The sequence below is a fragment of the Podarcis muralis genome, chromosome 10 (assembly GCF_964188315.1).
Source record: "Podarcis muralis chromosome 10, rPodMur119.hap1.1, whole genome shotgun sequence".
In the NCBI taxonomy this organism is placed as follows: domain Eukaryota; kingdom Metazoa; phylum Chordata; class Lepidosauria; order Squamata; family Lacertidae; genus Podarcis; species Podarcis muralis.
This window is the reverse complement of record NC_135664.1, coordinates 67,380,901-67,626,057: the sequence shown is the minus strand read 5'-3', so window position 1 is coordinate 67,626,057 and position 245,157 is coordinate 67,380,901. Positions and strand designations below refer to the sequence as shown.

At 44.9% G+C, this 245,157-nt stretch overlaps 4 protein-coding genes across 10 annotated transcripts; 3 read left to right on the top strand and 1 right to left on the bottom strand.

Moving 5' to 3' along the window:
* The first annotated feature begins 5,676 nt into the window (after positions 1-5,676).
* On the top strand, positions 5,677-48,865 carry ITIH2 (inter-alpha-trypsin inhibitor heavy chain 2). 2 transcript variants are annotated; one of them, XM_028747065.2, is made up of 23 exons: positions 5,677-5,894; positions 7,347-7,412; positions 10,162-10,197; positions 12,470-12,642; positions 14,063-14,167; positions 16,691-16,853; positions 17,578-17,685; positions 19,004-19,132; positions 19,680-19,796; positions 23,131-23,299; positions 26,029-26,154; positions 27,316-27,497; positions 29,415-29,600; positions 30,219-30,358; positions 31,489-31,661; positions 32,774-32,896; positions 39,119-39,241; positions 40,535-40,621; positions 44,526-44,639; positions 44,803-45,001; positions 46,397-46,569; positions 47,522-47,633; positions 48,311-48,865. In XM_028747065.2, the coding sequence occupies exons 1-23, from the start codon at positions 5,811-5,813 to the stop codon at positions 48,456-48,458; spliced, it is 3,036 nt and encodes a 1,011-aa protein (XP_028602898.2). In that variant the 5' UTR covers positions 5,677-5,810; the 3' UTR covers positions 48,459-48,865. The 2 variants fall into 2 exon arrangements, with proteins under 2 accessions (XP_028602898.2, XP_028602901.2); XM_028747068.2 differs by lacking the exons at positions 39,119-39,241; positions 40,535-40,621 and having other exon boundaries at positions 5,678-5,894.
* Positions 48,866-49,557: 692 nt separating this feature from the next.
* Positions 49,558-67,693, bottom strand: KIN (Kin17 DNA and RNA binding protein). Of its 3 annotated transcripts, XM_028746833.2 has the most exons (14): positions 67,511-67,688; positions 65,537-65,631; positions 64,876-64,919; positions 64,654-64,776; positions 63,002-63,183; positions 61,476-61,524; positions 61,287-61,344; positions 59,721-59,847; positions 57,932-57,982; positions 56,444-56,512; positions 54,072-54,171; positions 52,583-52,683; positions 51,238-51,329; positions 49,558-49,903 (listed from the first exon to the last, which is right to left on the bottom strand). In XM_028746833.2, exons 1-13 carry the CDS (start codon positions 67,622-67,624, stop codon positions 51,267-51,269), a joined length of 1,176 nt encoding a protein of 391 aa, XP_028602666.2. In that variant the 5' UTR covers positions 67,625-67,688; the 3' UTR covers positions 49,558-49,903; positions 51,238-51,266. The 3 variants fall into 3 exon arrangements, 2 of the variants coding, with proteins under 2 accessions (XP_028602666.2, XP_077791468.1); XM_077935342.1 differs by having other exon boundaries at positions 49,558-51,329; XR_013394450.1 differs by lacking the exons at positions 49,558-49,903; positions 51,238-51,329 and having other exon boundaries at positions 53,950-54,171; positions 67,511-67,693.
* A 1,108-nt stretch (positions 67,694-68,801) lies between these two features.
* ATP5F1C (ATP synthase F1 subunit gamma) lies at positions 68,802-79,315 on the top strand. Of its 3 annotated transcripts, XM_028746478.2 has the most exons (10): positions 68,802-69,054; positions 70,287-70,321; positions 70,641-70,772; positions 73,380-73,584; positions 74,681-74,824; positions 75,092-75,156; positions 75,663-75,818; positions 77,029-77,125; positions 77,976-78,020; positions 79,166-79,315. In XM_028746478.2, the coding sequence occupies exons 1-9, from the start codon at positions 68,999-69,001 to the stop codon at positions 77,980-77,982; spliced, it is 897 nt and encodes a 298-aa protein (XP_028602311.1). In that variant the 5' UTR covers positions 68,802-68,998; the 3' UTR covers positions 77,983-78,020; positions 79,166-79,315. The 3 variants fall into 3 exon arrangements, with proteins under 3 accessions (XP_028602311.1, XP_028602314.1, XP_028602313.1); XM_028746480.2 differs by lacking the exon at positions 77,976-78,020 and having other exon boundaries at positions 68,803-69,054; XM_028746481.2 differs by lacking the exons at positions 77,976-78,020; positions 79,166-79,315 and having other exon boundaries at positions 77,029-77,129.
* Positions 79,316-86,167: 6,852 nt separating this feature from the next.
* TAF3 (TATA-box binding protein associated factor 3) lies at positions 86,168-232,331 on the top strand. Of its 2 annotated transcripts, none has more exons than XM_028747537.2 (7): positions 86,168-86,501; positions 94,575-94,817; positions 189,102-190,900; positions 198,141-198,223; positions 223,424-223,679; positions 228,535-228,641; positions 229,984-232,331. In XM_028747537.2, exons 1-7 carry the CDS (start codon positions 86,336-86,338, stop codon positions 230,096-230,098), a joined length of 2,769 nt encoding a protein of 922 aa, XP_028603370.2. In that variant the 5' UTR covers positions 86,168-86,335; the 3' UTR covers positions 230,099-232,331. The 2 variants fall into 2 exon arrangements, with proteins under 2 accessions (XP_028603370.2, XP_028603369.2); XM_028747536.2 differs by having other exon boundaries at positions 86,169-86,501; positions 198,138-198,223.
* Positions 232,332-245,157: the final 12,826 nt, after the last annotated feature.

The following is a 245,157-nucleotide window of genomic DNA, read 5'->3' as shown; positions in this document are numbered from 1 at the left end:
CAGAGTGAGCTGCTTGTGCCATCACCTGCCTTTCCACATTAGTTGTCGGCAACTGGTCAGTCCTGGGCCAAGGCCAGCCCAAAAGAGGTTGCCAGCTCTCTCGGAGGTCAAATAAGAACACCCACACACACACTCTGTCCTGACTTGCCGGCTAATCATGCAACCAGCTGTTATTTCTGCCTCAAAGCCAGCTCCATACCAGCAGGGGAAACAACTGCAGGAAACCGAATCGGAATTCCTCTTGTGAATTTATTCCCAGGCTTGCACGAAGCTTGCTATCAGCACCATTGCCAACTGACCAGATAATCCCCAACCTGGAGTGTTCTTGTGTCCTTAACAGCGGTCAGAGGTATCAAAAAATCAGTATGAGGAGCATGAAATGCGATTGCTAATGATTTTGCAATTGGTGGCATGTTTTGCTGCTGAAGTTTCTTGCTCCTGTTTTTTTTTTGGGGGGGGGGGTCTGTTTGATTGTTTATTGTATAGCTTGTATTGTAGTGTAATTTCCTGTCATGGTCCAGTTCATGGGCGATTGAAGTCCCGGCTGGGGACGTCGGAACCGGGGCAAGATGGTGGGGTGGGAGCAGGAATGGGAGTCCAGAAGCCAGGAGTCAGAAAGCCGAGGGTCCGAGGGTCAGGAAGCAAGGAGGCACGAAGTCAGGGGTCCAAGGATCAAGAAGCAAGGAGTCAAGGGTCCGAGGATCAAGAAGAAGAAGAAGAGGAGTTTGGATTTGATATCCCGCTTTATCACTCCCTGAAGGAGTCTCAAAGCGGCTAACATTCTCCTTTCCCTTCCTCCCCCACAACAAACACTCTGTGAGGTGAGTGGGGCTGAGAGACTTCAGAGAAGTGTGACTGGCCCAAGGTCACCTAGCAGTTGCATGCGGAGGAGCGGGGAAGTGAACCCGATTCACCAGATTACAAGACTACCGCTCTTAACCACTACACCACACTGGCTCTCAAGAAGCAGGGAGTCAAGAAGCCGAGGTCCGAGGATCAGGAAGCAAGAAGCCAAATGCAGCAAGGCAGGAAGTGTGTTGCTGTGGCAAAGAGCCAAAGGGAAATGCTGACCTTATATCCCTTCCCGGCTCTTGCCACCAGGTGCAGTTAGTTACCAATCGGCCTCACCTGTGTGGCCACTCTTTGCCTCCTCAGAACAAACTTAGGAAGGCCCCAGTCCTGCAAAGTCCTATTGGTCACAGGGCCTGGCTCCTGCACGCACACCTGACATTTTCCCCCATAACTTAAAAAAAAAATGACTGCAGTATTCACCAATTCAAAATAAATTTCGGGCAGGAGACAAAACTGTTCTATGAGCTATGCTTGAAAGTACTCGCAACGTTTGCAACGGCACAGAGAGAGCAGACTAGCTGGAGGTCTCCTCGGGAGTAGGGAGGAATTTGATTCCGTTTGCATTCAAGGTGCACCTACCTAATTCACACTTTCTGACCACAGGAGGAATGTCCACTGGAAGAAACGCGGTATGCATCTGCAGCAGCACAGCTAGACACCTTCGTCTGCCCCAGCTGCAACAAAACATGTCTCTCCTGTATCGGTCTCTACAGCCACAGCAGGTGCTGCAACCTTCCAAAAGCTTGACAATGGCACACTCCTCCATTGTCTCCCGAGATAGGTAGATGCCAACAAGGAATGTAAATCAAAATTGAGCCATCCTTTGAATTCCACACATCTTCAAATTTTGCAATGCAGTTCTGCAGTCAAGTAATATGTAAAGAACAAAACAAAAAGTATATCCTTGGATGTGCATAAGTATGTATAAAAGGCATCTATTAGTGAACAGACCAGAAAGAATGAATTATATTAGGTGAAATCGCTTTGCAAAAATGTCAATGTAAGGCAAGATTGCATACACAAATGTATACAAAAGGAGAAAAATGTGTTTTTAGGACCCATCTTATTTTTATGGTTGTAAGTCACAAGTTGTTTTAAATGGTTTTTAATATGGTTTTTATTTAATGTGTGACCTGCCCTGGGAGCTTACAGGGAAGGACAGGTAATAATAATAATTTTTAAAAGTCAGTGCATTGCCATGAGGACATTTATTATTTAAAAAACTAAACAAACCCACAAACTGATATGGAAATGTGAAGAACCAGACTTGCGATCAGAAAAACGACAAATGCAGAAAAACTAAAACTGACAGATTTATTTATTTCTTACTCAGGAATGCCAAGATAATAGAGGGGAGGTTTCTGGGGTCACATGTGTGGGGGCTTCGAGAGTCGGGGTGTGTTGTTTGTTTATGCAAGTTCTGGGAATGCCGTATACTGGGATCAAAGCGAATAAAATTCGGAGCTGGATTGCTTTATTTGCAAATACAAGTACAAAAAAGCAGAGACATCACCTTGCCGACAAAGATCCGTATAGTTAAAGCTATGGTTTCCCCAGTAGTGATGTATGGAAGTGAGAGCTGGACTGATCTCCAAAGATTGCATGCTTTTGAATTGTGGTGCTGAAGGAGACTCTTGAGAGTCCCATGGACTGCAAGAAGATCAAACCTCTCCATTCTGAAGGAAATTAGCCCTGAGTGCTCACTGGAAGGGCAGGTCCTGAGGCTGAGGCTCCAATACTTTGGCCACCTCATGAGAAGAGAAGACTCCCTGGAAAAGACCCTGATGTTGGGAAAGATGGAGGGCGCAAGGAGAAGGGGATGACAGAGGATGAGATGGTTGGACAGTGTTCTTGAAGCAACCAGCATGAGTTTGACCAAGCTGCAGAAGGCAGTGGAAGACAGGAGTGCCTGGTGTGCTCTGGTCCATGGGGTCACGAAGAGTCGGACACAACTAAATGACTAAACAACAACAACACCACAAGTACAAAATGTGAAAGCCATAGCTAAATTGTTTTCCCTGCCTTTGAACTATAACTGAGCACATCCCGCCACCTAGTGGTGCCCTGGGTAAGTACCGCCATCACACGCAAATAAGTTGGCCTGGCAGTATTTGTTTGGCTAAGTTTCCCCTGGGACTTTTCTGCCCTGTAAGGCAGAGGATAGGGACCCTGTGGACAACTTCCATCATCCCTGGCTATTGTTGATGCTGGCAGCAGCTGATGGGAGTTAAGGTAAAGGTAAAGGTACCCCTGCCCATACGGGCCAGTCTTGACAGACTCTAGGGTTGTGCGCCCATCTCACTCTATAGGCCGGGGGCCAGCGCTGTCCGAAGACACTTCTGGGTCACGTGGCCAGCGTGACAAGCTGCATCTGGCGAACCAGCGCAGCACACGGAACGCCGTTTACCTTCCCGCCAGTAAGCGGTCCCTATTTATCTACTTGCACCCGGGGGTGCTTTCGAACTGCTAGGTTGGCAGGCGCTGGGATCGAGCAATGGGAGCGCACCCCGCCGTGGGGATTCGAACTGCTGACCTTTCGATCGGCAAGTCCTAGGTGCTGAGGCTTTAACCCACAGCGCCACCCGTGTCCCTTTGATGGGAGTTAGAGTCCACTAATATCTGGCGAAACACAGGATTCCGCCATCCCTGGTATATGGGCTCACCAGGATTTGCCTTTGATAATTCATTTTTCTTCCACATTTTAGGTGATTTTTAAAAAAAAGTTTACCATGATGGAAGTTCTGGAAACCAAGCCTTGTGAGGGAACAGTTGATGAAGTTGGGTATGTTTAGCCTGGAGAAGAGAAGACGAAGAGGTGATATGAATGCCATCATCAAATATTTGAAGGGCCTTCACATGGGAGATTATTGGGAGAAAAGCAATGACAAACCTAGACAGCATCTTAAAAAGCAGAGACATCACCTTGCCAACAAAGGTCCGTATAGTTAAAGCTATGGTTTTCCCAGTAGTGATGTATGGAAGTGTGAGTTGGACCATAAGGAAGGCTGATCGCCGAAGAATTGATGCTTTTGAATTATGGTGCTGGAGGAGACTCTTGAGAGTCCCATGGACTGTAAGAACATCAAATCTATCCATTCTGAAAGGAATCAGCCCTGAGTGCTCACTGGAAGGACAGATCCTGAAGCTGAGGCTCCAATACTTTGGCCACCTCATGAGACGAGAAGACTCCCTGGAAAAGACCTTGGTGTTGGGAAAGATTGAGGGCACAAGGAGAAGGGGATGGCAGAGGACGAGATGGTTGGACAGTGTTCTCGAAGCTACAAACATGAGTTTGATCAAATTGTGGGAGGCAGTGGAAGACAGGAGTGCCTGGCATGCTCTGGTCCATGGGTCGGACATGACTAAACAACAACAACATCAACACACATGGGAGATTGAGCAAGCTTGTTTTCTCCTACTCTAGACCAATGGCTTCAAGTTACAAGAAAGGAAGAAGAAGAGTTTGGATTTGCTATCCCGCTTTATCACTACCCGAAGGAGTCTCAAAGCGGCTAACATTCTCCTTTCCCTTCCTCCCCCACAACAAACACTCTGTGAGGTGAGTGGGGCTGAGAGACTTCAGAGAAGTGTGACTGGCCCAAGGTCACCCAGCAGCTGCATGTGGAGGAGCGGGGAAGCGAACCCGGTTCACCAGATTACGAGTCTACCGCTCTTAACCACTACACCACACATGAGATTCTGACCGAAGGAGATTCTGACCAAAGAACAGGAAGAATGTTCTGAGGGTAAGAGCTGTTTGAGAGTGGGATGGATTCTCTCAGGAGGTGAACTCTCCTTCCTTGGAGGTTTTTAAGCAGAGGTTGGGTGGCCACCTGTCCTGGATGCTTTAGCTGAGATTCCTGCATTGCAGGGGGTTGGACTAGATGACCGTCGGGGTCCCTTCCAACTCTACGATTCCCCGCCTTTGGCCTCACCAGCCCCCAGTGCACCTGCAATTTATGGTTCCTTCAAATAGCTGGAGGAAGAGGGCTTTTGACACTTAGGGGCTGTCTGAATTGGAATTCCCACTCCCCCACTGAGCATGCTCACTGGCCACTGAATGTTGACCATCTACTGCAGGGGAGGGAAAAAGAATGGCTTGGCCGGGTTCCTGCACAAGGCAGCACCCTGCGCTGCAACATTCTGTTGCAGGTCCAACTGATGTCTATTAAGTAGGTACAGGGGTCAGCAAACTTTTTCAGCAGGGGGCCGGTCCACTGTCCCTCAGACCTTGTGGGAGGCCGGACTATATTTGGGGGGGGGGGGAATGAATGAATACCTATGCCCCACAAACAACCCAGAGATGCATTTGAAATAAAAGCACACATTCTACTCCTGTAAAAACACCAGGCAGGCCCCACAAACAACCCAGAGATACATTTGAAATAAAAGAACACATTCTTCTCATGTGAAAACAAGCTGATTCCCGGACCGTTCGCTGGCCGGATTGAGAAGGCGACTGGGCCGTATTCGGTCCCCGGGGCTTAGTTTGCCTACCCATGGACTAGAAGATCCTTCCATGGATGTTACCAGCTAGGCCACCCCTGTTCTTTGGTGTTCTCCTTTGCAGCATATGCCCCCCCCCCCTTGTTCTCCCCTCTCCACCCCATCCTGGGCCATGGCCAGCCTGCTCTCCCATAATAGCACATGACTCAGTCCAGAGGCAGAGGGCAAAAGCTACAAAGAGAAGCGGAGCAGAGCCTATCCAAAGCAGAGCCATTATCAGAGGATGCCGGCATGGAGAAGCCACTATTTGCACAACCCCTAACCTGTGCCCCCACTTGCGTTAGCGGGCAAATATTTGCCCGAGTCCGACCAAAGTTAGCATTTCTAAAGAGCCTTCAAAATACTAGAGAGCCTTCAGCGGCTGTTTTTAACTCCTCCTTGAACTTGGTTTGGCAGAGCAGAGACACCCTCCACCCAGCCTTTATGCTTGCCGTTCTCAGGAAAGCGACAAAATGAAGCCTCTCGCTTATTTCTTCGTTTTGCTGTTTGCTTTGGAAATATGGGGCTTTGATTTAATCATCGAAGAAAACCCAGAGGTAAGCATCCATTTCCATCCTGGGCCGCAACATCCTAAATCTACGGAGGAAAACAAGGAACAGGTTGCCTTCATTTCTCCATCTGCTCTTTCTTTCTTACGAACTTTACGGCGCAAGCCTCTTACAGGTCTACGCAGAAGTAAGCCTTGTTGAGTTCATTGGGGCTCATTCCGCAGCTAATAGGAACAGGACCCTTCTGACTTAATCAGCACAGTTGCTTTAAGTAAGATGGAACCAACAGTGGCGTAGCGTGGGTTGTCAGCACCCGGGGCAAGGCAAGTAATTTGCGCCCCCTAACCCATGGATTTGCGCCCCCTAACCCGTGGATTTGCGCCCCCTAACCCTAACCCCCAGATGTTGCACCCGGTGCGGCCGGCCCCCCCCCTGCACCCTCCACGCTACACCACTGGGAACCAATTTAACCAGCTGGCAGTGTGATTCTATACATATACCTGAGTTTGCTTTTTACCACCTCCTCTCTCCTTCCCTTTTCCTCTTGTCTCTTTGGTCAAGTCTCTTAAATTATGAGCATGAGGGCAAGGATTGCCTTCTCTGTGATAAGTCATCCTGGGAGTCTCTTTTCCAGCAGAAGAGTGGGATGAAACAGGCTTCTGCTAGTAATATTAACACTGAGTGGGTTGTTATTATTTTCTGACCCATTCTCAAAGGACCTCAAAACGGAATACAGGGGATCTTCTTGCAGTCCATGGGACTCTCAAGAGTCTCCTCCAGCACCGGAATTCAGAAGCATCCATTCTTCGGCGACCAGCCTTCTTTATGGTCCAGCTCTCACTTCCATACATCACTACTGGGAAAACCAGAGCTTTAAATATACGGGCCTTTTTTGGCAAGGTGATGTCTCTGCATAGGAGTCTCCCATTAGTTCTCAGCACCCTGAATGAACTGCAACTCCCAGGATTCCTTGCAGGAACCCATGGCTGCTAAAGTGGTATAACAAGGCTTTAAATGGGGCCTCAGTCGGATGGGGATTTTTGCTTCTGCACCTGCATGTTCTTGGCGAGGGTATATTCTCTTGTTAGTAGCCGACTTGTAAAGTTTCAGCACCATTGCAAAATTCGGATATGTGCAAATTTCAGAGTTTTAGATGTGTTTCGGTTTGTGTATCATTTTGGAAAGCGCAGATTTGATAGATTTAAATGTGTGCCGAACCAAATGTCTCCTCCATCCCAAATCCCAGGACAACACACTGATTCTTGATAGTGCAGCTAGCCATAACGTTTTGCAGATCAGTACGCAATGGGAGTAACAAACACACATCAATTGTGCCTCCTGCACAAAGCGAATTGCTGTTGTCTAGTCATCTTGGGTTGCTTGCAGCCTCCGTTAGCTTGACCGTCTTCATTCGCTTTCGGGTGGTGAGTTCACCATTGGTGTGTCTTGAACTGAACACACACCTCGCTCCCCTGATCTTGGCATTGCTTTTTTCCCTAGGATCTGGTTGATGCGAAGATTGATGGGTTCTCTGCGAGATCCGCTCTGCACCATGGCAGATACCAGGTACAAGTTGCTCACTTATTTTACAAAGCACAGAAGGGAAAGAAGTGTAATGAGGAGGAAAAGAAAAACAGAATAGATTCCTTGCCAAGCAAAGAATTTATCTTAGAAGACATCTGAAGGCAGTTTAGGGAAGTTTTTAATGTTTGATATTTTATTGTGCTTTTAATTTTCTGTTGGGAGCCGATTCCCCAGAACAGCTGGGGAAACTCAGCCAGATGGGCGGGGTATAAATAATAAATTATTATAATATTATAATTACTTAAATCCTGTGTGGTGATCTGCTCTTGGAATGTTGCACTCCCTTCAGTGGTTTTTATTTTTACAAACATTTTTTTACTTGGTTTTTAAACAAATGCAAGAACCATTAAACACTTATCCAGCAGCACATCTAATGAAGTTTGTTTTATCCAATGTCTCTAGACATAAACTTACACATTCAGCATTCAAACATATTACTCAATGTAACCCCTCCACTGAGAACATTGAACGTTTTGGTATAAGAATATCTTGAGATTTTGGTCATTAACATAGTTAAAGAAAGGGATCCGTGTTTCTTGAAAGGTCTCTCTATTTATTATGCTCAGACATTGTTATATCCCAGATATTATTTTCCCATATATTCAGGGGTATTTCAGTCTGATTCTTCCGTTGCTGAGCTAATTGTGCTGCGGTCAGTTAAAGGTAATGGGACCCCTGACCATCAGGTCCAGTGCAGTTGTGGCCGACTCTGGAGTTGTGGCGCTCATCTCGCTTTATTGGCCGAGGGAGCCAGCGTACAGTTTCCGGGTCATGTGGCCAGCATGACTAAGCCGCTTCTGGCAAACCAGAGCAGTGCACGGAAACGCCATTTACCTTCCCGCTGGAGTGGTACCTATTTATCTACTTGCACTTTGATGTGCTTTCGAACTGCTAGGTTGGCAGGAGCAGGGACCGAGCAACGGGAGCTCACCCCGTCGCGGATATTTGAACCGCCGACCTTCTGATCGGCAAGTCCTAGGCTCTGTGGTTTAACCCACAGCGCCACCCGCGTCCCCTCTGCGGTCAGTTAGAAGCCGACTAGTTTGCTGTGGCGCAGGCTGGAGCCTAAGTCTATGTCCAAAGACAGTTGGGCTAAGGCAGGATTTGGAGAAATGGGTTGGCCTGTAATTGCAGTTATAATGGAGAATACTCTATTCCAAAAGTTTTCAATGTAAGGGTATTCCCACCAAACACGAAAAAATTGATCAAGCTTGCCACCTCCAGTGCTGCAGGTTATCTGTTTCTCAATGCCAGATGCAAGTTGGACGGGTATTATTATTATTATTATTATTTTATACCCCACCCATCTGGCTGGGCTTCCCCAGCCACTCTGGAGAATCAACTCCCAACAGAAAATTAAAAGCACAATAAAACGTTTTTCTGACCTACTTTTGGGGCTTCCTAGAGGCATCTAACTGGCTACTGTGAGAACAGGATGATGGACCTTGCGTGTCTTCTGAAGTTCTTTAGGTTCTTACATTCACACAAGCTTTGTGTGTTGGAGGGCTCTGAGTCAATTCCAGTTATAAAAAGGATCAGCTAGATGATAGACCTTCCTCTGCCTGAGACTCTGAACTTCTGCCGATCAGTGTAGACCAGTGTAAAGGTAAAGGTAAAGGTAAAGGGACCCCTGACCATTAGGTCCAGTCGTGGCTGACTTTGGGGTTGCGGCGCTCATCTCGCTTTATTGGCTGAGGGAGCCAGCGTACAGCTTCTGGGTCATGTGGCCAGCATGACTAAGCCGCTTCTGGCGAACCAGAGCAGCGCACGGAAACGCCGTTTACCTTCCCGCCAGAGCGGTACCTATTTATCTACTTGCACTTTGACGTGCTTTTGAGACAGTGTAAACCAGTGTATTACTGGTCTAGGTGGGCCCCTGGTATAAAGCAGCTGTGTATGTTACTATTCATTCAACCATTTTTAACCCAAGGTATTTATACAGGGCCGGATTTAGGTTTGATGTGGCCCTAAGCTGCTGAAGGTAATGGGGCTGTCATTGTCAACAACAAATTGTCACTGTTGTTTGTGTCGAATATATGCTATATGGTAATTTATGGGCGTAATAGGTATCTAAAGCCATTTGCACATAACAAAATATGTATTTTATCAAAGTAATTGTTGAACTGAAATACAATTAAGAAGAAGTATATTAATAGTGAAATACAATTAAGAAGAAGTACCGGTATATTAATAGTGAAATACAATTAAGAAGAAGTACCGGTATATTAATAGTGAAATAATTATTAAGCTCTATCTTAAAATGATTTTTTATCCATAACAAACTTAATAATGCAAACACATTGGCATTCGGCAATAACAAAAGTTCCTTTACAAACACAATTTACAAAGACTCATAACCTAGTCTCTAGAAACTTGCTATAACGTGAAATAATAATTGCAAACCAGTGATTTTTTTAGGGAGCAGGCTAGCAGGCGGGGCCCATTACTTCAGGCTTCCTCAACCTCGGCCCTCCAGATGTTTTGAGACTACAATTCCCATCATCCCTGACCACTGGTCCTGCTAGCTAGGGATCATGGGAGTTGTAGGCCAAAAACATCTGGAGGGCCATGGCTGAGGAAGCCTGACTTACATCGTAGGAGCCTACACAACACAAAACACGGTTGCTGTTAGGTAGGTTTTATTTTATTTGTTTTTTATCTTATATTTTGGAAATGTACATCCAGTTTTGGTTCTCATTTCATTCAACTCTCCCCCCCCCCCACTCCCCAGAGAAGCACATCCGGTGATGACGACTCAGGAGAATTGGTGAGCCTGCATATTGATTTTTCCTCTTTCTCTTCTATAATTTCCTGCCCCCCCACCCTCAACCCAGTTAACCATTAGCAGGAGATCAATCCCACTGTTTGTTCAGAGTCCCCCCCCCCCACCCAACCCCTTTGGAACAGTTTGGAAACAGTTGCACAATATTGTCCCAGGAGGCTGGAATGCAGATTGACAAAGCGCCTCGGGGGGAGCACGTCATAAGCCACTTGTATTTTTCTTTCCAAAACATAATTACAGGATTTTACAGTCTTTGTTATTAGCCTGCAATCAATATATTTCTATACGCCATTTTATTTTAATATGCAATCTGTTGTGTGATTTTATATTGTCACGTATGTTTATAAGACCACTGATTTTATTTATATCTTGCAAAACTGTAGGTTAACTTGTGGGTTGTTGTTTTTTACCATCTGATTTCACCCGTAATTGTAACGTACGTTCTATATATTATGTAAACAGCTTAGAGGTTTAGATGATTATGCCTGTTGAATAAATAGGCACCTGGGGTGGCAGTGGCTCGATTTGGCTCTCGGCGCCTTCTCATGTGGCCAGTCCTCATTTCGGGACCCCTCTGACGGCAGATCCATCTCTGCCTACTTTCAAAAACCTTCTCATGATCACTCATTGCTAGGGCTGGTGGCAGCTGAAGTCCGGCAACATGCCATGGGTTCCTTACCGCCTTCTCAAGATCCTCAGTGAATATAGGGGCACGGTCAGCTCAGTTGATGATCTCTAGGCTGGACTGATTCAGGAAAGGCTTCTCAAAACAAGTGCATCACTTGCCAAACCTTCTCCGAATCTCCCCACCCTAGAGATAATAAGCTGAGCTGACCATTCCCCAAGGCCGGATTTAGGTTTGATGAGACCCTAAGCTACTGAAGGTAATAGGGCCCTTGATATGTCCAGCTGTCCTTTGTCAAATTGTCGCTGATTTTTGTGTTGAAAATACTGTATTTTTCTATCTATAAGACGCACCAGACCATAAGACGCACCTAGTTTTTGGAGGAGGAAAACAAGAAAAAAAATATTCTGAATCTCAGAGGCCAGAACAGCAAGAGGGATCACTGCACAGTGATCCCTCTTACTGTTCTGGCTCCTGGGATAGCTGTGCAGCCTGCATTCGCTCCATAAGACGCACACACATTTCCCCTTACTTTTTAGGAGGGAAAAAGTGAGTCTTATAGAGCAAAAAATACAGTATGCTATATGGTCATTTGTGGACCTAAAAGGTAAAGGTAAAGGGACCCCTGACCATTAGGTCCAGTCGTGACCGACTCTGGGGTTGCGGCGCTCATCTCGCTTTATTGGCCAAGGGAGCCGGCGTACAGCTTCCGGGTCATGTGGCCAGCATGACTAAGCCGCTTCTGCTGAACCAGAAACGCCGTTTACCTTACCGCCGGAGCGGTACCTCCACTTGCACTTTGACGTGCTTTCGAATTGCTAGGTTGGCAGGAGCAGGGACTGAGCAATGGGAGCTCACCCCGTCTCGGGGATTCAAACTGCCGACATTCCAATTGGCAAGTCCAAGAGGCTCAGTGGTTTAAACCTATGGACCTAATAGGTTTCTAAAGCCATTTGCACATAACAAAATATGTATTTTATCAAAGTAATTTGTTTTTTATCTTGGAAATGTACATCCAGGGTTTTTCCCCTTTAACTTTTTTGGGGGACCCACAAGAGAGTGGGGCCCTAAGCTATAACTTGTTTAGCTTATACATAAATCAGGCACTGTCATTCCCCATAGCTTCCATTTGCCTTTTTTTCTATAATGCCTTTGCTTCTTGCTCACTTCTGTCTGGGTTGTCCAAGGTAGACCGAGAATCCTCTGACTAAGGGACCGTGCAGCATGTTTGCTCTGTACGCCACCAAGCACCCTGATGGATTTAAGCAAGGGATCCAGTTGCTCAACTATGAGAGAATCAAAGCATCCCTTGAGGAAAGTTCTAGGGATATGCATACAGTGGTACCTTGGTTGAAGAACAGTCCTGTTTACGAACTATTCGGTTTATGAACTCCGCAAAACTGGAAGTAGCGTTCTGATTTGCGAACTTTACCTCAGTCTAAGAACGGAATCCAAATGGTGAAAGGGCACCGGTGACAGGAGGCCTCATTAGGGAAAGCGCGCCTTGGTTTAAGAACAGTTTGAGTTTAAGAACAAATTTCCAGAACGGATTAAGTTCGTAAACCGAGGTACCACTGTATTTGGAGTTGCACCTGTCCTCTGACTCCTGTCCAAATATGTTGATTCCTTCAGGTGGCAGGCGATGACAACATAATCCTCCACAGCTACAAGGTCCAGTCCACCATCACATCTCGACTGGCCAACACGATGGTGCGGACCAAAGTGGAAAACCGAGCCAGGCACCCACAGAACCTGGTCTTCGATGTTCAGATCCCCAAAGGGGCTTTCATTCACAACTTTACCATGTAAGCAAGAGCTGGCCTGGTTCCACCAGTTGGTATAGGTGCAGGTGACTGTCTACAGCACGAGTGGGGAGACTTGAGGGTACAGTCGTACCTCGGAAGTCGAACAGAATCTGTTCCGGAAGTCTCTTTGACTCCTGAAACATTTGACTTCCAAAGCGTGGCTTCTGATTGGCTGCAGGAAGCTCCTGCAGCCAATTGGAAGCCCCATCAGACGTTTGGCTTCCAAAAGAATGTTCGAAAACCGGAACAATTACTTCTGGATTTTGATTGTTTGGGAGCCGAAATGTTTGACTCCCAAGGCGTTTGAGAGCTGAGGTATGACTTTATTACAGTGGTACCTCGCAAGACGAATGCCTCGCAAGACGGAAAACTCGCTAGACGAAAGGGTTTTTTGTTTTTTGAGCTGCTTTGCAAGACGATTTTCCCTATGGGCTTGCTTCGCAAGACAGAAACGTCTTGCAAGTTTGTTTCCTTTTTCTTAACACCGTTAATACAGTTGTGACTTGACTTCGAGGAGCAACTCATAGAACGCGGTGTGGTAGCCTTTTTTGAGGTTTTTAAAGCTTTTTGAGGTTTTTGAAGCTTTTCCAAAACTTTCCCGACACCATGCTTTGCAAGACGAAAAAAATCGCAAGGCGACAAAACTCGTGGAATGAATTAATTTTGTCTTGCGAGGCACCACTGTATTATTATTATTATTATTATTATTATTACCCCGTCACTCTGGGCAGCTTCCAGTGCCTATAAAAATAAAATTAAAAACTACTTTAAAAAATCTTGGACCAGGCATGAACTAGAGGTTCCTGCAGAAAAACAGATACCACTTTTTAATTTTATTAATTTATTTGTATACATACTGCCCTTCATCCAAATATCTCAGGATAAAAAATACAAAAAAACCACAACAAAATACATAATAAAAGCAAGAACAAAAAAAACCCCATACCCACCCCCCTCCCACAAGCACATTTATTTCAAAAAGAATTCCGATGGCACATTATTCCAATCCTGGGACCTGAGGGGACCATCACCATTCTCCTTTCAGACCACAACCATTCTTTAGAGGTATTTCTCGTGCTGCAGTGACAAAAGAATGCCCCTGCATTCCTCACACCTCCAGTACCATTCCCCATCAACCAACGAGAAAAGAAATCACCCTTGAGAACTGTCAAATTATTGTCAGAGAAATTTTCGTGGGATTTTTGTCATGCTTAGCTTATCATTCCAGGAGGCTGAGGGACGCATGGATGACATTTTGTGTGTGTGTGGTGATATCATTTTTGGCTATATATATGTATATATATATTCATATATATATATGAAAAAGTAGAAAAAACAAGAAAATTGCCCTCTCCTCCTTCCAAGTACTTTGCAGTTGTTGATAAGATTCCTTGTTTGTGACTGGCTTTCTGCCCCTCAGGAATGTCAACGGCATCACATTCACTAGTTCCGTGAAGGAGAAATCTGCAGCCAGAAGTCAATATGCCCAAGCGAGAGCAAAAGGCAAAGCTGCAGGAATATTGAGGTATGAACCTGACTTCATATCTATCTATCATCTATCTATCTATCTATCTATCTGTATCATCTATCTATCATCTATCTATCTATCTATCTATCATCATCTATCTATCTATATCTATCTATCATCTATCATCTATCATCTATCATCTATCATCTATCATCTATCATCTATCATCTATCACCTATCATCTATCTATCATCTATCTATCTATCATCTATCTATCTATCTATCTATCTATCTATCTATCTATCTATCATCTATCTATCTATCATCTATCTATCTATATCTATCTATCATCTATCATCTATCACCTATCATCTATCTATCATCTATCTATCTATCTATCATCTATCTATCTATCTATCATCTATCTATCTATCTATCATCTATCTATCTATTATCTATCTATATCTATCTATCATCTATCTGTCTATCATCTATCTATCTATCATCTATCTATTATCTATCTATATCTATCTCTATCTATATCTATCTATCATCTATCTATCTATCTATCTATCTATCTATCATCTATCTATCATCTATCTATCTTTCATCTCTCTATCTGTCATCTATCTTCTATCTATCATCTATCTATATCATCTATCTATCTATCTATCTATCTATCTATATCTATCATCTATCTATCTGTCATCTATCTATCTATCTATCTATCTATCTATCTATCTATCTATCATCTATCATCTATCTATCTACCTATCTACCTATCTATCTATCTAGCGTGATGGACTAGGAGCTGGGAGACCAGGTTTCAAATCACCGTTCTGCCATGAAGTTCACCTGGTGACCTTGGGCCAGTCAGTGTCTGTTGGCCAACCCTACCTCACAGGGTCATTGTTTTGAGGGTGAAATGGGGAGGAGGGACCTTGAGGTCCTTGGAAAAAAGGTGGGAATCAAATGAATAAAATTTAAAAGGATGAATTCTCTCCTTGAGGGCCTCAGTCTCCAAAACCCAAAGGCCCATTTTAAATGGATGGAGAGATTGGTAGAAAGGCTTAGCTCTTCCAGAAGTATTGGGAGAGCTCTGGGGGAGTGGGGAATCTGTTGCCGATCAATGCCTTATAGAACGTATTTCTGTGGAATGTCATAGAGAACCATCTGCAGAAATGGCTTTTGAATAAAAGGTGTTGGTCACATTAATGGGCAATAGGTGCCCCAGTGAACATTAGACGTGGCAAGCTGAGCCTGCAACAAATAACTACCGGTTTATCCTCACCTTCGAACAGGTGTGCAGACTGCCAGCCAGCCAGGCATTCCCTATTCCAGGATACTCCATTCCATGCCCCCTTTCCGTGGCTACAATGCTCAGTTTTGGGGGGGAGGGTGTTGCCCCTCAGGGCTTTTAAAAACATGTCTTGTGGTTCTGCAAACCTCCCGAGTTCACTGCCGGAGCGATATTTAGGTCTGTAGCCTTCTTGTTCAAAGAACTACCACTATTATGAACTATTTGAGAGATTTCTAGGGGCAACTGGGTGACAGAATTCTGGCCAATATTGGCCTGATCCACATAAGCGGTCCTTATATTTGAATGCCAGAGGGATGGCAGTCAACCAGCTCATTGATTCCCGGTTCACATAAGCTTATTTTTAATATGGCAGAAGCACAAGAGGTTGACCTGTCAGGGGACTGCCTCCAAAAGTCTCAGAGCAATCCTTGTGTCCTGGCTTTGCCCACCTTTTAACGATTTTCTGGCACGTGACGACTCATCATGTGGATCAGTGTTATCTTGAGTCCTCAGATGCTGTTGGACCACAACTTCCATCGCCCCCTTGATTGTTGGCGAAATCAGCTGGGGATGATGGGAGTTGTAGTCCACCCAATCAGCTGGGGATGATGGGAGCTGAAGTCCCCAAATCAGCTGGGAATTATGGGAGTTGTAGTCCACCCAATCAGCTGAGGGTGATGGGAGTTGTTGTCCCCAAATCAGCTGAGGGTGATGGGAGTTATAGTCCACCCAATCAGCTAGGGATGATGGGAGTTGTGGTCCACTCAATCAGCTGGGGATGATGGGAGTTGTAGTCCCCAAATCAGCTGAGGGTGATGGGAGTTGTAGTCTACCCAATCAGCTGGGGTGATGGGAGTTGTAATCCACCCAATCAGCTGAGGATGATGGGAGTTGTAGTCCACCCAATCAGCTGAGGGTGATGGGAGTTGTAGTCCACCCAAATCATCTGGGGATGATGGGAGTTGTAGTCCACTTCTGGGGAACTCCGACAACTAACACTTATCTAGATGATCTTGAGATGCCTAGAAGCTTTCCCAAGCCTGGTGCAACATACATGATTAGCAGAGAAGGTTAAATTGGTTATCAAATCAAATAAAACGGTTGTGTGAAAGATTTGTTTTCTGATGAACTGAATGGAAAATATTTTAAAGGGCAGAGATTTTTTTGAGATGTTTGGGGTCCTCTACCTGCCCCTGTCTCAATTTACTGCTGGCATTTCGGTGACGTGTTAAGGGCTAGGGAGTTTCTCCTCCCTTGTGTGTATTGATGACTGAATTCAGGAGCAACACGCTGGACATGGAGAACTTCAAAGCTGAACTCAACGTGCCAGGAGGAACCAAAGTCCAGTTTGAAATCCATTACCAAGAGCCAATTCGGAGGAAGCTATCGACGTACGAGCATGTTATCCCTCTTCAGCCAGGCAGGCTGGCCAAACACTTGGAGGTAAAGCAAAAAGACAGGGCTGGAATTGTGGGTTTGGAGCACCACTTTAAAGACTTACCGTATTTTTCGCTCTATAAGACGCACCAGACCACAAGACGCACCTAGATTTTGGAGGAGGAAAACAAGAAAAAAAATATTCTGAATCTCAGAAGCCAGAACAGCAAGAGGGATCGCTGCGCAGTGAAAGCAGTGATCCCTCTTCCTGTTCTGGCTTCTGTGATAGCTGCGCAGCCTGCATTCGCTCCATAAGATGCACACACATTTCCCCTTACTTTTTAGGAGGGAAAAAGTGAGTCTTATACAGCAAAAAATACAGTAGTTAATTTAATTTGCTATCATATTTCATCAGAAATCTCTCAACCAAAAGGAATCTGTGTAATACAACACGAATTCCGTGTTCAAACCAAAGGATCGCTTGTGCTGCTGCTACTACTAATTTTATGAAATAAAATTTTAAAAAAACTAATTGCAATTCCACATTTTAAGTGCCGCGAATAAGCATCTCTGAACAATGTACACAAAACAAAACACAAATAGAAATCATGCCCAATTATCAGAATATATTAAGATGCATCAAAACCCAACGTAATTTTGAAGCCATCCTAAATCGGAGATTCTTCCTGGAATGCTTTGGAAAGATGCACCACATTTTTCTAGAGATGTTCCTGTCATTTCACTGTTTCTATTTGTTGCTTCTAAACTCCTCTGCACTGTGTGACCACAGGTGGACGTTCGCATCATCGAGCCTCAGGGCCTTCACTTTGTCCACGTCCCCAGTTCACTTGGAGACCAGTTTGAAGGTATCCATACCATCTCCAAAGGAGAGAAAAAGGTAATGCGGACAGTCTCCCTGTGGGGAGAAATGGAGCTGCTGTTGGGGCAGGATTCTGGGGGCAGGAGCGCAGGGCCCCACACAACAGGAGAAGCAGGAGGGGCCCACAAACCCAAATGGGTGGCTTTCCACGTTTTGAAGGAAGTGCTGTCCCCATCTAAAGAGGAAGATCTCCATAAGACCACAAAGTCCAAACTGGTGAACCTCGGAAATGTTAGAAACCTGGAAGGTTCAGGGGCAGATGAAAGAAAGTACTTTTTCATGCAGTGCATAGTTAAACTATAGAACTCCCTCTCCATGAGGCAGTTTTGGATGGTTTTAAATGATGTTTAGGCACATTCATGGAGTTTAAGGCGACCAGTGGCTACTAGTCATGGTTACTAGTCATTAGGGATGCTGGTGGCACTATGGTCTAAACCACTGAGCCTCTTGGGCTTGCCGATCAGAAGGTCGGTGGTTCGAATCCCCGCAGTGAGGTGAGATCCTGTTGCTCTGTCCCAGCTCCTGCCAACCTAGCAGTTTGAAAGCACACCAGTGCAAGTAGATAAATAGGTACCACTGCAGCAGGAAAGTAAAGGGTGTTTCTGTGTGCTCTGGTTTCCATCACAGTATTCCATTGCGCCAGAAGCAGTTTAGTCCTGAGTTTGCCTATGCCTGTTCTGTATCCTCCACAGTTTTGCAGTGGAAGGAAAAATTGTTTTGATGTTAAAGGGCCAGACTGGAACTGCAATTGGAGGGGGAGGAATAAAGCCCCTGTAACTGAAATCCCAATCTGGATCATCCCACTTTATTTAAACCCATGTGTACATAAAATTACTCGTTTATGCGAACAGCACTTCATGAAACCATCCTGAGAATATAACCGAGGAGCACTGTAAAAACATTTAGGATAGACAGATAGTTTTTTTTTAAGTCTGTGTCATCTGCAAATGAAGGACTGAAAGGGGAAAGGAGAGCTTTTAAAAATGCCGCAGGTTTTGCATTCAAATTATAGCTGTGGTTTATGCAAATACCATTTGTTATGTACTGAAGTTCTCACCCTGGGCCAGCAGGGGGATACTGTAGATAGTTATGCAAATAAGGGATCGAAAGTGACATTCAGTGATTGGATAGTTTTAGAAAGTTGTTACAGTAACATACTGGAGCTCTATACTATATAAGCAAGCTGACTGAACCCTTCAGTTCAGTTCTGTCCTGGCCTGTGAATAAACAAGAGCTGTTTGAAGAATCGCTGTGTCGTCTGATATGTTCACCCACAACTTAACACCATTGGTTGCATGAAAATGCCTCACTTGTGCCATTGTGATCTTCCTTCAAGGCTCATGTGTCCTTCAAACCAACAGTGGCGCAGCAACGAAAGTGTCCCACCTGTTCTTCTACAGCAGTCGATGGCCATTTTGTGGTCACTTATGATGTCAACAGAGACAGCAAAGCTGGAGAACTGGAGGTACATTAGCTCTGCAGATGGGGAGCGCTTTAAGGAGCATGCTTAGAAATGTGGGCTAGATAGTCGTCTATCAATTGGACTCTCTGGCACCAAAGCAAACGGCTTGGGGAGACACAGGCTAAAATATTCCATAGGAATGAGCAAACCATAACTGCTTATTATTTCGGTTTCATGACCTGCAAGGGTTGCCAGAGGTTGTGCCCATTTCAGAACTTCCAGAAATAAAATACCTTCTATGTTCCTTTTCTCTCCTGCCAACCTAGCAGTTCGAAAGCACGTCAAAGTGCAAGTAGATAAATAGGTACCACTCCGGCGGGAAGGTAAACAGCGTTTCCATGCGCTGCTCTGGTTCGCCAGAAGTGGCTTAGTCATGCTGGCCACATGACCCAGAAGCTGTACGCCGGCTCCCTCGGCCAATAAAGCAAGATGAGCACCGCAACCCCAGAGTCGGTCACGACCAGACCTAATGGTCAGGGGTCCCTTTACCTTTACCTATGTTCCTTTTCTATGAAATGAAACAGCTGGGTTCCTTCTTTTTATTTTGCAGATCTTCAACGGGTATTTTATCCACTACTTTGCTCCTGAAAACCTGGATCCCCTGCCAAAAAACATCCTCTTTGTGATCGATGTCAGCGGTTCGATGTGGGGTTTGAAAATGAGGCAGGTAAGTGGTAGAAGCAGCAAGACGTCCATCGTGGGAAGGTGTCATCCTTTGGATAAGAGATGGTTTCATTGTTGTTGCTATTTTAAGAAATCAGAGGCAGGGGAACCTTTTCCCAGCCTGAGGGAGGCATTCGTTTCTGATATAGCCAGAGGCAAAATTTTGCAGAGCTTCATGAAAAAGACCAATGGAATCAGTTTGACCTGGTGAAAGATAACGTGTGTTTGGAGGGGAATAAAACACTGCATGTCCAGATTATTTAAAGAAATATTATTACAGTGGTACCTCGGGTTAAGAATTTACGGTAATTCGTTCTGGAGGTCCGTCCTTAACCTGAAACTGTTCTTAACCTGAGGTACCACTTTAGCTAATGGGGCCTCCCACTGCTGCCACGCCACCGCCATGCAATTTCTGTTCTCATCCTGAAGCAAAGTTCTTAACCCAAGGTACTATTTCTGGGTTAGCGGAGTCTGTAACCTGAAGCGTCTGTAACCTGAAGCGTCTGTAACCCGAGGTACCACTGTATATGATGAACACGCAAGCAGGATTTGAACTATGAACAACAGAAGGGATTGAAGATTCCAGGAGTTTTGTTAAGGTTTAAGAGATAGAAGACAGAGTACAGCAGAGGGAGAGGAACAGAAACACCTTGGAAAGGGGGGTTGGGAAGTCGGGGGGAGTTTTTTATTATTATGCATTGAAAAGTATGTGTGAAAATTGGGAAAACTTAATAAAAAACTTCGGGGGGGGGGTGTCTTTTGACAATGCAATAGCTTGATACAGGAGTTAAGAGAAGGAGCTGTTAACGGTTCAGGGTTGTTTATTTCTCATGCCTCTAAGAGGTTTTTAATGGAAAGGGAAAGTGCGCATCGGGGTTTATGAGATTCCATAGGAGTTAACACTGGGGGACCAGGTGCCATCTCTGCATACCTGTATCCCTGAAATATAAACAGATGCCAGAGGGTTTGCTGCATGTCAGGTGTCCGTGCATCAGCCAGGGTAGCCTCTGACCCATTAAAACTAAAATTTATCCCCTAATAATGAAAAATGTACCGTATTTTTCGCACGATTAGACGCACCGGACCATAGGACGCACCTAGTTTTTTTGGGGGGAAATAAAGGGGGGGGAAAGCAGGTCAGGGAAACCGAACCAGGTCGAGGAACAGCGGGATAGTGGCGCTGCGCCTCCCTGCTGTCCCCCGAGCTTGTGGGGCTGGCTGATGTCTGCCTGGCGCGCGGGGCGCTCTGCTTCAAGGCGCCCCACCCGCCAGGCAGCAGGCTGCCACCCGCAGCGTGGGGAGCCCTGCGGAGAACTCCTGCAAGCCTCCCCACGCTGCGGATGTGTTCCGGAAGCGCCAGGCGCTCTGCTTTCAGGGCGCCCGACACTCCGGGAAGCAGGCTGCTATCCACAGCGTGGGGAGCCCTGTGGGGAACTCCTGCAAGGCTCCCCACTCTGCGGATGTCTGCCTGGCGCGAGGGGCGCTCTGCTTCAGGGCGCCCCACCCGCCAGGCAGCAGGCTGCTATCCGCAGCGTGGGGAGCCCTGTGGGGAACTCCTGCAAGCCTCCCCACGCTGCGGATGTCTGCCTGGCGCGAGGGGCGCTCTGCTTCAGGGCGCCCCACCCGCCAGGCAGCAGGCTGCTATCCGCAGCGTGGGGAGCCCTGTGGGGAACTCCTGCAAGGCTCCCCACTCTGCGGATGTCTGCCTGGCGCGAGGGGCGCTCTGCTTCAGGGCGCCCCACCCACCAGGCAGCAGGCTGCTATCCGCAGCGTGGGGAGCCCTGTGGGGAACTCCTGCAAGCCTCCCCACTCTGCGGATGTGTTCCCGAAGCGCCTGGAGCTCTGCTTTCAGGGCGCCCGACGCTCCGGGAAGCAGGCTGCTATCTGCAGCCTAGACACGGCTAGCAGAGCGCTAATCCCGAAGCTTGGGGCGTGCGGAGCTCAGCGCGCCCCAAGCTTCTGGGCGCCGGCAAGGTCTCCGCTAGCCTAGCGGAGACCTTGCCGGCGCCCAGAAGCTTGGGGCGTGCTGAGCTCGTACGCCCCAAGCTTCGGGATTATCGCAGCGGTCCTCTAGCCGTGGGAGAGCTGTGCAACGTCACACGGCTCTCCCAGGACTAGCGGAGACCTTGCCGGCGCCCAGAAGCTTGGGGCGCGCTGAGCTCGCACGCCCCAAGCTTCGGGATTAGCGCAGCGGTCCGCTAGCCCTGGGAGAGCCGCGCGACGTCGCGGGGCTCTCCCAGGGCTAGCGGAGACCTTGCCGGCACCCAGAAGCTTGGGGTGTGCTGAGCTCCCCACGCCCCAAGCTTCGGGATTAGCGCAGCGCTTCGCTAGCCCTGGGAGAGCCGTGCAACGTCGCAGGGCTCTCCCAGGGCTAGCGGAGACCTTGCCGGCACCCAGAAGCTTGGGGCGCCCTGAGCTCCGCACGCCCCAAGCTTCGGGATTAGCGCAGTGCTTCGCTAGCCCTGGGAGAGCCGCGCGACGTCGCGGGGCTCTCCCAGGGCTAGCGGAGACCCTGCTTGCACCCAGAAGCTTGGGGCGCGCTGAGCTCCGCACGCCCCAAGCTTTGGGATTAATGCAGCGCTCCGCTAGCCGTGGGAGAGCTGGGTCTCCCACGGCTAGCGGATAGCTTCCTGAAGCCTGGAGAGCGAGAGGGGTCGGTGCGCACCGACCCCTCTCACTCTCCAGGCTTCAGCGAAAGCCTGCATTCACTCCATAGGACGCACACACATTTTCCCTTGCTTTTTAGGAGGGAAAAAGTGCGTCCTATGGTGCGAAAAATACGGTAGTCCATAATCTTAAACACCCTTACAAGGGAGAAATCTCCACTGAAGACAGTGGGTTTTGCATCTGAGAAAATATGCAAAGGATTGCATTTGAGGTCATCATCGCCACAATTGTTTATGGCCAGATAGCTCCCGAGATGAAGAAAATTGCACAATTCGCCAAGTTGCAAAATACAGTGGTACCTCGGGTTAAGTACTTAATTCGTTCCAGAGGTCCGTTCTTAACCTGAAACTGTTCTTAACCTGAAGCACCACTTTACCTAATGGGGCCTCCTGCTGCCGCCGTGCCGCCGGAGCACGATTTCTGTTCTCATCCTGAAGCAAAGTTCTTAACCTGAAGCAATATTTCTGGGTTAGCGGAGTCTGTAACCTGAAGCGTATGTAACCTGAAGCGTATGTAATCTGAGGTACCACTGTATAACAAAATTTAGTATCTGCCAGTCATTTTAGGCAATGCAGTGCTACAGTTGTGAAATGGATTAATGTCCTATGGTTTTACGTTATATGAATGGAGAGCGGCAACCATAGTTCTCACTGCAACGGTTCATTTTACAGACGGTTGAAGCCATGAGAACCATCCTAGGGGAACTCCGCTCCGCGGACCAGTTTTCAGTCGTTGACTTCAACCACAACGTCCGGTGCTGGAGAGACCAATTGGTGCAAGCCTCCAGATCGGAGACAGATGCCGCAAAGAAGTACATTGAGGGGATCCATCCCAATGGAGGTGAGCATGTTACCAAAGTAGGTTTATGGAATGCATCATAGAAGGAATGAGAGTCGGGGGGAATCTTGCAGATCATCGTGCACAAGCCCTTGCTCAGCACAGGAAGCTTCAAACTACAGCATTGCTGGTAGGGGGTCATCTATCGTCTGTTTAAATGCCTCTGGTGAAAAAACCCATCACCTCCCAAGGCAAGCTCTTGCTAATAATAATAATAATAATAATAATAATAATTTATTTGTACCCCGCCCATCTGGCTGGGCTTCCCCAGCCACTCTGGGCGGCTCCCAAAAAAAATATTAAAATACTGCAATATATCAATACATTGTCGTTCTCTTTGACATCTGGTGGGAGGGCATTCCACAGGGAGGGCGCCACTACCGAGAAGGCCCTCTGCCTGGTTCCCTGTAACTTGGCTTCTCACAGTGAGGGAACCGCCAGAAGGCCCTCAGCGCTGGACCTCAGCATCCAGGCAGAACTATGGGGGTGGAGACGCTCCTTCATGTTCAGCTGAAATCTGTTTCCATTAAATTTGCATTACTTAGATCCCTGGATCAACCGTGAACTAGTCCAATCCATCTTCTCCATGACATCCTTTTCCGTTTTTGAAGACATCTCCCTTTAATCTTATATTCCCAGACTAAACACGCCCCGCTCTCGAAATCTCCAGTGCCAGATGGAATAACAGCAAAATATTACAAAAAACTGAGTGAGCAGCGGGTGAACCCTTTGAAAGACACAATGTATGAGATTTTAAAAACAGGAGAAGTTCCGGAAACATGGAAAGAGGCCTATATAACTTTGATACCAAAGCAAGATTTGGATGTGACATTAGTAAATAATGATTATAAATTATTTGCATTTGTATTGGCAAATAGAATGATTTTTTTAAAAAAGAATTCATTCATCATGACCAGGCTGGATTCCTTCCAGGCAGACAAATTAAAGATAATATCAGAAATGTATTGAATATTATAGAGTACCTGGAAGTGAGAAATGAGAAAAAAGCAGCATTAATGTTCATAGATGTGGAAAAAGCATTTGATAATGTTTCTTGGAGCTTCATGAAGAGGGTGATGGAGGAGATGGGATTTGGAGTAAATTTTAGTAGGGGAATGCCCGCCATTTGTAGACGCCTCACCATCTTCGGTAACCCCCTTTTGCAGGACATGCTCTTGTTCAGCCTTCCCCAACCTGGTACCCCCCCCCAGCTGTTTTGGACTACAGTTCTCCTTATTCCTGACCATTGGCCATGCGTACTCGGGCTGGTGGGAGTTGGAGTCCAACCACACTGGGGAGGGGCATCATGTTGGGGAAGGCAGCCCTACTTCACCAATACATATGAGAGAAAAAGAAGCAACAGAGTCTCATGCATGCAGTTGGAGGCAGCAAGGCTTCTGAATACCAGTTGCTGGAAACCAGAGGATGAGGAGGGTGTTATTGTGCTTGAGTCCTGCTTGCAGGTTTCTCACAGTCATCTGGTCAGCCACTGTGAGAATGGGATTTTAGTTTCTGTTTGCCACTGTGTCACAGGACTCTGTTTACATTCCAGAGACCTTCTAGGCTGTTGGAAGTCTCACGGGAGACGGGAGACAGGATGTGACGTTAGTGGTTTCCTGTTCCTTTGTAGCCATAAATCTCATCACTTCCGCATGCTGCTGGAAACTCCGCTTAATGGGAATGTGCCTGAGGCCTCATCAAAGGCTCAGGTCGTTAATTATTCGTCGGAGGTGATTCCGAAGGCTTGGCCGGAGGAAAATGAGGCTTTATCAGCTTGGCAGAGTGGAGATGCCGACCTGGGATGCTAGACTTCATGGGTCTCTGGTCTAATCCAGCAGCCTCTTCTTGTGTTCTCATGTTCTTGGGGTCCACCTGCACTACAAGGAAGCTCTATAAGAGGCACCCCCCAACCTTCGGCCCTCCAGATGTTTTGGACTACAACTCCCATCATCCCTGACCACTGGTCCTGTTAGCTAGGGATCATGGGAGTTGTAGGCCAAAACATCTGGAGGGCCACAGGTTGGGGGATGCCTGCTCCATAATCATTTAAATACAAATTGAATTGTAATAGTTTCACCCAAAGAATCCTTGGATTTGTAGTTTGTTGAGAATGCTAAGCATTAGCTCTACTCTTGGGATGATTTGGGAGTGAGTGATCGTAGAATCATGGAATGGCAGGGTTGGGGGGGACCATGAGGGTCATCTAGTCCAACCTCCTGCAACGCAGGAATCTTTTGCCCACCGTGGGGCTCAAACCCACGACACTGAGATTAAGAGCCTCATGCTCTACCGACTGAGCTATCTGCAGTGATGATCTATTAAATCAGATTATGTACGCAGTATACTTGTAAAGCACATTTGAAGCGTGTTCCTCCCCCTGAAATAATTTTAGCTGCTGTAGTTCGTTAAGGGTCACTGGTAATTGTAACTCGAGGAGGAGTAAACTATTGTACTCAGAATTCAGTGCTCCAAAATTAAGGGTCCGAAAGCCCCACTGAATACTATGCCTGCAATACTACGCTCACTTACCTGGAAGTAAGCCCAATTGAACTCAACTCATTGAAGCCACATTGAACTTGGCTTTACTTTTGAGTAAACATCTATAGGACTGCTCTGTAACTCTCCCATTGATTGGGGGAAATAGGGATGTCCTTAAATTCAATAGGATTTAAATGCGCCTATTTCCCTCTGTATCTGTCTGCTTATTGCCTCTTTCTCACTTTTTGAAACAGGAACAAACATCAACGACGCCCTTCTCCGGGCCATCTTTATTTTAAATGAAGCTACAAGTCTAGGATTGTTGGATCCAAACTCTGTATCCATGATCGTGCTGGTGTCAGATGGAGATCCTACCGTTGGTAAGAATCCTGCAGCTACAATGTGGTCCTGTTGTTGTTGTTTAGTCGTTTACTCGTGTCCGACTCTTCGTGACCCCATGGACCAGAGCACGCCAGGCACTCCTGTCTTCCGCTGCTTCCTGCAGTTGGCCAAACTCATGCTGGTAGCTTCGAGAACACTGTCCAACCATCTCATCCTCTGTCGTCCCCGTCTCCTTGTGGTCCTAAACATGACTAACTAGCCTGTGGCACCACTGAGTTCACTTAAACCTGTTGTGTGCATGCATGCATGCGCACACACACAATATCCTTTCCATTGCCCATTCATGAATATTTGTTCTCATGATGCTATTGGGGCAGTCAAGCGTTTGGGGGCAGGGGGGAAATTGTCTCACTTTCATTGTGCTATATCTCCTCTGAAGAGAAATAATGTGGTAGCATTGGGGAGAGCATCACAGCACAAAGGGGTTTTTTGGGTTGGGTGGCCAATCCATCAGGGATTCTTTAGCTGTGATTGCAGGGGATTGGAATAGATCAGGGGTCGACAAGGTTTACCTCACCCGGGCCAGTTCACTCCAGCAGAGATCCCTCCGTGGGCCGGACTGTGAGCGCCCGCGATTTCCAGTGTCTGCATCTTCATCTGCGCAGACGCGATTTCCAGTGACTGTGTCTGCACAGATATGTTTAACGCAGCGCGCGGGAACTCACCGAGTGGGCGGCTCAGTTTGGGGGCAGCTCGTGGACCGGTTAAACAACCCGCCCATGGGCCTTAGGTTGCCTACCCCTGGAATAGATGATCAATCAACCAATCAGTAGCTGAACTGGGTTCCACACAGTCATAAAAATGAAACAAAAAAGAGCCACAAAAACGCAAAATAGCAAAAACAGACAGCGTAACACTCAAAACAGAAGGGTGGCACTCAAATCGGAAGCGTAACACTCAAAATGGAGCACATTCAGCTTCCAAAAAAAGTTCACGAACTGGAACACTTACTTCCAGGTTTGCAGTGTTCGGGTTCCAAGTTATTTGAGTACCAAGGCATTTTAGAACCAAGGTACCACTGTACCAAGAAATAGCATCTTGATTTATTATTTTCCTTCATTTTCGGACTCACATGCAACACTTTAATGGAACAGACCTGGATGAATGTGACCATTTCCATCCTTTCCATTCCCCATCAGGAGAACTTAAGCTGCCTACAATTCAGAAGAACGTGAAGAAGAACATTCGGGACGATATCTCTTTGTTCTGCCTTGGTATCGGATTCGACGTGGATTATGATTTTCTGAAAAGGCTGGCTCATGAAAACAATGGAGTTGCCCAGAGGGTTTTTGGGAACCAGGAGACCTCATCTCAAATGAAGGTGAATTTCCACCCTCTCTCCCCATTATACAAAATTTCATGGAACACAAAGGAGGGTGAGAATGAAAGGGAAACATGACACACCCATCCTCTTTACAAAAATCATCATCACCATCATCTTATCATCTGGTTATCTGTTAAATTATCTGGATTTAATAGAACCAAAGACTTGCAAGGGTCGTTGGAGGACATCTAAATGAGAGGCACAAATACGAGATGGGTGACACCTGGCTTGAAATGTGAAAAGGATCTAGGAGTCTTGGTTGACCACAAACTTGACATGAGCCAACAGTGTGACGCGGCAGCTAAAAAAGCCAATGCAATTCTGGGCTGCATCAATAGGAGTATAGCATCTAGATCAAGGGAAGTAATAGTGCCACTGTATTCTGCTCTGGTCAGACCTCACCTGGAGTACTGTGTCCAGTTCTGGGCACCACAGTTCAAGAAGGACACTGACAAACTGGAACGTGTCCAGAGGAGGGCAACCAAAATGGTCAAAGGCCTGGAAACGATGCCTTATGAGGAACGGCTAAGGGAGCTGGGCATGTTTAGCCTGGAGAAGAGGAGGTTAAGGGGTGATATGATAGCCATGTTCAAATATATAAAAGGATGTCATATAGAGGAGGGAGAAAGGTTGTTTTCTGCTGCTCCAGAGAAGCGGACACGGAGCAATGGATCCAAACTACAAGAAAGAAGATTCCACCTGACAGTACTTCCTGACAGTAAGAGCTGTTTGACAGTGGAATTTGCTGCCAAGGAGTGTGGTGGAGTCTCCTTCTTTGGAGGTCTTTAAGCAGAGGCTTGACAACCATATGTCAGGAGTGCTCTGATGGTGTTTCCTGCTTGGCAGGGGGTTGGACTCGATGGCCCTTGTGGTCTATTCCAACTCTATGATTCTATAATTCTATGATTAAACTAACTTCTTGCAGGTGCAAGAAGTTCAGGATCCCTGAATAGATGGCTATCCAGCCTCTGTTTAAAAATACATCCTGTGAAAGTGACCCCGTCAACTCCCAAGGCAATCTGTCCCACTGTTGAGCAGCTTATACAATTAGGACCTTTCTTCTAATAGAAGTGTTTTAGCTTAGGGGCCAGATAACTGTGACAGGTTGGTGAGGCAAACCCGCCTCTCCATCACATGACATTCAGGGGTCTCACGACTGGCAGGTGGGTTGTCCCATCTATCTGTTGAAATCCCTTGCCTCTGGTTTTCAAACACCCAGCAGCCAGCCAGTTGGCTATGAAAACACTTAGGAATCATGGCGCAAAGGACATTAGCAGCCCTAGGCTTATTGCTATGGGAAAGTGCTTCTTTCTCACGTTAGCTGAATAAGGGACAGGAGAGAGCAATAATAATAGTAATAATAATAATTTATTATTTATACCCCACCCATCTGGCTGAGTTTCCCCAGCCACTCTGGGCAGCTCCCAATCAAGTGTTAAAAACAGTACAGCATTAAATATTAAAAACTTCCCTGAACAGGGCTGCCTTCAGATCTCTTTTAAAGATAGGATAGCTGCTTATTTCCACAGGCTGGGCACCACTACCAAGAAGGCCCTCTGTCTGGTTCCCTGTAACCTCACTTCTCGCAATGAGGGAACTGCCAGAAGGCCCTCGGCGCTGGACCTCAGTGTCCGGGCAGAACGATGGGGGTGGAGACGCTCCTTCAGGTATACAGGACCGAGCAAGAAGCAAGCGGTTGCGCTTACCTGGTTTAGCTGGCCAGTCGAATGGTTGCACACTAAAAATAAAACACCTGGAGGAACCCCTACAAAAAATTGAAGTCACAGTTGTCCTTGTCTTGCAATCTGTAAGTCAATTTGGCCAGTTCTGCATAATTCCTCAATTTGGCTAGAGATGCAAGTTTCTCTTAAAAGCCAAGCTGTTCTCACTTCTTTTCCTCCTTGGATTTTGCAGAAATTCTACAACCAAGTCTCCACGCCACTTCTCAAAAAGCTGGAGTTCAACTACCCGCACGGAATGGTGTCCGATGTCACCCACAACACTTTCCAGAACTATTTTGGAGGCTCAGAGATTGTGGTCGCAGGAAAAGTAGACACTGAAAACGTGCAACACTTGCAGAGTATGATCACAGCCACTGCCGTGAGTACAGGGTTTGCCCATTTATCTCAATCCCCAGTGCCGATGTTTATGCCATTGTGGGGAGCTTTCTCAGTAGGGGTGGGGGTGAAATTTCAACCAGTTTTTTATTTACCGGGTGAACTCACCTAATTCACAGTTCCTGAAATGATACGCAATCCAAATTGCAGCCATCTTTCAAAATTCACATCTGTAATGCAGTTCTCCAGCTGCTGCAACATGTACAGAAATGCATAGACTAGGCAATACATATGCGAGATACGTATCCTAGCAAAAAATAACATGCAACAGATGCATTTTATTCGGGGGAGATTGCTTGCAAAATTAAGTAAATGAGCCAAAATTGCATATAAAAATGTGCATATATTAGGAGCAATTCTCCCTAAAATGCTGGTAGATTTTATTGAGGACTTTTAAAATCGGGAATTCCCAAACCAATGTGGAAATGTGAAAAACTGAACTTTTGGTTGGAAAATGGAGAAACTGGAAATGGACCGATTTTCCCGTTCCTGTTTTTGAAGGATGGGTAAGAAACACTTTAACTGCATCAACATAGCACCTGAGGGGAAGTTTCTCACAAAAGGTCTTTGTATCGCTCTTATTTCTCTTCCCCATTTTTAGTCCAATGCACAGCTGGTCTTGGAGACTCTGGCCGATGTTGAGGGACTGGATGAGTTCCTGAGCAAAGATAATCACGCAGACCCAAAATTCACTGAAAAGCTGTGGGCCTATATTACCATCAACCAACTGATGGCGGAGAGGTGAGAAGGAAAGCACTCAGTGGATTTCTTAGAGCCTCCCCGGAAGAGGAAGAATTTCTATAATTCTAGCTCTGAAATAATGCTAGCTGAGACCCAGTACTAGTGATTATGTGTACTGTACAGTTAATACGCATTCTGTGGAGTGGGATTGTGACTGGCTCAGTTTACACACAAACTTGCTTAAGTCACCCTTTAAGAAGCAACATGCAAACTGAAGGTTTGAGAAATTCTCCCCCCCCCCCCGAAAAAAAGTTCACAAATGGATATGGATATGAAAGGGAGAGAAACAAAATTTGACAGATTCAGACTTCGAGTCGAGGGTCATCTAGTCCAACTCCTGCAATGCAGGAATCTCTTTTATTTTATTTTAAATTCATTTTTATTAAATTTTCCACTTTAACAATCCAATCAAATCACATTAAATATTCCAAATTATACATATACACATCAAAGAATCCAAATATTCTGCCAAATTATAATTCTTTTAATAGGACTTCCCATGCTTCAAGTTCGGAGGGTTCTGATCATCTCATACTTCTACTGCTTTTCATAGTCACTTCTGATGGTTCCTCTAATTCTTCCTGTTGTTAACCTTCCTTCTTTCACAGCCTCTGAGTTGCTCCAACAAGCGAGTTGAAACAAGCAATGATGTGTTTCTGTGTGGATTTTATGTCTGTGATTCCCCTCTATAAGTTCGCAGCATCTCCCCACACACTGGTGTTTCTGCCGAATCAATCCAAAGGTCTTTTCGCTGCTGGCAGCCGCCATCTTCACTCAGTTCCGATGAAATCAAGTCTAAGCGTCTGCTCATTAATTTTCCCAGACCGGTTGCAGCAGATTCCGGGGTGGGGTGGGGGCAGAAATCTCTTTTAAAGCATCCATGACAAATAGCCATCCCACTTCTCCTTAAAAGCTTCCAAGTAGGAGAGTCTGCAAGCTTGTGAGGGAGACCGTTCCACAGTCAAGCAGCTCTAACTGTCGGAAAGTTCTTTATAATGTTGAATCGGAAATCTCCTTCCTTGCGACTTGAAGCCATTGGTTTGAGTCCTACCCTCCAGAGCAGGAGAAAAGAAGCTTGTTCTATCTTCCACAGGGCAGCCTTTAAGATAATTTGTTTTTCTACCACCTAGAAACCTGGTCACTACGGCTGCCCTGAAAAGGAACATCACAAAGAAGATCTTGCAGATGTCTTTGGACCATCACATTGTGACCCCATACACAGCGATGTTGATCGAGAGCCCAAACGGAGATGAGCTGATGTTGGCTGACTCGCCCCAAGACCGCAAAAGAGGGTGTTGCCCAGGTTGGTTCCACACTATTCCCAGTTGTCAGGGTACGATACGGCATTACATAGGTCTGTAGATAAAGGACGTGGGTAGCGCTGTGGTCTAAACCACTGAGCCTCTTGGGCTTGCTGATCGGAAGGTTGGCAGTTCGAATCTCCGCAGTGGGGTGAGCTCCCCTTACTCTGTCCCAGCTCCTGCCAACCTAGCAGTTCAAAAGCACGTCAGGTGCAAGTAGATAAATAGATGTGCTGGTCCTGTGGGTTACCCGAGAGGCGAGGTCCAACTCCGGTCCATGGTTGAAGGTGCAACGTGAAGGCAGTCCGTAGTAGCTGAAGCTGGGTGCAGGGCAGGGAGTCGGCTGAAGTCAGAAACAGGCATGCAAGCAGAGGGCCAGGGCTGGTCAGGAGCTCTGGCAGAAAAGCAGGACAGGATTCAGGCAGGAACTGGCAACCAACAATGTTGCTCCCACAACTTGGGACTGGGGCTGGCTGGCTTTTATCTGCCCCGATCCTCTGGTGACTCACCTCTCCTGGCCTGGAGGCGAGCACTCCTCCTGCAGGAACTTGGTACCCTCCGCCTCTCTGCCCTGAGCCTCTGCAGCTCAGGAGAGGCTGGAGGGTTACCCGACCCAGAGTCAACCTCAGCTTCCTCTGACGGGGCTGAGAGTGGAGCACCAGCAGGCAATGGGTCCTCCCTCACCTCAGGAGCCAGAGCAAACTCAGCTGGTGTCTGCACCTGAGGATCCAGCACAGGTGAGAACCCTTCAGGCTCAAGCCCCAGCCCCAGCTCAGCTGGTTCTGGAGGCAGGGAATCCTGTGCAGGCTGGGATCCCTCAGGTTCAGCATCCGAGTCCAAATCCCAGGCCATGATACTAGGTATCGCTGCGACGGGAAGGTAAACGGCATTTCCATGCGCTCTGGTTTCCATCACAGCATCCCATTGCACCAGAAGCAGTTTAGTAATGCTGGCAACATGACCTGGAAAGCTGTCTGTGGACAAACGCCGGCTCCCTCAGCCTGAAAGCGAGATGAGCGCCACACCCCATAGTCGCCTTTGACTGGACCTAACCATCCAGGGGTCCTTTACCTTTTCATAGGTCTGTTGTAATTTCATTCCCTTTTTCTTACAGGTGCTTTAGCTGTTGGCCACCCCAAGCCTGAGAATTCCATCCCAGCTTGGGCCAAGCCCACATCCGGGGCAAAAGATCCTTCATCTCTCCTCCTGGGCCCAACGGCATCAGCCATACATGCTGGTAAGAGAAAATGGGTCTCTGCATTGTGCTCACTCGCTCCCTCCCCCTCCCACGCAGTGACGATATGGGGGAGGAGAGTGCAAAACCTAAAGACAGGGGAAGCCACTGAAATTTATTAAGCCCGTTGTTATTTAGCCTGGAGAAGAGAAGGTCGAGAGGTGATCTGATAGCCATCTTAAAACATCTATAAGGCTGTCAAATGGAGAAAGCTTATTTTGCGCTGCTCCAAGGGGTAATATGTGAACCAATGGATTCGAATTGCAAGAAAGGAGATTCCAGCCAAACCTTAGAAAGGACTTTCTGATGGGAAGAGCTGTTCAACCACAGAACGGTCTCCCTCTGGATGTTATGGACCCTCCTTCCTTGGAGGTTTATAAGCAGAGGTTGGGTGGCCACCTGCCAGCGATGCTTGAGTTGAGGAGGGGGTTGGACTAGATCATGGGTAGGCAAACTTTTTCAGCAGGGGACCAGTCCACTGTCCCTCAGACCTTGTGGGGGGCCGGACTATATTTTTTTGGGGGGGGGAATGAACAAATTCCTATGCCCCACAAATAACTCAGAGATGCAATTTAAATAAAAAGGACACATTCCACTCATGTAAAAACACACTGATTCCAGGAATGTCCGCAGGCTGGATTTAGGAGGCAATTGGGCCAGATCTGGCCCCCGGAACATAGTTTGCCTACCGATGGACTAGATCATTATCAGTCCCATATGTCACACATTCCATGTCTAGTTCTGGGCCCCACAATTTAAGAAGGATGTCGACAAGCTGGAAGGTGTGCAGAGGGCGGGGGTAGGCAACCTAAGGCCCATGGGCCGGTTGCGGCCCAATCGCCTTCTCAATACAGCCCTTGGACGGTCCGGGAATCTGTGTGTTTTTACATGAGTAGAATGTGTGCTTTTATTTAAAATACATTTCATGGATTATTTGTGGGGCATAGGAATTCGTTCATTCCCCCCCCCCCCCCAATATATATATATATAGTCCGGCCCCCCACAAGGTCTGAGGGACAGTGGACCGGCCCCCTGCTGGAAAAGTTTGCTGACCCCTGGACTAGATGGTCCTTAGGGGTCCCTACGATTCTATGACTTTATTTGCTGCAGAGTTTCGTCTGTGGGTTAGTAGGGATGCAGGTGGCACTGTGGTCTAAACCAGTGTTCCCCAACCTTGGGCCTCCAGCTGTTTTTGGACTACAATTCCCATCATCCTTGACCACTGGTCTTGCTAGCGAGAGATGATGGGAGTTGTAGTCCAAAAACAGCTGGAGGCCCAAGGTTGGGGAACACTGGTCTAAACCACAGAGCCTAAGGCTTGCTGATCAGAAGGTTGGCAGTTCAAATCCCCGCGAGGGGGTGAGTTCCCATTGTTCGGTCCCTGCTCCTGCCAACCTAGCAGTTTGAAAGCATGCTAGTGCAAGTAGATAAATAGGTACCGCTCCGGCAGGAAGTTAAAAGGCGTTTCCGTGCGCTGCTCTGGTTCGCCAGAAGCGGCTTAGTTATGCTGGCCACATGACCCAGAAAAACTGTCTGCGGACAAACACCGGCTCCCTCGGCCTGTAAAGTGAGATGAGCGCTGCAACCCCAGAGTCGTCCGCAACTGGGCCCTAACGGTCAGGGGTACCTTTACCTTTTTCGTCTGTGGGTTAAGGGGAAGGGATCGCACTGCGACTCTGTGGCTGACCAAAGCACAGTTGAGGCACTGGATGGGCAAGGATGGTGAGCTGAGGAAGTCTTGCAGCAGATTAAAGGGCAGCATCCCTGAGAGGTTCTTGCTCAGTACCAGCCGGATGCAGCACAAAGAAAGGGACAGGAGTGAAAGTGGATGTAAAACGAGGAAGCTTGGAGAAAGCGAGAGTGAAGAAGGAGGCAGGAGGAGAGATGAAGGAGGAGGTGGAAGGGAACAGGACAGGCTGTGAAAGAAATTAGGCTGCCCCAAGGAGCCTACTGGAGGTCTGTGGTGGCAAGAAGACGTTATGTAAAGAGAAGTCAGAAACTGGCCAGGAAAGCTGAATGAAAACAAATGAACAGAGTGGTTCCAGAGTAACAAAACTCTTGAAATACGACCCACCACCACCACCTGCTGGTTCTCTGAAGGGGGAGAGACCACCTGTACTTCTGAGGGATCCAGGTAGCAGCTGACATGGGTCTTACATGCCTGGGTATTTTATTTTTATTTATTTAATGCATTTATGTCCCAGAGCTCCCTGGGAAGAAGGAGCGATTGTTAATCCACTCTGAGAACTGTAGCTCTATGAGGGAAAAGGGGGTCTCCTCACAAGTCTCCGCAAACCCTCAGCAAACTACAGTTCTCGGCCCTGCTCCTGCCAACCTAGCAGTTTGAAAGCATGTCAAAGTGCAAGTAGATAAATAGGTACCGCTCCGGTGGGAAGGTAAACGGCGTTTCCGTGCGCTGCTCTGGTTCGCCAGAAGCGGCTTAGTCATGCTGGCCACATGACGCGGAAGCTGTACGCCGGCTCCCTCGGCCAATAAAGCGAGTTGAGGGCCGCAACCCCAGAGTCGGTCACGACTGGACCTAATGGTCAGGGGTCCCCTTACCTTACCCTTACAATTTTAGCTAATGGGGCCTTGTGCTGCTGCTGCATGATTTCTGTTCTCATCCTGAAGCAAAGTTCTTAGCCTGAGGTAATATTTCTGGGTTAGCAGAGTCTGTAACCTGAAGTGTATGTAACCTGAGGTATCACTGTGTTGGAAAAAAAGAGGATTTGAGCAAGCATCATCTGCACTGCCCTCTGTTCAGGAATGAACCCAAACAATTAAAGCCCTGTGTTGCAAACAATATCAGTAATATTCAAGGCAACACGATGACTAAGTACAACAATGCAATGTCAATATAAACTCTTTATATAATCTATACAATAGATAATCATCAAGAGTGCATATTTTGTGACTTTCAGAGATTTATAAGATTTCTGTTTATTTGGTTTTGCAGAGAGTGCATATTTCATGTATTTCATACTGTTTCATGTTCTGTATAGATTATATAAAGAGTTTATATTGACACCGCATTGTTGTACTTGGTCATCGTGTTGCCTTGGATATTACGGGAATGAACCCAGGCGGAGTCTGGCATTCAGCGGCTGTTCTTCACCAGATATTCATTTCTTGTGGCAATCTGGTTTAAATCTTTGCTAGATCTTGGGGGGTTTTGCAGGGGAAATGAATGAAAGAAGCTAAACTGGTCTGGTCCCAGTGGCCCAGCTGGCTGAGCGTTGCAAGGTGTTGTCTCAGCAAGAAGGCAGGAGCCATCTGAGAAATGTAGGAGCCAAGGGAGCTGGCAAAAGAAGTCTGATCATTGGCCCATTTGGTTCGGTGTTGTCTACACTGACCGGCAGTAACTCTCTCCAGAGTTTCAGGCGGGGTTTAAAGGACCATCATTTGACTTCTGTTAAGGGTTTTGAACAGTGCAGAATCGGCACCATTACTGATGCCACAAAGGCATACATAAGAAATTGATTCTTTTAGTGTGCCCTTTGGAACTCCCTGACTATTGACACCTGGCAGGTGTGTTCACTGTACACTTTTTGGTGTATTTCTGTTTTAGACAAGCCTACCCAGGCATCTAGAATGCTGGTGTGTTCTTTAGTTTATTGCTGCTTTTCATTTTTTGAACGTTCTGTCTGTTTTCACTCATAATTTTATTGGTTTGTCCTTTTTGTAAACTGCTTTGAGGTTGTTGTTTGCAATCAAGCAGTGCATATATTTCATGAAATTAAAAATAAATAAACAATGGAACCCATTGAGCTTTGCCCACAATGGGGCACCCAGTTTTGTCCGAGTACTGCTGTTTAAAAACAAACAGGAAAAGCCTGACTAATTATATGCAAAATGGTACAGATGCAAAAGTATATTATACGTACGCAACATAATTTCACAAGTATTAACACATATGCGTTTTATATGTGTATATGCCTTGTTGTTATGCATCTTTCAAAGTGCTGGTTTCTTTCAGGATAACTGGAGTGTATAATATTATATGTATCATGCAATATGCCAGAATTGTTTTGTGTTTCTAGCAGAGGTGATTTAAGAAACACACGCATGAAAAACCTTGTTTCTCATCAGGCTCTTGGGTTGTGATTGGAATTAGGGGGCGGAATTGACAACTTAAGTACATTGCCCTATATTGTTTTAGAAGGACTTTATAATATGGCTTTATTTATCTTGCAAAATGTGTACATTCATGGGCGTAGCTGGGGGGCAGTTGCCCCCCTAAATCAAGTAAATACCGTATTTACTCGAATGTACTACACACCTTTTTTTTTTGCTAAAACATCGCAAAAATTAGCATGCACATTAGATTTGATGGTGCATTAAATTCGATTGCAAGCTTGAAAAACACCGCTGACATCGCAAATGCTTTCTGGGTTTCAAGGTTTTGAAAACTGAGGCGCGTGTTAGATTCGATGGCGCATTAGATTCATGTAAATACGGTAAATAAAAATACTTAAACTAACTGGCCAATCACTTGGCAGATAGCTGAGTTCTCCCCCCCCCCCAACATAAATTCTGGCTACGCCCATGTGTACACTGGTCAATTGCAAGAAAGAAAGAAAAAGAAAAGTTTATGAGGCACAACTTTTCCTCTTCTTGCTGTCATGACCAGGGCCATCTTTACCGGGGGTGAAAGGGGTGCGGGGCACCTGGGCGCCAAATTCTGGGGGCGCCAGGTGCCTGCCGCTGAATCCACCTAAGCTCTTAATTATCTCCCTCTGGGATGTCCAACCGGTCAACCGCGATTGCTGGGTCATTTCCGTTCTCTTTTGTGGAAGAGCTGCAGAATCAATGTATCTGGCGCCCCCCTCTTACACCAAAATTTGGGGGCACCGGGCGGATCTTTGCACCCCAGCAGTGCATATGCTAAAGACGGCCCTGGTCCGGACACAGCCTTATGGAGGAGAGAAGGAGTCTCTCGCCAGGTGTCTCTGTGGACGTGCATCAAGGCAGTGATGGCCGGTGCCCTTTCAGGCTAGTTGGGCAGAAGGCAGGGAGACCAACAGCAAGCGGAGCCAGAGGCACTGTCTTAAATCTAGTTTCCCCCCTCTTCTGCCCTGCTGAGTTCCACAGGAGCCACACTGAGACTAAAGGGGAGGAAGCTAATAATAATAATAATAATAATAATAATAATAATAATAATAATAACAATTATTATTATTTATATGCCGCCTTCCCCAGCCAAGACCGGGCTCAGGGCAGCTAACACGATCAAAAACAATTGATTAAAATACAACTTAAAAACAAGATTAAAATACATTAAAATGCAGCCTCATTTCAATAGAAATTCAAATCAAAAACTTTGGGGGGGGGGGATGAAAACGTCAAGTCTTCACCAAGGCCAACTATCCAGGCTGGTGCTACATGGGCCAGAAAAAAGCCAGGGAAGTCCTCAAATAGGAGTTCCCACACAGAAGGAGAAAGGAAAGAGGGAGAGGGGATCAAGTTGATTCCAAGCCAAAGGCCAGGCGGAACAACTCTGTCTTACAGGCCCTGCGGAAAGAAATTGGATCCTGCAGGGCCCTGGTCTCATGAGGCAGAGAGTTCCACCAGTGTTGAGAAGGCCCTGGCTCTGGTTGAAGCCAATCTAACTTCCTTAAGGACTGGGACCCTAAGCAGAACAAACCCTCCATAGTGGTTGTAAGTTAAGGAGGCAGAGCAGCAGGTGAACCAAGGGAGGGTTGGTGAAATATACTCAGAGTCGCAAAGTGATTTCATGCTCTTTATTCAGCTCATAGTGGTGAGGAGGAATGGATGAATGTCCCCTCAAAGTATCTGCTTTATATACATTATTTACACAATGGGCTGCACATGATTAGCTAATTCCGGAATTCTACTGTAAGCCAATCAGGTTGTGGATTCACTTCTATCTGGAGCATGATTGGGTAGTTCCTGCCAACCAATAATACTGCTGCATTCTGAATCCTACTGTTCTAGGACCAATCAGACTGCTGCAGTTTGGATCCTATTCAACTCAGTACATAACAGTTGGTGAAGCAGCGCCCCATTGGCCCAAATGCACCCACCTCTGCTGCTTCAAAGTTTGCACTGCTAACTCCTTTTTAAAAAAACAAAACAAAACGGCTGCATTGGGCACATTTGTGGTAACGATGCAAATGTTAGAATGAGAGCTGCACCATTAAAGCGAAACCCAAACGCTCTATGGACAATTGCACATGACAGTTATCTTCTGGTTTATCTGAACAGGATCCTTAGTTATTGGCCCAGCACCGACTGACAATTCCATCCCATCTTGGGCGAAACCTACGCTGAAACCTCAGGGTCCGTTAGCTGCTGTCATGGGTCCAACTATTTCTGCCATACATGCAGGTAATAGATGTTGGACTCTCTCCCTCCCCGCTTTTTTATCACCATCTGGGTTTCCTCACTTTAAGGTGGTCGTGTGTCCTCCTTTACGAAGGGCAGTCCTCTGTCTGAAGGGTTGTTGGCCCAAATCTGGATACAGAACCAGAGAGAGCATCAGGGGCATCAAAAGTTACTCCTCGACTGCAGTCTGAGCATGTGCTAATTTAGAAATAGTTACTGTGATTTAAGGGACGTGGGTGGCGCTGTGGGTTAAACCACAGAGCCTAGGACTTGCCGATCAGAAGGTCGGCGGTTCGAATCCCCACGACGGGGTGAGCTCCCATTGCTCGGTCCCAGCTCCTGCCAACCTAGCAGTTCAAAAGCACATCAAGTGCAAGTAGATAAATAGGTACCACTCTGGCAGGAAGGTAAACGGCGTTTCCATGCGCTGCTCTGGTTCACCAGAAGCGGCTTAGTCATGCTGGCCACATGACCCGGAAGCTGTACTCCGGCTCCCTCGGCCAATAAAGCGAGATGAGCGCCGCAACCCCAGAGTCGGTTACGACTGGACCTAATGGTCGGGGTCCCTTTACCTTTATCTTTACTGTTATTTAGATGCATCTTGTCATAATGGAGGAAACTGTGATGAGAGGCCTTGTCTAGTTGCTCAGACTCCAGCTACATCCGGGTTTCCCAATACATTTTGCTGCCCAATTCCCATGTGTCCAGGAAAACCCATTGATTGACCATTGACACTTAAAGTATTATGATGCATTCTGTTCCAGTGATATAAACATGGGCCATTTTTTAATGAGCATGGGGCCATTAAAAAAAAAAGACACTTCATTAATTAATTGCATTTGTTTGGGTGTTGTTGTTGTTGTTTTAAAAACAGCAGCAGCCATAACTAAGAAATATGCAAGAATTATGCCTACATTGACATAAGAACATCCTGGCATCATAAAACCAGGGTTTGTCGTTGTTGCATAGACCACTGATATCTTTGAGATAGGACGTTTCATTTTGCGTATTTCTTACCCTGATATATCCCCCATAAAGCATTAGCTTTTAGGATAAATAAAGACAACAATGCCCAGCCATGAATGAAGATGGCAATTAGTGTGTTACTAACGATGCGGTTGGTTCTAAGTCATCGTTCTATGGCCAACACCTCCAGTATTGCCAAGGACACCTTTGCTGCGATGAGTAACTGAAACGCAGCTGCGGTTTCCATTTTGACAATATTTCCTTCTTCCAAAAGGAGATTGCTGCTGATCAGAAGGATAATTATATTTCCCCGATCTTCTCCCACAACAGGACCTTTACTTTTAGGCCAGTCCAAGCCTGGTCATTCCAACACATCCTTGGGCACAAAGAACCTACCTCAAAGCGGGATACATGCAGGTAGAAGATACTGTGCTGGATTTCCATCTTACTGTCTCTGAACTCAGCTGGGAGAAGGGCAGGGGCAAAACTAGAAATAGTTGCCTCTCTGGCGCCACCTACTGTCAGTCTTCCTGCTTTCTGCCCTTGGCTCTGGCGCCACCTACTGTTGATCTTCCTGCATTCTGCCACCACTGTACGGGGGTGAATGTGAACATGGGAGCGATGGAGTTTTTAGGGGGATACATTTGAGTAGGGGAAAGAGTGTCCCTTGGTTTCAGCCTGGGGTGTACATGTTCGCTTTTTATTCCGTATCCCCAGTATGCGGATGATACCCAGCTCTACCTCTCTTTTAAATCAGAACCAGTGAAGGCAGTGAAGGTCCTGTGTGAGTGCCTGGAGGCGGTTGGAGGTTGGATGGCGGCTAACAGATTGAGGTTGAATCCTGACAAGACAGAAGTACTGTTTTTGGGGGACAGGACGCGGGCAGGTGTGGAGGATTCCCTGGTCCTGAATGGGGTAACTGTGCCCCTGAAGGACCAGGTGCGCAGCCTGGGAGTCATTCTGGACTCACAGCTGTCCATGGAGGCACAGGTCAAATCTGTGTCCAGGGCAGCTGTTTACCAGCTCCATCTGGTACGCAGGCTGAGACCCTATCTGCCTGCAGACTGTCTCACCAGAGTGGTACATGCTCTGGTTATCTCCCGCTTGGACTACTGCAATGCGCTCTATGTGGGGCTACCTTTGAAGGTGACTCGGAAACTACAACTAATCCAGGATGCGGCAGCTAGACTGGTGACTGGGGGCGGCCGCCGAGACCATATAACACCGGTCTTGAAGGACCTACATTGGCTCCCAGTACGTTTCCGAGCACAATTCAAAGTGTTGGTGCTGACCTTTAAAGCCCTAAACGGCCTCAGTCCAGTATACCTGAAGGAGCGTCTCCACCCCCATCATTCTGCCCGGATGCTGAGGTCCAGCGCCGAGGGCCTTCTGGCGGTTCCCTCATTGCGAGAAGCAAAGCTACAGGGAACCAGGCAGAGGGCCTTTTCGGTAGTGGCGCCCGCCCTGTGGAACGCCCTTCCAGCAGATGTCAAAGCGATAAACAACTACCTGACATTCAGAAGACATCTTAAGGCAGCCCTGTTCAGGGAAGTTTTTAACGTGTGATATTTTACTGTATTTGTGGTTTTTATGGAAGCCGCCCAGAGTGGCTGGGGAGGCCCAGCCAGATGGGCGGGGTATAAATAATAAATTATTATTATTATTATTATTATTATTATAAACCATGGGGCGTCCCACTGAAGTAAAATGATGCGAGGAAATCGGATCTTTCCATGTGTTACAATAATTCTGTGCTTTATTTAATAAATCTATGGGGGGAGAGTGTGGAGTAATAATAATAATAATAATTTTTTATTTATACCCCACCCTTCCTGGTTCAGAAAACCGGGCTCAGGGCGGCTAGCAACAAATTTAAAACACTTAATTGATGCAAGAAAAAACAGCATAAAATACAGTATAAAACGTGAAAAACAATAAATTGTTGTGGGGTTTAAGCTAGTCCAGCAAAGTTGGATGTGCTTTGTCTGCCCATTGTCTAATCCAGCGCTGATGGGTACACAGAGAGGAAATATTTAACCATCTTCTTTTGCCAATGAAGCTCTCCCCCACAGCTGCTACCCTCCGCAGGAAACTTCCGGGGGGAGGGTTCCAGAAGCATGGGAAGGGTTAACTCCTTGCATGCCACAATCCCAATTCTTTTTTGCACCTGTGGCTGCTATAGTTAAAGAACACCGGATACATTAAATGATTCCATGCAATTAACATCATGCGCTTTTCTGTTTGGTCCTAAAATCCAGAGAACAATTTAACGGATGCTCAGGCTGGGGTTTGTTGGTTGCACGTTGCAGAGGAGTCACATATTCTAGCAATTCGAAAGAAGGAAGTCCTTTGCCACTTCCAATAGTTTTGTTTTCGGAGGAACCACAGTGGTGCATAGACAAGTCAGTTGACTCAAAACTGGGTGTTATTTGTAAAGCGCTGGAGCGAAAAGCTCCAAGATCAAGCTGGTGGTATTGCAATGTTTGTTTTCTCTTTGGGGTGGGGGTAGGGGTTGTTTTCAATTAATGCAGTGTTTGGAAATAGCAAAAACCCATTTGAAGGTGCGATGTGTGTTGCACAGGGTCTGATTTAAGAGTGGCATTGTGGGGTGTAATTCACGATTGCTCTGTGTATTCTCGTTTGCAGTTCATTTTGAGATCAGCCTGTCTGATTCTCACTTATGTCTTTGCCCTTTTGCCATTGCTTTGGGCAGTGATTCCCAAACGGGGGGGGGGGGGTACTGCCTCCCGGGTCAACACAGTTACTGGGGTGGGGGTGGAGGTGCCAAGAGGCTAGAAGGGTGGCAGGGAGCGTTGCACATGACAAACAGACTTATGAAGGTGGCATCACTGAATCAAGTTCATCAGTTTCGTTGACTTAATTAAACTAAATAGCTTTAACTGGATTTTGAATGAATGGCCAATTGATTGTTACTGTTTTGGGCCTTGTTTGGATTTGATATCCCGTTTTATCACTTCCCAAAGGAGTCTCAAAGCAGCTAACGTTCTCCTTTCCCTTCCTCCCCCACAACAAACACTCTGTGAGGTGAGTGGGGCTGAGAGACTTCAGAGAAGTGTGACTAGCCCAAGGTCACCCAGCAGCTGCATGTGGAGGAGCGGGGAAGCGAACCCGGTTCACCAGATTACGAGTCCACCGCTCTTAACCACTACACCATACTGGCTCTCTTATTGTTGTCTTATTAGTGTGGTTTCTGCTATTCTAGATAAGGCTTTTTACAGGGTAGGGAGCGCTGCAGATGAGTTCATGGAACCAAGGTTTAGGTGGCCAAAAACAGGTTTGAGAACCATTGGATTAAGAACTTCTTTGCAGACGATTGACAGCTTTAGGAAGGACCTCAATGCAAATTTTGTGAGCTGCCCAGAGTGGCAGGGGTACAAATAATTTTTTTTATTTTTTTTATTTTTATTTTTATTATTATTATTATTATTACTGTCAGAACTGCCTCCAGGTCCCAGCTCACAGAGGACCAACGCTAGCCGGTAGTAATGTACAAAAGTCTTTACTGAAGTACAGTTTCCATTTTCAAGCCGCAGCGTGCAGCTCTACGTCTAGAAGCTAGACCGGCGAAGCTCCATCTGAGTCTCCGCCCCCTGTACACCAGTTTAAGACTCTAACCTTACTCCACCTCTTCCGTCTCTCCTTTCTCCTCTGGGTCCTTCTACCCCCCGGGGTCCCTTCCTTCCTGGACTCTTCTGACGCTGACCCCCCTGACTCTTCTCCCTCCTTTCGGCGGGCTTTAGGACTTGGCTCCCTATCCGGGCTGCCAACTGCGCCGCCCTCTTGTACATTTGAACTTGGCGCGCGCGCCCAGTCTCCGACCTTCCTTTTGACCGTTTCCTTGCTCTCCGATGGAGGCGTGGCCAATCCTGACTCATGTCCTCCCGCTGGCGGTGCGCCGCCTGATCCCGATACCTGGGACTCCTCCCCCCTACTGCGCTCTGGTGGAGAAGCTGGTCCTGACTTCCAACTGCTGCTCTCTGAGTCCCCTCTGCCCCCTTCTTCCTGGGGTGTCCCCCTAGGCAACCCCCTTGCTCTGACCATGGGAGCCCCTTTCTGTGAATCCTCCGATTCGCTGGAGAGACTCAGAGACCTCGGACCGCTGTCATCGCTAACATTTCCTTCGGATTCCTCCCCCTCGCTCTCTATTTCCTCCCTTTCCTGTGCCTCTGCTCCTGAACCCCTGACAATTATTATTATTAACAACATTTTATTGCATAAGCAATGGAAGATTTTTTTACTTAGCAAATGCTTTTGGTATTCACCCATGCATCGATCATACACCATTTGTTTCCTTCTGCAGTCGACAACGATCCGCACTTCATCATCAACCTGCCGAGGCAGCATAAGAACATCTGCTTCAATATAGATTCCGAACCCGGAGCGATCCTGAATTTAATTTCAGATGCCAAGTCCGGTAAGGGAGAAAAAGCGCCATTCTGCAGCTATTTTGCGCATTTGGAAACAGTCATAGAAACACGGGAGTTCAGGGGATTGAAATGGTAAGAGACCAAAAAAGGCCAGCCTGGATTGCAGTCCGCCTGCAGAAACGCCAACACTGCTTTCTTTCTCTTTTGTAGGGATTGCTGTCAATGGGCAGCTGGTTGGGGCCAAGAAGCCCTTGAACAACAAGCTGCACACCTACTTTGGCAAAATCGGGTTCAATTTCGAAAAGAAAGGCTTGAAAATTGAAGTCAGCATCGAGGGCATCAGCTTGAAGGATGGCTCCTCCACCACTTCCCTCTCCTGGTCCAATTTAGGAAGCCTCATTCGAAGGAGGTAATAGGAACATCGGATGAGCGTCAGGGCTTCCCTAGACTTGTTGATCTCCCTAGGTGGGGGAGAGTTATTTAGGTTGTGTGCCCCAACAGTGATCTGCAGGTTGCCTGTGTGTGTTCCTGAAATTTTACTGGAGTATTTGCATTCCAACCCACACCCACCCGCCCTACACCTGGTGGTGTCATAAACGGCCTCAGGTGTGGGGCAGGGAAAGAGACTTGCACGGCACTATGCGAGCCCCCCAAATCAGCAATGCCACAATACAGATCTGCATTGGCTCCTAGTACGTTTCTGAGCACAATTCAAAGTGTTGGTGCTATCCTTTAAAGCCCTAAACGGCCTCAGCCCTCTATACCTGAAGGAGCGTCTCCACCCCCATCATTCAGCCCAGACACTGAGATCTAGTGCTGAGGGCCTTCTGGTGGTTCCCTCATTGCGAGAAGTGAGGTTACAGGGAACCAGACAGAGGGCCTTCTCAGTAGTGTTGTCCACCCTGTGGAATGCCCTCCCTTCAAATGTGAAGGAAATAAACAGCTATCTTATCTTTAAAAGACATCTGAAGGCAGCCCTGTTTAGGGAAGTTTTTAATATTTAAGGTTGCGTTGTTTTTAACACTCGATTGGAAGCCGCCCAGAGTAGCTAGGGAAACTCAGCCAGATGGGTGGGGTATAAATAATAAATTATTATTATTATTATTATTATTATTATTATTATTATTATTAGGTGTGTGCTGGTTTGTAATCACACAGCTCAAAGATGGAGTTAACTCTTTATCAGCAAAGACACAGACTTGGTTGAGTGTCAGACCTAATGAGCAGAACACCTCATTCCTGGTGCTCGTATTGCATGAAAATCAGTTGCCAAGACTGAAAGTCCCATTCTCCTCATAGCTGTTTAAATTCACTACTCTAGCCACTACACCGAGGGTAGTCAACATGCAATCCTCCAGATGTTGTTGGACTACAATTCCCATCAGCCTCAGCCATCACAGCCAGGAATGATGGGAGTTGTAGTCCGTCAAAAGATATGGAGAGCACTGCATGGACTATCCCTGCTCTACACCAGGCGTCCCCAAACTTGGCCCTCCAGATGTTTTGGGACTACAATTCCCATCATCTCTGACTACTGGTCCTGTTAGCTAGGGATGATGGGAGTTGTAGTCACAAAACATCTGGAGGGCCGAGTTTGGGGGTGCCTGCTCTACACCATATGGGTGAGGCTGCTCTTTGGATGATGACACCATGTTGCAACCAAGACAGCATTTGACAGGTTTACGGGACACGACAGCTAGCTTCTGTTTGGTTCACAATGAGGCGGCCAAAGCCCAACCAACTGCATTTCTGAGTAAAGGACTCAGAACACCCTACTCATGCATCTACTTGCCGTTTCTCCTAGAGTGCTGGTCTCTGTGAAGAGCGACAACAAAGTCAATATCACGGTGGATGGGGACTTGTCCTTTGTGGTCGTGCTTCACCGTGTATGGAAGAAGCACCCAGTCAATGTTGACTTCCTGGGAATCTACATCCCTCCTGCAAGCAACTTCTCCTCCAGTGTGCACGGCCTGATTGGTAAAGTCTCCTTGGAGGCAGGGAGCGGGGTTCAGTGCTGCTTGTTGCTGTGTATACATGGGTCCTTGAGCTTTAGGCGAAAGAGGAAATGCTCAAAACCAGGGTGGGCGGAAGTTGAAGGTGGTGGTTCCCCTTTAGAAGAACAGAATTCTCACCTGAACCATTCTGAATGTTGTTACTGTGGTCACTGGCAGGACCAGATTTAGGTTTGATGAGGCCCTAAGCTACTGAAGGTAATGGGGCCCTTTATATGTCCAGCTGTCCTTTGTCAACAACAAATTGCCACTGGTTTTTTTCTGTTGAATATATGCTATCTGGTAATTTATGGACCTAATAGGTATCCAAAGCCATTTGCACATAACAGCCCATGCAAAATGTAGGCACCCTATATATAGAAATGAGCAAACCAGTGATATTTTAGGCAGCAGGCTAGCAGGCGGGGCCCATGACTTACGTCATAGGAGCCTACACAACACAAAACACTGTTGCTGTATGTAGGTTTTATTTTATTTGTTTTTTTATCTTATATTTTGGAAATGTACATCCAGGTGTTTTTTCTTTCTTTAATTTTTTTGGGGGCCCCAAGAGAGTGGGGCCCTAAGCTATAGCTTGTTTAGCTTACACGTAAATCCGGCACTGACTCAGCCACTGAGCCATGGCGCTTCCCACCTGTCATAAGTGTATATGGCACACGGGTTAAATTGGCAACATTTACAACATTTACAACAGGTCCCCGATCCCACAACATTTTCAACGTAAAGCGGATTGGGGAAACAATGGCTCTGCTAGATCTGCAACCATTCTGACTCCCGCCTCCAAATATTTGGGGATTTTAGTTGTGCAAGGGGTAATCCTCTTTAACGAGTGTTTCCACGTCTACAAATGCTCTTGTTGGGGGCTCACACAGGCCCCCAGGACCGCCTAATGACAAGTGATGATTCTCCTCCACCAGGGCAGTTCATGCTGGAGCCAGACGTGCACATCTATAATGAGCGGCCTGGACAAGATCCGGGGAAAGCTGATGCTACCATGGAAGTGAAAGGCCACAAACTCACTGTCACCAGGTAAACCACTTGAGTTAGCTGAAACCAAAGCCTCTCAACCTCTGAGATGCTCAGAATGGGATGTGAAGATGTAGTTTTGCTCACAGTGAATCTCTTTGTTCATGGTTTATTGTGGAACAGCATGGGGCAAAATTTCACACTGTAGTGAGGAGGAAAGCTGTGAGTTGTGTACAATATAAAATCCAACCACATGGCAGTTTTTTTTCAGGGTCCTCCCAAGCTTTGGGAAACATGTAATTTAAGAGTTCTTTTTTCAACTGAACTCCACATATTTTTATACGGAATCAAAAGTTCCGAATCCTGCAAGGTTTTCCATTTCGGGGAAATGGAAGTTCTGCCAGCCACCAGCACCCTTGTCAAGAGTTCATGAGAGCTGACACTTTTCAACTGATTGTCCCATAGATTTAGTAAACAAAGCTGCTATGAAGTTAGATTGGGACGTTTTGAGTATTTTGGTCATTCCTTGACAAACCAGCCTCCAGACTTGGGCAGCCCCACTACAGGTGAAGAAAGGTTCCTCTTTTTCGACACCCTAAAACGGTTCTGAAACCATTTCCGCCTAACAAACAGCATCCTGGCAACTGCAGATTAGGGAGGGCAATGAGAAGACTGTTCTTCCATTCAGCTTTGTTGCATACCACAGTGGTTTTATTTATTTGATTTTGCTTTTCCTGCAGAGGTGTGCAGAAAGACTACCGCCTGGACCGTGTCTTTGGGACTGCTGTCCGTTGCTGGTTCGTGCACAACAGTGGGAAGGGCTTCCTCGACGGTCACTACACAGATTACCTCGTCCCCACTTTATACAGCTATCCGAAGCATCCTTGAAAGGGTGGGCGGGGCTAAAGCAGAGGCAGGAGATGGCCAGCATCTGATTGGCCAAGGCTCTTCTCCACCCACCCTGCTGGTGATTTGCTTGTGAACCTGTCTTTCCAGGTGAAAAGCCCTTTTCCAAGAGAAAAGCCCTGGCAGGCTAGATGCAGCCTGCAGATCCCGCACTGCCCATCCCAGCACAATGAAACCTTCTCCCCAGTAAAGACAGCAAACATCTCTCTGCTCATATCTAGGGTCCTCCATAACCTTTCTGGGTGTCGTGGAAAAGCAGAAAAGCAACTGGCATACATTGTGGAGTTTGAAAATAAGGCCAAGTAAGATATGGCCATCATATACATCTGAAGATTAGTCGTCCTGGTAGGAAAAATATATTTTTCAAAGAGAATAAAAAGGCTTCCTTTTTGGAATGATGTCGTCTGTTTAGTTTCTTTGGCGAAGCCTCCAGGGCTTCCTCCACTGCAGCTGGGACAGAAGTCACACAGTATTAGCTACAAATCTAAACTAAAACATCCATTAAATCACTACAGGTATGTTTCCCTGCTGAGAGTACCACACAAATAGAAGAGTTTGGATTTGATATCCTGCCTTTCACTCCCTCAAAGTGGCTAACCTTCTCCTTTCCCTTCCTCCCCCACAACAAACACTCTGTGAGGTGAGTGGGGCTGAGAGACTTCAAAGAAGTGTGACTGGCCCAAGGTCACCCAGCAGCTGCATGTGGAGGAGTGGGGAATCAAACCCGGTTCCCCAGATTACGAGACTACCGATCTTAACCACTAACACCACACTGGGGACAGAGGTCCTCAGATGGATCTCCGAGCTGTGTCCCATTTCCCACACCTGACACATGTACACAAATAGCATCTCAGGGCAACATTTGCTCCAGGGGGGCTTATGGATGCTGAGCAGTTTGGGGACTGAATTAGTGGGGCGTAAACACAGGTCCTCTTTCTGAAATTAAATTTAGGCTTGCCCAGCTGCTTATTGGAAAGAAAACCTTCCAATTATTTCACACCGTCTGCTGAGGCGGAAAAATATATTCTTAACTCGAGGAGGTCCCATCGTTGTGAATGCGTTGAGGAAAAAGGACACACTGTCAAATTTTCTCCTTTATTTTTAAACAGCAATAAAAAAAGCCACTGTACAAGTCATTATACATTTTTTACAAAACTACAGGAGGTGACGGAAGAGCATTTTGAAGCGGGTGGAGGGCTAGATGCAGAAAACAGTGTGGAGATAGTCTGTCGTATTCCCTATTTCCCACAAATAAACGTCTGTGTTACACCACCCATTTCATCCAAGGATGGGGTTGGGGTTCAGACGAGAGGATCCAAATGGCTATGGGGTGCCCCTTTTGGGGGAGCTTTCGAGGATGTCTCCCAGCTACTCCTCAAGACCTCCAAACAGCTGACTGAGAGCCAATGTTGCAGCAGGAGGAGGGGCTGTAGAAAAGGAAATCAGGTAAAAGCTCATGAAATGGCGACAAGCATGGACCCCGTGTGTTTCACTACAGTGCTACCTCGGTTTACAAACAGCCCTTCACAAACTATTCAGTTTATGAACTCCACAAAACCGGAAGTACAGTCCTACCTCATGTTACGTCCGCTTCATGTTACGTTCTTTCAGGTTACGTCCCACGGCGACCCGGAAGTACCTGAAAGGGTTACTTCCGGGTTTCGCCACTCACGCAGACATGCAAAATGACATCATGCGCATGCGCAGAAGCAGCGAATTGCAAACCGTGCATGTGCAGACGCGCCGCTGCAGGTTGCACTCTTTTTATGTTGCGAACGGGCCTCCAGAACAGATCCCGTTCGCAACCAGAGGTACCACTGTAGCGTTCCGGTTTGTGAACTTTACCTCGGTCTACACACAGAAGCCGAACAGTGGAAGGGCACTGGTGGCAGGAGATCTCATTAGGGAAAGCGCGCCTCCGTTTAAGAATGGATTTGGTTTAAGAACGGACTTCAGGAACAGATTAAGTTTGTAAACTGAGGTACCACTGTCCTTGGATCCTAGGCAGACTCTCCCATGGGGTATTCTTTGCCATAACCTGACTAACACAGGGTTGCCTGGGAGCGGATTCCTCCAAGTGTACTTTCATTAATCACATTAGGGCGGTGATGCGGGAACATGACAAAAACTGAAGCGAGGACTGAGCCAGCACCGAAAATTGCCTCTTTCCTAGACCACCCTTAGCTGGGAGGATGAAATGGGGTTTGGGCTCAGCCACAAACTGAGCTGGCTGGCAGGGCAAGCAAAGAAGAGGAAGCAAACCATTGGAGAGCTTCTCCCTCTTCTAACTCAACTATTCATGGGTGACAGCTCGTGAACAGACGAGATGGGTCATCTACCTTGATATCATCTCGCACAAACGGCACATAAGCAAGTCCAGCCCTTCCCAGGCAAGCCAAAATCTGCACCCATAACCTTTAACCCTGTTTGGCAGATGAATCACTCCTTGTTGTTTGTTGACTTCCAACTTTCGCAAGGAATGTTAATTCTACAAGGCAACTGGAAGGCTGCAACTGTTTATAGCTGGCAGCAGATTATAGAGAGGGCTTAACGGAATGACTGCTTCCCACCAAATGCACTGGACAATTTGAAATTAAACATTACACTGTTGCAGAATTGTGATATGTAAGGGATTTTAGGCACAAAAAATTATTGGTTCATTACATAAAAATAAAATAAAATTCTGGTATTTTTTAAATCCAAGTTGTAAAACTCCGACACAGTGGAGTTGAGTGCATCAGGAAATCCTTAGGTAGGGTACCTCCCAGTCCGTCTGCTCTTCCAATCATCTCAGGCCAACTTGGAAATGTCTTCATAGGGAATGCCTTCAACTTTACGTCCTTTCAGAGGTCCCTGGGAAGGGAAGTCAGGCAAAAGGAAACCTTCAGTCAGGCAATTGCTAGAGGGACCTGCTTATGTGGAAATGTTAGGACATTTGGGGCTTCCTAATTTGAAGATAAGGGACGCGGGTGGCGCTGTGGGTTAAACCACAGAGCCTAGGACTAGCCGATCAAAAGGTCAGCGGTTCGAATCCCCGCAACGGGGTGAGCTCCCGTTGCTCAGTCCCTGCTCCTGCCAACCTAGCAGTTCAAAAGCACGTCAAAGTGCAAGTAGATAAATAGGTACCGCTCCGGCGGGAAGGTAAACGGCGTTTCCGTGCGCTGCTCTGGTTCGCCAGAAGCGGCTTAGTCATGCTGGCCACAGGACCCGGAAGCTGTACACCGGCTCCCTCGGCCAATAAAGCGAGATGAGCGCCGCAACCCCAGAGTCGGCCACGATTGGACCTAATGGTCAGGGGTCCCCTTTACCCCTTTACATAATTTGAAGATAAAAGGTGAGTAAGGGGGGGGGATGAGAGAAGGATATGAAATTCTGCATGGTATAGAGAAAGCGGAGGTGAATAGTGGGAGATTCAGGGCAAAGAAGAAAAAATACTTCTACATGCAGCAGATAGCTGAACTATGGAATTTTCTCCCACGAAATTTGGTGATGGTCACTGACCTGGGCGGCTTTAAAAGTGGATCAGAAAAAGCAATGCCGGATAAGACTATTAGTATACCACCCTTGCGATCAGTTGCTAATGGTCTGAGCCAGCAGAGCTCTTTTCATAGTCTCTCCCTCCCTGCCAAACTGCACTGTTTACTCAAGAGAAAAGCTCACGAAACTAAAGTGACCAGAAAAGGAAAAATTGGATAGAAAAACAGGCAAGGAGATTCTTTCATCCATTAGGCAAACAGTACTGATGACACAGAAATCTTAAAACGACATTAGCAGTAAATAGAAGCTGAAATGTTAGGAGTTTGCCAAGCTTTGGAAAAACGCACAGGTTAGGCTGGGACTTGGCAAAGCGTTATGCAGGATTAGTGAGAAGATTGATCAAGAGCTCTGTTCTAAGGGGAGGTGCATTTTGGGTTGGGGAATATTTTAATATTTCATTTATAGTGCCAAAATACCCAAAATGAGGCTTCGGCAGCAGTCCTGTGCAATATTTACCTGGGAGTAAGACCCTCTGGACACAGTGGGGCTTACTTCTGAGTAAGCACAGGACTGCCCTGTTAAAGTTCCAAACAGCACACCATGAGACAGAAGGGTGAAAAGATACTTACAGTTTCAATGAGTATCGTTGCCGAAAACTTTTTCTCATGGATGCTCTCTAAGGTAGCTTCATTTCCTCTATAGCCCCCGTTTAGAACCAGCACCTTTTTGCCTGAAACATGAACACGTGTGAATCTGCTTTAGATTGAGTGAAACCCTGGGTCAGCCTAACTTAATTCTGTCTTTTCTGAATGCACAGACACTGGTAGCTGTATTCTTCTGCATGCAAAACATTATTCTGTCGCCTGAGCTCACAGAGCTCTATCTCCCAATTTCATTGCTGCCTTCTGGCATTGGGGAGGTTGAGGAGGTGGGATTTGATCAGGAGTAAACATGGACAAATGGTACCAACTAGTATGGGAAACAGCCTTGTTAGAAAAACTAACAAATAAACTGAAACTGACAGGGGGACAAATGGAAGAAGACGCCTTCAGCCCGGTATGGCTCCCCTTTATCACATCCACAGCCCAACAAGACAACGACAAGAATCCACCAACAGCATACGAATGAATATGGCTAACCTGATTCAAAAACACCCACCCACCCCACTCACACATGAAAACAAAGTCCACCGCAGCCAACACCAGCTGGTGACATGGCTCCCCAAATCAACACAGACTGTGGAAACTTCACACTGGACTTCAAGCATCTGGCATTGTGTGCCTCCCCATTCTTCCTCCAGACTCTGGGTCCTTGGTTTCCAAATGAGATGTGAAAGCTGCTCTCATCAGAAAAGAGATTTGGAGAGCCATGTCATCAGCTGGTGTTGGTCCACTGTACTTCATTAAGTCCAGGGTCAACACAGCCGTCTACCAGGAGATTTTGGAGCACTTCATGCTTCCTTCTGCAGGCGAGCTTTATGGGGGTGCTGACTTCATTTTCCAGCAGGACTTTGGCACCTGCCCACACTGCCAAAAGTATCAAAACCTGGTTCAATGCCCATGGGATTACTGTGCTTGATTGGCCAGCAAACTCGCCTGACCTGAACCCCATAGAGAATCTATGGGGCATTGCCAAGAGACAGATGAGAGACATGAGACCGAGCAATGCAGAAGAGCTGAAGGCTGCTACTGAAGCATCATGGTCTTCCATAAAAACTCAGCAGTGCCACAGGCTGATAGCATCCATGCCATGCCGAATTGAGGCAGTAATTGATGCAAAAGGGGCCCAGACCAGGTACTGAGTACATATGCATGCTGCTACTTCTCAGAGGTCCAATATTGCTCTATATGCAATCCTTGTTTTGCTGATTTCATTTAATATTCTAATTTTCTGAGATGGTTAATTTGGGGTTTTCATCAGCTGTATGCCATGATCATCACAATTGTAACAAATAAAGGCTTGCATGTCATGAGTCTATCTCATATATTAGTTTCACCTTTTAAGTTGAATTACTGAAATAAATGAACTTTTCCACGATATTCTAATTTTCCGAGTTTCACCTGTAGATGGGCCTGATCCAACAAAGTCTTCTCTTATTGGCCTGGCAAGACGGCTTACCCGGTGCTGGGATCACCGTCTCCAGATGTGTTTGGTCAAGCTTCAGTTTATCTCCAGAGTCAATCACCTTGACAACTGCTGTGTATTTGTCAATTACTTCCTATAATATTAATGCATATTATTATTATTATTATTATTATTATTCAATTTATATACCATCCTTTATCCAAAGATCCCAGGGCAGTGTAGAACACTAAGAACATAATTTACATAGCATAATAGTAAAAGCATAATACACAGCATAAAAATAAAATAATCATAACAGTCCCCTCACACAAATATAATGGGCTATAGATTATTTAATGGCTAAAGGCCTGGGTAAAGAGGATTGTTTCCACCGGGCGCCTAAAGACATGTAGTGATGGCGCCAAGCGAGCCTCTCTGGGAAGAGTATTCCACAAATGGGGAGCCACTGCAGAAAAGGCCCATTCTCTAGAGCAGGGGTGTCCAAACGTTTTTCAAAGAGGGCCAGATTTGATGAAGTGAACGTGCGTGAGGGCTGACCATTTTGCCTGACGTTCTTTGAACCATTGAAATTAAATGCAAATTAAATGAAATGCAAATTAACTATTTCATGCAAAGTTAATTGCAAACTGCATTAATTTTCATTTCGTCAGATGGATGACAAACCTAAACAGGTGTTAAATCACTCTGCCTTTCATATCTGAAGGCCAGATGGGGAAAAATCCAGGAAACTGAAATATACGTCAGGAACATTGTAAAGTACATTACGTATCATTGGTAATAAAGGTTGTCTGTCAACATTTAAGTTCAAAAAATATGAACAGGAACGTAACACCAAGTTGGCACAAACCTCTTGGTGAGTTTTGACTAGCAAATAAATGTTAAAGGAAGTGTGTGTGTTTGTGTGTGTGTGTGTGTGTGTGTGTCCCTTTTTCTTCCCTCTCTCCTTAAAAGCACTCTCCTCTCCATTGCTGTAAATGGCCCCCGGGCCGGACTTTGGACATGCCTGCTCTAGAGGCAATGAAACACTTGCCAGGGTGAGGTGGGTGAATGGAACGGTGGATCTCCCATGTCAGATGGGAAACTTGGGACTGAGCAGTGCAACTTTCCCAAGGCTCTTGAATTTTCTATGGCACCTGGCTTTCCCAAAGGCACTGGATATGAACCCGGCCCTCGCAGGTCCCATGCCAGGTTTGACTGGGGCTCTCTGATTCATGAATGTGGAACCTGCAGGACACCCAGGGCTATTGGACTTCATCTCCCAGCCTGGCCAGGAATGATGCTAGAAAAATGCAACCTGTGCTGCTGATAAAGGTCATGGGACCCCTGACCATTAGGTCGAGTCGTGGCTGACTCTGGGGTTGCGGTGCTCATCTCACTTTATTAGCCGAGGGAGCCGGCATACAGCTTCCGGGTCATGTGGCCAGCATGACAAAGCTGCTTCTGGCGAACCAGAGCAGCGCACAGAAACGCCGTTTACCTTCCCGCTGGAGTGGTACCTATTTATATACTTGCACTTTGACGTGCTTTCGAACTGCTAGGTTGGCAGGAGCAGGGACCGAGCAACGGGAGCTCACCCCGTTGCAGGGATTCAAACTGCCGACCTTCTGATTGGCAAGTCCTAGGCTCTGTGGTTTAACCCACAGCGCCACCCGCATCCCTAATACTGCTGATAGAAGTAGTACAACTCATGCAACACGTCGGCGACTAATATACACACAACAATTACCAAAATGATTGTGCATTCTTTATCAATCTTCTGAGAAAAATACAAACACCTATGGAAAGCCACAGAGACTTGTGAACTACCCAACCTAAGATGAACTTATAATGTCTGATTTAAATGGATTTTTCAAGTGCTCAATTCAGTCTTTTGCTTTCTTTATCTTTTTAGGTAAGTTCATGAAGATACCAACAAAAGGTACCGTAAGTTTGATGTTGTTCACAATACTGAGAGATGCTAGTGAAGTTGTAGATGGATGTTAATGAAGTTGTAGACAGGGTGCCGGTGTTTTGCACCTGTTTCGCCCGGGCGGTCCAAGTAATCAAGAGGCCGCTGTTCACTCCCGATGGGACTCTTTCACTGGGGCTTGCAGGTAGCACACTCCCAAGGTAGTTTTCCGGGCTTCTTCAGTGCTCTAATCTCAAAGTCTTGATACGTATATTGATATTCAATACTTTTTCTTCGTTTAAGCTTAGGAGACTGGCCAGGAATGATGGCAGCAACATTTGTAGGGGGGCACAGGTTCCCCATCCCTGCCTAATGTCACAGCAGCCCAGTGGGGATGCAGAGCAGTGTCGGGGAAAACCCTGAGCCCCGCAGCACAGCTGCTTCAACCACGTCAAATACCTCCCCCCTCAACCATAACAAACTTGTTTGCTGACAGATAAAAGGCCGGCGGGCTCACCTTGACAACTGCCTTCTTTTTGTGGTATTTCTCGCCCAGTTTCTTCGTTATAATTTTGACCACAATTTCCTGGAGGAGAGAGAAGAAGGGGGGAGGCTATTTACGTATGCCACTACTGCGGCCCGTGTTTCGTTAGCCCCAAAATGGAAAACGAGTGAGGTCCCAACTAAGGAAGAATGGCAACTTAAACTGACGGAATATGCATAGCTTGCAGATTTAACATATAGGATAAGAGAACAAGAACAATGTATGTTTAAAGAAGATTGGAAAATGCTTAATGAATATATGGGTGAAAACTGTGTACATTTGAAAGCGTTGGCAGCATTAAGATAAATTCAACAGTGTAAATAAGTTTTGATGGATGTAAAAGTGGAATAAAGGTAAAGGGACCCCTGACCATTAGGTCCAGTCATGGCCGACACTGGGGTTGCAGTACTCATCTTGCTCTACAGGCCGAGGGAGCCGGCGTTTCCCTTCCCGCCAGAGTGGTGCCTATTTATCTACTTTTCGAACCTAGCAGTTTGAAAGCACTTTGAAAGCGAACTGCTAGGTTGACAGGAGCAGGGACTGAGCAACGGGAGCTCATCCCGTTTCAGGGATTCGAACCGCCGACCTTCTGATAGGCAAGTCTTAGGCTCTGTGGTTTAACCCACAGCGCCACCTGCGTCCCTAAAAGTGGAATACTGAATGGTTTAGTTTATGTAAAATATGCAGGGATCTACGGCATGCAAATTGAACCATGGAAGGAGTAGAAGGGAAGTCATTGGTATTTAAGGTTATTCAAATGAATATCCTAAAATGTAGAATAGAAAAACCTAATAAAAATTATACAAACAATAAATAAAAACAAAAGCATTCTTCAATCCCTTCATATTACCACCACATGCAATTTTTCCCATTTGTTCAATTCAAATTACAAATTAAAACAAATTCATCTGATTCATGGGGGGGGGGGGGGGGGAGAGATTAAAAAAGGACAAAATACATTCAGGTAGGTTGCTCTCCTTTCATTTCTCATGGATCTCAGCAGATGCTGCCTTTGAGGCACTGCAGAAGGACCTAGGCTGCAACCCTGAGGCCCTGTTTATTTGGTTAACCGTTGTGCCACAGACTGCGGTCACAACTGCTCTGGCCTTGTCCCATTGTCCACCCTTCCCTAATGCACTCCCAGCACCCTCAAAGAACTACACTTCCCAGCATTCTTTGAAGAAAGCTGTGACTCTTTAAACTGGCATCATACTACTTTAAATGCATCGTGCAGATGGGGCTTGAAAGTGGACTTTTAAAAAATTCATTCTGCAACCAGATTAAAAATAAAGTGCTACCCTTCCAATACTCCACATCATTTGGTCCAAACGCAAAACCGGCAAGCGGACAAATCAATCATCTATTCCATTTCGGAGTATCGTTTGGATGGAACCAGCCTGAAAGTGAAAATGCAGCTTGCACACTGAATGATAGGGTCCAGGTCCCCATTTGGATACTTACAGGCTGCAGCCAATGGTCTGTCCGGGAAGATTTCTTCTTCTCTTCCTCAAACTAAGAGAGGAAAGGACACACAACTGGTTCAAATTTAAGATCAAAGGAAGGATGATATTCCATCTTTATTACGGTCTTAGATCAGCATAAGAGGGGGTGTTTTGCAATAATTTAAAATCTGTAAAACGTTTTTAACAGGTAAAGGGACCCCTGGCCATTAGGTCCAGCCGTGGCCGACTCTGGGGTTGCGGCACTCATCTCCCTTTATTGGCCGAGGGAGCCGGCGTACAGCTTCCAGGTCATGTGGCCAGCATCACTAAGCCACTTCTGGCAAACCAGAGCAGTGCACGGAAACACTGTTTACCTTCCCGTCGGAGTGGTACCTATTTATCTACTTGCACTTTGATGTGCTTTCAAACTGCTAGGTTGGCAGGAGCAGGGACCGAGCAATGGGAGCTCACCCTGTCATGGGGATTCAAACCGCTGACCTTCTGATCGGCAAGTCCTAGGCTCTGTGGTTTTACCCACAGCACCACCTGCGTCCCTTACGTAAAACCTTTTGGAAAGCTAAAATTATTAAAACAGAAGGTATATATACAAAACCTGTAAGACTCTAAAAGCAGCTAAAAAAATCTATAAGAAGGGTTAAGAGATGTGGAATAGCATAAACGATTAGTATATAAAAGGCTACGGCTATCAATTTACAAAGCACTCTGATATGAGCATTCATTAAATCCAGTTTGTGGCACAGGTCATCATCCGACGAATTTTGAGCGCTACTATGCAGAACCTGGTAACGTTATATGTTGTAGCAGGGTTGGTATCTGAAAGCAGCAGGGGAATATAGAATTGTCCTATGAGCCCTGGGTACTTAAGGAGTAGTGGGGAGGTGAGGCTAATACAAATATCTCTATAATATAGGCACTGGTGAAGCACATGCTATAATAATAACAATTTATTATTTATACCCCGCCCATCGAGCTGGGCTTCCCCAGCCACTCTGGGCAGCTTCCAACAAAATATTAAAATACCGTAATACATCAAACATTAAAAGCTTCCCTAAACAGGGCTGTCTTCAGATGCTCTGTTGTTTCGATTTGTCCAGAATCACAGGGGCTTTACCCGTTCCCAAAGAATGAATTTTATGACTTCCAGAGAGGTAAGATTATCACGAACAACATGCGACCACACCCCACTTGACAGGGATATGCTTCCCCCAGCCCACCCCTCAACGTTTCCACCGTGAGAATCTGAACTTTAAAAAAAAAAACTATAGTCTGGAATATATTTTCATACTTTCCCAGACAGCAATGCCCCTGGTGGCTCTATCACATTTTACTCAAGGTGCAAAGAGAGATGTTGTTTTTGAGAAAGGGGGCTTCTTATTATAGTGAGAAGCGTGAATTAATGGGCTCAGGGAGGAGATAGGGAGTGCTTTGCTCCTCCTGGTTAGCTCTCTCCAGACCAACCATGGGCTGCCATCTAGGTCCTCCCTAACGTTTATGGGTTGTGGTTTGTCCAAGAGGGCGAAACCAGAAGCCCAAATTTGAACGATGCACCAAACCATGGCTTAGCAAAATGCAAAGCAGCTGTAATCTCCTTTCTAGAAACTCACAGGTTGGTGCGAAGCCATGACACGGGTTAGCATGAAGTGTAAACCTCTTACTTTTTCAAGCTATTCAGATTGAAATCTTAACCCCGCATGGCTGCTTTATGTTTCTTGCAGATCTCCATGCTTTGTTCCCTATTTTTCCCCCCACATTTGCAACTTAATCCTGCAAATTTCATCTCACTGCACCTCCATGATCTCGTCGAGGGCTGTTTTCTTCTTCTTCCTCTTCTCTTTCTCTGAATTCTGAGGCATTTCTTTCCGCTTCACTGTGGGTGCTGCTCCCGCCTCCTTCAGTGCACTGGATCCAAGCGCGCTGAAAAAAGAGAACACAGACAAACAATGCAAACCTAACCCCTGTCTACTCAGAAGCTAAGTCCTAGTGAATTCAACAGGGCTTACTCTCAGGTAATGGAGCTAGGCCTGCAGCCTTAGACTGCAAGCTTTCTCAGGAAACATAACACTTAACAAGGGCCCACCTGCAAGGGCCCACCCCCCTCTCCAAGAAGCAGCTTGATTGGCCCAGCAGAGTGCCAATCCCACTGCCACTGAGAAACTCAAGTCCTGTGCTGGGACATTAAATGCTGCTTTGTACCTCTGCCTATCGTGCTCAGTTTATTCCATTCCCAAGTGAATAAGGGTTGAATTCAATGGAATTCTACTCAGACCTACTGGTATCAATGAGCTGATGTTAGGGATTCCCCATTAATTTCCATTGGACTACCCTGAGTATGGCTAGCACTGGATACAATTCTATGGGCTGGATTCAACAGACGTAGCAATAGAAGGCAGTACAAGGGCTTATGCTGGCAAAACAGGGCTGAATGATCGCAAGAGCACGATGTTGAATTTCTCCCTGTACAGTGGTGCCTCGCAAGACGAAATTAATTCGTTCCGCAAGTTTTTTCTTCTTGCGAGTTTTTCGTCTTGCGAAGCACGGTTTCCCATAGGAATGCATTGAAAATCAATTAATGCGTTCCTATGGAAACCGCTTGCCAGGCTGGCGGTGCGGAGAAGGGCTTTTCTCCCCACCGCAAGCCTTCAGGACAGGTACGGGAACAGAGGGGAAGGCGCGCAGCGCTTCTCCTCTGTTCCCGGGCTTGCGGTGGGAGGAGGGTTTTTCCTCCCCACCGCCAATATTCAGAACAGCCTTCAGAAGCCTGGCGGCGGGGCGGAGAGACCTCCTCCCCGCCGCAGGCTTCGGAGCATCCATCCGAAGCCTGGTGGCGGGAGGAGGTCTCTCCGCCCCGCTGCCAGCCTTCGGAGGAGGTCCGAGGACAGTGGGGAAGACGCGCTGCGCTTCCCCGCTGTCCTGGATATTTCCCTATGGTCTTTCGTCTTGCGAAGGAAGCCCATAGGGAAATTCGTTTTGCGAAGAGCCTCCAAAACGGAAAACCCTTTCGTCTAGCGGGTTTTCCGTCTTGCGAGGCGTTCGTCTTGCGGGGCACCACTGTATTTTCAAACCACCCCTTCCATTTCTGGTCAAGGATCAGAAAACGAAGGTTGCTGATGGTGCAACTGGGTTTAGGTAGGAGAGTGTTAAGAGGGTGTTAAGTTTGCCATGCCAGGAAGCAACTCCCAGGCTTGGAGTACAATCCCAAAGGTTGTTCTCCTTTCTCTGAGGTGTGAAGGGAGAGGCAGAAAAGTCAGGATATGGGGGGCACCCCGTGGAACAAACTTGTCGACTGGCAAAATATTCACCGTCCGAATAAGGGCAGATGAGAAACAAAAGTTGCAGACTGGAAACACACTGACCTGGCTTTGGAATGAGACGCTGTTGAAGTGCTTGCTCCTTTGCACAAATTAAAGACCACTGAAATAAAGGAAAAAAGGATGTTCCCTCTTAGTTCATGCTCTCCAGACAATGAGTTCAATCTCAGGCTTGCCATTTGGTTCCCGCAAAAGCCTTGCCTGGGGAGATCACAGGGTTCCGTATCCATTTACCTTTCTCTTCCTCGTTTTCTCTGTTCAGTTCTGTGTAGACTGGTTCTCCCTGCGAGAGGAGAACAGAGCAACTTCAGGGCTTGAGGACACCACTGACGAATACAAGCCAGAGCAGTTCTGGGAGTTTAAACTTAACAGTGGGAAGGGAAGTTAAGCAAGACTCTACGGACCAAGTGAAGCCCTTTTAGAGAACAGGCGGCTTTGGGGCAGATGAAAGTGGCAAGATCTGCAGCAGGGAAGGTCACAGGTCGGGGACACATTGGGAATGAAGGAAAGGAAGACAGGGATGATGGTGGATGTTGCCACCAACCCAGGAACTACTTGCCAGTGGAGCAGAGCAACTATGCTAGCCTCCCAGCAGGTGGGGTCGCTGTTGTTCATTGGGAAGGAGAGCAGGGAGGCAGCGGGCTGGTCAGCAAGGTGCAAAGGCACCATCAGGAACACTAGATTGGCTCTATCAGTGTGTCTGCAGCTCACCGGCCTTGTGGCTGCCTTGCCCTCCCAGCAGCTGGGTCACTGTTGCTTACCAAGAGAGAGGGAGGCAAAGCAGCAGGCAAGTCAATGTGCTGCAAATGCACTGACAGGGCCAAGCTGGTGCCCCTGCTGAAATGTTTGCACCACGCCAACTCCTGCTGCTTACTGGTAAACAAGAAGACCCATCTATGCTAGGAAGCTAGCAAAATAGCTCCGCCCCTTCCGCACCAACCTCCTTGGGCATTCTAGTTACAGTGGTGCCTCGCAAGACGAAATTAATTCGTTCCACAAGTTTTTTCATCTTGCGAAGCACAGTTTCCCATAGGAATGCATTGAAAATCAATCAATGCGTTCCTATGGAAACCGACTTCAGACCAGGTCCGGGGACAGTCTGTCCCCCGACCTCTTCTGAAGGCTGGGGGGGGGGGGGACAAGGGCTTTTCTTCCCACCCCCAGCATTTTAAAAAACCCCAGGACAGCGGGGGACTTCTCCGCTGTCCAGGGCGATCTTAAAATGCTGGCAGGCGGCAGCAAAGCCTTCGCTGCCGCCCGCCAGCATTTTAAAATCGCCCCGGGACAGTGGAGGACTTCTCCGCTGTCCCGGGGCGATTTAAAAGCCCCCGGGAAGGCAGGCAGGGGGGAGCAAAGACTTTTGCCCCCCGCCGGCCTTCAGAAGAGGTCCTGGACCTCTTCTGAAGGCCGGCGGGGGGCGAAAGTCTTTGCTCCCCCCCCCGCCTGCCTTCAAAAGCCGTCCGGGATAGCAGAGTCTGGCGGCGGGAGGAGGTCTCTCCGCCCCGCCGCCAGCCTTCGGAGGAGGTCCGAGGACAGTGGGGAAGACGCGCTGCGCTTCCCCGCTGTCCCAGAGATTTCCCTATGGGCTTTCGTCTTGCGAAGGAAGCCCATAGGGAAATTCGTTTTGCGAAGCGCCTCCAAAACGGAAAACCCTTTCGTCTAGCGGGTTTTCCGTCTTGCGAGGCGTTCCTCTTGCGGGGCACCACTGTACACCCAATGACTTTTGCACTTCGAATCTGATGGGAAAGACCTTTGCGGACCTGCTCTTTCCCCTCCAAGCCTCTCCGGACTTGTTCTTCAATGAATCGGGCCGTTTTCTCTTCATCATCCAGGTCCTGTTTCTTTTTCTTCTCCTGCTCTTGCTGCCTACGGATCGTCTCGGGGTCCCGGTCGATATATTGAATGTACCAGCCTTTGGGAGTTTCGTCCACTTTGCAGAAGCCTTAAAAACACACAAAGCAAGAGAATGCTTATGGTCGTTCAGAAACAAGAAACAGGAATGTACGTCCAGGAATTGAGATTTGGGTGTCCTCCACGCTCTTTTTCAGTCAATACAATATTAGTCACAGGTTGATGCTGTGGCATGACAAGCTATCAGATCTCTGTTGCTGTATTAAAGAGAGCTGGGGTACTGTACTGGGGAATAAGGCAATGAGCCAAAAACCTCCAGTTCAAATCTCTTCTCAGTTACAAACCCAAGAGAGGGCCCATAACCCTTCTTTCAGCTGCAAATCAATTCCCTCTTCTCCCACACCTGGCCATCTGCACTGTAAGATGATTACAAGTGTATGCACCAGACTTCCCCAACATGGTACCCTCCAGGAGTTTTGGACTACAGTTCCCATCATCCCAAGCTAGCACTGCCCAACCTTCAAGGGTTATGAGTCCACCTATCTAGAGAGGGTCAAACCGTGTGAAGTCAAACCACTGTGTTAGCAGCACCGAAGTGACCTCCCCAGGGCACAAGCCTGGGCAGTGTGTCTGGAGGTCCTGAGCTGCCCAGACGACAAGACTTGCTGATGTAGTCCAAAGGAAAGCAGAGCAAGACATTTGGCACCAGCTTGGGTGCAGGAGTTGCCAGAAGGAGGCATTCAAGGTACCATCCAACTGTCTTAGGGACTCTGCTCCAGATTTGTGTAGGGTTATTTCTCTTAAATATATTTCACTAGGCAGTGCAGGTTTAGGATCAGAGCTTTCCTGCTCCTAATGGGCTACTTTCCCAGGTTGATGAGCCCCATCTGCCCCTCGCTTCCTTCTACAACGTGTGCAGAAACCACCTTCTTGACTGTTGGACCCACTTTTGGTCTCATATGCTCAATCCACCAGAGCCTCTGTACAGTGGTACCTCCGGTTGTGGACGGGATCCGTTCCGGAGCTCGGGTCAGATCCTGAGGTTTCCGTAACCAGGGGGACCGCTTCTGCACATGCGAGCGTGGTGACAGAGTGCTTCTGCTCATGCACGCGGCGCGGCAGAGCGCTTCTGCACATGCGGCAAAACCCGGAACAATACTTCCAGGTTTGCCGTGTACATATCCTGAAGGATACGTAACAGGAGGTGAACGTAAGTAACCACTGTATTTGTATGTGGGGGAAATCCCTAACACATTGAGGGCTTGAGACCCATCGTAATGGCTAGACCATTACTGGCACACTTTCAAACATACTGTCACAATCATTATGTACTAGTAACGTGTTGCTGCTTTTTTTAAAAAAGAAAGATTAAGGCTGTGCCCAACTATCCATTATACTACACTGTCCCTTTGGATTAGATGAATTTGGAACAACTGAATGAAAGACAGAGTAATTCGCAACAGCAAGATAATGCTCTCAGACATTTTCAACACCAGAATTCCTAGGTGTTTCTTGGTTTCCTTTTTGAAGCCATCCATTCACAAACAGAAGACAGAATTACCTTCTCTCCCTAGCCACTTGGTAAAATCCGTCAGAGTTTCCCACTGGGTAGCATTCATATGGATGTGTTCTCGGTGACTAATATATTCATTATATACTATATTATTGTGGACCCTCTTTGTTCCTAGAAGGGAAAAAAAGGCTCTTAATAACAAGTCTGAAGTTAGATAGAAAGAACTCTGAACTTTAAGAAATGTGATTCTGTTCCAACCAAGTGATTTACCAAATCTTCTTCTGAGAAGTTCTAAGAAATCATTCCGGAATTCCCTAGGGAAATATAAAAGGGACAATTGCAGCAAATGTATGTCTGACCAAAATCAGATATGAAGATAACTGCTTCCATTTGTGTGCAAGTATGCCAGCTTCTGAGTAACACAGAACTCTTCCTAGGTAAGAGCTGGATGTGACTTTGATCTCTTCATTATACTGAAACTCTGGCACATGAACAGGAAGATTACTTGGTCCCAATCACATAAGGGTAGATCAATTCCCCATGGGGGAAGCCTCCACTATGCTCCAGTTTCATTCAACAACCATCCACATATTGAAAGTTCTTTGTATGTGCAAATCACCACACTGAAAAGGTTGTGCTGCTTGCTTAATTGTTTTTAGTCCTGGTATCTAAGAGGTTTTTCTTTTTCTAGAAAGTGTTTTAAAAGATTATGGATACAGGTCAAATCTACAAAAAATTGCAGAACAGAACACCATGCAGGAAAAGTAAAGGTGGGAAATTATTCTGTGAGGCAAGCTGAAAAACATGCACTGACCAAATGATTTCCCTAGTATCGCACTGAATTCCGTGATATGCCTTTGTATGATTATAATATATAACAATAATTAACAAACAGCAGTAAAAACAGTGCCAATATATTGGCCAAACTCACTCTGAAAAATAATCCATGAATTGCTGAGGATCTTCAGATGCCAGCAGCAGCTGTCGCTGGTGAGATTCTGACATACAATGGCATTTAAAGCCATTCTAGGAGGGAAATGTAAAAAGACGGTTGTACTCAGAGATGACAAGCAACCTGCATTTAAAAAACCCCACAATAAAACTTTAGGTGGAAATGCAAAATGTGTGAAGCTTTTTCCTTGATCATTTTCTGAAAGGACGTTGCTTACGGCTTTCGTACCCAGACACAAATCTTTTATGTTACTACTACTACTACTACTACTACTACTACTACTACAGTAATTGCTTTTAAATACCACCCTATACTTGGGGGTCTCAGGGCAGTTCACAGGATATCATTATTACTGCATATTTATTAAAGGTCTATGCCGTCCTTCATCCATACATCACAGGGCAGTTTACAATGTAAAACACAAAAATACACACCATAGTAACAAAAACAATAATCCCCACCTTCACAGATACAGTTTAAAAGGTCGTAGATGATTTAATTAGCCAAAGGCCGTAATGTTGTAAGTTCCAAGGGTGTACGGTATCCTAAATTATCAGAGATATTTAACCTGAGCGGATTTCCAAAGCATATCTTACTCGAGAACAACTCCAGAAGATACACAAGAGTCCTTTCTTGCAAAGGTGATGAGCCATTAATGTCAAGCAGAGCCCCCATGTCCAGGGGCAACATACCTGCGAAGCTTCGTCTGTCAGTCAGATAGATTTTTAAATTCTGCAGCTTTTCAAATGTTTGTGGGTGGGTGGGTGGGGATATGAATGCTTCGTTTTCGTGTCTGCTTTTGTTATGTTTTTTGCGTTCTCGCTTTGTATTTTCTTTTTTTCTGTTGTGAACCGCCCTGGGATATTCGGGCAAAGGGTGGCAAATAAAATAATAATAATAACATCTTCAAAAGCAGAGACACCACCTTGCCAACAAAGGTCCGTATAGTTAAAGCTATGGTTTTCCCAGTAGTGATGTATGGAAGTGAGAGCTGAACCATAAAGAAGGCTGGTCGCCAAAGAATTTATACTTTTGAATTCTGGTGCTGGAGGAGACTCTTGAGAGTCCCATGGACTGCAAGAAGATCAAACCTATCAATTCTGAAGGAAATCAGCCCTGAGTGCTCACTGGAAGGACAGATCCTGAAGCTGAGGCTCCAATACTTTGGCCACCTCATGAGAAGAGAAGACTCCCTGGAAAAGACCCTGATGCTGGGAAAGATGGAGGGCACAAGGAGAAGGGGACGACAGAGGACGAGATGGTTGGACAGTGTTCTCAAAGCTACCAGCATGAGTTTGACCAAACTGTGGGAGGCAGTGGAAGACAGGAGTGCCTGGTGTGCTCTGGTCCATGGGGTCATAGAATCATAGAATCACAGAGTTGGAAGAGACCACAAGGGCCATCGAGTCCAACCCCCTGCCAAGCAGGAAACACCATCAGAGCACTCACGAAGAGTCAGACATGACTAAACAACAACAGGGATATTAATGCTTTGTTTTCGTTTCTGCTTTTGTTATGTACAGTGGTACCTCTGGCTACGTACTTAATTCGTTCCGGAGGTGCGTTCTTAACCTGAAACTGTTCTTAACCTGAAGCACCACTTTAGCTAATGGGGCCTCCTGATGCCGCTGCACAATTTCTGTTCTCATCCTGAAGCAAAGTTCTTAACCCGAGGTACTCTTTCTGGGTTAGCGGAGTCTGTAACCTGAAGCGTATGTAACCCGAGGTACCACTGTATTTTGCGTTCTCGCTTTGTATTTTCTTTTTTCTGTTGTGAACCGCCCTGGGGTATTTGGCAAAGGGTGGTAAATAAGATAAAATAATGATGATGATGATGATGGTGGTGGTGGTGGTGATAAAACACGAAACAGATATGCTGCGCCTGGCTCTGGAGGCTCTACTGGGCACCCTTCCACACAACACGCCCCCCCCCAAAAAACCTTCCTCTCTCACCTCATCCCGGCACTGCTTCTGGCACATCTGGCAGTACCAGCGCAGCTTCTGCAGCCCCTTGGACTTGATGCGGTTGGCGATGGCCTTGGGGCTCAGGAAGTCCGTCTTCCCCATGGCGGCGGCGGCGGCGGCGGAGCAACAGGGCAGCAAACGAACAACAAACCAGAGCCGCTTCCGGGTTCTCTCCCCCCCTCTTAGGAAGGGCCGGAAGCGGAAGTGACGAATATAACCAACCCTCATGTCCATAGAATGGGGGCGACGGAAATTATAGAGGAGTAGACAGACGCCGACTTCAGGTTCCAAATTCGGAAATAAGGGCGGCTGCAGCAAGAAAGACGCCAACACTTTCAGCAGTGGAAGCAGATGCGTTTTTTAAATATAATTTAATATTTAGTATTTTAAATGTAATTGTTATTGGGTGATGCACAGTCACACTCAGAGCCGACCCGTTGGAATAGAGGGTTTTCAATAGGGCCTGGCCTTGATACGGCTCAGTTGCACTGTTAAAGCAATTCTTATAATTATCCCTCTTTTTTTGCTAAAAGAAGTGGCAAACAGCTGATCTATATATCTATCAAATGTATTTAGTCTACATATCCTTCATATATACACACACACACATATATATATTATAGATTAGATATAGATGTGAAATATATTTTATATATTAAATATATTTCATTTTATATTAAATTTTATATTAAATACACTAGATCTATAGATGCGCAGTCTGGATGTCTATATAGATATATCTAACAAATGTTTTTAGTCTATGTGTATATATATATATATATATATATATATATATGTCTCATAGCTGTCAACGTTTCCCTTTTTTTAAGGGAAATTCCCTTATTCCGAATAGGATTCCTCGCAAGAAAAGGGAAAAGTTGACAGCTACGATATATATATAGACATACATATATATATTATATAGACTAAAAATATTTGATAGATATATCAAATGCCCATCTCTCTACCTATAGATCTAGTGTATTTAATCTATAATGTATTTATACACAAACACGTACCGTACGTACAATGTATTCAGATACTGAAATTTATTTATGGACCATCTCTATGGGATCACCTGGGAGGAAGGGCCGCTCTCGCCCCTCATCTCTATGGTCTACCCCGGCGCGGCATAAGAGGTTTAAACCGTAGAGTTCGGAAGAGGTAAAACCCGACCGGTTTGCCCTTGTGGCGGACCATAGAGACGAACGTAGAGCGAGGCTCCAAGTTCCGGCGCCCTTTTACCCGGAAGCTGTCCTTCCCCCTCGCCTGCCGTGGCCTTCTCCTCCTTACCATTCGCCCCGCGCCCGAGGTGGAGCTCTTGCGGCGCATGCGCGGTGGTGGCTCTCTGACCTTCAAGCCGCCGGGTCCGGGCGGGCAGCGCGCGAGGGAAGGAAGGGCCGCGTCTGGAAGAGAAGGAGAAGAAGGGAGGCCGCAGGCGGGGACGGAAGGAGACGAGGAAAGGCCGCTGCCGTCATGCTGTCCCGGGGAGCCGCCTTCGCCGCCGCCGCAGCCCTCTCGCAGCCGCAATGGTAGGTGAAGGCCCTTCTGCTCCGAGGGGGGTAATGAGAGAGGGCACTCTGCACATGCTCAGAGGTCCCACGAGCCACGATTGAAACCTGACCTGCTGCTGCTGCTGCTATTATTATTATTATTATTATTATTAGGCAGCAGATATGTCCCATTCAACCTCCAATATCTCCCCTCTCAAGGTTATAATTTTCTACATTTCAGGCTGCTAGTTGCATTTTCCCGTCAGAATGCAGAAAAAGAAAAAAGCAGCTGGTCTGTGAAGCTTAACCTGCATCCTCTTCTCTTCTTTTCTTTTCCTCTCCTCTCCACATCCTGGGAAGGGGCAGCGTTTTGAATTATCTTTCAATTGCTCCCCTCCCCCAGGCATTTTGCTGTTGCATTGCAATGCTTAACCTGCATTATTTCAGCCGCTTAACCTGCATTATTTCCACCTCCAGTCTAAGGAGTGTGTTGGGTTTTGCGGGGCAGGGGTGGTGCACCCGTAAATCTGCGCCAAATATCTCTTTTCCCTTTGCCCTCCTCCTGTCAAGGTTTCTGCCCAATCGTTTTGGCATGGGTTGTTCCCAGCTTGTTTTTCAGCCTCTTTGCTTTACTGTTTGTGGGTCTCCATAGTTTTCTACCTATAGCAAGTGGGCCCTGCAACAAAATGTTGCAGTGTGCAGTATTCCTAGTTCAGCGCTTCAGCTGTCCCACTCCCATAACAGCAAAGCACCAGTGCTTTGTGACTACTGAACATCAGGCTGCCTTTGGGGGATCCCCCCCCCCCATTTATATATTTTTGTACATCTGCCAACTTTGGGGCTCGCTCATGCCTGCTGGTATCTGCCTCTTATGCATAGATGAGGCTGTTTTGGTTGCAGAGAATGAATTCACTGTTGGCATATATATGAATATGATAAATATATACAGGCAACTCTCAGCTTACGCTGGGGTTAACATTCCAGGGATAGCAGCTAAAGCCAAAATCACGTATAGTCAAAAAACATTTGGTTCAGTGGCAGGTGGGATTGCCAAAGTCTTTCTCCCCAGATGCCTGCTGGCTTTATTATTATTATTATTATTATTGCCAAGTACCACCTGTGAATTTTTTTATTTATTTTTTTTGGGTACCTTCAGCAGTTCTTTAGGCCTTCGGATGTGCCTCTGAACCTAGAAAAACTGTGAATCACTGTTCTACCAGCGGGAAATAACATTTAAAAAAACGAAGTATCTGTTTTGTGTTTTTTTTCAGGGTCCAAGTCAGGAATATGGCAACTTTGAAAGACAGTAAGTATTCTGTTCTAAATGCATACCCTGAAATGTGAAAAACTACAGCAGAGAAGGTAAACCTGTGATCTTCTAGACCCTGTTCATCTCCTCCTCCTGTCAGCACAGACGATGGTCAGCGGTGATGAGAACTGTAGTCAAACATCTGGTTATTCATCCCTGCACTGGTAGATTTGGCTGCATAACACCAATGCTCTACAGATGGGTTGATTTTGACTTGTTACAGAGACCAGTGCTCAATTAGATCCTTTTTTAATGCTTCTTTTTCTCAGTGTCTCTTTGAAATCCTCCCTTTCTTCATTCACTCTCATCTGTGCAGTTACCCGGCGCTTAAAGTCCATCAAGAACATCCAGAAAATTACCAAGTCCATGAAGATGGTTGCCGCAGCAAAGTATTCCAGGGCAGAGAGAGAGTTAAAGCCTGCCAGAGTTTATGGAGTCGGGGCATTGGGTAAGCAAAGTTGCCTTTCTTGTGGCTGATCTTCAGGAATAGCCTTTAAATCATTGGGGGGGGGAGGCGGATTTGGGGGGTGGGAGGTGTGAGATTTTGATCAGCTCCTACCCATCTGGAGCTGATACAGGCTCGTCTTATCTTGAGCCCAAGCAGAGCGTAGTCACGCAATGAAAGGATAAGCAGTTAATGTGCTACATGATGAAGTTTATTTACAAGCTATGCTGAGAGCATACAGACATACATCTTGCCTCTGTGAGAGCAGAGAAGCAACTCCCTCTCTAACAAAGAAACAACAGGAAACTGAAAAACAGGAGACCAGTGTACGTCACATCCAGTCTCCCATTCCCGTGGGAACCCAACAGTAACTCTGACTGTGGAAGGTAAACATTGTCTTGTGACAAGCATTTGCCGCACAGTGAAGAAAGCAGAAACCAACAGGAGGGATAATTTTCTGACCTATAACTTTCTGATGAACTACTTCTAAGTAGACTTGCAAATCATCTTTAAAATTTGCATTAACTATGGACCATTGGAAACGATGATACGTTACGTTAGCTCAAAAGTTTGATGTTTCTCTAGATTTATAAAGCCCTGGTCCTTTAAAGCAGAGATAAAGAGCCTGTGGTCCTCCAGATGTTAAACTCCTTCCAGCCATAGCGAGCATGACCAGTGGGCAACATCTGGAGAGCCAAAGGTTCCCTACCTCCGTTCTTGTGTACTTTTATATACAGTCATACCTCGGGTTAAAGTAGCTTCGGGATGAATATTTTCAGGTTGCACTCTGTGGTAACCTGGAAGTAACGGAGCACGTTACTTCCAGGTTTCGCTGCTCACCCATGCGCAGACACTCAAAATGACGTCACACACTTGCGTGGAAGCGCCAAATCGCGACCCACGGATGCGGGTTGTGTTCACTTCTGGATGCGAACGGGGCTCCAGAACGAATCCCGTTCACATCCAGAGGTACCACTGTATTGCTTCACACATTCAGAGATGCCCTAAAGTGATTTACAATAATAAAATACAAAACTCATAAATAATTCAAGAAAATGATACAAATATAAAATACAGTATCAAGTTTTTTGTTTAAAAGAAAGTAATCTAAAGCAGCATTAAATACTTCTTGTTCTAAATAAATTCAATTGCCAAGCCAAATTCTACACCAAAAGAAACTGAATTCGGGAGCCTCTTTGCATATGTTGGATTGTTCCTAACAAAGCTGTTTGGGAACCCCCAGAACCGGGGAGTAGGGGATGACGTGGCAGGAGGGGAAATGAATTTGAAGTTATGTTGTGCAAGCGCCACCAAAGAATTTTGTTGGATACAAGCCATTGTAATTTTACATTGTTTAAAGTATTTCTGCTACAAGGGGGTTGATAAAAAACTATTCAAGATGTTGAACCACCTACCCCATCACTATTAGAAAAACCTCTGAGCCCCCTTTGGTTTTAAAGACTTTGCTAGGTATTGCTCACACACTCAAGGGCCTAAGAGAGCCAGTGTGGTGTAGTGGTTAAGAGCGGTAGTCTCATAATCTGGGGAACCGGGTTCGCGTCTCCGCTCCTCCACATGCAGCTGCTGGCTGACCTTGGGCCAGTCACACTTCTTTGAAGTCTCTCAGCCCCACTCACCTCACAGAGTGTTTGTTGTGGGGGAGGAAGGGAAAGGAGAATGTTAGCCACTTTTAGACTCCTTAAAGGGAGTGAAAGGCGGGATATCAAATCCAAACTCCTCTTCTTCTATCTAGATGGTCATGACTAGAAACTTGAGAGTGGCTTTTGTTGCTAAGATGAAAATTTCAGAACATTGTATTCTGTCATTGACATATTCTGTGCTTGTGCGGAAAATACCTTGCACTCTTTTTGTCCTTGATTGCCTATAGTGTCTCACTTGCTGTTACTAGGGGTGCAAAAGTCCTTTCATGCTGATGGAATAATAATAATAAAAATAATTTATTATTTATACCCCGCCCATCTGGCTGGGTTTTCCCAGCCACTCTGGGCAGCTTCCAACAAAAAATTAAAATACAATAGTCTATTAAACATTAAAAGCTTCCCTAAACAGGGCTGCCTTCAGGTGTCTTCTAAAAGTCTGGTAGTTGTTTTTCTCTTTGACGTCTGGTGGGAGGGCATTCCGCAGGGCGGGTGCCACTACCGAGAAGGCCCTCTGCCTGGTTCCCTGTCACAGCACGTAGGCTGTGACTTAATCGCAAATGGTGTGTGCTGCAGTTTTGCTAACTCAAACATTGGGTCGTCAACAAGCTTTCAAAATGCAGAAAAGTAAATCATGCTGAAGAAGCTCATAGTTTTTGTTGCTTGGTCTTGATCCGTCCTTTGGAATTGGATTAAGTAACAGAGGTGGTGGGGCAGTATTTCTTGTAGAAGTGGTTCTTATTGGAAGTACTGTAGTTCATAGAATCTTAGAGCTGGAAGGGACCCAAGGGTCATCTAGTCCAACCCCCCACTATGCAGGTACCTCAGCTAAAGCATCCATGACAGATGGCGGGAAGTAAGTAAGTTCTACCACGTATCATTTGATGCCGCTGTATTTCGATGGCTGCTAATGATGCCTGCTGTTGGCTGTGCCCCCTCTTCTCTTTACTAGCTCTTTATGAAAAAGCGGAAATCAAGGCCCCTGAGGACAAGAAGAAGTATCTTCTCATAGGGGTGTCTTCCGATCGTGGCCTCTGCGGTGCTATCCACACTTCTGTGGCTAAAAATATCAAGAGCCAAGTCACCGCCCTCACAGATGCGGGTAAAGAGGTCATGTTAGTCGGAATCGGTGACAAGCTGAGAGCCATACTTCAGAGGTAATGGGGAACAGCAGCCCTTTCCTTGAATTTGAACCTTTCTTTCCGCTGGTTAAAAGGTAAAGGGACCCCTGACCATTAGGTCCAGTCGTGACCGACTCTGGGGTTGTGGCGCTCATCTCACTTTAGTGGCCGAGGGAGCTGGCGTACAGCTTCCGGGTCATGTGGCCAGCATGACTAAGCTGCTTCTAGCGAACCAGAGCAGCGCACGGAAACACCATTTACCTTCCTGCCGGAGCGGTACCTATTTATCTACTTGCAGTGGTGTGCTTTCGAACTGCTAGGTTGGCAGGAGCTGGGACCGAGCAACAGGAGCTCACCCTATCGCAGGGATTCGAACCACCGACCTTCTGATCAGCTAGTCCTAGGCTCTGTGGTTTAACCCACAGCGCTACCCACATCCTTTTCCACTGGTAGTTTTGCATTAATCCCAAAGGCTGTAATGAGCTTCCTTCTGAGAAAGCTGTCTTAGGAGCAACTGAATCTGCTCAGAATTGTAATGTAAGGCAGTGATACTTACCCGAAGACTGCTGAGGGCGAGGTGATGTGTAGGATGCATTCGACAGGACCATAGGATCACTGCACCTACGCTTAAGGGCTAAGACTTAATTCCTCAGAAGCTGGATGGTTGAGGCAGGTTTAAGCCCCAGAATGTAGCGGATGGTGAAAAGGATGGAGGTGCTCAGTGGACTGGAATACAAAGAAAGAAGGGGAGGGGAGCTGGAGGAGGGAGACCTTGGTGGTGGTGCCAACACTGGGGGTTGCCCAGTCGGTGCCAACCTGTGACAGGACCTTTTCAGTGGTGAGTCCCCAGCTGCAGAATGCCGTCACTAGTGGGGAGCATCTATCTCCATCATCATCATTAACTTTCATTAGGTATTCGTAAACATTCCTGTCTATGCTGTCGTTTCAGTAAGGGAGAATCACACTAGCAATGGGTGCGGCCCTCATTAGCCGCTGCATTTATGGGCCAGGGGAAGTTTCTGGGCACTTCTCAAAACCAGCCCCGTGTAGAACACATAGCAGTTGGATAATAACTCAAGCATGTTTCACTGTGGCCAGGTCTACTTTACACGCGGGCTCGCTTTTGTTTTAGGACACACAGCAAGAACTTCTTGTTGAACTTCAAGGAAGTTGGGAGGAAGCCTCCCACCTTTGGAGATGCGTCAATCATTGCCTTGGAACTGCTGAATTCTGGATACGAATTTGATGAAGGGGCAGTCATCTATAATCGGTTCAGGTAAGAGAAAGCATAAATTCCATCATTTTCAAGGGGAATAAAAGAATTGGTTGGGGAGAGGTCAGTAGATTTGAATATAGTTTAGCGTTTTGATGTGGGTTTCTGCTTGGTGTCTGGAGGTTTCTGCTTGGTGGCTCCAAGTGCCACCAGGATAATAGAGGAAGTTCTGCATGCTGCTTAAGTGTGTCTGGATTTTAACATTTGGCAGGCAGGTCCTCTCAAGCCATGTCACTAAAACTGTTCAGCAGAGCTTTCTTTTTCTTTTAGGTCCGTCATCTCCTACAAGACAGATGAGAAACCCATCTATTCTCTTGAGACTGTTTCTGGTGCTGGTAAGTAGACTTTGGCTAGTTAGTGGAGTAAACAATTGAATTTTTAGGGGCATTTCCCCCTTGTGTGCTATTGCTTCTTATGCTGATTAAAGTTTGTGTTTCCATAAGTGCTTAACTGCAAAAGGCCAAACCATTGCCCTTATCTATCGCACTGTGGGTAGGAAGCAAAGAATTTTGGTCTAAAATTATCAATGCTGTATTTAGACACATTGTCATTACTACTACTACTATTATTACTATTGTATTCTTTGCCTCTTATTTTGCTTTTTAAAAGGCACAATTAGAGCTAACAGTGTGCAAGTGCCAGTTGAATTTTGTAAAATAGAAATTTCTTATAGCTGAAGAGCTAAGGAATTACTGTGTGTTTTTCTTTTTTTAAAAAAAAAAGCTGATTGCTAATCTACAGTGGTTTTGAAATTCCATCATATATGCGTTTGGCTTGCTATTGCTGTATCTGATAAATGTTAATTAATAAACCACCAATATTATTGTTCTTCATTTTTCAGAAAGCCTTAGTATCTATGATGATATTGATGCAGATGTCCTGCGAAACTATCAGGAATTTACACTGGCAAACATCATCTTCTACTCATTAAAGGAGTCTACTACTAGTGAGCAAAGTGCAAGGATGACTGCTATGGACAATGCCAGCAAGAATGCTTGTAAGGAACTCTCCATGCAGTTTACAGTGATAAGTTAGCAGCAAAAGCAGAAACTACCAAAATTTAGATAAGAGGCCCAGTGGAGAGCAGGCAAGATTCTGTTTTGTGGGGATGTTTAGGGAGGCAGGAGAGGATATATTATTTAATGATCTCCTTCCTAACTTGTGCTAGCAAGTTCCATATCCTTGCACAGTTCCAAACATCCCCCCTTTTAAATTACACAGCGGTTAGCTTGTTGCTGGCTCGTCTGAACCTCACTACTCAAGATTCCTGGTAAAATCCCTTCTAATCCCTCTTAAAAAGAATAGACATGAGAATCTGATTAAGTTTAATATAAAAGTAGTTTACTCACAGATTCATTCAGGTTCACAGATAGATCCCTGAAGGCAGACTTAGGTTACACAGGTATGTAACTATATAAACTGTCCCATATGGGAACTGGTTCCAAGTGACTGCGACTGAGCAGTCACTTCACCTAACATACAGAAACACAAAATGGAGGAGAAGAAGAAGAACAAAACAACATGGAGGAACGTCTGCTCTTCTGCCCAGAATAGGCTATACCCTCTTAAAGTCACATGCAGTGGAAGTCTGTCCCAGCTCAGGAGGAAACAGGAAGTTTTCTCCTGAGTGGTACAAAACATCCCCCAACATGTCCACTGTAAGAATGTTGTACTTGACTGCTATAAGTTTCACATCCCACATGTTTACATACCGGCTAGAATAGCTGCCTTTTAGTTAATTTGCTTTACAAAAGACCTTGGCTTTGTTAAGACAAGCCTACGGCTTCAGTCCTAGGCACACCTACTTGGGAGTAAGCGCCATTGAACTTAATAGGGCATGATTCTGAGCATTGTAGATAGGACTTCACTGCACTTGCCTGAGGACAGTGGCTAGAGTTCATTATAATTGAAAGCGATAACAGAAATTGTTATGGATAGAAAAGACAGTATACAAATTACCCTTGGCCCAGAAAGCAGCTGGTAGAATCCTTGATGCTGTACCCTTTCATATTCAGCGATTCGCAATATTTACAAAATTTCAAGTTTAAAGTAACTTAAGTCCTTGGTTCTGAGCAAGCAAGAAAGTAGATTATATAAAGTACTCAAAAGGCTCCCTTACTTAAAACCAGTGGGCAAAGTAAAATGGTTGAGTAGCTTAAGATTTATTGATACTTTTGTCATTGAACTTCTCCCGTCTCCCTTTCTAGCTGAGATGATTGACAAGCTGACTCTGACATTCAACCGCACCCGTCAAGCTGTCATCACCAAGGAGCTTATTGAGATCATCTCTGGCGCTGCTGCTCTGTAAGTATTGGCATACGAGTTTCCAACCATTGGGCCTTCTGTTCCGTGCGGTTGAATGGGGCAGCAAATTTTCCATTTGTGCTTTAAAAAAATCAGTGATCAGTGCATGGCACAGTTTGGCACCACCCCCTCCCCGTTAATTCCAAACATACAGCGGTGGTTGTTGGCTAATACGGGAGTTTTCTTGCAGGATATTGCTTTTCTCTGTGTCCTGCACCTGAGTTGATGCACATGTATTCTTTGGAAGGGTGCTTATTAAGGCTGCACACTTAACCACATTGCGTCCAAGTTCCCATTGTTAGGTCCAGGGTGGGGGAGGAAGAATGGAGAGGAACCCTGCTTGCCTTTGGCAAGACAACAAACAATAACAGAATGCAACAGCCTTCAGTGGTCTTTGCTCCCCAGCAACTTACATTCAGTGGTACGCCGCCTTTGAACACAGCGACTCCATGTAACCATTTATGGTTAATAATCATTAGTTTAGATGGCTGTCAGTGGCCGTCTCCATCTCTCATGGCAGTGAATTCCCTATGTCGGTTCTATGCTGACAAACTTTTCCCCCCTGAAAAGCTCAGTCTGCAGCTTTCCTTTGGATCAAGCCCTCTCCACAGAATGCAGAAGTGCATCCTCAGCATGCCTTGAAATCATGCAATTAAGCTGGAGAAAAATGGCATTTTGTATAATGGAAAGCAATTGTGACTTTAATCCATGTGTTAATCAGTATATCTCTTTAGTTGATCTGACTTCCAACAGTGTTTCTGCTATGCATTGCATGTTTTGCCTTAATTTACATTGCTAATTGCTTCACTGCATGTTTTTGTGTTGTTGTTTTTTACCATTCCACAACCAGGAAATAAGGGGTAATCAGAAAGTGAGGGTCGTCCAAAGTCAACAGGTAAAGTGGTGCTGCAAAATAGATGTTAAGGGTGGTGAAATAAAAAAAAAAATAGAATGTAGTTAAAGTACTTAGGATGTTTTTTCTAGAAGTGTTTGTTTATGAATGTCTGGTATTGCATGAATACTTGCATCCTGCAGAATTTTGCTTAAAATCAATCCACGCATTTGGCAGAAATGAAATCAAAGTGCAATGTTTTTCTAGACAACGCTAGAGAGATATGGTGGAAGGGTGTTCCTTGCTTGATACTATCTTTAACTGTGTAGCTTCAAATGTTCTGGAAATACTACACTGCAGTTGTACTTAAAATTCCACAGCAAGATGTTCAGTTGTCTCATCCTTGAGGTAGGATTATCAGTGGAGTTCAAAAAATCACCGGCTTGCAAATAATCGAAAGGCAGTTTCCTTCTTAAAGATAGTCTGGCCTCATCTCTCCCCAACTCATGAAGCCTGTGCTAAAGCGTCTGCAAAGTGGGAGTTTAGAAAATGCTTTGAGAAAACAAGCAGCAAAGTTTCTTGCGCTTAGGTCATGGCACTTAGGATGACCACGTTGCACAAAGGCAAAGGATTTCCTTCAGATCAGACTGGTCTTTGAAGTATAGGCATATCTGCTGGTATATTTCCACGGTTACTTTTTGTGGGTTACCTTTTGCAAAGGACTGTCACCCGATTCAAGAAACAGAAGTCAATTAAACACAAGCACTGATCTCTTAAATCTGTACACATTTTCATATGACAATAGCTTTGACGAAAACAACAACACATACTTTATGTCTCTTCTGAGATGATGCCTTACAAAAAAAATTTAGTTGCATAAACATTTCTATTAGCAATACCTTTATTGTACTGTACAATGCCTTATATACAGTTTAAAAGTTTCAATAGACAGAGATCAGTTTGATGTAAAGACTGCTTCTCTAGTTTAAATTACTTCTTAGGCCCATTGCATTCTATGGAATGTTTTACAGTGCTGTCGTGGTCTGTTTAGAATTTTAAAAATGAAACTTTTAAGAAAGAACTAACACAGCAAGGAGAAAATGAGTAACCGTTCAGGTTCTGCAGCAATTTAGCAATTAGCAAACAAAGCTGCCGATCCCGTCAGAGTGACATTCAAACTTCCCTTAATGCAATGTTTTTCTCTGTAGGTAAAGAAGAAAAGCTGTTCTGGCAAGCAGTTTATCCCGCTTCCTTTCTAGAGAGACGAAATTATTGGTCTGTCATTCTGTGAAGGATTTTCAGGCAAAGAATCCCAACTGTTTGTAAATCATATTATAATAAAGTCCTACATGAAAAGAGCTGGCATAGTTCTTTGGGTATGTGGAACTGGGGGTGGCTGGACTGCAATACAAGTAAACAACAGTGTCTTATGCTCTCAGCCAGCATGTCAATCTCATTAAAAACGTTCTTCAGACACCTTGAGAGAGAGAGAGAGAGACGGAGAGGGTGTGTGTGCAAAAGCCTCTTTGATGTAAATGAGAGCTATGCACAGTTATGGTAACATCCAAAATCTCCCCGTTGTAAGTTTGAAAAAAACTTAGTGAAATATTTTGGTGTTAAGGTATTACAGCTTCAGTCCTAAATTTGGTAACCTGAGTCTGCCCACCTGTCAGATCACCTGACGTCGCAATGAAGGTGGATGACCAAGCAACACTTTGCTTTTTTTGGTGAGGCTGGAGCATAAATCTTCTACAGATGAAGATTTTTGAAGCCGGCAATTCAGAGGAAGAATCGGGAAATCGATAAGCATGCTCTCAATCTGTTGCATAAAGAGGTTGGAGCTTTCGAACTCGGTGCTGCCTTCTGTTTGCATGCGGGGCTCTAGAGAAAACCGGCAGATTCTAAAAGTGTGGACTTCTTGATGCAAAGGAAGAATAGGGAGCATTTAAGCTTCAGATCAGGGATGCGGGTGGCGCTGTGGGTTAAACCTCAGCGCCTAGGACTTGCCGATCAGAAGCTTGGCGGTTTGAATCCCCGCCGTGGGGTGCGCTCCCGTCGTTCGGTCCCAGCGCCTGCCAACCTAGCAGTTCGAAAGCACCTCCAGGTGCAAGTAGATAAATAGGGACCGCTTACCAGCGGGAAGGTAAACGGCATTCCGTGTGCTGCACTGGCTCGCCAGATGCAGCTTGTCACGCTGGCCATGTGACCCAGAAGTGTCTGTGGACAACGCTGGCTCCCAGCCTATAGAGTGAGATGAGCGCACAACCCTAGAGTCTGGCAAGACTGGCCCGTACGGGCAGGGGTACCTTTACCTTTTAAGCTTCAGATCACATGATGGCAGGTGTGGGCAACGTGGCTGGTTTGCAGTCCAAGCCCTGAGACTTGCCGGGCTAAATTAGGGCTATGGGGGTAAAGGTTCTGCACTAGAACAGGAAGCGAAATCGTGTAACCTTCCAGATGTGGTTGGACTCCAACTCCCATCAGCCCCAGCCACCATGGCCAGTGATTGAGAATGATGGGAGTTATATTCATTCGACAATATCTGGAGGGCAACAGCTTCACCAGCCGTGCCCTAGGGTGAAGACAATGCAATAAGTAGGTTAGTTGTGCTCACACGCCTTCCTTATGTTCAATGTACACCTCAAACCACAGATTCTCACTGAATATTGGCATGGAAGCATGGGAACGACTATACGGATATAAAATTTGCAGCATGCTATGGTTTTAAGAGAAAATTATATGAAGATGTTATATAGATTGTATCTAACACCTAGTTGTTTAGTCGTGTCCGACTCTTCGTGACCCCATGGACCAGAGCACGCCAGGCACTCCTGTCTTCCACTGCCTCCCGCAGTTTGGTCAGGCTCATGTTGGTAGCTTCGAGAACACTGTCCAACCATCTCGTCCTCTGTCGCCCCCTTCTCCTTTCCCAACATCAGGGTCTTTTCCAGGGAGTCTTCTCTTCTCATGAAGTGGCCAAAGTATTGGAGCCTCAGCTTCACGATCTGTCCTTCCAGTGAGCACTCAGGGCTGATTTCCTTCAGAATGGATGCGTTTGATCTTGCAGTCCATGGGACTCTCAAGAGTCTCCCCCAGCGCCATAATTCAAAAGCATCATTTCTTTGGCGATCAGCCTTCTTTATGGTCCAGCTCTCACTTCCATACATCACTACTGGGAAAACCATAGCTAGCGGCATTTTATTCAAGCAGAAACCGGCTTCTGGTGCAAGTTGTCCCGGCTAGAGGTTGCTGCAAATGCATGCCCTGCAACATTTCTCGGATGAAAATGGGGACGTCAATAATAGTAATAATAATAATAATAGAAGAAGAAGAAAAGCCTAATAATAATAATAGAACAACAATTTTATTATTTACAGTGGTGCCTCGCAAGACGAAAAGAATCCGTTCCGCGATTCTCTTCGTCTAGCGTTTTTTTCGTCTTGCGAAGCAACCCTATTAGCAGCTAAGCGGATTAGCGCTATTAGCGGTTTAGCGGCTATTAAAGGCTTAGCGGCTTTGCTGCTAAAAGGCGCTTAGCGGCTTAGAAAAAGGGGGGGGGGGAGCAGGAAAAGACTTGCAAGACGTTTTCGTCTTGCGAAGCAAGCCCATAGGGAAAATCGTCTTGCGAAGCAACTCAAAAACAGAAAACCCTTTCGTCTAGCGGGTTTTCCGTCTTGCGAGGCATTCGTCTTGCGGGGCACCACTTTATACTCAACAACAATAATTTTATTATTTATACCCAACAACAATTTTATTATTTATACCCAATAAATATATATTATAAATATATAAATAGAAATATAATTCCTATATATGATAGGAATTTTGAGGTCTTAGATATATGGCAATGTTCATAAGCGTACCAACCAAGCACGTACATAGATCAGCACAGGAAGACCGACCTGGAACCATTTTGATTCCTAAACTGAGCAAATGTTTTCTCTGCAAGGTCAAAGTGGGAAACCTCCCATTGTCTCTTTCCTCACAAATCCTGTCACATTTAAGATATGAGTAGGGTGTGAGCCTGTGACCTGGCCCAGGGACTAAGTATTTATCACAACAAAAGACTGGCCAGGCTACCCAGGCAATCCAATCAAGTAACCTGCCAGACAGGAGATAAACAACAACAGGAGAAAAACATTCAAATTTCTGTTTTTAGACCTCCTTATCTGTTATGTATCTGAGGGGTGGGTCTTAGGTTACACCCCGTCTGTGATGTATGTATGATGTTTCTGGGGGTGGTCTTGATCTACAGAGTGGCAATTTCAAAAGTCTTTATAAGGCCTTGAGCGCCATTTTTCTGGGTTCCTCCTCTCGTGCAGGTGAGGGGAGCACCCTGTTTCTCAATATTCTCTGGTTGGCCTCTGTTATTCTCTCCTAACAATAGGGAACCTATGTAAGGACTATGTATGGGCTCTTGGATACCCCATAAGGCAAAAGGGCAATTTTTCTTTACAACACAACCAACAACAATTTTGTTATTTATACCCAACAAAAGCAACAATTTTATCATTCACATTTTATATTGTCTTTTATGCTCTTTTTTGTTGCATCAATTTTGTTGTTGTTTAGTCGTGTCCAACTCTTCATGACCCCATGGGCCAGAGTATGCCAGGCACTCCTGTCTTCGCTGCATCAATTAAGTGTTTTAAATTTGTTGTTAGCTGCCCTGAGCCTGGTTTTCTGAACTGGGAAGGGCGGGGTATAAATAAAAAATTATTATTTATTATTTATGTCCAGTAGCAACAACAATTTTATTATTTGTACCCTAGCCATCCACCTGGGCAGCTTCAAGCATATAGGAAATCATAACAAAACATTAAACATTAAAAACTTCCCAAAATGCTTTTATTTGGGGTTGCTGTCCCGTCTCTGCTGCGGATCAGTGGACTCCTTTGAATCTCATTGTGTCTTAAAAATGTAAAGGACCCCTGACAGTTAAGTCCAGTCGCGAACGACTCTGGGGTTGCGGCGCTCATCTTGCTTTACTGGCCGAGGGAGCCGACGTTTGTCCGCAGACAGTTTTTCCGGGTAATGTGGCCAGCAGGACTAAGTTGCTTCTGGCAAAACCAGAGCAGCGCACGGAAACGCCATTTACCTTCCCGCCGCAGTGGTACCTATTTATCTACTCGCACTGTGTGCTTTTGAACTGCTAGGTTGGCAGGAGCTGGGACTGAGCAACGGGAGCTCACTCCGTCGCGGAGATTCGAACCGCCAACCTTCCGATCGGCAAGCCCAAGAGGCTCAGTGGTTTAGACCACAGCGCCACCCGCATCCCCATTGTGCCTTAGGTCTATGTAAAGCACTACAAATTGTGACTCCTTAGACGCCTTTGACTGGACTTAACCATCCAGGGGTCTCTTTTTTTTAACCTTACGAATTGCAGGGGCTTGGGCTCGATGAACCTCAAGGTCCTTTCCAACTCTATGGATGCTGCTGTTGTCTGATCATAGCTAAGCTCTGGAACTCACTGACACAAGAGGCATTGATGGCCACCAATTTAGAATAATAGAATCACAGAATGGTAGGTCTTCCAGGACTCGCAGCCAAGATGGTCGTCAGGTATACCGATGACACCTTCTCACTTTAATATGGCTCAACCAGAGTACATTTATATACCAACTTTGGCTCCAAGAGCTCAAGGTGTTCTCCCCTCCTTGAGCTCCATGAAGCCTCCCAGCTTCATGGCAGGGTGGGGATTCGAACCCTGGTCTCCCAGGTCCTAGTCCAACACTCTAACCACTGCACCACATAGAACAATAGTACTGTACCTTTGCAGGTTACATAACATTCAGATGATATAAAACACGTCTTTGCAGCCCCAAAGCTAAAAGAAACAAAATGGCTTTTAATTACAAGAGCACAAGGAGAGTTTTAAAGGAGATTCTTCTCTTCCATATGCATGTGAGAGCAGCAAGCAGCAGCCACACTCACTGCTGGATAGTTTGGGCACTAAGAGGATCCAATTCCTTCTCTCTTGAAGAAGCAGCCTTAATTTTCCATGAAGGATTATATATATTTTTTCCTTTAATATTTAAAAAGGGGCAGAAGTTAGCCAAAACTCCCCCCTTCCTGCATTAGCTATCCATATCTGTCGGGAATTTGCTTTTTTACCATGCCAACTATAAAGCTGGGCATTTGTCCCATTTTAAAGCATGCTTGGACTGGAACAATTACCTTCTAGTCTGCATTACATTTTGAATCCAAGTTTAGGGCAAGCCTGGGAAAAATGTCATCTCTCACAATTGGGTTTTAATTGAGGACAGCAGCAGGCAAATTGATACTCTGAAGAGGCAATTAGTCCCATCTTGGCAACTCTCTTATAGCTGCCTCCGTAACAAATACCTAAGCTATCCATGGAGGTGATAAACCTGGGTTTAGGCCACTGGTTCCCACATGTTTGGGGGTACCACCCCCTTGGTTCCATAAACTCACCCCCAGTACACCCTACCCTATAAAAAACATCGTTGGCAAGTAGTTGGCAAGATCCACTTAGGAAGAGAACAATAAAATCCAAAACAGTAAAAACTAATTGCATATTTATTCAAAATCCAGTTAAAACTATTCAGGTTAATTAATTCAACAAAATTGATTAGTTTGATCCAGTGAAGCGAACTTTTTGAAGTCAAGATAGTCATTTACAACTCCAGTGCCCCTCTGCTTCTTACTCCTAGTTAATTCCACAGCACCCCACTAGTCTAGGTCATGGGTAGGCAAACTAAGGCCTGGGGGCCGGATCCGGCCCAATCGCCTTCTAAATCTGGCCTGCGGACGGTCCAGGAATCAGTGTGTTTTTACATGAGTAGAATGTGTCCTTTTATTTAAAATGCACCTCTGGGTTATTTGTGGGGCCTGCCTGGTGTTTTTACGCGAGTAGAATGTGTGCTTTTATTTAAAATGCATCTCTGGGTTATTTGTGGGGCATAGGAATTCATTCTCACCCCCCAAAAAAATATAGTCCTGCCCCCCACAAGGTCTGAGGGACAGTGGACCGGCCCCCTGTGGAAAAAGTTTGCTGACCCCTGGTAGGCTATACTACTTGGACCCTTGCATGGCTGAATACTCTTCCCTATAAAAGATACACTCCCTGCACATAGAAAATTAGCATATCAAGAAGGGTGCAAGCCTAGACTTAACTCCCGACATGCCATTTAAAAAAAAATGTAGAACGCCATTTTTAACGGGGGTAAGCATTCACTCCCAGCTGAAATGCTGCAGCCCAGACAGCAGTTTACAGAGCTCAGTGCTAAGGCCAGAAGGATAGACCAGCTTACCTGAGAGGTGAAAGGGAAACATTCTGATCCCAAACTGTTGTCATGGTCTGGCTAAATGCTGAGAAATGGTGGGAGGCACCAGCTGGCGAACCGCCAAGGGAAGAAGGTATGAAGAGGGAGGAGCAGAGACAGGTGTGTTGGCATAGTCTCAGATTACTTGGGAAGAACCCAGTGAAGATTTAGGCAGCTGTTGGAAGGCAGGGACCTTCAGCCTCTACATCTGCAAGTCCTACTGAGAAGAGTCGCCATGCTCCTTAGGCCTGGCACCCCTGGGCAGACCTCGTTTTAACTTCACTTACTCAGTGTGATTTCAAAAAAATTCCTTCCAGTAGCACCTTAAAGACCAACTAAGTTAGTTCTTGGTATGAGCTTTCGTGTGCATGCACACTTCTTCAGATACACTGCAATTTTTTTGTTTTGACTATGGCAGACCAACACGGCTACCTATCAGTGTGATTTATTACTGACACCTGTTATTCCCCCCCCATCCGTATAGTTAAAGCTATGGTTTTCCCAGTAGTGATGTATGGAAGTGAGAGCTGGACCACAAAGAAGGCTGATCGCGGAAGAATTGATTCTTTTGAATTATGGTGCTGGAGGAGACTCTTGAGAGTCCCATGGACTGCAAGAAGATCAAACCTCTCCATTCTGAAGGAAATCAGCCCTGAGTGCTCACTGGAAGGACAGATCCTGAAGCTGAGGCAGGACACGACTAAACGACTAAACAACAACAACAAGCCTTCGCCCGCCTCCTTCCCGCCGTCTTCCTCGAGTGAGGGAAGAAGAATAAGAAGAATAAGAGCCGCGGCGGCAGAAGAAGGAAAGCACATCTGCGTGTGACGTCACGCCTCCTCCTCCCTTCCGTCCTCCTGGATAGCCGAGGCCGGAGCGAATCGAGCGGCTCGCTCTCGCTGCTGGCTCTGGGCTCGGCCGGCGCGGTCTGCCCGGGCGACCCCAAGATGGCGGCGGCGTCTTCGTCGTCGCGGTGGGCGCTGGCGGCGGCGGCGTTAACGGCGGGACCCCGGGGGGCGTCGTCTGCTGCTGCTGCGGGGCTGTCGACGTCTCCGGCGTGAGGGAGAAGGCCATGGCTGCGGGGCCGTGAGGATGTGCGAGAGCTACTCGCGCTGGCTGCTGCGCGTGTCGACGGCGCAGGTGTGCCAGGCGCTGGGCTGGGACGCCGTGCAGCTCTCCGCCTGCGACCTCCTCACCGACGTCCTCCAGAGGTACCTGCACTCGCTGGGCCGAGGCTGCCGGCGCTACTGCGAGCTCTGTGAGTAACGGTCGCGGGGGGGGGGAGGGGCGCGAGGGGGTCGCCATGGCGACGGGACTGTCAAGGGGGAGGGAGGGAGGAAGGAATGGGGGCGCACGTGAGGTGATCCTAGGGGAGGGGGCCGTGGGGCTGCAGCGGATATGGGGGGACGTGGCTGTGGGGTTGGCGTGGAGGCGACGCGACGTGGAAATGGGGCTGGAGCGGATATGGGGTGGGGGGAGTGTGGGGGCAGAGGAGGGCCTTAGGGTTATCATAGTGGCACGGGGTAGCTGTGGGGCTGGAGTTAGGTAGGGGGAGCGTGGGGTTGGCATGACGTGGCTTTGGGACTGGAGCAAATATTTGGGGGACGTGGAGTTTGTGTGGGCATAGAGGTGTCAGGATGCAGCCATGGGGCTGGAGCGGATATGTGTGGGGCGTGGGGTAGTTGTAATGTGCTAGAATAGATGGGGGGAGCATGGGGTTGGCACACCATGGCTTTGGGGCTGGAGCGGATATTTGGGGGATGTGGCTGTGGGTTTGGCGTGGAGGTGTCATGACGTGGCAGTGGGGCTGAAGCGGATATGGGGTGTGTGGGGCTGTCGTAGTGTGAGGGGCAGAAGAGGGCCTTGGGGTTATCATAGTGGCACGGAGTAGCTGTGGGGCTGCAGTTAGGTAGGGGGAGCGTGGGGCTGACACGACATGGCTTTGGGACTCGAATGGATATGGGGTGGGCATAGAGGTGTCAGGAAATCGGCCATGGGGCTGGAGCGGATATGGGGTGTGTGGGGTTGTCATAGTGTGAGGGGCAGAGGAGGGCCTTGGGGTTATCATAGTGGCACGGTGTAGATGTGGGGCTGGAGTTAGGTAGGTGGAGCATGGGGCTGGCACAACGTGGCTTTGGGGCTGGAGCAGATATTTGGGGGACGTGGAGATGGGGTGGGCATAGAGGTGTCAGGATGCAGCCATGGGACTGGAGGGCACTTCTTTTAAATTGCTTTTAATTTGTTTGTTTTTTTTAGTTTTTTAACTGTTTTCAGTTATGTCCTTTTAAAATGTGTTGGGGGGTTATTGGGTTGTTGTTGTTTTGGTTATGTATTTTGTGGTTTTTTATACTGATTTTATTCTGTAAACTGCCCTGAAACCTGCAGGTATAGGGTGGAATATAAATTCAATAATAATAATAAATATGGGGGGGCAGGGAGGGGGGTTGTTGCATTATGGGAGGCAGAGGAGGGCTGTGGGGTTTGCTGTTCATTTATTTACTTACTGAATTTCTACACCGCCCTTCATCCGAGAATCACAGGGCCGTCTACAGTATAAAAACCGCAAAAGGCACACCACAGTGACAAACAAACACACAGTTTTAAAGGCTGTAGATTGTTTCATCAGCCAAAAGCCTGGGAGAAGACGAATGTTTTTGCGAGCTTCCCTGGGGAGACACCCCCCCCCCAAGTTGGTTGTTATAGTGGTGGCATGATATGGCCATGGGACTTCAGTCGATTGGGGGGCATATGGTGTTCTGGAGAGCGAGGTGACTAGAGTAGTGGACACTGGTGTACCATGGAGTTGTTATGGTAAGACGTGGGTGGGTGGGGAGGACCATAAGATTGTCATAGTAAGAGAGTGATGCCTAGGTGGGTTGTTGTCACTTGACTAATATTGAATGTGGGGGGGGAGTAGGATCGCTACGTGGTTGTCTGTGGAGGTGGCACATGGGTCTGTCAAGCTCATGGAGTGAAGGGCTGGAGTTGTCTTACATAAGAACATATAAAGAGGTGGCTGGATCAGGCCAGTGACCCATCTAGTCCAGCATCCTGCTCTCACAGTGGCCAACCAGGTGCCTACCAGAAGGGGGGAAAGGGGTTGTTATAAAGATGACAGAGAAGGGGTGTAGTTATGCATTCCTGGACTAGCATTTATTTCACACTGTAGCATTTATTTAGCCCTGCGTAATTCTCAAAGTACTTAACAAACATTATGTTGGCATTCTTTACAAGAGTCCTTTATGGTACCACTGTATGATTATCTCAGTATTGCAGGAGTGGAGGTGAGGCTGAAAACAGCAGCCTACTTAAGTTCACGTGTGCTGCATCCACAAGCATGACGAAAGAGAAGTAAATCCTGTGGAATTAAGAGGGACTTCATCGCAGGAAGACGTGTGTAAGATTAGAGACTCCACGAGTTTGTGGCTGAGGGAAGATTCCACATTTCAGGCTCTTATTTTTTTATTTTGAAATTTCAGTGCCACCTACCACATCGGTCCTGTATACATAATTTTTAGATGTAATATCAGCATTAAGATAAATCAGATCAAAAATAAGAATGCCGCTGATAATCCAGGGCAAAATTAAAATCTAACAATCTTCTGGAATCACATGGGTGAAGGCCTGAAAATATATATTTTTAGTAGGTGCTGAAATGTCATGAGGGTTGGTGCCTGCCTGAGATCAGATAGGAGGTCGTTCCATAAAGAGGGTGCCACCGCAGAAAAAGACCTCCACCTGGCCACTGCCAATTGAACCTCTACTAGCAGGTGTGGGAGTCCTCTGGCCTGCAGAGCTCATGAGGTTTACCAAGCCTCAGTGACTGGCTTACCAAACAGTGCTAGAAATTAGCCAGGTGGCAGGCCCATTTTGCAACTGGTGTGGGTCCGATTGCAACCACGTGGGGATCTCTGGATGCCAGTTCTGGCGACTGAGGAAAGCAAAATGTCACTTAGAGAAGGATCTGAAATATTTCCCCTGAAGCTTGAATTTGTTTTATTCTGGATTGTTTTATTTGGTATTTTAATGTGTTGTAAACCACTTTTGAGATTTGTTCTTTAAAGTATAAAGTGGTATAGAAATGAAATGAAAAGAAGAAGAAGAAGAATAAACTCCATTGCAAAATAATTATAATATGCGCCTAGATGTTCCATTGCTGCAAACATAACCTAGATTTAAAGCGCCATTTGGCAATTAGATTATATATCTGAGTTTCTAACACTGTTACCAAGCCATCTGCGGCAACACATGAGCAGTAGGAAACCCCAGTATGGCCCACCTGCCATATTTTGTAAGTACCTGCAGCTTCTAGAACCACTTTGCAGGCATAGAATGTATTACAGTAGCCCAATCTTGAGTTTATCAATGCATGATGTTACAGTGGCCAGGCTCTCCTTTACCTCTTTAGTTGCGTTTTTGGGTATGGAGTTCAGTTTTCACAGAGGGGGCAGATAGGAAAGTGGTGCTAAAGGTAATTGATAGGGTTATATTCTCCGTAAGTGGTGGATCAAAGACTGGGGCTTCTCATGGCCTAGTATCCAGTTTCCCTTTTTGCTCCCTATTTGGGAATTATGGTTGAAGGGGAGAGAAGAGATGAGGATTCCGTTAGATGAAGGAGAAAATGGGTGCATTTAATGTTGGAACAGGGTTGACTGAGGTCAGCCTAAATACTAGATAGCTCCAAAGCAGCAAGTGAGCCGGCAGAAAGAAGTCTGGGTAGAAATATTGGTGGCACAGCAGCCTTCTACTCTGCCTGCTTGTTTGTTTGTCTTGAAGGAGGTAATCGTGTAAGAGGGGCACAGATTTAATTGCCGTGGGGAACATTATTTTCCTTTCTGGAAATAGCAGTGCTGGGCATGACAGGGATTGGTTCCTATTCTCTTCTCCAGTCTGGAGGGGTGTATGGAGACTTACTCTCTTTTTAAATATAATTTTGTTTATAATTTTCATTTATATAAATCAGAACAATTATTTAACCATAACTTTAACATTTCCAACTTCGACTCCCTTCCTCCTCTTTCTGCGGTTGTTTACATTCATTTTCATCCTTTCCTGCATGCTCCAAATTTTCTTAACTTATTCTTTTACTCGTCTATTCTCTCATACAGTCTTGAAACTGCAGGTTTTTACAATAATCCTGTCAGTGTCTTGATCTGTTTACAGTTTATTTGTATATACTCAATAAACCATTTCCATTCCTTTCTAAAAAAAATTGTTATCTTGATTTCTTACGCTTTTGGTAAGTTTCGCCATTTCTGCATACAGTGGTGCCTCGCAAGACGAAATTAATTCGTTCCGTGAGTTTTGTCGTCTTGCGATTTTTTTCGTCTTGCGAAGCACGGTGTCGGAAAAGTTTTGGAAAAGCTTCAGAAATCACCAAAGTCTTCAAAAACCTCAAAAAAGGCTACCACACCGCGTGCAATGAGTTGCTCCTCGAAGTCAAGTCGCAACTGTATTAACGGTGTTAAGAAAAAGGAAACAAACTTGCAAGCCCATAGGGAAAATCGTCTTGCGAAGCAGCTCAAAAAACAAAAAAACCCTTTCGTCTTGCGAGTTTTCCGTCTTGCGAGGTACCACTGTACTCCATTAGTTTCCGTAACCATTCTTCCCTTATTGGGACCTATGGAGAGTTATTCCCGGTTGATTGGACTTTGGATATGAGGTTGGTGGAGGCAGTCAGGGTTTGGCCAAGTACACAATTTGACTGCCTGTCATTGCCAGCCAGTGTGGTGTAATGGTTAGCATGTTGGACTGTGACTTGGGAGATCAGGGTTCGGATCCTTACTCAGCCATGAAACTCCCTGGGTGGTCTTGGGCCAGTCACTGTCTTCTCTCACAGGGTTGTTGTGAGGATAAAAGGAGGAGAGGAGAACCACCTTGAGCTGCTTGGGAGAAAAGGTTGTATATAACAGTGTTTCCCAACCGGTGTTCCGCGGCACACTAATGTGCCGCGAGACCTTGCCTGGTGTGCCGTGGGAGGGAGGCGGGCGAGTCGGGCGGCGAGAGGCGGGGCGGCGGCGGCGAGGATCCGCGTCGAGCCGGGGGCGGCTCCGCGGTGGTGGTGCCGAGGTTTCTCTCTCCATTCTCCCCTCTCACACACACACACACAGGAAATAACACAGGATCAGCTGACAGGACCTGGCCAATGGGGCGGCGGCGGGGCAGCACGCGCAAAAGGGAGGAGCGCGAGACAGCGGACGAGGAGGAGGCCGGCATGTCCGGGCAGCAGCAGCAACAACAGCAGCAGCAACTCCCGGCGACGGCTCCTCAAGCCCCGGGCAACCCTACTCCCTCACTGGCCTCGGCCGCCCTCCTGCTCCACCCGCCGCCGCCTCCCCCACCGCCGCCGGCCACCTCGGCCCCGCCGCCGCCCCCTCCTCCGCCCGCTATCGCCACCACCACCACAACAGCCGCCGCCGCCTCAGCTGGGCCCATGCCTGCTGAAAGCGGCAGCAGCAGCAGCGCCCCGGCGCCCTTCCCTCACGGCGGCGACCCGGCCCTCCTGGTTCGGGAGGCGGGCGCGAAAGCCCCACCCCTCGGCGCTCGCCAGCTCCGCGCGCGTCCTTGCCTGGGCGAAGGTGCTTCTTGGACGGTAGGCTGCGGCGACCAAAGACCCCGGCGGCTGGCAGGAGGAAGCGGAGGAGGAGCGGGAGGCTGACCCCGAACTCGTGGGAGGAGGCGAGAGAGAGAAGGCGCTTGGGCAGCCACCCCAAGCCGGCACACGCGGGCGCCCCTTTGGAGCTGCCCACCTGAGCGCACGGGACAGGAGCGGCGATTTGATTCGCGCCAGGCCACGCTTGCTGCGGAGGGAGGAGGAGAGCGGCGCCTTCCAGCCTCGTCTCGCTTCGTGACAGCACCGACCGAGCCTGAGAGGGAGCAGATCCGAGGGGGATCTCCCCCACCCAGCCACCCCCTCGCCGCCCGCCCTGCTCCTGTCGTGGCAGCTGACGAGCCGACTCGCCCTGACCTGCGGGGTCCCCCACGCCGCCTCCGCTCACGGCGGCGACCCGGCCCTGAACGAGCAGGAGAAGGAGCTCAAGCGGCGCCTCAAGCGGCTCTACCCGGCCGTGGACGAGCAGGAGGAGGAGTTGGAGGAGTCCCTCAGTCCCTCGCTTTGCTGCCTCCTCCTCCCCCACCCCCAAAGCTTGGAGGTTCCCCGGCAAGGGGGAGGGGGAAAAATTGAAACTTACACTTTCATGTGTCCCTCCCGGCGTGACGCTGCGCGCTGACGTCACGGGGCTGTAATGGTGGTGTGCCTCGAGATTTTTTTCATCAATCAAGTGTGCCTTTGCCCAAAAAAGGTTGGGAAACACTGGTATATAAATGCAATAAACACAAACACAAATATTTGTGGGCCTTTTGTAATTGAGATGGGTGGAATAAATGTTGCAACTGTCAACTACTGTCGGGAATGGATGGGGTGCCCTCTGGTGGTGGATCTGGAGATTAACAAGGCAGTAGTGCATGTTTAGTTACGAAGAGTCGGACGTGACTAAACAACTAAACAACAACAAGTGCATGTTTAATGAATGAAGAGGATCATAGAGTTGGAAGGGACCCGGAGGTTCATTTCATTGGGATAACTTGTAGCATTCGGATTGTTAGAACAGATGCCATGTTTAAGAAGGAAGCAGGTTAAATAGGATTCTTAATGGACTTGGGTTATCACAGGGAAAGCAGTGCTCCCAAGAGACATACAGGTGGGTATACATGAACATAGAACGGTATGAAGTTACGGACGCAAAATAAACGGCTCATTGTAGAAATAAGTACCAATTCAGTTGATGTAGGTTGAGGGAATAAATCTATAATGACAGTATTGGGCTAAGTCAGGGGTCTGCAACCCGCGGCTCCGGAGCCGCATGTGGCTCTTTTACATCTTTGCCGCGGCTCTGGGGCGGATATTAGCGAGGAGAGGAGGCGCATTGTGCGCCCCGACACTCCTCACTGTGGCGGGCGCTGTACTGGCTGTGACGTCGCATGGGGGCGGTGCGTGCATTAGTCACGCACCGTCCCGACGTCACCTTCCCGCCCACTGTCAGATCGCGGCTCCGGAGATATATTTGTTTTAAATGTTGCAATGGTTTTGCGGCTCCCAGTTGTTGTTTTTTCTTCGGAAACGGGTCCAAGTGGCTCTTTTTGTCTTAAAGGTTGCAGACCCCTGGGCTAAGTGCACTAAGAATGTAAAAAGCAGATCCTTATGTTCTTCTAAGGACAGTTCATCTCTCCCAGGGATCGTGGAGATCTTGAACTGTTGCCTGGCCCAAATCAGTAGTTCTGTAACTTCTCATGGAGCACCACAACAGGGGGCCCATCCCTTGCTGCCCCTGTCCTCCACCATCCACATGTCGAGGGGAAGGCCTGACAAGGGGAGTCTCCTCTGCTTTTCTAGGCTCCCCACCTTGATTTCGTACCCTCATCATTCAGAGCTCTAAACTGGGGTATGTGGGTAATGTGCCTAGAGTAGACCTCTCCCTTTCAGACCTTCCCCTAACACTAGGGAAATGGGACTAGCAGAGGATGTGATGGTACTCCATACAGATGGTCCAAATAAAACTAGTGTCTGCGGTGGTGGTGGTGGGGAACTAACAAGGGTAAACTGTTCATATTTATATGGCTGCACAATAATGTATATACTTTCAGCTGCTAAAAAGGTGACTGTCTGAGGAGTCATGCCTGTTTACATGAGCCTAAGACACCTGCTGCCACATGGACACCTCGTTGTCTTTAAACGCTACCACATGGTGAAATACATATTTTTATATCCCTGCAACCAAATGGGTTTCCCAGAGGGGCTCCCTTGTGGAGGTCGTGTTGATGGTGATGGAGGAATGCATTGGAATTAAAAGAGACAGGAAGTCTTCCAGGTCCCTGCCCGTCCCCTTCTGTTCCCCACAAATTATCATGAGGCATCACTTTTCTGAATCTACACATAGGTTGAGCCACTGGCATGCTGACTTGCTCCTATAATTCTTGGCCACTTGAGTTTGACTCACCATCATGTATGGATATAAATTCTTCCAACGTCGCTGTAGCCTTGTGTGCATATATTTTTAAAGTCTGAACCAGAAGTAGAAACAAATATTTCCAATGCTAGTAGTGCAGTCTCAGGTGTTTGGAACCTAAAGAACCCTGTGAAAAAGTGTTGATATTCCTAGTTGCCAGAATCAGGTTTTTGGACACCCAGGCAATGAGGCAGCTGGGACTTTTCTTGACAGTGGTTTGCTGCTTTTCCTTTTGAAGCTACTAAATCAACATATTTCATATGCACTTGCAATGTTTGCTTTCAAAACCTTTCTTGATTCCTTTTTTTCCTTTTCTTTTTTAACAGATGGCCGGACAGATCCAATTTTGGAGGATGTAGGTGAAGCCTTCAATCTTATGGGGGTCAACCTGCATGAGCTGGAAGATTACATACTCAATATTGAGCCAGTCACTTTTGCGCATCAAATCCCCTTATACCCTGTCAGCAAGAATAATGTCCTGCAGTTCCCCCAGCCTGGAAGCAAAGATGCAGAAGAGAGGAAAGAGTATATTCCTGATTACATGCCACCCATTGTCTCTTCTCAAGAAGGTGAGAAATTAATAATTTCTTTGCTTTGTTTTTATCTGCTTGTTTTTGAGCAGTAATGCCTGCTCGCTTGCATTTCAGGAAGCCTGGAGTCTGCTACCTTCTGTTTCGCATCGTGAGGATATGTTACAGCTAGCAGCAGAATTGAGTGTTGCAATAATGTGTAGTGACAGGCAGCACATTTTGCTATTCAGGTTTACCATGGTAGTTCCACTGGCTTCATTGACAAATGGCTCAAAGAGCTGCCATTGTAGGAAATGGAGCTGGGTTAGAATCACTGCTCAGCCCTGTTAGGTTTGGGGCAATTCACTAATTTCCCAGCATCAGTTTCCCAGATAAAAGTTGTGAAGAACCTGAATTAAAAACATTGTAGGGTTAAGGTTGCTCATGGGATGCATTACAACTTGGCATGTGAGCAAAGCATATTGGGACGTGTATTAATGAGCCAAATTTCCGAGTAAACATTCACCTGGTCACTATGGCTGAGTAAGAATAACAGGGAAGTGACCAGGTTTTGTGCCGTGGGAAAAGTAGGTTCTCTTCTCCTCCACCTCTTTTCAGGAATTTAATGTGCTATGAATTGCTTCAAAAGGCATGGCAAGTAGGTAGGCTGGTGAAAATTATTGTGAGCTACTAACTTCAGCTACTAACTACAGGGATGCGGGTGGCACTGTGGGTTAAACCACAGAACTTAGGACTTGCCGATCAGAAGGTCGGCGGTTCGAATCCCCGCAATGGGGTGAGCTCCTGTTGCTGGGTCCCTGCTCCTGCCAACCTAGCAGTTCGAAAGCACATCAAAGTGCAAGTAGATAAATAGGTACCGCTCTGGCGGGAAGGGAAACGGCGTTTCCGTGCGCTGCTCTGGTTCGCCAGAAGTGGCTTAGTCATGCCTGCCACATGACCCAGAAGCTGTACGCCGGCTCCCTCGGCCAATAAAGCGAGATGAGCGCTGCAACCCCAGAGTCGGCCACGACTGGACCTAATGGTCAGGGGTCCCTTTACCTTTACTTTACTAACTTCAGCTGATCAGTTTGGAACGCTGAGTGAACTGTGCCTCAGAACCCACTTACACAGATGGACAGTAATATGTCGGTGAGGATAAAGTGGCGCAAAGAGTCCTTGTATCTGAGAAGGTTTTCGTTCCAGTGGTAGGAGTACTATTGTAGGGTTGTATGTTTGCTCCTCTTGAAATCTTGTGTAGGGTTCGTGAAACCTAAGGGGCGACTGTGGCTGCATATTTCATATAGTTCTCTGGAACATAAAATAAAAAGTTGGAAATGTTTCCTTTTTCTACAAAAATCAAGGTGTCCCGTCCCAAATCAAATCTCTACATTTTTTTTTATAATTTGGCAGGTTTAAGCCACTTTTGAGGGGCTGCTATGCCTGCAAATTTCATCCACTTCTGTCTGCTTTGATTTCCTATTAAAGTGAAATTTGTTTTCAGTGAGGCTGCTTCAGATCCCAAGCATGAGCCAAATTGGACAGACCATAGTGCAACTTGGAACAGATTGGGCCAATTCCTAAAATGACAAATATAAATAGGAACCAAACCTTGTGCCCTGTGCAGATTTTGTGGTATTGGTTGTTGCATTTTTTGTGAGTTATATAGTACTTGGATAGCAATTTCAGTTATTTATATTACAGTGGTACCTCGGGTTAAGTAGTTAATTCGTTCCGGAGGTCCGTTCTTAACCTGAAACTGTTCTTAACCTGAAGCACCACTTTAGCTAATGGGGCCTCCTGATGCTGCCGCACAGCCGGAGCCTGATTTCTGTTCTTATCCTGAAGCAAAGTTCTTAACCTGAAGCACTATTTATGGGTTAGCGGAGTGTATAACCTGAAGCGTATGTAACCCGAGGTACCAATGTATATTTTAGTGTTTTTGACACCTGCTTTGAACTAACGATATGAGAAAAGCCAAGGTAGAAATAAATAAAAGTTCCTATGGACTGTGTAAAATTTGCATCCTAAAGGCACACATTCGTCATACAGTGACATTCAGTTCATCTGAAGCAAAATGTGGCAGCTCTGTGTCATATGAATCTGCCTGGACCATATGATCTTTGTCACAGCCTGTCCTCTGAGTCCCACCATGTTTTGAATTTAGGCACAAGATGACCAGAAAGGGGGTTTCCCTCCATAACTGGAAAACCCTGAACAGCAAAATGTGCTCCTGCCTGCCACTACTCATTATTGTAAACCTTCCTCATATTGCTCCAGCTCCGTGAGCATTTTGATCACTCATCTCTGCGTCTTTTCCAGGCCTGCGACACCCACTTTGCAATGCAGCCACCAGAACTACACATAGTATTCCAAGCATGGTCACACCATAGTTCTGTGTTATGTATTCATTTAATGCTCCAATGTTGCGGATGCATGGAACCGACACACAGAGAAGTGTTGCCAACAACACGACACACCTGTGAATTTTTGCAGGTTTCCATTTCTAGGTACATAATTCAGAATCTGAAGCGCTTTCTGCCAGATAGAGCTGACCGTGGGTTGCAGTCAGTGTTCTGCACATGTGGCTCCGCTGGCACAATGAGACTTAACGATTCCTCTCCTTCCATGCACCACAAAATCTCTGGGTGGGTGTGTCCCCCAAACCCCGAAGCTGGTTTTGACAATATGGGAGGGGCCTGCACCAATGGAGTTCCAGTATAGGATACAGCCTCACATGCTACATTCTTGAGCCAGTGTCGGCTGCAATGTTGTGTGAGTGGCCCTTGAGAATTTATTTGTTTGTACATTTATCATGGGTGAAACTTGACAGTTTCTTCTCACATTATTATCTCTCTCAAATATTTTGTATGTGTGTAGCTATTGAGAAGTGAATTTTTTGTTTTTAGTGCCTATTGCTTGGATAATTTTTCTGTAATAGAGACTTGTGTGTATTTACTATAACCCATGACCAGCAGGTGTTGCTCTCCTACCTTATAAATGACTCGGGTTAGCGCTCTTGTCTGCTGCATGTGCTGGTCTTTGTGAGCTGAAATACCACATTCAAGCTTAAACAAATTGCTGTCTTCTGGATATAGAATTAGTTTATTTTGCTTGCCATTCGATGTAAATAGATATGATCGCCTCCATATCTAGGGAGGAACAGATCTTCCCTTTTCTCTGTTGAGACAGAGATTCTGTTTTGTATAATCCTGATTAGATCAAAGATAGCTGCTTTGTTTAGCATGAAAGGCCATGGCAAGAATGGAGGACCATTGCTAAACGGTGGATTTAGATTCGTATACTTAATAAGCTTGTAGTTATGAGCACAGTGCATTAGGAAATACAGTGGGTGGACGTATTTCATATATAGTGCCTTGAGTAATCTCCAGTTGAGTTATATTTAGAGTAGACCTGTTGAAATTAATGGGCCTCAGTTATATCTTCAGTTTATCTGGGTCTACTCCGAGTAGGACTAACATTGGATAAAACCCATTGTGTTTTTAGGGTGTCTGTCTCGATCATAAGCAAGAATGAGGTACCCTATGAAAGCAAAGAACATGCCACTGTGTCAAATACCAATTCTGTCACTTTGCCGGAAAAGCAAATTCATGACTAATTCAAGAAAAGGGATAAATCCCCAAGGCTGGTTGTTACCCAACTACCTCTCTTCAGTTGTTGGCTAACCTGTGATGAGACAGAAGCCCGGTGGAATGGAAGGCAATAGTTTGAGAGAGGTAGTGACCAGGGGAATCGGGCAGAGAAGGAATGGGGTTTGGGATTGAATGTGATGGGTGAAAGAAGACTTGGGGAAAGAAAGGTGCAGGAAGTAGCAGATATGGGGAAGCAAAGTAATGATGAATCATAGGAAGGGTGGGTGGAACAGGCACAAAATTGGGGAAGCCGAGATTTATAAAACGACGCAGCAGCCGTTGGTGGCAGAGTAGGGTTGAAACCTGTGTGTCTTGGGTCTCTGCGGGAGACCTTGCTGAGCTGCTGTTATGTGTCGCAAATTTTTGGATGAAAACCTAGCATAGGCCAAGTGGACAAAAGGGCTGTGGATATTGCCCGCCTATGTGACTTGCTTTTGGGAGACACAAAGCCGCTCCAGTACTTTGGCCACCTCATGAGAAGAGAAGACTCCTTGGAGAAGACACTGATGTTGGGAAAGATGGAGGGCACAAGGAGAAGGGGGCAACAGAGGACGAGATGGTTGGATAGTGTTTTCGAGGTTACCAGCATGAGCTTGACAAAACTGCGGGAGGTAGTGGAGGACAGAGGTGCCTGGCGTGCTCTGGTCCATGGGGTCACGAAGAGTCGGAAACGACTAAACAACAACAACAACAACAACAAGAACAACAAAGCCGCCATTACAGTGGTGCCCCGCAAGACGAATGCCTCGCAAGACGAAAAACTCGCTAGACGAAAGAGTTTTCCGTTTTTTGAGTCGTTCCGCAAGACGAATTTCCCTATGGGCTTGCTTTGCAAGACGAAACGTCTTGCGAGTTCTTGCGAGTTTGTTTCCTTTTTCTTTAAGCCGCTAAGCTGCTAAGCCGTTAATAGCCGCTAAGCCGCTAATAGCCGTGCTTCGCAAGACGAAAAAAACGCAAGACGAAGAGACTTGCGGAACGGATTAATTTCGTCTTGCGAGGCACCACTGTACACAGGAATACCTGCATTGTGTATCACCCTTTGGAAACAGTGAGGAGTGCCCATTTCTCCTTCTCTCTCCTCATTTTGAATCGTAATTTTAGTAGCCGCGATAGGCTGCCGGTTTTCAGGCAGCATGTTTTGGAGGCAGAGAAGCTTTGCAGTGCTAGGCTCTTAAGTCTGTATTGTATAGCCAGCCTTCCTGTCTCCCCGTTCCCTTGCGTTTCTGGCTAGGAGGCCAGCCTGAAACAGCTTCTCCTGTCAACTACCCATGCCTGGTGGTTAAGTACTGTAAAAGTCTGTGTTAAGTTCCCTCTGCCATTCCACTTGTCAAGTGCCAGACACTGATTGCTTTTTGTACAAATGAGCTTCCATGTATGCATTGACCTAGCAGGGAGAAGCAACAGGAGAAACGGACAAAATGAGAAAGGCAGCCAAGCTTGAGAAGCAGACAGACGATGCCGTTAGAGGAGAGCCAGTAGGGAAGACAGATTTCAAAGGGGGAATAATATGGGATGTGAGCAGAGACTGGGCAGGTGAGGGTGGGGGGAGTCTGTTCAGTATCCCCCCCCTTACAGAGTGTCAATCAAGTGGTCCTTTTGAAAATATTGTTAAAATTTGCCTGAGATCTTGCTTGATGTAGTTAACAAGGAGAATACTGCAAGAATACTGATTAGAAGGATGTGTTTGCCTTAAAAACACAGCTGAAGGTGCATGATGAGCCTAGATAGGTAGCTACCCCAAGACTGGGAAATTCAGGCTATGAATCAATCTATGGGATAAGTACAAGTGAGGGATGCAGCCTGTTGCGACTGTAGCATAATTTTGAATAAATTAGGTGTTGCGTTGAAGGTTAGGCTTAGGTCTCTGCAGTGGCTGGAATTTTTATTTACTTCCATGCAAATTCTTTAAAAAATTAAATGAAAATTGCCCGTTTAATGCTTCAACCTATATAAAAGGACACAATTTCAGAGGAAGAGCGTTAATAGTTTTTCAGTTCAGCCACCTGCTGGAAAAAAAAACCCTGTTCTATGGTGCATAAAACCTGCTAATTAGATCCTGAATTATTTACATTGAAGGAGAAATTGCACTGCTGAGATACAAAATGCTGTTTTAGTTTCATTGTCATGGGGTCAAGAATAAAGGAGAACAACGTTGACTGAAAAAGAAGCCCATTATTCCGTATATTTGGGGCTAATAGAAAGAGGGAAACCAAATAGTCCATTGAACACAGATGTTACCCACACAGTAGGGAGAGCATTTTGAATCTCTATTTAATTCTTGGAATAGCTTGGCAATGAAGTGTCTGCCAGTAACCTTCCCTGATATTAAGAATACACCTTAAATGCCTCCAGTTACAGAGGGCAAAGTTAGAAAGCTTTTTCAGGATCTTGCTAATAATTGCATCTCATGAGGATATGGTACCCCCCCCCCCCAAATTTATATACAAAATATTAATTGGTGGGCCCCAGTATTTCCAAAGCTTTTTACTTATTTGTAATTCTGGTAAGATTCAATTTTGATGGGAGTCAAGCTTTGTATCTATTCCAAGAGAGACCCAAGAATTATCGCTTCATAAGTCTGTTGGATTTCATATGTAAGATTTAATCCCTATATTGCCGAAATTAGCAATTGATGCTGATGAACACAATACTGTAGTGGAAGAATAGAATGGATTCTTTAAAGGAAAGCCGAGAATACATAGGTGCTCTGTTTTGGTCCATATATATCTAGAAAGGGCCTATAGCTGTATGGGGGGGGGGGGGAAGTTGTGTAGCACCTTAAAGACTAATAAATTTTCTTTGACATGAGTTTTTTTGGCTCATCTGACACAGTGTGGGTTCATGTGGCACACCATAATCTGTGGGTCTTCAAGGTGCCACGGACCCTCTGCTGTTTTTGCTGGAAGAGACTAACACAGCTACTCCTCTGAATATGTGCAATTTTAGATCTGTTTTCAGATTTTGATTTGTCAGACAGACACTTGCTTTAAGCTGTTCAGTACAAATGTTGTGATAAGAGAGTCACTAAATTTAATTAAAAATCTTTCTTCTTATATTGACCTTAAAGCTGGGTTTGGTTTAACTGGCCTATACAGTCCCTGCTCTGAGGACCGTAGGACATTGGTGTCTGTGCCATTTTTGTTTAATCTTCAGCATTTATCACCCACATTTTTTGATGATGAAGTTTCCATACTAGTTTCTGAAGCTGGCATGGCGCTTGTATCCATCACAGTGATAACTATGAGGCATCTTTGTAGAGATCTTGGATCTTTTTTGTAAAAAGGAACTTCTTCCTTTGAGCTGATAATGTGATTAATGTGTTTTGATAAAAGGCCCAAGCCACATAAGTGGATGGTGGATAATATTAAAACCCTTAACGTGTTCCCTGTTAAGTATGTAGGAATTTTGCTTAGGCAGAATCATATGCGGGCAGGGCATCTGGGATCGAAAAGACTTCTAATGGCACAAGTGACTAAGACCCTGTTAAACTTTGCCCACTTTAAAGAAGGTCATTTAGACAAGATCTTAGTCAAGTGGCAAATGTTACAGAAGTGTGAGGTGGGCAAATGTCATCAATTTATTTATTTATTTATTTATTTATTTATTTACGGCTATTAGCCCATATTAGCCCATCAAACCCCAAATTTCTTTTTGCTCTTAAACCTCCCACATGGTGCTCCTGTTCTCATGATGAAATTCGAGGTTGGGTTTCCTTCGCTATTGCCCACAATTTGTACAGTTCTGCTTCCATAATGGTTAAATTAAAGCATATGCTCTATATGAGGTTGCCTAAAAAATGTTACACGGAGCAAATTTCCAATAGATATGTACGAAATTGTTGTTGTTATTTAAATTTATATTCTGCCCATCATTTGCAGGTCTCAGGGCAGTTCACAACGTATAATTACGTTGTTTTAAACTAGGCGATTCTTACCATTTTATTTTTCTGTTAAATCTGATTGTGGTTTTCCAGACAATTTTTCCCCACATTATGCGATGAGAGCATTTATTGCTTTGGTGCGTCATGCTGTGCTCACAGCATATGTTTAAGGTCTGTGTGTGCTTATTGTCATCTTTACATTTGTGGCCAGAGAGAAGTAGAAGATAATTTCCCATTATATATTGTAGTTCTGCCTATATAATTCCCCTTGGGAAACGACTTTGAAAGAGATTACTGGGCCAGTTGCTTTTTGGAACAGTAGTGAGATAATCTATTACTTATTGGTTGATAGGAATAAATATATTTATGTACAAAGGTTCTGTGTTTACTCTATCAGCCCAATAGATCAGACAAAAATGTATAGCACAAAATGGAGCCCAGTGTAAAAATGTACATTCCTTACAACTTGCGTATATTTCCATTTTTGTAATGACCACTGGTTTTTGGCAAATAAATTTGACTCTTGGGGGGGCTAATGATTTTAGTTTCATAGCATGATTATTTCAAGGATATTTTTTTTAAAAAAATCCCATAATTGAGCCGTCATTCCATTTTGTTCTCTCCCACTGCATTTCTTGTTAATGTTTTGCTTTATTTGGTGGTCACTTTGCTTCCTGTACTGTGTACAACTTGAGGATCTCATTACATTTGGAGCATCAGGAACCTTTCTCCCCCAGAATCCATCTGTTTCAAATTAGTCTAATAAGCACAGTCCACAGGGAACTCCCTTGTTCTGTGTATAGAGCTCTTGAGGAGTTCCTATTCATTTAATAACGTCTGTTGATAAGTTCCAGGCAGATTGTGCCCATTGTATGGTGGAGGCATATTTCCCTTCTTTGGTTTCGCACAACATTTTTTTATAAAAAAAATCTTATTTATATATTTTTAAATAAATGGGTGTTTGCTGGGTATCACAAATAAAAACTAAGCATGAGCAATTAAAAAAGAACAACAGAAAATGCAGTGTGCAACTGATTTTGAAGTTACAGATAGGTAGCCGTGTTGGTTTGCCATAGTCAAAACAAAAAAAATTCCTTCCAGTAGCACCTTAAAGACCAACTAAGTTAGTTCTTGGTATGAGCTTTCGTGTGCATGCATCTGAAGATTTCGTGTGCATGTATCTGAAGAAGTGTGCATGCACACGAAAGCTCATACCAAGAACTAACTTAGTTGGTCTTTAAGGTGCTACTGGAAGGAATTTTTTTTGTTCTGATTTTGAAGGAAAATCATATATCAGTAGTTTTTTCAGTTCCCATTCATTTCTGCCTTATTTTCCTTGCCAGTCCCAGTTTGCATGTTTTGTGTTTCTGCACGTGTCTCTTCCCAAAAGCCTTAAGGTGTTCCAAGCCTGCCACCATCTTCTGCTAAAAGAACAGGAACAGAAAACCCCAAATTCTGCAAAACCCACACGGAATTGCAGGAACGAAATAACATCCAGATTTCTGCACTGCTTTCTACTTGTAGCATATGTGAGTTGTACATGGGCTTTACATGTAGAATATGGGGATAAAAATGTAATTTATTAACCACCACTGCCATCACCACTGATAATGTAGTTACTACATTGAAATGCTAGGTGCTGTTAGGGCTCATATATGTGGATATAAAGCCTTCTGCTTTATTGAAATCACGAAGTGTTCCATAAATTGTCTCCCCCTTCATTTCTTGGTGTTACTTGAGCCAGCAAGGATGTATTTGAGCATCTTCAACAGAAATGTGGCATCTATGGGAATATTGCATCTTAAGTGGATGGACACATCACACCTCTGATTTGGAGGTTGAGGGCAAAAAGCATGAGCAAAATGCAGTCTGTATACAGTGTTGTGGAGTAGACAGTTGCTTTTGCTGCTGGGGTATACTGCCAGCAATAATCCCACCAGAATATGAACGTAATCCAATACCAATAACGGGGTTTAGTTATAAATTAACTAAGGAAGTCAAGGCATTAGCCGGAAAAGGAGGAGATGGTAACTTTATAGTGACATGGCAGAAGACCTTCTCAGTTGTGGCGCCCACCCTGTGAAACGCCTTCCCATCAGATACCAAACAGAAAAATAACTCTGCGACTTTTAGAAGACAGCTGAAAGCAACCCTGTATAGGGAAGTTTTTAATGTTTGTTTTATTAGGCTTCTACAGTCGTACCTCTGTTTACGTAACCCTCCGGTTACATGAACTTCGGGGTGCACACGTGGCAAACCCGGAAGTATTTTACTGGGTTTTGCCATGCGCACATGCGCAGAAGCAGTCCTCGGGTTGCGGAAACCTCGGGATCCAACCAGACCTCCAGAACGGATCCCATCCGCAACCAGAAGTACCACTGTATATGTGTTGGAAGCCACCCAGAGTGGAACAGTTCTTTCCCCCAAGGAACCTGTATCTGCAGGGTGGGAAGTGGGTAAATTTGGTTGAAAAATCAATAAAAGATATTTCTGAAAACCCACAGTGTTCAGTTATGGTTGTGAGGAACATTGTGGTCATGAGTGTCTGTGCCTGGAAGAAGGGAAAGGGTCACTATGGAAGGTGCTTAGCTAATGCAATTGGTCATTTTGGATGTGCCAGAAGAACACCTTTCTGAGGGCTGACTTGGGTAGGTTTTCTTTCTCCTTTTTAGCTTGGGATACAAGGCATGTATATTTGAAAGCAGGTTCTTACTGAAAATTAATGATGCTTGCATCCGAGGAAGTTTGGTTGAGAATTGAGGGTGTTGGATTGCTTCTTCACCCTACCCCACTGGATCGGGGCAGGTTACATCATTTCCTTATCTCATGTTAAGCTGCAAGAGAGTTGAGTTTGCCAAGACCACCCAATGAGACTGCAGGCTAAGCAGGAATTTGAACCCAACTGTTGCATGGCAACTTTTGCTATACTCCTCGGCTTCCAGTGGGTGGACTGGAAAACTCCCCTGCCAGCTTTTTGTGCATCCCACCCTCCTCCTCCCCAGTATTAGAATACCGTATTTTTCGCTCTATAACACGCACCCGACCATAACACGCACGTAGTTTTTAGAGGAGGAAAATCCGTAGGCATGCCACCCGTAGGCATTCCCTCCATAACACGCACAGACATTTCCCCTTACTTTCTAGGAGGAAAAAAGTGAGTGTTATGGTGCAAAAAATACGGTAAATATGTGGTATTTTGTTAATGTTCTGGTGTCTCCTAGATATACGTGTGTGTGTTTTCTTTTGGCTTGTTGTCAGTATCAGGCTGGCTTTGTGATTTTAAATATTGGCGGGAGTGGGGGCTCATTTTCGGATAATAAGAGTTTACAAGAGTCCTTATATTCTGTAAAGTACTTTTTCCTGTGTTAGCTTTTGGTCGCCCCCCCCCCCCCCCCATGCGTGCCACTCTAACTCTGTCTGACAGACGCAACTGGGAATACCAAGGAGGAAATGGCAGGTTTTGCCCAGTCAGCTTTGCTCAGGAAGTCTCCGTGCCATAGGAAGGGAGAGAAACTCACCTTTCATTTCCCCTCAAGTCCGGCATGTTCAGATTAACTTTAAAGGAGAAGGTGGTGCTGTTTGGCGGAGCTGGCCTCCGATAGCGCTTTGCCTCTGCGTGGAGCCCATCTCAGCAGGCGATTCTGAGTCCCTGGCCAGGAAAGCTCTTTTAGCTAAGCTGCTGGGTATCCTATTGCAAATTAAATACGAAACAAAGCAATGCTTGATTTTGTATGGGAAAACTTAAAAGCATCCATTAAAGAGGCTTTTATTTCTGTGCCATGTGCCTTTAAAGCCACAGCGGCACCAAAGGTGCAACTTTTTCTGGATTATTATTATTTTTTTAGAAAACAGTATCCGCCAAATGACGGAATTTGCATGCATAGCAAATTTATATGTGTTGTTAATGCAGAAGCCAGTGTTTCAAGAATTGGAAGCGCTGCAGAGAGGAAACAATTTTATATATGGTTTTGGGTTTTGTGGACCTGACCAAATCTTCTTAAACAGCAAAACGACAAAATAGAATGACATTTGGTGAAAGAAAACCTGCTGGGTTTTAGTAATAACACCATGATTATTATTCCTTAAGAAATGTACTTTCCATTTATTAGAAAAAATCATCAGTGTCTTACAAAAAAAAAATAACCCTCACAATATACTAAAATAAAAAACAGACTGAAACAAGGATCAGTACTTAATTATAAGATTGATATAGTTCCTTAGGGTGTTCAAAGTGTTTCATCAACATTGCTTAAGTAATTCCTCACTGACTAGGCACCAGACCCAGACTCAACTTGATCATGCCATTGGTTTTGCCCTTCTGGATAATTGTGCAATGCACAGTGATCTCTAGTGTATTTGTTTGGTGTTGGGTTTTTTTGGGGGGGAAGCGGGTGGCGCTGTGGGTAAAACCTCAGCGCCTAGGACTTGCCGATCGCATGGTCGGCGGTTCGAATCCCCACGGCGGGGTGCGCTCCCGTAGTTCGGTCCCAGCGCCTGCCAACCTAGCAGTTCGAAAGCACCCCCGGGTGCAAGTAGAGAAATAGGGACCGCTTACTAGCGGGAAGGTAAACGGCGTTTCCGTGTGCTGCGCTGGCTCGCCAGATGCAGCTTGTCATGCTGGCCACGTGACCCGGAAGTGTCTGCGGACAGCGCTGGCCCCCGGCCTATAGAGTGAGATGAGCGCGCAACCCTAGAGTCTGTCAAGACTGGCCCATACAGGCAGGGGTACCTTTACCTTTTTACATAATAAAATATGTGATTGATAACTGAAGGGAGACTTTCCTCCTCACCTGAAATAACTCATGTTTGCTGACCTTTAGGACATATTTACATTTATCCTCTGTAGAGAACTGTTTGTTAGGAAAGGCAGAAACTTTCTTTATTTCACTTTTCATTAGAGATACAGAATGTGAGGCTGATCATCCTTTTTTCTGGATGTGAAGGAAATCCGCAGACCCTGACTCAGAATAAGACACCTTGGTTCAGAGGTTACTGTACTTCTGTCTACTACCTCACCACCTAACCTCAGGTGGTGGGGAGGACATTTTTATGTGAAAAGCTTTAAGGACGTAGTTGAAAAGCAGAACCATGGTGTCGTAGAATTGGAAGGGATCCTGAGGATCATCTAGCCCAACCCCCTGCAAATCAGGAATATGCAGCATGCCCCATACGGGGATCAAACCTGCAACCAGTGGCACTGCTGTTAGGAGGCTGTTACTGTGGCTGTGCTCCACTAGGGCAGGCCACTCCTGTTGAAAAGCAAATGCGAAAATTCCAAATAAATCAGCCTACAGAAGAATGCGAGAGAAACTGAGGTCAAGAGAGAGCTTTTAATCCACGTGGCAGAAGTGAGAAGGTTTGGGGCTTTAGGCTGTAATAGACACTTACTGATGAGAATCCTGTAACGTGCTAATTCTACATTACACATAGGAGGTAGGATGGATGTCCGTGCTGATAGGCCATTTGCCTATCTGTTGGTGCAGTTAATTGCACGGCAAGATTTCCTTCATAGAGGAAAATTTAGAAGATGAATGCACGGGACTGGTCTGCAGTTTTGCAACCTCCTGTGCCTGCACGTTCAAGAGCAAAGAAGCAAATATAACCGATAGCAAATGAATACAGTGGTACCTCGGGTTAAATACGCTTCAGGTTACATACGCTTCAGGTTACAGACTCCGCTAACCCAGAAATAGTGCTTCAGGTTAAGAACTTTGCTTCAGGATGAGAACAGAAATTGTGTTCCGGCGGCGCGGCGGCAGCAGGAGGCCCTATTAGCTAAAGTGGTGCTTCAGGTTAAGAACAGTTTCAGGTTAAGTACGGACCTCCGGAACGAATTAAGTACTTAACCCGAGGTACCACTGTATGGTTATTTATTTATTCGCAAATTTATAAGCTGCACTTTTGTAATAAAATAAAAACAACAAGGCGGAACACAACGTATTAAAAACAAAGTTGGCAAAGATATCTGTAAGAACTTAATTTTAAAACGTCAATAAAGACTGATTGGGTTACAAAGAAAATGCATGTTGCCCAAACAAGAAAGTATTCAGGAGACATCTGAATGGAGGGAGGGAAGGATGGTACCTTCCTAGCCCCTGCCGGCTAGGAGTTCCATAGGGCAGGGTCTGCCAGACTAGAAGGCTCAGTGTGAATTCAGTTACTCTAAACCTCCAGTAGCCAACATGGTGCCTGTTGGATTACAACTCTTAACAATTGGCTATACTGGCTCCGGCTGATGGAGTTGGCTTCCCTTGCTCCAAACAATGTATGCACCTCTTTAACCTGGCCTTTGACACCTGAGATATGTGTTTTTTGGGACCCACCCTATTCCTGTGGTTGTTAATTTGTTTTAAACTGTTTTCAATGTCGAATTTTAAATGGTTGTAACCCAACCTGGGACCTGCTGGTGAAGGGCGGGAAATAAATTGACACTGTTGTTACATTGTCTTTGTAGTTGTTGTTTTCTATACAGTTCAACAATATTTCAATATGTCCCGATAAAAATGTCTTCATTCAGGTCTGATCGCTGGTGCTGAATTGCTAGAAACATCGGTGGCCTTTCTCTAGACATATTAATATCAAGCCCACATGCTGTATATATCTCTGTATAATATCTGTCACCTCTGTATGACTCCACATGTAATTTATATTCCAGTAGCACATTTTCAATATTAGTGAACAATAATTAGGCATTTTATCTAGCAAACATTGAACTCGGGGAGAATACAGTGGTGCCTCGCAAGACGAAATTAATCCGTTCCGCGAGTCTCTTCGTCTTGCAGTTTTTTCGTCTTGCGAAGCACGGCTATTAGCGGCTTAGCGGCTATTAACGGCTTAGCGTCTTTAAGAAAAAGGAAACGAACTCGCAAGACGTTTCGTCTTGCGAAGCAAGCCCATAGGGAAATTTGTCTTGTGGAACGACTCAAAAAACGGAAAACCCTTTCGTCTAGCGAGTTTTTCGTCTTGCAAGGCATTCGTCTTGCGGGGCACCACTGTATTTTGATGCGATCCAAATTATTTTGGAATATTCTATGGACTGTGGCTGATCTTTTCTTTTCCTCTCTGCCACAAACATGTAACACCGGTTGTAAAAGAACTGTAGAGTATTTCCAAATTTCTTAGTTCAGGTTGCTACATACCTCTTCAGTTGAAACACGTTATTTGGCTAGGTCCTCTCAGAAGGGTTCGAGTTAGAATTTTCCTACCCGTAGACTGGCAGCAAAGCAAATACAAGGCTACTTTTCTTGGCTATTGTGACATTCAAAGCGACCTCTTTTCTCTAAATGTTTGCATACGGATACGCGAGTATTCATTTGTTGGAAAAATAATCTCTGCTGTGCTTGTTCCGGCTAATGGAAAGTAATCAAAGTTTGTTCTGTGGTGCTTTCCTCAATTGGGACTGGTGTGGCTTTGGGAGCAGCGAAGGAGGAAGAACACCCGTGTTTGGGAGCTTGCGTAAGAGCATGTGCTATTTAAGCATTTCACAACATGCAAGTTGGCACCGATGCCTGTGAAACACACAATTATTCTGAGGTGGCGCCTGTAGTTTACTAAAGGCTAGGTGGACAGATGCTTTCAGATTCTCTAAAGTCCGTTTTTCTAGAGCTTTTGGGCCAACTTGTGGGATGGAGAGATGAAAAACATCATCATCGGTGTCTCCCAAATTGTCCTGCTGTGCAAATCAATTGCTACGGTGTAGATTTCTGTTGTTGCAAAGAAGTGTTGTGGCCGGAGGAGAGCCATTGGCATGTGCTGGGCAGCAGGAGTTTGCACGTGGACCACCATAACTGGAGTCTGTGTTGGAAAGACAGCCTTGCAGGTTGCCTGACAATGTGGAAAGGGATGCCATGGGCCAGTGTGGTGTAGTGGTTAAGAGCGGTGGACTCGTTATCTGGTGAACCGGGTTCGCTTCCCCGCTCCTCCACATGCAGCTGCTGGGTGACCTTGGGCCAGTCACACTTCTCTGAAGTCTCTCAGCCCCACTCACCTCACAGAGTGTTTGTTGTGGGGGAGGAAGGGAAAGGAGAATGTTAGCCGCACTGAGACTCCTTAAAGGGAGTGAAAGGCGGGATATCAAATCCAAACTCCTCTTCTTCTTCTCTATGCCAGCTGTGGGAAATCATGAAGAAATAGATGCATTTTCATCTTAAGGGCTGGAGGGGAATGAGTGTTGTTGTTTTTAAAGACTGGGTCCAGGAAACGAAAAGCAACACAGGCCTGTGCCTCTTGGATGGGAGACCATCCAGAAAGCACATTCAAGCTTCTTCGGATGCAAAACAGCATATAAGGGTGAAGAATGCAAGTGGGATCTTCTTTGTTCGTAATATTCCCAGGTCCTCAGGACATCTTACAGCAAGGAGTTAGCATGCAGATGACACTCATCTCTGTTTGTCCCTGTCATCTAAATCAGACGAGGCCACGCAGATGTGGCTTGGCTGCAGCATTGAACTGGATAAATTCAAGCTTATACCCATCCCAACAAGATGGAGCCTCTGTGGGTTGGTGGCTCGCGTGTCTGCGAACTGGGTTAGAGTCCTGTTCTGTGCACAGTTGCGCATGCATATATGCACACACAAAGGAACAGATCCATAGCTTGGGAGCATTTCTAGCTCAAGCTCCATGCTCTGATAACCTCCAGGCTAGATTACTGAAATGCACTCTACATGGGGCTGCCCGTGAAGATGGTTTGGAGGCTACCCAGCTGGTGCAAAATACAGAGGCCAGAGTGACTGGTGCTCAGAACCTTAAAAAAACCAGTGGTTCAGAATAGTCTGAGCCAACTGATTATACTACCCACTGAACCATACTCAAGGTTTTAGAGCTTACGTAGAAATCTCTGAGTAAGTTTGGACCCAGTTTTCCAATGGAGCACCTCTTCCAGCATTAATCTGCCTGGGCTTTAAGACCAGCGAAGGAGGCCTCTCTTCTTATTCCATCACCAAGCAAATCTCAAGGTGTTTTGGGTCAGAAGAGGACTTATTAGTGGTGGCACTGACTGTGGAACACGCTTCCCCCCCCCCTGAGGTGTATCTGGTTCAGCCAAAAACCCTCCTACTCCTCCAGGCTTTTGGTGGGAGTGAGAGATATTGTGCCACCTGATAAGTGGTATAGGAAGCCGATTACTTATTTAAATAATGTATATACCACTGAACTGCGATCATCTCTAAGCAGCTTGCAAAGATACCACACACAAAAGATATACGCTACAAAAATATTTAAGATAGGCATGCTTTTATTGACTGGTTTTGTTCTGTGTTTTGCGTTTGCTTTATTTGAATGTGACTTGGCCCTGACATTGTTTGCCATGAAGGGCAAGAGTATCAATTCGATAAACAAATAAAATTCAATAACCGATTCCACAGAATGAGAGCCGCAGAATAGATGAAGCTCGGTGTCTGAAAAATAGTGCAACCCATTTGAGGGGGTTTGTTTTATGTTTTGAGCACCTGTGTGTGAGGAAATTATCTTACACTGTGTGTTTTTAAACCTTTGCACTATTGGTGGTTCAAATGAAAAGTAAAATTTTCATTCACTCGCATTATATGGTTTCTAGCAATATGCTATTAAACCAGTAGAGGGCACTGTTGTAGCACTAGTGGCTGTTGGAGTTGTCTTCAGGGTTGGTTGTGGGGGTTTTTTGCTACCCCCCCCCTCCAGTTTTGGAAAGCGTTTAATGTTCTCTCTGTAATTAAATTCAGTTCCCTGAATAATTAGCAATGGAGCCTTATTCTTTGTGCCATTGCTGTGGATAGTGTTGTTTTTCAGCCTGTTTGTCTTCACTCAATGGAAAACACTGTTGCTCATCTAAATGTAGAGGTTTTGTTGCACGCTCTCTATCAGCTAAGCACTATCTAAGGAGGAAATACAAAACTTTATGTATCGTTTAGGTGCCCAGAGTGAAAAACAGACGTGCAGAATTCCTGCAGGCACTTTTGCAACAATACTGTTAATGTACAGTTGTTTGTCTTGGCATTCAGATGTTCGAGTAATACCGGGGAATATTATGTGTATGAAGAGACACAAAATCGTACATGTGCAGAACACATATATGGTTTTTAATTAAGTGAGAAAGCGAAATGCCCTCTGCTCTTACCTGGCACACTTTCCCTTCTAATTTGCTTCATCTGCATTTTTTGCAGAGCAGTTATACAATATTGTTCAAGGCGTTCAGCACACTGAAATCTAAATTATACTACACCCAAGCGTAATTAACACTTGTTTAATGAACAGCATAAGTAGTTATTATGGCTATAACTAGTTCACTTTGAGGCATCTAAATTCCCCTAAACAGCCTATTATTAATAATTTCAAAAAATATTGGTGCTACGCCCTCCCCTCCCCAGGGAATGCCAGAATAGCACATAGTGTCTTACGGGCTCGAAGAGGATACTGCACACTTAGATCTCGTGGCACATTTTTTACATCATTGCAACATTCATTGTAACATTAAGAGGGTTTTTAAAAATAAAATAAAAAAATCAGAAGTTTTGCTACAAGTGAATCTTTATAACTGCTGCAGGATTAATTTTTGCAGAAAGGTTCTGTTATCTCCCTCTCTCTTAGCTTAAAGAAAAACTTTTCAAAATAGCTGAACTCTGCTCCCGAGAAGTTTTGACAATGCGATTAATGTGGGCGACCTCTGGACAGCGAATTCTCTTGCATTTCCTCTGCGAGCTTTTAATAAATGAGGCTTGGAGGAAGCTGTTTAGATCGTAAGCACGGTAACTAAAAGTAGAAAGCATTAACCAAATATTATTCTTCTGGAATGTCAGCCTGTGCCCCCAACAGTATAAAGAGAACATTTCGTGGGAATGGACAGAAGCTTGTAAGTGCGGCAGGAGATAGTTCTACAGGAAATCCCCAAATTGGACCATAGGCTGTTAGAATGGGGTGCTCTGAGCTCTTGTTCCTTTTATGAAAGTCACATACGCCCTTGGAATACTTTGCAATTGGAACTTGATTCTTTTGTGCTGTTTTTCCCCATATAAAATGCATAGCGTTTGAAGAAGACCTCTCTAGCTTTTCCCCCAAACGAAAACAAAGGCTTTTGTTTTTACCCATTTTCCTATTGCGAGGAAAAAATGCTTTCTTTGGGAAAGGTGGTACTGCTTTCAGATTTTAATTACATGGACTTTGGGTTATTTTTTTTTAAAAAAAACCTCAGATAGTTACGGAAGAACACTTTGCAGGCCTCTGCTTCTTGTGGCACCCTAGGGATAGGGTTATTTTTATTTTATTTTGCTGGGTGCCTGAGCATCTGATGGGATTGGGTAACTTTTCACTTAGGACTCCACACAGACTCTTCAAGTTTAGCAAGCTTCACGGTTTTTCCTTTATTTTTCTTTTTTCCCTCCTTTGAGAAATTTCTGTTCTCTATGAGTAAATGGTAGTATATGTCATTTTAGGGTGGGTGGAAGAGTGAAGGTAAATTCCCATTTCATCCAATACATTAATACTCATGTACTGTTCTGTATCATCTCTGTGTTATCTCTGTGTGTCTATTTCCCCCCACAAGGGGCTATCGTAGGATTGGTTGTGTGTGGGGTGGGGGTGTGTGTTTAAGTCCAGACTGTTCGTATTTGACAAGGTCAAGATAAGTTTTATCTCCCTAGATAAGTCAAGTGCTTTGCGATCAATACTGTTACAGTAAAATACAGTGGCCATATTTATTGCCAAGATTCTAATGAATTTTTAAAGCTTTCAGGAATCTGTCTTTGGTAAGTACCTTGTTTGCAGAGAGAGAGAGAAGCAACTGGCAACTTAAAATATATACCAACATAAAAGGCTGATCATGCATAGTTTTTAAACTGAGTTGCTTGAATCTTTAATGAATAATTATGAGCTCATTCCCCAAAATGCTCCCCCACATTGTAAAAAAGGCTGTCATGGGTGACGTGGATTTTTCTGATATTGCACGGAGTGTAAGAATTGAACTTCCTTTCCCATTATCAGTCCCTTACCTGCCTCTCTTTGAACTTGCCACGTCACTATAAACAAACCAATCATCTTTTTATAACATCAGTCTTTATAATTTAATACCTCTGTCCAGAACTTTATAGCTAAATATGTTTGTGATTCAGGGCATTTTAATTTTTTTTTACTGTCTTCAATGCACATAGTGTTGTTGTTTTTTGTAGGAGTGTTTCAAATTTAGCCGTTCAGGTATTGCGGAGAAATGGTCCAGTAACTGGTAAAAATGATTCTGGGCTAAAACATCCAGTTTTCCAGTTTAGCCAGCTCTGTGTTTCAACCTTTCGCGAAGCCTTCCAAGCGCCGTTCATGCATCTGTTTCCATTCCTATCCTGCTGTTCTGCCCATGGCATTGGAAGTGTCTTGAGTTGTCCCCAGAATAGCTATGCGTAAAGACAGAGATGGGACACAGTGTCACTCCAGACTCAGCACCCGGCAGATTTTGCCACACGAGTGAGAATCTCTCGGCTCAGTGCCGCTATGTGCCTCCTCCTCCACCCTCCCCCATCTGTTTTATGGCATAATGGGTTTGCCATCTGCATAACTGTTTTATTCCCAGAAATTAAAATCAGTATTACTTAATGTGATCATGTTGGGAGGCAGCTACGTAGCTTCAGCTCATTGTTACTTCCGAGGTTTGATACCTGACACTTTTAATTTAATTTAATTAGGAAGTCAGAACCCCATCTTGGTGGTTCATTAAGGGGATTATTCCTCAAAGTTATTGCTTCCTTGATGGAGAATAACAATATCACTCGCAATGGCTGGTGTTGCTCCCCTAATTATACTACTTTTCTACTATTTTTCTCTCCAGGGCTTTGTACTCAAGTCTCTTAGTTAAATGTTTTTAAATAGAGGAAGATGTAAACTTCTGGTGCTGTGGATTCATGAGTACCGTGTCTGCACATAGCAAACCCGTTTCTTCATTTTGCTTACTCACATAAAAGGCATTCAGAATTTGCCACCACTCCTTTGATTTGCGGCCCATTTACCTGCATGTAGGTGAGGTTCCCTGTGTGGTGGACCTGGGAGAGGGCTGGCCAAAAGTGAGCTGACCAGTCTTGTGTGGTCTTCTCTCATTTCTTGCTTTACTGTGATCCCTGAGGCCCACTGCTGTGTGCTTTAAATTTACAAAGCGAGGATGTCACCAGGGAACTTCTCACAGTTCAGGCAAAACTATCTGCGCCGTTCTCTGAAGGCATGCATTCTAGCTCAACGGCATGAGAAGCTGTTTGCTGACGTCCTGCAGCCAACAGGTCTAGGTGGTCCACCCGAAATCGGCCAGTTGACCACCACCTACCTAGCGTAGACCCACACGCATCATTGTGCGCACAGACCAAACTCTGTGTACATCGTCTCTGGAGCAAAGTTTTTTGCAGGGTTAAGGAGTTGTTGATGAGGACTTCTGGGATTGAGCCGGAATTTAATGAGCGGGTGGGGGAACCAAATACCACCAGACCGTTTTTGCCAAAGTTATCTTTTGTAACACAGCGCCTTAATCCAATATTCAGAAAAACGAGAGCTTTAAAAATAGGAACAATCGTCCTTTTCAAAATGTAATGAGTTTTCTTAATTTACCCCAAAGTATCTGGTGTCTGTGACTCAGGAAAAAAAAAAGAGAGGGTCCTTATCACTTAAAGGGGGGCAGATAGCATTGCAGAAAAGGTGACAAGTTTTTTTCTCTCCCCCCTCCCCCTTTCCTTGGAGAACATTTTAATTCCACTTTAATCAGCCTGCCAATGAAAGCGCACTTGGCTTTCAAGGGGGAAACGAATCAAAATGTGCATTTATCACTCTGAAGGCAGAGCTCATTCACTCCCAACCGATGAACTCCGAAGGAACGACACCAACGTGAGCAGGCTGCTCTGCTTGTTGGCTTTGTGCTATCAAAGAATACAACAGCCCCCACCCGACACTTGCTATCTTTCCCTACCACACCCACCGTTTGACCGTCATCCTTAATTTCTAGGCCTTTCAAAGGAAGATGGCTCATAATTGTTGCTAATGGTCAAAATAAAATAAAAGTGGAGATAAGTAGTGATCCTGGTGTGCTTTCTTAAATTTATATGCTGCTGCTGCTGTGTTCGTAACTGTAGTTCGACAATGCCAGCAAAGGCAAGGGACAGGGAAGGGGAGGTTGCTAAGAAACACTATCATTGTCACAGGATGGAGCCTCTCAAAGGGCATGTCACAGGGTCAGTCTTATTAAAATAAACTTTATTTTCCTCCCGAATAGAGGACACTTAGGTTCAGTATTGTTTTGTGCAGGAAGGGACTCTCTTCCCCCTGTTCAGATTCGCCTGTTCTGCTTTTGGCTGAGGGAGGAGAACCCAGGTGAAACCAAAGTTTTTTTGAGGGCTCAAGACAAGTTGCTCGCTTGTTTTTAGGATGCGGAAATCTGTAGGAGGAGGGTTACTTTAAAAAACAAACCACTTTTAAGTTCTCCGTAAGGGTCAGGCAGAAACACTATACTGTGACTGCTGTTTAAAAGTGCAATAATGTACCCAAGCTGGAATTTTTCTAGTGGGTGAAATTGCCTTTAGAACGACGCCGGCCCAACTGGTTCACAGTTCTTCTCTCACAGTTGCCAACCAAGCAGGACCTGAATGCAGCATTCCCCTTTGGCGTTCCCAACAACTGATATTGAGAACCATCCTTTGGGCTGATCTGGCTTGCTGAACCAGTGCTGTTGAGTACATAGTGGGCATTTTCATTTGTGTGCGTGTTCTTTAAAACAGCATCCTCATCAAGGCAAATGTCCGTTCCTGCATTTCTGCGACCGTGACTCTTGAACGCATCACCATAAAGGAGCAAATGGTTTTGGGCCCTTTAATTTCAGGATTGCCGCTGTGGAGGGCAAAGCCTTTTCATGTCATTTGTGAACCACAGGTAGTGAGACTTCCCCATAATAGTTCTTCTGCCTGTTGCCAACATACTCTCTCTGCAAACCTCCCAGGCTTCCCTCACTTTATCCCATAACTGAATACTTTTAGAGCAGTTAGTTCACAGAATAAACAAGGCAGGTAGGCTGATTCTGAGCATTCTGGCCGGATCAGTTGCTGTGGGTTCTGGCATAGCACCTGGTTTCTAAAGTCAAGTTGGTAGAGTTAGTAAACGCTTCGAGACTCGATATCTAGCTGCCCCCAGTCAATTTCCAGGGGTTTTCCGTTTCATCTGTCCTGCCCTACCAGTTTTCTGACCCACTGTTTCAACCTTGCCCGGAACAAGCTTCTTTGCACTGGGTTTGTTGATGTCTTCTCACATTCTCTGGCATTTAGAAGAGTACATAAAAATACTGTTTGCTGTTGACCTTGCGATACAAACCTGGCTAAAGTATGGGCTGGTTAAAAATTATTTTTAAAAACAGAAACGGAGAGGGAAAGCCACAACTCTACATGGCTGCCTTTTGGTGTGTATGTATTTGGCAAAGCCTTGTGCTCAACAAACGCAGGTCTTGCTTCTGTTGCTGCTTAACTGGTTAGAACAGTTCTGAATAATTGCCAGGCCTTCACAATTAAAAATAAAACTGAAGCTGCACAGCCGACGAGGCTTCTCTTCTGTAAATAATAAAAGCGTATGGGTTAATGCTTTAGTAAAATGCAGCTAATGGAGAGCTGGTTTTACAAAATATCTTGGCAGCTGTTGCTTAGATACCCTTTAGGCATACATTGAGCGGCGGCTGCGAAGAAATACTTCTAACCACGATGCGTGATCTGGAGTGGGCTGCAGGATCACAACCTCAACCTCCCCCCCCCCCCCAGCCCTCCTTGCATGTGAAGTCCTCCCATCTCACTCAGCTCTTCTTTGGCATTGCGCCTGACATTTCCACGTCCTGGTTTGGAAACCTGGCTCCCAATTGCTGAAGCGTGGTTTGTGTTTCAAGCAAATGACTCTCTCTCTCTCTCTCTCTCTCTCTCCCTCCCTCCCTCCCTCCCTCTCCCCCCTTTAAACATGCACATCAGAACTTTTGAAATTGCTGGGAGGCAGCCTTGTTTGTTTGAGGAGCTGGGGCCGTAGAGAACGCAGGAAGATAGTTTGGTGCCGTTAATATCGAATTCTTAGGAGCCACGGCAGCCAGTCATTTAGGATGTCCCCGCTCCTAGCGGATTATGGGAAGGGTTGTAGTTCGGTGGTAGAGCACCTGCTTCGCATGCAGAAGGTTCCAGGTTCAATCCTTGGCTGGGAGAGAACCTTGTCTGAAACCCTACAGGGAGATACTAGTCTGTGTGAGCAAGACGGACGGTTTGTCTGTATGATTCCAAGCTATGTATTTATGTGTGTAATGTCCTTGGGAGAGAGGGGAGATGCCTGTAGCAGGCGTGATGGTTGATTAAAGCTGAGGAATTAATAAAGAACCCTGGAAACCTTGTAAAACAGAGTGCTGTGTTATCTGCTCATTGCCCATTTTCAGACACAGGAATATTTCTGTGAGTTCCCGCTGAGCTGGGAAACCGACACAAGTACCTGATGTGGACGTTTGCGTGTTAAAATGTTATCATGCATGCAAGGGCCTTCTCAGTAGTGGCTCCCTCCCTGTGGAACGCCCTCCCATCATACGTCAAGGAAATAAGCAGCTGTCCTGTTTTTAAAAGACATCTGAAGGCAGCCCTGTTTAGGGAAGTTTTTAATATTTAATGCTGTATTGTTTTTAACACTCGATTGGGAGCTGCCTAGAGTGGCTGGGGAAACTCAACCAGATGGGTGGGGTATAAATAAATTATTATTATTATTAAAGGAAGATTCTCAGCTCATCATAGAACAGGTTTTTTTGTAGCACTCTAGACGTAATCTCTGGCCAAAAGCAAATGACACAACAGCATGTTTTGAAGAGGAATGCAATGTGACCAGTTAACTTCAGGATTATTTTTAGGGCAGGAAGGCTAGACCTACCTTTGGTGCATATGCAATGTTTCTGTAAAGCCCTTTCCTAAATTTCTCTCTCTCTCTCAAATTTGAACACAGCAGAGCTACCTTAAACAAGAACTTCTTAACTTGCAAACTTTATGGAACAACATGTGTTACATTTTGCATTGGTGTTCTCTAAATGTTAGTTAAGACAGCCCACGAGGCTCTGTGTGTGAAATTAATCTGGGCTTCAGCTTCCTAAAGCAAATGAAGCTGGGAAAGGTTGCTTTCCCCTGTTTTTATCTCGGCTGCATTGGGTTTCAAAAAAGCAGACCACAGCAGTAGCCCGCAGTTTGGTGGTAACCTCGGGGTCAAGTGAACTTGAATTTTAGCATTGGGTCTGTCACTGTGTCTATCAAGCTTTCCTGTGAAATGCCTCTCGCGGCGCTCCTGGCTGTGTTTTGCACGCTGCCGGCTAGCCGTGAAACTTTAACTGGGCCTCTGTGATCTTATTATTGCCTTCAGCTTCAAATCCACTTTTTCTAGTAAATGGGCTTGTGTCTTTGGGGCAGAGCCAGGAAAGGAGTGCAGTGGTCTGTGTGTAACTTGAATGTATAAAACTGATTCCACCCGTTGTAAAGGGAAGTGGAAAATGCTCTTCAAAGTAAATAACGACTTAGATATGCATGCTAGTGTACAATGATTTATTATTAATAATCTCAATTCTATTTATATCTCAATAAGTTTCAGGCAACATACATGGTGTTCTGCTGACCTCTGGCCTCACAAAGCAGGTTAGGTTGAAAGACAGTGGGAAGAATATTGGCTTGGTCATGCTTAGAGAAGCCCATTGAAACTAGTGGGACTTAAATTAGTCAACACTATCTTAAAGGGTAAAGGGACCCCTGACCATTAGGTCCAGTTGTGACCGACTCTGGGGTTGCGGCGCTCATCTCGCTTTATTGGCTGAGGGAGCCGGCGTACAGCATGACTAAGCCGCTTCTGGCGAACCAGAGCAGCGCATGGAAACGCCTTTTACCTTCCCGCCGGAGCAGTACCTATTTATCTACTTGCACTTTTTACGTGCTTTTGAACTGCTAGGTTGGCAGGAGCAGGGACTGAGCAACGGGAGCTCACCCCATCGCGGGGATTCGAACCGCTGACCTTCTGATTGGCAAGTCCTAGGCTCTGTGGTTTAACCCACAGCGCCACCCGCGTCCCATAAAAACAATAAACACCAAAATGCATGCAGTTTCCCATGAAGCTATCTGTAAGGGGGTTGTTGAGGCAATGAGGGTAAACTTGTTAGTCTTTTGACATGTTGAATTAGGCATCACTTTGTCTATGGGGGGGGGGGCAGGGAGAACCTCTGGATAATATACAGTTCTATATATTTATCATATTTATGATAATTAGTTAAGAGCGGTTAACAGTTGTCGGATGATTTAAGACCGATAAAAGAAAGTACTTCTTCATGCAATGCATAGTCAAACTATGGCACTCCCTCCCCCAAGAGGCAGTGAAAGCCAATTTGGATGGCTTTAAAAGAGGGTTAGACAAATTCTTAGAGGAAAAGAAGCAGCTACTAGCCATGATGACTGTGCTCTGCCTCCGCAGTTGGAGGCAACAATACTTCTCAATACTGATTGCTGGAAACCATGGGAGGGAAGAGTGATTATGTTCTGTTCGCTGGTTTCTCACAAACATCTGGTTGGCCGCTGTGAGAACAGGATGCTGCACTAGATGGGCCATTGGTCTCTAAATATTGAACATAATAAATAAGACAATGGATATTTCACTGCACACATTTGGCACACTTTATTATTCCTACTATTCCTATTATTCCTATTTTGAATTATGGTGCTGGAGGAGACTCTTGAGAGTCCCATGGACTGCAAGAAGATCAAACCTCTCCACTCTTAAGGAAATCAGCCCTGAGTGCTCACTGGAAGGACAGATCCTGAAGCTGAGACTCCTAGACTTTGGCCACCTCATGAGAAGAGAAGACTCCCTGGAAAAGACCCTGATGTTGGGAAAGATGGAGGGCACAAGGAGAAGGGGGCAACAGAGGACGAGATGGTTGGACAGTGTTCTCGAAGCTACCAGCATGAGTTTGACCAAACTGCGGGAGGCAGTGGAAGACAGGAGTGCCTGGCGTGCTCTGGTCCATGGGGTTACGAAGAGTCGGACACGACTAAACAACTAAACAACAACAACATTATTCCTACCTGAACATATTACTAATATTTTTTTTCTAAATATATTTTATATTTAAGTCAATACCGGGTGAGCTAAACTACCATTTTCCTTTACTGGTTAAAGTTTTTTATACTCCCCCCCCCCCAAGCTCCTGGGAACAAATTAATCATTTGTGAACAAACAAGTGATGGTTTGAGTGTGTGACTAGCATGGGATACTTCCCTATTAGTAGAAGAACTTTCTGTGAGATACCTCCGAAGCTATATTCCAACTTACGGAGCATATGGGGCCATTGGGATTAGTGACCTTCCTTTTGACAGCCTGGCTTACTGATTCTTTTAGTTGATTTCTGAAAAGGAAGACTATGAGTGACCAAGAAGCCAGCGACGGCTTTATGAACTCCAGAATCTTTGATGCTATGCCTCTGAATACCAGTTTCTGGGAAGCATGAGTGGAGGGAGTCCATGTAGTTGGCTCCCAGTACGTTTCTGAGCACAATTCAAAGTGTTGGTGCTGACTTTTAAAGCCCTAAACGGCCTCGGTCCAGTATCCCTGAAGGAACATCTCCCCAGCCCGGAAGGAACAGTGTTCAGCCCGGACACTGTGGTCGAGCACTGAGGGCCTTCTGGCGGTTCCCTCCCTGCGAGATGTGAGGTTACAGGGAACCAGACAGAGGGTCTTCTCAGTAGTGGTGTCTGCTCCGTGGAACACCCTCCTGTCAGATATCAAGGAAATAAGCAACTATCCTACTTTTAAACTACATCAGAAGGCAGCCCTGTTTAGGGAAGTTTTTAATTTTTAATGCTGTATTGTGTTTTTAATATTCGATTGGGAACTGCCCTGAGTGGCTGGGCAACCCAGCCAGATGGGCAGGGTATACATAATATATTATTATTGTTGTTGTTGTTGTTGTTATTATTATTATTATTATTATTAAAGGCCTACGAAAGTAGGCCTTTGGTTTGATCCAGCAGGGCTGGTTGTACATTATTGTGAGTACTATGGCATTTTCACATTACAAATTTAAACCAATTCGAAGCCAGTTTAGCAGAAGTTAGAAGACCAATATATACAGTGGTACCTCGCAAGACGAATGCCTCGCAAGACAAAAAACTCGCAAGATGAAAGGGTTTTTGGTTTTTTGAGTTGCTTCACAAGACGATTTTCCCTATGGGCTTGCTTTGCAAGACGGAAACGTCTTGCAAGTTTGTTTCCTTTTTCTTAACACCGTTAATACAGTTGCGACTTGACTTCGAGGAGCAACTCATAGCACGCGGTGTGGTAGCCTTTTTTGAGGTTTTTGAAGACTTTGGTGATTTCTGAAGCTTTTCCAAAACTTTCCCGAAACCGTGCTTCGCAAGACGAAAAAAAATCGCAAGACGAAAAAACTCGCGGAACGAATTAATTTCGTCTTGCGAGGCACCACTGTATAGGGCCAACCATAATTACCACCTGACGTGGGTTCAAAGGCTGCCACATCCAGTTAGAGCACACCCCTAAGTTCCCCTGTGACGTAGGGTAAGAAAATCTTCAAGTTGGTACTGGATATCAGTTATGCGCACATGTCTTAGACAAGTCTCTTGTACATGTGGAATCTGTTTGGTGGTGCAGCTATCCCACCAGTGCCCTCTCCCTCCCATCATGCCCCAATCTTCTTCCCAAAGGAGGGAAGCCTAGCTCCATCAGTAGGCCAGCCTTGCATGAGAATATACGGTATATATTCTTAGTTGGCTCATACTTCTGCCAGTTTCCTCTGGAATTAATGAAACTAGTGGCTGGGGAGCTTGGAGAAGAGCAGAAATTTGTACAGCCCAATGATTTCTTTAGGAAATAAAATTTGAAAACATGCTGAATTTTTGAAGATTTTTCCCCCCTGTGCCAAAATATTGCTTTCCTTATCAGATAAATGAAATGCCAGATGAGCCTGCACATTCTCCATGTTGTTAGAGGTTTCTGTGTCTCAAGAAGTCCTAACTGTGGTTGATTGATTACAGAGGTATGAAAAACATTCCTTCTAAAAATACCAAAAAGCAGTCCCCCCCTTTCCTGCAAGCACACACCCCTTTGTGGTGTTGATTGAAAAACAAAACTTCTCTCCACCCCACCCCCCTCCTAAGATGTTTGATTATGGCGTAATGCAGCTAATTTAAACATCTGTTTATCACTGCCTGGCTACTCTGAATGTGAAATTTCAATTGAATTACCTCCCAAGAGAGCTTTTGAGCTCGGAGGGTAAAACAAATCATTTTCCCTCCGCTCCCTTGGGATTGGCAGTCAAAAGAATTCATCTAAATAGTTTACATGCGATTTGAAAACGTTGCATCAACTGGCCTGGGTCTTTGTTGTTAGTGGAAAATTGCCAGTGTAAATGGCATATCTTGCGCTAACTTGACCGCAACAGCGTTACACGCTTCTACCGTGTGTAAGTAGTGTTAGAGCCTTGAAAGCCTTTTGCGGTGAAATAATTTGTGTTTGATTAAAAAAAACCACCTAATTGCGTGTTCTATTGTAGAACAGAAGGTAGACTATAAGACTGTGACCTTGAGACATTGGCTTGTAGGAAACGGGTTGGGTCTTCACTTTCATGGCGATAGGCAGCACTGCAAATTGTTGTGATGTGGGGAATGTTGTCCCACTTTCAAGGGTATTCTTCTCTTCCTACCTTCTTTATTTTGCCTTCCTAGTTACTGATATTTTTTGCTTCCATTTTGCTAGCCTTCCTGAGATGTCTTGAAGCATTATTAGCAGACTTCCACAATCTACACATGGATGGAGACTTGGTGCCAGCATTATGGGTTGTATCTGATTCGGTCATCCATGGACTAGACCTGCTGAAGTCAGTGGACTTACATTAGTAATGCCCACCAATTTCTACTCTGGTTATGACATATTCAGATACAACCCCATGTCTCTTTAGGCTACTGAGGGATGAGACGTTGTAAGTCTGCCCTTATATGTAAAAGAAATCCCCTACAAGTAGAAATAGAGGGGCAAATTTCTGTCCATTTCACTCCTTACAGTGCTAGTGTACAGCCTGCAGGGAGTTGTTGTTGTTGTTAATATTAATATTAAACCAATTTATTTATCGCCCTGTACCCGTAGATCTCAGGGTGGTTCCTGCCTGCACTCTGAAATGGTCCTGTCTGTTTTATATATCTCCATAATGAACAGATCCCAGCCCAAGTCTATGTCTGTTCAACATACAACAGTTGAGGATAAAACCTCCTAGAGCAGCCTTTCTCAACCTGTGGGTCCCCAGATGTTGTTGAACTACAACTCCCATCACCCCTAGCTAGCAAGGCCAGAGCTCAGGGCTGCTGAGAGTTATAGTCCAACAACATCTGAGGACCCCCAGGTTGAGAACCGCTGTCCTAGAGGATCTTCGAATCTCGCAGAAACAAAAAACTGGCAAAGTAGGATAGCTGAAGATGTAGTGAGTCCTGTGATTCCATCTATCTTGGGGCTGGGCCAGCAGTTGCTGTCAGCTGAGGAAGAAAAGGAGGGGGGCACAGAGGGTGCTGTTGGTGGGGAGCAGCTTAAGTGGAACGAGCCCCCTCCCAGTTCCTTTGTCTTTAGAGACCAGGGAGAGAGAGGCAGTCCTGGTGGCTCCATGTCCTGTCCCATTTATGGAGTGGAGAGATCCCTTAAAAGCAGGGGAGGGCATCAGGCGGTAAGGAGGGGAGGCTGGGCAGCTGGAGGAGGAGGAGCCAGAGGCGATGACCTCTGTCCCATCACTGCAAACTAGGTGCCACTACACCTAGGAAGAGACCCATGCCCCTTGGAGAAGCGCGCTCCTCCAAGCACACCATACCTGTGGGGAGAAAAAAAAGTCTCACGAGTGAACACACCACATTCCACCTTTAAAAGCAGCTTTTGTCCAGTCCCAGCCTCCCTGATGCTATTCTCTGTCTCTAGCTGTGCCTCGAATAACGTTTTCTTTCTTACTGACACCTAAGGGCCTCCTTGGCAACATTCAGGGTGGGAACCAGGACAGAAACAGGCTCTTTGTATCAGGTGGGGATGACGTACAGTGAGGATGACGTACAGTGGGGATCAGGTGGGGATGACGTACAGTGAGGAGGGCTCTTGCCTTCACAGCCCACTTAGAAGCAAGCTGGTTGTCCAGAGTAGGAAACCAAACACAACGCAATGGCTCTTCGTGCATTCTTGCGTAAGTGACGGCCCAAGGAACACACGTGATTGGATGCCTCTTGTTGGACTCCCAACTCCTATCGGTCCCAGCTAGTGCTGCCAAAAGTCGAGGGTGATGGGAGTTGTAGTCAAATAGCATCTTGACTATTGGGACGCGGGTGGTGCTGTGGGTTAAAGCCTCAGCGCCTAGGACTTGCCGATCGCATGGTCGGCGGTTCGAATCCCCGCGGCGGGGTGCGCTCCCGCTGCTCGGTCCCAGCGCCTGCCAACCTAGCAGTTCGAAAGCACCCCTGGGTGCAAGTAGATAAATAGGGACCACTTACTAGCGGGAAGGTAAACGGCGTTCCGTGTGCTGCGCTGGCTCACCAGATGCAGCTTGTCACGCTGGCCACGTGACCCGGAAGTGTCTGCGGACAGCGCTGGCCCCCGGCCTATAGAGTAAGATGGGCGCACAACCCTAGAGTCTGGAAAGACTGGCCCGTACGGGCAGGGGTACCTTTACCTTTACCTTTAGCATCTTGAAGGACCACAGGTTCCCCGACAGTGTTGCATAAGGATAACCAAGTACCAGTGATTTTTTGAAAGACAATATGCGGCAAGGCAGCCCAATTAATAATTGGGGTGAAATGACCCCTTCGTTTGGTCATTGTTTCCTCTTCCTGTCTCTGCTGCCAGTCTTGTAGTTAAAGGGCTCTAGAGGAGAGAGAGAGAGTTATGTGTTCAGCCGCCATAGCTCCACTGTGGATTTAGCTGCCAGCTCATTAATACTCTTGGGAAGCAAGAAAGATGTAGCTCATCTCTGTCTTGTTTAGCACATAATTGAGCTGGTAGGAAGCAGAGGGCAGAGCATTTATTTCTTGCCTCCAGAAAGAGAAAGGGCCAGCGGCTACTTAACCAGGTGCAGGTGTGGTTTCAAGTGTACTTGTGCATCCTTTGGCTAGTTTTGGTGCTGAACACAGAGAATTACATTCCCCAGAGCAGACCCAACGAAATGTTGCTCGTAAGTTTGTTATGTCTGTGTCAAAGGGTCTACACTGAGTGTAGCTAACATTGGATACAGCCCAAAATTGTACTATAGAGTTGTTGGGTTTTGCACACTCTCTAAAGGGCTGCTTCATTTTTTTACACAAAGGGGCAGAGGCGAAACCCACCGTAGGTGACTAACAGATGTCAACATGGCACTGAAGCTACCCTTGAAATGCTCTGCTCCTAGTGGACAACATCAAAACAAGCAACATAACAACATAAAAAACAAGCCTGATGAGCAGTTTTGCTAACAGCATCAGAATGCAATGAAAATTAAAAGTTCCTTATCTGCTTCTTAGCCTTGAAACAGAACCCGCTGATCCTTCCGTCCCAGTATTCCAAAATGGCAAACTCTTGCCATGTCAGTCCCAAATGTCACTATGAAAATTGTCTTCTACCTTCTTCATGTTGAGAAATTTCCATTTTAGGAGGCAGATTTCTTATATCTTTCCATAGCGCCTGCCTTTCTGCTACCTAGCAACACTTCTCCTTTCCCTTTGGCCATGAGTGTTCAATGCTGCTATGTCGGAGCACAGTGGGAGTTGAGTTTTAATTTGCAAGCCTTTCAAGCAGTCTTCCTCATAATGCACACTTTGCAAAGTGCAAGCAAACCAGAATCTCGGTCTATCATGCAACAAATGTAGCATAAAACAAAAACAACCCCCAATTGTTGTGTTTTTTAAAAAAATACCCTTTGTAAACTGCTTTGAGGGTTTTTTGTTTTTACAATCAAGTAGCGTATAAATTTTATGAGATAAATACAATAAACAGCCACAGGAAGCTTTGGCAGCACACTAATAATAGCATCATCTTATTCAGTCAAAAGCATGGGAAAAAAGAAGTCTTTATGTGGTGCAGGAAATATGTTAGCGAAGGTGGATCTCACTAGGTTCTGCAGATGGGACGCCACTGCTTAAAAGGCCCTCTCTTGTCATCGTGCTTCAGTACACAGAATGGAGAATCTTGGAGACTTGGCTTTAAGTGGCAGCTTTTGAGAGATTGTGTAGGGATTGTGTATTGGGGATAGCAGTTCACAGCTTCACTCAGCTAAGTCTGGGACCCTAAGATAACATTTATCCCTGTGAGTATTAAGATGTTAAACTGTTGATTCTAGGCTGCAAGGGCACATGGTGCGATTACGACTTGAAACACAACATACCTTAGTTTATCCAAAAATGTGAGCAGGAGAAGGTGGAGGTATATATAAGAAAATTATCAAACAGGGTACTAGGGTCAGTTTTACTCCCATTTACAAAAGCTAGAAGAGGCCCGTGGCTGCAGAAATCAGGAGTTACCCTTGAATGAAGCTAATTACCCCCAGGGTGCATGTTGTCCACTCTTTAAAATTCTTATAAAAACAAGGAAATTAATTATCCAGTATAAAAATGGCTCGTATGTCCACTGGCAAACATTCAATTAACTTTTTAGTGCTTGCTACTTAATGTTGTGTTTGACCACCCAACCATTGAAAACGACTTTCCTTTGAAACGGGGCCTGAGTGGAACACGGTATTGCATTGCAGCTGAGTTTTGATAGCCTGTTGCTATTGGTCATCAACATTTTTTCCCAGGATCTTTCAGTCAAGTTTAGTTATATTTTACTCAGATATTGCGAGGTGCTGTTTATTTCTGGAAGTGTGTCATAGAGGAGAACAGCATCTTGTTAAAAAAACTTCTTATACGGGTTTGGTTTTTGTGAGTGCGCGTGTGTGTTTTCTTTTTGTGGGGCCCAGCTAAATTGGGTTTAATCAACTATTGAAGCTCAAACATTGCCAGAACATAATACTTTAATTCCCATCTCTGGCAGACGGAAAATATGGAGACCACTTGAGCTGATTTGAATCTATTCTGATAAGCTTTGTCTTCACCTTTTCATTTATAATATGAAACATATGCAGATCATGTTTTCCTTGTCTGCCTTGCTTTATTATTGCACTTTTGAATATGCTCCAAATAATGCCTTGCAGAATGGATGAACTTGGCCATGAGTCTTTACCAAACTATTAGTTTGCTTTGGTCTGTGGTGCCTGATAGTAAGCAGGTCAGAATCTAAGCAGTTCCTAGAAACAGCCTTCTTCTTCTCCTCCTCCTCCTCCTCCTCTTGTCCTCTACTCATCTGACTGGGTTGCCCCAGCCATTCTGAGCAGAATATACAACAGAATATACAAAAACACAACAGGATATCACAAATTAAAAGCTTCCAAATACAGGGCTACCTTCAGATGTCTATGGAAGGTAGTATAATTATTTATCTCCTTGACATCTGACGGGAGGGCATTCCGCAGGGCAGGCGCCACTACCGAGAAGGCCCTTCCTGGTTCCCTGCAACTTCACTTTTCGCAGTGAGGGAACCGCCAGAAGGTCCTCAGATGAGGAGCCCAGTTTCTGAGCTGAAAGGACAGGGTAGAGGCACTCCTTCAGGTATACAGGACCGTGGGTGTTTAGGGCTTTAAAGGTCAACACCCACCCTTTGAATTGTGCTCGGAAATGTGCTGGGAGACATTGTAAACCTTTCAGGACCAGTGTTATATAGTCCCAGCAGCTGCTCCCACTTTGGAGAACCTCCACTTTGCAAAATTTTACTGGGATTCTGTATGGCTGTTTGTTCAATATTGTTAGGCATGCATTTTATGCTCCCCTTGGAAAGCCCTTGTGGGGACTGAGATACCTGCTTAGTCATGGTTTCTCAGTTGGCCTCGAAATCTCTGGCAAACCCCTCCCCCACCTGCAGTCTCCCACAGTGGTTCTGGGAATGCACTTTGAACATGAAACACGCTTAATTGCAATTATGAACACAAGTAACATTAATAATGTGTGCAGTGTGTTCTGCCAATTGACACTTGAGAGCTTTTATAAATTAAAAATACACAAAGGTGTAATAACACCTTTGAAAAATCAGTCGGTAGCAATCATTATGAGCCAGTCTCTTAAGGTGCTTATATGTGCAGAAACCTTAATTGCCTCTAAATGGAGAAGCAGAAAGATGCTATCAGTGAAGTAATGGCTTTTAGAAAAAGCAAGGTATATAATATAAACAGTTTAATAAACATATTGCACTTGGTTTGTGGGGAAGATGAGCCATTCTTTTGAATGTAATTGGCATCAAGTTGTACTTTGGCATAGAAAATATACAGGGGCTAATAAATCATAACCTTGACTCTTTTGCACAGTCAGGTTCTGCATTTTCCATCATTCTTGCCTTCTGTGAAGGTGGTCCCTGTTCCTCTTTGCTGTCTTGAGTTCCATACTAAAATATAACCACAGAAAAACGCTTGCTGCCTATCAGTGTAAGATACATTGGCGTGGAACAGGGAGTGGAATCTGTGGCCAGCTGCCCATTCCAATGAGGTTCCAGGAGTAGGCAGGGGTTTGCAGTATATAGAATCCAAAGCACTGTGTGCTATTAATTCCTTTCAGTGGCAGCCTCTTAAATGCTAGTAATCCCCCTCACCCCTGAAGGATTGCCGCAGCACCATGCAGGTGACCAGTTGACCACCACTGGAAGAAAGGGTCAGTGACTACCCCTTGCTGGCAGCTATACAGAAGCTTTTTGTGCATTCACACCAGTCTCTTTGGATCCCGGCTATGGAAAGGAAGGAACCCAATTAAGTTTAGAAGTTTGGTTCTTGCCATAGCTACAGGCTTTATACTAGGTCTGGGAGAATGGTAGGCCCTGCAAATGTTGTTGGACTCTAACTCCCATCAGCTCCAGCCAGCATTCCCAACGGTCCGCAATGATGGGAGAATCTGGAAGACCAAACGTTCCCCAGCCCCGATTCTCCACTTTTATAGCCTTTGTGAAAATGCAGCATGTGAGGTGACCCTACTAGATATCTTGTTACGTCCCTAAAATATTTAAATGTGGAAGAATGCAAGTTCTTCATTGGCTGGAGCGGAGCATCCTGGTTTGCCGCTTGAGGCAAAATCGGAAATGTGGCCCTGCCCTTCTTATGCCTGCACTGCCCGCCCCACTACCTCTGTCAGTGGCGAAAGGTGCCAACATGGGCAAGATCTCGAGAAGTTTTGGCAAGATCTTGCCAGAAATTGTTGCTGATGCCTGATACGGAAGGAACAGGGGGGGGGGTACCCATCCTTCCCTACCGCTCCCTGAAGGGGTCCGAGGCGATGGCCCCTGCAGTGCCCAGCCGGCCTCGAACCCTCAGCCCCCGCACCATTGCATAGGCACCACACTGTACCCCTGCCTTGTAAATAAAAGGCTCTCTTTCCTGTCTTCACGCGGGCGGAATAAGCCCCATCTTTCCTATGCCTTTCTCACGCCCTATTCCTAACGTGAGTCTGGAAAGCATTGAAACCTTTAGAAATTGATATAGAATCAACCACAACTACGATTTTCTCCATCCTGGTGACATTCAACTCAGTTGCCTCTGGACTCCATGTTGCTACCCCTACCTCCATAATCTTCAAGACGACAAGTCACGTACACAGGAACTTCTTAATCCTGTCAGATCGTCCTGCCTAACCCTTCCTCCGGGCAATACCAGGTGGCAGACGATGCATATCACTGTCCCATTGTCCTGCCACCACCGGTACTCAAGAAATGTTTATTTATGTATATCCCTCACTCTGCACATTCCCCCCTCCCTTGTCTTAAATGTTAATCAGTGTAACCCCACCTCTCTGTAAACATATTCATGACGTGTGTAATATATTCATGATGTAATCCATGAAACCCAACCTTCCCAAAATGTATTCATGACGTTTCGTGCACTGTATTCTGGGACTTGGAGGGAACTTTTAAAAGTCTATGTCGCCCCATTCTCGGGGTTCAATCTCGCCTTGAACCTGTTGCGCAATAAACTTGGATCTTCTACAGTTTGCTCCTGCGTCCGGCTGAGCTCATTTTCTTCCGCAGGGACCCACGGACTTAGTCCGATGAGCTGGGTGGCAGAGCAGCCTCGCACCCAGATTTTTCCGTAACAGTTGGCGCCGCAACGTGGGGCTTGCGGTTCTCCCGAGCTGCTGACTGGGGGCCCCGAAATCTTCAGCCGGCTCCGGGCCATTTTGCCTGGGAAGACCCTTTTGGACCCCCAGCCATCTCCCGGGCGGTAATCGAAAGCCCTAGGAGTTCAGCCGGGGAGCAAAAGAGGGATCCAGCCGGCTTATTCATCGATCCCGGGATCATCATAGAAGACGCGTGAGTATAAGGAAAAGGAAAAATCCAGTGCACTGGTGGGAAGGGGGTGGAAGTCTCCTGGCAACTGAATTCTCTGCCCTCCTCTCTATCGCTCCTTCTCGCCTGTCTCTTGGTCCAAGTGGTGAGAGAGACCGTGGACCGCTGCTCAACCCGAAAGGGGGGTTCTGAGCTCTATCTCTTTTCCTTAAATCTCCAGCCAGCCGCACCAATTGGGAGCCCGAAAGTAAGACGGAGAGACCCGACTTGAAAGATAGCCGACTCTCCGCAACGGGCATCCCAGTTGAAAGCAAGGGGTTGGAGCTCTTTTTCCGATCTTCCCGAGCGTCCTTCCTAGGGGGCAGGAAGTGGTCTTGCTTTCTATCCCAATCCCAGCCGCACTGGTCGGAGCCACGTAACACGTGTATCGTGCGTGAGCCCGCTTCCAAAAGCAAGGGGGATTTTCAGTTCGAAGTTCTATCCAGGGATCACCCGATCTGGCACCGCACGGCGCGGGCGTCCAGTAGGGCCCCTTTTCCTGAGATTGTGACGATAGATAAGGAGGTTGCCAGGAGGGATAGCCCATGAGGAATTGGGCGGGATCGGCAGAGTGGAAAGGGACCCCAGGTTATTGATTAAGGAAATCGGAAGGAAATATGAAATACCGGATAGCTAGAGCTCTTTAAAAACTCTCTCAGAAAGTTGCCAAGCGACTGATGACCCCTCTTTTCCTATAAATCCTCATGTTAAGTATACCAATCTCCTAGACCTACCAATCCTCACCGACCCCTTCTCTTTCCCTCTTTCTGTCTAGACACGCGTGAAACATAAAGGGGTACCCCGTCAACCAAGCGTTGTGAGCCCTACCAGTTTGATTAACTGGTGGTGTGTTTGAAGAGGCAAGGAGGCTCATAAAACCATGTGGGACCTTCCTACTAATTTCACTTAATGAAGCCAAAGGTAGTGGCCCAACTCCTTGCAATAACCAACTAAAGGATGAGAATATATATGTTTACATGTTGTCTGTTATGTGTGTTGTCTGTTAATACATATATGAGAATATGTATGTTTACATGTTGTCTGTTATGTGTGTTGTCTGTTCCTTCTGTCTCTGGCAGACTGCCTTTCTTAAGTGTGCATAGTTTAAACTGCAAGCTTGCTTCAAAAGTTAAATCTAAGGAAGCCATGCTGGATCTTAGCAGTCCTAAATAAGACAAGATGAGAATGAAGTGTGCAAATGTTTACCCCACCTCTTGCTTTGCTCCAACTTTTGAGATCGTGAGTCTACCGTCTTATTTTGGAAGGTGCTGATAACCAAATGTTTCTGCTGCAAAAGCCTAGTTGAGCCAACTGCTCTCTCAAGCTAAAATGCAGTGTATGTACTTCATTAAGCATATGCCTATGAAGGTATGGTGTTCCTTCTAAGAAAATTATGTGAGTCCAGTTTTAACTTTGATTTGGTTGGACAGAAGAGTTATTGTAAAGCTCCTGATATCAGTCTCTATAAGACGTCCTGGCCTCTTTTCTTAGAAAATGCCCCCCTTGTTTCATTCTGTCTCTTTCAGGTTTTTTCCCTTCTCCTTCTTATTCTGTGCCAGGTAAATTTACTCCCGAGTAAGCTTCCTTTAAAGGAAACTGCAAAGGTGGGGGGGCATAGATTAGGCTTACTATTCCTCTGCAAGTTCAGGAAAATTGTTCACTCTTGTATTCCTTTAAATCAAATCTATGGCTGTTTAAACTATGCTTTATAAGAGATCCTCTCCCTATCTTAGGAAAAATGTTCACTTCAGTCTTTAAAGATAATTTATCTAGGAACTTTCACTCTTTAGTCTAAGGAAGTAAACTCTCACTCAAACTAGTTGGGTACTTTTATTTTCCTCTTCCTTAGTACATAATAGGCGCATGGTTTGTGATAGGCGCATGGCTTGTGATCTCTTCCCCAGTTGTGTCTGTGTACATAAGTATGTGTGTGTTTCTGGTAGTACAAATCTTGCTATGAACCCTGTATTTTAGGGTTGGACTAGATGACCCCAGGTCCCTTTCAACTTTCCCAATTTGTGGCTGATGAGTTGAAATTCAGCCCAGATTTGCTCTTTGTTTTTTTAAAAGGTGTGAGGTGAAGCCATGATGTTTGAAGCAGAACTGGTGATATCAGGCATTTAAGTGATTACAGTGTTTATCGTTTTGTCTATTATTTACAAAAATCAGACTTAAAAGTCCACTCAAAGTTTAAGCACATACAAATGAATAATCAAGTAGAATTAGCCTTGACCAATCCTGTAAATAAAGGGCAGGAGAAAAATTTGTCTGCGAATGGTAAGGCTGAACTGACTGAGAATGTTTAAAATCCTATGCATTCTGACTGGCCATTTTTACTCATAAATAAGAGAGCGGTTGATTGTTCCGCGAATGACCAGATAAAATGACCAATAATGATAGCCCTTTCCTGTACATAAAGGAAGCAGTCCCTTTGCTTGGGCTGAAATTGCTAGCTTTGGTGAATACTTGAATTGCTGAGTTTCTCTTTTTTGCTTTAAAATCTAACCCTATTTTTTAAATCTACTCCATACCCTTCCCTTCCCTTATTCAAATGGTAATTTAGCCAAAGGATGCAACATTTCAATAGTATAACAGGTTTGCTGAGACATGAACTCTGCACATGCACAGAGGCTAGATCAGTTTGAAGAGAGAGAGAGAGAGGAGGAGGGAAAGAAGGGGGGGAAGAGGAGGTTTGGAGAGCAAGTACTGCAAGAAAAAAAAACCTATCCAAATTTCCTTATGTAAAAAAACCATTGAGGGAAATCACCCTCCCGGAGTTAGGTAAGACAAAAGAGTAGGTACTGAACCCTCAAAAGTCAAGAGGTTGCCAAGTTTCAAATCTTAACATGCCAAATTCTTTTCACAGGTAAATATCAAAGCACTCCCACTGTGAGTTCCTCTCTTGAGCAGTTTCCCAATCTAACATGCAAAATTCTTTTCACAGTTTTCCCACTGAGCTTGTCTTTTATCTCGTCTGGTTTTGTGAATACTATATACCTATGCATTATAGGAACAGCATTCCTGACAGATTTTCACAGGAAATAAAAATTTCCCTTTCAAACAGGATAGTGAAGAGAATTCGGACCCACATAAGCAAAATGTTTAACAATTTGCCAATTGTGTTCAGATTAACAAAGGTTTTGTCCCTTCGTTTCTTCCACAGCCAAACTAAGTGAAGGAAATTAAATGTAAATGATCATAATATTCAAATAGATAAAATGCTTAACTATGAGTTTGTATTTACAGCATCCCAAGAAGAAAATTTCAGAATATTCTCTCCTTTCTTGACTATTATCTTCCTCCTTAAAAAAAGAAAAGAAGGAAAAAACAACAACTAATTATGTCTTCAGATCCTACAGGCCTATTTCCAAAGGATGCTTTGCGGGAGACCAAAATACTAAGACCATCTCCTCACCAGCTAAGCAACCTGCCAATGCATCACAGTGGCCACAACAATTTCTTCCCATAAAAGACTTGAGAAACTGACTAATTAGATTTTGAAGGAAATGCCCTTGCGCCAAGTTTGGAAATACATGTAAAAGCAGCAAGAATTGCCTCAAGATCACATTATTGCCTCAAGATATAGTGTAGAATTAATAATTTGTACGTTTTGGGTATTATGTGTTATTATGTAGGAATGCTGAAGTGTGTCTGATAATGTGTTATCTCCACAAAGAAAATTTCTGTGTGTAATTGTTTCTGTATAATGTAGGATACATAACTATGAACAGCAGAAGGATATGGCTTACACCCAAGTTTTCATGGAGGATTCCCATATATTACAATGCTTTCCAATAGAGCACACTATATTTAGATTAAGTCAACTGATGATCATATTTCCTTGTCCCACCTGGCACTCTGCAGAGTCCAACCTTCCCTACCTATTTATTTATGTATTTAATGTTTTCCTATACATGAAGTTCCCAGATTTTACTATTTCTTTCTTTCTGTTCCAGAAAACTATTTCAAATCTTTTCTATGATTTCCCTGCATCTCTTGCAGATTCAGTACTGTCTTCAAGTAGCAATTGTTCTGCATTTATTTACTTATTAATCTTGGTTTTCATCTATAGCTGCGAAATTAATCTACCCCAACCAAGTATTATTATCGGAACCATATTTTATCAGATAGATTTGAAGCAACACTCCTTATTATTATTTGAGATGTTTTGATTAGGATGCCAGATGAAATTGGGTGTAGATCATGTCCCAAATTTTATTTATTTATTTGAGGACACGACTACCATACGTAATATTATTATTGGTAACAAGAAAATTGTATATGCCTTGATGTAGCAAGAATGGTCCCTTATAGAGTTAAATTGACTCATTTGGACAAATGCCCCTTAAGAATGGCTTTGGTTTTAACATATTGGTTTTGAAAAGTTGAGAACCACGGGGCAAGATAAATTCAAATTGGACTCTACTGGAATTGGGCACGTGTATCCAGGCTGCAACTAGCTTTTGGTCCTTTAAGAGCAAGTGGACAATTTTCCAGGAGTGCGAGACCAGAGCCTGCAATAATGAAAAACCCATAGAAAGACCAAGGCGAAGACATATCCCTCATGATGTGTCCGAGCCTGTGCCAGCTATGGTGGGTGCCAGGCGACATGGTTAAATGAAAGCCCTGAGGGGATTCAGCAGGATGTGTTACTGTACCACTATGCCGGTGTGAGACCATAGAAGAGCTAGCTTGACACCTGAAAACACAAAAACGGTGGGGCTAAAAAGCAAACTGCATTTTTTCAGTCAGTAGTGGACCTTCCTGCTAAATGTAAAGCATACACCACTATTGAAAGTGTTTGAAAGAGCTAGGGTGCCACAAGTAATTTTATTCGTCCGTGTTGTTCCTGTGTTGTTCCCTCTTCTGCTGCCCACCCACCTCCTTTTCCATTAGAGCCTATTCCCACTCACAGGGCACCCCTACATTCACCGAGATTTAGGGTGCGGAGAAAAGATTTGCAAGTTCTTGCAGAACTTTAATGCAAATCTATCTCCGAATGGGGGACTGATACGGAAGGAACAGGGGGGGGGGGTACCCATCCTTCCCTACCGCTCCCTGAAGGGGTCCGAGGCGATGGCCCCTGCAGTGCCCAGCCGGCCTCGAACCCTCAGCCCCCGCACCATTGCATAGGCACCACACTGTACCCCTGCCTTGTAAATAAAAGGCTCTCTTTCCTGTCTTCACGCGGGCGGAATAAGCCCCATCTTTCCTATGCCTTTCTCACGCCCTATTCCTAACGTGAGTCTGGAAAGCATTGAAACCTTTAGAAATTGATATAGAATCAACCACAACTACGATTTTCTCCATCCTGGTGACATTCAACTCAGTTGCCTCTGGACTCCATGTTGCTACCCCTACCTCCATAATCTTCAAGACGACAAGTCACGTACACAGGAACTTCTTAATCCTGTCAGATCGTCCTGCCTAACCCTTCCTCCGGGCAATACCAGGTGGCAGACGATGCATATCACTGTCCCATTGTCCTGCCACCACCGGTACTCAAGAAATGTTTATTTATGTATATCCCTCACTCTGCACATTCCCCCCTCCCTTGTCTTAAATGTTAATCAGTGTAACCCCACCTCTCTGTAAACATATTCATGACGTGTGTAATATATTCATGATGTAATCCATGAAACCCAACCTTCCCAAAATGTATTCATGACGTTTCGTGCACTGTATTCTGGGACTTGGAGGGAACTTTTAAAAGTCTATGTCGCCCCATTCTCGGGGTTCAATCTCGCCTTGAACCTGTTGCGCAATAAACTTGGATCTTCTACAGTTTGCTCCTGCGTCCGGCTGAGCTCATTTTCTTCCGCAGGGACCCACGGACTTAGTCCGATGAGCTGGGTGGCAGAGCAGCCTCGCACCCAGATTTTTCCGTAACATGCCAGAGCCAGTTCTCCACCAGTGGCAGGGTAGGCAAGGCACCCTCAGAGCTTTCTGCCGCCTGAGGCAGAGGCTTCACCCTGCCTAATGGCTGAGCTGGCCCTGCCTGGAACATGTTACGATTCTCCAGTTGCAAACTGACCACTTCTTTACATTTCAAAATTTATTGACTGTTAAAAAATAACTCTTATGTCCCTACTCGCTGCATCTTTTACATTCAGATTTGACTGTGCTGCTGATCAAAATACCTATTTGTTGTTGCGTTGTTGTTTTTTTAAAATAAAATCTTGTGGAAGCACAATGCCAAGCTGCCATGTATGTTCGTCTATTGGAGTGATTACATTGCAAGGCAGCAGGAGTTCTCCTAGAAACAGGGCAAATCATCAGAGTAACAACGGCTGCGAATGCAAAGGTTGGTCTGTGGAATACAAATAAAGTATTGAGCATGAGGTTCTGCCTCATGGAGCTGGCGCTTTAGGAAATGTGGCGATAAATGCACTGATAAATCCAAGGGAATGAATGCTGTTGTGAAAGCCCTGATGAAGGCTAGAAAGTGTCCAGTAAGTAGGAATTGTACCGCTTGGTCAGGCACAATGAAATTAAATAGAATTTGCTTTAGTGAAATTGCATCAAGGTTGATTAAAGGGGCTCCTGGGGAAAGGTGCTGATCGCTTTTCTCTGTGAAGCCACTTAAGTAAGTGAGTCCCCGGCTCACTGTGCCTCATTCCCCCTCCCCTTGCCCCTCCACTCATTTCCATGTCCTCCTGCTCCCCCTTCTCATCATTCTTCTCCTTTTATTTCTGCGAGGCTTGCCTAATTCCCCTTGGCCTGGGCAACTTCATTTTGGAGTTGGTTCTGCTTTGGTTTTTTATTCTGCAAAAAGTGCTGTGGAAACAGAATGACTGACAAAACGGAATGAATCCACCTCAGTTGTCTCAGGTGTGAATCAGTTATACCATCCACATGCACTCCTCTAATAATAATAATAATAATAATAATAATAATAACCTCTAATGAAAGCTTTTAGGAATAAAATACAATATGCATTGATAACCCCTTGATAAGGGAGCCCACAGGCATATATATTACTCAAGAGTGGAGTCTTTTAAAAGCGTGGAGCTAGCAGCAGAGAGTTATTTTCAAGTAGCCTGTTACTGAATAATTTTCTTCAAGTCTCAACCATGCAGAGCTATTATGGTGTGTGTGTGTGTGTGTGTGTGTGTGGAATCCTGCTGAATCACTGAATGAGATAGTGCTTAGTTTTCAATCTAGAGGAGGTAGTTTAACTAATATTGCAGCTTGTTGTACAGTGGTACCTCGGGTTAAGAACTTAATTTGTTCCGGAGGTCCATTCTTAACCTGAAACTGTTTTTACCCTGAAGCACCACTTTAGCTAATGGGGCCTCCAACTGTAGCTGCGCTGCCGAGCATGATTTCTGTTCTCATCCTGAAGCAAAGTTCTTAACCCGAGGTACTCTTTCTGGGTTAGCAGAGTCTGTAACCTGAAGCTTCTGTAACCTGAGGTACCACTGTATTGCCATCTCACTGCATGGCTATCTTAGCATTAAGGAAGCTTGGGTTTAGCAAGGAGAGAGCATAACCAGGAGCCCAGAGTCACACAATATGGTTAGCTCAGTCTTGGCTTAGCTCAGTGTGCCGGGAAGTGAAAAAGACCAGGGAGGAGCAAAGCTATCGCAAGGCTCCTTTCCAGGAGTCCCCACGTTCATGTGGTCCCAGTAAGCCATGGTTTGGCTTAACATGTCATGCGCACTAGGCCCAAGACCTGTTTTTAATCTCTGCACAGCACTTAACAAACTTTAGGCATTAGAGGATGATAAATAACTGTGTAGGCTGATGAAATCTTACAAATCAAGCGAAACCACTTAGGGAATAAGATTTTAGGGAGCCTTAACAAAAATTCACAGGGAAGTGCTAGGTCGGTGTGTTGCAGCCCTGAAAGAAGCAAATCAAAGAGGCTAGAGATTGTTAGGAAAGGAATTGAAAATAAACCTCTACGTAAATATCTTGTGCCCACTTCACAATATTGCGTGTGATTCTGCTTATTCTGATACGTGACCAGGTGATGGGGAGTGTTAGACTTTTTTAGTGTCGAAAGAAAAAAAGACAGAGGTTAGAATGTGTGATCCATATAACGGAGAAGTGGTTCTCAAACCGGTCACTAGTCACAAGGATAGCCACAGAAGATTCACAGTAAAAGCAGATGCGGTCGTAGCCCAGTGTGATTCTGTATGGTAAGCCATTGCATTGGTAGACTCATCAAGTGCCTTTGGGGTTTTTTTGGGTTTTTAAAAAAGAATTTCACAGAGACAAAAATAGAAATGTGATTAGAGGAAAAAGTACCCCTATCTCAACGCACCAGAACTTGTGGTTCGTTCCATGAAACTGATTCAATGGCAAGTGTAAGGTAAACAAAAGGATGTATTTCTCTCCTCAACTGGGAGCTAACCTCTGGAACTCCTTGCCACAGTAGGGGCAGTGACCGCCGTTAATGGTGCACAATTTAAAAATAGAATTTGGGGGACATCTGTCTCCATCCTACGCAGATTGTGAGTCTGAATGGATAACAGTTGGAAATTCCATGCTGTCTTGGCTACTCCTGTGGCCTGAACCTTCATTGTAATTCTTATGTTCCTAACCAACTTTTGAAATATATACATATATATTTTAAAACATGCACAATCTTGGCTGTAAAGTTAAGAACCAATTGTTGGCAAACTTGATCAAACGGAATAGTTTTCATGTCCTCTGCGCTATTTCACAGTTGGACACACTTTTGTCCTTTCCTGTGATGCGTAAGATCCTAGTTTTGAGGCATATAAACAGTACCGCTTTCGCCCGGACTTAGCTGGAGCGCCATTTTCTACACATCCCTTTGGCCCTTTACCCTTACCGTTCCCTGTTAGCAGTTGTCGAACGAACTAATTATTTTCACAGCTTGAAATGTATTAGAGCTCTCCTTGGAAACTGTTTATTTTATGGGCACTCTTTGATGTCATGACCTAAACTTCGGCTCAGCCCTCCTTTGCTCCCCTCCAATTAAGGACACAGAGGAGAAGCATAATAGAAAGGGCAAATGGGATGCGGAAGCAGTGGAAGGTGGGCGGAGCAGCGTCCGTGTTGTAACTACAGTTCTCTCTGCGGCTCCAGATTTCTCTCTCTAGCAACACCATGCTGTGAATCTCCTTGAGTTTCTAAGGGCAATGGAAAGTGGGCAAGTGAGCAGCCGCTCTCCATAGTAGGCCTGCCCTTCTGTAATTGTTGAATATGTCGGTGGAAGTTAATGCTCCTCCTAACAAGATTATCTTCCACGCCATGCCTGTGCAAGCTTCCTGTTTGCAAAGGTGTAGATGGAGGGGAAAGAACTGCAAAACTACGCATGCACACCAGAAGAGCCAGCAGGCAGGCAGATTTCTAGAGCTGTTTTCCTCTTGTAGCTTGAGTTGGAAGGGACCACAAGGGACATCTAGTCTAACCCACTACAACGCAGGAATCTTTCATCCAATGCGGGGCTCGAACCCACGACCCTAAGGTTAAGAGCCTCATGCTCTGCTGACCGAGCTATCTGGGCTGCACCAAAGAGAGAGCCCTTGCATGCCCCAAGAATTGATTGGCAGTAGAGCTTGGTGACAGCAGTCACGAAATTAAAAGATGCCTGCTCCTTAGGAGAAAGGTGATGGCAAACCTAGACAGCATCTTAAAAAGCAGAAACATCACCTTGCCAACAAAGGTCAGTATAGTTAAAGCCATGGTTTTCCCAGTAGTGATGTATGGAAGTGAGAGCTGGACCATAAAGAAGGCTGATCGCCGAATAATTGATGCTTTTGAATTCTGGTGCTGGAGGAGACTCTTGAGAGTCCCATGGACTGCAAGAAGATCAAACCTCTCCATTCTGAAGGAAATCAGCCGTGAGTGCTCACTGGAAGGACAGATCCTGAAGCTGAGGCTCCAATACTTTGGCCACCTCCTGAGAAGAGAAGACTCCCTCGAAAAGACCCTGATGTTGGGAAAGATGGAGGGCACAAGGAGAAGGGGGTGACAGAGGACGAGATGGTTGGACAGTGTTCTCGAAGCTACCAGCATGAGTTTGACCAAACTGCGGGAGGCAGTGGAAGACAGGGGTGCCTGGCGTGCTCTGGTCCATGGGGTCCAGACAACAACAGAGCTTCTTACAGACACCCTTCGTACGCTTCTGAGTTTGTGCCCATTAAATTGCCTGGCATGACTGTTTGCCACTCACTGACAAGTTGTAACTGTGTTCGTTGCTTGATTGTGCTCTTGAACCCCACAAAGGTGCACGGTGTCCCTGTCAAGTTAGGAAGGAAGGCAACTCGTAGGCAAAGGCCAAAATAATGCTTCTCAGTGATGAACACAGTATCCAAACCTCCTTCTTAGCTGGGTTGCATCCGCCACAAATCCCTCCTTGAGCTGGAGCTTGATAGCTGCATCTGGTGCTATGACAGCCTTCGCTGCAGAGGTTCAGAACCCGCTGTGGGCTAAATCCTGATGTTGAGTTCCATCCAGACATAAGATAAAAATTCTCACGGTGGCTGTTCAGATTTCCTTGGTGCTCAGAACCAGAAAACTCACAACCTCGTATTCAGAATATTTCTTTTTCTCGGAATTTCTGGGTAGAACAGCTAAGTATTCACCATTTCCCGCTGTATTCATTTCTTAAATTTCTCTAAAAGACGTGCTTACAATTGCTCCTTGCACTAAACAATAATTTTTCATGTACCAAGGTGTATAATTCCAGGTCTCTGCCCAGAGGCAACCCAGTAAGTACAGCTAGACCTCAATCTACTGAAATCAATCCCAGCTGTGTTTGTTTCTGTGTGTGATCTTGTATATATGAGAACATTCAGACCCCGATCGGTGCCTTCCATTTTGCTCTCACGCTGCATGTTCAAATAAACTCTTCAGCGTTAAGAATAGGTAATCAATCACAGTTTGTTCCCTTTTCTTAAATCGGAGGAAATCCTAAGGAAAAACCGATACTAATATAACTTTATGGCTGAGAATTAAACACACACAGAGGACAGGAAATTAAGTTTCGTAGCTGCTGTACCTTTGGCTGCATGGCACGTAAAACGCCTTAGAGGGAAATTCTGCTCTGTGATCATACTCTGGCTTCTGACCTTGATAGTTTGCTTCAGGTATACATTAGAGGTTCACTGATGTCAGTGGAATGAACTGCTCATGTAAAGAAAGCAGCATGCCATAGATTTAATGGGGAAGTGTTTGCCTTGTAGGACATGATTTCTTTCAGAAGGGCAGAGAGCCCACAAAATTCATCACAAGCTTGCAAGTGCCAAGAATTGTAACCACTGAGGATTTATGCTGAAAATGCAACCAACACTATGGTGGGTTGGTTTTGTTGTTTTGCTGTGGGTTCTGCTGGTTGGTTATTTTTGTAAACCTAAACCATAAATATAAATTTAGTAAATTACTTAGAGTCTAGAGCAGGGATGAGGAAGCAGGTGTTGGTGGACTACATTAGCACTACCCAGCACGTGGCTGTAGTCAGGGAGGGTGAGAGTTGCCCTCCAGATTTTTATGGAGTACAGCAGATTCCTACCCACTGAGCTGGATCCTTCTGAGCCTCCCTACATGGTGCCCTGACTGTTTGCCTAATGCCAGCCATACATGCTTCTATTAGTGCAATATTTCTTCATCCTTAGATCCCTATCCATCATTGCACCCACCCACCAGCATATTTCCAAGCCGCAGCTATTATCATTATTATTTAGTAAATTTGTATACCACCCTTCACCCAAAGATCACAGGGCAGTTCGCAACATAAATATGCAAAATAAGAACACAAAATACATAATAAAACAAAAGCAAAACAAACCTATTGTAAAGGCAATAGAATGTTAATCATTCAAATGGCTGGTTTAAGAGAAATGTTTTCACCTGGCGTCTAAATATGAAGGTGCCAGGCGAGTCTCCCTTGGGAGAGCATTTCACAGATGGGAAGCCACTGCAGAAAAGGCCTGTTCCCCTGTTTCCATCCTCTGGACCTCTCAAGGAGGTGACACGAAAAAAGGCCTGAGATGATGATCGCAAGATCTGGGTCAGTTCATATGGAGAGAGGCGGTCCTTGAGGTACTGTGGTCCTGAGCCATTTAAGGAGCTATACATGCCTTCATGGGGTCTTTTATTCTATTATTTATTTACTTATTATTAAATAAAATTTGTATACCACCCTTCATCTGAAGATCACAGGGCAGTTCACAACATAAAAATACAAAATGAGAACACAGAAAGCACAATAAAAGAAAAACAAACCAATAACCCCTTTTCCCACAGTCACGTTTAAAAGGCCATAGAATGTTAATCAGCCAAAGGACTGGTGTTTGTATTTTGATTTATTTATTACCACTCTGAGAAGTGGCTAAAGCCCCTGACCCAAGATCACCCAGTGTGCTTCTTAACTAAATGTGGATTTCAGCCTAGATCTTTTGCCACTCACTCTGTTCCATGCTCACATTTTTAAGAACAAGTACAGAAAAGTAGTGACATCAGGATGTTCAAGTCCAACGTTAGCCTCCGTTGAATGTGTATCGGCATAATATTAATTTGTCTTGGAGCCTAACAGCACCAGTGTCAGACGACCTCAGTATCCTTGTGACTGTTTTGAAATGCTTTTAAAGGAATATCCAGTAGTTCCTCCTCCTCTGCCCTCCCGGTACAGTAATAGTTCGCTTACTATGCCAGAACTAATATAAACGATACCATGCAAAAATTGTTTCATAGATATTTAATGGCTTTAGTTAGTCAGAAATGATGGAAGCCCGTTCCCCATGAAATTCATTAAAGCTTGAGCTGGAATACTTTCTTGAAAGAGCTGTAAAACTTGTTACCTGTTAGGATTGGTATTCAGTGGCCAGGGTTAATCGGGTGTGGAATAATCTTTATTTAATTGGCTATTTTGTGTTTTATTGTTTTGCATGTTCATTTAATTTCGAACTGTCATTACTTGCATTGAGCCTCTGGGAAGAGATGGGATGGAAACGAAGCCAAGTAACTAAATATTGCAAAGAAAAATGAAAGTTTCGTTTCTTTCTTTCCTTCCTTCCTTTCTTTCTTTCCTCCTTTTTTTTTTTTGTATAATGTTTCCTTTAAATGGAGGATCTGTGTCTAAAGAGGGCCGTAATGCAAATTAAATGGTGACAGTAGACAGTGATGGTTTGCATTACAGCAATAGCTTTGCAGGTTCATTTCCGTTGTATATCTTACTTGAGTTATGCAAACGTGCAGGGGGAGTTCTGCAGGTTTTTCTGTATACTTTTTGAAAGACTTTTGTTTCTAAAAATGTAGAGTGAAAAGAGCGCCATTTCCACACAAAGGGAAGAAATGTTTATTTTAAGAACACCCAAGTACCCTGCAACGGTATAGCTTGTTGGATTCCAGATTGCCACAGCTTCTTCACTCCGAAGATGAATGAGTATTTTAAAAGGATCCATTCCATAGGGAGACATCCAGCTTAAAAGTTATAGCTTACATTCTCTCCAGTCCTCCTGGCATTACTTTCTCTGTAACTTTTCTGGGGGCAGGTTTTTTCCTTTTCTTTTAAGGGGGGTGGTCTTTTAGTTTTGCAGTGCCTGTTTGTACTTGCATAATAAGATATGCTTAAATTTATTTATTTTTTGTTTATGCATCTGTACTAACCAAAGATCTTCTGGAGCTCTGCCAAATAAGAACACATGGGAGGTTGGAAGAAAACGTAACGGGAGCCTTGCCCTGGGTCTTGGTATGACAGTACTTGTTGTCGTTTTGCATTTGGGACCCAGCTAGAAACACATTGGGTGAAGAGAGAGAAGTCATATTGTTTGTAGGAAGTTTTCCAGTGGATTCTCCTGCTGGCATTTTCAAGCCAAGCCAAGCTAAACTTACTCCAAATCCCCCCATTACACTAATAGTTGTCACCAGAATTTATCTGGTAATCGTTTAGCTTGCAAAAAGGACTCAAAGGAGATGTTACATAAGTGGTTTTGCAGTTTGTTTTTATGCATGGATACCGGTAAGTAAACTAAGTTATGACACGCAGCATGTGCAAAGCTCTCTTTTCATGTCATTGCTTCTGAACATGCAAGGAGATCCTCAGATCCTCATAAATTACTCTTTAGAAATCCTTATGTTACTCTTTAGAAATCCACAATTCACATTATGGAACAAATTCACATAAGCAACATTCACATCTCCTTTTATAGCTATGCAGTTACATAGAGTTTCATGCCCGATAGCCAATTCTTCACATTCTGACTAAATGTGAACATCACACGAAATCGTGATCTGCAGTTAACCATAGGTTAAAGCTTAAAAGCATGGTTTTGCTTCCAAACGTTCAGGTACATCATAATTTGAAGATTCTAATCTCCTTTCATTGTCTGTCTGTTCGGCTCTCCTGTTTCTGTGGGACAACCCTTCTGTACGTGGAGCAACAGCAGTAACTATTGTATGTCAGAGACTGTGTTCCCAGATCAGTAATTATTGAACATTTTTAAAAAGTAGCCCGCACAAAACAACTTCAGAATGATAACCATTAGATACTGGCTTCAGAAAACATTTGTTTCATGCAGATGCACATATTTATTTATATATCCACATGTATCCAATTTGTTAAAGTCATTAAACAGGGGGAGTACCGTATTTTTCGATCTATAAGACGCACCAGACCATAAGACGCACCTAGTTTTTGGAGGTGGAAAACAAGAAAAGAAATATTCTGAATCTCAGAAGCCAGAACAGCAAGAGGGATTGCTACGCAGTGAAAGCAGCAATTCCTCTTGCTGTTCTGGCTTCTGGGATAGCTGTGCGGCCTGCATTTGCTCCATAAGACGCACACACATTTCCCCTTACTTTTTAGGAGGGGAAAAGTGAGTCTTATAGAGCAAAAAATACGGTAATCTATTGGCCACTTGCTACAATGTTGCTTTTATGAAGTTATCATTAGTTGTTTTGCTCTCGTAATAGATTGACATTTAATTCATAGGATACCTTGGTAAGATACGTATTATGCCAAATCCATTGTTAGCATAAACCATGTTTTACAAGCCCTCGTCACACCATGATTTCTGATTCTGTGTTTCTGGTTGATTGCAAACAATTGCTTGTCAATTCTCACATCATATTAAACCATAGTTAAACTTGCTTCACCACGGAATTTGTGGGGTGTTTGAATTGGGGCAATATCATCACTTTGTCATGTGTTGATCAGATAGGCAGCCTTTGGAAATAGTTGCATGCATTATCGTCCTTGTTATGAGAGATTCCATGGCCAGAGGGATCTAGGTAGTTGCCTCTTTATTACCAGTCTTATTTAAATACTACAAACATGCTCAGATGGCTGCGTTCTAAAAACAATAATGTGCTGGACAAAGATCGTCTGTCTTTTCCACCTTCTTCCAGATGCTGAGTTCTATTCCCAGAAACAATGCTCAAATTACATTGACTCGGGGCCTGTGGTTTGGGAGTGTGGGAAGGGAAGAAGAAGGGTCTCTTTTGCAAGTGATGAGAAGACTGAAGTTCAATTGTTAATAGAATCTTGAGAAAAGTTAGGTCGGCATCTTATAGAAGGCACAGCAATATCAACTGTTGGCTGTAAGCCTGAGTAAGCGCATACTGAATTTTTAGGTACATTGTTGGAGGTTTTCTATGTTTTTTTAAAACCCCATAATTTTTCATTGAGCGTGGGGCTTTGTTTGCAAGACAACCTGTCAGGTGCTCCTCATCAAGCATTTGAAACAGACGCCCCATTATGCTGGTCACACCATTTAAACACATTTGTATGTATTCGGCCCCCCCCCCCAATGGTCCTGGGGTGTGTGTGGAAATCATAGTACAGAACAATTATCCATGGAGAAATTTCTTGGCGTTCTGCCAGATTCAACGAACTGGTGTAGCATAGCACTTGGAAGTTTGAACTTGGCACTTCTTGGCTCAGATCCTCACCTCCACCTTGGTCTTGTCACCTTCACGCTGTTTCTGCAGGCCTCACATAACTATTGTTTGGCTGCTATGGGCTGGATGTCCAACTGGCCCTCTATTCTAGCAGGATTCCTTTTACGGCTCTTTTCATTCCGACATTATTTTGTGGCATTCCTTGCAGCAACCCCAGTGTAGCTAGAAGACTTGGCCCATCAGCCACCTGTGACTATTGGTGGGTCACAACTTGCCATGTGGACGGTGGTTGGGAGTGGTTTGCATGGGAGAATCGCAGCAGGGTTTTCCGTTCCTTCCAAATCTTCCCTTCCCGAATAATGCTGCCCCTTGCTTCGAGGAGGAGGTATCGCAGAAGTGAAGCTGCCCTGTCGTCACTTCAAGAAACTTCCCTTTCTCAGACGGATCTGACCAAGTACATCTTATCAAGGCAAGAAATGACTGTATTTTTAAGAGCCGCTGGGATCAGCTCAAATCGCTTTCATTGTCCTTGATAATGAGGGGAGAAGTCGTTTCTAAATGGAGCCTGTGAGTGCATTGACTGCAAATAAAGATAAAAATATATATTATACCAGTCTGTTTTTATTTAGTTTGTTTTAAATGATGCTTCGAGGGAAGCAGGCAGTGCTGTTACATGCCTGTTTTGTGCCAGTACCAATTCCAGCTTTTTTTCTAAGCACTTTCTATTTGCCACATTTAATGCAGCGTAACCTCCAAATTCAGAAGGTAATGCAAATGTATGTAATGCGTTTTGTGTGGTGCAGAAAAATACATGTATCATTAAGTTTTTAAAGCTAGGCTTTTGACAGTATATTGGACTAATGATTTTACAGTATAATCATTTTAGCTCATTTGAAAGCAGGTATACATCCAACTCATTCTGTTTTGGCATAGCAAAGTTTGCCATTGGTATTATATCTCCCCCCCTCCCCTCCCATGGTAAACAAACTTTGTGAAACAGATCCAATGTTTTGCGTGCAATGTAATTAGTCTATTTTTGTTTTTTAAAAAAAGCTTTCCCTGAACATTCATTTGATTTTTGAATACCTTTTGAAAGACGCTAAGGAGGGAAATGGTTGGATAATAATAATTCTTCTCTGAGCAAGTTTGGTTTTAATAAAATGACTTCATTTTTAATGCAATTAAATTGGGCTACACGGGTTTGCTTTCAGCTGTAAATGTGCAGAATTGAAAACATATAGGAGAGACGTGTTAATTATGAAGTTCTGCAGTTACTCTTAGTCTGGCGCTAGTAGAGATCTCGGGTTTTAGATTACTGTAATTTCATAAGGGGCACTTGAGCGAGATCTCGCTTTGCTTCGCGAAATGGAAGAAAAAATAATAATATTTTTGTGACCATATTAAAACTATGCTTGTTTCTGTTCTTGCCTCTCTAAAGAAGCCTGCCTTCAAATATTTATTAAAGTGGAGGTGGTATTCTTTTGTCCTTTGTCGCTGCATGCCAGTTTAATTGTAAAGAGGTTGCAAACATGCAGGCTGTAATGTTACACGTGGGTATGAAAGAGCAGATGGCAGTCAGCTGGGGTTGCTGAAACCAATGCCAGTCTCCCACTTAAGGTGAAATGTAGGAAAGAGAGATTGTCACTCCAGAGTGATTTGAAGCTACCTTCTCCCTTGCTTGCTTGTTTGCTTGCTTGCTCCCTCCCTCCCTGACTGACTCACTCACACTCTCACACACACATAGATATATACACCTACCTTTCTTCCCCTGTGGTATAGGATTCCTACATGAGGGCACATGCTGGCAGCTTTCATCTCCAAGGAATTGTTTTCTTGACTGCCGCCATCCACTGTTGAATAGCATAGCATGGCTTTGAAAGGTTCCTGTCTTATTAGTAGTCTAAACAGTCTCTTGTGTCTTTTGTGTCCGAATGACAGAGAGGTTTGGAAATGGTTTTGGTGCCAGGCACTCCTTCAGCAAAACCACTCACCTCTTAAGGCCGTGGCGCTTCATAATTGATTTTTTTCCCCTTTCCAAATTTCATTTTTGCTTGCCCCCCTGCCTGCCTCTTAAGAAGTTTGACCCAGAAATTCAAAGTAGAGATCTTAACACCATCCCATCCCAGCCCCGATTTGCAAAACTCTGCAAGTGCACGTTTACTGTTTGGTTGATAGATATTCATTTCCCCACTACCACTTTTAAGTTCCTCCAGTGAAGAATGTGAACTTTGCAGTTTTACTGCAGCAGAATAAAAAGCTTTTCGTATTCTTTCAAGGCTAGAATCTCCAAGAGTGCAATCTTATACATGTCCACTTAGAAACTAGTCCCAGCAAGTTTGATCAGACTCACTGGGAAACTGGGTCTAGGACAGAAACTTCAGTTATTTTTGATATGCCCAGGAGCAAGCATCATATTTGCAGTTTTTGTATGTTCAAAAGTGTGCCACTTTCCAAACAGCAGATTCCTTTACACGCACAAAATAATGTTTGTGCTTTGTTGCGGTTCTTTTGCTTGCTTCTCTCCAGCTTCCTTGTCTTAAATTTATGAAAAGGACACCAGAAATTCTTGTCCCATGCACAGCAACTGGTTGTAAATTTAAAAAGTATTTAAATGATCTCCCTTTTTCTCAAGCTGCTGGAATCATCTGAAGTGTTGATCATTCACACAAACTGTGTTGACATTAAAGTTTTTAAAGTTTACTGATGTCACTGTATTGCAGTTATTTACCCTTCTGAACAACTTTGTGAGTTATCTCTTTTTTCGGTGTTAAAAATTACAGCTTGCAATCTGCTTGGATTACACAAGCCCTTTAAAACATTCTAGACAGGTTGTGTTTTTCACTCCGTTTTAGGTACTTTCGACAATTAGATGAACTAGGGGCTCGCTTTCTTCTTGCAGACCTTACTTTTATTGCTATCATTTATCAGTTGCAAGATGTAAAGTTGTAGTCTTCTCTGCCTGACCCAAATAAAACCAGCTTGTATTGATCCTTGCTCAGGACATAATGAACTGGCAAATAATCTCCGGCCATCTCCTCGGTGTTCATCAAAGCCATTTTTAGGGAATAAAGTCTGAATATGTACAATCTAAAAGCCTTATCTCGCTTACTTGATATACATGTGCAGGTTTAAAGCCAGAGACCCGATAAAAATCATAGCTAATTGTGTGAGATAGTACCTTTTTATTTTCATTATGGCTTCAGTACAGTAGCTGCAGCTTAAAAGCTCTCAGATATTGCATGAAACTTTCTGGATATTAAGGTTAATGTTTCTGGGGGGGCAGGGGGTGTTTTTCTCTACTGACTGGGCTTTCCCCCTCCTCTAGTAGCAAATAGAACAAAATTAGTTTTCATTCATGTGTCAAGTTAATGATTTTCTTTTTAATTCTTACCCCCCCTTCTCTTTTTTTAGAGGAGACGAGACTACTGCCGATTTTTTCGAAAGCCTTAAACGTTAGCTGACCTTCCAGCTGAACCCAACTTTAATGTAAACAGTTTCTTGAGATGGTTCGAGGCTGGGCCAGCAAATCTGGATGATATTAGTGCTGCTGTGTTTGAGGGAAGCTGGAATCCCTGGGTAATTCTCAGGAGCTTTTTTCCAGGCCTGGGCAGTCGTCGACTTTGCTTTCTTGTCGATTTTGTAGGGTTCGTTGGTAATGCTCTGTGTGTCTTTTGGAAATGTAATTAGTGAAATACATAATTAGTTTTACTTTGAAGTATAACATCCCCCACTTTGGACCAGCTCTGCTATACTCTCCAAAGTGAGGTTTTAGGCCAGTGTTGAGTATTTGTTTTCTTGGTGCTGTGAGATTTCAAAGATAGCATCATTATTCATATTACTTTTAAGCGTTTGGATTGCTATGCAACCTGGGTTTTGTTTCCTGTGACTGGACACTATTGTCTTTTTTTATAGGAGAACCAAGACAAATAGAGCAACCTTATACATATTTACTCAGATGTAAGCATTGCTGTGGGGGACGCGGGTGGCGCTGTGGGTAAAACCTCAGCGCCTAGGGCTTGCCAATCGAAAGGTCGGTGGTTCGAATCCCCGCGGTGGGGTGCGCTCCCGTTGCTCGGTCCCAGCGCCTGCCAACCTAGCAGTTCGAAAGCACTTCCGGGTGCAAGTAGATAAATAGGGACCGCTTACTAGCGGGAAGCTAAACGGCGTTTCCGTGTGCGGCTCTGGCTCGCCAGAGCAGCGATGTCACGCTGGCCACGTGACCCGGAAGTGTCTCCGGACAGCGCTGGCCCCCGGCCTCTTGAGTGAGATGGGCGCACAACCTCAGAGTCTGTCAAGACTGGCCCATACGGGCAGGGGTACCTTTACCTTTACCTTTTAAGCATTGCTGTGTTCAATGGGGCTTACCCCCAGGTAACTGTGTGTAGGATTTTATTGATGATTTGACCAAATTGGAAGTTGAAAACTGAGATCTAGTTCACCATGCCTCACTGTTGTTTTTTTGTTTTTGTTTTTTTACTAGAAATAGCATAGCAGAAGAATTTCCCTTACAAAATGTTTTTGCGTAGCCAACAAAGAAGTTCTACACTGATAAACCAAAAAGTAAAATAAACATCCCAGGTGCTTATTTACAGCGGTTTTGAAAACTTTCATTTCGGTGAGACTTTAGGGATAAACAGCATATTATTAGTTTGAGACACTCTTGTGATGTTCCATCAAGGATGAATTGCATTTGAAAGACAAAACTTGTCAAGCAATTAATATATGCGGTGTGATTGTTTTAGATATTCCACCGCTGTAGGGAAGTTTTAACATATTGCTTAGCTAGCGCCTGTGTTGTTGTTTTTTTGCAAGGATAATTTCATAAGCATTTCTCCACAAAAGCAACACTCAGCGGTTGCTCTGACGTGATTAACCGGGACATGATATTTAGGACTCATTTAACACTAGCTGAGCCTCTCAAATACCCCGGTGTGCTCTGGACTTGTTCCTGCTCAGGATAACAAGCTTCTAGCTGATCCGTTTTTAGGCAGGTGGTCTTGATGGCCAGCAAACGTCAATCACTTTGGTGTGTCTTGGTTACCCATACTCGCACGCTCTGGTTTGCATTACAAGGAACTGTGAAACATTCATTTTGTTTTGCACACCAGAAGAAGGGTGCACATGGGTGAGGCTTTAACTCGTGGTTAGCTGACCTGTTGTAAGCATAGGATGCACCTTGGAAAGTTCATCTTCCCATCAAAATGCAGGTTTACAGCATGCAGCTTGGATGTTGCATTTGCTGACATTCCTCTTCTTTGCCTCTCTCTGTTTTACCTGATTAACATGCACCCAGTGGCGTAGCGTGGGTTGTCAGCACCCGGGGCAAGGCAAGTAATTTTCGCCCCCTAACCCGTGGATTTGCGCCCCCTAACCTGTGGATTTGCCCTAACCCCAGATGTTGCGCCCGGTGCGGCCGGCCCCCCTGCACCCCCCACGCTACGCCACTGCATGCACCCCAAAATTTGAGGCTCAGATCAGACTATTGTATAACAGTTAGCAGGTATTCCCCATTTGTACCGAGCATCTTCTTGTCCCTATGCATTGAAATGACTGTTATCCAAACCTGTTCTGCTAACAGGGTTGTGAAATCTCATTTCTTAAAGGGGGGCAGCTTCCTAGCTGTGAGGCGTCGAACAAACAAAACAGTGCATCACATAGAAGCTTGTCCTGTTATTTATTAAGTCTATTTCTCAGTTTTCTGTTAATCTATCAGGGGCAGCATTTCCTATGGCGCGTAGAGACCAAGACTGCAATCCTATGCACGCTCACTTGGGAGCAAGACCCATTGAAAAATAGCCGTGCTTCATTTAATATAAAGTACTATTGTTGGACCAGGTAGAAAAGATGCCTTTGGGGAGCCTCAGCAGGAAGAGGAAGTGATGGAGGGAAATGATAGCTTGGCTTTGGACTGCTCCTAAACTCCCCACTCCAACCAAAAAAAACCCCATCCCTTGGAATAAAAATTACTCATAAAATTTGCAGAGGAGAAAACCACAGCCAACCTGCTCTGCCTATGCAGTGTCCTCATGACATCATCATCAGCCTTTACATCAATCTCCTTTCTTCTCTCTCATGGGTTTGCATAAGAAAGGTCTCCAGCACTTATCTTTCAAGCAGCTGACCTGCTTTCCACGCTGTTAATGCAGAAGATTTTCTAGTAACCTCTCATCTTGGATATGAGTAGCTGTTGCCTCTGGCATTGGCCACTTGCTCGACTTCCTTCCCCTTTTCCTTAATACACAAAGCACTGTTTGCCTCCATTCCCTCCAAACCAGAATTGCAAATAACAGTTTGAACCAGATTTTCAATTATGGTTTCGGCAAACCATAGTTTGCCAGATTCAGGCAGCATGACAGCCTATGGTTTGCTGAAACCAGGACAGGAGGGAAGAAATCAGAGCTTAAGGGATCTGGCAGTACATGAGCCTGAAGCCTGTTCATCTGCCATAACCATGGTTCAGCTCTTAGGTCTGGACCTTATAACTCCTTATTGGTTAGTTTGTTGCATATTGGGACCCTTACAACCACATTAAATGGAGTTTACTGCTTTTCAGATTCTCTTGAAACTTTTCTGCCCTCTGTGACCTCAAACCTCCACTTTTGATCGCGCAATCAAAGAATTCTAACTTCTCTAGTTTCTCCTTGTGAATATTTTTTCCCCTTACATTAGATCTTTTTTGGTATGCACTACTGACTCATTCAAGTGTATTGTGTTCATGAATGTCCCACGTTTTTGTCACTTGAAATATGGTTTTGATTTAGCTAACACCCCCACACACCGGAATTTATTTTAAACCTACAAATGTAGCTAAAGTGTTTATTTTCTTACCTTAAAAATGTTAGCTGTAGCAATAATATATTTCCTGTTTATCAGCAAAGTACATTTAAAAAAAATCCCTTTTTCGTGACATGATTTTGAAATGGAACCCCTTCCCCATGCGTCGGTTGTACAGACATCACTTTTTGTGCTAAACACAATGTGTCGTGAGTGATGATAAAATTGTTGTTTAACCCAAATATCCCTGACTTCTACTCAAATATGCCAAATGAATTGGGCAGGTGGAGAAGAGAATAGTTTTGAATCAATATACAAACATCGCTGTCTGTAAGGTAGGCCATTGTATTGCCACAAATGGGAAGAATATATTGAATTTATGCACACATGGTTGACTTTTCATACAGCGGGCTCAGGTTAAACATCTCGAATGTGGAATATGAATAGAGCTAACATTCTCATATGAAGCAGTAATGAAAATGAACAGAGTTCCATTTCGACTGCTAGCAAAGAACATTTGATACTCCAAGGCATGAAATGTGTTTAGTACTTGGGGTTTTGTTCGCTTGACAGAAGCCAGGAAGTGGGACAGTATGACTTCTCTATAAAGGCTTATTCTGTACCTGATGACAGACTCAAGGACGTAACTTGCTCACAGCAGCCGTGCTACCCAGCAGCTCTTCATTCCATGCAGCAGACGGCGAAGACATTTCATAGCTCCATGTCGTCAGTGGGCATTTCAGTCGTTGGGACATGCCGTCTTGTTTGCTGTTCTGAGGTTGGCGCCAGGGTGGGTGAATCTGCAGGGCAGAAAGGGAAGAAATTCTGCGCCATAAGCACATGTTTTGACTAAAAGTGAAATTTGGGCTGGGAAAGAGGGTCTGTGTGACCAGATAGCCATAAGAACGTAAGAAGAGGAGCTTCCTGGATCACGCCAGTGGCCCGTCAAGTTCAACATCCTGTTTTCACAATGACCAGCCAGATGCCAGTGGGGAACCCACACACACAAGAGCACTCTCCCTTTCGGTATTCAGGTATTCAGGAGCATTACTGTCTCCAACTAGGCAGGCATTTATGTTCCTTTACCCACCCGATTATCACACACCATATGTGTGTGGGGTTGCTGGGGTGGGGGGGTCTATATGATGATGATGATGATGATATAACAACAGCAGCTTGTTATTTATACCCCGCCCATCTGGCTAAGTTTCCCCAGCCACTCTGGGCGGCTCCCAATCAAGTGTTAAAAACAATACAGCATTAAATATTAAAAACTTTCCTAAACAGGGCTGCCTTCAGATGTCTTTTAAAGATAGGATAGCTGCTTATTTCCTTCACATCTGAAGGGAGGGTGTTCCACAGGCCAGGCGCCACCACCAAGAAGGCCCTCTGTCTGGTTCCCTGTAACTTCACTTCTCGCAATGAGGGAACCGCCAGAAGGCCCTCGGCGCTGGACCTCAGTGTCTGGGCTGAACGATGGGGGTGGAGACGCTCCTTCAGGTATAGAGGACCGAGGCCTAATTTTTGCTCTACCATCCCTCTTACCCCAGCCTCATTAATCGGCGCCTGGGTGGGATAAAAATGCTTGCAGTGGTTGAGTGGAAAGAGATAAAGTGGGGAGTATTCAGCTTCTCCCACCTGTGTACACAAAACTAAGTGTGTGCCTCCTCCACCACCCTACTTTATAGATACGAACATGAGACGTACAGATTTGTTTGCCATATCACTTCTAGTTTGGCCCTTGTTTTAAAATGCACATTATGGGTTGGATGCAGGCTTAGTCATTCTTAGAGGAGACTCATTGAAATTGATGGGACTTAAGTTAATCAAGCTGGGACGCGGGTGGCGCTGTGGGTAAAAGCCTCAGCGCCTAGGGCTTGCCGATCGAAAGGTCGGCGGTTCGAATCCCCGCGGCGGGGTGCGCTCCCGTTGCTCGGTCCCAGCGCCTGCCAACCTAGCAGTTCGAAAGCACTCCCGGGTGCAAGTAGATAAATAGGGACCGCTTACTAGTGGGAAGGTAAACGGCGTTTCCGTGTGTGGCTCTGGCTCGCCAGAGCAGCGATGTCATGCTGGCCACGTGACCCGGAAGTGTCTCCAGACAGCGCTGGCCCCCGGCCTCTTGAGTGAGATGGGCGCACAACCCTAGAGTCTGTCAAGACTGGCCCGTACGGGCAGGGGTACCTTTACCTTTACTAAGTTAATCAAGACAAGCTTAAATCCTACCCACTTCAGTGGCCCCAGTCATGACTTAATCTATCCAGTCCTATATCTCTTTTGTGAACCCAGTGCTACCCCCCAAAAAAACATCAGCCCTGTGTCCAGTTCCCCTCTCTCTTGTGTCTACTTAAACTTACCCTAGATCCTGACATCATGACCTTGTGTATGTTTCCATCCTTGCTCCTTGTCGTGGTCTGTGTGCATGGAAAAAAATGCAATTCAGAATTCAGGATATGAACTAGATCATGAAAATAGATGTGATAGTATTCATACTCAAGTATTTAAATTTACATATAAAATGTCTGTGGATTTCAAAGGAATTTGCCCCACTGTAGCTTGGGTTTGTTGGCATCTTAGCTTCACACAAGTTCTACTTCCATCTAATAACACATCACAGTGGTGCCACCTAATAGGCAGTTGGTTTCTTGGGGCAGTTTTAAAGCAAGACAAATTCCCATTGCAGTTGAGTCTGCTTTTCCAACTCCAAATACAGCAGTGACCTTTGCGCGTCTCGCTTTTCTCTCCTACCTCTTTCTTATTTGTCTTCCTCTTTGGTTGTTGTTTCTTTTTAATGATGCTAAATGCCATAGATGGCGAATGCTTTGAAAGACTTTCCCTCCCATTTCAAGAGTTCTTTTAGAAAACAAATTTGAAAGAGCTCTTTGGGGGTGGGCAGATGAAACCAGGCACAGCAAAGAAGAGATGATGCCTGAGTCATCCAGGTCCTGTGTAGGCACAGAGAAACTTCCCCTGAATAAACACTCACTGGCCCACTGGAGGAATTCCTCTGATCACTGACTACAAGTCCCTCATAGCCCTGCACTGCGTACAAAAAAGCTCTGGTTTCAGCTGAACATACATTCTTGATGGTAACCCTGTGCCAATCCAAATTGGGACTTTACACATTCACTTCCTGCAAGGGAAAACTTATTATTCATGAGGGCACAATCAAGTCATGAAATACAGGGCTTGTTGGTCTTCTGGCGCCATTTTCCCTCCGGACCTTTTCATCTACTTGCAAGAGGTCAAACGGGAGCTTCCAAATAGATGCTACAGATAGAGTCCCAGGTGGTTCAGAATTGAATTTTAAGCAGAACCGCGGAAATGGGCAAAGGAGCACACCCTTATTATTGAACAGACTTATTCAGTGATGGGTTGCCCATGCAGAATAGTGTTTTGTGTGTTTTGGTTTTTTATGAGGCTAGTCCTTGTCTATGATAGTTTCTTGCAAAGGAGTGATGGATATCTCTAGGCAACTGGTGGCCAATCCACATGCAAGGTGCATGCGCTCTTTTTGCCCTCTCAGGAGAAGGTACACACACATGCAGCAACCCCTGGATTTATCATGATAGAAACATGACGTAGTAGTGTGTGGGCAACATGCTCTGGTGCATACAGTGGGAGGAACAGGCAACCAGTGTTGGAGTTGTCACGTCAGTCATTTTTGAGGCTGTATTGTTCACCTAATTTAATGACAAAGAACCTTTGGTTGTCCAGAGGTTGTTGCATTTCCAACTCACATCTGCCCTAGCCAGCATGGGCAATGGTCCGGAATGGTGGGAACCGTAGTCCCCCAAAAAAGTTGAGGGCCGCAGGTTGCCCTCCCCTGCTCTAAACAATGTGTGATGGTGTCTAAGTCCTGAAGTTTTTAATGTTTGATTTGTTTGTTTGTTTAAATATATGCTACAAGCCGCCCAGAGTAGTAGTAGTTGTTGTTGTTATTTTATTAATACTGTTCTGTCAACTATCAGAATTAGGAAGCTGTTCTGAGCTAGTATGGGAAAACCTGTGGATTTTTAACGTATTGGCTGTGGTTTGAATCATTTCCATGGTCGTTTATTTATTTGATAGATGTACGCTACTGGCCGGTTAGAGTTACAGCGTGGCAAACAAAAACTGATAAAATACATGCCATCAATACGTAGAGCAGCAGAATAATCCCGTATTTTTCGCTCTATAAGACGCACTTTTCCCCTCCTAAAAAGTAAGGGGAAATGTGTGAGCGTCTTATGGAGCGAATGCAGGTGGGAGGCTCTGCTCAGCGCTCCCTTTAAAGAGCTGCGTGGAGCTCTTCGGGGCTTTTTCTCCTTGGGAAAAAGCCCCCAAGAGCCTCACACACACTCCACACGCTCTTTAAAGGGAGTGCGGCTCTTGGGGGAGCCTTAGCCGTGCTCAGCCTCTCCCGGGCAGGGGATGAAGGCTTCCCTTGCCTGGGAGAGGCTGCGCGCGGCTAAACAAGAAACCAGGACAGTGAGCGGGATCGATCCCGCTGGCTGTCTTGGCTTATTCACCTTTAATAGTGTTTTAAAAGTTGGAATCTTGTATCATTAGGGCTTCCAAGTTGAGAGTATTTTGAAAATCGCTAATCATATGAAAGTCATTAATTTATCAACCTGTAAAAAAGCAAAAACAAAAAAACAAAATCCAACACCTGTGGAGGGTTTCAGAAAGATAAATCAATGGGAGTATCCCGAAACTCACTTAAAGCCCCTTCTGAATGGAGTCCATTTATTGTGCTGATTTCCATCTTTTGGAACTGGAATTTATAAGGGTTTCAATTATTTCTTATGGCAGGAAGCACTAGATTATATTTTGCTTGTTTCTCACCTGAAAATGAGAAGGTTGTGTTTGTGCAAACTTTTTTTCTTTTTTTAACACCCTTCCTTCAGACTAGATCTGATAAACTTCATTCTGATAGAAGGCTGTAAAGCTACTAAAAGCTAGTGGGGGCGCAGAATTTAAAGTAGGATTGTTGCAAGCATTTCAACTTTAGTAATAGAGCACTTCTTATTCTACTTTTTAAAAAAATAATAATAATTAAAGTTGGTCTCTCAATTTAGTGAATTTGCCAGTATTTGTTTTCAAATTGTGTATACATTTTAAAAGAGATAATGCATGCAGTTTGAATGGTGCCTGATCTCAAACCATCATTTTTAATGTGCTTATGGAAAATCCTCTGATACACTTGTCACACTTTTGACTGTCAGACTTGATTGGTATTTTAAAAGGGAACCTGTTGTTTCTTTGTTAGATGTGGATGTTCTCATCATCGAAAGTTCTGAGTTGTGTCTGTAAATTTCATTCATCATACTTGCATAAAACACACCAGCAGAAGGTGGTGGCTGATCCCCTTTTGTTTGACCTCAGCACCTGTGATTTGAAGGTATATTGCTTCTGAACATGGAAGGTCAATTTAGGTAAAGTAACGCGGGTGGTGCTGTGGGTTAAATCACAGAGCCTAGGACTTGCTGATCAGAAGGTCGGTGGTTCGAATCCCCGCGACAGGGTGAGCTCCCGTTGCTCGGTCCCTGCTCCTACCAACCTAGCAGTTCGAAAGCACATCAAAGTGCAAGTAGATAAATAGGTACCGCTCCGGCGGGAAGGTAAGCGGCGTTTCCATGCGCTGCTCTGGTTCTCCAGAAGCGGCTTAGTCATGCTGGCCACATGACCCGGAAGCTGTACGCCGGCTCCCTCGGCTAATAAAACAAGATGAGCGCCGCAGCCCCAGAGTCGGTCACGACTGGACCTAATAGTCAGGGGTCCCTTTACCTTTAACCTAGTAGCACTTGATTGGACAACTTCGTGGAGAATAGATCTATTTCTTTTTAAGGACTCCTTAGCAGTGGCTATTGCAGTGATGATTAGATTTCTTACTCTGGCCCTTTTACCATACACTCCCAGGGCAGGTTGCTGCAATTTAAAAGCACAACATTGTACGTTGTGCGAAAAAGCACTTCGCATGTAGAGAAAAGTAATGTCTTAGCTGCATTTCTGGGGAAGAGCAGCAGTTCTCTCTTAAGCCTTAGGGAGTGCAAATTCAGAATTATGTTAACTGCTGATATTCTTGAGTACATCCTGAAAACAACCTCTTGTGGTTCTGAAATAGAAATCACATAAGAAGCACTGCAAAAGGAGGATAGTATATCTAATATATAAGAACTGGTCCTACCCCCCTGCAAGCAGTATTCACATCATCACAGTTTCTTGAAAATACAGTATCATCATGGGTTTAAAAAGAGTTTCCTCCTGAAATTTATAGTAATATTCATTATTTAAGCGATGTTTTAATGTGTTGTAAACCACTTTTATATTTTTTTCTTTAAAATATAAAACAGTAATACCAGGAAACATACATGTTTACTTTCCACTTACTCTTAAACGCTAGTTTTTCACTATCTGAAAAGTCATATAAGCTTGACTTTTGTAGAAATGTAGTTAGGATAGCTTGCAATTTATTTGGGGAGGGGGAAAACGGATTAGAGAGATCAGTATGGTTAGTCGGTAGTATTAGTGTTGTGTGGTGTGTGTTTTTCCTCTGCCGGGGAATGTAACAAATTGGTTGGCTGCTGTAATTTGGTTTTTAAGTTTGTCTGTTGAATGAGGACCAATTTGTATAGATAATATATTGTGTGTTAAATTGAATGCTCTGCTTTTGTACATTCCATTCCATTACGAAGATGAGACTTTGGATAACTACCTAGTTTCAGATAATGTGGAATCAAATCCTTTAGCGAGCCGTACTGTAGCAAATCAGCACAATGACTATTTTATGTTTTAAGTGGAGATCATGTTTTGAGTGCCTGTAAATGCCTCGTTAGAAAAATCAATTCCAAGCATCCCCTTTCTACTCTCTTTTTGGTTTACTTTATTTGAACTGCATTCTGACACTTTAATCCACTCTCCCATATATATAAGTTTCAGCTCCGCTTATTTCAGAGAAGCCATTTCAGACTTGGGTCATTGTAACTTGGCCAGCCCATTCTTGATGCTGTTGCTGTTTAAAAAAGGAAAGAAAGGTCTAGATCCATCAGTGAAAGCCTGACATAAATATGTAAAATTGGTATGACAAAAATTTAAATGGTCTGTAGTGTGGCGGCGGTGGGGGGGATGGGACATTATTGCAGATTAGTCCGCAAAGGTTGCCATATTTTTTGCTCTATAAGACTCACTTTTTCCCTCTTAAAAAGTAAGGGGAAATGTGTGTGCGTCTTACGGAGTGAATGCAGGCTGTGCAGCTATCCCAGAAGGCAGAACAACAAGAGGGATTGCTGCTTTCACTGCACAGCGATCCCTCTTGCTGTTCTGGCTTCTGAGATTCAGAATATTTTTTTTCTTGTTTTCCGCCTCCAAAAACTAGGTGCGTCTTGTGGTCTGGTGCGTCTTATAGAGCGAAAATTACGGTACTTTATCCCACAAATTTGCTAGCCTAAATTTCAACACTCATTCAACTCATTGCAAGGACATTGTCAGCTTTAAATGGGATGAAAGGACAGCAACTTTCATACCTACTGGATCATCTGGTGGCAGTTCTTATTCACCATAGGTGATTAAACGAGTGGCCTACAAGCCAATTTAATATGTCATTTTCCAGTGCTTCAGGCTTCTAGCACTATCTCTATCTCAGCATCTTTCTCCCTACGGGATGCTTTGATAGCTAATGGTGCTTTTGAGAAAGGTGCTTTCAAAGGAGCAGTTGTATTGCCTTTCCGCATGGCCATTTCCATAATCAGTCCGAAATGGTCATAATTACAGCCCAAAGTGATAACAGCTGAAATTTGCCCATGTGGATACTTTATTCGCCCCCAAAATATCTGCACGTATAACTCCTTTGAGAAAGGATATGAAATACTTTTTAGTTTAGGTTACAGGTTGGGTTACTAGTTGCTTTGCTAGGCTAGAATATGAGCTTGGAGGAACTTGTTTTGACTTTTTTTCTCAGATCAAATATGCCAGTGTAATTTCACCGTTCTTGGTTGAAGAGTCACTGATGCTTTTAAATGCTCTCTGACTTTGTGTGCGTAAGACATTGCAAAGAGATGCTTTTTGTCTAACGCTTATTCATAAACTGCTGCGGGGGAGCCCTTGTTATGCCATTTTTTTCTGCTGATTAAGGGCACCAGCCACAGATTTTATTTCCTTTGTTATGTGTAAGAAGCTCAACAGGAGTTGTGCTTTCCAGGTTGTCTCCCTACTCTCAGACATATAAAATAGGATCACTTACAGCTTTTGGGGGGAAATGAAAAAGACACCTGAACAGATGGATGTGGCTTCCAACGTGTTCCGAGGGAGCCCTTTATCAAGATAATTTTTTTTATGTTACTTAATAAAAACCTGGGCATTTTATTTTGTGCTGTGGCACACCAAAGCAGACTGAGGAGGAGAAATAGACAGCTTTAGGGAGGAACAAAATGGCAACCTGGATCATGATAAAATTACTGGCAGCTTCATACAGGTCAGGGACTTCCCCATCCTCTCTGACTTCCCCTTCCTTTCCTCCCCTGCAGTCCCTCACAAACACACATATCCATCTTCTTCTAGAGTCCCCCAGCCCTCCAAAACAGGATTGGGCTTCAGGGGGGCATGAGTGGAACCCTGTTGCACAAGTAGACTGATGCCATTGGATGTGGCCCAATAAAGGGGAAATGATTCCCTACCTTTTTGAGAGCAGATACCTGTCTTCACAAGATGTTGCATGGCCCCAAGGAAAATGAAGGTACTAAACTTCTTAGTAATTTGAAGCATGAAGGAACATTGATCTGCACATTATTTTATTTTTATTTACTTTATTTAATATTTCTATCCCATCGTTTAGGGCAGGGCAGAAAAAAGTGTTGGATTGAAAAACTGAACAAACATACCAGTAAATACAAACATTTGTAGAAGGGCAAAAGTAAGATCAGTGAAAAATTAAAAGCAAAATTAAAAAGTTCTTAACGACCACTTCAAAGTAGCGAGTGGCATTACAGTAGATGTCAGAAGACTGATATTTACTGGTAGGTTTTAAGAAAATCAAAAATTTGCCTTTATTTGTCAGTGCACATCAGGTGTTTTTCAGAAGTGCAGATGCCATCCTTGTTTGCTTAATTTACAGAGAAAGGACAACTGTTGTGCTGCTGCTGGGAATATGTGTGTGCATACGCACATACACATGCACACACACACACACACACACCCAATTGTGACACATTTCTGAGAATGTTTTGGTAAGCTCCATATTTGTTTTACAGTATGAAAAAACAGTAAGAAAAAACAGTCTCTGTCCTGAGGATCTTGGGGAGAGGAGATTGAGAAGAGAAACAGGAATGTGAGCACCTGCAGTTCAGTTACCTTAAACTTTATTTTAGTTGGGCATAGATTTAAGACAAGACTCCACAGAATTTGAGCATGAATTTGAAGGAGGGGATGTAGCACTTTATGCATGGGTGTATCAGGCATAGGGGGGAAAGTTTCCCATCTAAGCACACCTTCCCATATTTTAAAGCATTGTGTTGCATTTGTCCTCCATGATACCTAACTCTCTCAAAATGAAGGTTACCAATTTTTAAATAAACCACATATGAATGCATCAGGAGTAAAATTGAATTGAGAGACAGGACTGGGATTGGGAACCTGGTAACCTGGGACGCGGGTGGCACTGTGGGTTAAACCACAGAGCCTAGTACTTGTCGATCAGAAGGTCAGCAGTTCAAATCCCCACGACGGGGTGAACTCCCGTTGCTCGGTCCCTGCTCCTGCCAACCTAGCAGTTCGAAAGCACGTCAAAGTGCAAGTAGATAAATAGGTACCGCTCCAGCGGGAAGGTAAACGGCATTTCCGTGTGCTGCTCTGGTTCACCAGAAGCGGCTTAGTCATGCTGGCCACATGACCCGGAAGTTGTACGCCGGCTCCCTTGGCCTATAGAGCAAGATGAGCACCGCAACCCCAGAGTCGTCCGTGACTGGACCTAATGGTCAGGGGTCCCTTTACCTTTAACCGCTAGATGGAAATGGAAGTGGCTGGAGGAGGAAGCCTTGCCTGTACCACTTAGCTGAAGAAGAGATTTTTTTTTCTTTGAAGTATGTCACTTTCTCATTTTATTTTGTTTCCTGAGAAAGTAGGCGAGCCTCAAAATTTCATACTGGAGATCTGGGTTGGATCCTCATATCACTTTCATCGGAGTAGCCTTATTGACTCCATTGGCACTCCTCCAGAGTAAGCAGTTTGAAGCTTGCAATCCCCAAATCTGTGTTGGACTGTGTCCAGCAAATGTTTGCATTTCTGGGAATGGACATATTAGCGATATCAGTAAAAATAACTGTGCTGTATTTAAGCTGGCCAGAATAGGGTGAAAATCTCTGCAGTGGGAAGAAGTATCGGTTTCCAGGCTGGCCAGAAAATCATATTTCTCTTTCAAACACAGCACAAGAGCTCATTGAGCACCAAAACGGTCCGTCTAAGCTCTGAGTCAGTCCACCAGGGAATGAAGTCTCAGTTTAAGAATTCCTTCAGATATCAGGAATTCTGGAAGTCCTAAGGACAGAAATATTTTGCCTCAGCAGATGAACAGAAAAGTCCCCCCCCCCCCCTGGAGAGTCTGCTAGGCAGCAGCTGCGGGTCTTTAGTGAGGATCTGCAGGGCTCTTCTTCTCCATATTCCCTGCGCTAGTTGCCAAGGTAATTCCAAAAATAAAAAGGAAGCTGTTATTCATATGCATAACCCCAGCCTGGCGGGAAGACAATGTGTATCAGATGCTGATACACATTTCAATGGATATGCTGTACAAGCAAGACCTTTCAGACTCCGGCATTGCATTCCTTCAATACTTAAGCCTTTTGACATTGAGAATTTTAGCTGTGTAAAAATGCTCCTTGGAATATTGATTTATATGCAGCTGTTGCGTCCTCTTCAAGAAATTATTTGGCATCTGTAAGGTTTTCAAACATATCTAAGATGTTTGTCTCATTTGTAACTGCCCTTCAAGACAGCAAAACGTGAAGGTGCTCCATTAAAGAAAAAAAATCATCTATCACAACCCTGTGAAGTAGGCTATAACTGGGAGTTACTCACTGAACTTCATGATTGACTGGGGATTTCAGCCCAGGTTCGCCCAGTCAAAGTCAACACACTATTGACAACCCCACCTTGGGTGTCATACATTGCTTATTTTATACCCCACTGTAGAAGGACATGTGGATCCAGAATTGGCCTCCACCGTCACTTACGGACTCATTGTTAAAACCGTGTTTATGGAAGACAATCTTACTCGGCTACGAGTAGTCGCCAAAGAAGAAGAATTTGATACCGTGGCACACTGTCAACCCATATCAGCTGCCCCTGATCAGTCGGCGTCAATTAAATTCTGCTGCACGGCATGGCAAAAAGTTTTGTAGTCAAAGCCTCGCGATGATTTTTCCTGCAGCAGCAAAATGGTTGAAGCCGCTCAACTCACAGAGTACCTTCCCAACGTGGAGCCTAAATTCGGCATTACAAGTTCGGACAAAGCCATATTTGAGCCAATGAGGAACTTAAATGTTATTTCCCATCCTCAAAAGCTACTTTTCTGATAGATAACATTGGGAAGGATAGTTCCGAAGATAGGAGCTTAGTCAGTGGAAGAGTAAAGATAAGGTAGTATTAAGAACTTCTACAGACTTCTTACCAAAAATCAATTCTATCTTTTATAGTTCTCTAGAGATAATTCTTCCTTCTCTCCACCCTAATCTTCAGAAAGGGGGGGAAAGGACAGGAACAGAATGCTACAGCTATTAAAACTTCCAGAAAAGAAGTGCCAAAGTCTGTAGAACACCTTTCTGTGTAAGCACTTCATCTAAGCCTCAGCAATAGGATGGCGAGCGTTTCTGAATTGGCTATAACTCAAACGCTAGCACATTGCTAACAGACCTAATAAAATGAAAGGAATCAACACATTATTTCCAAAAGGGCTCTCTGTGCCCAGGGGAAACTGCAAGCGCTTTCTTTTAAAAATATAGATATATATCTTGATTATTTAACATGTATGCTCTTAGGGGGCTGTGCAATTTTGATATCTTCCCCCTTAATTGGGAATTGAAAAATGACTTTTTTCACAAGCCACATAGAATGGTCTTCAGATAAAAGGTGCAGGGCAAAGACCATGGCATAGTAAAGGCTGAGTAAAATGGTACCGTTTTGGGTGGGAGGCTGTTTTCTTTCTGTTAATATTTTTATTGAAGATTTTCTTAATTTTACACACACACAAAAAAAACCTCCACACAACTAGATCACCTGCATGAGACTAAGTCAAACCAGTAATGCCATCTTCCAGGATTAGAATATAAAATAATACAAATTGACAAAGAAAAAAAAATATTTTTACACTGAAGATTTAACATAGCATCATCATCATCATCATCATCATCATCATCATTATTTTATTACTTATACCCCACAGATCCAGCTGGGGGAAAGGAAAGGTAGGAGAAGCTCCGTTGTGCAAGCAGAAATCCTTGCGTTAGCTGAAGGACTTTATTGGATACGTCCATAAATCGCATATCCATTGAGACTTGTGCTTGGTTCTTTGTGATCACTTGGACTTGCTATTATGTTTTGCCCAGTCAAAATATATATTAAAGGTAAAGGTACCCCTGCCCGTACGGGCCAGTCTTGACAGACTCTAGAGTTGTGCGCCCATCTCACTCAAGTGGCCGAGGGCCAGCGCTGTCTGGAGACACTTCCGGGTCACGTGGCCAGCGTGATATCGCTGCTCTGGCGAGCCAGAGCCGCACACAGAAACGCCGTTTACCTTCCCGCTAGAAAGCGGTCCCTATTTATCTACTTGCACTCGGAGGTGCTTTCGAACTGCTAGGTTAGCAGGCGCTGGGACCGAGCAACGGGAGCGCACCCCGCCGCGGGGATTCAAACCGCTGACCTTTTGATCGGCAAGCCCTAGGCATTGAGGCTTTTACCCACAGCGCCACCCGCGCCCCCAAATATATATTAGCTTGCTCCAATCCCCCCTCCAGCCTTCTTACCTAAATTGTAGAAACTCTCTTGTGTTTTGAAATACTAATAAATGCCTGCTTTCTTTGTAGTTGCATTGCTGCTTCTTGGATTCCTTGGAAATTACCCAGTTCTGCTAAAAAGCTCCCTCCCAATGTGTTTTCTGTAAGGTTGCTGTTGCCATTGAAATATATAGGCCTGTGTTTGCAGAAAAAGCCTGTCCTCCTACATATAGGTGAATTGGCAATGTGGGGGCTTTTCCATTTGACTAGAGGACTGTAGTCAGTGACTCGGCTAACTTTTTTCAATCACCATGTAAAAAAATCATCCTTCTCCACCTTTAGCTTCTAGCTATGTGCACATCTCTTCTTCCTGCTCATTTACTTTTCCTCCACCTCTTGCTTCCCCTTTGGTTTTTCTTTTTAGCTTTATGACCTACTTCCTCTTCCAACTCACCCATCCTTCCACTCTGTATCATATTCCCTCAGTTTGCTGCATTCTCAGGCCTCGATCTGCTACTTACTAAGGCCCCCTTTTCCCCCCTTCTGTGAAAGATCTGATCAACTCCACCAGGCATAGGCAAACTCGGCCCTCCAGATGTTTTAGGACTACAACTCCCATCATCCCTAGCTAACAGGACCAGTGGTCAGAGATGATGGGAATTGTAGTCTCAAAACATCTGGAGGGCCGAGTTTGCCTATGCATGAACTCCACCATTGGCAGCCAGAGAACGTAGGAACATAAGAAGCTTCCTTATACTGAGTCAGATGTCCCATCCAGCTCAGTATTGCTTATACTGACTTTCTTCTGTTCAGGCAGGGGACATTCTCAGCCCTACCTGGAGATGTCAGAGATCCTCCACTCCTGAGCCATGACCCTTCTGAGAAGGTTCTTCCTGGTCCTTCTCTATAGTATTAGGGCAGCTCGGCCAGTTGCTGGCAGAAACTTCATCAGTACCACCATCATAAAATTTCTCGGTACATTACAGTGTGAGCTGTCGCCTGTCATAAGTCTCATATGTGAGAGATGGCCAGGATGTTTTGATGTTCTCTAGATGTTAGAAAACACATTAACGCACATGGCTTTTAACTAGCTGATGAGGCTAGTAAGACCTACTTGCAAGTGTAGATTTGTTTTATGGTGTGCTCCTGGGTGAAATCCTATTCTGTTCCTAAAATATCTGTAAAAAGTCATCTAGATGATAGATTGCCTAGGATACGTTGATTGGGAAAAGAAATATGGGTCTTTAACTTTTTATGTGTGGTGAGAATGTTTTCTAAGGACTTGAAAATAAGATGGGCTTTTATTCAGCTTCCACCATGCTACAAACACACACACACACACACACACACACACACACACACTGTACACTTTAAAAATAAAATAGTCTTGCCGGAAACTCTTATCCAAAATTTCCTCCCTGCTTTATTTTGACTTAAAAGATTAACTATTTGGTTTTGAATTAGTGTTCGCCCACACATTTGGTTTCCTGGGTTAGTACAAGCCAAAATAGGCAAGATTCAAAGGTTTTTGGAGACTTGTTGTTGAAAGAGAAAGTTGGCAAGGCAACCTCTGTTTCAGTGTTCTGAAGAAACCAAATGACTTTTAAAAAATTGAAAGACTTTCCCTTAGGGATTTTTTTGGGGGGTGGGTGTAAAATTTTCAAACAGTTATCTACACGCTCACCTTAAGTAAGCTGCAAGTGTCTTATTTATACACCATATTTTCCTAACCTTTGATGTCACTGTTCTTTTTTTCTGTCTTAATACAAACCTCTTGCCTGTTAAGAACTTGGGGTGAAGTCCTCCCAAACATTAGTGGTGACTGGAAGCAATGAGCACCGTCCTTCCCCTAGATATGTAGGGCTGGCGCTGAAAGACCATCTAATGGTTTCAGGAACATGTGAAGAAAACTGCAAGAGACAAGGTCAAAGTTTCAGCCTTCCTCCAGCTTAGCCACCAACCCAGCAGCAAATACTGCCTTGATTTATGAAGCTGCTAAGGTTACTATTTGCACTTTGCATTTGTATGTTCTTTGCTGAAGCATCCCAGACAAATTGGGGGGGGGGGGTTGGAGGAAGTGGGCAATGGCATATTGTTGCTAATAGGATTTGATCAAACTGCTGCTTACTGTTTGGCATGTAACTAGATTAATAGGTTGGGTGTTCCTCAACATGGCAAGCTGCAGCAAGAGGATAATCTCCCTCCTTTTCCCCACCCGGTTTTGAGCCTTGCTCATCAGCAAATTGTAAAGCAGTAGTGGAGGTTGGCTGAGCAGCCTCTGCTGCGCTCTCTTATCCATTAAAAGGGAAGCTTCCCAAGCAGTGGCTTTAATCCTAACTTGGAAGAAGTTGCCCAGCTACGGCTGAGAAGATTCACTCTTCATTCTAACCGAATCATGAGACTATCCACAGTTCACGCTCCATGCCATAAATCTCTTCTCCCCTTCCCCCCCCCCAATACGCTCAAGAAGTATGCAAAAGAAGAAATCTCTTCCAGAACTCTACATTTTTAGAGTCAGAGTCTGCGGACAAAGTCTTGTGTGCCTTACACACACAAATGTCCAACCACCAATCATTGGGAATTGTGGGTTTTTTTTAATGTGGGGGTTTGTTAATTCCTACTGGTGTTGACTTTTTTTCATTGCATGTGAAAGACTTGGGATGTTGCCCACAGAGCCATGTGGAATCTGCCACCTGCACATGAGCGAGGACTTTTCCTGGAAGGGGCAGTCTACCTGAAAAGGCCCATCCCAGAAGGTCAGGGAATCCTTGGGACTGGCTTTTGTTGAGTAATTAGAAGGTGCTGTCAGGAGAAACTGGCACCTGCTCTCTTTGCATGAACACAGAAGTGTTTTGCACATGTAGAAGAGCATATTTGGATCATCCCAGACCAAAAGACTCGACATCATGTTCTCACAGTGGCCAACCAGCCGCCTATTTGAGAAATGTGCAAACTTGTAGCTCCTGAGTGGGTATTTTTGGGTCAGTGCTCCTTCCAGCCTCAGGAGCCAGCAAGGAATTGATTTGTCTAACACAATCCTTTTACAGAGGGAGGGGCAAGGCTATGCTTGCAAAGTCCTACAGGGCAGGACAAGAAGGAAAATAAAACATTATACTGCAGTAAAAGCACCAAGGAGTCCTGCAAGACCTTAAAGTTGGTTTGTTGGTTTGTTGCATGGACTGTTGTGGACTCAAGCCCACTTCATCAGATGCCTGAAATAAAATCTGAGTATAGCAATTTGCAGTATTTGCAGTCTGAAAGGACTGTAGTTTGTACCTTCTCAAGTCTTTCTCCTCTGGAGGGGGTTTTGCTTCAAGATCCATGTATTATATCAAGTGTTACATACACACACACACACACAGAGAGAGAGAGAGAGAGAGAGAGAGAGAGCAAGCAAATAAATTACTTGCAAATAGGATGGAAGAAATATTTCAGATTCTTTTGATGTTAGTATCAATGTTTAGGCTGTTAGCCCTCTACAGGGTGGTAAACCATTTCAGGTCTCTCTCTCTCTCTCAATTAGTATAGTATAATATAATATAATATAATATAATATAATATAATATAATATAATATAATATAATATAATAAATATAATATAATATAATATATGCCTCTATTTCTTTTCTAACCCTGATGATTGCAATCTATCTTGATACATCTCTTGGCTGAGGCAGTGGGTTTAAGGCGTTTCCCAACTGCTAAGTGATTTGTCCCTATTGTTTAGTCAATGAGGGTGGGTGTTTTTCATTAACACTCTCAAAATTGTGCCTCTGTTGAGATTTGTTGATGTATATATATTTCAATTAGTTAATTAATCCAGTCTCAGCCAGCTACTACTCACTGGGTGGCTTTGCGCAAAACCCTTATCTCAATCTTAATTTTCCTATCTGTGCCCGGGAGGGGGGGGGGCGGAATCGCAACGTACCTTGCAGGGATGTTCTGAGGATAAATTAAGTAAGGAGATTTTTGCCCACCCAAAGGTTTGTGACATGGGGTGGGCTTTGAATCTCTCTTTTTAAAAATTTTAAAAAATGTTTAATAAGTTCAAAGACAAGACAGTTACGTGATTAAAACAAAAAAAAACAACTTTCATTGACACCCCAAATAATATCTTGGATTGATGATCCAGGATATAATAAGCAAGGAATAAAAAAACCGAGAACAGTTCTTGAGGCATTCAAGTATGATTTATGAGATGGAAAGGGAAGACCAAGTAAGCCCAACAGAAAGCTTTTGAGAGTCAGGATGTATAGGTGGGACAACGGGATTGTGTGTTCCTGCTCCACCAGTCAGGCACCTCAAAGCCCATCAGATATCCACACACAGGTGTGTTGTTTGTGTGGAGCTGATACCTGTTGGTGTTGACTTGGACAGGCCCAATGCAAGTGTGGTGCCTGCTTGTGACTATTCCATAGGCCCTGACGTTGGACAGAGGAGCCTTACTCATCCACCCAACATAGCCCCTGTGCACAGTGGAGTTTGTCCAAGCCACATAGGAGTGTGTTCACAGCCCAGCATGTCCACCTATTGAAGAGTTGTTTCTTGGGGTGCCAAAGCAGCCATAGTTGTGTGTGCGCACAGCTAATAGTGTGAAAAAGAATGTGAATCCCCATCCATCAGTGTATCTCTGGCATTCAGCGGAGCCTAGGTAGCTATTCCAATTTGGACACACGAAACAGGGAGTCTGGGGTTTTGACCTCCTCATATTTCAGTTGGTTCAAATGTTAGATGGTGTAGCTGTTAGTTGCGCCACAGGTAGCAGCTGAGCATTGGAGGAGGGAACTATAGTTAAGGGAAATAAATTCTAAGCACAATTCAAAGTGTTGGTGCTGACCTTTAACTATACTTGAATACCTGGAGGAATGTCTCCACCTCCATCGTCCAGCCTCCTCCACCTCCACTGAGGTCCAGCTCCAAGGGCCTTCTGGGGGTTCCTTCGCTACGAGAAATGAGGTTACAGGGAACCAGGCAGAGGGCCTTCTCAGTAGTCGCGCCCTCCCTGTGAAACACCCTCCCATCAGATGCCAAGGAAATAGCAACAATCTGATTTTTAGATAGTTTTCTATTTAAGTTACATTATTGTCTTTAGAAAGATTTTTCCTTCGAAAGCATTTTTTTAAAAAAAAATCCAATTTAAATTTTAAAAATCCGGTTTTTTTTAATCATTGATTTTTATTCACCCTGACCTGCAGTTTCATAAGAGTATATATTTAAAGTAGGTGAATAAATGAACAAATTAATTTGCATATGCAGAAAATATTAAAAATAAATTTAAGGAACTGCAGAAAGAGGGGGAAGGAAGTCAAGTTTTGAAATGTTAAAATGACTGTAAAATTATTGAAATGTATAAACCTGAAAACTCTTCTTATTCTCTTTATTCTTCTGCATTCCTCCATTGGGACTCCTAAAGTGGCAGGAGGCTAATCCATCTAGGGAACACCCCCCAGTCTAGGTGTTTTGCTCTGTATGAGCAATTCATGCCGGTTGCTGCCTTAAACCTCTCCTCTCTCTGGTTTTGTTGGTGGCTTCCCCTACAGGTGGCTATTGAGTAGCATCAGGGTCTTTGCCCTCTGAGGGGCAGATTTCTTAAAACTCCTTAAAGCCAGCTTGGCATGCATCATCTACTTTTTCCTTCCTTTCTGCTCTCCGCTGTGTTCACATACCCCATTATAATCACAGAGGGGTGTATGCATGTTTACCCAAATATAATGAAGGCGTGGAATATGCATCTTTGATATAGCGGGCAATCAATCATAGAAATTGAACTCAAATAATGGGCTCCGCTCCCCCCCCCCCCTTTAAGCCAAGCAACTCGGTGAAGACAGGGAAAAAGAAAACGTTTTACATTGCTAGATATCTGCCTGATTGTTTCAGGGACCACCTCCGTACAAGCCCATCAGGAAATTTCTTGCCACCCTGAAAATTCAGATTCTTTAAGGGGCATCTATATTGCATGTTAAATACTGTCTTTCCTCTACCATCCTCTTCATGTTAAGGCCTCATGTCCTCTTTAACGTATTTACTAAGAATAAAACTATGTTGGTTTTAAATAGGATTTGCTTCTAAGTAAGCTTGCTTAGAATTGTGGACTTTCTCAAAGAATATCTCTCTCTCTCTCTCTCTCTCTCTCTGTGTGTGTGTGTGTGTGTGTGTGTGTGTGTGTGTGTGTGACATTTGTCCACCAGCTTTTCCTATCTTTGGAATCTGAACTTGTTTGGCAACACACATGCAGATGTGTAGCTTTAGGCGATAGTCTCTTCCCGTGTGTGTGTGTGTGTGTGTGTGTGTGCACGCGCGCTATCACCACTGCCAGAAACATCATGGCAAAATCCAATTTTGCATTCCTGTAGCTGGGAAAACAACACCTGGAGATCATCCGCCTGGGTTCTGCTCGCCATCATGAATGATTTGTGGCATAAGGCTGATCAGACTAGATCCTTAACTCCTTACTTTATATAGTTGGTCCCTTCAACAGCCTAATTAGCTCCTAGCAAGTGGAATGCTTTCCTTTTAATTTCTCCTTGGCAATCTGAATGTAGTTTTGTGTTGTGCACAGGCACAACTTGACTTAGTTGGATGCACTGCTTGAGCAGACCTTGGAAAACAATTAGGGTATCTTTCAAACTGACTCAATTTGATTGCATAATTACTCAAATAATGGTCAGTAATGGAATACGTAGGGTTATCTTCTGGCTAATCCTCAAGTAATGGAATTGTGTATCTCATTTTTTTCCTCCCTTTCTCTCTCCTTCTCAGCCGTTCCCAACGTGCAGGGGAAAAACTGAGACACAAGTGATTATGGGAAGTAGGGAGAGCCACTGGAGGCCAGCAAGGAAAAGGAGACCTTATCTTAAGCAATTAATCAGGAAACTCATATTGTAGGACAATTATTCAAAGCTCATTCTAAAATAGTTTTAGAGCCCCAGGTCTTAAGATACTTTCCCGCCTCCCCCACCCACCCACTTTTCATTTGTCAAGGTCACTTGGAGCACCAGGGGCCAAGCCTTGCTGCAGTTTGAAGAGGGCTGTTTTTTAATTGTACTGCTTTGGACACCTTATCCTGTTTCTCTCTCTCCCCCCCCCCCTTTTATTTTAAGTGGGTTACCTTCTGTTGGTGTTGAGCAGTCGCCAGTTTAGGAGCCAGCCATCATTTTCGTCAAGCAAAGTGGAGCAGCAGATAAACAAAAGCGCAGATTAGTGTGTCCCCCCCCCCCCAACCCTGTGGCAAGAGGAATAAATTTCTTTGCAGATCTGAATCTCTTGCATCTCAGCCTGGAAGAATGCCTGTGTGGGTTCTTGCTCAGGTATCATACAGGAAGTACAAATAGAGGAAGGAGGAATTGTTCCTTGATCCTTTTGTATAACATCTCTAGATGCCCTTAGTCTTAAAAGACCCCTGACCATTAGGTCCAGTCGTGACTGACTCTGGGGTTGCGGCGCTCATCTCGCTTTACTGGCCGAGGGAGCCGGCGTACAGCTTCCGGGTCATGTGGCCAGCATGGCTAAGCTGCTTCTGGTGAACCAGAGCAGCACACAGAAACACCGTTTACCTTCCCGCCGGAGCGGTACCTATTTATCTATTTGCACTTTGGTGTGCTTTCGAACTGCTAGGTTGGCAGGAGCAGGGACCGAGCAACGGGAGCTCACCCCATCACGGGGATTCGAACCACCAACCTTCAGATCGGCAAGTCCTAGGCTCTGTGGTTTAACCCACAGCACCACCCGCGTCCCTTATATCCCTAGATGCCCTTAGTCTTACCAGTTCCTAAACATCAACTTGGTTTCCCCAAAAGAAAGGCATGTCGAAACCATGCTAACCCTTGATTTGTTTTACCTATGGTTTGTTTCACAGACAAGCTAATAAGTAATGGCTTATCTATACAAAACTTGGTTTGTTTCCTAACTGTTCTTCCTTGTGCCTCTTCAGATGTCTGACATATGGTAAACAAGCAAATTGCAGTTAATCAAGGTTGTTGAGTTTGCCCACATCAGCCCAGTCAACCCATTGCTAAGTGAGAACAGGCTTTGCCCCTCCCCTGATCTTTTGCTGCCATGCTTCTTGAAGCTAAGCCATGGTTTGGCTTAGTGTACATGAACCAGGGCTCATGGGTTGTCTGGAGCAGGACAAATCACGAGTGTAGGATCAGGCATAAAAATAAGCCAAACCGTAGCTCAGGTCTGAGCACTGTTGCAGCAGGAAGACCCAGGGAGAGTGAAGTGGCCACATGTTCTAGATTAGCCATGGTTTGCCTTGGCATTAATTTGCAAACTGGGATCACAGAAAACAAACCATAGTTAGTGGGCTGGATCCAGCTATACAAAAAAACAACAACCACAACTTGGCTTAACAACAAGATGGCTTCATTGTTATGTGTGAACCAAATGGCTATTTTCTTACAGCTTCTGAAAGTTCAGTGGAGTAACTTTAGTATACAGAAAATAGGGCGTATAAGAATACAAGCATTTGTATTATCTTAATAGGCCTTCTCTCTTTGACTGGAGAGAGAGCCTTTTCTAAGGTGATGTCTTACCCAGCACAGATGTGTGTAAGCTATTTATTCACTTGGTCTATTTATATACCTACCAACACCCAAAAATCTCCAGGGGCTTTACAGTAAATTCAGTGAAAACAGCGAGTCACCGTTTATAATTGCATATTACAAAACGCAAAACAGAAATATAATGACGGCAAAGGCCTTAGCAAATAACTAGGTTCTTACATGGGATCTAAATTCCCGCAGCATGGGAGCCATCTGAATTTCAAGAGGAAGTGGGCAGCAGAGCTGGGGTGCCACCACGGAAAAGGCTTGTCAGTGCCAAACAAGGAGATCCCAGCGCTGGGACATTTAAAGGAGGGCTACCTTGGTTGATACAAGGGCAGGTACATATAGGGAGAGAGTCTCTGAGTGTTTCGTTTTATTTTGATTCTGAACTATACAAACGACAATTTAATTGACCAGTAATTTAATCCAGACCTTAGAAAATACATAGATAGGGTGTGCACAGCAGAAAACGCCACTTCAACTAGTGCCCTTGCCCTCGACCCTTCTGCCTCTTCTTGCAACAGTTCTGCAGCCCCATTCCCGTCGCAGTTGCTCAGTTTCCAGGACCTGAGCAGAGAGATTTATCAGAAGGCATTGCACTGATGCATGAGGTTCTGGGAGGAGAAGCGGTAGATCTCCGCAGCCCTCCTCCACAGAAAAGCCTAAGGTCATCGTAAACAGCGAGAGGCCTTCGAGTGGATGTGGTTTTAATTTTTCTCATGCCCTCTAAATTTCGCTGCTTGCTTGAGTGAGAAAACTACCCGCAGAATTATTACTCAGCGTGATGGCCCGGTGCTCTGGTAGCACTTTTCCAGGGGTGCTGACAGCAGCGTTTTGAAGCTGACAGAGAGAGTAGGGCTCTCCTCTCCAGTTTCAAATGGCTGCTGAGTGCCGCCTGAGAGGTGCTACTGTGTAGCTGCATGGAAGATCACACTACCTGATAATTCCCTGCCTGCCCGCCCCCTGCCCCCACTCCTCAACTCCCAGTCCTAGGGGCACTTGACGCGGAATGGGTTAGAAGTAGAAAGCACAGAGAAGGAAGGAGGCCAGCTGAACATGGAGAGAAGCGAACAGAGTTCTTGTTGAGTGATAAAACGGGCGGGGGGAGGCTCTTTTCAAAGCTATGATCTACCCTCTTAAAGTCTTAGGTTTGAAAAAAACATGGGGGGGACTCCTATTGCCTCTCCCCCCAAGTCACAGAGCATTTAATGCTTTATTTTAACTTGTGCATGCAATTTCTCTCCCCCTCTCCAGTTACTTATTATAAATAGTGTTCTGTATCTGTGCATGCATATGCCCAAGGACTCCTAATCGAGGCTTGAAAAGTTCCAGGGCTGTTCGCATGTCAGCCATTTCAAACTAACAGCGTTGTTGGCATCTGTCAGTCTCGAGAGACAATGGAGTGCACCTCCGGGGGTGAAGTCAAACCGCTTCGTTAGCAGCACCAAAGTGACCTCCCTAGTGCGTATGGAGGTACTGGGCTGTCCAGACGACAAGACCCTCCTCTTGGCCTCACGGATGTGGTCCAAAGGAAAGCACAGCAAACCGTTTGGCACTAGCTTGGCTGTAGGAGTTGCTGGAAGGAGGCGTACAAGGTGCTATCCAACTGCCTTAGGGACTCCACTCCAGATTTGGGTAGGGTTTAGCCTTTTCTTCTCCCAGAGATATCCTGCAAGGCAGAAGAATTTTAGGAACAAAGTTCTCTTAGATTACCTGACTTCCCAGGTTGATGAGCCCCATCTGCACCTCACTTACCTCTAGAGCATGTGCAGAAACTGCCATCTTGACCATTGGATCCACTCTTGGTCTCGTCTGCTCAATCTCCTGGAGCTTTGTATTTGCATGACTATCAAAGCTGTTCCCAGGATAGTGGCTTCTGTCGCATGCTGACAGCTTCTAGGAGCCACAGGTGAGAACTGAGAGAAGGTTCTGGCGTAAACTTGCATTAACTGCAGAGGCCAATGTCTGCAGAAGCCATTTTTCATTTTTCTACAAACCATTTGCCTCTACACTGCATTCTGTTTTTTCCAGGAAATACTTATTTTTAAAATTTTTATTCTATTTATCAAAACATTCCTATCCGAGCCTTCTGGTACAAAAGCACTTCTCTAATTGGCTTCTTATCTTGCATCTCAGTTTGTTGTCCCCTTTCCATTTATCTACTTTCTGCAAGGAATCCATAGTCCTTGCTTGTTTCCCTAACTTGTCCCAGTCTTATTCTCTTGCACTGATGCCTCTCATTTGGGGGATATAGGCGTGGGGACATGTTGACAACACAAAAACATTGCCTGTCTCCCACTAAATCCTCTGGATGCTGTCAACTTCCCGCAGCGAACAAAATATTCTAATTCTGGTCTTCTTTGGCGATCACTCGTAGCTGCTGAGTAAGATTGTCTTCCATAAACACAGTTTTAACAATGAGTCCATAAGTGACTGGAGGCCAATTCTGGATCCACACATCCTTCCACAATGGGGACATTGGTTTCCTGGCGGGAGTTGATCATGGTGTGGATTTGCCGAACGTGCCTTCCTCTTAGCACGTTTCTCCCTTGCGTCCTGAGATCGACTGTCTTCAAAGCCCATGACATCTTTGGTAAAGGCTGTTCTCCAATTGGAGCGCTCACAGGTCAGTGTTTCCCAATTGTTGGTGTTTATACTACATTTTTTTAGATTTGCCTTGAGACAGTCTTTCAACCTCTTTTGTTGACCACCAGCATTACACTTTCCATTTTTAAGTTTGGAATAGAATAGTTGCTTTGGAAGACGATCATCAGGCATCCGCACAACATGACCTGTCCAAAGAAGTTGATGTTGAAGAATCATTGCTTCAACACTGGTGATCTTTGCTTCTTCCAGTACACTGGTATTAGTTCGCTTGTCTTCCCAAGTGATGTGTAAATCTTTTAAGGGCTGAGGAACAAGACCATAACAGTGGCAGTTCTGCCTTTATAGGTTGCTCTTTGCAAATCTAGCCCAGCCTAGATCTCATCTACCCTGCGCCAAAAGATACTTGGCTAGTTGAGCTATGAATACCTTATTCTGATGCAATGTGCCAGAAGCGAAGCACCTGTATTGATACTTTTTTTAAAAAAAGTGCATTCAGTTTATTTTAGTGGGGGCAGAGCAACTTGTATGCGCACATAAGCAATTTGTCTTTTGCTGCCAATTTGTAGGAACACCTGGCAGGGGTGTGCTGTGCAAATTTCAGTATCTTTCCATCTAGGTTTTCATGCTGCCTCTCTCACCATGATCTCTGAAGCTGGCTTTGAACGAGAGCGTCTTTAACAAGAGTGTGAATCGAGAGTGGTATCATTAGCAGCCTGCTATGGAAGCAACCAGGAAGGAATGTTGCCTTTTTAAACCAGGGCTTGTGTTTAGGTAGGGAAGTTCATAAGAAGCCTGCAGAGGGTGTAGATAGATTGGGACTTACTGCAGCTGACTTGCCTTTTCTCTCTCCCTCTCTTTTTTCAGTAGCACATCCCTGTCCTTGAAAATATATGGCTGGGGCAACCAAGGGTCATGCCATATTATTTTCATTAAGCTTTACACCTAATACGTTATACCAAGTGTACATCTAAAACGTTAGGGTGGAAATGTGATAAACCTGTTAGATTGGACCACAACCCAGTAATGCCATCGTGTAAATCGAAAGCAGGGTTTGTGAGGTAGGTCCTGGTGTATTGCCTGAATTTGTGTCTCCTTACTAGGGAAAGAGAGGGACGCAGGTGGCGCTGTGGGTTAAACCACAGAGCCTAGGGCTTGCCGATCAGAAGGTTGGCAGTTCGAATCCCCGTGACGGGGTGAGCTCCCATTGCTTGGTCCCTTCTCCTGCCAACCTAGCAGTTTGAAAGCACGTCAAAGTGCAAGTAGATGAATAGGTACCACTCCGGCGGGAAGGAAAACGGCGTTTCCGTGTGCTGCTCTGGTTCGCCAGAATCGGCTTTATGTCATGCTGGCCACATGACCCGGAAGCTGTACGCCGGTTCCCTCGGCCAATAAAGTGAGATGAGTGCCACAACCCCAGAGTCAGTCACGACTGGACCTAATGGTCAGGGGTCCCTTTACCTTTTACTAGGGAAAGAATCATAGAGGACCTTGACCTCTTGTTTATGTGTGCTTTAAGTGATCTCTTTACCAAAAATGGAGGCAGGGAGATGAGTAGGGGAAGATGTACAGTGAGAAGTCCTCTGTCTCTGAGGGATTGGACATGGCATCCAGTTGAGACCAGCCTTTGGATAGTCTTATGCCATACTGACTTGCTTTTATTTTTAGCACTGTGCTGTTAAAATTGTCACCTAAGGCATGCTGATAGGGATTTTGCAGGGTGTGTGTGTGTGCAATGGCCCATTTAGTTCAGCATTCTGTTCTCTCAGTGGCCAAACAGATAGATGCAAGCAGACCCCCTGAGCTCAACAGTGCTCTCCCGCTCCCTTCCTCGGTTTACAGCAACTGGAATTCAGAAGCATATTGTCTCTCACTGTGGAGAGCCATCAATAGTCTATGCTTCTGTTTTGCTACAGGTCTCCTACATTCCCTGTGGGCTTCCCTGGTGTCAAATAATAGGGGAGGGACAGCTGAGAGCAGGGCAGATAGATGGCCTTGTTGCTTTGGGTAATGCCTGTTTGCACCTATGTTTTAAAATGAGTGAATTTGGGGGTTTGTTTTAAAACAAGACGTTGTCAGTGCTAACACGAAAAGCCCCTTCTCCACAATATTAAATAAGTAAGCACAGGCTGGGGAAACTGTTTACTCGCCATCCCTCCCTCCCCGCCAGCTCACTCCAGTGGCAGCACACTTGAGAATTGTAAATACTGCCTGGATTCCCAATCTACAGATCGTAAAACATGACCTTTTGTCAGAGGATCGGTGGAGGATCTTAGATGGCTCAGAAATTTCCAACCCAGAAGCACTTGAAAAGGGAGATTATTGAAATACTCCAGATAGTGACATTGTCTCGGATGATCTCCAAATTCATATTTCTTTTATCGGGAACGAGCGGGTGTGAGAAATCTCACCTTAATGCACACTATTACCATAGCTGTGCCCCTATTATACTATTGTAATCGGGTCTGAACCAAGAGCAGTGATTAACGATGGCAATTTATTGTATCTGACGAGGGGAGAAAATGGGAGATGTTGTCGTTATCATAAATCATATCATAAATAACCAAAGAGAAGCCCTCGGAAAGCTTGTGTGGTGTCAGCAATGAGGCACTTTTCGGCGCGTTCGCCCAGGATGGTAGCCATAGAAACCCCAAAGTCATATTGTTATCTTAGTCTTGCTGCAGTTATGTGATACAACCATATTAACATATAGATTAGGCCATTTATAATACTAGGTGTCATTTCAGGTTAGCTTGCTTATATAGCATTTTAGGGCTCTCTCCTTTTCATTCTGCAGAATGTTAGGGAAAGGCTGCGTTTCCGCAGGTCAGTCTCGAGCCATTTATAACCCATCAGCGTCACACAACTGTCAGCCCAGTTAATATACTCCTGTTATTGATTGGTTGCAGTGTGCAAGTTGTCACTGCCTAATTACCTTGTCTTTGCTAATAATTTCATTTTTAACAGGGGGGGGGAAATGAAATATGTTTAAACAAGGAATATAGTGCATATACTTTACTGAGTTCTTTGGTCTAAGAAGCCCGATTTATTGCTGAGGTGCAGATAGAGTGGGGGGGGGGGGGAGAGAGAGCCTGTTGCAAACATCCTAGGAAAACTTGCTCAGCTTTGCAGTTTGTTTGTTTCTGATGCTTTTTGACTCTTTTCTGTCCCGTCAGTCCCCCCCGGTTGGTTGTTGCTCTTCTTAAGGTGAGATGCAGTGTAGGCTGCAGCTTCCAGAGGACAAAATATGATGATGAGCAACTGGACTATTGCCAGCATAGCAAATGAAATTATTTAGAATTATATGGGATTTGTGCATAGCTTCCCCTCTCTCTCTCTCTCTCTCTCTCTCTCTCTCTTTCTCTCTCTCTCTCTCTCTCTCTCTCTCACACACACACACCATGTTTTCACATTTCTTCCTTTAAAATCGAACTCTGCAACTCACGGATGATCTCTCTTCTCCGGTTTACAAATCTTAATTGAGCCATCGGCTCGCCAGGGATATCAGGCAAGCGACTAACTCAGCCATTGCACCTCTCCCCCTTGCCTCCACAAAAAGAACCCGCAGTAGGGGGATAACAATGCTGGCCTACCTTGCAGGATTATTGCAAGGAACTCTGGGTTAAATACCATATTTTTCTGTGTATAAGACGACCCCTATTTTTTGAGCCCCAAATTAAGAATATTTAATTGCAACATTCTGTGTGTGTCAGACGACCCCCAATTTCAAACTTTTGAGGAGGGGAATACAGTCTTATACATGGAAAAATACAGTATATATGAGACATTTTGAACACTTTAGCACACTGCATAAATGCTGTAGTGTTGTTGTTTTTGTTTTTGTTGCTGCAGCTGCTACTGGAAGCTTGTATCAAATTCCTGTTCAGCCAGTCCCAGTGTTCTCTGCCCATCTCTCTGTGTCTCCCTTTCCCATGTGAGCCCAGTCAGTCATCTGCTGCCCAGTGTCCTTTTCTTTGCATGCTGCCCCTATGTCTGGCAGGTATATGGGGCCTATCTGTATCTCCTGTGTACCACCCATTTATCTCCCTCCCTTTCTCATTGCCCTTTTGTCACTGTTGTGCTGCATTTTGCATGTGTGTTGCTCATCGCTGTGTGTATCTTGCATACTGCCATCAATTTCTTGCTCTCTCCAAGGTATGTGGTGGTCATGGCAAGGCTTCCCCAACTGAAGTAATGTATAGCACAACATAATTTATTTATTATTTTAAGCAAAGCTGGGTACTTTTAAAGCACAGTATAAATGCATGATGATGGTTTTGGTTACTGTATTCTTATCACATTGGTCAGCTGAGGGTTCTTAATGGTACCAAACAGGAAAAAACAGCAACCCAGACCAGTATTTTGGCACCACCATGCAATAATATATTTCCGCCCTCTTTCTTCAGAAGCTACCCATGCAGAAATTACCGTATTTTTCTCTCTATAAGACGCACCAGACCACAAGGCGCACCTAGTTTTCGGAGGAGGAAAACAAGAAAAAAAAATAATACTCTGAATCTCAGAAGATAGAACAGCAAGAGGGATTGCTGCGCAGTGAAAGCAGCAATCCCTCTTGCTGTTCTGGCTTCTGGGATAGCTGCGCAGCCTGCATTTGCTCCATAAGGCGCACACACATTTCCCCTTACTTTTTAGGAGGGAAAAAGTGAGTCTTATAGAGCAAAAAATACGGTAATTCTATTTGTTTTTTATATTCAGACTTTTCTGCTCTGCGTTATCCCTTATGGTTAAGGGCAAATACCAAAGTTTTTAAACCCAAGTTAAAAAAAATAAATGTACAGTGAGTTTACCTTCTGACGCTTAAAAGTCTTCTTTAAAATGAATTCCCTGTTTGGGAACCCCAGAAGTGATATTTTAAAAAAAGAAAAGTGTGTGCACACACAAGCCGATAATTACATCTGCAGGACCTCTAGCTGTGAAAACTTGCAAAACGGAGGCATGCAAGTTGACGTTTTGCTAGTCTTACGCTGCTGTCTATTGTACTGTACTATTTTTGATGATCTTTATGCTTTTAAATTTGTATACTTCTTGCATGGTTTCCCAGCAGGAAATTACTAAGTAAATAAATAGTAAAACAAACCAGGTAGCCTCAGCCAACCTTGCAGACAAGTAAGAAACAACTTCTCACTACCGCACTCCCCCCAGGAGCTTGAGCAATGACTTGCTTGGAAGAAGATGGTAGTTTTTCTCTTAGCAAATGACTAACCCACAGCCTTGGAGCAAGTAAACCCTGCACAAATCCAGAGCGGAGTCCTTAAGATGGCTGGATGCCGCCTTGTACACCTCCTTCCAGCAACTCCTGCAGCCAAGCTGTTGTCAAACATCTTCCTCTGCTTTCCTTTGGACCACATCAGCTAGGCTGAGAGGGGGGTCTTGTCACTTAGACAGCCCAGGACCTCCATACACATTGCCTAGGCCTGAGCCCCGGAGGGGTCACTTAGGTGCTGCCAGGGGAGCAGTTAGGAGTTACTGGCCTCTGCAGCCACAGCAGGCGCTGTGATTCTCCAGGGGTTTGACTTCACCCCAGAGGGCACACTCAGTTGTCTTTCAAGGCAGATGGATGCCAAGAACAACAACAAAGGTACAATACAGTGGTACCTCGTGTTGCGTAAACTCCAGGTTACGGAATCTTCGGGTTATGGCCGCGGCAAACCCAGAAGTGGGTTTGCCACTTGTGTGTGCGCAAAAGCAGTCCTCCAGTTAAGGAATTTTCGGGATACGGCCGGGCCTTCGGAACGGATCCTGTTCGTAACCGGAGGTACCACTGCATTCATATGGCACCTCAGAGTGTTTCAGGGACTTCACGTTATTTTGTGAGCCTTTTAACAACCCTGTAAACTAGGTCCCATATTGCAGTTGAGGAGTTGAGTATGAGCGAGCATACCTTAATTTAAGACGATGGAGAATTCACAACAGAGATGGGATTCAAGCCAGCAGCTTCCCCATTCATAGCTCAAATCTCTTTGCTCTTACAGTGCAGCATCTCCCTGTCACAGGAGCTGCCAATCAGCTGGCATTCTTAAAAGACCAAGGATCCTAAGGGATCCTTCATTGGTTACTACAGAGATTCAGGAACCAACATCCCATGGCTTTTTCCCCATGTTGCCATCCTAGCACTTGGGAATCTGGCCCATGCTGGGGTATGTATGTAAGGAAACAGCTGTGTAGGCCCTTTGCTCCATGGAAGTTAAAAAATGTTGATTTGTGATGTTGTTTAGAGTGATGTTTTAAATGTTGCCCATTCTAAATCTTCATTTAAAACCTCCTTCCCAAAGTTAGGCCTAAGTCTGAAAGTCTTATTTTCTGTTTTGGCAAAGGGTGAGAGCCAAGCCAAATATTCATACGCTCCAGATTTTGAACTGCAAAGCTACCGTAATTTTCCATGTGCTAAATAAAGTTCTGTTACTGTTCATCCATATTACTGTTTTATGCTGCTTTTAAGTCTCACTGATGTGCTAAGTAGGGCTAAGCCATCTACAGTATCACTCCTCTGCCTTTAGTTTCAATGCAAAGCACAATAGCTCAGTTGGTAGAGCATGAAGCTCCTAAACTCGGGTTGTGGGTTTGAGTCCCACGTTGGGTGAAAGTTTCTAGATCTCTCAGTTATTAGCCATGATTGCTTGATGCTGAGAGACTACAGTGGTATTTGTTTGCAGATAAATATGGTGGCAGTTACATATGCCTGGAGAGAAAGTCCCTAGGAATTCTAAGATTGTGACAAGTCTTTAGAAGTGTAAATTGATTTTAAGTAAAATGGAAAGGTGTGAGAAAATGCAACAGCTTACAATAGTTGCTGTCGAAACTAATTTTACAATAATAATAATAATAATAATAATAATAATAATAATAATAATAATAATTTATTTATACCCCGCCCATCTGGCTGGGTTTCCCCAGCCACTCTGGGCGGCTTCCAAAAGAATATTAAAATACTGTGATACATTAAACATTAAAAGCTTCCCTAAACAGGGCTGCCTTCAGATGTCTTCTAAAAGTCTGGTAAGTGTTGTTCTCTTTGACATCTGGTGGGAGGGTGTTCTACAGGGAGGGCGCCACTACCGAGAAGGCCCTCTGCCTGGTTCCCTGTAACTTGGCTTCTCGCAGTGAGGGAACCGCCAGAAGGCCCTTGGTGCTGGACCTCAGTGTCTAGATTCCATTTCCCCCTGTTAACACAGCAACTATCAGATGAGTACTGAGGATTCCAGCCCAGGTTTCTGGGGTTCTCCAAAATGAGAATCTCAGTGTGCAGGGAATACTTTGAATGACCACTATCCCAAAGCCCCAGGAGTGGGGAACCTCAGCCCCAGGGGCCAAATGTGGCTCCACAGGCATTTCTATCTGGCCCCCAGGACTTTCCCCAGGCCACATCCCCCCTCATCAGGCCAAGCTCCTCACCAGCCCTTATCCCACCCTCCTTGAATGTGTGCTTTGAACTATGATCATGCCTACTGCTTACCTGGGAAGAAGTAGTGGGAAACTCTTCTCTTTTTTTTTGCATGGTTGGAATGTGTTTTTAACATTCTGTGGGGAGCCTCCCAGAGTGGCTGGGGCAACCCACTCAGATGGCTGGCATATAAATAAAATAATATAAGAAGAAGAAGAAGAAGAAGAAGAAGAAGAAGAAGAAGAAGAAGAAGAAGAAGAAGAAGAAGAAGAAGAAGTTGTTAGTCCATCACCCTGCACACTTCTGCTTTTGGTTCCGCTGCAGAAAGTTGCCCATCTTGGAATTCAGCCCTTGGGTAGAAAGAGGTCCACACCTCTCTGCTACAGCATCCCTAATATCGGCTAACATTTTGCTTACTCAAGCTCTTCCATTTTTGCAGTGGAGGAACTCAGGCCTTTAGGAAGTGTAAGGCACTCCATTGCAGCCTGCTCCCTCCCCATGCCATACAGAATGGCTAGGATTTCTTGCTCTCTCTAATAACTGGCTTCTTGGGAGCTGCTATCAGATTGTTGGATTGTAGCACTGCGTTCATTCAGGGTATAACCTGGAATTATTTATCAGCTGTCCTGGGTATTGAAGAGTGGCAATGCACAATTACTCAAGCCTAGTGCTCACAAAGAACAGGTGAAGAGGTAAACCAGTTTTGAGGCTGCAGGTGGGGGCTCATAGGATCGAATCCTCCTGCATCCATAAATATTTCCTGCACACTGAAAGCTAGCGTGTCAGAGAGAAGAATTCAAACTTAGTTTTTCCCCTGACATTTGGGTTTCTGCACGTACAGTGCATTTATAGTCACCCAGAGAACGTGAGTTATAGGTAGCCTATAAATCGTATTCATAAATAGAAGAAAAAATTGTATTTTGCTGTGAAGGAACAAAATCATGTGAAAGCTCACCTTTTGTCTGAATTGATACAATCTAGAAAGAGGTTTAACTTTGCAGATGCTCTTGTTAAGAACGCAAGATACCTTGAATATCTTTGGCTTTTAGTAGGCCTGTCAACATCTGTCTGAAACACCTTTTAGAGGACTTGTTAATAACTCTTTGATGGACTGTCGGAAGGAGGAGCTATTGAATGGTGTTTTTGCAGGTGATCAGAGGTATCTTCTGAAACGGGCTAGGGAGAATCATAGTTCTTTGGGCCCCTTGGAATTTGATGCAGGGAGCTAAGCAACGCGGAGGCATTTTTCCAGGCCTGCATTGGGCTGACATCTATAACTTGGAAGCTGTTCCCTATGAATTTGAAATGTTTTTCCAGCACCACCACTCATTCCCCTCTTAATTCATACCATTATAGGGCAAGAGAGCATATTTCATTCCCATAATAGATCAGATAATGATTGAACCAGATTTGAGAAACCTGCAGCACAGAAACTGGCGGTTCAGTCTATTTCTAGCAGGTGCCGACTCAGTCAAGAGTGATTTGCTTTTTCTTTTTCTTTTTTTTAAGAGACAGAAATGTGCATGCCCATCCAAGCAAAACTGAACTGCCTAACACTTTTCTGTTTTTCACAGAAGGCTAAGGCTTTATCCCCGGGCAAAGTCTCCACTCTGGACTGGCTGCTGTAAATCCTCTGGGCCTTGGCAAAAGCTCGACTTGTTAGCTCGTTTTACTTAATTTGTGATGCTGGCACTCATTCATGCTTCAGCCCAGGGCTCTTGACTCAACTCTCCTAAATCGGGGCATTGACACATTTTAGAGGCAAGAAACATCCCCTCCCATAGCCTGAAAGGAAACTCTTTCAAATGAGATTCTTTAAGTTGGATTCAGAATAAAGGAAGACTTTGCACAGTTTCAGAATAATATTTTATTTTATTTTATTTAAAAAAAATGTTTGTTAAAATAACAAAATTGCATACTCATTCCTCCTTGCAGCCACCTTCCAAAAACCGAATAATTCTGGGCATTCCTCACTAATAGCATCTACAGGTTGCTTTCATGCTGGAGTTTTTAAAATTCTTGCAATTACTAAGCTTCAAAAGAGGGCTGTTATATAGTTAAGCGAAAGACGAGTGTGTACTGCACCCACTCTCATGTTGCTAAAGTCAAACCAGACAGACTTTTTTTTGGTGAAGTTGGGTAAATGAATGTACAGAGGTTATTTAACAGTAGCAGAGCGAGAGAATCGTTTTGTGACTGAACCGTTGGTTGTATCCAACCAAGTGCTACTCAGAGTAAACCTGCTGAAATTAATGGACCTAAATTAATCTCATTCTTTGATTTCAGTTGGTCGACTCTGAATATGACTAACCTGCCTTCCTGGGCTCCTTTGGGAGGAAAGACAGGGGGGAAAGACATTGAATACAACTCCATGTAGCTACATTGATTTTTTTTAAAGCTACACACCCTGATATAAGCAAAAAGTGTCACATATTAGGGGACATTTGATTCTAGATGACCAGCTATATTTTCTTGCCACTACATACATAAATGTATATATATATACTCTTGGGATTGTATCCAACGCTGATGTTTTGCTCATGCAACAGACTTTCGCTTGCACAATGGACTGTTCCTCCTACTTTCCCCTGCAGCTTCCTGCACACATGCAAAATCTGTTCTAGACAATTGGGGGACAATCCGGAACAGATATTTAGGGGTGCTTAGGGAGAGAACCCCTGGGAGAGAAACGGGAAATCCTGCTGTGCTAGTGAAAGTCCACTCACACAGTGCTGGATAAAACTCACTGTGGTCAACCAGAGTTGTTTACGTTTTGCTTTTGGTTTATTTGGTTCGCTCTTCCTTCCTTGCTACTTTACATGTAACTTCAGTGAAACTCAGTAAAAATAAGGTTTCAGGTTGGTTGGTTGGTTTAAGGAAGGAAATAAGACATTTCTCTCTCTGAGGATATATATTTCCTTGGCCTGCTAGCAAAATCCAGCACACCTAGAATCTCTACTCTGGTTGTGATATTTTAATTCAAAGAAGCAGACAATCACTTGACGTGGAGGGAGATGCTGCAATTGGCTCCAATTGAAATGGTAGATGTAATGGATTAAAAAAAAAATAGCAGTAGAGAAATTGCTTATGGACCACAATTTGAGAATGGATTTCTCTGAAAATATGAAAATGATACTATATATATATATATATGTGGGTGGGTGGGTGAATAAAGTGCTGTTGTGTACCATTTAATCTGTATACTGTATCTGATAAGTGAAATGCTTTGTTTTTGTACAGTTCTTAAACTGAGTCATTCAGTCCATGTGAGCTTACTTCTTGTGATCTCTCTAGAAAGTTGTGCCATTGTCTTAAGTAAGCTAACAACTTTCCCTTTGCTTGTTTCTTTCAACAGAGGAAGAGGAAGAGCAGGTGCCCACTGATGGCGGGACTTCAGCAGAAGCCATGCAAGTACCTTTGGAGGAAGAGGGAGAAATGGAAGAGGAGGAGGCTGTCAACGATGAAAACTACTTGAGCAAGAGGCCATTAGAAAGTCCCGAATCTGAGGAAATGCCTGCCACGAAGCGGCCAAAACTAGCTAGCGTGAAAGGAGATAGTCCAGAGGGGACGGTGGAACCGCGTGAGCCTCTTAGTTCCATCAATGCCCAGAAGGTGCCCCCCATGCTTTCCCCGGTTTGCGTTCAGGATGGTGCCGATGTGGCTCCTCTCTCTCCAGAACCACCCATACTGGCTCCCATTGCAAAATCGCAGTTGCCGGTTTCCAAACCATTGGAGCCCAGAGCATTTACACCTAAAGCAAAGGTGAAAACGAACTCCCCAGGGCAGAAGACTAAGGCGCCCAAAGTTCCTCCATCACCAGCAGTGGCCGGAAGCCCCATCCGCTCTCCAAAAACTGGACCCAAGGAGAAGAAATCGCCGGGCCGATCCAAGAGCCCCAGAAGTCCTAAGAGTCCAAAGGTTCCGGTTCATGTCCCTCAGGTAGCAGTTAAGCAGGAGACCCCGAGTAGAACGCCCTTGGCAGCATTGAGTGAAAAGATGGGGAAAGAGAATATCCAAATAAAACAAGGGCCAACCCCCGTTGACCCTGGGAAACCAAACAGTGAGAATCCGGCGAAGAAAGTGGCCGTGCTGGACAAGACAATTGACGATTCCATTGATGCTGTAATTGCTCGTGCTTGTGCTGAACGGGACCCGGACCCATTCGAGTTTTCCTCGGGGTCAGAATCGGAAGGGGATGTTTTCACTAGCCCTAAAAGACTATCGGTGTCAGAGACTACAACCCCCAAAGCTTCTGTTTCTGCTAACAGCAGCTTAAATAAAGCAGGAAGCACCCCAGTTCCTCCCTCTGGTGGAACGTCAAGCTCAGACATTTCATGGACGATGGATGACTCCATAGATGAGGTCATTCGGAAAGCAAATATGGGTCCTCCTGCCAATTTGCCGGCAAACTTCCCTTATTTCTCATCTCCCTCTGCTTCTCCACCAACTCCAGAGCCTCTGCTCAAAGTTTACGAGGAGAAAACTAAGCTGGCTTCCTCAGTAGAAGTTATGAAGAAGCTGAAGAAAGAGTTGAAGACAAAAATGAAGAAGAAGGAAAAGAACAAAGACAAGGAGAAGAATAAAGAGAAGAACAAAGACAAGGAGAAAAACAAAGACAAGGATAAAGACAAAGATGGAGGCAAAGAAGTAAAATTTCCGTGGAAGGACTTGATCAGAGATGATGACTTGGATCCGTACAAGTTCAAAATTAAAGACTTTGATGATGAGCCAAAAGTCAAGGTAAAAGATGGCAGCACCAAGAAAGAACGAGAGAAGCATAAAGACAAGAAGAAAGATAAAGGCAAGAAAGATAAAGACAAGAAAGACAAGGAGAAAGTTAAAGAGAAAAATAAAGGCAAGAATAAAACTTCGTCAGTGCCTCTTGTTCTGCCTCCCAAAGACCTGCCCCTGCCCTTGTTCAGCACCCCGGCTGCCATGAAACTCCCATCGCTGTTGCCGGCCCTCCCGACGATCCTTCCCGAAAAACTCTTTGAGGAGAAGGAGAAGCCCAAAGAAAAGAAGAAGGACAAAAAGGAGAAGAAGAAGAAGAAAGAGAGGGAGAAGGACAAGGAAAAGGAGAAGAAGGAGAAAGAGAAAGAAAAGAAGGAGAGGGAGAAGAAAGAAAAGGAAAAAGAGAAACACAAACACGAAAAAGTAAGCAATTGGTGTATTTTGGGGTGGGGTTCTTTATTGCTCACCTTCCCACTCCATAGCAGAATTATACCGGAGCAACATCTAAATATATGCTTCATAGGGTTCTGAAACAGTAAAATATTTAAACCTAAAAACTGAATTTATTGAAAGGATTTCACAGTAGTAAAATGAGGCTAACAGAATCATAGAGTCAAAGAACTGTTGAGTTGGAAGGGACCCTGAGGGTCATCTAGTCCAACCCCCTGCGATGCAGGAATCTCAGCTAAAGCATCCATGACAGATGGAGGTTAAGGCTTTGTTCTCCCTCCACTGTTGGAGACAGTATGACTTCAAATACCAGTTACTTGGAATCACAAAAGTGTTTTCAGGTCTTGCTTGCAGGCTTCCCATGGACATTTGGTTGGCTACCTGAACTAGATGGGCCTTTGGCCAGATCCAGCAGGGCTTCTGTTTATGTTGGTCTTTTAATTATGAAAGTTTAAAAAGTTAACAGATCCCTAAATCCACACCTTTCTTGCAGTTTTCACCTTTACCCTACCCTAAGTCTTCTTTTAAAATTTGAGCACGTTCAAGTTAATGTACCTGTACTATTCATGTAGGGCAGCCATGTCCAAAGTCCGTTTCGAGAACCTAATCTGGCCTGCCGGTCGGTCAGGCCCCTGTGACAGTTTATTTCCTGGGGTAAAATCCCAAAAACACCTTAATAACATCAATCCTTAAAAAAGCTCAGCAACTCCAATCCTAAAAAAAGGTCAACAACCTCATGGGTCGGCCCTCACTTCATCAAATCTGGCCCCCTTTGGAAAAAAAAGTTTGGACACCCCTGATATAGGGGGACTACATATGGAGGAAAGCTTGCATTCTAAAAATGAATAGGACAACAGGGGTGTTGGAGGTAAGGGTAAAATGGAAATTTTATTTATGGCTTCTTGTCTTTACTGGTCCAGCACTGCATCTCCAAAAGGGTACTTTACATTTTCTGTCCTGTATGCCAATTTCCTAAATAAATCAGCTCTATGTACATCTAGCTGCTATTTTTCACTGGCATTAGTTTGCTCCCTCCTCTTTATAACAACAACAACAACAACTTTATTATTTATATGCTGCCCATCTGGGCGGCTCCAATCAAAACATTAAAAACATCATTAAAACAGTAAAACATCAACCATTAAAACTTCCCTTCAGGGCTGCCTTCAGATATCTTCTAAAAGTGAAATAGTTGTTTATCTCCTTGACATCTGATGGTAGAGTGTTCCACAGGGCAGGGGCCACCACCGAGAAGGCCCTCTGCCTGGTTCCCTGTAACCTCACTTCTCGCAATGAGGGAACCACCAGAAGGCCCTTGGAGCTGAATCTCAGCATCTGGGCAGAACGATGGGGGTGGAGACACTCCTTCAGGTAAACTGGGCCGAGGCCGTTTAGGGCTTTAAAGGTTAGCACCAACATTTTGAATTCTGCTCAGAAAGGTACTGGGAGCCATTGTAGATCATTTAGGACCAGTAACTAGTAACTGCTCCCTATTACCAGGCTAGTTGCCACATTTAAAAGTGAAACAGAACTCAGTAGAAGTTCTCCTGCCCATGCAGGAGAGGGGATGGGGCTCCCTCACGAGCAGTAAACAGTGGTTTAGCATTGCATGTAAACCAGGCTGCCAGTACTGATAATAATAATAATAATAATAATAATAATAATAATAATAATAATAATAATAATAATAATTTATTATTTGTACCCTGCCCATCTGGCTGGGTTTCCCCAGCCACTCTGGGCGGCTTCCACAGAGACCAAAAATACACTAAAATGTCACACATTAAAAACTTCCCTGAACAGGGCTGCTTTAAGATGTCTTCTGAATGTCAGGTAGTTTTTTTTCTCTTTGACATCTGGTGGGAGGGCGTTCCACAGGGTGGGCGCCACTACCGAGAAGGCCCTCTGCCTGGTTCCCTGTAGCTTTGCTTCTCGCAATGAGGGAACCGCCAGAAGGCCCTCAGCGCTGGACCTCAGCGTCCGGGCAGAACGATGGGGGTGGAGACGCTTCCCATAGCCCAACCATCTGCAGCGAGGGCTGAATTGGAGATAATTGGTGAGAGGCATCTGTATTGTCTGTATTGTCAATCTTGTCCCCAGTTTCAGAGAGGCAGCGGTCCCCAGTTTCAGAGAGGCTTAGGCAAGGGAAGTTTGTCTCAGCTCAAAGATACGTAGTCTGCTTGGGAGGAGGTGCGTGACAAGGTGGTATCCTTAGGGAGAAAATCAGGTCATTTGGGTTTTGGCAACTGTGTGTGCATCTCCAACCTTCCCCTTTTTCCATCCACCCCAGCCATTTGCCTCTTCACTCTCTCTCTCTTTACTTCTCTTTTTATTTTATTCTATTTAGCTTGCAAGCTTTGGGGTAAGAAATCGCACTTTAAATCCCCTTAATAACCAAACTAGGTAGGGGATTATACTTACCCAGTGGAAAACCATGTATAAATAAATACGTATAGATGTCAATAGTTTTGGAATAACTAATCATAGCCACAGCCTTTCACAATACAGGGCAAGGGGTGGAATTACGTATACCAAAACCATACCATGCGAACAAACTCAAAAATAATTCATGTGAATGTAGTTTTCCACTCCCATTCCATAACTGGTTCTTGTCTAGGTTTTGTCTCCTGGTTTTTTAGAATTCGGTGTAACATTAGGAATATAATGGAACAATACCACCTATTAAAAGTCTATTCTTCGTAGCCCTAAAATATATTGTATTATAGGGAAAGCCATATAAGCTCGGGCAGATTACATTGACAAAGCTTCCTGTTACCTTGGTGAAAAGTCCCTGTCAAAAGATAAACTTTAAAGCCAGGCTGCATGAAAGAGTCCCTGGATAGAATTAAAATTTAAACTGATCTAGACAGATAAGCTTTGGAGGAAAAAAAAAAGTCGAAAAAGTCCACCTCTTTGCTGCAAGTCAGGATTTTGAAAATAAATTTCCCCCCTTTTAAATCTCTTGAGTGATTTTCATTTTTTGCAAGGCCGCTCTGCTGGTGTCCTGGAAAAACGGAGAGTTTGAGCTTTATCAGTTGGTGCCCTGAGGTATGTGGCAAAGAAGCTAAATCCTTGAAGATTAGCAAAAAAAGAGGGGGGGAAATGCAGCACATGGCAATAAGGGGCTTATATGACTACTAGTATTAGTTCAGGTGAAAGAAGTATTGCTTATACATAAAACTGGACAAATCCACTGACAATGTATTTTTAGTTAGCTACAAAGGAGTCTTATATTGCTGGACTTTACTTCTTTGGTGATTTGGGAAGCTTAGTAATCCACTGTAAATGCTCTTCTGCTGGCCCGAATTTCCAGTATTACTCCAGAATTGCAGCTCTTTAATTTTTTAACCAATGAAAGCTCATGTTCCCTTAACATCCACCTTTTCCGTAACATCCACCTTTTCCTGCTTCTCTCGCATTTGCACGCATCTATTCTCTCTCTCACAGACATACAGAGGTTCTTCTAACCTCCTGGTTTCCTGTTAAATGCAAAGACTCAGGTTACCATTTGGAACCTTTCCGGACTGTGACAGCTGGACAAAAATTAGGAGACCCAAAAGTTAACCCTATAAGTAAGCAAGCTTTTGGGTGGGTCTCCATACTTGAAAACTAGTCATTAGGGAGAAAAAAATCATAACATGATTTCTGTTAAGATTTCTTTTCTAATTAGATAAAATGTCTGCTACAACTGATGCTGACACTTGAAAATTTATTCCTTAAACAGTGTTTTTCCTGCAGTTGTTTATACAGTGGCATCATAAAGCAACAAGCAGTAGGCTATATTTAAGGTGCAAACTAAACAGCACACTGTCACACAATTTTCTGCCTCTTCCATTTTACTAGAATGGTTACCCCCAGAAACTGAATAGCAGATCCTGAAGTCTCAATAGGATGTATTTCACCATTGTGTAGCTTAGTCACAAGAACTGGTGACAGCTGCCAGCTTAGATAGTTTCTAATAAAGTTGGCGAATTCATGTAAGGCAGGTGTATCGATGGTTGGCTGTATTTCTGTGCCACTTCCATTCAAGCAAATCCCAAAGTGGCCTACAAACCATTCACCTCACACTGAAGCACCACAGTTGACAGCACACGACTTACACAATTGGCAAATCATCACAAAAACAATTATTGATAATTATAATCTATAAAACAGTGCTAACAAAACAGCAGCTCAAAAGCTAAACATTATTACATTATTAAATGGCCTCGTCTCCACCCCCATTGTTCTGCCCAAACACTGAGGTCCAGCTCCGAGAGCCTTCTGGCAAGTCCCTCACTGCAAGAAGTGAAGTTACAGGAAACCAGGCAGAGGGCCTTCTCGGTAGTGGCGCCCGTCCTGTGGAACGCCCTCCCACCAGATGTCAAGGAGATAAATACCTATCTGATTTTTAGAAGACATCTGAAGGCAGTCCTGTTTAGTGACGTTTGTAATGTTTGATGTTTTATTGTGTTTTAATTTTCTGTTGGGAGCTGCCCAGAGTGACTGGGAAACCCAGCCAGATGGGTGGGGTACAAACAAACAAACAAACAAACAAACAAACAATGATTACATTCACACACGCAAACGTTAGCATGGTAATAATTTGCTCTACTCAGTCTATCAAGATACACAGCCAGTATATAAGGGACGCAGATGGCGCTGTGGGTTAAACCACAGAGCCTAGGACTTGCCTATCAGAAGGTCGTCAGTTTGAATCCCCGCAACTGGGTGAGCTCCCATTGCTCTGTCCCAGCTCCTGCCAACCTAGCAGTTCGAAGGCATGTCAAAGTGCAAGTAGATAAATAGGTACCACTCTGGCGGGAAGGTAAACGGTGTTTCCGTGCGCTGCTCTGGTTTGCCAGAAGCGGCTTAGTCATGCTGGCCACATGACCCGGAAGCTGTACGCCGGCTCCCTCGGCCAATAAAGCGAGATGAGTGCTGCAGCCCCAGAGTCGGCCACGACTGGACCTAATGGTCAGGGGTCCCTTTACCCTTTATCCAAAGGAAAGACTACCAACAGAATGGAACTATAACAAGTGCCTAGCCTCCCAGACACATAGGCATGTGTTCATGGACAGCAGTCCTACTCCCATCCAGGGTGCTGTCCCCCCCCCCCCCAAATTCTGCTGTCACTGAGAGATTTTGGATATAAGCACCACACACCCCTTTCCTTTGAACTCCCTATGAACGGTAGCAACCTGAAACAACAAACAATGGATATTAGCTGTGAGAGCCAAATGGAACTTCCCAATACAGTATATCTCTGAATGCCAGTTGCTTGGAACAAAACAGAATAGGAAGACCCCCGTCTTTACTCCTTGTTTGGAAGCGCAGAAGTGCCTTGGGTTGGCTGTTAATGAAACAGAACACCGGACCAGATTGTCTTTGCTCTCAGCCCAAGAAGACAATTCCTGTGTGCGTGTTTGCCAGCTCCTGTTATATAGCGCATTGAATAAATGACAACAAACAATGACGTACAAGCCTAGCCTGCTTTGTGAGTGTCTGCACTGAATCATAAAGCCAAAGACTGGAGAGGAAGGTGATTAATGGTGTTTATTAGGGCACCTTGCTGATTCATCCGCTGGCTCTCGGCCAATTAACTTTGAATACATTTTTGCAAAATATCAGTGCCTCCTGAGGATTCTTAAGGAAAGGGACAGTTTTAAATGCAAAGACATAAAAAACTGAGACAGGAAAAACTACCACTTGTTAGTAGAAGGAAAAACCCTATCTATCTATCTATCTATCTATCTATCTATCTATCTATCTATCTATCTATCATCTATCTATCTATCTGTCAGGGAACTGACATCGGAGCTAGAGGCAAAGAGAAGGCTCTCAGATGATGCTGGAGAAGGGCCCAGCAGGGAGAAAGGCAGCTCAGTAGAGGGGGAAGCAAATCAGCGCAACACCACGGATAAAGGGGGGAAGATGGAATCAGCGAGAGGGCTCCAGGACTCTTCACTGGACACCAGCGGGGAGAGCACAGGTCCTCTGCTACCCACGCCCTCTCTGCGCAGAAGACTTCCGCGCAGTGAGAGTAGGAGGAGACTGGGCGTCAACTTTTATGTTGGAAGAGGTTTAAGAAACGCCCACTGACGGATTCTGCTAGCGACTGAGGCAGCCACGTAGAGAAGGGCTGTCCAGTCAGAAAGGTTTAACAAGGCAATTTAGCCTGGAGAGGCGGCAGCTTACGCACGAGCAACCCCATACGCATTACACTATCTATCATCTATCTATCTATCATCTATCTATCTATCATCTTAGAAATATAGCATATGAGGTTTTCTATTGTAGAAGAACACACCAGAGCCAGAATGACTTCAACATGTAAACAAGTTCAAGGGCCATCATTGTATTTATTTCAGATGCGCTTTAGCTTTAATCTACTACTTAGAATCCTTCCAAGTTTTCCTCTGACTGCCCTTGCCTTCTGAAGTTAGGTAGGAGGTGACCAGAGAGGGCCTTTTTAGTTGTGGCACCCAGTATGTGGAATGACCTCCCCAGGAGGGCTCAGCCAAATCCATCTTCCTTTTGACACCAGATGGCCTTTATATTTGGCTTCATCACCTGCATTGAAGGGGGTTGGACTAGATGACCCTCGGGGACCCTTCCAACTCTACACTTCTGTGATTCTAAGAAGACTCTGATTCCTGGTCCTTGGCGCCATTTAGGTTTCATTTCAAACCAAGCTTTTGGATTCCAGGTATCTTGGGGGTGGAACTGTGTCCATTTACACAGCGCAATGTCATACAAAGACAGCACAGTTTTAAAAATTCCAGTTAAATATCACACTAAACCATTCTGTCATGAGGAGTAAATGCAAAATCTGCTGCGCAGCCTTTTCTCATTTTAACCAGAATCTGTTCCGTGGTAAAGTTACGTGCTTCCTTTCCCGTAAAATACTGTATTTTTTCGCTCTATAAGACGCACCAGACCACAAGACACACCTAGTTTTGGGAGGAGGAAAACAAGAAAAAAATCTCAGAAGCCAGAACAGCAAGAGGGATCGCTTCGCAGTGAAAGCAGCAATCCCTCTTGCTGTTCTGGCTGCGCAGCCTGCATTCGCTCCATAAGACGCACACACATTTCCCCTTACTTTTTAGGAGGGAAAAAGTGAGTCTTATAGAGCAAAAAATACGGTAATTTCCTGCAATGTCCCACTGTCAGTGTTACATTTCTCTTTAGGAGATGCAGCCCATTTAACAGTTAAATGTGTTCCCTTTAGCAGATGAAAGTGGAACCTGTTGTTCCTGCGCCGTCTCCCGTGATTCCGAGGCTGACGCTGAGAGTGGGGGCTGGTCAGGACAAGATGTAAGTATAAAGTAAACCCCATTTGATTAAATCTTGGTGATGGGTGGGCTGGGTGCAGTGTCATCCCATTTGTTTATTTCCTCCTCCTGGCAAATCCTGTTTAAAGAACTATTCCCCGATTTCTAATGAATATATTGCCTAGACAAACGTGCATGCTAATTGGCTTCCGTCATGATTTAGAATGTTTAATTTTGCAACCAAATAGAGCCTCTATACTATTCAGGAGTAAGCGACGTGGGTGGCGCTGTGAGTTAAACCACAGAGCCTAGGACTTGCCGATCAGAAGGTCGGCGGTTCGAATCCCCCGCAACGGAGTGAGCTCCCGTTGCTCGGTCCCTGCTCCTGCCAACCTAGCAGTTTGAAAGCACGCCAAAGTGCAAGTAGATGAATAGGTACTGCTCCGGCGGGAAGGTAAACAGTGTTTCCGTGTGCTGCTCTGGTTTGCCAGAAGTGGCTTAGTCATGCTGGCCACATGACCCGGAAGCTGTACGCCGGCTCCCTCGGCCAATAAAGTGAGATGAGCGCTGCAACCCCAGAGTCGGCCACGACTGGACCTAATGGTCAGGGATCCCTTTACCTTTACCTTACTATTCAGGGGTGCCATCTCTGGTCATGCAACCTGCGTGCATAGATTCAGGGCTTCTGTTTGTCTCTCCCGGTACACAGACAAGGACACTAAGCAAGAGCTGTTACTTGAAAAACGAGGTGCCCAAGTGTTTTCTAGAAATGAAGTCTGGTGGTGCAGCCTTCCTTTGTGAAAGGGAAAGGAAATGTCTATGACAGTGGTGGGGAGTTTCCAGCCCATCAGCCTAGTTAGGTTTTCCAGGCCATTTGGAGCACATCCTGCCCCCCATCCCGGTGGCCTGACATCCTATATGACGTCCGGTGCGAGAAAGTTCAAGCTCCCACTAGAAAATGAAAGCCACAGCTAAAAGCAAGAAGCTTCTGGAGCAAATCCAAAGTGCACCATCTCAGTTCTTCCTTTGCCATGTCCACAACTGTCTTGCTTTTATATTCTGCATAATGCACCTTTGTACTTGTGTTGCAGAAAGAGGAGTATCCAAATTCTGCATGCCTCCCTTGCACCACATTCACACTGTCACACTGTTTGTTGTTGTTGCTACTTGGAAGTGGAATTATCCCCGCAGTCGTACTGTACTGTGCTTCCAAAGGCCAGCACGGCTGCAGGGACAACCTTCCCTCCCTCCTCAATTCCAGGTTTGAGAGGAACGCATTCCAGTCAGTGGGGGGCATACTTACCATGGTAAGTGGAGTTGTGTCTCGCTCCTGTCAACAATCGTGCTGTAGCGTTTTGCACCAACTGCATCTTCCAGATCATGCACGAGGGAAGCCCCACATGGAGTGCATTGCAGTAATCCAGTCTTGAAGTAACCAACACATGAATTACAATGGTACCTCGGGTTACATACGCTTCAGGTTACATATGCTTCAGGTTACAGACTCCGCTAACCCAGAAATAGTACCTCGGGTTGAGAACTTTGCTTCAGGATGAGAACAGAAATCGTGCTCCGGTGGCGCGGCGGCAGCAGGAGGCCCCATTAGCTAAAATAGTGCTTCAGATTAAGAACAGTTTCAGGTTAAGAACGGACCTCCAGAACGAATTAAGTACTTAACCCGAGGTACCACTGTACCGTGGCAAGGTTTTCCCAGGAATGGCCATAGCTTTTGAATCAGTCGCAGTTGGTAAAAGGCCTTTGTAGCTACTGAGGTTACCTGAGCATCCCCAAACTGTGAACCTTCTCCTTCAGGGCAAGTGCAACCCCATCCAGGGTTGGCAGGTGTCCCAATTTCTCGGACACGGGAACTATTCACCCACAGTGCCACCATCTTGCCTCACTGCCAGCTCAGGCCTTTTAGGGCAATAACCACCACGACGTGTAGAATTAACCTCTCGGTTTCTGTGCCTTTAGCATCTTGTGTTGTCAGTATTTACAGAGCATCTTTTGCCATTTCATTAGTATCTATGTGGGGAGGAGGGAACCGAAATAATGTAGAAATGTCTCTTTAAAAAGAAAAAAGAAAAGCTGAAAAGAAGCAGGTTGATTTGAGGGATTTATGCATGCTACCAGAAGGATGGAATTGGAAATTCTTTGCACCAAATAAGCAGAGCAACATCACTGTGGCTCGGCATCCCTCAGACTGTTTCTATTAAGGTCCGTCAATCCTGTCTTACAGAGCCTTTCTGTACAGATAAGAACATAGCTTGCTTTTCGGTATTTGGTCGTCTCTGCTTAGACAAACAGCCAGCAAGAGATGGAGATTTCTAATTTCTAACATTTATTTAAAATGTCCATCTAAATTCCTGGCTTTGCTTCATCTAAATGGGTGCTTTGGTGCCCAGAGCAGGAGTCTCTGTTTTCACCCGCTTCTGCAATCCCCCCCCCCCCCATATTTGCCAATTGCCTATTTAAGTCTGCGCTTCTTAGTTCTCTTTCCTTCTGTGTCCTCTAGCCTCTCTTCCCTCCTTCATCTTGGAGGTGAGGTCAGTAACTTGCTCTCACAGGCGTGGAATTACTATAAGTCTCCCTGCCCCTTCCTTTCCTGGTCACTTATTTCAGATCACATGTGATTCTTTCTCAGGAGCACCTATGTACTTGGCTATTATTCTGTGGTATGAAAGAGATAACAAGCGTTTCCGGACAGCTTAGAATTGGGAACCTTAAGGTCCGACTTCTCCAGTTCTTCTACCTGAACCTGTTGTTGTTTAGTTGTTTAGTCGTGTCTGACTCTTCGTGACCCCATGGACCAGAGCACGCCAGGCACTTCTGTCTTCCACTGCCTCCCGCAGTTTGGTCAAACTCATGCTGGCACCTTTGAGAACACTATCCAACCATCTCATCCTCTGTCGTCCCCTTCTCCTTGTGCCCTCCATCTTTCCCAACATCAGGGCCTTTTCCAGGGAGTCTTCTCTTCTCATGAGGTGGCCAAAGTACTGGAGCCTCAGCTTCATGATCTGTCCTTCCAGTAAGCACCCAGGGCTGATTTCCTTAAGAATGGAGAGGTTTGATCTTCTTGCAGTCCATGGGACTCTCAAGAGTCTCCTCCAGCACCATAGTTCAAAAGCATCAATTCTTCGGCGATCAGCCTTCTTTATAGTCCAGCTTTCACTTCCATACATCACTACTGGGAAAACCATAGCTTTGACAATATGGGCCTTTGTTGGCAAGGTGATGTCTCTACTTTTTAAGATGCTGTCTAGGTTTGTCATTGCAGGTTCACCTGAACCTGCTCGTGTCTTAAGATAGTCATCAGAGGTGGATAGTGACTGGGGGAAAGTCTCTAGAACTCCACCCTCAAGATACTGACCCAAACCAAAGATCTCTTTGACCACCAGGTGGACATTATCCCTGTCCCCAAGCTGTTTTGATCTTGTGGTAGGCTAGTCTGTTGTCTCCCGAGCTGCTAAATTGTATGGTTTTTGTTTTATTGTTTATGGATTTATTTATTTTTAAAATTGCTCTCGTAAGCCACTCTTGTTCAGATTGAACACGGCTGGATCAAGCCAAAGGCCCATCTGGTCTAGCATTTTGTTCTCACAGTGACCAACCAGATCTCTATGGGAACCTGAGCTCAGCCGTGCTCTCCCTACTTGAGATTCCCAACAAGGTGCCAAGAGATTTCTAATAACGCACGCTGCTTTTGGGCAGTTAACCTTCAGCATGTCTGAGAGTGGGTCTTGGACTTTGCTCTGAGCCTCCTTCCATCTCTCTCTCATACACACACACACACACACACACACACACACACACACACACACACATTTCTTGCCCCACACTAAAATCCACTCTTCCTCAAGGATGGAAAGCCTTCAGCTCCAGCTAGCATAGCCTATGGTCAGCGATGATGAAAGCAGTAGGTGCAAAATGAAGCCTCTCGTATCCTGTCAGGAAAAGAACCAGAAGGCAGTAGACTACTATCCAATGGGTCCATGTACCTTTATGTAAACCCCATTATCTGGACAAATGTCTTCTCTGCCACCCTGGGCTCCTTTGGGACAAAGGGCAGGATATACATTTCATAAATAAGTTGTTACTCATTTACTTGTTTTATCAGGGGCACCTTTTCGGTCAATCAATGAGGCAGCATTTGCAAAATAATGGTTAACCATTTATGTATTTGGATAAGCGGCGGGTGATATGCACCATCTGAAAATAGACTTTTGTTTGTTTTCAGCAGCTCTTTTTTTCACACCCAAGGGATTGCTTATTCCAAGATGGTGCCCGCTATGGTTCATTATATGCATCAACTAAAAACAGAGCGCCTTCATTTCATAACATCTGTCTTATCCACAAGCAAATGCATAAGGTTCATCTACTGAGTTTCATATAACCCCCCTGCTGCTTACTCCAGCCTTCCCTGACCTGCTGTCTTCTAGGTGCAGTTGGACTCTTTAACTTCCACCAGCATGGACATTTTCAGAGTTGGTAAAAATGGTAGTCCAAAATATCAGGCGAACACCAAGCTGGGAAAGGCTGACCTACTCCATTGGGTGAACCACCAGCAAATAAATATGCACTAACTTATTAAAAAACCAAATTTCCTTTGTAAGAATTTAAATGCAGGTTTGGGTCGCTAGATATTCAAATCTAGCTCTAGCAAAGCGTAGAGGACATGTTACATCCCAGGTGGTGGTTTCTTGCAAGTGCTTTGACTGCACACTAAAACCAAGTGGAAAATAGATTATAATCAGAGCATTTCTATCTTTGTAGTAAACAATTACAGCAACACTTGCATAAATGCCACATTAGAAGAAATTTACTGGATTCCATTCTAATGCAATTAGAGCTAATTTTGTTCTTTAAATGAATAAAAGGTCAACCAGTAAATCTATTTTATCTCAAGCCCAGGCCTCAATAAATTGTTTTATTTAATTTATTGTGAAAGATCTTATCCTTAATGGATCTGGGACTTATTAGTTTGCTGGGTTTTAGAGAAATCTATGACCGTTTTTTATATGATTTGAATGATCTGCTGGTGCATATGTGTGTGTTTTCCTGTGTTATCAGGCTACAAGATCACTAATTCACTCTCTTTGGGGAGGCATTTAAGATTGGTTATCTGGAAAGGGCTTGTGTCGACTTCTTGAACTTAAATTGCCAATAGATTTTTGAGCAACTAATGTGTATCGTTGTTGCAAACTGGCTTTTTTTTTTAGGACTATTGTCTGATTAACCTTTTTGCCAGATATATTAATATTTCACACAAAGCCGATGTTTTTCTGCCAGTGGGATTTCTTTGGCATCCCCATTCACTACTGTAGTTTTTTAAAAAAAATGTTTGCCCCAAACCACTAGCAGTTTCTAGTGGGCTACCAAATGATTACTGGCAATCTTGCAAAGAATGCTGGACTCAGTGGGCCTTGATGTTGCCCAGTGAAGCAATCATTAAGCAAGAGTTCAGCATCCAATTTAGTTTTACTTTAATCACTGGTGTCAACCTGGCTTTCTCCAGATGTTATTGGACTTCAGCCTCCATTATTGACTGTGTTAACTGAGGATGTGTAACAACATCTGGAGAGTACCAAGTTGGACATGCCTACGACTGATCCTGTGCATTCTTTGAAAACTTAAAGCACACCAGCTTGGAAGAACATGACCAGTAATGATAATACATAGCATTTATATGACACTGTCAAGTAGTCAATTTTTTTCAGAAAACCTTGCAACTAACTTTGTAAGGCAGGTTGGGGTTATTTTCCTCATACTGCAGAGAGGAAAACTGAGGTTGAAAGAGAATTGCTTGACCAAGAGGTGAGATTATTTATCACTGTAGCACAGTAATTTTCGGTGCTCGTACAGTGTTTGCCTTCAGTAGAGAGAATCATGAATAAGATCTGTGTGACTAAGGTGAAGCTCTAGAATAAAATTTTACAAAGCTTTTACAAAGTTTACAAAATAATTTAAATGTTTATGTTTTAAATTTAAACATGGATTTAAATATTTTGAATCCATATAACAATGTATGGATATTTCACAGCAGTACAGTTTGATTTTGTCTTTATGGGATATTGATTTTGTCTTTATGGGATCTATCTATCTATATCTATCTATATATATGTGCGCATTTCTGCATTGCAATGCCTGCACCAAGGTGGGAAATTTCACATGAGCAGAGCCTGCAATAATTTCACACCCTGTTCAGCAACTGCATTTGCCATGGTTGCAGTAGAGTTTGCTGTGGTCCAACACACAAAGTGTGACAGGTTGGCAGAGTGGACATGCGCCAGGGGAGCTATGGCAAATTGCAGATCCCTAGCACCTGCACCCCAGAGTTTGAAGGTATGGATTTAACAGAAGAAAAAATCCCCAAGGTGAAGTGGTGCTAAGGAACTATTAAACCTTGAGAAGCTTTGACTCTGACTCAAAATGACAAAGACTGGGCAATACAAAAAGCAGGACAAACATAAGGGAAATAACTAGATCCTTATAGAGGAGCATATAAGATTCTTGGGGGAAGGGTTGTGTTACGCTCAGGTGCTGCAGAGCAGTGTAGTTGTAGTCCAGCGATTCTTATAAATTTAAAGCACTCAGAATTTGTCTTAGGATCCCTTCTTCGTCCTAGGCTCCTGGTGGGACAATGGTCCTCCTCTGAAAGGGCGAATAAGTAAGCCATTGTAAGGTTTCTTTTGAACTCAGTGTGCCATTTAGCGACAAGTTATTCAGACTTTGGTAATTTAGATTACTGGCTTCATAGTGTTTGCCCACAATAGCCAAATAATGGGGCTCATTAAGCTCCCTGTGTAGGCCTATCCAAATTGTGTTTGCCTCTAACCTTGGCTCTCCATGTGTGGCTGGGGAGGGGAGAGTTGCCTCTTTATTGACTTGTCAGGCAGCGGGATTCCGTTACAGGCCAAGCCGCCCACGACCCATTCCATTTAGTTCCTTGTTTTGTGGTGGGGAAACAGGTAAAGGGATCCCGCTGCAAGGCCCCTCCTCCTGCACGTTTTTATGAATCGGACCACTGTTTGCCGCAGTTAGGGCACCGTGACCAAATCTTCCACAAGCTGTAACGCAAGCAGGAGGGAGCTATTGTGGGACGCAGCTGCGGGCAGTGTTGGTTACCCCGCGAGACACTTCCCATTCAGCAGAAAGCTCTGGAGGAGAACTTGACTGTGGAATTAAATAGGAAGACAGGGAACAAGTGATACTTTGGGGTGGGGAGGGAAGAGGGAGAGAAAGCGGTAGAAGGCTTTAAGGCACAGCTGGGGCGGGAGACAGTGCGGACTTGGCAGCCAGTGTCTTCTGTTGATTACAAACCTAATGGCGAGCCCAATTATTGCACAAAGGAGCACTTAGCAGTGAATGGCTAAGCGCTAATGGTGGGATAACAAAATTGAAACTTTAGTGTGTCCCATTTTTCAGCCTTTCCCCTGGATCTCGAAAGGAGAATAGACTGGCTAAAAGCTACTTAGTGATAGAATTTTTCTTCAGGCTGGCATCTTTTGGGGGAGAAAAGGTGTTAAGCTGACAGATTGCGTGGTCCTAACATTTAGCATTGATTCGGTTCATTTTAATTTGTCTGCTTTGTGGCTGTTGTGATATATATTATTACCTTGCCCAGAGACTCCCAGGTATAAGATAAGTTAAAAATCTTCTCTCTTTTTTTATATGTAGAAGTGAGGGGAAGAGGAAATGAAACGGCACATTGTCATGGAAGGCTTGGGAATGTTCCTCATGTGTGGACCTTTTCTCCCTTCCTTTCCTAAAAACATGCAGTTAAGTGAACAGAAAGAGGCAGCAGACGCTTGGATCCCTTTCCTTTTGTCTGGCCTTTTCAGTGCACAGTGGGAGTGAATGCTCCTCATTGTAGGCGCTGTGCTGAGGGTATTAGCAAAGTCTGTCCTATCTCATCAGTATATTGAAAGTTCAAATAGACATCTCTGGCTGCTGGTCAATGGCCAGCTCTGTCTCTGTGATGTCTAAAAAGGGGGTTTCTACCTAACTCCTCTCATTCAAAACGTTACCCTTGAGATCAGGTTAGCCTATATGCAGGTGGGAGCTTCTTTCAGTTCTGGAGAAAAGTGGATGTCTTATTCCAAGGGACTCCAGGGATACCCATTTCTCAGAACAGGAAGGGCAGCTCTCCATGACTTGTAGACAAGAGGATTTGAACCTTATCGGCGCTGTGGGTTAAACCACAGAGCCTAGGACTTGCCGATCAGAAGGTCGGCAGTTCGAATCCCCGCGATGGGGTGAGCTCCCGTTGTTCGGTCCCTGCTCCTGCCAATCTAGCATTTCGAAAGCACATCAAAGTGCAAGTAGATAAATATGTACCACTCTGGCGGGAAGGTAAACGGCGTTTCCGTGCGCTGTTCTGGTTCGCCAGAAGCGGCTTAGTCATGCTCGCCACGTGACCCGGAAGCTGCACGCCGGCTCCCTCGGCTGATAAAGCAAGATGAGCGCTGCAACCCCAGAGTCAGCACAACTGGACCTAATTGTCAGGGGTCCCTTTACCTTTACTTTACATGTATCCTAAGGAGGGAGGGGAGATGCTATTGAGTGCTTAACTGGTGACTGGGAGTGGCCACCGGGACCATATAACACCGGTCCTGAGAGATCTGCATTGGCTCCCAGTACGTTTCCGAGCACAATTCAAAGTGTTGGTGCTGACCTTTAAAGCCCTAAACGGCCTCGGTCCTGTATACCTGAAGGAGCGTCTCCAGCCCCATCATTCAGCCTGGACACTGAGATCCAGCGCCGAGGGCCTTCTGGCGGTCCCCTCATTGCAAAAAGTGAGCTTACAGGGAACCAGGCAGAGGGCCTTCTCGGTAGTGGCACCCGCCCTGTGGAACGCCCTCCCATCAGATGTCAAGGAAATAAGCAGCTATCCTATTTTTAAAAGACATCTGAAGGCAGCCCTGTTTAGGGAAGTTTTTAATATTTAATGCTGTATTGTTTTTAACATTCGATTAGGAGGCGCCCAGAGTGTCTGGGGAAACTCAGCCAGATGGGCGGGGTATAAATGATAACTCTTTCACTCACCTCCACCACACTTTTGATTACCAAATAAAAATTCCCAGTAGAGATTGTTAGTTTACTCCAGGACATTATCAACGCTTAATCTCAGGGTCGTGGGTTTGATCCCCACATTGGGTGAAAATATTCCTGCATTGCAGGGGGCTGACCCTCGTGGTGCCGTCCAACTCAGCAGATTCTATGGTTCTGTTATCTCAGAATGTATGTCAAGTAGCACATATGTTCAGATGCAACATTTGGAAATAAAGGATGTACTGTGAAAGCAAAGGCATGGGTGGGGGCAAATTATACAATGAGCGGTTTTGTTTCCATATTATTCCCAGTATAGAAATATCCGCAGTCTATCTTTGTAGTAATGCATACATATCCAAAGCTTGGGCAGGGGAGGGAAATTATTTTTATATATGTAGCTTGTCATCAGCATCCATTATTACCAGTGTTCGAAACTACCATTGTTCTAGGCTCATTTTGCAGCAGGGAATTTCATTAGCACAAGTGGTTTCTGAGCTCTTGGCACAGTACTGCGCCTAGGATTTCAGATAAAAACTGCAGAGTGGAAGGAAAGGAGGACCATTTTCTGCCTCCTCACTTCCAGCCACTCTCTGAAGACTGGAGAAGAGACCTTCTTAAGAATATTTAGTGGGTGGGCAGGGGAAGGACTAGACCATGTGAAAAACGAACGTAATATTTTAGCGGCGGTTCATTCATTTTCAGCTTTGCATTCTTGTTATTAAAGAAATGTGCCTAGGCGTTCCATTGTTGCGCCCATAACCTTGGGTTTAAGGTTCCACTTAGATCCTAGCTTTCATATCTTGATTTCTAACACTGATTATTACTTTATTCTTAAACTAAATGTGACAGGGATGCTCCCCACAAATCCATGATCAAATGATGTCCAGTGGCGGTGGGTGTTTCAGTTAAGGAAGGCATTCCTTGTTTGCATGTTTAGATTACTGAGGAACCCATAAAGGTGTGAGCACCCCCAAAGTCCCTTCCCAGCAGGCTTAGGTCTAGAGCTGCTCAAACTCTGGGTTGAATCTGGGTTGGGAAAGGCAGCCTCAGAACTGATAGGGCCTGCCACTTCTGACAAGGGCAAGCTGTGCTTCATGCAGTAGTTTTCTCTGTCCTCCTCACACAATGGTAAAGTGTGAGGATTTCACATAGGCTGCTCAGGTAGCAGGTGAGATGGTTGCAAGGCCTGCATATTATGGTTGCAGAAGTCTGCATATTATGCCTCGTGACCAAGAGAACCAGGCCATCTTTTCTTTCCGAGTAGATGTTTGCAGTAAATTATGCTGTTGTAGATAACGTTGCCATTTCCAGAAGGTTTAAATAATCACCCTTTTAGCTTTCTCCTGAAGGCAACCTGGATTTTAAGCGTGAGAACATGTCCCAGTGTTGATTTAGGTCCTCTTCCCTCCTTTTAATTACAGAAGCCACCGCACCAATTATGCCGCTGGGTTGTGTTAGGTGGGGGAGCAGGTGCAAAATTATTTTCATTTTGTTGTTGGGCCGCACTCAAGCAGTGACTCCCAAAGTGAATCCATAAAGACGTTTGAGTCATTGGGAAGAAAAGACCAATTACTTGGATGCAAGATTCTTTGATTCTGCTCTCTGTTGCACAAGAGTGACGGAGGCGCGCTTGTGTGTGATGTGTACATCTCAATTATAAAAAATAATAATAAATGAGAGAGCTTCAGGCAAGTTGAGACATATACCTGCCTGAGCAGAGCTCCATGCACAAACGAGTCGGAGCCAACCAAACACTTACCATGCCAAGGCCACAGAGCTGAAGGTGGATGCCTGCAGGATTTCTTCATTACAAGCTTGGTGGCACAGGGAAGAGCTCTCCTAACATTCCTCCCTCAAATGTAGTTAATGTTACCTACACCTACCAATATGGTGTGGCCAAAGGTGCTCGAGAACAGCTTGAAACATGTTTGCTGGTACACATCAGTGTTTCCTGCAGGGCAAACGCAGTGTGGGCAACAGACAAACATACGCGCACATCTTTGGCTCCTTAGTTACATATGTCTGGGAACCAGAATTGCGCCAAGGCCCCCAGCCGCAGATGCAGAGGTGTGGGCAACATTCTTGCGCTTGCTTCAGAGAAACACCCAGAACCTGTTGTGCAGAGTTTGCATTCAAGCACAGTTTTATTTTTGAAAGGGCATCTCGCAGCAGGGGTATTTTATTTCACTTTGTAGAGGTACAGGATTGTGGTTTTCAGTGTGTGCGGCTGGTCTTCCCGTGAAGACCTGGCAGACACTTGCAGGAGAGTGGTGTCTCTCAGTTGACCCAACCTTCCTCCTCGATTTGTGTACCTTGATTTGGGTATTTGTTGCAGGTGAGGTGCTGGGCCATCCCCAGGTACACTGGTGCCAACATTATATTTCTTTAGCCGTTAGACAAAAAACTTTCCTCTGTAACCACATCTTTGGCCTTTAAGTATCTGTGGCCTTTTGGAAGTGGGTGGGATGCTTTTAATGCATTTCTCTTTCCTCTCGATTTTAACGTATCTAGGCATGGGGTTGTCTGTTTATTTGTTTGGTTGTAAGTAGCTTCAGGTTACCCTGCAAAAGATAAAGCAACTAACAAATTCTAATCATCACCATCATCCCCTGCCTCTTCCTGAGCAGTGCAAAAGAGTATCTATGGGCCTCCTTCAGTTGTACTTCTGTTGATAGTAAATAAGGCAGTCTCTGTAGTTATTGCCCTGCTTATAGGTTGGTACAGATTTGGTGGTGGTAGCAAATCAGCTGGGGGGTTGTTTTTCTTAGGCATCTTGCTTCCTTTGGGGTCCACCTCCCTTGAACCATAGGAATGTCAGAAGCTGCTGTCTACCCTTGGTTCATCTATTCAGTTCACTGACTGCCAGCGGCGGCCCAAGGTTTCAGATGGTTGGGGACATTCCCAGCTGCACCTGAAGATGATCAGACATTGAACCAAATGCTGCACCATTGAGTTACCACCCTTCCCCAAGGACTCATGGTCTTATACCACCTGCCACCCTCTTATTGTCAGCCTACTTCACCCCAAAGCCATGTGGAGAGAGAATGTCATATCCCAAACACTTGACTTGTGTGAACAAGCATCCATGTTGTAGATAGCTGCTATTTTGGAGCTCCACTTTGACTTTTGGAAGCATACTTCTAGAACTGGTGGCGTTCAGTTACAGGTGCTAGGTACTTTTTCAGAATGGCTTTCTGCGTTTGACTTAAAGTTCAGTTCCCGAAGCATGAAGACTGTCTAGTTGGATGTGAGATAGTGCCATGTAAGTCTCAGAGGTCATATCAATCAGAAAGCACGACAAGAGCTTTATTGTGTCTTAAACAAGAACAGAACAGCAACAGGAAGCTCCAGCCCTTCACCCGGATTCAACTAAGTTCATTGCCGCCTCATGGCTAAACTGTATAATGACACTTTCTACACGTCTCTCCCTTTAGATTTAAAGAAAAGCAAGTTGAAACATCTGGTGGTTCACCCATTCAGTCACTCATATCTAAAAAACTCAAAGGTTTCTGAATAACTCAGCAGGAGTGAGTGACCTTCTGAGTAGTAACATTGCTGTCCGGTCCTTCAGGATGGCTCTGGCAGAATCTCAGTAAATAATCTTGGAGTTTGGGAAACTACTCGTGCATTTGGTGATTGTACCTTTTCAGGAATAAGATGATGGTGTTGGGTTTCACTGTGTTGATCTCCCAACATAATATTATCTGTGTGTTTCCTCATTTCCTCCATGTACTTGGAGTTTGCTATGCTACTAATATTGTAGTTCCGACACTAAATTGCAGCAGTTTCCCCCTAGGTCAAGCCACTTTGGAATGAGATTCTTCTGTGGAGTTGGAAGCCGTGTTTGTATTTATTCTCTCATTAGCTACTGGATATAGCCCAGAATTGCTATCAGTAGAGTTGATCTGGAACTTACATGAGAAATGCATGGGTCTTTCTGTCTCTCTGAAGTTTGTCCAGCTCTCTATAGCTCACCTTTTGTTTGAGTTCAATAGTAAAGGCCAGTGGTAACATGGTGAAAATTGTAGGGTATCTGGAACGTCTGGAATTCTGATCCTATAATAGGGTTGCATGGTCCGTCACAAGTTCATCCAGAGCACCAAAGCAAACAAAAGTATTTTTCAGTTGAGCAACAACACTACAGCAGGTAATTCCAAGAAAAGGGTGTATATCAATATGCATAGAATAGTAATCAATAACAGCTGAATAGTATTGGCATCCCGGATGTGCAATGGCCAGCTGTTGGCTTTTTACAAGGCCTGTTGGGTAACAGTGTGGCGATTAAAGGTTCCTTTTGTCTGTGTTGATCTATTTCTTCGGCAGTAATCTCAAGATAAGATTTTGTTCTCTATGTCATTTCCAGTATCAGCCCCCCATACTTTCTGCTTGGCTCAGATAAGGACTAGAATTTCCTTCATAGACGGTGACACATCAATATGATTTCCTTCTGTTCCTAAGTAGATAGATAGATAGATAGATAGATAGATCCTTTAATTCATTCATTAGTCCATGGTTAGCAAAGTACTTTCTAGTCATCTCTGAAACATTGCTGAAGTATCCTGATTTGATACGGAGTAAGATTTCTCGAAGTTCTGGGCCTCCGTGAATAGCCTGTTTTCAGTTGCTGATGAAGAAGCATACACAGCATGGACAAAAGCCTCAATGTCCTCCATTGACTTGTGTCTATTTGCATTGTGCAACTGTGTGATGAGGTGTCCGTTAATGACCACCTTCTTTCTTATTAGAAGGCACACCGGTACTGTAATTGTGCTTGGTCCAGATCTTTCCCTTAATCAAGGTCAACAAGGATTCTTGGACTGTGAAGAGTCTTCAAGAAGATACATTGCATTGGTATCTGTAGAAGGCTTCACTTGCCCACAGCCTAGGAAGATACCCCTTTTCAAGTTATGTTTTGTGCTTTTCTGCTTTAATAACAGTTCTGGCTCAGAATGCAACTGTTTTCATTCTGAAAATTGCACAAAAAGTAGAATTTCACTTTGTAGCTGCTTGCTTCAGCAGTAACTATTGTGGGAATTGTTTGGATCATAGAGCTAAGACTGAGGTATTAAACCTTGTTTCCTTTTTCTTTGTAAAGGCAGCCTTCTTTGGTAGACACGCTAGATTTCAGTGACGGGTTTAGTGATCGTGCCTCTGCAGAGAAAGACACCGTGCCATTTTCCCTTAGTCTTATTAGAAATCCGTTGGTTCAAAACTTGGACTTCTGGCTTCTTCTTCTTTGGCGATCACTCATAGCCAAGTAAGATTGTCTTCTATAAACAAGGTTTTAACAGTGAGTCCATAAGTGACTGTGGAGGCCAATTCTGGATCCACACATCCTTCCACAATGGGGACATTGGTTTCCGGGCGGGAGTTGATCATGGTGTGGATTTGCCAAACGTGCCTTCCTCTTAGCACGTTTCTCCCTTGCGTCCTGAGTTCGAGTGTCTTCAAAGCCTATGACATCTTTGGTAAAGGCTGTTCTCCGATTGGAGCGCTCGCAGGCAAGTGTTTCCCAGTTGTTGGTGTTTATACTTTTTTTTTTTAGATTTGCCTTGAGACAGTCTTTAAACCTCTTTTGTTGACCACCAGCATTACACTTTCCATTTTAAAGTTCAGAATAGAGTAGCTGCTTTGGAAGACAATAATCAGGCATCCACACAACATGACCAGTCGGATGAAGTTGATGTTGAAGTATCATTGCTTCAACACTAGTGATCTTTGCTTCTTCCAGTACACTTCCGGCATAGTCATGTCATAGAAGGCTAGAAGACACATTAGTCAGGATGCTAGAGAAGAACTTTATCACCTCTCTTAAACAAGAAGTGGAAGCAACAGGAAACTTCTGGTGCTACTCAGGAAATTGGCCGCTGCCACCTAGTGACAAAACCAGGGGTGTGAAACAAAATTGATTCTGTGGGCCATTTTAACGGGTGTACGGGACCTCATATGATCTTAGGTGGTTGCATAGGCTTATCTTCAGTCTTAGTGCTAAGCACCACAGTGCTAAGTAAGGTACGTCTTAGTGCTGTGGTGCTTAGTGCTTTCACCAAGATATTCCTTATCTCTTACCTTCGTGCTTTGATCAGAGATAACAGGTCTTCACACCTTATATATTATGTCAAGGGACTAATATGTTGGTGTGGTTTGGCCAAAATGGCCTCACGGGCCAAACTTAGCTGACTTATCAGACCTAATTAAGAGTATGGGTTTGAGGTTCCCTGCTGCTGCAGTAAACTATATAATGTCACTATCCACAAAGGCAGACATACACAGCTAATTCTTTTGTGTATTTGGTGTTGATAACTATCGAAATAGGTCCTCGAGCAGTCATTTCTTTGAGTCCCAAACCCATTTTTTTCCCTTTGCACAAGACTCCCACAAAGTCACCTTTTCAGTCACAATAGTAGCTGCATTTTCCCATGTAAAAGCTGTTTACTTGCAGAGCACTCAGAAAGTGCAGTGTCCATGGAACAAAATCATACTCTTGAGAATTGTGGGCAGTGTGAGAAACAAATGCATATTTATTGTGCAGTGAACTCATTTTTTGAAAGACTGTAAGCGGGCCTCATTTGGACAGAGTTTTGAGAACCCCTCTCTTACTAAGGTATGTGGCTTACTAGTGTGGCTAAGTACACGAGACCACTATTTATCTCCCGTTTGCCCTAATCTATATAGCTTTTCAATTTATGCACATGTAAGTTATATATTAAATCAGCGCCAGCTTTGGGTAATCTTTTAGGGCGCTTTCTGTGGTTGTAGAGAGCTGGGTTGAGGTATCATATTTAAGCAAGAACACTGAGATTTTGAAAAACATAGTGGTTTTGCAATTTATCCCCGCAATCAGATAAACTCAGTAATAAAACTAAGGTAAATGCATGTCTATGAATTCCAGCATCAGTTGATTGAAATGAGACTTTCATAGCTGTGGTGTTAAGGAATATTACAAACATTCAAACTTTTCAGAAGTTAGCATTCTAGGCTAGGGTCAGAAGGGGTTTGGGGCTGTTGATGAGAAAGGAGGTCAGCAGGAAAGGCAGCAGTATTGGAGCAGTATTGTTGGTCAGCTGCTAGCCTGCGTTTGTGTGTATTTATAAATACAATTATTGCATGGGTGTGTGTAAGACATTGAGGGCAGAATGGATATAGAATAGGCCTTGCCCACAAGCACACATTTACAAAGTTACATGGGTTTCTACTTAATCCAAATAATGACCCCAGAACAGAAATAATAACAGAAGATGAGTAAATTTACAAAACTGCCACAGTTCTTTGCACAGAATTTAGATTTATTTACTTATTTAGATGCAGTCGAAATATATATAAAAAAATAAAAAATATCCAGTAGCACCTTAGAGACCAACTAAGTTTGTTCTTGGTATAAGCTTTCATGTGCATGCACACTTCTTCAGATGCAGATCTTTAGATGCAGTTCTTAAATATTTCTCAAAGGGGGGGGGGACATCGTTTACGCCTTTTCAGTAATGCCTCACACTTGCGCTTGTGGATCCCTTGGCACAGCAGCCCTTGAGGCCTGGGAATCAAATCTGACTTTCAAAAGCTGCTTCCTTTTTAGCGTTTGTGGGGTGACACTCTCCCCACCCCCGTTTATTTTCATCAGTCATGATGCTTTGGGCCTGCAAAGGATGAGATTGAAATCAAATAAATTGCTTCCAAAGATAGGAAATTATTTCACATCTCAAGAGTCTTGCTGTGCCTCAGATGCAGCGTGTCACGGCTTGCATCTGTGCAAGCCAATTACATCCCAAACAATCTGCCTGCCTGCCTGCCTACCTATGGCATCATAATGACTGGTAGAACTTGCTCTGCTCTTGCAGGTTTAAGGCTTTGCCTTCCCTGGGAATGTGTCGTGTGGGGAGCTCCGTCCTGTAGAATGGAATGAAAGTTCCAAGTCCAAGCTGAATATGATAATAACAATTTGCCCTCGGCTACTTTGGGAAAAGACTGCGCTCAGATTTGGTGTTCCATGACGGGTAGTGTTTTATGGCTCTGGAGCCAGCCAGCACAAGACAAATGTCAGCCTAAGGCAGGGGCGAAACTGGGCTTTATTACACCCGGGTCAAAGACCCAGATTGGCACACACCCCACACTCATTTGCTTATGCGCGCGCACACACACACAGGCTGGGAGCACCAATGGCGCCCCTCTGGAGGCAAAAAAACAACAACCAACCAGCACCCCCCCCCCCCAAATCGTTGCAGCACTGTCCAAGGTAGCCATAAGGAAAACCATCCACTTTGTTTAGGATATTAGGCTATTATCTTGTGAATTTGTTGGGGAGGATAACAGAGCACCTCAACGCAGCGGTCGTGATGCACACAGAAAGGGTGCCCTCCCATGCTGGGCGCCCTCTTTGATGAGCGTGGCAATGATTTGCATGCGCCAGAGGGGGAATCCCCCAAGATGGCGGTGGGAACGCCCTTGCGTACATAGAGCTTCCAGTAGTTCCCAGTGACCATAAAGCGTTTTGTCTGATACCACAGCGGAAATGTATGAAAGAAATATCCACGCTCCGTTGCAGCCTTGGGAACTGTGCTGTTTGTGTTCCAGTACCCCCTTTTTCAAGAAAAACGATGAGAAGCGTACTTAGAGCAAAGACCGTCTCCTTGCCAAAGCCTTTCTCCCATTCCCACATCACAGGGGAAGGGAGTGGTATGTGTGGTACCTTGTTAACTTTGGGTTGATGTGGTTGCTTGGGAGACTCATCCCAAGAAGGCTTCAAGGCTTTTCTCACATACACCTCCTTCGTTCTGGGGTGGTGATTTTTGTTGTTGTTAATTTACTTTTTATCTCTTAATGAAGGGTATCGTTGTGTCAGAATAAACCCTGCCTGGTAAAGCAACCCATTGAGGAGCTAATCTGTGATCCCAGTGCTTTGGGCAGATTCTGTGTGGGCCTGGTTGGTTTTGGGGTTTTTGGGGGGAGGGTTTGCTTCTGTTGTTGTTTTTAAAGGAATTGTCACTAACTACACATTGAGAGATTCCCATGCTCACTCCTACCGGTTCAGAAAGAATGTGGCATGGTGACATGTTGGGAAAGCAACAGTGTTTTTAATTGGGTTGGAGGGAGTCTCCACCTTCGCCATGCACTATGGAACCTGACGCACAATTACGCTTTCTCGGGGTTTTACTTTAAAAATGAAAAAGGCCATAGTCCTCATGACTGCAAGCTACGCATTTGGATGTTATCTGCTGAAGGCTCTAGAAGCAAGAGTAGTTTGTGGAAAAGTTTTATGAGTTTGAAGTAGAGCGTGTAGCGTTTTAGCCCTTGTGCAGATCTCAGTCCCTCCCTCTGGTCTTTAGCCAGCCAAACGTCTTCCATTTCCAGTTATTACCATAATTCTTGCAAACAAAAAGAAAAGCAACGTAAAATAAGCAGCGACAATTAAAATAGTGCGTATGAGCACTCTGCATAATTTTTTGGTCTTTGTATTTGTGTTGGACGATAGGTATTGTACACCAATGTTTGGGGATGTGATGCAGCTTGGGGTTTCTGACTGGAAGCCGTTTTTATCTGCAAACCATCTCTGCTGTCGGTGTGTGAAAGCTTTCTACCTACATATAAAATGAGCAGCAGAATAATCTCCACAGAAAAACGGACTATGCTTGCCATGTATGGGAGCAGCAATCCACAGGCTAGGACATTATTGAATTTGCTGTAATATTTATTACGTTTATTTCAGAAACTCTGTGAGAGATAGGATGCATCATTACGATAGTTTTTAAAAGGGGGGGGGACTAATTATGTATAAATTGTGTGAGTATAAGCCCAAAGACTGAGGCCTGGTTCAGATGTAGCAGGAAACTATGGTTTTCAGCTGCAAGAATGAGCCTCAGCCTCATATATTTCCCTCTCCTCTTCCTCTTTTTCATGAGCCTCACAGGGTTGTAGTGAGGATGAAATGGGGAGGAGGAGAACCATGTACACTACTTTGTGATCCATGCAAAATAAAGGTGGCATATGAAAATAATGAATAAATATATAAATAAAGGATTTATAGACCAATAGTAAGGATTTATAGACCAAATCGGCAAACAGTGCAGCTCTCTAAGTGGAGGTGTGCAATGCTGTCAGGATCTACCGTAAGAGAGAACTTTTTAAAAATGCAACATAGATGGTACTTAACACCTTGGAAACTTTCCAAGATGTATAAAGGTATCCTAGGTGATTGCTGGAGATGTGGAGAAAAATCAGGCACTTTTTACCATATGTGGTGGCAATGCAAGAAAATTGAAGTGTTTGAGGAGGGCATCCATTTAGAATTGCAAAAACTGTTAAAAAATCTCTTTCAATAAAAAACCAGAAGCTATTCTGGGAATTACGAACTTGAGCTTTCCTAAAAAAAACCAAAGGATATATGTTTATACGCTACAGTGGCAGCAAGAATCCTAATTGCTGCAAATTGGAAATTTGATAAACTTCCATCTATGCAGGAATGTATTCAAAGATTGATTGAATACGCGGAACTAGACAGTTTGTCTGAAAAAAATAAAAAACAAATCAAAACAGGTATTTGTATCCAAATGGGAAGTCTTAAAAATATATTTGAAAAATAATTACAGTAGCTTAAACTCTGTCGCAGCATTTCATTAACTTCAGTAGTAGCTTTAAGAATTAAGTGAGCCCTAAGATAAATTAAGATGCAGTTAAATTATGATAATAGTTTGTACTGGCAACAAGTTTGTGTACTTGAATTAAGGAGTAGACGGGAAGTCATTTGTGTCTGAGTTGGCTTGTATTACGTCTATTTGTTTTTGTATGGTATAGGTACAACGGGTGCTTTTCCTTTTTCTTTGTGTATTATATATTTAAAAAAAGCTGTCAGGCTCTCACTTCTGTCACCAACTTTGCTGCAGCATTCTGCACTGGCTGCAGCTCCCAGATGAAGTGCATGGAACACAGCTCATTGCAGTAATCCAGTCTGGAAGTCACCCGTGCCTGATGCTACTGTGTCAGGCTCTCCTGGTCCAGGATCTGTTGCAGCTGTCATACCAGGCGCAGCTGGTAAAAGGCTCTTCTAGACCCAGAGGCCATCTGGGCCTCCGGTGGCAGAACTGGGTCCAAAAGAACCCCCATACTGTGAACTGAACGTGCTCCTTCGGTGTGGGGTGGGGAGTGCAGACCTGTGCAGAGCTGGCAACTAATTTCTCGAGACACAGGACCCATTCACCCACAGTGCCCCTGTCTTGTAAGGATTCTACATCAGCTTATTTTCCTTTCTTCCATCTCACCACTGCATCTGTGCACCAGTCCAGGCCCTGCATGGCCTCTCCTGATTCAGGTGTTAAGGAGGAACAGAGCCAAGTGTCGTCTGCACACGGATTGCAGCTTGCCATAAAGCTTCTAATGACTTTTCCCCCTGGCTTCATGCAAATATTAAATAGCACTGGGTATAACATAGCACCCCACAGCACCCCATGACGTAACTGCCAGGGGGCTGAAAAGCACTCTCCCAATTCTGCATTTTTGGACTCTGTCCTGCAGGTAGGACCAAATCTGGTGTAACGCAGTGCCCCAAATACCATTCCACGGACCTGAGCCAGGAGGATGCCATGGTCAATGGCATCGAAAAACTGCAGATAGATCAAGAAGCAGGAGCGAGGTCATCTGTCAGGGAGCCCCAGGGTGGCTCAGTCCCATGGCACTCAAGGCTTGATCAAAGGAACCTTATTTATCATCATTAGACTTGGCTCTGTCTCCTCCTGCATGTTGCCACACTCACATCCTCTGCCTTCAATAGGATGACGAGAGTCACCATCCCCCTCTGAGATTGCCCCATCACAATCAAATGGCGTAAGCCAAAACCATTTCTCTGCCTGCTGTGCCAGAGCTTCATTAGCTGAAGGGAGTGGTGGCCAGGCTGCATGGGGTGCTCTTCATAGCGCAGATCTTGGATGTGATACCTGAGATAAACAGGCCAGGCCTGTTGTTGTACACACGTTTGAAGCCTGCACTTCAAACAGAGCCAGTCAATCACTTCCCTGTTAGTCAAATTGGGATTTGAACCTTGCGGACATGCAAATCAAAAGTTGGGCATGGGAGAGTGCAGAAGTAGGTCCCTGCACATGGGGAGAAGTGAGCAGGTGTGCAGGAAAATGTCATAGAACCCCTTGACTTCCACCACACCCCAGAAAAGTGACTAAGACCGAAAGCTGTGCATGCATGTTGCCTTCCTGCTGCCAAAGAACTCTTCCGGCAAAGAGCAAGGAGGTTCAAGTTCTCTTGTTGGCTGAGTTGGGAGCTTAACAGACTACAGGGAAGCAAACTGGGTGCTACTTGCTTACGTTTAGCCTGGTACCTGCACTACGGAGAGGGAGGGATTGGGCTGGAAGCAGGTGCAGCCTCAGGTGTGCACCCATCCAGCCCACATGCCTCCATTAATAAGCTCCTTTAAACTGCAAGGTGGGAAAGATTCCTTGCCATCTTTCGGATCTGGGGTGGGGAGGAATGGGCCTCAAAGAACATGCACCTTCCTGGAATTATTTCACCTCGTTTGTGTTCTAAAAGGCAAATTGGGTTCACTTCCATGCGTGCAAATTAATCTGCTCTGCAGATAATTTAGGGCATGGTGTGCACTCAGATGCACCTCCAAGCACACAGTCACTTGCAAACAATGCAGTGCTGACACTTAATCAACACTGCACATCGGAGTGCAGGTTCTAACCATCTCCACTGCATTGTTTTCAACTGAATTTGCCCACGGCTGAGTGTTAGAAGCAGTTTGGTGCAAATATTATTTGTTTATATGCATTTGCACTTTACAAACAGCAGGCAGCAATCCCTAATTCCTAAGGAGCTTTCAGTCTAAAATAGACAGAGTGATACAATGGGGGGAAAGGGTGTTCAGCAAAGCCCTCCTCAAAGTAAAGGTAAAGGTAAAGGTACCCCTGCCCGTACGGGCCAGTCTTGACAGACTCTAGGGTTGTGCGCTCATCTCACTCTATAGGCAGACACTTCCGGGTCACGTGGCCAGCGTGACAAAGCTGCATCTGGCGAGCCAGCGCAACACACGGAACGCCGTTTACCTTCCCGCCAGAGCGGTCCCTATTTATCTACTTGCACCCGGGGGTGCTTTCGAACTGCTAGGTTGGCAGGCGCTGGGACCGAACGACGGGAGCGCACCCCGCCGCGGGGATTCGAACCACCAACCTTTCGATCGGCAAGTCCTAGGCGCTGAGGCTTTAACCCACAGCGCCACCCGCGTCCCTTATCCTCCTCAAAGTAGACACACTAAAATGAATGAACCTAAGTTATCCATGCCCTTTTAACGTCAGTGGGTCTTCTCTGAGGAGGACTAGTGTTGACTACCACCCTGTGTGATCATGTCAGTTATATGGCTTAGTCACAATGTCATAGAGACCAAGGGGACAATCTACAATCATCCTGGAAATGTGAGTTTTGAGGAGAGGCTTGAAGGAGTTGAGGCAGGTGGTTGACCAGAGGCATTTTGAGAGTCAGGTACAGGCAGAAGGAGCAGCATGGGAAGATGGGTGGAGCTGTTTCAGGCAGCAGGAGACCTTTGGGTGGCTGAGGGAGGCTGGTGTAGATACATAACATATGCACTCAGTTGTGCACATCAAGTACATTGGCATATGCTGCAGAACTCTTTCACACAGTTGTAATATTGATTGATCACCACTTAGCATTATCAGTTTTGTAAGTTGCGTTCATTATGACACCTGACTATGTATTTCTGTAACCAAGACGTGATTAAGCCCAAGCTGGGCTTCTACCTTTCCCCCATACATATTTAGATCTTTCTGTACCCAACAGCTCAAGCAGATTACACTGAAATCTTACCTTCATATATCCTATCAGGCAGCTTTGTAGATTGCATTAGGTTGAATTGCCCAATCTCCATCCACTCATTTGGTTTCGTAAGTGAGTACTGCATGACGGTCTTCCACATCAGATGCAGCACCCTGTTTCACTGTTCTCCAGACTGCTGCGTGCAAGTTATATTATCAAGGCCAAAAACGTCCTGCACAGCCAACTAGCGTGCATACTAATGACTGTTCAAAATGTATTTATGTACTCTATTCAGACTTAGCAGGTGCTGAGGACCAATCTTGGACCTTGAGCATGAAGTTCACTATAGACACCAGAAATCCCAGAAGGATAGGATAGGCGTTAAATGCAATTTGCTCTGTGTCATACCTGATTTGGCATCTCCTCTGTCTCTTCTATATCTTCCTAATTGCTAATTTATCTGTCTGTATAATTTATATCCCGCTTTCCCTCTCGAGTTAGGCACATCATAGCAACCAACTCTGACGCTCTCACACGCTCTTAATAAGAGTACAGCTTGGAATCTCCACTTCCCCCCACCCAAAGGGAGTCATGCTGTCTTGTCTACCAAAGATGATGGTCTCCATTGGAGCTTTTTTGGAGAAGGCATTCCACATTGAGAAAAGTCCGCCTCTTTCTCTTTGCTTGTTCTAGAATTGTTCATACCTGTGAATGACACTCTTCCTCCTCAGCCTAGAATTTGCAGAGCTCTTGTGTTCGTTGCTGCTGCTGTTTCAGCAGGGCAGCGGGGAGCACAAAATGCCTTCTGCTTCCAAAACTTGACAGCAGCATAACCACAACTTTTTGTGGTGGGCAAATGCCAGAGCTGGGCAACCATCTTTATACCTTTAGATGACAGGCGAAAACATTTCTCTATAACCAAGCCTTGAGCTGATTCCATGGCCTTTTAAATATGTTTGTGGGTAGGGGGCGATAGATTTGTTCTTGTTTTATTATACATTTCGTGTTCTCATTTTGAATTTTTATGCTGTGAACCACCCTGTGATCGTCAGATGAAGGGCGGTATTCAAATTTAATAAATAATAATAAAAAAATCCTGGATGCAGGTCTATGGCTGAAGCTTTTAGCCCCACTGTACTTTAAGCCGCACAGAATAGCTGCAGTGTAGTGTTGTCAGCAAGAGTTAGTTGTGTCATTAAAGGATCCCTTATCCCCTTTTAATGAAAATATTCCATGTACGTTGGTAGGCATTGTTCTGTTTACTTCCTCGCAAAACAAAAGTGGGATTTTGAGTCATATTGAAAATCCAAAGTTGAGTTATTTCAGCATATCCTCTGCTATTTTTATGCACAGCTATTACTAGTAGTAGTATTTATTGATATTGGGATGTATCAAATGCTATTAGACCCATTGACATTGATAGGCATGACTTAGGCCCATTAATCTAATTTAGCTGGAAATAATCTGTTATTTACTTGTCTTTTGGGCAACCCATGTTGACTGGAAATGCTGGTTTGTATGTGAAATGGCAATTCCAATTTGCTTCCTGTCTTCCTTCAGTTCGTGCTTGGGATCTTTTTCTTTCCGTTCGTAGGCAAACGTTGCAAAATCAGCATCGTTGCCCTGCTAGCTAAGCTTTCGGAATCGAGACAGGATTGGGTTCTTGACATAAGTTCATTCTGATCAGCTAAACAAGTTGACTGTTCAATTGTAATCTTTTGATATGGCCTTTGTCCATAGGCTGCTGGTTCTGTAAGCTCCACCCTAGACTAATCTTGTGGGTTCTCTCCTCTCCCTCATCAGTTGTGGTTTTCTCTTCCATTTGTTAACTTGTCTGCCTGTTGCTGTGTAGGAAACAGTTGTCTATAAATAAATATTGATTGCCTCAATCCTTTGCCAGCGCAGTGCTTTAACTTCTAGCATGTATTTACCATAACAACACCCTGTGATGGATTCTAGCAAAGGCAGCAATTAATATCTGGGTGCTGATTATATATTGCATATATACATTATTGATCCTAAACAGAGATGGCTGCTTTCATAGTCATCAGATGAAAGCCATAATGCAGATTTTTCAAATTTTATTTATCATGTGACTTTGGGGACATTTGGATATAGAGAACCAAGAGTGAGTTTTCCAGCCTGTCCCCCTGTTTTAGGAGCAGCTTTTCCATTCAAAAAGACCCTCAAAGCAGTGAGAAAAAGCAATAAAATGCAGTTTAAAAAATCAGCATGATTTAAGCAACCAAATTTTCAAAATTTGGTTTTAGCACTATATGGTTCATGAATGGGAAGGAAAACTATTCAAGGGCTATCGTGCCTTGATAAAAATCTGTGGCGGGTTTCCCTCTGTTTTTTTTTTTCTTCCTGGGCATCATCGTAGTGCACTGTTACATCCGTTCTTTTCCCCCCTTTTGTCCAACAGCGTCATCAGCAAAGTGGTGTCGGCACCGGAGGCTAAACCATCGGTCATGGCTCGGCCCAAGACGCCACCGCCTCCACCATCCCCGGCACCAGCTCCTGTCCACGTGACGCCGCCTCCTCCTCCCGTGGTTCTTCCTATGCCTCCTGCTATCATTTCCCCAGCTGCGATTCCACCACCGTCTCCTGCAATGCCTGCTGTGGGAGGCTCCAAGGGTCCCGTTAGGAGTGTGGTGACGGAGACTGTCAGTAATTACGTGGTATGTACACGGATGCTTTTCAGTACAAAATGCGTGTCGATTTCCCTCTTGCAGAATGCTCTCCCCGGGGAGGCTCACCAGGCGCCTTCATTAAACACCTTTAGGAGCCCAGCGAATATGTTCCTCTTCAACCAGGCCTTTGGTTGATTGACATCCGGTGCCATATATATATATGGCATTATTATCATTATCATTATTATCATTATCATTATTATTATTATTATTCCATTTGGGGGACTCTTTGATAGCATGACCATAAGTCCACCTGTTTCCAACAAATCATTTCAATATCACATAAATAGTTGTGAAAATGAGACTTAAGAGCTATTAATTTTTATAGCAAACTGAACTCAAATAGCCTGTGCTAAATTTAACTTATTTGTTACGAGACCTACGTGTTCAGGCTTTGATTGTTTTCAGCATTTACACCTGCCCTTCAGTCAGTGACAGTTATGGCAGAAATTAAATCTGCTTATATACCAGAGGCACTTGGTTGGCTTTGAAATAACCAGTGAATATCCAGGTTTTGGGCACTTGGCCCCCTGCCTCCCTAAAAACCTTAAGAACTCATAGCAGATATGATCATTCACAGATTTGGACATTTATCAGATGTCTATATGCATGCTTGTGTATAAACCTACATGTGTGTGTCATTTAAAACTGAATGGTAGAGCAGATATAAACAAGGAAAAGTACACAACTGTATGACAGAGGATGGAGATTTATATGCCCAAAATATTAATGCCCCTGTTTGATTGTGAAATCCTTTTCATAGTTATGAACTTTTAAGTAACGCAAGGCTTGTGGGATCTCATTTTTTATTACTTTGCTCTTTTAAATACCTGTAAGAGAATTCAGGTCTTTGCATTTCCAGCTTTTAGCACCATACTCTCTCACTCTCTTTTTGCAGCAATCATTGGCATTTCTCATAATAAAGGGTGAAAAGCAGATCTGTAGCTCTAAACAGAGTAGGCTTGTGGTGGGAGTCCTGATTGACTGCCTGTGTTTGCGTAATATTCACATTTCACATGTAAACATAATTGCTGTGATGTGTTTAAGAACAAATGTTTATCCCTCCGGGTTATACACTCAGGATTAGAGCCAGGGCAAGCTAGTTGCACCCATTGAAGATATGTTAGTTATGAATTACTTTTCACATTGGTTTCAGTAGGACTTAAGTGCAGCTAACCTGCTCTGGTTCCAACTTAGAAACACATAAACACATCACTTAAACACACAGCAGAAATACTAAAGACTAAGCAATCCATAAAACGAAATGCGTGACTTTTAGGATTTCATGAGGTTTTAGCAAACGACCACAGCTCTTTTTGCTGGGTGCCATATAAATCTGGCTCAGAAAATATCAGACCTCAAAATGAGCTCTAGGCAAGGAGATTCAGAGAGAAAGGAAATAGAAAATAGGAGTTTGAAAGAGAAAGGAAGTTCCCTCCCCGTGTCACAGGTGAACAACTGAACCACAGGCGGAGTTACTGATCTTGTAGCCAAACAAGGAAGTCTGAGGTAGGGATTTAGCTCCAGTTCACGTCTTAATCACAAAGCCACCATCTCCGTCGGTGAGAACTACGGTAGAGGGACTCAAGGCCCACTTTCTAAGTCTGTGAAGCAGGAAGGAAAACCTTGCAAATCAGTTGCTTGTAATTGATCCTTGTTTGCCTTTGGCCAGAAAGGCCCATTTTACCCAGTGTTTCCGTAACACAACTGGCCAAGCAGGTTAGACACTTCCCCGGCACTCCTGTGGACGACAGTCATTCTGCGCCTGCAGTTTTATGCTTTCCAGCATGTGAGGCTTTCCTCCTTCGCTAGCAAACTGCAGTGTAATTTCTGCACGTGATCCAGTAATATGCTTCACCGCGGGACCTTTTGCCTTTGAGAAAACTCATCGTGGGTACCCATTCCATACAATCAAAGTTCCTTAAGATGGATATTGGTCGAGGAGGGACCATAGGCTGAAGGTAGAGGCTGCACAATCCCAGGTAAAAGGCTCTGAGGAAGAAGGAGAAGGAAGGTATTATGCCGTTCCAGTTGGAGGAAACAATATTGGGCTAGATCACGGATGGGGGATCTATGGACCTGCAACTCTCACCATCCTCTGATCATTAGGCATGCTAGCTAGGGCTGATGGCACTCCATCGCTGCACTAGAATCACCAGTCGCCTACTTCAGTATATAAGGCAACTTGATTTCATGCAAGGGTTCAGTCATTCAGTCGTTTGTTTTATTTTATTTTATTTATTTTATGGAGAGCCAGTGTGGTGTAGTGGTTAAGAGCGGTAGTCTCGTAATCTGGGGAACCGGGTTCGCTTCCCTGCTCCTCCACATGCAGCTGCTGGGCGACCTTGGGCCAGTCACACTTCTCTGAAGTCTCTCAGCCCCGCTCACCTCACAGAGTGTTTGTTGTGAGGGAGGAAAGGAAAGGAGAATGTTAGCCGCTTTGAGACTCCTGAAGGGGAGTGAAAGGCGGGATATCAAATCCAAACTCTTCTTCTTCTTTATGCCTTTCCTCCTTTCCATCGTAGAGCCCAAGGTGTCATGCATTGGGGTCTCCCATCTGGGCACTGACCAGACCTAGAATAAGAATAAGAATAATTTATTACTTGTACCTCGCCCATCCAACTGGGTGGCTTCCAGCAGACTGTTAACAACAACACCACATCGGACAATAAAAGCTTCCTGGTACAGACCTAAGGCAGACATAGTGGTCGCTTCCTGTGCTTACGTTTACATCCTGTCTTTCCTCTAAGGAACTGGAGACAGCCCACTTGATTCTGCCCCCTTTTTACTTCCACAGCAACTCTGCGGTTCGGGGTAGGGTGAGAGGTGAGCAGCTAGCCCAAGGTCACCCATCAATCTTTGCGTAGGAGTGTGGATTTAAATTCGTGTCTCTCCAGCCCCTAGGCCAGCACTCAGAGACCCAAGCCGTGGAGTTTTCTTTTTCCAGTGAGAGCACTCAACACCTTTTGCATTTGCATCCATAGAAGCATTTTAAACCCCCCAAGTTATAAAATAAAGCAGCCACGAGGAAGGGTTGGCTGTGTAGCAAAAAGGACGACACAGATCTCTGCGTGTGTTCATAATTATCTGTATCCTTTCTCGCAAGTGAAGCTTTTCACATAAGTTATGAAGTCATCTAAGTCTAAAAAGGAGCGAATTTCATGATTTCTATCAGATATTTATTCAGTTAATACTTGCTTTGCCAACTGTTTTGTAAACTTACCCTATAATTTCATTTATCAGATTTATCTTTATAGAGCTTTATTTATTTTATTTATTTTGTAAAAACAAACTTTTAAAGAGCGATGACATGAGAAGCTCGTTGTACGTGCTATAGAAATTACACATGCTATAGACATTACCGGAAGCAGCTTGCTATGGAGACAGCTGCAATGTACGGCATGGCTGGAAACGTTGTTATTTTGTCATATTCTGAATATGCTTCCATATTGAATGGAATGGGCAGATTCCACCAGCCTGTTTCTGAATGCTGTAAACCTTCTAGGTCTCTCTCTCTTTTTTCCATTTACCCTTCAGTAAACGGAGCCACGGCACAAATGTCAAAGGAATGGAAAGTTACTCAGTAACAATTTTTATACCCTTGATCTTATCAGTTAGTTGAGCTGGAAGAGTTTGGCTAATAAGTAATAACACAGCAATACCTGCACCCCAGACTGTATATATTAGGGACACGTCATCAAGATTGTCTTCTGCAGTGGGAGGGAGGGGTGATGATTTGCAGCATGGAAGTAAAAGCATCTTACTTCCCACACTGGCACCAATCCCTGTTTGTGCAGCGCTTGAACCACTGGAATAAACGAATGGAGATTTTTTTTCATTCACTGCAGCAAGCAAATATCAAAGCTATACCCCAAAACAGCTAGTGGTGCCTCTACCCCACCCACTAGTCAGAAATATTTTGCACACATATCGACACGCAGGCAGAGATGCGAGATGCGGGCATATATGGGTCGTGATCTTTTATGGGTGAAGAAGAGCCACTCCCTGACTTACAGAAGATCCACCACCAAGACCTTCTTTTTCTTTCTTGTGTGTGAAAAGGCAATGTCCCCCTGCACAGCATTCATTACATCTCGTGGTCAGGTTAGCAGTCTCTGCTGGCCTGGATTATGAGACAAAATGGCACGTCACAAGTTTCTACCATAAGATTTGGGAAGTGAAAGTCCCGTTTTTAGACTTCTAATAATCAGGATATCTTGGGCTGTGTGTGCACTGGGTTTCTACCTTCCTGGAAGTGACATGGAAATACTGCAACTATTTTGGGGTACTTTCTAGTATTCAGGAGGTCTGCACGGGTACCAGATTTCAGCTTCCTGAGTCATGTGGAAGTGCAAAACCGTTATGTATATGTATATATTGTTGTTGTTTAGTCGTTTAGTTGTGTCCGACTCTTCGTGACCCCATGGACCAGAGCACGCCAGGCACTCCTGTCTTCCACTGCCTCCCACAGTTTGGTCAAACTCACGTTGGTAGCTTCGAAAACGCTGTCCAACCATCTTGTCCTCTGTCGTCCCCTTCTCCTTGTGACCTCAATCTGGAGCAGGAACTGGCAAGCCACTCTAGTATCCCCACCAAGAAAATTCCATGGGCAAAAACAACAGGCATATGTATATATAGAAACAGTTTCTAGGGGAGGGGTGTGTGTGTGTGTGTGTGTATACACATTCATAAATTGAGTCTATGTAAATAGAGTGTGGTGGCACATAATCTTCTCTCTACTGAATAGCTTTGGGAAGTAATTGGCTGCATGAAGTGCCTTTAAAAACACACACACACACACACACCCCTAAGCCATCAACTTTTCCCTGCCTTTTTATCCCAGATCCGAGACGAATGGGGGAACAAGATCTGGATCTGCCCCGGCTGCGAGAAGCCAGATGACGGCAGTGCGATGATAGGCTGCGACGACTGTGACGATTGGTACCACTGGTGAGTGCCTGCCACTTAAAGTCAAGCTGGAGAATAACTTTTATCTGTACTTGGCTACCTCTCTCTTTTACAATCTTCCATGCCTTATATGAAGCAGGCAATATTTTCACCTGCTTTTGAATCCGGCCATTCCTGAGGCAGCAGAGGCCAACAGTGTGATGGCTCCAATGTCCCAACCAACTGCTGGTTGACTTTTTAAAGAGACCAGATTGTCAGAAGTGACAGAGACGAGAGTTGTGTGCTGGCTGTTTGCCCTATGTGCAGTAATGAACTCCCTTCACACGGGACTGAAGTCGGGATATGAAGCTATCTGAACTTAATTCTACGCTTAGCCAAATCTTAACGAGTTTTTTTTCCAGCCGCAAAATTAGACCCGCTCCACAAGTTGGGGGACTGGATCAGTTAACTGATATTCTTAATCATCTTGTGCATTTAGAGTTATAACTGATCCACCCAAAGGGTACAAAAGAAACCTGAAATGTTTTTTTCACTAACCTGCATCATCCTAAAATAAGAGTATCAGCTGCTCCAAAGTGGGTGGGATTTTTAAAGGAGTTCAAGTGAATTCTGGGGAGTGGGTTGAGGGGAGAGAGGGAAGTGCAACACAACACAACCAATGAATTTGGGGTCTGAATTGCCAAAATATAATGTCCTAGAGAAAATTACATTATTTAGTTGCAGGCACACATTTTGAATATAGCTTAGTTCTTATAAAGGACAGCTACAGAACTACTCATAAACTACAATTCAAGCAAGGTGCCATAAACTTAACACATTAATACAGTGACACCGTGCCATTTAAATAACTTTTTTTTTATAAGGGAGTAACTTGGGCTGACCTTAATTTTACCCATTCAGTATCTTACTTTATTCATAGCCAAGAAGGGTTTAAAAGGAAAAGGAATAATAGTTCATGAGTTATTAGGTGTATGTGAGAAATTAAGATGGTTATTATGGAACCCAGATATCATCCCTTTATCATATGCAAAATAATGCATAATGCAGTGCCCAGAGGTTTTAAATAACAGGAGTTATTTATGTCATTGGGTTTTTGATTATCTGTGATTTAATTTGTCTGACCCCCATTTTAGATTAGTGAGAGGGTCCCTTCCCACAGTATAACTGGGTCAGATCTGCAAAACAAGCTTCTGTCAATTCCTTCATTGCAAGGGTTTGGACTACAGTAGATGACCCTAAGAGTCCCGTCCAACTCTTCCATTCTAGGATTAATCGCAAAAGAGTAGAGCTTGCAGCCCTAGTTAAAAACGACAGCTGGTGTTTCACTTATTGGGAACCCTCGTTCGTTTTCTTACATTTGCCTCTTGTGTTCTCCCACGCGCAGGCTTTGCGTCGGAATCACGGCTGCTCCCCCGGAAGAAATGCAGTGGTTCTGCTCCAGGTGTGCCAGCAAAAAGAAAGATAAAAAACACAAGAAGGGGAAACACAGAGCACACTGAAGCCACTGAGGAGACCGATCAGACTGTCGCTGCAGCACTTCAGCCCTGACTCCTTTCGTCGCCATCAAGTTTTGAGGATGTGTGATTCTTGAGAGAATCGGGGACAAACGCACACTGTCCGCCCTGAGCTGGCTGCTTGTCCTTCCCTCTCTGCCGCTCCTTCGTCAAACGGTGTTGGCCTAGATCAAGAATTCTCTGCCACGAACTCACCGGCTGAAGAGCCAAGAGAGTCTATGGCCAAAGAGAGCTGTGTTGATCGGCCACGGCTTTGCCGACACTTGTACATATTGCTGCCCTTCTTCCAGCTGCTTCCCCTCCACCACCACCTCTTCAGAGTTCTGTCCTTTCAGAAACAGGAAAGTCTTCCCAAATGTGGGCGGCTGTCCCTTGGGAGCCACTTAGATGATTTCCCCGCAGCTCCCTCTTCCGCTTAGCCAGATAATCATTAAAGACACAGGGTGGGGCAGCTTGCTGGTAAATATTTTTCTGACAAGAATATATGAAACCTCTTTTCTTCTCGCTCCTCCTCCTCCTGCCCCTCCTTGATTTTTAAGACCTAACCTTAATAAACATGCTTGAGCTTTTTGTGAAATAACTTCTATTTTTTTAAAAGACGGGAAAGTTTCTATGGTGGCCAACTTCCTTCTTTTGTGCTTGTGTGTTTTTGCGCTCCTTGAGCCTCTAATAATGTGATATAGACTCTTGCCCCCTCCTCCCTCCCATTCTGTCCTCTTTGTCACTTGCACATTTCACAGGCGTGTCCAAGTTATTTGCATAAACAGATTTTTCCTCAGGCAGATACTCTGGAGCTTCTGTTATTTTCAGAGATTGCAGCAAGACGGTTTTCATTATTTTTAAGGTACAGCGTAGCATTTTCTGGAATTCCCCAATAATATACTGATGGGGCGTGGGGCGGAGCTTAGAAAATGCTTACCCAGATGCACCTAGTTGTCAGTGCTGCTTCTCAAGGTGTGCTGTAAAGATGCAACCTTCTGGGTTATTCCCGTACCTGAAGATACTTGCAGATGTGAGAATGACCTTTGGGTTTAAACAGCAAAATGCATGCACAGTGTTGACAATTCTGAGTGGTGCCTGCATGCTTTCAGTGACCTTGGAGCCAATGCTTGCGAAAGGACAGGGCCTAACACTTCCTTGTATATTCTGGGAAACACGGTCATTTGAACACGGTCATTTAAGCACACATGCAACATTTGCAATGGGTAAATGCCATGCAAAAGCTCCACCGCAGTTCAAAAGAGTGAGGTGCGAAAGAACAGAATGGTGCCTGCAGAAGATACGGTTTAGGATGAAGAAGAAACTGAGGATCTGAGGAGGTCCATCTCTTTTCCCTTCAACGCTTCCCAGGGGAAGACCAGTCTTCTTCCAGCCAACTTTACGTGTCATTGTGCAGGTCCTCATTTTCCAGAATAAATCAGGGGTCACCACCACAGGCATGGCTTGAAATGTGTCTCTGGGTGAAGACTCCCCACTACTTATCTCAACCTCCTTCACCTATATCTGCAATCTTTATAGGGTTGCCTTCAGTGGGTGGGGAGAGAGATCAAAGTGTGCAGTTGCTACCACCCATCTGCCCACAGCCCTGCGATGCCAGGAGGTTGTTCCAGCAACCTCTCAGCTTTCTCTCCAACCTGGAAAGCTGAATGCCACATGCTGTGGCGGATCCACTGTGCGTGAGGCCTTCAGCGTGCTGCTTCTCTCTGAACGGCATCTGCTGCCCAAGCTCTGACATATTAGTACATGCCTCTTTAAAAAGAAACAGCGCACATCTCTCTTTAAAGAAGTTGACACCTGCAGTTTTCAAATACGGTCTGCCAGTTTCCTGTATATAAAGCCCAAATGCCAGAAAGTTCACCAGCTGTACAAAAGGAGAGTTTACCAAATTTAATTGTACCAAAAGAATTTTGAGCTGGGATCAACTCCCTATTTCCAAATTTTTGTGTAAGTCATCAGGCTTGACCGCATTCATATTTGCTTGAGTCGGCATTGCAGCCACAACTTTTCCTCCTTTGGAGCTGTAGTTGTTTTGTGAGCCTTTTTACATCGATCCTTTTTTTTTTTTTAAAGGCAAATGCAGAGTGTACATGAGGTGTATGTTATCTGTGTCCATTGTCGGAGAGCAGAAAAACTAAGGTTGCCATAAAACTTGTAAACATTACTGGACACCTCACTGCATTTCTTGAAGAGGTAAATAAACTATTGTAAAAAATGTGAATCCTACCTCCTGCATTGCATTCAAGGAAACTTAAAAGGGAATGTTTATAACTTAACTGCGTTGTTTTTCTATAAGAATCTAGCTTCTCTCTGGGTCTGGAATCTTGGTGCATTCAATATCACTTGGCATTGGTTCAGCTCCATCATGAAAAGTAAATAAATAAATCCCATTTTGGTTGGCAGACTCCATTGCCATCACCTCTTGTCGCTTAAAGGGTTGTGGCTGCCACAAAAAGTGGGTAGAATCGAGGACTGGGTAGCCCCAGTCATGAAGAAGAAGGAGAAGAGGAGGAGGAGGAGGAGTTTGGATCTGATATCCCGCTTTATCACTACCCTAAGGAGTCCCAAAGTGGCTAACATTCTCCTTTCCCTTCCTCCCCCACAACAAACACTCTGTGAGGGGAGTGAGGCTGAGAGACTTCAGAGAAGTGTGACTGGCCCAAGGTCACCCAGCAGCTGCATGTGGAGGAGCAGAGACGCGAACCCAGTTCACCAGATTACGAGTCCACCGCTCTTAACCACTACACCACCACGTGCAGATTTGGGGTCTGTAGGTCCCCTATTTCTGATGGAGGGATTCCTTTCTTTGGAAAAAAAATCCCTTCCATTGCAAGAAGGGAACCTTTGCATGCAGCCCAAGGAGAAATTTCAACAAATGTATGGCCCCAAAATGGTGCAGAGGGTTTAAACTCAGATGGGAAAAAGAAAAACAGCAAAGGACCCCTGGACGGTTCAGTCCATTCAAAGGCAACTATGGGGTTTGGGCACTCACCTTGCTTTCAGGTCAAGGGAGCCGGCGTTTGTCCACAGTTAGTTTTCTAGGTCATGTGGCCAGCATGACTAAACCGCTTCTGGTGCAATGGGACACTGTGACGGAAGCCAGAGCTCACGGAAATGCCGTTTACCTTCCCGCCTCAGCAGTACCTATTTATCTACTTGCACAGGCGTGCTTTCGAACTGCTAGGTTGGCAGAACAAACTCAGATGAGTGTAAGGGCCCTAATACTAGATACACGGGGGCAACACATGTAAATTCAGGGGGCAAAATGCCATTCAGATGCAAAATTTCACCTCCGTTGGACACAAGCAAACATTAGGAAGGGGACATGTTTATGGCAATGTTTGCAAATATATTCAATTGTTATGTTTAGCAGGAAAGTTACACTGAGCAGTATTATTTGTATGCCACTATACTATCAGTGGTTTACAGCAGTGAAACAAAACCATACAATAAAAGCCGTAAAAAGTTAAACGCAGGTTAACCATTGTTTGGAGCATGTCTTCTTAATTGCCTGTACAGGCCTGGCGGACTAGAACAAATTTCAGCAGCTGTTTGAAAGTTAGTACAGAAGGCACCTGCTGAATCTGTGTTGGCAGAGTAGTCCATAGGACTGGGCTGATGACACTAAAGACTCGGATTCTTCTTGCTGTCAAATGAGCCTTTCCAACTTGGGAAATGACCAGTGATGTTCCTGCACATAATCTCAGTGATCAAGCTGGGATATAAGGGTTCAGGCGATCCCTAAAATACCCTGGACCTAAGTTCTTCAGGGCTTTGTAAATTAAATCTGGAACCTTGAACCTGTCCCGGTAGGAAGTGTGCAGCTGTTTTAACATGGCGTCACACATTTTCTTTTTAAAAAAATATTTTTTGTTTTACATATTTAAAATTATAATCCCACCACAACATACCCACAGTTAAAACATTCCTCCTAACCTCTGGACTTCCCACCTTCCCCTCCATAGATTCTGTTATTAAATCTTTTTCTACTGCATCTTTTTTCAATAATTCATGTTTTTTCTAACTCCGCTATGTCCATATTTCTCATTACATTACAAGTGTTATTGCAGTCCTGCTAATGTTTTCAACTGCTTACAGTGGTCTTTAAGGTAAATTATTAATTTTCCCCATTCCTTATTAAAGTTTTGGTCTTTCTGGTTCCTGAGTTTTCTGGTCAGTTTTGCCATTTCGGCATAGTCCACCAACTTGATTTGCCATTCTTCTCTGGTAGGGACTTTGTCTTCCTTCCATCTCTGGGCTGACAATATCTGCGCAGCTGTCGTTCCATACATAAAAAGTCTTTTCTGCTCCCTTGGAATTTCAGCACCTACAATTCCTAATTTTAAAAAATTGGTGTCACACATTTTTGACCAGATGCCTCCATCAGCAACCATCTGGAGCTTCCGAATCACACCCAAGGACAGCCACATGTGGAGCACATTACATTAATCCAGCCTCAAGGTTACCAGCGCATGGACTACAGTGCTCAACCTAACCTTGCCCAGGAACTGCCATAATTGTTGAACCAGATGCAGCTGGTCAAAAGCACTCGTAGCCACAGAGGACACTTGGGCCTCTATTGGCCAGGGTATCTCCAGGAATATCCTTGAGCTACGCACTTGCTCCTTCAGAAGGAGTGCAACCCCATCCAGAGTAGGTAACTTGCCTATTTCCTGAGCACAAGAACCACCCACCCAAAAAGCCTCCGTCTTCCTGAGATTCAAGCACAGTTTGTTGCCCCTTATCCATTAGGGAAGCACCTAATGCTTTATCAGGGTGGGGATAGACCTCTCAACATGCCACAGCCAATTTCTCCTCTCCCCTTCCTTGGCTATGTTGTTGTTTAGTCGTGTCCGACTCTTCGTGACCCCATGGACCAGAGCACGCCAGGCACTCCTGTCTTCCACTGCCTCCTGCAGTTTGATCAAACTCTTGCTGGTATGTTCGAGAACACTATCCAACCATCTCGTCCTCTGTCGTCCCCTTCTCCTTGTGCCCTCCATCTTCCCCAACATAAGGGTCTTTTCCAGGGAGTCTTCTCTTCTCATGAGGTGGCCAAAGTATTGGAGCCTCAGCTTCACGATCTGCCCTTCCAGTGAGTCTCCTCCAGCATCATAATTCAAAAGCATCAATTCTTCGGTGATCAGCCTTCTTTATGGTCTAGCTCTGACTTCCATACATCACTACTGGGAAAACCATGGCTTTAACTATACGGACCTTTGTTGGCAAGGTCCTCCTTCATGGATCACTGCCTTGTCGTGGCGAAGGGGCTTAAATAACTCAGAGAAGCTATGAGCTATGCCATGCAGGGCCACCCAAGACGGACAGGTCATAGTGGAGAGTTTTGACTAAACGTGATCCACCTGGAGCAGGAACCGGCAAGCCACTCCAGTATCCCTGCCAAGAAAATTCCATGGACAAAAACAACAGGCCCATCATGACTAGTAACCATTAAAAGTCTTCTCCAAAAATTTGTCTAATTCTAAAGCCGTCCAAGGTGGTGGCTGCATTTTAATGAGTTGTGTGCTGCCATGAGAGCTTGTGGGCAGAGGAACAGGTTATAGATACTACTAATCAAGGAAATATTGGATGCCGAGAGCCGAGTGAAGAATTGTGATGGTCTTTTGAAGGCTCCACCTCGCACCCATCTGGCTAGCAATCTGCCAGGCTGCACTTTACGACATCTGATTTGCTGAGCACATGGCTCAACAGTTGCTTCATGCCTTGGAGATGGCAAACAGACCCAAGGCTCCCTACCCCCTCAATTGCATTAAATCAAGATCGTTTCCTAAAGAGAGAGAGAGTGACTGACACCATTTGTTAAGAGAGAGAGAGAGACGTTATTCAGAACATTATCTGCTTCGTTCTGCAGGCACGGAAATGCATCCACTTTTAGACTTTTAAAAACTTCTGAACAGAGAGAGAGGGAGGGAGGGAAAATACCCCACGGCGATCTAAAGATTGCACATAAAACTATTAGTATTGAAAACTTAGCCAGCATGGCTTCAGTGAACTTCATTCATTAACATTCTTGCTGGCAAGGTCTCCATATCTCAGCGTTCATTTTATACTTTAATTTGGTTAGTCGGCCTTTGTTTAATCGTCCTATTCAAAAGGGAACAAAAGAGGTTTAGGTGATACAGAAGGGTAATGCACTATATTTTATCTCTCGAAAGCTTGGGCAAACTGGGGAGGTTCTGATACTCTCCGATTCTCTTTTCTCCCCAGGACATTTGGAATCACAAATCAGGCAGCGGATGATAAAGATCCCCACTGTACTTAGCGGCAGACACCTTCCAGAGTGGAGGGGTTTTTTTGGGGGGGGGGAGAAGAGAAAGAAAACACTTTGTCACCCACAGAAATTATATTCTCAGCTCTACAGACTGTTCCAAAGGAAGATTATCTCTGCAAAAGAATGCCTGCGTTACACCTTTGGGTTAAGTGCCTCATGCTCAGCTCTGCACAAATGCCTCTCCATGAAAAAGTTGTGATGGAGAAGTTTGTGGCCTTCTCCCCATGATCTTATGGTGGGTTCAGATGATCACTTTCCCTCCTTTGCAGCAGGAATGGGGAACCAGGTGGCATTGGAGTCAGGGCATTTTGTCATCTAAGGCAAAGAACAAGAATGTGCTGCTTCCAGTTCCGTGGACAAAAGCAGCCCAGACTGGTAGCTCACCCTTCCTTTGACACTAGCGATGGGGCATTCTCCTACAAATACACACCAGAGCAGCAGGCTAGTTTATGGGGTGTGAGACTGTTGGGGTGGCACCCAGAACTCTGCCCACCTCTCACCAGCTGCCTCACTCTGACAAGTGGAAGGGCCAGACCTTCCAGCCAGCATGGCCAATGACCATGGATTTCATTTTTATTTATTAAATTTGCATGCCGCCCTTCATCCGAAGATCACAGGGCGGTTCACAACAGAGGTATAGATAGTCCAATGGCTTCTAAAAGGGCCCCCGATTCCCCATGCAGCTTTTAAAAAAGGATTCGTGGCATGGAAAAAGCGAGGAGAGCAGAGGGTGGTAGCCAACAAAGTAGGGTCCAGTATAAACGGCCTCGGCCCAGTAAACCTGAAGGAGCATCTCCACCCCCATCGTTCTGCCCGGACAATAAGGTCCAGCGCGAGGGCCTTCTGGCTGTTCCCTCGCTGCGAGAAGTGAAGTTACAGGGAACCAGGCAGAGGGCCTTCTCGGTAGTGGCACCCGCCCTGTGGAACGCCCTCCCACCAAATGTCAAAGAGAAAAACAATTACCAGACTTTTAGAAGACATCTGAAGGCAGCCCTCTTTAGGGAAGCTTTTAATGTTTAATAGGTTATTGTATTTTAGTGTTTTGTTGGAAGCCGCCCAGAGTGGCTGGGGAAACCCAGCCAGATGGGCAGGGTATAAATAATAAATTATTATTATTATTATTATTGACATCCAATGTTAGAAGATTCAGGACAGACAGAAGAAAATACTTCTTCAACACAGCGCATGGTTAAACTATGGAACTCTCAGTCTACCATCTAAAACTTTCCTTCAGAAGTTTTAAATGGTAAACTGAGAGGCATCCCTTATCAGAATAGGCTTTGTTTATGTTCTCAGGACATCAATTGCATGAACCATATCCCACTGCATTGTGGGCAGTATGGGCAAGCAATTGATCAACTGACAAAACCCTTACTTGCAAATTTGACCATAGGGTCACGAAGAGTCGGTCACGACTAAATGACTGTAATAAAAATAATTTATTATTTATACCCCGCCCATCTGGCTGGATTTCCCCAGCCACTCTGGGTGGCTTCCAACTGAATATTAAAAACAGTACAGCATCAGACATTAAAAACATCCCTAAAGAGGGCTGCCTTCAGTTGTCTTTTAAAAGTAAAATAGTTGTTTATTGCCTTGACATCTGCTGGGAGGGCGTTCCACAGGGCAGGCGCCACTACCGAGAAGGCCCTCTGTCTGGTTCCCTGTAACCTCACTTCTCGCAATGAGGGAACCGCCAGAAGGCCCTCGGCGCTGGACCTCAGTGTCCGGGCTGAACGATGGGGGTGGAGACGCTCCTTCAGGTATACTGGACCGAGGCTGTTTAGGACTTTAAAAGTCAGCACTAACACTTTGAATTGTGCTCGGAAACTAAACAACAACAACAGTAACAATGGGCATGTTCTACCAGAGGTAGCTGCTAGCGGGGAGAGTGCTCTTGCACCCAGGTCCGGCTTTCATGCTTCCCATAAATATCTGGTTGGACACTGTGGGAAAAGGATGCTGGACTAGATGCGTCATCATTAGTCTAATCCAACCATGGTGAGTCGGGAAGCAAAAGAGAAGGCAAGTTTCACGACATCCGTGGCCATGGAAGTGAGAAGGGCAGGCACTGAGGAGGAGAAGTGGTGGTTTAAAACAACAGCAGATATTTGAATAAAGCAGGGAGGGGGGCGGAGAACTGAAAGGAAAATGGCACCCTGATTTCATGCAGATCGAGGATTGTCATGTGGCTCTACAGATCCTCCAATCCGGGCTGCATTCTGACTTCATGCAAATGCAGAATTATTGTCGTGGTGCTGCAGATCCTCCAACAGGGGCTGTGTGATGACAGCCTTACATTTGTATATATATAGGAAGATACACATCTACATTACACACACACAATCCGTATGTTCACACAGAGAGAAGAAAGTGAGAGAAGCACCAACTGGAAGAGTGATACTGTACATTGTGTTCTTGGGGCAGGGGCTGGTGTACAATTAGCGCAGATCAGAACATCTCATACGCTACATGCCCACAAATTAAATCAGTGGTTTCTGTTCTCTTGCCTGTTCACATCAAGTGTGCTAGTGACATCTTCAAGATAGCCAGGGCTTCTTTTTTTGCAGCCGGAGCTGACAGGAGCTCAGCTCTAGCACTTCTCTTTAAAAAAATATAAAAAAATATTAAGTTTCCCATTTTAACAATCCAATCAAATCACATTTAATGTTCCAAATTATACAAAAGCATATCAAATAGGCCAAATATTCTGCCTAAATTATAATTTTTTTGTTGGGACTTCCCATGCTTCAAGTTTGGGGGTGCTCTGATCATCTCATATCTCTGAAGAAGAAGAGTTTGGATTTGATATCCCGCTTTATCACTACCCCAAGGAGTCTCAAAGTGGCTAACAATCACCTTTCCCTTCTTCCCCCACAACAAACACTGTAAGGTGACTGAGGCTGAGAGACTTCAAAGAAGTGTGACTAGCCCAAGGTCACCCAGCAGCTGCATGTGGAGGAGCGGGGAAGCGAACCCGGTTCACCAGATTACAAGACTACCGCTCTTAACCACTACCACACTGGCTCTGCTGCCTTGAATAGCTCAGGGAAGAAGAAGAAGAAGAGAGTTTGGATTTTATATCCCGCAGGATGTAGATGCCTTATTGTAGCTTTCATCAACCTAATGCGCTGAATGGAGTAACTGTGCCCCTGAAGGACCAGGTGCGCAGGCTGGGAACATGGCCCTCATATTTCTGGCTACTGCCTGCACCTCAGCAACTGTCTCACTCTACCTCATCGTAGGGCCGGCCCTGCATGCATGGCAGATGCACCGCCACAGAACCATAACCCTTGCTAAACTCGAGACATCCATCACTTCCTCTTTCATTGAAGTGGCGCCTCTACATTCTCGGCCCCGGATCCCAGAAACCCAGAAGTAGTAGAAGAAAACATGGAGGAAGAGGAGGAGGAGGTGCATTTTCTCCAGGCACTTGCATCACAATTTCTTCCTTGCATGGGAGATGCTTATCAGCCAATATGTTAATGGTAGCAATTTGTGGTCTTTGGGGAACGAAGAGCACTCTCTGGCAACTGCCAGCTCCATGGAAGACTCTTTAATTAGTAGTTGCATTTGCTTCTAACCTAGATTTAAGAGAGTTGTCCGGATTAGGGAGGGAGCAAGGAAATGGGTTGTAGGCCGTCTTTGCTGAACCAAAGCCAGGATTAAGTCGGTGAAGAAGCTGGGTCAACAAATGGAAGACGTCTCGCTGACTCCACCACTGCTATTATTGGCCCTTCTTCTACCCCATCCAGATGATTTACGAGCTGGCCTCTGGCTCCTCATCACCATCCTTCTTATCTGCTGCAGATTATAAAATGTCTGAGCAGTGATTGCTCATGGATTCAGGTAGTCACGCTACCTGCTCTGCTCCAATCCCTCCACACAAAGTCTAACTTCTCCGGGTAGCATTATGGGTAGCATTACGGTTTGTTCCTAGCTGAAACATAGTTTGTGTCAGTCTAACTGGCTCCAGGGCCGTCTTTACCCAGGGTGCAAGGGGTGCGGGGCAGCTGGACGCTGAACTCTGGGGGGCGCCCGGCGCTGAAGCCGCCTAAGCTCTTAACTACCTACTTGTTATAATAAATAATAATAATGAATTTTTATTTATACCCACCCCTTCCCAGTTCAGAAAACCGGGCTCAGGGCTGCTAACAACAAATTTAAAACAATTGATGCAACAAAAAACAGCATAAAAAATAGTATAAAAAGTGAATAGCAATAAATTCAGAATTCAAAAATCAATTTAGGGAGGAAATCCATCCAACCAGGGCTAGCTGGCTAAATTAGTCCTATTTGGGCCAGCGAGAAGACTGGGGAGAATTAGCTGTGGGATCCCAGAGCGGGTAATCTTCATAAAAAGGGGAGGAGTGGGAATGAAGGGGAATAAAAGATCAGGCTAAGTTCAAATTGAAAGCCAGGCAGAAAAGCTCTGTCTTACAGGCCCTGCAGAAGGAAGTTAAATTGTTATGAAATAATAAATAATTTTGATCAAGCTTGAAAAACAAAATACATATATACCTAGGTATTACCAAAATGTATTGACCTTGTGTGCTTATTTACCAAAGACGCACTGCACCAGCAGCGGTGCTTGTCATTCACAATGGTGACACTTGTCAGACTCAATGATTTGGGGGCACTGGGTGAATTTTTGTACCCCAGCAGCACATGTGCTAAAGACTCCCATGACTGGCTCACATAAGAAGAAGAAGAAGAAGAAGAAGAAGAAGAAGAAGAAGAAGAAGAAGAAGAAGAAGAAGAAGAAGAAGAAGAAGAAGAAGGGGAGGAGGAGGAGTAGGAGTTTGGATTTGATATCCCGCTTTATCACTACCCAAAGGAGTGTCAAAGCGGCTCACATTCTCCTTTCCCTTCCTCCCCCACAACAAACACTCTGTGAGGTGAGTGGGGCTGAGAGACTTCAGAGAAGTGTGACTGGCCCAAGGTCACCCAGCAGCTGCATGTGGAGGAGCGGGGAAGCGTACCCAGTTCACCAGATTACGAGTCCACCGCACTTAACCACTACACCACACTGGCTGGGTATGGGATCTGCTTTGCCTACAGAAAGTCACAGACTGAATTCCTGGCTTCTCCAGATGGGGCTGGAAATGTCCACTGCTTGGAAACCTCCTGAGTGGCTCCCCATCAGTAAATCCAGGGGAGACGCGAACCCGGTTCCCCAGATTACGAGACTACCGCTCTTAACCATTACACCACACTGACTCTCCAGTCTTTGACCCTGTCTTACCTTTGACTCTTGTATGAACGTGACGTGAACAGGAAGGGAGAGGGCTCTTGTGCTTGAATCCTGCTTGTACATTTCCCACAGGCATCTGGTTAAGACCAGTGAGGACAGGAAGTTGGACTAGAAGGGCCATTGGCCTGATCCAGAAGGATCTAACACTCTTATGTATGTACCTTGATGGCATTCTCTGTATTGGTGATTATAATCCATGTAATCATGGCCCTGATCAATGGATAATTGCATGGATCACATGGTGACTCACAGCAAAATACTCGTTTAATCTGTTAATCAAGACTGATAGTTCAATGGGGAAGGACACCTCCCACATCAGCAGCTTCATGTAGCTGCAGAACTTTACAGTTGGAAGCAGGCGCACCCCAACGCAACGTGGTCTGGTGGGAAGGTGCCCCAGGCTGACCAGTACGGCCTGGTTTGCAAATGTAGAAGAGGAAGAAGAAGAGTTTGGATTTGATATCCCGCTTTATCACTACCCTAAGGAGTCTCAAAGCGGCTAACATTCTCCTTTCCCTTCCTCCCCCACAACAAACACTCTGTGAGGTGAGTGGGGCTGAGAGACTTCAGAGAAGTGTGACTGGCCCAAGGTCACCCAGCAGCTGCATGTGGAGGAGCGGAGACGTGAACCCGGTTCCCCAGATTACGAGTCTACCGCTCTTAACCACTACAACACTGGGAGGCGTCCTGGCTAGCCTCTCCTAATGCGACGTTCATCACATACATGCACATAACATCCCACATAGCCAGCCACCCACCCTAATGCTAGGCGCAGCACGGCGCCTGTGGTTTGAAGGGACTGTGAGGGTCATCTAGTCCAACTCCATGCAATGCAGGAACCTCAGCTAGATCATCCATGACAGATGGCCCTCCAACCTCTTCTTACAAGCCTTCAACGAAGCACCACCTCTCGTGGGAGTCTGTTCCACTGATGAACAGCTCTTACCACCAGAAAGATCTTCTTAATACTTAGTTGGTGTTTCCTTTCTTATAATTTGACCCCACTTGGTCCTAGCCTCTGGAGCAAGAGAAAATAAGCTTGCTCCATCCTCCTTTAGCTATTTGAAGATGGCTATCATCTCCAGTGGTGTAGCACGGGTTGCTGGCACCGGGGGCTGGCAAGCCACCAAGAGTGCCAGAGCGCCCTCCCCACCAGACTGCTCTGCCACCTTTCCAGGGCAGGGATCCCCACAGAAGCTAACACCTGTGTGGGGGTGCCTGGTTGCACCCCCTCATAATTTTGTGCCCCCTGCCTCCCCATGCTACGCCACTGATCATGTCTCCTCTTTGCCAGGCTAAACATACCCAATTCCCTCAACCGGTTCTCATAAGGCTTGGTTTCCAGACCCATCCAATTCGTGGAGGGTGACCTTGTGAAGCAAGGAGCCTCCTGTCTACATGGAGGGCAGCTGCAACAGTGATGTGGTTGGAGTTTGCATATTGATTCCTGCAGACATCTCCTGCATGTTAAGTTAAGGGAGATTGCTGCTTCCTATCACATGAAGCTCTTCTGAATTCCAGGGACCCCTCCTCCTCCTCCTCCTCCTCCTCCTCCTCCTCCTCCTCCTCCTCCTCCCTTCAGCCTCCTAATGCTTTGGGCTGCTGAGCCTTGAACGCGAACCCTCAAACTTTTGGCATATATTCACACTGGAAACTGACACTTGGTTCCCTAGCCATTTCTCTTCCTCAGGAGGAATCTGGGAACTGTACTTTGGGGAAGAGGCTTGAAATCTCCAACCAATAATTCTCAACTCCTCCATCAAAGTACATCTTAGTATCTAGTGGAGGAATACAGGAAGTAAGAAGCAAGAACACAGGAAACTGCCTTCTGCCAAGTCAGGTCATTGGTCCATCTAGCCAGGGTTTCAGACAGGGATCGCTCCCAGCCCTACCTGGAGATGCCAGGAACTGAACCTGCTCTACCACTGAGTTATGGAACTTCCCCATAGCATCAGCTTGTCAAGTTTCCAGACTCATATAACCAACATGCTTTAATTAATGCATGAAGGGGTTAAGACCATAGAGTAAGATGTCCTGCCAGGTTTAGCAAGGTCACTCTCTTGCACCTCAGCAGGAAAGGTTGTGAAATCTTTGTTCTCTCTTCTTCCACCATGTGAACCCCATCGCTAAAGAGGTCTGATCACTCTTAGCCCAGAGTGTGTGGCTTAAGCAAGTCAACTTGGTGTTTTTATGGAAATAATTAAGAAACATTTACTGTTTTGAAACCTACCGTATTTTTTGCACCATAACACTCACTTTTTTCCTCCTAGAAAGTAAGGGGAAATGTCTGTGCGTGTTATGGAGGGAATGCCTACGGGTGGCATGCCTACGGATTTTCCTCCTCTAAAAACTATGTGCGTGTTATGGTCGGGTGCGTGTTATAGAGTGAAAAATACGGTAAGTTGTACTGCCTGTCTTTTCTTCTGCAATATGGAAAAGCAATTGAATCTGACCTTTGAAGAGTTTGTAAGTAAACCATTTTTTAACTTACCTGCTAAGGGAAGTGGGGAACTTTGGAAGCAATTTAGAAGGGGATATTTTAAAGGCCTAATAGCCTTTATTTCCATGCTTTGCTGAATGCTTTGTGATTTTAAATCTCTACTGGGACTTTATTATTATTAATTATATGCAATTATGGGCTGCATCAATAGGAGTATAGCATCTAGATCAAGGGAAGTAATAGTGCCACTGTATTCTGCTCTGGTCAGACCTCACCTGGAGTACTGTGTCCAGTTCTGGGCACCACAGTTCAAGAAGGACACTGACAAACTGGAACGTGTCCAGAGGAGGGCAACCAAAATGGTCAAAGGCCTGGAAACAATGCCTTATGAGGAACGGCTAAGGGAGCTGGGCATGTTTAGCCTGGAGAAGAGGAGGTTAAGGGGTGATATGATAGCCATGTTCAAATATATAAAAGGATGTCATATAGAGGAGGGAGAAAGGTTGTTTTCTGCTGCTCCAGAGAAGCGGACATGGAGCAATGGATCCAAACTACAAGAAAGAAGATTCCACCTAAACATTAGGAAGAACTTCCTGACAGTAAGAGCTGTTTGACAGTGGAATTTGCTGCCAAGGAGTGTGGTGGAGTCTCCTTCTTTGGAGGTCTTTAAGCAGAGGCTTGACAACCATATGTCAGGAGTGCTCTGATGGTGTTTCCTGCTTGGCAGGGGGTTGGACTTGATGGCCCTTGTGGTCTATTCCAACTCTATGATTCTATGATTCTAAGTACTTGCCTCAATTCTGGATCTTAGGCATCCAGGGAATTCTTCCTTTTATTATACTCAGTATTTTATCTTTTAACCAAACCAAATAACAAAAACAACAACCAAGTTAACTTTCTGGGGTGGTTTCAAATGGTTAGCTAAGATTCCAAAATTAAGATGAAGTTTTGGGCAAAGATATGTGAGATGTAGGCAGAGAGGGCTTCTTAAAAGGAGCCTCACTCAGGCCTGGGATTCTCTACGGACAAACTTGTTGCTCTAGATCCATGGGCCCAGATCC

Excerpts from the sequence above, each read along its gene's own strand:
- ITIH2 (XM_028747065.2), top strand. The coding sequence starts at position 5,811 with ATGAAGCCTCTCGCTTATTTCTTCGTTTTGCTGTTTGCTTTGGAAATA. Across the intron at positions 5,895-7,346 it reads TCATCGAAGAAAACCCAGAG|GATCTGGTTGATGCGAAGAT; the intron begins GTAAGCATCCAT and ends TTTTTTCCCTAG. Across the intron at positions 39,242-40,534 it reads TATTTCTGCCATACATGCAG|GACCTTTACTTTTAGGCCAG; the intron begins GTAATAGATGTT and ends CTCCCACAACAG.
- KIN (XM_077935342.1), bottom strand. The coding sequence starts at position 67,624 with ATGGGGAAGACGGACTTCCTGAGCCCCAAGGCCATCGCCAACCGCATC. Across the intron at positions 63,184-64,653 it reads CAAGTGGCTAGGGAGAGAAG|GCTTCTGCAAAGTGGACGAA; the intron begins GTAATTCTGTCT and ends TGTGTTTTTAAG. Across the intron at positions 61,345-61,475 it reads AGAAAACGAGGAAGAGAAAG|TGGTCTTTAATTTGTGCAAA; the intron begins GTAAATGGATAC and ends CCTTTATTTCAG.
- ATP5F1C (XM_028746478.2), top strand. The coding sequence starts at position 68,999 with ATGCTGTCCCGGGGAGCCGCCTTCGCCGCCGCCGCAGCCCTCTCGCAG. Across the intron at positions 74,825-75,091 it reads GTCATCTATAATCGGTTCAG|GTCCGTCATCTCCTACAAGA; the intron begins GTAAGAGAAAGC and ends TTTTTCTTTTAG. Across the intron at positions 75,819-77,028 it reads CAATGCCAGCAAGAATGCTT|CTGAGATGATTGACAAGCTG; the intron begins GTAAGGAACTCT and ends CTCCCTTTCTAG.
- TAF3 (XM_028747536.2), top strand. The coding sequence starts at position 86,336 with ATGTGCGAGAGCTACTCGCGCTGGCTGCTGCGCGTGTCGACGGCGCAG. Across the intron at positions 190,901-198,137 it reads AGAAACACAAACACGAAAAA|CAGATGAAAGTGGAACCTGT; the intron begins GTAAGCAATTGG and ends TGTTCCCTTTAG. Across the intron at positions 223,680-228,534 it reads AGACTGTCAGTAATTACGTG|ATCCGAGACGAATGGGGGAA; the intron begins GTATGTACACGG and ends TTTTTATCCCAG.